Below are 288,358 nucleotides of genomic sequence, written 5' to 3'. Positions count from 1 at the left end.
GCATATCAAATTAGTACATTCCAGATCTGTGCATGTTGTTCAACAAAGCGCATTTCACATCTGTTAAACCAGACAAATGCTTTGTTTTCCATACAAAGTAGAAAAGATTTCCCCTGTTTAATATTGAGGTTACAATAATAAATTATCATTTCGCAGTGCAAACCCATTAAAATAAGTTGCCAAACAGGTGATTGTACTCAACCTATGCCAGTGCCGGTGTAAGACAAAGTGTGGCCCTGGGCAGAATTAAAAGTGGGCCCCAAATCCAAAAATATTGTACCGACGAGCATTAGTTTTGGTTTTTACCACTTTAACAGCAACACATAGGACACATGTCACTATAAGGGCAGAACACGTGTTTATGTGGTATTCCCATCTCGGACATTTATGGCATATCCATAGGACAGCCCACTGGGCTCTGGCCACTGTCTGCGGGAGATCTATGGGAGTTCCAGAAACAGAATAGCAGAACGCGCTCGCTTGTTTCTGGAAAATCAAGCTGCCTCGCCAGACAGTGGCCGGAGCCCAGCAACAGAACGTAGTACTGGGGTCAGGGTCAGCCGTTCTAGAGAATGGTGTGGGTCCCAGAGGTGGAAATGCCATAAATGTCTGAGATGGGAATATCCCTTTAATTCAAGGGTATATTGCCGACAATTACTAAAGTGATACTCTGTAGGGACAACTATCCCCACAGTCACACTGCAATAACATTTCAGAATAATTACCTTTAGCAACGGCCATCTTCTTATACGATTACACTAGAAGTTTGCCCCCACTAAAGTATGCATATTCCCCCTCTTTATTAGGGACAGTCTTTCTTTATAAGAATTTGTATTTGTATTATTAGATGTTACGTTTTAATATCCATCACACCACTTCTCCTTACTTTTCCCTGTGGTTCATTTTTTAGTTTATTTTTCAGGGTATTAGGTTCTGTCTTACTATGAATATAAATTAGAACTATGCACATAACTTTTTACTTGAGTGATAAAGTTTTATTGTATATAGGCAGTCCACACTTGTTTGAGGCTTCGGTCTATAGAGGACATTTATCAAACATTGATTGTAGAAAGGAGAGGAAGTCCAAATCTAGTGGCACTACTGTTTGCGACTGAGGTCACATGACCATTTGCGCCACTTACTCTCTATGGCCTCTCAGCTCCTCTCATTTCCACACTGCATTCAGTGTTTGATATAGCTCCTGAAATGTCACTAGTGTAGACTGCTTTTACACAGTGAAACTTCATTAAACTTCAAACTATTGCTGCTTACCTACTAGTGATGAGCGAATTTCCTGTAATTCATTTCGGGGTCGATTCTATCGAATCGGCCCTGAAATGCGTTTTGGTCCGAATAAATTCACCATGAATCACAAGTCCCCCAATCGCCCTATCAGTTTCAGAGAGTCAAATACTCACCACCTCCCCTGGTCTTCCATAGCGACGCATCCCTGCCCGCAGGTGAAATGATGTAGCTGTCCCATGTGATCACTGCAGCCAAACACAGGCTACAGCGGTCACACGGGACAAAACTACATCATGACGTAGCTGTCCTATGTGACCACTTCAGCCAATCACAGGCTGCAGTGATCACATGGGACAGCTACGTCATCCTACCTTCCGGCAGGGATGCGTCGCTACGAAAGACCAGGGGAGGTGTTGAGTATTTTTTATTTTTGTGGAATTGCAAGTGCCCCGATTGCCGTTTGCCGATTGCCTTGTTTGATTCTCTGAGTCTGACAGGGCTATCGGGGGACTTGAGATTCGTGGTGGATTCGATAGATTCGGCCCTAAAAATGTATTGCAGGAATTTAGCTCATCACTAGTAAGTTCACTGGCGCTTCGATCCTGCCTCCTCGAGTCCATTGTCAGACTGGGGTACTTTGGGCTCACCAGCAATCAATTTTTTTTACTAATGTCTGGAATGCTGCCATTTTTCGTGTGTGTATACAGTGTGTGTGTGGGGGAGTGTGTGTATATATATATATATATATATGTATGTATATATCCAGTATATATGCACATTACATACATATAGTATATTTACACATTACACACATACAATATTTACATACACATATATAAATAGATTTTACACACATTACACATACTGTATATACATACATGTTACACAACGTTAAACATATATATACATGTTACACACACAAATAGTACACACATATATATATATATATATATATATATATATATATAGTGCTAATGTGATCCATATATGTGGGGTTAGTGACTGCCTCCATTTTTGTTCTTGCTCTCCTCCCATTCTGCCCTGGGTGATTTTAATTAGTTCAATGCTGGATTCTACCATCCCCAGGTATATATGTAGGCTTAGTCCCAGTTATGGGTGTATGTGCAGCGTAGTTTCCCACCTTACAGAGGTCGCCTTGTCGTGGCACGTGGGCAAACACTTTTTGATCAAAATGTGCACTAAGAACCTCCCTATTATAAGTAGATTTAGCTTTAGTGGATATTTATTTATATTTAGTGGTTTAGGTGGCATTAGTGTCGCAGTGTGCTGTCGCCATTCTTTTTCTGCTGTATATTTGCAGTCACAGGTGTTCCTGCACCTGCATTCACATTTTATATCATTTAGTTGGAATGTGCTGTTCAAATTTTTGTTGTGTTTATGTGATCCATATATGTGGGGTTAGTGACTGCCTCCATTTTTGTTCTTGCACTCCCCCCATTCTGCCCTGGGTGATTTTAATTAGTTCAATACTGGATTCTACCATCCCCAGGTATATATGTAGGCTTAGTCCCAGTTCTGGGTGTATGTGCAGCATAGTTTCCCAATTTACAGAGGTCGCCTTGTCGTGGCAGGTGGGCTAACACTTTTTGATCAAAATGTGAACTAAGAACCTCCCTATTATAAGTAGATTTAGCTTTAGTGCATATTTATTTATATTTAGTGGTTTAGGTGGCATTAGTGTTGCAGTGTGCTGTCACTATTCTTTTTCTGCTATATATATATATATATATATATATATATATATATATATATATATATATATATATATATATATATATATATATATATATGTAGAGATAAGCACTCTGCCTCAGATTCCAACATGGTAATGGGTGCAAGCAGGTAATACAGATCCGTGGATTATAAAACATAAACAAAAGAAATCCCACAGCACTCCGATGCTTCCAAAAAGTATGTGATTTATTCAGTCAACCGCTGCAACGTTTCCGTCCTGCTATAGGACCTTTTTCAAGCTTTTTCAAGCTTTTATACAGGTGACCATTTAAGACAGCTGTCTTTAATGCAGGCACCAAGTTGATTTGGAGCGTGTAACTGGTCTGGAGGAGGCTGAACTCTTAATGGTTGGTAGGAGATCAAATACTTATTTCTCTGTGCACAATGCAAATAAATATATATAATCTTGAATATGTGATTTTCTTTTATTTTTTTTATATAATCTATCTCTCACTGGTAAAATTAACCTAGCCTAAAAATTCTAGACTGCTCATGTCTTTGACAGTGGGCAAACTTACAAAATCAGCAAGGGATCAAATACTTATTTCCTTCACTGTACATACATGCAAACATACATGCAAACATACATACATACATACATACATGCAAACATACACACATATATACATATATACATGCACATACATACAAACATACACATACATACATACATAACTACATGCAAACATACATACATACATGCAAACATACATGCAAGCATACATACACACATATATACATACATACATACATACATACATACATGCCAACATACATACATACATACATACATACATACATACATACATACATGCAAACATACATACGTGCAAACATACATACATACATACATACATACATGCAAACATACACACATATATACATGCACATACATACATGCACATGCATACATACATACATGGCAAACATACATACATGACAACATACACACATGGCAAACATACATACATGACAACATACATATATGACAACATACATACATGAGAACATACATACGTGCCAACATACATACATATGTGCAAACATACATACATGCAAACATACATACATACATGCAAACATACACACATATATACATACATACACTACCGTTCAAAAGTTTAGGGTCACTTAGAAATGTCCTTATTTTTGTAAGAAAAGCACAGTTTTTTTCAATGAAGATAACATTAAATTAATCAGAAATACACTCTATACATTGTTAATGTGGTAAATGACTATTCTAGCTGCAAACATCTGGTTTTTAATGCAATATCTACATAGGTGTATAGAGGACAATTTCCAGCAACCATCACTCCAGTGTTCTAATGGTACATTGTGTTTGCTAACTGTGTTAGAAGGCTAATGGATGATTAGAAAACACTTGAAAACCCTTGTGCAATTATGTTAGCACTGCTGTAAACAGTTTTGCTGTTTAGAGGAGCTATAAAACTGACCTTCCTTTGAGCTAGTTGAGAATCTGGAGCATTACAATTGTGGGTTCGATTAAACTCTCAAAATGGCTAGAAAAAGAGAGCTTTCATGTGAAACTCGACAGTCTATTCTTGTTCTTAGAAATGAAGGCTATTCCATGCGAGAAATTGCCAAGAAACTTAAGATTTCCTACAATGGTGTGTACTACTCCCTTCAGAGGACAGCACAAACAGGCTCTAACCAGAGTAGAAAAAAAAGTGGCAGGCCCCGCTGCACAACTGAGCAACAAGACAAGTACATTAGAGTCTCTAGTTTGAGAAATAGACGTCTCACAGGTCCTCAACTGGCAGCTTCATTAAATAGTACCCCCAAATCGCCAGTGTCAACATCTACAGTGAAGAGGTGACTACGGGATGCTGGCCTTCAGGGCAGAGTGGCCAAGAAAAAGCGATATCTGAGACTGGCTAATAAAAGGAAAAGATTAATATGGGCAAAAGCACACAGACTTTAGACAGAGGAAGATCGGAAAAAAGTGTTATGGACAGACGAATCGAAGTTTGAGGTGTTTGGATCACACAGAAGTACATTTCTGAGACGCAGAACAACTGAAAAGATGCTGGAAGAGTGCCTGACACCATCTGTCAAGCATGGTGGAGGTAATGTGATGGTCTGGGGTTGCTTTGGTGCTGGTAAAGTGGGAGATTTGTACAAGGTAAAAGTGATTTTGAATAAGGAAGGCTATCACTCCATTTTGCAACGTCATGCCATACCCTGTGGACAGCGCTTGATTGGAGCCAATTTCATCCTACAACAGGACAATGACCCAAAGCACACCTCCAAATTATGCAAGAATTATTTAGGGAAGAAGCAGGCAGCTGGTATTCTATCTGTAATGGAGTGGCCAGCGCAGTCACCAGATCTCAACCCCATAGAGCTGTTGTGGAAGCAGCTTGACCGTATGGTACGCATCAAGCCAATCCAACTTGTGGGAGGGGCTTCTGAAAGCATGGGGTGAAATTTCTCCCGATTACCTCAGCAAATTAACAGCTAGAATGCCAAAGGTCTGCAATGCTGTAATTGCTGCAAATAGAGCATTCCAAGACGAAAGCAAAGTTTGAAGGAGAAAATTATTATTTCAAATAAAAATCATTATTTCTAACCTTGTCAATGTCTTGACTATATTTTCTAGTCATTTGGCAACTCATTTGATAAATATAAGTGTGAGTTTTCATGGAAAACACAAAATTGTCTGGGTGACCCCAAACTTTTGAACGGTAGTGTACATACATGCAAACATACATACATGCAAACATATATACATGCAAACATACATACACATACATACATACATACATTCATACATAAACTCACCTAAGACGTTCCCACGAAGATCTGAACGGTACCGTCACTTTTCTTCTTACTGCACCCATTCACAATAACAAAGCGGTGGGTGGAGATGATGTAATCACGTGTGCCTGATATGATTACGTCATCTGCGCCACAATGCATTGTTACTATGAATGCGAGCGGCGCCAAGTAGCAGGAAGATGGCAAGTGACAGGACCGTTCCGAGCTCCGTAGGAACGTCTTAGGTGAGTTTATTTTTTTATATATTTTGTATGTTGTTCGCCGGGTGCTGATGCAGCACCGATGCGGCGGCTACAGAAATTACATGTAGTGATAAGGTGGGGGAGGAAAAGTGGCTTGCCAAAACGGCTTGCAGAAACGGGGAGAATGTAATGTAGTGTACAGCGACCCCAACCCCCCAAAATAATGCGACCTACAGTGTGTCCTACAAAAGACATATATCCCTTATCCACAGGATAGGGGATACATGTGTGATCGCTGGCAGCGATAGGGAGAACAGGGGACTGAAAGTCCCCTGAAGTTCTCCATGACTAACCTCTGACTTCCGGCGTCTGCGCAGCTCAATAAAAATGAAAGGAGCGCTGGTCACGCATGCGCACAAGCGCGACCGGCGCTTCATTCATTTTTTACGGAGCTGCCGACACAGACCCTGGAAGTCCGAGGTTTGTGATGGAGAACTTCAGGGGACTTTCGGTCCCACATTCTCCCTATCAATGCTAGCGATCACACATGTATCCCCTATCCTGTGGATAGAGAATACATGTATTTTGTTTAATGGCAGAGCGGGGAGATACCTCCCTGCTCTGCCGTAGTGTTCAGTGGCGTCCCGCTGTAGCAGCCATAGCGGCTGCTAGCGGAGCCTCCGGCCATGGTGGGGGCCCGTGCCGGCGGGCGACACAGGCCCCCTCATGCCGCGGGCCCCGTAGCAGCCGTTACGGTGGTAATTACGCCACTGGATATAGCTATATCACTATGTGCAGTGTAAATGAATGGAGAGAAGTGTATGACGCTGATTGATCGCTGATTGGTCAGCGTCATACACTTCTCTCCACAATGCCCACTTGGTCAAAAAGTAAAACACGCCCAGTTGTTTATTAAGAAACTCATTAGCATAAAGCTAAAATAGGTTATGACTCTGTCAAAAATGATTGTTTTTCTAAATAAAAAACACTGCTGTAATCTACATTACAGCGCCAATCACATCGTTTACCATATAGGCCGCTTATAATGTGGTGACAGAGCCTCTTTAAGTATGGTGGTAGCACCCCTAGGGACAACAGCTCTAACTCTAAGTCACAAGTCACTAAGGGCGAAATTGATAAATTTATGAAGAAAAGCTTACCAGTAGCAGGAGCGATGAGCATATCTAACTTAGCTAAATCTGCCCTATTGAGGGTAAGAGAAGACTCTGAGGGGGAGAATAGTGATACTACTGAAGACAGCGCTATTTTGCCTATCTCTTGTTCATTCTTGCAGCAAGCCCTCCACAAAGCCTTGGACCCTTTAGCACGGGACCTCCAGGATATCAAACAAGAGATTAAACGTATTGGAAATAGAGTGGAGGCACTAGAATCCATACAAGCATCTATATGTGAACATGCAACGTTGACTGCAGAGAAGTTCAAGACATGTTAGAAATACTTAAACTTGCTCTTTGATTATGTGGAGGATCAGGATAATAGGGGACACCGTAACAGTTTACGTATGCGGGGCATCTCAGAAGAGATATTGCCAGAATCCCTCCCTTCTACTGCTAAACAAATTGCCCTAGAGTTACTTGGGGAGTCCTATACAGAGCCGATCAATATAGAAACAACGCAGAGATCGCTAAAAGCCCGCCCCAAACCTACCGAGCCACCCAGGGATGTTATCTGCCGTATTCTGTATTACAAAACCAAGGATGATATTTTGCGTAAAGCAAGAGATAAAGGATCTATTTGCTGGGAGAATCAGACTGTCACTATCTTCCAAGATCTTGCACCTATTACCCTAAATAAACGTTGCATACTGAAACCACTTACAGATGCTCTACGTTCCAGGAAAATTTTGTATCGCTGGCTTTTTCCTTTTGGATTGGCAACAACGGTCACAGGAAAGAGACATGTAATCTGCCATGACACTGATCTTGACGGTATACGGACACATGGAAAGAATTGTATTCGGCACACTCATAGAAAGGTAAAGGGAATTTTATGTATTTATTTTTATTTTTTTATCGTGATGCCAGTGGCTATATGTGCAACGTTTCGATCGTTAGACCTTTATCGGGCACTGAGCCATACTGGGGACTGTTTTCACGAAGCTGGCGCTCCGTAAATAATGGTGGCTTGCCGCTTTTATTGGCGCTAGTATGACCGAAACATTGCACATATAGCCACTGACATCACGATAAAAAAATAAAAAAATAAAATTCACTTTACCTTTCTATGAGTGTGCCGAATACAATTCTTTCCATTCCTTCAACTGGGTTGGGACCCTATTCTGAGCACCTGAGAAAAACTAGTGCTATCTGAACATCTCTACACAGGTATACTGACACAGTTAGAGCTTCCACATCTGCAAATTCAGGATTGGTCCACGGTGCAGGACATGTCCTCTCTGCCGACGATATCTCCACCTACTCCATGGTCTATGGTGATGTCTGAGAACCCTAATAAATTCAAGAAGCGATCAGGAAAACTCACGCCAAAGCGTTTGAATGCTGAAACCACGTGAAATGTATATACTTCATACATATCCTTTGGTTTACCTAGTAGACTGCTTAACCTATTTTTTTTTCCGATGTATTATTATTAGCAACTGTTCATTTTTTTTTTTTGTTCTCTGAATTAGTATGGCCTGAATAGGCATAGTATATATTGGATACAGGAGTCATATGACTTATGTCTTCCACTATGACACAGATATCTTACTCTATGTTTAGATACCTCAGGGGCATATTTGATATTCTCCAGCCTGTAGTTCTTTGTTTACTACTTTTTGCTCCTCTTCCTAAAGTTAAATTACCCTCCCTCACACCTGGTACCCAAAAATCTACCTGGAGCCTTTACTCCAGAGTTATTAGACTGGTCGCTTCACAAATAACTTTTAGTCATGGCATCCATTAAGGTCTCATTCTATAATGTGAGATGTATGAACTCCCCTGCCAACAGGGGTCAAATATTAGCTTATCTTAACCCCTTCCCGACATTTGCCGTATGGGTACGCCATGGAAAGCCATGACTTACCGCAAATTGCCATATCCATACGCCAAATGTTTGGCACCGGCTCAGAAGCTGAGCCGGTGCCATCATCTCCGGATCTCAGCTGTATCTGACAGATGACATCCGGCTGTAATGGCGGGGACCAAAATTAGCTTCGATCCCCGCCATTAACCCCTTAAGTGCAGCGCTCAAACGCGATCGCTGCACTTAAGGTGTTTGCAGCTCATCGGAACCCCAGCAATGAAATTGCCGGGGTTCCGATGGCTGCAATTGCAACCGGAGGCCTAATACTGGCCTCCCGGTCTGCCTAGCACCAAAGCCGGTCAAGATCCGCACGGGGGCGGAGCCTGATCGGCTTCCGTAGCCGCCGGCAAGATGACGCCGGCTCAGGAGCTGATCCGGCGTCATCAGCGGTGGAAGTCAGCTGTATGTTACAGCTGACATCCACCTGTAACAGCAGGAACCGGAGCTAGCTCCGATCCCTGCCATTAACCCCTTCAATGCAGCAATCGAAAGCGATTACTGCATCGTAGCGATTTCTAGCAGATTGCCAGCCCTGACAGGCAATCAGGACTGGCGACTGCTACTATGGCAACAGGAGAGGCGAAGCCTAATCGGCTTGCTGTCAGTGAATAACTGACAGATCTAATACATTGCACTACGTAGATAGTGCAATGTATTAGAAAAAAAACATCAGACAGTTGGAACTTCAAGTCCCCTAGTGGGACTTGAAAAAAAGTGTAAAAAAAGTATAAAAAAGTGTACAAAAAAAGTGAAAAAAATAAAAGTTTGAAAACAATAATAGTTTCAAGTAATAAAATAAAACACAATCCCCATTTTTCCCTTATCAACTCCTTTATTGAAAAAATATAATAAACCATACATATTTGGTATTGCCGCGACCGTAACGACCTGAGGTATCAAAATATTATATTATTTATTGCACGCAGTGAACAGTGTATAAAAAAATGTAAAAAACAATACCAGAGTTTCCGTTTTTTGGTCACTTTGCCCTACAAATATTGGAATAAAAAGTGATCAAAAAGTCACACGTATCCAAAAATTGTACCTATAAAAACTATATCTCGTCTCGCAACAAACAAGCCCTCAAATTGCTCCGTCGACAAAAAAATGTAAAAGTTATGGTTCTCACAACTTGGCGACAGAAAAAATACATTCTTTTTACAAAAGTAGTTTTATTGTGCAAAAAGTAGTAAAACATAAAAAAGTGCTATAAATTAGGTATCGTTTTTCACTCCCTGCCTTCCAAAGGCCATAACTTTTTTCTTTTTCCGTCAGTACAGTGATGTGAGGGCTTATTTCTTGCGGGAGGAGTTGTAGTTTCTAGTGACACCATTAAAGGTGCCATAAAAAGTACAGGGAAACTGAAAAAAAATAGGAAAATATAGAAAAAAAATCTGATTTCATTTTTTGGGGTTTTAGTTTTTACAGCTTTCGCCGTGCGGTAAAAACGAAAACTACAGAGATTTTGGTGGTTTAAATTATTTACGTTTTTTACGGTGTTCACCGTGCAAGTTAAATAATGGTATATTGTAATAGTTCAGCCTTTTACGGATGTAGTGATGCCAATTTTGTTTATTTTTTTACATTACTTTAGAAGAAAAATGGGAAAGGTTTTTTTTTTTTTAACTTTAAACATTTTTCTTTCTCACTACTAATAACTTTAATTCTTCTACACATTTTATTAGTCCCCTTAGGGGACTTGAACCAGCGATCATTGGATCGCGGGTACAATATACTGCAATACTAATGTATTGCAGTATATTGTTATTTTTACAGGCTTCTGTAACCGCACGATCGCTGTTCCTGTTTGTTAGTCCTGCATGTCAGCTGTAATACACAGCATGTGAGCCCGCTCCATACATCAACCCCCGCACCATGACGTGCTATTAAGTCATAGTGTGCAAAGGGGTTAATGAACAGCGGATGGTGTGAATATTGTGTGAATATTGCAATTTTCCACTGATATGCCATTTTAGTGCATAATATGTTGTGCCCAGTTTGTGCCACTGAAGACAAATACCTCATAAAACGTTAAACGGGTTCTCCTGGGTTTGGCGATGCCATATATGTGGGCACAAACTGCCAACTGCCCGTCCTGGGAGGGATGCCATTTTGCTTTTGGAGCGCAGATATTGCTTGGTAGTTTTTCTGTTTTGGGTTTTGCTGGTATTTCAGTTTATAATGTGGGGGCAAATGTAATCTGCACGGAGAACATCAGGGCATAATAAGAGGGTATAATAATACTGTAAATAAATAATAATTCATAGATGTGTGGCCGGTGTCGCACTGATAAATGGTGTCGGATGTTAACCGCTTTTCGAAAACACTGCACATTTTGCATCGCCATATTCTGAGAGCCAGAACTTCTTTATTTTTTCGCCACTGGAGCCGTGTGAGGGCTTATTTGTTGCGCGACAATCTGTAGTTTTCATTGGTATCATTTTGGTGCGATTTTTTTTGATCACTTTTTATTACATTTTTTTGCAAACCAAGTGACCAAAAACAAGCAATTCTGACAATGTTTTTTAGTTTATTTTTTGCGGTGTTCACCGTGCACTATAAATGACAATTTTACTTTATTCTGCGGGTCGGTACGATTACGGCGATACCATATATATATGGGTTTGCAGCGTTTGCTCAATAAAATCACCTTTTTATAAAATATTTTCTTTTCTGTGTCACCATATTCTAAGAGCCGTAACTTTTTTATTTTTCAGTCAAAAAAGCTGTGTAAGGGCTTGTTTTTTGCAGGACGGATTGTAGTTTTTATCGGTACTATTTTCGGGTACATGCGACTTTTTGATCACTTTTTATTCTCTATTTTTGGAGGGTGGTGACCAAAAAATAGCGATCCTGGAGTAGTTTTTTTATTGATTTATTTTGGGGTGTTCATTGTGCGAGAAAAAAAAAACACTACAGTGTTATATTTGGGGTTGTTACGAATGCGGCGATACCAAATATGTGTACTTTTTTTAACGTGTTCATTTTTTTCCTATAATGAAAGAGTTATTTTAGGAAAAAAATGCAGTGTTGTTTATATAACTTTTATTCTTACACTTTTTAAAAAAAAAATTATTACTTTTTGTTACTTTTTTCACTTGTCCCACAAGGGGACACTTAGACTTGCAGCTTTGATCGTTGCTGGAGTATATTACACTACCTACGTAGTTGTGACGTGACAGTCACACTGACAGGAAGCCTCATTGTCTGACCTCCTATTGCCACGACAAGCATCGGCATCACTTTGTGGGGGCTGCTGCTGTGCTTCAAACCCCTCAAATGTGGCGAACGCATTGTCGCCGTATTTATGGGGTTAATTGCCGAAATCAGCGGCGACGTCGGGACAGCTGACCTCACGGTTCCCGGACACTGTCCGTTAGGACAGTGTGCGCCGGGATCTACTCCGCAACTGTACGTCCTGATGCAGGAACTAACCCTTCTGCAGGACGTACTATTGCGGAGCAGCGCGGGAAGAGGTTAAATGTATACTGGGCACACAAAAGGTCACGATTGGTAATGTATATGCTCCTAATATGCATCAAACAAGATGGTTAACAACACTTGTTTCTAAATGTAACAGTTTTGCAGAACGGATCGAAATCTTAGGAGGTGATTTTAATGTTGCTATGGTCCCGCTATTAGATTCCTCTACAGGTAAATTCGCACTTTCTGGCAAAGCCTTGAATGATCTGAGGAGAGGGCTAAATGATGCAGGTCTGGTTGACATTTGGAGAACTTTCTAGGGCATGGCCACACGTGGCGGATTTCCTCCGCAACTGTCCGCATCAATGCCGCACAGACTCTGCGTTGCAGATTCTGCGGCGGATCTGCCCAAAATGTGCAGTAAGTTGATGCGGACTAGCTCCTGCGGACTGCGGGAAAAGTGCTTCCCTTCTCTCTATCAGTGCAGGATAGAGAGAAGGGACAGCACTTTCCCTAGTGAAAGTAAACGAATTTCATACTTACCGGCCGTTGTCTTGGTGACGCGTCCCTCTTTCGGCATCCAGCCGACCTCCCTGGATGACGCGTCAGTCCATGTGACCACTGCAGCCTGTGATTGGCTGCAGCCGTCACTTAGACTGAAACGTCATCCTGGGAAGCCGGACTGGAGACAGAAGCAGGGAGTTCTCGGTAAGTATGAACTTCTATTTTTTTGACAGGTTGCTGTATATTGGGATCGGTAGTCACTGTCCAGGGTGCAGAAACAGTTACTGCCGATCGCTTAACTCTTTCAGCACCCTGGACAGTGACTATTTACTGACGTCTCCTAGCAACGCTCCCGTAATTACGGGAGCCCCATTGACTTCCTCAGTCTGGCTGTAGACCTAGAAATACATAGGTCCAGCCAGAATGAAGAAATGTCATGTCAAAAAAGCAAGACGCATCCACAGCACATATAACATTTTCATGACAGCTGCGGACTTCATTGCGGAATTTAGAATCTCCATTGAAGTCAATGGAGAAATTCCGCCATGAGTCCGCAACCAGTCCGCCACAACTCCGCAATAGCCCTAGCATGCTGCGGACACCAAATTCCGCTCCGCAGCCTATACTCCGCAGCGGAATTTTACGCATCGTCTAAGCGAACACTGCTAAACAAAAGTGGAAGTCAATGGACAAACGGCTCCGCTGCGGATTAACGCTGCGGAGTGTCCGCTGCGGAATTCAAGAGGAATTCCGCCACGTGTGGCTTTGCCCTTAATCCATGAGTGAGAGACTATACTCATCGCTCTGACCCTCACGACTCCTTCCAGAGACTGGATTATGTGTTTATTTCCCGGGTCTTCTTGCAATATTGTGTACAACCCTTTATCGAGTCGCATATATTTTCTGATCACTCGCAGATTGGGTTCTCTTTAAACCTATCCAGCATTCCAAGGAGGGAATTCAACTGGCGATTGATTGAATGAATTATTACTTAAAAATTTAGAACATGTTAAAAAATTGGACAAGAAACTAGTCGAATTTTTTTCATTTAATGATCCAAAGTATGTTGACGTAACAATTTTGTGGGAAACCCATAAGGCCTTCATTAGAGGAGAGCTTATAGCTTTGAGCTCTTTTGTAAAAAAGGAGAGGGACCATAAACTGACTAACCTTTTATTGAGTCATTAGAATCTACTATAAAATGGAATCTGACACTCAACATTTAGAGGAACTTTCTTCATTAAGTTCTGAGATTAAAAATATGCTTAATTTACAATCAGCTAAAGTTTATTTGTCTTCACAGTTCAGACATTACGCTCATGGTGATAGGCCTACTAAATTTATGATATTCCAGATTAAGAAACGAAAAGTTAAAAACTTTATTAGCAAACTTACCACTCTGAATGGTTCGACATGTCACACTACTGAGACTATAGCAGAGGAGTTCCATAGCTTTTACCAGGCCTTATATAATCTCAATATTTCAGAGAATTCAGACATGACAAGACTTAAACAGTCGCTAACAGTCTACTTTCTTGATTCAATCTCCTTACAGACTATTTCAGATACACAAACGGAGAAATTATGTAGCCCAATTACCTATGCCGAAATACTTGCCACTTTAAAAAGTATGCCAAAGAACAAAAGTCCTGGCCCAGATGGATTTAGTCCATATTACTACCTTACTTTTAAAGATACCTTGCTCCCTTATCTTTCCTGGTAATTCAACACAGACCTGCATGGTACTCCATTTGCCCCTCAAACTCTACAAGCACATATCTCGGTCATACACAAAGACGGTAAAGATTCCACTCTATACAATAATTATAGACCTATATCACTGCTCAACTCTGATTTAAAATTGTTCGCCAAAATATTAGCTCTACCCTTACTTAACACGCTTATTCATCCTCATCAGGTAGGATTTGTCCCTAAGAGGGAGGGAAAGGATAATACCTATAAGGTGCTGAACCTCATACAGTATGCTCAATAGAACAAACTTAATGCGATCCTCCTTGGCACTGATGCCGAAAAGGCTTTTGATAGAATTTCATGGCCTTTCATGAAATCTGAATTATTTAAATAGAACCTCCCTATACAATTTGTTAACGTGATTTTCGCAATGTATCATAAACCCGCTGCTAGAATTGCTGTAAATAGCTCTTTCTCAAGACCACTGAATATTGCAAATGGTATCAGACAGGGCTGTCCCCTATCTCCACTTCTCTTTGTACTCACTATAGAAACTTCATTACAAAAAATCCGCCAATCTGATCAGGTTAAAGGGATTTTATGTGGGGCTCAACATCACAAAATAGCTGCATTTGCAGATGATATTCTGTTAACAATCACTAATCCAACTCGAGCATAGCCTTATTTGAAGTCACTATTTGACGAGTTTGGCACTATCTCGAACTTTAAAATAAACAAATCTAAATCTCAGGTTTTGGACATTTCCCTCTCTCCTTCAGAGAAAGCAACTCTGCTTGTAGGCTCCCCTTACGACTGGTCTCGAGACACGATACGTTACCTTGAGATAAACATCTCTGCAGATCACTCAGCTTTATATAAATTTAACTATGTTCCTTTATTACACGATATACCAAAGATTATTGAATGGTGGAATATACCATTCACCTCATTTATAGGGAGGAAGAATCTGCTTAAATGTATTATTTTGCCAAAAATTATGTATCTATTCCAGACTCTGCCTATCAACACTCCAAATTCATTTTTTATCTCTGTTAAGAGAATATTCTCTTCTTTTATATGGAGATCCAAAAAACCCAGGATTGCCTTTAGGACCCTCTCAAGAACTGATTGTAGGGGTGGTATAGGTTTATCGGACCCTTCTCTGTATTATAAAGCGGTTCAGTTGAGTAGAGTTTTAGATTGGATGAGAAACCCATATTAAAAGTTGTGGATTCAGAGAGAGGAATCCATTTCCCCACTACCGCTTAGATACTTAGTTTTAAATTGTTCTGGCCTATCTCTCCCGGGTATTCTAAATAATTAGTTAAATCTCTCATGTCCTCTCTCCACCTTCCATTCGCCAACCCTTCAAATTCAGGATTTACCTATTACATCGTCTATCTTGGGTGATGGCGAAGGTGCCGATATCAATTTTGCAATTTAAGAAATCTTACACTATGTTATTAGAGTCTGGAACTGTGGGAAATGTGTAACCTCCTAGACTTACCTAATTTGAGTTTTCTACTCTATAATAGAATTAGATCTCGGCTGGGCGCCATCATCAAACGTCCTGACGTCAATAGGTCACCTACTTGGTTTGAGTCTTTAATTTTAGCCCAACATCCTCCTACTAAAATTATTTCCTCTACATATAAGCATTTGTTATCTATGTAGATTCCAGACTTCTGCCATATGTAAAGGCTTGGAGACTGACCTTGACATGGAGTATACAGATATACAAATTGATGCGTTGTTCTTGGCTCCTAAGTTGGATTCAAGGTGTTTTAGAATACAAGAGACTGCTTTTAAAGTCCTTACCAGATGGTATATGACTCCTGAGAAAATTAATCGAATTGATCCCACCTACCCGGCTACATGTTGGAAATGTGGAAGTTATAAGGGTACTTATATTCATATGTGGTGGCCCTGCTCTATTATCACTCCATTCTGGAAAGAAATAATGAGTATAGTTAACGATGTCTGTAAAACTAAACTTCAGTTTCATAAAGAAATCATCCTTTTACATTTATTTCCCCAGGATAAAAGGGTGGGAAATCTTAGATTGGCCAGACATTTATTATCCGCTGCACGACTAGTTGTCAAAATTTTGAAAAACATCCCATCCCCCCTCACTTTCTGAATGGAAGTTGAAGGTTGATAGCATCTGTCGTCTTGAGGAACTTGCACACTGGGAGAATAAAAATCATATTAAATTTAAGTCCATTTGGAGTGACTGGAGTGTTTATAGAGGATTTTCTCCTACTTGATCAATATACTTTAAAATCTGCCAGGACAACACTCACAATCTTTTCTCATTTTTGGGTACATAATCCCCCCCCCCTCTGTCTATCGGTTCTTCACCCTCACCCTATCCCCCTACATATGTGTTTCTATGTTCACCCTCTGGTTTTAATAGTATTAAAATTGAATTGAATTCACTTTTCCATAAAATGTCTAATTTCTTAGAGATGGCGTACTTGTATTGTATTTTGAAATAACCAGATTTTCTTGTATACACATTTACTGTAGTATTACAGTATGGTTGCAATTGATGTTTATCTTCTGGAGATTTTTTATACTTTGTTTATTTGGCATACAAAATATTCTATCATTTGTTTGTCATTTTTAGGTAAACTTATTTTATGCATCTCTGTGATTATGAAAAGTATTCAATATTGTTTATGTAACTTTGTTTGAAAAACAATAAAAACAGTTTATAGAAAAGTGTGAAAAAACAATACCATAATCAACCTGACGGTTTTTGACTCAGCCAGATTCATCAACAGGGCGTGCCATCCTGTTGAATCTTTTGCATGCTGCACACGGAAGAGATACTGGCACATCACTCACAGAGTGCATGATGATTAAGAGCTTCACATTTGTAGGAACTCTCAGTTGGCGGTGCGGCCCATACTAAGTTTTACTGTGGGGCCCTATGATTTCTGCATACACTCCTGGATATGTCTAATACATTAATTCATTACATAATTACCTCTCTACTAATTTGAATTTATACTTGGAGGACTGTAAATACATTTAATGTTAGTATCCTTGCTGAAAATAAGGTTTCCTCTAGTTTCTATGGGGACCATGGGAGGTGAAAAAACCTTTCTTGAAGTCATGTTTTAATTTTTCCAACTAAAGTAAAATGGATATTGGAGTGCCGTAATAGCCAGGGAAGAATATACATGTGTTGATGTGACAGATGCTTTATTAAGACAGAATTCAGTTTCATTCCAAAGTTTGTTATGCACAGACTTGTTTTTAAGCTAGAAGGAACACATGTAATACTTTAATGGCTATAGGCTGTGAAGATTGACAGATTAAAAGGCCAAGGTTCTGGTAGATACATTTGCCCAGGAGAAATCTATACTTCCTAGAGTTGATAATTTCTTTTATGAGTTGAGAATGAAAATTATTGATGGAAGTTATGAGCTGTGTGGGTAAAACAGACTCTGAATGAGAAAATGATATACAGTTAAAAATGAGAAAATCATTATTTTGCTTTGTGTCTCATGTGGGAGAAAAAAAATCCAAATCATTTATCACAAAGATGCTTTTTTTCCCCCTAAAATTTAGTTTTCTATATAGTATGCAAAATAATACCTAGCGCAGAGCAATGTCACAGTATTGTTTTACATAGTTTATGGTTTATTCAATAGCACTCTAGTTTGGGATTTTACCAATTTTGGGCAAAGCAACGTTTAACGCTTTGTTTTGCAGAGAGTGATCCTTTCATTTATGTGCAGGTAGATACAATTTAAATATAAATATCGATGTCTATAAAGGGTTAAAGCAAAGCTAAATACACCCACAATACACCTTTCCAAATCACAATTCTGGGGTGGGGGGCGGTGCACCAATCTGCTCATTGAATTGATCAGTAAGGGCATAACGCCCTGTTCTCGTCCAGTGAGAATCTCAGTTAGCCATTTCACCAATGTTAATGACAAGTTGCTCTCTGCTTCATTTCTGAATGATCAGTTTCAACATAGAATATATTGAGCCTTGAGAACAGCCCAATGAGGCTGTTATAAATATTGTAACAGCTGAAAACTAGACATCCTAGACCCAAAAGTGAGTTATTTCCCTTGGAGGAGTAGAGAGCCCTTTTGGACAATAACAGATTTATCATCTAAGGACAGATGGTCTTTAACCCCTTTAGGACGCAGCCTGTTTTGGCCTTGTGGACGCAGCCAATTTTTTCAAATCTGACATGTGTTACTTTATATGTTAATAACTTTGGAATGCTTTTACCTATCCAAGCGATTCTGAGATTGTTTTCTCGTGACTATAGTACCTTATGTTAGTGAAAAAATTTGGTCAATCAATTCAATATTTATTTGTCAAAAACACCCCAAAAATTTAAATCTAAATTTATCTGCTTGTAAAACAGAAAGTAATACCAAACAAAATAGTGACTAGTTAACATTTCCCATATGTCTAACTTATGTTTGCATCATTTTTTGAACGTTCTTTTATTTTTCTAGGACGTTACAAGGCTTAGAACTTTTGCAGCAATTTCTCACATATTCAAGAAAATTTCAAAAAGCTATTTTTTTCAGGGACCAGTGCAGTTCTGAAGTGACTATGAGGGACTTATATATTAGAAAGTCCTCATAAATCACCCCATTTTAAAAACTGCACCCCTCAAAGTATTAAAAACAGCATTCAGAAAGTTTCTTAACCCTTTAGGAGTTTTACAGGAAATAAAGCAATGTAGAGGTGAAATTTAAAAATTTCATTTTTTTTGCCGAATTTAATTTGTAATAAATTTTTTTCATTAACAGAGAAGGTTTTACCAGAGAAACACAACCAAATATTTATTGCCCAGATTCTACAGTTCTTAGAAATAAGCCACATGTGGCCCCAGTGTCCTAATGGACTGAAGCACCGGACTCGGAACAAAGAAGCACCTAGTAGATTTTGTGGCCTCCTCTTTTTTAGAATATATTTTAGACACCATGTCAGGTTTGAAGAGGTCTTGAAATTTACCCCATTTTGGAAACTATACCCCTCAAGGCGTTTTTCTAGGAGTATAGCTAGCATTTTGACCCCACAGTATTTTTTACAGAATTTAGAGGAATTAGGCCGTAAAAAGGAAAATCTACTTTTTTTCTGAAAAAACTTAGAATTTTAAACTTTTTACACAAAATTAAGGAGGAAAAGCACTACAGCATTTGTAAAGCAATTTCTCCCGATTACGGCAAAACCCCATTTGTGGCAATAAACTGCTGTATGGACCCACGACATTGCTCAGAATGGAAGGAGCGTCATTTGGATTTTGGAGCGCTGATTTTGCTTGAATGGTTATCTGTGTCATTTCGTGTTTGTAATGCCCTGGAGGGACCAAAACAGTGGAGACCCCCCAAAAGTGACCCCATTTGGGAAGCTACACCCCTCTAGCAATTTAGGGGTATAGTTAGCATTTTTACCCCACAGGGTTTTTGCAGAAGTTATCGGAATTAGTTCGTGAAAAAGAAAAACTACTTTTCAAAAAAAAAAAAAACATGGAAATTTAGGAGTATAGTTAGCATTTAGATCCGACAGGTTTTTTTTGCTAACTTTATTAGAATTAGGCTGTGAAAATGAATATCAACATCAACATTTAAAGTACCATATAATGTATTGGGACATTTACAGACATAGCAACACCAATTATTTTTTTTATTCTTCAGTACTTTAGAAGAAAATGGGAAAAGGTTTTTTTCTTAAATTAGAATAATTATTTTTCACTACTAATAACTTCTTTTTTTCTTTTTTTTTTTTACACATTTTGTTAGTCCCCCTAGGGCAGTAGTCCCCCACATTTTTTTGAACCAAGGACCAGTTTCATGCAAGACAATTTTTCCACGTACCGATGGGGGGATTTTCGGGGTTTAGGGTCAGTTCACACGTTTTTCTGTGACGGAATTCATTGCGGAAAATCCGTAGCATATTGCAGTAGCAGCAAAGTGGATGAGATAGAACAAATCTAATCCACACGCTGCGTATTGATTTTTTTATTTTGCTTTGGAAAATACTTTGAAGAACTGTAAAATATTATCACAAACTTTGACTTTTATTGTCCACCTCATTTTAGACATATTTTGCACAACTGTAGACAAACAGGTTTCTTGAGAACTTAGGACATTTCTTGCAGTTGACCAAAATATTCATGTAGGCATGTGATCCTTCATACAAGATTACACAGGAAAATGAGGATATTTCAATTTCAATGTAGCTTGTGGCAAAAAAACAAAACAAAAAAACAATTAGCTAATTTACTAAGGAATGGTAGAAGTAGAATTTAAGCACAGCATGGTGTCTGTGTAAAGTCACAAAACATATCATTTGTCAATATCATTTTCTTGTTAATGACTTCTTGCAATCCTTTATTAGCCTGAGGCAGAACTAGTAGTTTAAGTAATTATGTGCCCTCCTGGTGTCAAACAACCTCCCCCTTTCCAGAATATAGTTTTTTTTATTTAAATTCCAATTTCAGCCACAAAATACTCTTAATCTTTTTACCCTGAGGACTGTTTACATTTTTATTTAAAAAATAAAATTATATAAAGCAAATTGTAAGTGTGATTTCTATTTAGTATTGTATTTGTTTTGGATTTTATAGTGTACTGTGAATTTCAATTGTTCAAAAGGCTTGATAGACAGGATACATTTCATCCCAATAGATGTTTTTGGTGTTCTTTCAACTACTGTACAACAATAAAACTATAAAGAAGAACAAAATAAATTCCACCACCATATTACTAATTGATAGGCGTGACATACGAGAAATATACTATCCTATTTTCTCTAGTTTAGTATTTAAGATAACTGCTGCAATGGGACATTTGTATGTCACAATTCCTTTGGAACGTCTCACTGTACCTAAGAATAAATGTAAACTTTATGATGGTCCAGATGGTCCAGTAATGTTTAGTATGATAAATATATTCTTATTTACTTTACCAGTACCAATGAAGGTTCAGAAACCCGACAATCCTCCTCTCCTTATTTAATAAAATGTTCAAAGGATTCCTGACGTCTGTAGATATTTGTACCTCATCTTTTACCCAAAAAGCTGCAAGTGCAGTGGGATTCCTGAGGGAGAAGACAAATTACACAGTGCAAGATTTCGCCAACACCATTCAAATAGGAAAAATAGATATTTATTATAACACCAAAAGTAGCAGTACACAACATACGAAGAACGCAAATGTTTAAATTCTTAGGCTACGTTCAAATATAACGGAAAAAAAACTCAGAAAATCTGCCTGCAGATATTGCCGCAAATCCATTGGGTTTTTGCTGTGGAATAGTTTGCAGAATTCATTGCGGATTTCACGCCTCTCATTGAAAAGAGTGAAATGCACTGTGAAAATCCGTAACATAAATTGACATGTTGCAGAGTTTTTAAAATCTCTTCTGTCTGCAAATCTGGATGGAAAATCTCCAGCATTTCTGCTACGTGTAAACATAACCTTAAAATTCATCAGCGGTCATTAGTCATCATGCAGAAGAGTTTTGCCTTGCTGCTTTTTTGGGCCATGATCGTGACCTTATAACCATAACTTTACATAACACAAACCATAGAGTGTTTCTCTTTTGTAAGTATTTCTTAGGTACAGTCAACTTCTGGCAGTATTAGCTTTTAAATTTACCTCAGCGTTAAAAGTGACATAACTCCCTAGAAGAAAAACATGCTACCTGTAATTTGACCCCACCCCTCCAGTTACCAGATGAGCAATTCAATTATATGTACATTTTATCTACTCTGTCAATGTCATAATTTGTAGTGAGGTTTTGTGCTCAGGTAAAACTGGTTGCCAGAAGACCCATTTATCAACAGTTTTCATGCTGGAATGTGATATTGTCAATCCAATGATGTGTACTGACCGCATACAAAGCACCAAAGGTGACACGTGTCGTCCAGAATAGCTTTATAGACATGTTGATGTAATGTAGATGACTTCTATTAAAGATTCACTTCATTGTGGTTACAAGAAACCTGGAACATGAGTGTTTCAAAGTCTTTCTGTCAGCACTTGAATCATTGTCTCTGTATATACTATCGTTATACACTATAGATACAGATATTTTTATTCATAAAAGTTAAGTTTTGTAGTTACATTACAAGTCATTTGGTTATCTAAAAAGCGTAATATCATCTAAAGTCTGTTTAAAAACAAAAATGATGCTTGTAGGTTTCAATTAATATTTCTTATAGCATTAGAGTATTTAAATGATAATTTGGTAATATTTATACCAGGAGTATGTCCTTCTATTCCTATATGCTGTACTGCAATAAAAAAAGCTAAGGTGAGCTACTCATGAGCAACTGCTAAACCCTAGTGAACATTAAGTTCATGAAGAATGTAACTATTATCCTTTTAAAACCCTTCATTAAATTATACTAATAAAATATTCATCATTTTTACATCGTTAGTTCACATTTTGCATATTTTTTTTTTATTAGAATAGCCCAGGGTAATAACTACTTTAGCACTTATTCAAAGACTTTTTGGGGCAGAATTTCCCATTTCTTTAATGCTGTTCATATTATACTGGGATTTGTGCAAATGCATACAAATATATCCCAACTTATTTTGGTGTCTGTTGTCATTGCTGTTTTTTACTGTCCTTGTTATAATTTGATAATTAAATTTCTTAAAATTATGTTTCAAACGATCATACAACTTTTCACCTGCCTATCATACTCAATTCAGAAAAGTGCAGCTCTGACAGCTGCAGGTACCTGGAAGTAGTGAACACAAATATTCAATTACTGCCCATTTATTGTCCATAAGGCTCATTCACACATAGCATTACAGCCCTGGCAGGAAGTACATTTCCCAGCGAGGGTATGGCCTTTGTTGCAACATGTGGGCTCTACTTGTCTCTATCGCGAGAGGAGGCTCACACTCAGTGGCAGCGGCTTGAAGGGAGCAAGGCGCAGAGGACATGTAATTATTCAGGCTTGTTATCTGAGAAGGGGCCCGGGAGATCAAGACTACATTTCCATTGCATATCAAATTTTCAAAAAATTAATGGTCCTAAATGCAAAAACAGCAAAAATTTGACAAAAAATACTTAAAAACTTACTACACATGTAGATTTTGGAACAGTGTGAAATTCAAATTTTTGGCGTTATAGTTTAATACATATAAAATAGAGATGAGTGAATCGATTCTATGCAAATAGAATTTGGTCCGAATTTCCCAAAGTTTTAGATTTACCGAATTAGAAAACTTTTGGGAGCACAAATCATGACAAAATGGCAATCGCCCCAGATTAGAAAAATAATTACAAGACCTCAGGCGGGCTTCACCGTAATGCCTTGCAGACATCTATCTGGTAGTGCGTTGGACCACCTTTGGCCTTCAGAACCGCAGTAATTTGTCATGGCATAGATTCCACTAGGTGTTGAAATCATTCTGCAAGAATACTGGCATATGCAGACAGAATAACTACTCGCAGATGCCGCTAAAGTGTCGTTCTGCCGTAGGGTAAATCCCAACTATGAAGGGATGAACTTGGTCGGCCACAATGCTTAGGTGAGCTCTACTGTTCATACGTTCAGCCACAGGTATCAGAGGACCCAGGGTGTATCAAGAAAACATTCCCCACACCATTACTTCACCTCCATTAGCCTGAATTGTTGACACCTGACAGGAAGGGTTCATCGATTCATGCTGCTTGCTCTAAATTATGATTCATCTGACTAGGCAATGTTTTTCCACTGCTCGGTGGTGCAATTGTTGCGCTCTGTTGCCTAATGTAGTCTTGCCTTTCTGTTTCCCTTAGACAGAAATGGCATTCAAATTGGTCGTCTGCTGTTATAGCCCATCCATGCTAAGGAATCAAGAGTTGTGCATTCAGACGTGTTAGTATGAGCTCCAGCATTGTATTGGGCTAAAATTTGCTTGACTTTGCTCTGCCTGTTCGTCAGAAAGATTATTCACATCCTCCTTTGACCTCTTTTGTTGACAAGTTATTGACGTACACAGGATCTCCTTTTGCTGGATGTTTTTCCTCAATTGTACACTCGATAATGTTGCGCGAGAAAACCCCACAATGTTTACAGTTAATTTTAAAATAATGACCCCAACTAGTCTAGCACCAATGACCATACCTTGTTCGGGGTCACACAGATCGCTTTGGGCCGTGAGCCCAAATAGCAGTTTATGACCACATATGGGGTATTTCTATACTCTGGAGAAGTTTGTTTTACAAGTGTTGGGGGGGGGGGCTTTTCTGCTTTATTCCTTGTGGAAATTATTATATTTTTTTAGCTAAAACGACTTCTTATTTTAAAAAATTTGAATTTTTCATTTTCACATCCAAATTCTAATAAAATCTGTGAAACACCTGTGTAGTGAAAATGCTCACTACACCCCTAGATTAATTCTTTGTGGAGTATAGTTTCCAAAATGGGGTCTTTTTTGGTGTGTTTGCTTTGTTTTGGCACCACAAGTCCTTTTCAAACCTGACATGGTGCTTAAAATATAATCTGATAAAACGAAGGCCCCAAAATCCACTAGGTGCTTTTTTGCTTTCGAGGCCTGTGTCAGTCCAACACTAGTGCCACATGTGGGATATTTATAAAAGCTGCAGAATCTTGGCAATAAATATTGAGTTGTGTTTCTCTGATAAGACAGAAAGAAAAATTGATTTAAATGGGATTTATGCAAAAATTTCTGTAAATTTCACCTCTACTTTGCTTTAAGTAGTGTGAAACACCTAAAGGTTTAAGAAACTTTCTAAATGTTGTTTTGAAAACTTTGAGGTGTGCATTTTTTAAATAACTGTGGTTTATGGCGTTTTCTAATATATAGGCCCCTTAAAGCCACTTCAGAACTTATGTGGTAAAGTTATTACCACATAAAGTGACACATGTCAGATTTGAAAAATGAGGCTCTGTCAGAAAGGGCAAAAGTGTCTGCAGCGGGAAGGGGTTAATTCAATACACCACTCTCTAATGTACATACAAAAAAAAATTGCAGTAAAAAAAACCTAAACTGCAATGTATAAATAGGCATTTCGTAAATTCATTACACATCAGGCCACAGAAAACATCGGAGACTACTACAGGGAAGTGTCCTGGGTTTTCCTTGTGCAAATTATCTATGTCCATGCAGGTGTTTAAAGATGAACAAACTAAATCCCAAAGTCCCCCTCTGTTTAGCCAAATATGACTGTCCTGCAGTTCATTTGTGAAATAATACATAATAATAAATAAATAAATAAATAAATAAATAAATAAATATATATATATATATATATATATATATATATATATATATATATATATATAGTGTTTTCTATATGTGCCAGTGTTTATTCACTTCAGTGTAGTCAGCTTTGTAGCTTTGTAGTGCCACAGGCTAAGTAGTTAATAACAATTAGTAGTTACATATATTTGTCCATACATCTGTATACAGCCGACACCTCACTGCAATGATCACTTTGATTTCGCCCGTTTAATACCTTAAATGCCGTGGTCCATCGCAACATTTAAAGTGTTAGAACCAGAGGGCGCCCCCTCAAACTAGCTATCGCCCGCCCCCTCGATTGGCCGGTTATAACGGTTGTTATGTTAGCCTGGGGGCCTATTAAAGGCCCCCAGGTCTGCCATCTTTGTACTCCTTTGAAGCTCTGCCTCCGGTTGGGCTTCAAAGGAGACTATCAGAATCACAGCAATACAATAGTATTGTAGTATATCATGCAAGCGATCCAACGATCGCTGCTTCAAGTCCCCTAGGAGGACTAATAAAAAAAGTACAAAAAAACTGTTGAATCAAGTTTTTTTTATGTTCCAAAAATATATATTATTAAAAGTTGAAAAAAAAACAGTCTAAATTTTTTTTCCTAAATCAATGTTAAAAAAATAAAAGTTAACATAACTGGTATCGCCACCTCCATAAAAGTCCAAACTATCGCAATATAGTGTTGTTAAACCCGCTTGGTGAATGCTGTAAAAAAAATAAAAAAATAAAAAATAAAAAAATAAAAAAAAAAATATATATATATATATATATATATGTATATATATATATATGTGTGTATATATATATATTTAAATAAAACACGCAAATTGCTGTTTTTTGGTCACCTTAGTGCTCCAAAAAAATGAAATAAAAAGTTATCAAAAAGTCGCATATACTGTCAGTGAAAACTACAGCTTTCCCTGCAAAATTTAAGCCCTCTCATTGCTGAATTGATGGAAAAATGAAAAAGTTATGGCTCTCAGAATACAGCGACACCAAAGATTTTTTTAATTTAGCAAATAGTTTTATTTTTTTAAAAGTGGTAAAACATAAAACAAAACATATAAATTTGGTATCGCCGTAATCGTATCAACCTGTAGAATAAGGTGAATATGTAGTTTTTACCACCTGATGGACGCCGTAAAAACAAAACCCCCCAAAAAATGGCATAATCGCTGCTGCTTGCCCATTTCACCCCAAAAATATATTTTTCTCAGCTTCCCAGTACATTATGTGGTACAACTTGTCCCCCAGAAAACAAGCCCTCATATGGCTATATTGATGGAAAAATTACAGCTTCTGGAAGGTGTGGAGGAAAAAACAAAAGTGAAAATCCAAAAAATGGCTGAGGAGGGAAGGGGTTAATTTAACAAATGTATTTTGCTCAAGACTATCATTAGGGCAATTTATAAGCTTATAAAAGAATTTCAGAGGATTTATTATAAGTCATAAATAAGACATATCCTGGAGCAAGGTGGAGATGATATTTTCAACTGTTACAAAGTTCTGCAATTGCTACTGTGTCTTCAGGTACTTGTGGAGAGTGACCAGCTAATAATAACAATAATATTATAATCAAATCTTCTTGATATCTAAATAATTAATATCTCAATCATTATACTTAGGCCGGATTCACACGAGCATGTGCGTTTTGTGTGCGCAAAAAATGCAGCGTTTTGCACGCGCAAAAGTACATAACAGCTCCGTGTGTCAGCCCCGTATGATGCGTGGCTGCGTGATCATTATGACACTCTGTTTGTATGTTTGTAAACAGAAAAGCACGTGGTGCTTTTCTGTTTTCATTCATACTTTTCACTGCTGTTGCGCGAATCACGCGTGTCCCACGGAAGTGCTTCCGTGTGGTGCGCGTGATTTTCACGCACCCATTGACTTCAATGGGTGTGTGATGCGCGAGAAGCGCACAAATATAGAACATGTCGTGAGTTTTACGCAGCGGACACACGCTGCGTAAAAATCACTGACTGTCTGAACGGCCCCATTGACTAACATAGGTCCGTGCGTGGAGCGTGAAAATCACACGCGTTGCACTGACGTATATCACGTTCGTCTGAATAAGCCCTTATGGTTATTCTATTAAGGCCAGTTTAATGATAGTAATAATGATGCTAATGCATATTTTATCTATCAGTAAGTATAAGATATAGCATTGTTGTTCATGTCCAAATATTCACTATATCAGATTCCAAGTTGGACTCATAGCCTGTTCCAAAGGGGTCTCGGCAGTGACCAATAGGAATTTTGTAATTAAACTTAAACAATTCATAAAGCTTACACATTATATTTATAATTACAATCACAATTTAATTGCATCAAAACAATATTGACATTTTCCTTGGTTATACTATGACATTTTAAAAAATACAGGTCACAAAAAAAAAATAGAAAACATGTAGAGAAATTACTGAATTACGAGGATATAAAGAAGAGGTATCATTTACTCATGCAAGGTCAAGATGTATTGTCACTCGTAATATTTGAATTGTGATGCCAGGTGGATAAGATGTGAACCAGGACTGGATGATGAACTGTATTAACGCTATGGGTCTGCCTGTTCCTGGCCAATAAACTGAAATGCCACTTTCCATCTTACAGGATAAGTGCTTTATTCACATCCAGCTGTGATCATTTTCCCAGTCTCTGTATATCACCAAAAGACCCAGCTCCCATTCATTCATATTTGAAATTCATATGCATTTGTGCATTTGCCCAAGACCTGCTCACATAGTTCTCTAACTATTATCCTGCTGCTAGGCATCTCCATGTACGACATCTCGCTAGGGGGGGTCAATCCGTACAATGCTTTATGCATCATAATCAATCCATGTCAGATCATTATCTGACTGAACTATACTGAAGAACTGAGAGTACTCATATTGAAGAAAAATTACATGTTTCCATTTGTCCCTGGTTCAGACAAATAGTCTTTCTTTTAGACCCCAGTGAAATGCTATTTTTAAGTATTAAGCCTAGTTCTTGTAAAAAAAAATAAAAAATAACAAAAAAAATAACAAAAACATTAATTAGCTGAAGCATTAAGTATTATTGTATTTGTTAATGCTTTCTCCTGTATTTTTTTTTTTAAATAAACCATTTGGGTTTTATTTCATGTGGCAGTTTGTTGCCTCTTTTTATATGTGCGTCATCAGTCTTATGTTGTGTTGACATATTTAAATAGAGATATCATATCCCCCTAAGCATTCTCTAAGGTAAATTTATTTAGTTTGACAACCTTTCTTCATAACAGATCTTCCATACCTCATATTAATGTGGTTTCCCTTCTTTGAACCCTCTCCAGCTCTCTGACATCTCTTGTTTGGACTGGTGCACAAAATTGAACTGCATACTCAAGATCCGGCCAAACAAGTGCTCTGTAAAAGGGTAAAATTATACTTTCTTCTGTAAAAGATAGTGCCTTTCCTAACAACAGACAATATCTTGTTAGCTTTTAAGCAGCAGACTGGCATTGCTTGCTAGAATTTAATGTAATATCAACAATTACACCCAAATGCTTCTCCATTGTAGACTCACCCAATATTGATCCCTTAAGGAGACAGTATAAAAAGCATTTATATTTTTTTTCCCTAAAATGTATAACCTTACACATGTCAACATTGAACCTCATAAGTCATTTTGCTGCCCATTTAGCCGGTTTATCCAGGTCACATTGTAGGCATAAAGCATTCTGTACAGTATCTACAACACTACAGAGCTTTGTGTAATCTGTGAATATAGAGAAAGCCCTACGAAGTCCAACTTCAAGTTAATAAAGCGATTATGTCGTAAAGACAACCCCGTTTGCAAATGAAGTTGGCCTCGTGATTAGCAGTGGCCAGCCATACATTTACCTTGAATGCACCTGAAAGGATTTTCTTGTAATACATGAATGGGCCGGGTTTCCCCAGAAAGAGAGTGATGTTTGCAGCTTTACACCCTGACTCACAGAGGGGTCCCAAGCGGGGCACCCCCTTTTATGTCCATAAACTCTAAAAAAAAAAAACATATGGAAAGGGATTGTCTTAGTGAAATGTATTTTCCTTCATTTTTTTCTTAGCCTACTTATCAACATTTTATTCGATGTTGAGTACTACCTGCTTGTAAAAGCTGAGTAGCACAGTGTAAAACAATATAAAAGGATGGTCCAAATTTTTCTTTATAAATCTATTTTTATTTCAGTTTGGCATTGCAGTATGCAAATTAGATAGTTATGCTGTTTTCTCTTTTCCTAAGAATAGCAAATAATAAATAGATGAATGGAAAATAACTTATACAGTATATACAATAATCTGCCCTTTTTTGTATTACTTTGGAGTTAGAAAGGACTGAACATGTTGACCACAGAAAAACAAAAACAGCAATGATCACAAGTGTAATGTAGAAAAGATCTCATTCTGTAAATAACATCTTTTAATGACACAGACAATTATATCCGCAATTAATATCAACTGTGCCGTAGTTACTCAGCTTGAAACAAAACTGAGGGTGGTTAACGAATCCATTGAGTACAATGCAGAATGATAAAACTTGTTCTCCTAAATACTTATACTGGAAACAATTATGGGGTTATTAAGTACTGTATATTGAAATATCAATTCATATAGTTATAAATCAATGGTATTCTACATATCTGATGTACTCAAGTGTTTATAAAGAAAATCTCTGATTAAATTTGCTATGAGTTTGCTATGTGCTCTATTAAGGAATTACTTGTGTCAGTCTCATGACTTTTAATGATAGAAGTCTGTCCCGGAATTATGTGCCAACCACCACCCCTAAACACACTGGGGCAGACTTACCATTCAAAATTAAAATTGAGACAGAATTCTGATGGACATTGTGCACCACATTTAATAACTGTTTTAGAAACTTTCTGAGCCTTGTTTGTAAAAGGGGTGTGGTATATCGTAAAAGGGGTGTGGTGCATCATAAAGGGGTGTGGTTTAAAATGAGCCACCGTGCTTCGATATTGCGCAAACATTTTGGTATAAAAAGTTTGGTGCGAAAAACTGGAGTAAACTAAGATAACCAAGGGAGGTATAAGAAAGTGAAAAGTGTCTAACATGTCTAGCTACATGCACCAATTTTATCATACAGTGTGCACCACTTGGAAAAAGTTGGCGCATCTTCTAACTATATTGTCCTAGAAAGTATTAGCAAATCTGCTCCACTGAATTCTTGCTGTGGTGGAAAGCCACATTTATTAACAACAACCTGTATAACGCACCATAACATATTGACATACTAAGAACATTCGCAAAATAAATATGCATACTTCACAATATCATAATTAATATAAAGCAACCTATCTATCTTATGGGAGAAAAGTACTTGAAGGCAGTCTCCATCAGTATCATCTCTTTAAAGGGGTTTTCTAGTCCCTAAGAATTGATGGTTTTTCCTCAGGATAGGCCATCAATAGCTGATGGGTCTGGGTTTGACTTCTGGGACCACCACAGATCAGCTGTTTTGAATGGGTGCAACGCTCGTATGAGCGCTGCTTCCCCTTCATTTCTACTTGCTCAATGTGAATCTTCGACACGGATGTAGCAGCTATTCACAGTATTGCAGCCTTCTCCTATTCACTTCAATGGGAGAAGAAGGCTGCAATACTTGTGAATTGCTGCTACATGTGTGTCGACGATTCACAGTGAGCAAGTAGAAAAGAAGGGGAAGCAGCGCTCGTACAAGCCCGCACCCCCTTCAAAACAGCTGATCGGCGGGGATCCCAGGAGTCGGAACCCGACCCATCAGCTATTGATGGCCTATCCTGCGGAAAGGCCAGCAATTTTTAGGGATTGGAAAACCCCTTTAATGTGGTAAAATCACCTTATGCTTAGCTGTCCACACCTGACGCAAGGGAACCGACATCATAGTTATTTAATATACTCTTAGGGAATCCATCCCCATGAGGAACTCATACATGTTGAATGTTAACAACAATTATGAAGCATGACCTTTCCTCATGCAGCTAACAATAAATTTCTGCCTCCAATTACTCATTCTGTTCATGGTCATGTGATGGACACACAGGTGCTGGGATCGTTAGGACACACAACTCTGATACACATACTGTAACTGTAACGAGCCGTGCACCTGTGTGTCCATCACATGAGCAGGACAGATTTTTATCCACTGAAAGTAAATAATGAATGTACCTACTGAATAACAACAAGCAGAGAACTCAACCCCTTCCCGACATTTGACGTATCCATACGCCAAAGTCGGGTAGGGGAAGTATGGAACAGGCTCACGGAGTGAACCCGCTCCAAACTATGCCGGTGTCAGCTGTATGTTACAGCCGAAACTTCAGAGTAACGAGCAGCATAGCGCTCGAGCGCAATCCCACTCGTTTAACTCGTTAAATGCCGCGGTCAATAGCGAAAACACCTTTTCCCCCTAGAATAAAACATAATTGGTATCGCCGCTTCCGTAAAAGTCTGAACTATTACAATATATAATTATTTAACTCGCACTGTGAACACCGTAAAAAAAAAAAATAGTAAACGCCAGAATCTCTATTTTTGGTCACCTCATCTCCCACAAAAATTAAATAAAAAGTGATCAAAACGTTGCATGTACCGCAAAATGGTAATATTAAAAACTACAGCTTATCCCGACAAAAAATAAGCCCTCATACGGCCCTCATACCACTTAATCGATGGAAAAATAAAAAAGTTATGGCTCTCAGATTTTGGCGACACAAAATAAATTTTCGTTTAACTCGTTAAATGCCGCGGTCAATAGCGACCACAGCATTTAAATCGTTAGAAAGAGGGGGCTTAATAGAAGCCTGTCAGAATCACAATATACTGCAATTCATTAGTATTGCAGTATATCGTGCAAGCGAACTGACAATCGCTGGTTGAAGTCCCCTAGGGGACTAATAAAAAAAGTAAAAATTAGTGAAATAAAGTTTTTTTCATGTAAAAATTTTTTTTTTAAATTTAAAGTAAAAAAAACACCTTTTCCCCCTAGAATAAAACATAATTGGTATCGCCGCTTCCGTAAAAGTCTCAACTATTACAATATATAATTATTTAACTCGCACTGTGAACACCGTAAAAAAAAAAAATAGTAAACGCCAGAATCTCTATTTTTGGTCACCTCATCTCCCACAAAAATTAAATAAAAAGTGATCAAAACGTTGCATGTACCGCAAAATGGTAATATTAAAAACTACAGCTTATCCCGCAAAAAATAAGCCCTCATACGGCCCTCATACCACTTAATCGATGGAAAAATAAAAAAGTTATGGCTCTCAGAATTTGGCGACACAAAATAAATTTTCGTTTTTACACTTAGGTTTTTACTTGTAAAAGTAGTAAAATATAGAAAAAAAACTATATATATTTGGTATCGCCGTAATTGTATTGACCCACAGAATAAAATTAACATGTTCTTTTAATTGCACAGTGAATTCCGTAAAAACGATAGCAAAAAAAAAAAGAGGAATAGCTGTTTTTTTCATTTTCTACCCCAAAAATATTTTTTTTCCCATTTCCTAGTACATTATTTGGCAGAATAAATAGTGCTACAAAAAACTACAACTCGTCCCACAAAAATCAAGCCCTCATAGGACTATATCGACAGAAAAATAAAAAAGTTATGGCTTTTGGAAGGTGGGGAGGAAAAAACTAAACTGAAAATCTGAAAAAGGGCTGCGGCGGGAAGGGGTTAAAAACCGTTAGAAATTAATACAAAAAGTATATTGGGAAATTGTATAGTTACACAACAAAATAAAATGAATTTGCTGAAATCGAACAATCCCTTTAACAACCCTAAGGGCATGGCCCCACGTGGCGTATTTCTTCCGCAACTGTCCGCATCAATGCCGCACAGAATCTGCGTTGCAGATTCTGTTGCGGATCTGTCCAAAATGTGCAGTAAATTGATGCGGACTGGCCGTTGCGTATTGAGTTGAAAGTACTTCCCTTCTCTCTATCAGTGCAGGATGGAGAGAAGGGACAGCACTTTCCCTAGTGAAAGTAAAAGAATTTCATACTTACCGGCCGTTGTCTTGGTGACGCGTCCGTCTTTCGGCATCCAGCCCGACCTCCCTGGATGACGCGGCAGTCCATGTGACCGCTGCAGCCTGTGATTGGCTGCAGCCGTCACTTAGACTGAAACGTCATCCTGGGAAGCCGGACTGGAGAAAGAAGCAGGGAGTTCTCGGTAAGTATGAACTTCTATTTTTTTTACAGGTTGATGTATATTGTGATCGGTAGTCACTGTCAAGGGTGCTGTAACAGTTACTGCCGATCGCTTAACTCTTTCAGCACCCTGGACAGTGACTATTTACTGACGTCGCCTAGCAACGCTCCCATAATTACGGGTGCACACACGTAGTCACCCGTAATTATGGGTAAACACACGTAGTCACCCGTAATTATGGGTGCACACACGTAGTCACCCGTAGTTACGGGAGCCCCATTGACTTCCTGGCTGTAGACCTAGAAATACACAGGGCCAGCCAGAATGAAGAAATGTCATGTTAAAAAACCAATACGCTCCGCAGCACACATAACATGTACATGACATCTGCGGACTTAATTGCGGAATTTAGAATCTCCATTGAAGTCAATGGAGAACTTCCGCAATGAGTCCGCAACCAGTCCGCCACACGTCCGCAACAACCATTGTATGCTGCGGACACCAAATTCCGCAGCGGAATTTTCCGCATCGTCTAAACGAACACTACTAAAAATCAGTGGAAGGCAATGGAGAAACGGGTCCGCTGCGGATTAACGGACTCCAGAGCAATTCCGCCACGTGGGGCCTTGCCCTTAGGGTATGTGCACACGTAGTGACCAAAAACATCTGAAAATACGGAGCTGTTTTCAAGGGAAAACAGCACCTGATTTTCTGATGTTTTTTGAGCAACTCACGTTTTTCGCTGCATTTTCGCAGCATTTTTTACATCCGTTTTTGGAGCTGTTTTCATTGGAGTCTATGAGAAAATGGCTCCAAAAACGTCCAAAGAAGTGTCCTGCACTTCTTTGACAAAGCAGTCATTTTACACCTGTCAAACGACGACGCGTAAATGACAGGTCGTCGGCACAGTACGTCGACAAACCCATTCAAATGAATGGGCAGATGTTTGCTGACATATTGTAGCCCTACTTTCAGGCGTAAATCAAGGCATAATACGCCTCGTTTACGCCTGAAAATAGGTCGTGTGAACCCAGCCTTATAATCACCTGGCTAGCATCAGAATGGAGACAGCCCTGGTCCCTAGGGCTGTCACTTGCATATGGCACAGGCACAATATTCTGGCCTACAAAAGTATGCAAGCATATTGCTAATAAATATATAAATAAATAAAATGTAAAGTTAGAGTTCCTATATGAGACAAAGAAAAATTGAATATACAAATAAAATAAAGAAGAAAAGACACTCAACACACTTTTTGTTCAAATAAAATATGTTTTATTTAATAAAATACATATAACATAAGGCTCACATATTTAGTATCCCCATGAGCGTAATACTTTGAGAGTATGTTCACTCGACCTATTTTCAGCCATTTTTCGGGCCATAAATTTCCAGAAAAACGGCTAAAAACATGGGGACTGAATGCCTCCAAACATCTTCCCATTGTTTTCAATGGGAAAAACAGCGTTCTGTTCCCACGGGGCGTTTTTTACGCGCCCGTTTTCAAAAACGGCCGCATAAAAAACCGCCTTGTAAAAAGAAGTGCATGTCACTTCTTGAGCCGTTTTTTAAGCCGTTTTTCATTGACTCAATAGAAAAACAGCTCCAAAAAGGGCTGTAAAAAAAACGACGCAAAAAAACGCAGGTTGCTAAAAAATAGGCTTGAAAACCGCTCCGTATTGTCAGCCGTTTTTTGTTAAGCATGTGAACATAGCTTTATTAGCGTTTTTCCCATTGAAATCAATGGGCAGATGTTTGGAGTTCAGCCATCCCCCATTTTTTAAACGCGTTTACGGCCCGAAAAAGGGCTGAAAATAGGTCGTGTGAACATACCCTCAGATGTAAAGGAGCAAGATTAGATATAGCGTGGTATTTAAACCCCAATGTAGTATACATTGCACTTACTGTTTGCGTTGCAGTTTCAGAGGGTGACAATGTCATAGGACACTATAATATGTTCTGTATCGTCTGCTCCCCTTTCATTTAGTTATTCACTAAAGAAATAGCATCACCCAGCTATGACAATCTAATGAAAATATTATTCATTCGGATATTTGCATACTCTATCACACATTTCAACATCTTTTTATGCATTTATTTCTACTGCTTGTGAAAACGATACTGTTATTGTCTCACCAGCAAGGCTACAAATAAAGCCAATTTATCCAGCCTTATGATGAAAGTGATGCAAAATAGACATATACTTTGAAGATAAGGCAATGTAATTTTTTACTCTGAATTTTGCATTATACAGTAGGCAGCCAAGGATGTTTGAATAATATTAAAATGATAATGTTTGCTAATTCCATGTCATTACAGAGAACATTATATAACATTATTTATGAACACGTCTAAATGACATGTCAGAACATTTTTTTAAACGATGAATCCCTTTAAAGAGGCTCTGTCACCAGATTTTGCAACCCCTATCTGCTATTGCAGCAGATCGGCGCTGCAATGTAGATAAGAGTAACGTTTTTATTTTTAAAAAACGAGCATTTTTGGCCAAGTTATGACCATTTTTGTATTTATGCAAATGAGGCTTGCAAAAGTACAACTGGGCGTGTTGAAAAGTAAAAGTACAACTGGGCGTGTATTATGTGCGTACATCGGGGCGTGTTTACTACTTTTACTAGCTGGGCGTTGTGTATAGAAGTATCATCCACTTCTCTTCACAACGCCCAGCTTCTGGCAGTGCAGATCTGTGACGTCACTCACAGGTCCTGCATCGTGTCGGCACCAGAGGCTACAGTTGATTCTGCAGCAGCATCCACGTTTGCAGGTAAGTCGATGTAGCTACTTACCTGAAAACGCTGATGCTGCTGCAGAATCAACTGTAGCCTCTGGTGCCGATGTGGCCGACACGATGCAGGACCTGTGAGTGACGTCACAGATCTGCACTGCCAGAAGCTGGGCGTTGTGAAGAGAAGTGGATGATACTTCTATACACAACGCCCAGCTAGTAAAAGTAGTAAACACGCCCCGATGTACGCACATAATACACGCCCAGTTGTACTTTTACTTTTCAACACGCCCAGTTGTACTTTTGCAAGCCTCATTTGCATAAATACAAAAATGGTCATAACTTGGCCAAAAATGCTCGTTTTTTAAAAATAAAAACGTTACTGTAATCTACATTGCAGCGCCTATCTGCTGCAATAGCAGATAGGGGTTGCAAAATCTGGTGACAAAGCCTCTTTAATGCTCAAGTAAAAAAAAAACACATTTAAAATACTGTAGCATATAAAATTGCATGCAGGAATAATTGTTAACATGTGCACATAGCAGCAATACCTTTTTTTTTTATATGTGTCACAATATAGTGTGTGTAAGCAATCAAAATGTGTTCATTTGTTAAATACAGCTACTTAAAAGGTTATTCCCATCATAGACATTTATGTCATATCCACAGGATCTGCCATAAATGCCTGATAGATGCGGGTTTCCTTCCCTGGGACCCGCACCTATCTCTAGAACCAGGGTCTCCGACCCTCATCCCGCCTCATCCAGGCAGTAAATTAATGGAGAGGTGGCCAAGTAGTCATTTATATGGAAGTTAAGGAAACAGCTGCGTAAGCGTGGGACTCACACCTATCAGACGTTTGTGGCACATCAGAGTGCTAATGGCTTGCCATGGCAGTTGTGGAGCTTAAAAGAAGCCCCACATCTGTCATGTGTCATACTGGGAAAAAAAATAAATCTCTCATATGGCTATGTCGATAGCAAAACAAAAAAGTTATGGCTCTCAGAATGCGACGATGAAAAAAAAAATTGCTGTGTCCTTGACCCCTTAATGACTTGCCACATACATGTACAAGGCAGCTGTTAAGGGCAGGTATGTAGCAGGCTCATGGGCTGAGCGCGCTCCATATTTAGCAGGTGGCAGCTGTGTAATACAGCAGACACCTCACTGCAATGGGCGGAATCAAAGATCACTTTGATTCCGCCTGTTTAACTGCTTAAATGCCACGGCCTTTAGTTTGTTAAAAACGGGGCAGCCGATGGTCGTCATGACACAATGGTAACCTCAGCTCTCAAAAACAATGGATTAAAAAGTGATCGAAAAGTTGCATGTACCCCAAAATAAAATCAGTCAAAACTACAGCTCGCCCTGCAAAAAATAAGCCCTTACATCGCTTAATTGCCATAAAAAAGATAGGCTCTCAGAATATGGTGACACAAAACTAATTTTTTTTAGCAAAAAGTTTTTTGTTCTTTTCTAAAAGTGGTAAAACGACCACAGAAATTTGGTATCGCCGTAATCGTATCAATCCATAGAATAAGGTGAACATTTTGGTTTTACCGCCTGATGGACTCCGTAAAAACAAAACCCCCCCCAAAAAATGTCGTAATTGCTATTTTTTGTCCATTTCACCACAGAAATATTTTTTTTCAGCTTCCAGTACATTATGCGCTACTATAAATTGTGCTATGAAAAAATTCAAACTTGTCCTGCAAAAAACAAGCCCTTATATGGCTATGTTGACGAAAAAATAAAAAGTTATGGCTTTTGGAAGGCGAGGAGGAAAAAACGAAAATGAAAAAACAAAGATTGGCCATGTCCATAAGGGGTTAAGGGATTAATATTGCAGTTATTTATTTAATTTTTTTTAAGCTTCACTGGTGGTGCCCATATTGGAGGCAGACTTTTCCTGTATAGTTAGTGCAGCAGTGTGTGTACTTTATGGAAGCTGCAATGATTAAGAGTTAAAGAACACAAAAGATCTGATAGACTAATGCAGTTAGTAGGATGTGATGTGTACTGCCTCCAGAGATCAAGGAGTGACAGTCACATAAAAATAAAAGAAATGACAAAAAATATTTCTTCCTATAAAATTGAATTTGCTCATGTAAGTTATTTTTCTCTTTGTCTGCAGAACAGTTCCCTTTACAGTTGTTTGCACCCAGAGCTGCTTTTCCTGCAGTAACTGTGGGCAGAAAATTACAATAAAAGTCAGCTAATGGAGATAAGTCTTTTAGTCACCCAGTCACCAACCTATAGATGGTGCTCTGCTCTTTCCTCCCCCCCTCTACTCCATCCATGAATATCTAATGCAGTGGTGTAATGATCGCTGTTGCAGGGGGTTTGACTGCGACCGGAGGAGAAGGGGGCCCGTCATGGATCCCCTCAGTCTACCAATCAGGCCCTGGCAAAGATCTGCGCAGCGGCACATACAAGGTCCTGACACCGGGCTGTGTGATGTGCTGCATCGCATACTGTATATAGTCCTGTCGCTGCTTCAGGACCTTGTATCCAACGAGGCTTGATGTGGCAGCCTGAGGGCATCAGGGACACTCCGCCTGCGGACAAGAGACTAGGTGAGTAAATAATTTTTTTCTTTCATGTCCGATCGGGGTGGGTTGGCGTCCAATCTGATCTGGGGGGTATGGAGCCCGACACGGTGTCCAGCTACATCTTATTACACCGCTGATCTAATGTGTGTCAGTTCCAAGGTCATGCTTCTGTGCTTCATTGAATCAGACATACAGTATGTAATTTAGTTTGCTATAAATAATAATAACGGAAAGTGATCTTATATAGTATTCAGAGAAATTCCACCAGTGTTCCAAGGCGCAAACATACTTTATACATTGTACTAACAAGCTCATACAAATATGCTATTGCATCATTATCATGTCTATATCATCCTCCCACAGACTAAACACTATGCCCTTGACATTTTCAAAGCCTGTTAAATTTTGATGGTTATACAGCACAACTGGGAAAGATTTTTTTCATCTTTAGCGGCTGCGTTTTACAAACACTGTTTTGAAGTTTAAATGGTGTTAAACTACCCGCAGTAATGATGTACCCGCTTCTCTTCCTTCTTTGGACATATTTTGACTTTGATGGTTGCCTACCTGAGTTATATATGGTTTAAATATATCAAGCTTTTGTGTTTGTCAATGTCAATTTATTATTATTGTATGATTTTATATGGCGTGATAATACTATTTCCTTAGACAGCTTGACATTTTATATTTAGGCCATAGCTTCAAAAAAAAGAAAATCTTTGTACTTTGCTGTGCATTGCTCAGGCTGTTTTCTCTACTAAGTCTGCATTCTAAGATAAGACTTTCATTCTGTTCTTATTTCACAGATAGAAGACAGGGCAACAATAAAAGCGGGGATAAGAAGTGCATGGCAACTATAGAACATTCCATCACACTTTAACCCATACAGTATTTCTCTGAACACTACAATACAGTGCCTTAAACCCAAATTCCTACTACTATTATTATTATATTTTTTCAGAAAAAAACAAACAAAAGGGAAACAGTAGTAGCATTCCATTAAGATACGTAATATCAACACAAATATTTTCATTTGTCAAATAAAGAATTTTGTTACAATAAGCACAGTTAGTTTCTTTTGCTATTAGTATTTTGCTAAGGAATATGTTATCTTAAGATTAAAATATGTGCCAAAAGAGATTTATTTTACTATAATATATGTAAAACTAAGGCCTCATACACATGCTGCTGTATGGGGTCTAGTAGGTCAGAATTTTTTTTAAGTAATACAGCATCTGATGGAATATGGAACCTATTTTTTGTATGGAATTGAAAGCATACGAAGGTACCGTATGGGTCTATAGACTTCCGTGGATGCCGTTTTATGTCTCGGTACAACTTAGGGCTTATACAGAGGTGTAAATGGCAAAGAGGATCTGTTGGTTTTGCTGACATGTTTTAGCAAAAAAAAAATAAGTGTATTCCACATAAAATAAAAATTCTGCATTACCTTTCCTTAGAAGTCTGCATTGCTCTCTTCCTCTAAAGAAATTAACAATTCCTTTGTCAGATTTTAACCCTGAAATTCCTGTGTCCCAGGTGGCAGATCTCACTGAGCTAACTTGTGCTGCAGAACAGCTCTGCTGCTGAATCTATTGTTCTGTTTCTCTTGATTCCTATCTATCTGGTCCTCTTTAACCCCTTAGTGACTAAGCCTGTTTTGGCCTTCAGGACCAGCCCCATTTTTGCCAATCTGACATGTGTCACTTTATGTGGTAATAACTCCAGAATGCTTTTACCTATCCAAGCGATTCTGGGATTGTTTTCTCGTGACATATTGTACTTTATGATACTGAAAAAATTTTGTCATTAAATTCAATATTTATTTGTAAGAAACGCCAAGATTTAGAGAAAATTAGCAAAAATTAGCATTTTTCTAAATTTTAATGTATTTACTTGTAAAACAGATAGTAATACCACACAAAATACATACTAGTTTATATTTCCCATATGTCTACTTTATGTTTGCGTCGTTTTTTGAACATTCTTTTATTTTTCTAGGACGTTACGAGGCTTAGAACTTTAGCAGCAATTTCTCATATTTTCAAGAAAATTTCAAAAGGCTATTTTTTCAGGGACCAGTTCAGTTCTAAAGCGGCTTTGAGGGCCTTATATATTAGAAAGTCACCATAAATCACCCCATTTTGAAAACTGCACCCATCAAAGTATTCAAAACAGCATTCACAAAGTATTTTAGCCCTTTAGGCGTTTCACAGGAATTAAAGCAAAGTAGAGGTGAAATTTACAAATTTCATTTTTTTTCTTCAAAAATTCATTTGTAATAAATTTTTTCTGTACCACAGAAGGTTTTACCCAAGAAATGCAACTCAAGATTTATTGCCCAGATTCTGCAGTTTTTAGAAATACCCCACATGTGGCCCTAGCGCGGTCATGGACTGAAACACAGGCCTCAGAAGCAAAGGAGCACCTAGTGGATTTTGGGCCTCTATTTTATTAGAATATATTTTAGGTACCATGTCAGGTGTGAGGAGGCCTTGTGCTGCCAAAACAGTGGAAACACCCCAAAAGTGACCCCATTTTGGAAACTATACCCCTCAAGGAATTTATCTATGGGTATAGTTAGCATTTTGAACCCACAGTTTTTTTGCTAAATTTATTTGAATTAGTATGTGAAGGTGAAAATCTATTTTTTTTGTGAAAAAATTAGGAAATTTTAAATTTTTACAAGGAATAAAGTAGAAAAAACACCCCAACATATGTAAAGCAATGTCTTCCGATTATAGCAATACCCCATATGTGGTAATAAATTGCTGTTTGGACCCACAGCAGGCCTCAGAAGAGAAGGAGCACCATTTGGATTTTGGATTTCTGATTTTGCTGGAATAGTTTTCAGTGCCGTGTCGCGTTTGCAATGCACTGGAGGGAAGAAAACCGTGGAAACCCCCCAATAGTGACCCCATTTTGGAAACGATACCCCTCAAGGAATTTATCTATGGGTATAGTTAGCATTTTGAACCCACAGTTTTTTTGCTAAATTTATTTGAATTAGTATGTGAAGATGAAAATCTACTTTTTTTCTGAAAAAAGGTAGCCATTTTTAATTTTTACAAGGAATAAAGGAGAAAAAGCGCCCCAACATTTGTAAAACAATTTCTCCTGATTACGTAAATACCCCATATGTGGTAATAAACTACTGTTTGGACCCACACCGGGGCTTAGAAGGGAAGGAGCGCTATTTGGCTTTTGGAGCTCAAATTTAGCTGGAATGTTTTTGGGTGTCATGTCGAATTTGCCCCTGAGAGACTGAAACAGTGGAAGCCCCCCAAAAGTAACCCCATTTGGGAAACTACACCACTTAAGGAATCTATCTAGGGGTATAGTGAGCATTTAGGCCCCACACGTCTTTTGCAGAATTTATTAGAATTAGGCCGTGAAAATTAATATCAACATTATTTCCACTAAAATGTTGAATTTTTTCAATTTCACAAAGGATAAACGAGAAAATGCACCCCAACGTTTGTAAAGCAATTTCTCCCGAGTACGGCAATACCCCACATGTGGTCATAAATGTTTTTTCATTAGAAAGTAATTAACCCTTTACGAACTGATTCATGTTTTGCTTTTTCGTTTTTCCTCTCCGCTTTCCAAGAGCCACTACTTTTTTATTTTTCTGTCAATAGAGCGGTGTGGGGGCTTATTTTTTGCGGGACGAGTTGTCGTTTTTATTGGTACCATTTTTTGGTACGATGCCATATCGGTGGACATAAACGGCTCTTTGGGCACGCTGTAGGGCTCAGAAGGGAGGGACGCCATTTGGCTTTTGGAGCGCATATTTTGCTTGGTAGTAGCTCTGGCGTTTTGCTGGTATTTCAGTTTATAATGTTGGGGCACATGTAGGCTGGGCAGAGTACATCAGGGGCATAATAAGAGGGTATAATAATGGGGTAAATAAATAATAATCCACAGATATGTGGCCGGTGTCGCACTGATAAATGGTGCCCGATCTTATCCACTTTTGGAACACTCTGCACATTTTGCATCGCCATAATCTGGGAGCCGGAACTTTTTTTATTTTTTCACCACCGGAGCCGTGTGAGGGCTTATTTGTTGCGGGACAATCTGTAATTTTCATTGGTACCATTTTGGGGTACATGCGATTTTGTTGATCACTTTTTATTCAATTTTTCGGCAAGCCAGGTGACCAAAAACCATCAATTCTGACAATGATTTTTATTTATTTTTGACAGCGTTTACCCTGGGCTATAAATGACTATTATACTTTATTCTGCGGGTCGGTACGATTACGGCGATACCATATGTATATACGTTTTTTTATGTTTTGCAGCGTTTGCGCAATAAAATAACTTATTTAGAAAATAATGTCTTTTCTGTGTCACCATATTCTGAGAGCCGTAACGTTTTTATTTTTCAGTCAAAAAAGCTGTGTAAGGGCTTGTTTTTTGCGGGACGGGTTGTAGTTTGTATCGGTACAATTTTGGCGTACATGCGACTTTTTGATCACTTTTTATTACATATTTTGTGAGGGGTGGTGACCAAAAAATAGTGATTCTGGCATTGTTTTTCGTTTATTTTTTTTGCGGCGTTCACTGTGCGGGAAAAATAATATTATAGTTTTATAGTTGGGGTCGTTACGAACGCGGTGATACCAAATATGTGTACTTTTTTTTTACGTGCTCATTTTTTTTCCTATAATGAAAGACTTATTATAGGAAAAAAAGCAGTTCTTGTTTATATCACTTCTAACTTTTATTTTTACACTTTTTTTAAAACATTTTTATTCTTTTTTTTACTTTTTTCACTTGTCCCACTAGGGGACACTTAGACTTGCAGCTCTGATCGCTGCTGGAATACATTACACTACACACGTAGTGTAATGCATTTCAACTGTCATTGTGACGTGACAGTCACACTGACAGGAAGCCTACGACGTCCACCCTCGGGGTGGTCCTCATAGGCTTCTGTACATGGCAACCCGGAAGCCATTGTCTGGCGTCCGGTTGCCATGGGTACCATCGCCAGCCCCCGTGATTTCACATGGGGGCTGCCGATCGGCACTAAAGACCTTAATTGTGGCGTTCAAAATCGAGCGCCGCAATTAAGGGGTTAACTGCCGATATCAGCGGCGACAGGCCGCTGATCGGCAACGGGGAGAGCAGGGCTGACACCCTGCACAGTTAACCGCCGCTGCGGTGTAGCGCCGCGCGGCGGTTAACTGTCAAAGCAATGACGTAACTGTACGTCAAGGTGCGCGAACTTACTGCTCTCCATGACGTACAGTTACGTCATGGTGCGTTAAGGGGTTAACAAACACACAAATGTAAACTGTCATAGAGTAATGGGCAAAAAAAATATTCAGCATATAACTATAGGGAAAAAAAACTGCAAGAAAAAAAAATAAAGAAAATATTACTGTAATACAGTAAGATAAAACATACACATGAAAACATGATCTTATGTTCTCCATAGCTTTTGTTTATAACTAATGAAAATAAATGGTGGGGATATTGTGGCTTGATCGAAAACCATAATTGTCTAAAGTCCAGCAATAAATGGTTAAATGAATACTAATTTTGAAACCACTGTGCTGTAAAATGATAGCGCCAATATCATTTTTAAATGCAAATTTGCCTAGTTGATCCATATTTTCAGGATAATGTCTGCTTAGAATAGCTGCTGTTGTTCTATAACCATTAAACTCTTGATATAATTGGGAGTGGTCGTTCATTTATGCGATCACAATGGTTCACTGATTTGTGTACTTTCTGGTTTTACTTCAAATTGAAGATGATATTTCTATTATATATTTCTGCTATTACCAATTATATTTTACCCTAAAATGATTCTCTAATGATTTATAAAATTTAGATTTCTCTAGTCAAGGAGATTTTTACCAGGAAAATTCAGGATACGTTTTTTAAATCTTAGCACATAATCATTCTATATCACAATTTTATGGTATAATGAGGCAACCAAATCTGAAATTCAAAGTCTTTACTGTATAGGTTATGTCATTTATTTTTGCAGCGTAAATATAGTAAAAAGCTATTTTTGTCAGTTTATTTTGTTTATTTTTTATCCTGTTTATATTTTTTATGCTAAATAACGTGTTAAATTAATTCTTCACGTTATTAAGGCAGATACCTAAAATGTGTATGTTTTTTGTTATAATGTAATGTATGGGCAATAAAATATGCTAAATAATGATTTTGGTAGGAGACTTTTTTTTTACTTTTTATTTATCCCATAAAGGGTTGACTTTTTAACAATTGTATTTTCTACTTATAATGTATTACAATACTCCTATATGCAAATACATTACACTGCTTCACTTTTAGCCCAACACATAGTGTGCTCAAACAGCAGGCATACTAAACAGACAGCCCTCGGGTCCTTTCTAGGTCCCTAGGGCTCACAGCAAAGGGTTTCCCCCAGTCTTTGATAGCGTTCCCGGGTTTCCGGTGAATTGATCGAAGAGGCAAGTTGCCTTTGATCACTTGGTGGTTACAGATTGCGGCGACCAAAGCGTTAAACTGATGGGGTTGGAGTTTCCTCCGATCCAGCGGTATTCAGGAGGCTTCTCTAAGTACTGGAGCTGTTAGTAACAGCTCCTGCTTAAAAGGAGCTAACAGCTTCCTGCTGTCTAAGACCTTCCTAATGTCTGCTAGTTTGCAAATAAGGGCTTGATCTAATGAACTTCATAGTTCACAATTACTGGGCAAATGTTAAAGAAATAGAAGGGGTTTGCTCTATGATATGCTATTGGAGAACAATATATACTGTTTTTGCACATGGGCCCTCTGCTGCCTGCGTCTGCCCCCAGACTGGTGCATAGACTAGCTTTCCACTAAACAATATACAGTACCAGTCAGATAATTTCAGCCTTAAATTATCCTCAAGGGCCTTGTATATCTGTACAAGCTATACACACCCTAGAGGAGAAGGGAAATTCATAACAGACTTTGTCAAGATAAAAGCTAAATGTGAACACAAATTGTTGTCAAAATTTCCTTTGATGGAAGATTTGTTCTAAACAGCTGCAAACTGTATGTCTTGCTGAGATTAATGGGTGTCCTGTTTTAGACATATGGTAATTGACCCAATGACATTTGTATTCTGCTATTAGAACACAGGGCTACACAGGGTTGGATGTTTTTGTATTGATACTATACATGGAAGAAAGGTATATGTGAATATGAAGGCAACGCCTACTCTTGTATTGACTTAAATAAAGATATCTCTGGCCACTTGTGGCAGAGACTCTATTTGAACACCAACGCAGTTTGCCTAATTTTCTTTCCCGGACAGTAAAAAAACGGTCTTACCCCCAGAGAGTGTGTTCTACTCAATTTGGAAGTCATAGACAATTGCAGGTTAAGTCCTGTTTAATGGGATGAAGTAAATTCTGCAGCGACACCTTAAGGCCCAGATTCACACGCAGCAAAAATACAGCAGATTTTCAGAAACAAAATTTGTTGCTAAAAATCCGCAGCAGAATACAGTAGCAGCAAAGTGGATGAGATTTGAACAAATCTCATCAACACACTACGTAAATGATAAGCGGAGAAACTGCTCAGAAATTAATCTGCGGCTAATCGCAGGCTGCAGTGGTCACATGCGATGAAACATCATCCCAGGAGGCCGGGCTGCAGGGTGGCAGAGTGACGCTTCACCATAGCTATGGGTAAGTATGAAACCTTTTTTTCTTTTTAAGTGCAGTTTTCCGCAGCGGATATTACGGCCTAAAAACTGCACCACAATTTGGTGCGTTTTTTTCGGCCGGAATTCCCTGCAGCGACCAGGGCGGATACACTGTGTGCTTTTATGCAGCGTATCCACCTTGTGTGAACACACCCTATTAAGTAATTAAAAAACATGAATGATTTTGCTGTTGCTCAAAAACCAGGTAAGAAAATAAAACCTGTTCGCTGGTGACCATTTATTTGAGAAATTTCTTGAAAAGAAAACATACTATTACACATTGGAGTAGTGGTATTATTTGGTGAACAGACAACCTAAAAGCGAACCAAAAGGGACATAGCCCTTAAAGAAATAGTATACTAAATAATATACAAAAGTACAAAAAATCTTTATTAAATATACTCAACAATAACATGTAGTCATGACTACAGTCATGACTATCAGCAAAATAAAGCCGAAGGCTCCTGACAAAGCCGGTCTACAGGGCGAAACGCGCTTCGAGGCATTCACTCATCCATCCGTCTTTAACCCCTTCAGGACTGAGCCTGTTTTGGCCTTCAGGACGAAGCCGATTTTTAAAATCTGACATGTGTCACTTTATGTGGTAATAACTCTGGAATGCTTTTACCTATCCAAGCGATTCTGAGATTTTTTTTCTCGTGACACATTGGACTTTATGTTACTGGCAAAATTTGCCCGATAGATTCAGTATTTAATTGTGAAAAACACCAAAATTTTGCGAAAAATTGCAAAAATTAGCATTTTTCTAAATTTAAATGTATCTGCTTGTAAAACCGATAGTAATACCACACAAAATAGTTACTAGTTACCATCCCCCACATGTCTACTTTAGTTTGACATCGTTTTTTGAACATTATTTTATTTTTCTAGGACGTTACAAGGCTTAGAACTTTAGCAGCGATTTCTCATATTTTCAAGAAAATTTCAAAAGGCGATTTTTACAAGGACAAGTTCAGTTCTGAAGTGGCTTTGAGAGTCTTATATATTAGAAAGTCCCCATAAATCACCCCATTTTGAAAACTGCACCCCTCAAAGTATTCAAAACAGCATTCAGAAAGTGTATTAACCCTTTAGGCGTTTCACAGGAATTAAAGCAAAGTAGAGGTGAAAGTTACAAATTTCATATTTTTATACAAAATTCATTTGTAATACATTTTTTTCTATACCACAGAAGGTTTTTCCCAAAAAATGTAACTTATTATTTATTGCCAAGATTCTGCAGTTTTTAGAAATACCCCACATGTGGCCCTAGTTCGGTCATGGACTGAAACACAGGCCTCAGAAGCAAAGGAGCACCTAGTGGATTTTGGGGCCTTCTTTTTTTAGCATATATTTTAGGTACCATGTCAGGTTTGAAGAGGTCTTGTGGGGCCAAAACAATTAAGACCCCCAAAAGTTACCTCATTTTGGAAACTACACCCCTCAGGGAATTTATCTAGGGGTATAGTTAGCATTTTGAACCCACAGTTTTTTTGCTAAATTTATTTGAATTAGTTTGTGAAGATGAAAATCTACTTTTTTCTGAAAAAACTTAGAAATTTTTAATTTTTTCAAGGTATAAAAGAGAAAAAACACCCCAACATATGTAAAGCAATTTCTCCTGATTATAGCAATACCCCATATGTGGTAATAAACTGCTGTTTGGACCCACAGCAGGACTCCGAAGGAAAGGAGCACCATTTGGATTTTGAAATTCTGATTTTGCTGGAATGGTTTTCAGTGCCATGTCGCGTTTGAAATGCACTGGAGGGAACAAAATAGTGGAAACCCCTGGAAAGTGACCCCATTTTGGAAACTACACCCCTCAAGGAATTTTTCTAGGGGTAAAGTTAGCATTTTGACCCCACGATTGTTTTGCTGAATTCATTGGAATTATTCTGTAAAGGTAAAAATCGACTTTTTTCTGAAAAAAGGTAGCTATTTTTAATTTTTACAAGGAATAAAGGAGAAAAAGCACCCCAACATTTGTAAAACAATTTCTCCCGATTACGGAAATATGCCATATGTAGTAATAAACTGCTGTTTGGACCCACAGCAAGGCTTAGAAGGGAAGGAGCGCTATTTGGCTTTTGGAGCTCAAATTTAGCTGAAATGGTTTTTGGGTGCCATGGTCGCATTTGCAAAGCCCCTGAGAGGCCAAAACAGGGGAAACCCCCCAAAAGTGGAAATTGCACCACTTAAAGAATCTATCTAGGGATATAGTGGGCATTTAGACCCCACAAGTCTTTTGCAGGATTTATTAGAATTAGGCCGTGAAAATGAATATCGACATTTCTTCCACTAAAATGTTGCATTTTTTTCAATTTCACAAAGGATAAAGGGGGTAAAAGCTGCCCAACATTTGTAAAGCAATTTCTCCCGAGTACGGCAATACCCCACGTGTGGTCATAAATGGTTTTTCATTAGAAAGTAATTAACCCTTTCTGGAGTGATCCATTTTTTTCTTTTCCTTCTTAGTTTTTTCCTCCCCGCGTTCCAAGAGCCACAACTTTTTTATTTTTCAGTCAATAGAGCGGTATGAGGGCTTATTTATTGAGGGACGAGCGGTCGTTTTTATTGGTGCAACTTTTTGGTACATACAACTTTTTGAGCACTTTTTATTACATTTTTAGGTAGAGCCAAGGTGACCAAAAAAACTGCGATTTTGCCGTTCTAAATTCTTTATTTTTTACGTGAGACGCTCCATACATCACCCCCCACACTACGACATGCTATGTCATGGTGCGCGCAGGGGTTAATGCGCAGCGCATGGTGCGGAGTGAAAATTACAATTTTCCACTCATATGCCATTTTAGTGCATATGTTATGCCCAGTTTGTGCCACTGAAGACAAATAACTCAAAATATTAACCGGGTTCTCCCGGGTATGGCGATGCCATATCTGTGGACGTAAATTGGTGTTTAGGCACGCTGCAGGGCTCAGAAGGGAGGGACGCCATTTGGCTTTTGGGGCACAGAGTTTGCTTGGTAGTTGTTCTGTTTGGGGTTTTACTGGTGTTTCAGTTTATAATGTGGGGGCATATGTAATCTGTGCGGGGTACATCAGGGTACATGTTATCTGTGCGGAGTACATCAGGGTATAATAAGAGGGTATAATAATGCAGTAAATAAATAATAATCCGCAGATATGTGCCCGGTGTCGCACTTATAAATGGTGCCCGATCTTATCTGCTTTTGGAACACTCTGCACATTTTGCATCGCCATATTCTGAGAGCCAGAACTGTTTTATTTTTTTTCCACTGGAGCTGTGTGAGGGTTTATTCTTTGCGGGACAATCTGTAGTTTTCATTGGTACCATTTTGGGGTACCAGAAATTTTTGGGATCACGTTTTATTCCATTTTTTGGCAAGCAAGGTGACCAAAAACCATCAATTCTGACAATGTTTTTTATTTGTTTTTTTTATGGCCTTCACCCTGGGCTATAAATGACCATTATACTTTATTTTGCGGGTCGATACGATTACGGCGATACCAGATGTATATAATTTTTTTATGTTTTGCAGCGTTTGTGCAATAAAATCACTTATTTATAAAATAAATTAATTTTTGTGTCACCATATTCTTAGAGCCATAACGTTTTTATTTTTCAGTCAAAAAAGCGGTGTAAGGGCTTGTTTTTTGCGGGACGGGATGTAGTTTGTATTGGTACCATTTTGGCGTACATGCGACTTTTTGATCACTTTTTATTGTATATTTTGGGAGGGTTGGTAACCAAAAAATTGTGATTCGGGCACTGTTTTTCGTTTATTTGCTTCGCAGTGTTCACCGTGCGGGAAAAATAATATTACAGTTTTATAGTTGGGGTCGTTACGAACGAGCGATACCAAATATGTGTATTTTTTTTAACGTGTTAATTTTTTTCCTATACTAAAAGTCTTATTATAGGAAAAAAAGCATTCTTTGTTTATGTCACTTCTAACTTTGATTTTTACACTTTTTCAAAACATTTTTATTATCTTTTTTTAACTTTTTTTACTTGTCCCACTAGGGGACACTTAGACTGGCAGCTCTGATCGCTGCTGGAACACATTACACTACACACGTAGTGTAATGTGTTCTAACTGTCATTGTGACGTAACTGTCACACTGACAGGAAGCAGAGGAGGAACGGCCGGAGGCTGATCCACCGAGGCTTCCGTACATGGCAACCCGGAGGTCATTGTCTGGCCTCTGGTTGCCATGATAAGGATCGACAGCCCCCGCAAATACATGTGGGGGGCTGCCGATCCGCTGTAAACCTCTTCGATGTGGTGATCGCAATCGACCACCGCATTGAAGGGGTTAATTGCCGATTTCAGCGGCGACAGGCCGCTGATCGGCAACGGGGAGAGCAGGGCTGACACCCTGCACAGTTAACCGCCGCTGCGGTGTGGCGCCGCGCGGCGGTTAACTTTTAAAGCGCGGACGTAACTGTACGCCCAGGTGCGCGAAGTTACTGCTTATCTGGACATACAGTTACGCCAAGGTGCGGGAAGGGGTTAATCTCCATCGCTCCTCACCATGTCCCAGGGTAATGTGCTGGTCTCTAGGTTCTACATGATTGTTCCATTGTGTCCAGTTATTTTTAGCCCCTCTTTGTGGCTAATTTGAGCCTGCATGTTTACTTAGGACGCCTTCGGCTTTATTTTGCTGATTCTTATATATTCTGCAGGTAGCAGTAGACTTTTCCATCTAATCCTGTACATTGCTATACCTAGTAGGCAGCACTATATCGTATGTGGGTTTCATTACCCTATGCCCACGATTTATATTTTCTGTCCTGTGGACCACTTGAGCGTGGTTTGGTCATCCTTGGATGGTTGACTCTGTTTTGTCTATGGTCTATTTAATCTGACCTTGCTGTATATATCTCCGTGTATGATGTATCCCTTTTTTATTCTACTACATGTTATTGTTGAGTATATTTAATAAAGATTTTTTGTACTTTTGTATATTATTTAGTATACTATTTCTTTAAGGGCTATGTCCCTTTTGTTTCGCTTTTAGGTTGTCTACTTACATTAAGGGACCCCAGCATACGTCATTTCTTTGGTGTGAGGTTTGTTTAGGTTGTTTAATTTGGTGAACAGAACTATATACAGCTGTTTACTATGACTTACTATGACTCATTTTTTATTTTTCCGTCGATTGAATGCTTTGAGGGTTTTTGTTTTTGTGGGATAAGCTGTAGTTTTTAATTTTGGGATACATGCAACTGTTTGATCACTTTTTATTCCAGGTTTTTGGGGAGCTGCAGTTAGGGCATTTTTTATTTCAGGTATTTTTACAGCGCTCATAGTGGGGGTTAAATAATATTATTTTAGAATAGTTCAGACTTTTATGGACACGGTAATACCAATTATCTTGATGTGTAATTTTTTTTTTTTACATTACTTTAGGGGAAAAATGGAAAAAGGGGGGCTTTTGAACTTTTAATATTTTTTTTTTACATCAAAAAAACTTTATTTAACAGGTTTTTTAACTTTTTTTTCATTAGTCCCCCTAGGGGACTTAGACAAGCGATCGTTGGATCGCTTGCACAATATACTGCAATACTTATGTATTGCATAAAATCGTTTTTTTTTTAATGGCTTCTATTAAGCTTTGCCTCTGGCAGGGCTTAATAGGAGCACAATGTTTGCATTCAATAGGCCTCCAGGCTGCCAAGACAACTATTGGCACACTGCGATCGTGTCACAGGGGGCCAACGGGCTATCGGAGATGGCCACCCCCCTCTAACGGCTGAAATGCCGCAGTCGCTTTAGAGTTATCTCCAATTCCGGCCCTTGCAGTGAGGTGTATATAGTTCACACCTACTGAGTATAAACTGAGCTCAGCTCGTGAGACTGCTCCATACTTACTTGGCGGCGGTCATAAAGCTACTTCACATATTGCCAAGGTGTTAAAGGGGTTTAGAATAGACATATTCTTGTGTATATGTAAAGTTTAAAAAGTCATGACCAAACTGACAAACCTGTCCATGTCCATCTGACACTGGTAATTAGAAGAGATAAAGTCATTCATGGCCAGCTCTAGAGTTCTGCGACTTGTGCGATCCAAGCACCCAAGGTTTGTGATCACCAGAAATCCAAATGCCAATTGTATTGCAGTATTTCGACATTGTACAGCACTGTTATCAGTGCTGTTATTTAGTTACTTTATGCTACACTGCATAACTTTAGTTACTTTATGCTACACTTAGGCATAGTGTGGCACTGTTTGACATTGTTATTTAGGCAACTGTATGGAAGTGTTATTTGGACACAATACTGAATGGCACTTATAATGAAAGGCTATGTAATCCTTTTGGGGGCATATTTTTAATATATATACATATTTATTGATAAAAAAAACATATTTGTAATTCACTTTGTATTAAAAATTTTATTTAGTTTTCGAGATGCAGCTTCTATGCATTCACTATAAATAGAAGATGCGTCTCAGCTGCATGTGTCAGTGAATTGCACTGGCGGCTCGAGTGTCAGCGCTTAATGTGTCCCTCTGATGCCTTCTATAACCCTATTACTGATAATATCTAGGTTGATTAACTTAGCTATTAAAGTAGCTATGTCTTCACTAATACGATCACAAGATTATGATAGTCATACTTATTTCTTGCTACAATTTCTGCTTACCATTAGAAACAATAGCAAAATAGGGAACAGGTTGGCAACAAGGATATGATGAGCAGTAACAAAGGCTGCTTAGTAAGAATACTTGAGGTCACCTTCTATTAGAATACATAGGCATGGTGTTGTTAAGCAGTCAGGAAATGCCTAATGTGCATTGTTCCATTTCAACTTTACTATTCATTGCATTTAGATGTCAAGATGGTGGGATAATGGCGGAAAACTCACATGATCAGTGCTATGTATATCATAATTTACTACCAGTCCATTACCAGGTAATATTTCCATCAAGAATTTCAAGAATGTGCGCATTATTTTTTTGTATAAATGATTTATGAAGCCTTGCATTTTTAAGAGCTGATGATAGGGCACATAGATAAATATACCTTTTGCAATTATCACAAAGACTATCTGACATTGTGGTTAGGTAATCACAAACACATAAGGTCAAAACACAAATATATCACCAGTAAAGCACTTAGCCTTTGGGTGAACAAAAATTATGTCCACTATTAAAGCAATGACAAAAGCAACCGTTAGCACTAATGTAGCAGGCATAATGCAGTAGCAAATTGAGCAATCATAATAAATAACAAGTAGATTGCTTTTACCTTGACAGTCATAATTCATATTTTCTCCTAAGTTCACACTCATTTCCTGGTCTTTGAAGATAATGGGAACATTTTCACATTGATTAATAAATTGATATACTTTATTTTCTAGATTTTGTGTTTAAGCATGGATACGATAATATTTGTACAGGCAATTGTCAGTTAGATAACATAATGTCATGTTGCCTGGACGGATCAATAGATAATATAACTTTTTACTGTTTAAATGAAGTGTATTATTACAAATATGTTTGTGTGATACTTAAATAACCACTAACAATGTTATATGCTTTTTCATTTTTTCTTGTGTGAACACAAAATGGATTTCATGTGCCACATGCACAAGGCTGTCTTCAAATATTGCCAATGTCTCTCTGTATTTGACACAGTGGTAACTCTAATGGGCATTACTAATTTGTCTTTCAATGAGAACGGTCCCCTGATAGGTCTATACAGTACCAATAGTCAAAACCCATAGAGAGGAATATGAGGGCCATTTTTAGGGTAACCTTAGTTTAGTGAAAGATCATGGGCGGAGTTGCCCTTTGCGGGGTGGTTACTCCGTATTAGGCTTTAGGGTCACTGGCAGATCCTGTATCAGGGCCAAATAGTGACAGTGGACGTCTCCCCTACTTATTGATCACCAGTATGGACTTAAAGAGGTTTTCCCATCTTGGACATTTATGGCATATCCACAGGATATGCCGTAAAAGTCCGATAGATGCGGGTCCCACCTCTGGGACCCGCACATATCTCTAGAACGGGGCCCCCTAAACCCCATTCTACCTTACTCGGCTCCGCTGCCTCCCGGCCACTTCCTGGTTAGATGGTTGGGAGTTACGGAAACAGCCCAGTGCTTGCAGAGCTATGCTGTTTTCTTAACTACCATAGAAGTGAATAGGAGTTACTGAAACAGCGTAGCAGAATGAGCTACACTATTTCCAGAACTCGATAGCTACGGTAGCTACCGAGTTGCGGAAATAGTGTAGCTTAGCTAGGTTCAGAGTCAATAAAAGCCAGTCTCATTAGAGTCTATTCAAACGTGCAGTCATATTGGGGGTTTTTTTATACGCAATTTTTGCAAAAAATCATGGCAAAATCCATTATTTGACTGCACCATGTGATTAGACGCTTAACCTTAGGATTCAAGTATTACCTAGAAAGATGAATGGCATAAAAACAGTAATTCAGTGGGTGATGCATAGTAACAGTGGAAGTTGTCCATTTGGGTATATTTACATGTGGCAGTTTCTCGCAAAATAGATTTTCAGTTTCAGAATTTTTTTACATTTCACAGATATGCTATTTAGGAACATACCCTAACTGAGCATTGTAAGGGTGCAGTTACATGTGGCGTAAAAATATACACAAAATACACAACAGTAATTCTGCATCAATTTCCACAGCAGAATTACATTTGGCGATTTTGTGGAAAATTTGCTGCATATTTGTGTTGTGTATTTTAGTGCAGAATGTCACATAGCTTTGAAGTCTATGACTAACTGATACATTTTAACCCCTTCGCGCTCAGGTCAGTAATAGTACGTCCTGCTAAGTAGAACGTTCGCGCTCAGGTCAGTACTATTACTGACCTGAGTAAACACGGCGCCATTTAATCCCGGCGCGTGCTTGAGCTGTGATACCTGCTGTTTCCGACAGCAGGCTATCACAGCTTAGTGTGCAGGGACCGATCGCGGTGGTCCCCGCCGATTAACCCCTTAGAAGCCGCGTTCAATAGCGATCGCGGCTTCTTAGGGGTTAAGCTGCCATCGCCGGCCTGCTACACGATAGCGGGCCGTGATGGCTACTATGGCAACCAGAATCCTAACAATGGACTCTGGCTACGCCATCGACGGAAGCCTAGTGGGTCCCGACAAAGTCAGGACCCACTATGCTTGCTGTCAGCGAACAGCTGACAGCTCTAATACACTGCACTACGTATGTAGTGCAGTGTATTAGAATAGCGATCAGAGCCTCCTGCCCTCATGTCCCCTAGTGGGACAAAGTAAAAAAAGTGTAAAAAAGTAAAAAAAAGTTGTGTAAAAATAAGAAAATAAAAGTTTTAAAAGTAATAAAAGTAAAAGTCCCCCTTTTTCCCTTATCAGTTCTTTATTATTAATAAAAATATATAAATAAACAAATAAACTATACATAATTGGTATCGCCGCGTCCGTAACGTCCTGAACTACAAAACAATGTCGTTATTTATCCCGCGTGGTGAACGCCGTAAGAGAAAATAATAATAAACCGTACCACAATCACAATTGTTTGGTCACTTCACCTCCCAAAAAATGGAATAAAAAGAGATCAAAAAGTCGCATGTCCCTAAAAATGGTACTGATGGAAACTACAGTTCGTTACGCAAAAAATAAGTCCTCGCACGACTTTCCTGATGGAAAAATAAAAACGTTATGGCTCTTAGAATAAGGTAACACAAAAAGTAAATGATATTTTACAAAATGTATTTTATTGTGCAAACGCTATAAGACATAAAAAAAAACTATAAACATCTGGTATCGCCGTAATCGTATCGCCCCGCAGAATAAAGTGAATGTGTCATTTATAGCGCACGGTGAACGCTGTAAAATTTTTTTAATAAAAAACAATAGTAAAATTGCTGTGTTTTAGTCACCACGCCACCTAAAATTAGAATAAAAACTGATCAAAAAGTCGCATGCACCCCAAGAAAACTACAATGGATTCCACAAGGTCTCTAGTTTCCAAAAAGGGGTCACTTTTGGGGGGTTCCCAATGTTTTAGCACCACAAGACCTCTTCAAACCGGACATGGTGCCTAATAAATTAAATTAAATTAATTAAATGTCACCTCTACTTTGCTCTAAATTCCTGTGAAACACCTAAAGGGTTAATAAACTTTTTAAATGCTGTTGTGAATACTTTGAGGGGTCTAGTTTCTGAAATGGGGTGTTTGATAAGGGTGTCTAATATATTGGCCCCTCAAAGCAACTTCAGAACTGAGCTGGAAACTAAAAAATAAAATAAAAATGAGGCAATACTTTGCTTCTTACATTATACTCATAATGAGCCGCGCCCACCCCGAGATGACCCCAGTTTTGACCGTTTGTATAAACGGAGACCCCTATTAGACCGTTTCAGTGCCCGGTTTTCCCAGCATTCACCCCTGAGAAGTGTATTTCTATAGATGAATCCCTGGTACATTTGAAAGGGAGGCTTCAATTCCGCGAGTACCTGCCGGGTAAGAGGGCAAGGTATGGCGTGAAGATGTATGAGCTGTGCGAGAGTGCATCAGGGTATACCTACAAATTTAGGATATATAAAGGGAAGGACACCAGTACTCAGCCCCCAGAATGCCCCCCCTTACTGGGAGTTAATACAAAAATTGTGTGGGATTTGGTGCACCCACTGCTGGACCAGGGTTACCACCTCTACCTGGATAATTTTTATACCAGCGTCCCACTCTTCAACTGCCTCGCTTCCAGAAGTCCTGCGGCATGCGGCACTGCTAGAAGAAACCTGAGAGGCCTCCCTAAGACTCTGCTTGGGCAAACACTCAGAAGGGGTGAGAGCAGGGCACAATCTAGCAGCAACATATTGTGTGTCAAGTACAAGACCAGGGAGATGCCACACCAGTACCCATGTACCTGTACGAGGTACCAGTACAGAGACCCCCAAACCAGACTGCATCCTGGACTACAATAGGTACATGGGAGGGGTGGACTTGTCAGATCAAGTCCTGAAGCCTTACAGTACTTCTGGAAGCGGGGCCACAGGCATCGTACCAGGGCAACACTTTTTAGGAGAAGTTCCCCAAAATGGCAAGAAGGGAATAAGTCAAAAGAGGTGCAGAGTCTGCTATAAGAGGGGGATAAGGAAGGACACAATATATCAATGTGACGCGTGTCCCGAAAAACCAGAGCTCTGTATGAAAGATAGTTTTAAAATTTATCATCCATCCCTTTATTTTTAATTTACCCCAGTTTTACTCGCTCTGATCCACTTCGCACAGCTTACCCCTCCTCATCTTTCCCCTCTGAGCCCTGCTGTGTGCCCAGGCAGCTGATAACAGCCACATGTAGGGTATTGCCGTACCAGGGAGAGCCAACATTACAGTTTATGAGGTGTATATCTCCGGTGGCGCATGCTGGGCACAATATATTGGACACTGAATTGGCATATATGTATAGAAAATTGCAAATTTCACTCTGCACCAACTGCTGCACATTATCTTTTACACAATACCTGTGGGGTCAAAATGCTCACTACACCTCTAGATGAATGCCTTAAGGGGTGTAGATTTTAAAACAGCATCACTTCTTGAGGGTTTCAACTGTACTGGTACCTTAGGGGCTTCTGCGTACAAGACTTAGCACCAGAAAAGCTCCAGTAGGCCAAATGGTGGTCCTTTCCTTCTGAGCCCTGCCGTGTGCCCAGGCAGCTAATAACAGCCACATGTAGGGTATTGCCGTACCCGGGAGAGCCCACATTACAGTTTATGGGGTGTATGTCTCCGGTGGCACATGCTGGGCACAATATATCGGACACTGACATGGCATATATATAGAAAATTGCAAATCTCACTCTGCACCATCTGCTGCGCATTATCTTTTACACAATACCTGTGGGGTCAAAATGCTCACTACACCTCTAGATGAATTCCTTAAGGGGTGTCGTTTTTAAAACGGGGTCACTTCTCGGGGGTTTCAACTGTACTGATACCTCAGGGGCTTCTGCACACACGACTTAGCACCAGAAAATTTCCAGTAGGCCACATGGTGGTCCTTTCCTTCTGAGCCCTCCCATGGGCCCAAACGGCAGTTTATCACCACAAATAGGGTATTGCCACACTCAGGACAAATTGGGCAACAAAATGCGGTATTTTATTCCTTGTGAAAATAAGAAATTTTGAGCCAAAACTACCTCTTATTGGAAAAAATATTTTTTTTTTTAATTCACAGCCCAATTCAAATAAATTCTGTGAAAAAACTGGGGTCTAAATGGTCACAACACCCATAAATAAATTCTTTGAGGGGTGTAGTTTCCAAAATGGGGTGACTTCTGGTGGGTTTCGATTGCTTTGATACCTTTGGGGCTCTGCAAATGCGACATGGCACCCGAAAACCAATCCAGCAAAATCTGGGCTCCAAAGAACACATAGCGCTCCTTTCCTTCTGAGGCCTCCCATGGGCCCAAACGGCAGTTTATCACCACAAATGGGCTATTGCCGCACTCAGGACAAATTGGGCAACAAATTGGGGTATTTTATTCCTTGTGAAAATAAGAAATTTTGAGCCAAAACTACCTCTTATTGGAAAAAATTACATTTTTTTGAATTCACAGCCCAATTCAAATAAATTCTGTGAAAAAACTGTGGAGTCTAAATGGTCACAACACCCATAAATGAATTCCTTGAGGGGTGTAGTTTCCAAAATGGGGTCACTTCTGGTGGGTTTCCATTGCTTTGATACCTTTGGGGCTCTGCAAATGCGACATGGCACCCGAAAACCAATCCAGCAAAATCTGTGCTCCAAAGAACACATAGCGCTCCTTTCCTTCTAATACCTCCCATGGGCCCAAACGGCAGTTTATGGCCACAAATAGGGTATTGCCGCACTCAGGACAAATTTGGCAACAAAATGGGGTATTTTATTCGTTGTGAAAATAAGACATTTTGAGCCAAAACTACATCTTATTGGAAAACATTTTTTTTTTTTAAATTCACAGCCCAATTCAAATAAGTTCTGTGAAAAAACTGTGGGGTCTAAATGGTCACAACACCCATAAATAAATTCCTTGAGGGGTTTTGTTTCCAAAATGGGGTCACTTTTGGTGGGTTTCCATTGCTTTGATACCTCTGAGGCTCTGCAAATGCGACATGGCACCCGAAAACCAATCCAGCAAAATCTGGACTCCTAAGAACACATAGCGCTCCTTTCCTTCTGAGGCCTCCCATGGGCCCAAACAGCAGTTTATCACCACAAATGGGGTATTGCCGCACTCAGGACAAATTGGGCAACAAAATGGGGCATTTTGTTCCCTGTGAAAATAAGAAATTCTGATCAAAAATGACATCTTATTGGAAAAATTGTCATTCTTTTAATTTCACAGCTCAATTCAAATACGCGCTGTGAAAAAACTACGGCGTCAAAATTGTAACAATAACCATAAATTAATTCCTTGAGGGGTGCAGTTTCCAAAATGGGGTCAGTTTTGGGGGATTCCTACTGTTTTGGCACCTCAACACCTCTCCAAACCTGGCATGCTGCCTAAAATATATGCTAATAAAAAAGCACCACCAAAATGCACTTGGTGCTTCTTTGCTTCTGGGGCTTGTGTTTTAGTCCACGAGCGCACTAGAGCCACATGTGGGACATTTCTAAAAACTGCAGAATCTGGACAATACATATTTAGTTGTGTTTCTCTGGTAAAACCTTCTTTGTTACAGAAAAAAAATAGAATAAAATTGAAATTCAGAAAGAAAAACGAAATTTGCAAATTTCACCTCCACTGTGCTTTAATTCCTGTGAAATGCCTGAAGGGTTAAAAAACTTTCTAAATGCTGTTTTGAATACTTTGAGGGGTCTAGTTTTTAAAATGGGGTGCTTTATGGGGGTTTCTAATACATAGGCCCCTCAAAGCCACTTCAGAACTGAACAGGTACCTTAAAAAAAAGGCTTTTGAAATTTTCTTAAAAATATGAGAAATTGCTGTTTATGTTCTAAGCCTTGTAACGTCCAAGAAAAATAAAATAATGTTCAAAAAACGATGCCAATCTAAAGTAGACATATGGGAAATGTGAACTAGTAACTATTTTGGGTGGTATAACCGTCTGTTTTTCAAGCAGATGCATTTAAATTCTGAAAAATGCTATTTTTTCTAAATTTTCTCTAAATTTTGCAATTTTTCTCAAATAAAGACTGAATATATCGACCAAATTTTACCACGAACATGAAGCCCAAAGTGTCACGAGAAAACAATCTCGGAATCGCTTGGATAGGTTTAAGCATTCCGACGTTATTACCACATAAAGTGAAATATGTCAGATTTGAAAAATGGGCTCTGAGCCTTAAGGCCCAAACTAGGCTGCGTCCTTAAGGGGTTAAAAAGGGGCTTAAATTCTACAAATACCTGCTCAGTGTTTACAAGCTGTGTGACAGTACATCAGGGTACACCCACAGGTTTAGGGTTTACTAATGAAAGGACTCCAGGATTGAACATGCAAAATGCTCCCCATACTGGAGAATTAGTGGAAAAGGAGTGTTGGATTTTGTGCACCCACTGCTGGACCAGGGTTCCCACCTCTTAGTGGATAACTACTATACCAGTGTCCCATTCTGTGAAAGGGTTGTCTAGGCTGGGGGCTGTTTTTTATACTGATGACCTATCCGTATTGTACCAGGGCAACACTTTCTAAAAGAAGTTCCCTAAACTGCAAAGAAGGGAAAGTCCCAATATAGTGCAAATTGTGTTCCAAAAGAGAGCTGAGAAAGGACACCATGCATAAAGAATTATTTCAAAGCGTACCACACATAACATTTTAAATGTTATCCTTTATGCACCCAATTGTTATACGAGGTTATTAATCCCTGATGTACTCTGCGTAGAAAAAAAACCCAATAAAACAGAACTCTGAAAATACCAAAACCTCCAAATGCTATATACAGTGAAGGAAATAAGTATTTGATCCATTGCTGATTTTGTAAGTTTGCCCACTGCCAAAGTCATGAACAGTCTAGAATTTTTAGGCTTGGTTAATTTTACCAGTGAGAGATAGATTATATAAAAAAAAAAAAAGAAAATCACATAGTCAAAATTATATATATTTATTTGCATTGTGCACAGAGAAATAAGTATTTGATCCCCTACCAACCATTAAGAGTTCAGCCTCCTCCAGACCAGTTACACGCTCCAAATCAACTTGGTGCCTGCATTAAAGACAGCTGTCTTAAATGGTCACCTGTATAAAAGACTCCTGTCCATAGACTCAATTAATCAGTCTGACTCTAACCTCTACAACATGGGCAAGACCAAAGAGCTTTCTAAGGATGTCAGGGACAAGATCATAGACCTGCACAAGGCTGGAATGGGCTACAAAACCATAAGTAAGACGCTGGGTGAGAAGGAGACAACTGTTGGTGCAATAGTGAGAAAATGGAAGACATACAAAATGACTGTCAATCGACATCGATCTGGGGCTCCATGCAAAATCTCACCTCGTGGGGTATCCTTGATCCTGAGGAAGGTGAGAGCTCAGCCGAAAACTACACGGGGGGAACTTGTTAATGATCTGAAGGCACCTGGGACCACAGTCACCAAGAAAACCATTGGTAACACATTACGCCGTAATGGATTAAAATCCTGCAGTGCCCGCAAGGTCCCCCTGCTCAAGAAGGCACATGTACAGGCCTGTCTGAAGTTTGCAAATGAACATCTGGATGATTCTGAGAGTGATTGGGAGAAGGTGCTGTGGTCAGATGAGACTAAAATTGAGCTCTTTGGCATTAACTCAACTCGCCGTGTTTGGAGGAAGAGAAATGCTGCCTATGACCCAAAGAACACCGTCCCCACTGTCAAGCATGGAGGTGGAAACATTATGTTTTGGGGGTGTTTCTCTGCTATGGACACAGGACTACTTCACCGCATCAATGGGAGAATGGATGGAGCCATGTACCGTCAAATCCTGAGTGACAACCTCCTTCCCTCCACCAGGACATTAAAAATGGCTCGTGGCTGGGTCTTCCAGCACGACAATGACCCGAAACATACAGCCAAGGCAACAAAAGAGTGGCTCAAAAAGAAGCACATTAAGGTCATGGAGTGGCCTAGCCAGTCTCCAGACCTTAATTCCATCGAAAACTTATGGAGGGAGCTGAAGATCCGAGTTGCCAAACGACAGCCTCGAAATCTTAATGATTTACAGATGATTTGCAAAGAGAAGTGGGCCAAAATTCCATCTAACATGTGTGCAAACCTCATCATCAACTACTAAAAACGTCTGACTGCTGTGCTTGCCAACAAGAGTTTTGCCACCAAGTATTAAGTCTGGCTTGCCAAAGGGATGAAATACTTATTTCTCTGTGCACAATGCAAATAAATATATATAATTTTGACTATGTGATTTTCTGTTTTTTTTTTTTTTAATATAATCTATCTCTCACTGGTAAAATTAACCTAGCCTAAAAATTCTAGACTGTTCATGTCTTTGACAGTGGGCAAACTTACAAAATCAGCAAGGGGTCAAATACTTATTTCCTTCACTGTATATATATATATATATATATATATATATATATATATATATATATATATATATATATACCACTTTTTTCACTTTTCAAACTGGAGTGCTGCCTCAATTTTTTTGGCCCTGTATCCATGGGCTCATAGCCTGAGCCTGGGAGTAATTTGCACCCAACTACTGAAGCAGTGCTGCTTTTATTTTGTGATAGATAGATAGATAGATAGATAGATAGATAGATAGATAGATAGATAGATAGATAGATAGATAGATAGATAGATAGATAGATAGATAGATAGATAGATAGATAGATAGATAGATAGATAGATAGATAGATAGATAGATAGATAGATAGATTATTTAAAGAGATTATTTTGTATTACTCTACATTTACTAAACTGACAAAAGTGAGGTTCTTAGTACACATTTTGATCAAATTGTGTGAGTCCACTTCCCTTGATAAGGCAACCTCTTTTAAGTGGGTCTCTAACCTCAAGGCCTCTGCATACCTATAATTGCGCCTGCAAACATCCTAATAAAAAGGAGGCACAAAATTTACAAGGGGCTCCTTTATTTATGAGGCCTTTGTTTGAGTCAAGTTGCACACGGGGGTTACATATGAGATATTTCTAAAAACTGCAGTCAGTGTAACAAATATTAATTTGGGCTTCTCTGTTAAGACCTGCTGTGTTACAAAAACCTGCCAAAAAAAATGAAACTTTTAAATTTTATTTTCACTTTGCTTTAATTCCTGTGAAACGCCTAAAGGATTAAGAACTGTCCTATATGCTAAATGTTGTGAATACTTTGAGGGGTGCAGTTTTTAAAATGCAGTGAATTATGTGGGGTTTCTAATATATAGGCTCCTCAAAGCCACTTCAGAACTGAATTGGTCCATAAAAAATAGGTATTTTAAATTTTCTTGAAAATGTGAAAAATTGCTGCTAATCTTTTAAGCCTTGTAGCATTCTAGAAAAATTAGAGGACGTAAAAATTATGGCAACATTTATGTAGACATATGGTAAATGCTATTTATTAACTATTTTGTGCAGTATGACTACCTGTCTTATAAGCAGATAAATTAAAAATGTTAAACCTACAATTTTTCCACATTTTCAATACATTTAAGTGTTTTTTTTACAAAAATAATATATCAACCAACATTTACCATTAAAAAAAAGTAGACAGTCGAGCACCCGCTCTGGCATGGGGCGTCTGTGCAGGGCTTCGACTGTAAAAGGGGGCGGCCTAGCCTAAAGCTCCTTAGTGACCGCTGTAAAATACTGTATTGGCTGACACTAAGGGGTTAAAACACTGGGCTATTTCTATAACTCCCACAGAGTTATGTAGAGCATCATGGTAGATGCTTGGCAGATACTCAGTGCTAACTCCTTATGATTGTGGTCATGCTAGTGAGGAGGAAAAGGACTCTAGTGTCCCATATATAATATATTTAGGGGTCCCACCCAGTGATCTAAAATGTAACACCTATTTATAGGTAATTAATGTTGTTTTGGGGAAAACCCCTTTAAGGAATGGTACAGCTTATAAAGCAATTATTTAATATACATTTATTATATGAATTGTTCTCTTTATTAGTGTGATCTGATATCAGAGTAGAAGCAGGTAACCAACTGCCCTATGACCACATTAGGAGAATATGGCACATCTGGTGTGTTTTTTTTAGAGATCATTTTTATTACTTGATGAGGAAACATTGAATAAACTCTATTTTCTTACAATGAAAGTAAATAAAAAGTTTATTTAGAAGTGAGGCTACAGTAAAAAAGCTTAAGAGAGAAAAAAGTAATAAATAAAAAAAAATACGTGGCCATGGAGGTCTTCTCAACAGATAGACAGATGACCTACTTCTTAGCTTTTACATTAGCCTTTCAAATGTGTTTTCTGGCTTACTTCCATCAAGGAACCGCCTTAGGGCTTGTTCACATCAGCGCTCCCCTTCTGTTCATGCGTTCCGCTAGACCTTTTCGTCGGAGGAATCCATGAACGGAGAGGCAAACAAAAACCAAAGCTTACCTTTGCATTCCCATTGACTGAAACCATTTACAATGGAAGCATTACCATTGCAGTTTATCTCCGTTCTGTAAGTTTTCCGTTTAGTTTTTTTGGTGAAAACAATAGCGCAGTCAACTACGCTATTGTTTCCGACCAAAAAAAATCTGAAACCTTTCCAACGGAAAGGTCTGACGGAACCCATGAACAGAACGGTGACGCTGATGTGAACACACCCTTAGTTATTGGTGACATAAGAAATATTTACTAATTACATATCATTTTATTTACAAGGATTATGTTGTCTAGATTACCATGTCTGTCTCTATAAATTTGAAAATATTATTTTGGCAAGACCTTCACCGATAATTTACTCCCTTCCATAGGCAAAACCATCAGACATAATATTGACAACTGATTATTAGCTAAAGCTATACTGTAATGTATATTTTTCATTATCATACTCTATGGAAAAAAAACACAAATCAGTTCCACACAGAGAAATCATGGCCCTCGTGCATCTTTCCTCTGCTGACGCCAGTGGTATTCATTTTGTGAATATGATTTTGTACTAGAGTTTAACCTTTTCAATAATAAAAAACAACACATACCATCAACCCATACCTCAACATAAAATGTAAATTTGTTCTTAGTCTGGATAGAAAACTGCTACAATAATATTATTAAGAGATGGAAGATAAATTCATGTATTAGTGTCTTTTATAAGAAAAATACCAGTATGAGAAATACTTTTGAACATGAATTGACTCTGAATCCTTTTAAAAATGTTTCTGTGAAATAATTTTGTATATTAATATATTCCTGCTTTTATTCTCAGTCCTCCAGCTTTTGCTTTACCCCTGTTCATTACAGTTACTATCCAGTCATAAGTTTAAAACAAGTCAGTACTAGAGAGGACTGAATCGATTCTACACTAATTGAGTCCGTACGAATTTCCCCAGAAATTTCGATTCGCCGAAAACCCAATTTTTTGGTGTTTGCAGCGCACAAATCTCTGCAAAATGGCAGCCATCGGCAAACACCAGATGCCATTTTACAGATGGGAAAAAGGATCACATGACCTCAGTTGGGCTTCCCCATAATGCCTGTTAAATTCCTTTCAAACAATCCAAACCAAATTATGTTTCATTTTGTGAGGATTTTTGGCCCGATATACCGCTGCGGAGAAGAAAAGGGGAGATTAATAGATCTCCCCTTGTCCCTGCTTCCATTGGTTGGTGTCTGTTGAGCCAGCCTTCTGAGATGACGTTTTGTCCCATGTGACTTCTGCAGCCAATCAAATATGATTTGGCATTTGGTGTGGACTTTTGCATGGAATTCCCTGCGGAATCTGGATCGAATTTTCTGCAAACATTTTCACAGCAAATCTAACCCATGTATATTTTTTTAGGGGGTTGGAATATCGGTGAACTTATGATTCACATCACATTTATGAATCGAATCAGTCAGCCAAGACAATTTTTTGGGAAATTTGCTCATCTCTAGTCAGTACCTATAGCTCATGCTTACCTGCTATTTATTTTCCTCAGTGCTTTCTGCTTGGCTACAGTACTCTTTAGTGAAGCTCCATTAGGGCAGAGCAGTCACCTATTACTACAACTTCGCTACAGTGCATACAGGGAGTCTGAGGCAGCTAAAATGTTCCCTCTTGTCTTATCATTGGTTCAGGCTGCTATTGTATCCCTCCCCACTGCTCATCTGCATCTTCAGATTTTCTGCTTTATATAAACACAGGTTCATAAAGCTCACCAGGAATTAAGTGTACAGAGAGGAGACTTTTATTACAGCCAGGGCAGAATTATTATAAACTACACGCTACTAATCCACAAGTGAGAAAAAGATTAAGATCAGGTGATGGCCCACATGAACTGAGTAATACAAGGCTGTAAAAGGGAAAGTCTGGAGAGTCACTTTAATTTCTGTTTAAAAAAAAAAAAAAGTCTCTTTCATTATAGATATTATTAGTTCTGCTCTGAAAAGTATACGCTAGCATTGTGTCTGTGTCTCCTTCGTCATTATAGTTTCCCCCACCAGCTTGTCATTCCCAGCACCCTCCTTGCTTAAACCCTTCTATGTATGTAGGAGATTGCTAAAACATTTTGACTGCTAGCCTATGTTTGTGTTGTAGGCTTGACATGTCTATAACCATTTTATTATCCTGTGAGTTCTGCCTGAATCCTGATCCTGTGTTTTTCCAGCTACAGTGTGCAAGCCGCATTGCTACTTATTGGTCCTGTCCTCCTACCATTGTGTTTCTGTTCCTAATACCTGATGCTAGGTCCTCTGCTTTTGACTTTATTATTTCTGCCATCAGCTGTGTTACCCAGCTCTTCTCTTGGTTTTGAAAACTAGTTCTGTGCATGTTTCTTGCAGGGCTAGATTCAGGTAAATGTGGGACTTTGGCTGAGGAACAAATTTGTTTCGGGTCTTATTCTGTCGAACCAGCCGTCAGATTCGATTTGGTCCGAATAAATTTGTTGTCAATTGAAAGTGCACTTATTGCCATCATTAGTCGTGTATGACAGCCTGTGGTCTCCTAGAACCTCTTTTAAGCTCCTTAACTCCAAGAGAGCATTAGTAATGTCAAACGGGACAGCAACTTATATGACTATGGGCAAACAAAGCATAGCTGGGGTACTAAACGGCCTGTTAAAAAAACACACTACACTGTGTAATGTCGGGGTAGGGAGACAGACAGGTGAGCCCTTATCTACCCGCCACTCAGTCCCTGCCTACTTGCACGGCCCATGCTAGGCGACGGCGTACAACTGGGCGACGATCCCTAAATGCATGACAGACAAACAGACAAGGGTACACAGAAGCTAAGGGAAATGGGGCAGTTGCCCATGGCAACACCATGAACAACAAGAGTAGTGAACGAGCCGAGTCAAACCAGGAGTGTATGAGATACCAAACGCAGAGCTGGAGAGTAGTCCGTAAAGTCAGGGTCAATTTGAAGCAGAGGTCAATAGTACTAGCAGGAACAGCAGAGCCAGGAAACCAGACAGAATCACAGTCAAAGGAAAAGCAGGAAATGAAGGTATAAATAGACCGAGGGCGGGATCTAGCTCCGTCTGGCCAGGCTGTGATAGGTTCTCCCACTCTTCAGCCTACCAGCCTGAGTGGTAGCAGATCGAGTCACTCTATCAGACCTAGGAGCAGATGCAGACTGATTAATCACGTGCAGCGACACAGATGCTGTGTCTCGCAGATCCTTTACGGTACACCCCCCTTTTATGAGGGGCCACTGGACCCTTCCTAGGTGGACCTGGCTTATTGGGGAACCGAAGATGGAACCTCCTGAGCAATACCCCAGCGTGAACATCCCGGGCGGGTACCCAAGTCCTCTCCTCAGGCCCGTATCCTCTCCAATGGACCAGGTACTGGAGGGAGACTTGGACCATCCTGCTGTCCACAATCTTGGCCACCTCGAATTCCACCCCTTCAGGGATGAGAACGGGAACAGGAGGTTTCCTCGAGGTAGCCAAGGACGGGGAGCAGCGTTTCAGGAGGGGGGCATGAAACACGTCGTGTATTTTAAAAAACGGGGGTAACTCGAGCCGGAAGGAGACAGGGTTAAGGACCTCAATGACCTTGTACGGCCCTATATACCAGGGAGCAAATTTTTTGGACGGGACTTTAAGACACAAATTTTTGGAAGATAGCCACACCAGATCCCGGACCACAAACAAGGGGTTAGCAGAACGTCTTCTATCTGCCTGAGTCTTTTGTATGCTCTGGGACGCCTCTAGGTTCTTCTGAACCTGGGCCTAGACTGTGCACAGTTCCCGATGAACTACATCTACCTCGGGATTGTTGGAACCACCAGGTGAAATGGAGGAGAACCGTGGATTAAACCCAAAATTACAGAAAAAGGGGGAGACCCCTGATGAGTTACTGACCCGGTTATTAAGGGAAAATTCGGCGAGGGGAATGAAGGAGTCCAAATCATATTGACAGTCAGAGATAAAACACCTTAAATATTGTTCTAGAGACTGATTAGTCCTCTCAGTTTGGCCATTAGTTTCAGGATGGAAGGCCGAGGAGAAGGACAGATTAATCTCCAACTTTTTACAGAAAGCTCTCCAAAACAATGAAACAAATTGTACCCCTCTGTCAGAAACAATATTGACAGGAACCCCATGGAGACGCAGGATGTGTTTGACAAACAAGGTAGCTAACACCTTGGCATTGGGTAGTTTCCTGAGGGGCACAAAGTGGCACATCTTACTGAAGCGGTCTACTACAACCCACACCACCGACTTGCCTTGAGATGGAGGCAGATTGGTGATAAAAATCCATGGAGATATGGGTCCAAGGTCTCTGGGGAATGGGCAAAGAACATAGTAAGCCCGCTGGTCGGGACCTGGGAGTTTTGGACCTAGCACAAATTTCACAAGCGGCGACGTAGGCCTTAACATCTTTAGGCAACCCAGGCCACCAATAGTTTCTAGCAATGAGGTGCTTGGTACCCAGGATGCCTGTATGGCCAGATAGTGCAGAGTCATGATTTTCCCTGAGTACCCTTAGCCGGAATTGCAGGGGAACAAACAGCTTGTTCTCAGGAAGGTTCCCGGGAGCTGGAACCTTGATCAGCCGCAATTTCGGAGACTAAGTCAGAATCAAAAGAGGATATGATTATACCTGGGGGCAAAACACAAGCAGGATCTTCCTCCGAAGGAGGGCTGGCCATGAAGCTATGCGACAGTGCAGCAGCTTTAATATTTTTAGACCCAGCCCTATAGGTGACCACAAAGTTGAATCTAGTAAAAAACAACGCCCATCGAGCTTGTCTCGGGTTTAGCCTCCGGGCAGATTCTAGGAAGACCAGATTCTTGTGGTCGGTAAGGACAGCTACCTGGTGCCTAGCCCCCTCCAAGAAGTGGCGCCACTCATCAAATGCCCATTTAATGGCTAAGAGTTTGCGGTTGCCCAAGTCATAGTTACTCTCAGTGGGCAACAACTTCCTGGAGAAGTAGGCACAGGGACGGAGATGGGTGAGGGACCTGGTACCCTGGGACAAGACAGCACCCACTCCCACTTTGGAGGCGTCAACCTCCACGATGAATGGCTCCATTTGGTTAGGCTGAATCAGCACTGGGGCAGAGATGAAGCACTTCTTAAGGATCTCAAAAGCCTGGACCGCCTCCGAAGGCCAGTGGAGGAGATCAGCACCTTTGCGAGTAAGATCCGTAAGAGGCTTAGCGATGACCGAGAAGTTAGCAATAAATCTCCTGTAATAATTAGCAAACCCCAGGAAGCACTGTAACACCTTCAGGGAGGCAGGTTGGACCCATTCAGCCACAGCCTGAACTTTGGCAGGGTCCATGCGGAATTCATGAGGAGTGAGGATTTGACCCAAAAATGGTATCTCCTGCACCCTAAACACACATTTTTCGGTTTTAGCAAAAAGTTTGTTTTCCCGAAGGGCCTGGAGCACCTTCCTGACATGCTCAATGTGGGAGGACCATTCCTTGGAAAACACAAGTATGTCATCAAGATACACAACAAGAAATACCCCCAGGTAGTTTCTTAAAATCTCATTTATGAAATTCTGGAAGACCGTAGGAGCATTACACAACCCAAAGGGCATGACGAGGTATTCGAAATGACCTTCGGGCATGTTAAACACAGTCTTCCACTCATACCCTTCTCTGATTCGGATAAGGTTATAAGCCCCCGAAGATGAAACTTAGAGTACCATTGGGCCCCCTGAACCCGATTGAAGAGATCAGGAATCAAAGGAAGAGGATACTGGTTCCTTACAGCGAACTTATTCAAGTTTCGGTAATCGATGCACGGCCTAAGACCCCATCCTTCTTCCCTATGAAGAAGAAGCCAGCACCTACCGGAGAAGTAGAGGGGCGAATGTAACCCTTGGCCAGGCTTTACTGCATATATTCTCTCATGGCCTCACGTTCGGGACAAGAGAGATTAAAAATCCTACCCTTAGGGAGCTTATAACCTGGTACCAAATCAATTGCGCAATCGTATTCTCTATGAGGAGGTAACACTTCGGAGGCCTTTTTAGAAAAAACATCAGCGAAGTCCTGAATAAACTCAGGTAGAGTGTTCACCTCCTCATGGAGAGAAATTAAATTAACAGAAAAACAGGACGTCATGCATTCATTACCCCATTTGGTAAGATCCCCAGTATTCCAGTTAAACGTGGGAATATGCATCTGCAACCAGGGAAGGCCTAGAACCAAATCGGACGATAATGCCTGCATCACCAGTACAGAGCACTGCTCCAAATGAATGGAGCCAACAATGAGTTCAAAAACAGGGGTATGCTGCGTAAAATAACCATTAGCAAGTGGAGTGGAGTTGATACCCACTACTGGGACAGGTTTAGGCAAATCAATCAATGGCATAGCTAGAGACATAGCAAATTCCACAGACATAATATTAGCAGAAGACCCTGAATTCACGAAGGCACTGCCGGTGGCAGACCTACCCTCAAAAGAGACCTGAAAGGGAAGCAAGATCTTTTTAGGTTTCATATTTACGGGAAATACCTGTGCGCCCAAGTGACCTCCCCGATGGTCACTTAGGCGCGGAAGTTTTCCAGCTGCTTATTCTTACGCCTAGGACAGTTGTTCACTTGATGCTTGTCATCCCCACAGTAGAAGCAGAGACCATTCTTCCTGCGGAGCTCTTTACGTTGTTGGGGAGACACGGAGGCCCCGAGTTGCATTGGTTCATCCGAGATTCCCGTGGAAGAACGAAGCAACGGAACCTCAGGAGCCATCATGGGGGAGCCAGAGGAGAAGGCACAAGAACGTTCAAGTCGTCGTTCCCTGAGACGTCGGTCAAGATGTACCGTTAAAGCCATAACCTGGTCTAGAGAGTCAGAAGAGGGATAGCTAACTAATAGGTCTTTCAGGGCGTTCGACAGACTCAATCTAAACTGGCACCTCAAGGCAGGGTCATTCCACCGAGAAGCTACACACCACTTCCTAAAGTCAGAACAGTAATCCTCAACGGGTCTCTTACCCTGACGTAAGGTCTCCAGCTGACTCTCGGCAAAGGCAGTCTTGTCAGTCTCGTCATAGATGAGCCCGAGAGCAGAAAAAAAAAAGGTCAACAGAGGAAAGTTCAGGGGCGCCAGGAGCCAAGGAGAAGGCCCATTCTTGGGGGCCGTCCTGGAGCCGGGACATAATTATACCCACTCGCTGGCTCTCAGAACCTGAGGAGTCGGGTCTTAATCGGAAATAGAGCCTACAACTATCCCGAAAGGAGAAAAAGTCTTCCAGTCCCCTGAGAACCGGTCAGGCAACTTGAGGTGGGGTACAAGAGGTGAGGTGGAGCCAGGGCTTGAACCTGTAGGGAGAGACCCTGCATTTGCTGAGCCAGGGTCTCAAGGGGGTCCATAGTTGTGTAGAAACGGTACATGGGCCTGTGATTATGTAATGTCAGGGTAGGGAGACAGACAGGTGAGCCCTTATCTACCCGCCACTCAGTCCCTGCCTACTTACACGGCCCATCCTAGGCGTCGGCGTACAACTGGGCGACGGTCCCTATGCTCAATAAGTGCACGACAGACAAACAGACAAGGGTACACAGAAGCTAAGGCAAATGGGTCAGTTACCCATGGCAACACTGTGAGCAACAAGAGTAGTGAACGAGCCGAGTCAAACCAGCAGTGTACAAGGTACCAAACACAGAGCAGGAGAGTAGTCACTAAAGCCAGGGTCAATTTGAAGCAGAGGTCAATAGTACTAGCAGGAACAGCAGAGCCAGGAAACCAGACAGAATCACATGCAAAGGAAGAGCAGGAAATGAAGGTATAAATAGACCGAGGGTGGGAGCTAGCTCCGTCTGGCCAGGCTGTGATAGGTTCTCCCACTCCTCAGCCTACCAGCCTGAGTGGTAGCAGATCAAGTCACTCTATCAGACCTAGGAGCAGATGCAGACTGATTAATCACGGGCGTCGACACAGAAGCTGTGTCTGGCAGATCCTTTACACACTGCCAGTTTTTGGTGGCCCTTTTAGCAATTAGATATTTACAAAACAATAAGTGACGTTACGTCCGTAATGTCTGTATCAGCAGACAGTGGTGGGTATCAGCAACCGGGATTTACATTTTATTTAAAATCTATTTATTTGAAAAAAAATTGTCACTTGGACACAGAGTGAAGTATAACGGCACTGTATAAATACTTGTCGCTAAAAATATTTTTTGGTCCACTAATAGATTTTACAAAACAATGAGGGACATCAAATCCGCCCTGCTTGCAAAAGCTTACAATCTATGATACAGGAAGTGACACATACTTGGCAGACTAAGTTTGTTGGAGGGAAAAACATCAGCTTTATTAAAGCAAACACCAGCTCACAAAAAGGCTGAATACAAAATATAAAAGACAATTAATGTACACAGACTATTATATTGCTAGACCACACGCAAGTAGGATTCTTTCATTTTTCCATCTCAGCATTCCAGAATATACAAAGGCTGTAGGAGTACCCAAACCTTTTCTATTTTTTAGTACTGCCTGTTGCAAATCAGTACCTGAATGCAGATCTCGAAGCTGAATTTTAGTAATGACAATTAAGAATCGTTTAGAAGGTTTAGCATATGTAGCGCTCAGTTTTATTCACTATATTGTACATAGTTCTGCAAAGGTTTATATATATATATATATATATATATATATATATATATATATATATATATATATATATATAAACCTTTGTAGAACTATGTACAATATAGTTACATAGTTAGTACGGTTGAAAAAAGACGCGTCCATCAAGATCAACCAAGGGATGGGAAGTGGAAGGGAAAAATTTCTACATATAGGAGCTAATATTTTTTTGTTCTAGGAAATTAACTAAGGCCTCATGCACACGACCGTAGCCATGTGCACGGGCGTGATTTTCGGGTCGGCCGGCAGTGGACTGTCAGCCGCGAGCCGCCCGCAAATCGCGGGCCGTGCACATGGTCGCGGCCATTATTTTCAATGAGCCCGGACCGCAGATCACGGCCGTAATAAGGCTTGCCCATTCTTGCTGCAGTGCGGGCTTCTGGGTCATGCACGGACCGTGGAAACCACAGTCGTGTGCATGGCCCCATAGGAATGAATTCGGACGTGATTCTCCCGTGGATTTTCGGGGGAATTGTGGCCGCAAAGGCACGTTCGTGTGCATGGAGCCGAAGCCTTTTTTAAAGACATCTACTGTTCGTGCTGTGACCAGGTCCTGTGGTAGGCAATTCCATAGATTCACAGTTCTCACATTAAAGAAGGCTTGTCGCCTCTGCAGGTTGAACTTTTTTTTTCTCCAGACGGAGGGAGTGCCCCCCTGTTTTTTGAGAGGGTTTTATATGAACTTCCATTTATAATGGAAGCTATGACACAGTGCCAGATCCATTGTAAGTAAGTTACCAGCAGTGTTAAATAGACCCTATTGACCTGGGCTTATTTGGGGTACCATCATGGTTTCTTTGTGGTGTCTATCGCTTTGACGGGAAAAATAGCATTGAATTCATCAATATTCCTCCATTTAAATCTGATGGAATTTGTGACTAAGGCTATGAACAGAGTCTCCAATGCAAGTGGAAATGGACATTAATATTTTCTGTAATATTTGGGATTAAAAAATTTTGTTTATCATTTTGAAATTTGTTTTATTTTCTTACTATTTTGATTGTTTTAAGTCTAATATTTCAGAATCTAATACGAATCTTAATAGCCATAAAAGTGTTATCATTTAACTTTCAAATTATCACGCCTACAGTGAATTACATGGTAGGTAGAAAAAGTGATTAGTGCCTGTGATGAACAAATGCATGATTCTCTGAAAAGACATAAGAAAATAATTCTTATTACAATCCATTAACTAAAACCATTGTGTTCCTTTAACCTTTGAACTTTGATACATTTTGCTTTGTAGAAGTCACATACAAAGATACAAAGATTAGTCACCTATTTAATAAAGCATTCTGCCTTTCTTATGGAGTAAATTGTAAATGAAAAAGTTGTATATACTGTATAAGATGATGTATATGACAGGATCTCTTTAGCCCAGGGTAGAAGAGCAGGGTAAGGTTAGATCTCAATAATAATACAGATCAGCCACTTAAACCATTTTTTAAAGCGTCTGTTGACTTTTTCAATAAAAAAAGTTGATAATTTACAGTAAAGTAAAAACTTCATCCTGAGAGGGTATATCTTGTGTAGCATTAATATGAAATTATAATACCCATAGGCGACCCCCGTGCTAGGGACAGCCACATTCACTTGTATCTACGTCCTCTGGATGACGTCACCTGCATTGCCACCGGACGGCACGGGATCATGTAAGTATGTAAAGTTTGTTTTTTTCTAATAAAACTGTAAATGGCATAATCTATAGGGGGGGCTCTATCTACAGGGGGGTCTATATGTGGGGATGTGGAGCACTATATAAAGGGGAAGCTATATGTAGGGCACAATCTACAGCGGTGGGCTATATGTGGGACACTATAAACAGGGGTGGGCTATATGTGGGGCACTATCTACAGGGGGGCTATATGTAGGGCGCTGTCTACAGGGGTGGTCTATATGTAGGACACTATATACAGGGGAGCTATATGTGAGGCACTATATACAGAGGTGGGCTATATGTGTAGCACTATCTATAGGGGGAGCTATATGTAGGGCAGCACGGTGGCTCAGTGGTTAGCACTATTGCCTTGCAGCTCTGGAGTCCATATGTGCGCAATATCTACAGGGGGCTGTATGGGCGGCACTATCTACAGGGGCTACTATGTAGGGCACTATCTGCAGAGAATCTATGGGGGTCACTATCTACAGGGGGGCTATAGGGGCACTATCTACAGGGGGCACAGTGTGTGTGCATGTGGGACACAGTGTATTGTACTATTGTATTCAGGGACACAATGTATGACGCTATTATAATTTGAGGTGCAGTGTATGGCACTATTTTATTTAGGGGTGTTGAGCATTTTATCTTCGCTTATAGGTGGAGAAATGTTTTAAAAGTGAGAAGCTGAGGACATCTGAGCAGAAAACGGCAGAAATGGGTTGTGGTCGGGAGAAGTCATCATAGAGGTCTGGACCGGATGGAGAAGAAAATAGAAAAAGAACAACTAGAATCTGACGTCACCTGTGAGTCACTTAATGTAAATGTTTATTCTGCCTCTAATCAGTAATGTAGTCACGTTGGCTCTCGTGCCGTATATATGTATGAGCTTGGTTCTGGGGCTGTAATTATATAGGATATATTTATAATAACAAAATTGCAGGGCAGATGGAAGTGTTTTCAAATCATTGTATATTTAATGGGGACCTGTCTGGTAGTTTTAACCCCTTGAACCGCCACCATGCGGTAATACATGACAATATTCCCAAATGTGTGTTTTTTTTAGATGCAGCAAAATCTATCAAATCAACTTTTAAAATGGCACACACTATATGCTAATTACTCATTAAACGGTCATTGTGCGGTGCCGCTATCCTTTAGAGTCACAAAGTCCTGCCTCCATGCCCACCTTTTCATGTTTGATTGACATCCCCCTGGCTGATAAAACTTTCTTGGATACGCCATTGCCTTGTATTACTTGGGCACGCACTGTGCAGCGAGTTGTACCGTGCCCTGCTTCATCACTGCACCACGCATGCCAGGGGAGTACAAGGCAACAGCTCATCCGCAAGAGTTTGAGGAGGGTGGTAGTGATGTAGAACAGCCAGGGGGATGTCAATCAAAATCTGGGGGGTGGGCATATTAATTTTCACCTCAGGCAGCAGAAAAGCTATAATCGGCCCTGAGGCTGCAGGCCACTTTAGGCCTGCAGCCTATAAGGTGCTGGAAAGACTCGCTGCACAGGCCGGCATGATGACTTTACTGCATCATGCTGGCCTGCGCATGTGTCCCGACCGGAGCCTGTGCAGCGCTCCGTCCGTGGCAAGAATGGTGCAAGGTAAGTACAATATATATTTTTTGGAGGGCTGTGTGGCACGATATACAAGGGGGGCAGGATGCCGCTATATTCAATTGGGAGCAGGGTGGCCTTATATACAAGGGGGAGCAGGGTAGCACTATATACAAGGGGGAGCAAGGTGGCACTATATACAAGGGTGGAGCAGGGTGGCACTATATACAAGGGGGAGCAGAGTGGCACTATATATGAGGGGGGAGCAGGATTGCACTATATACTGGGGGGCTGTGTGGCACTACATACAAGGGGGGGCTGTGTGGCACTATACAGGGGGGCAGAGTGGCACTATATACAAGCGGTTGTATGGCACTTCTAAGGGGGGCTGTATGGCGCTATATACAGGGGAGCTTTATGGCGATATCTACACGGAAGCTGTATGGCACTATCTACAGGGGGCACTATCTATAAGGGGGGCTGCATGTGGCACCTAGGGGGGTCCAAGTCAAAAGTTTGCTATGGGGCCCAGAATTTCTTAGTTACGCCCCTGTTAGAATGCTAGCATTGGCTTAACAGATGACTGACCTTATTATTATACTAAGCTTATACCCATGTTACTTTCCTGGAATAGACTTCTCTTAGGAAAATATCAATAATTTCTTCAATGTTTAGAGGTATTGTTTGATTTGAGAATGATGCACTTTTAAAAATGTAGCTGAATTTTTTCAAATTAGCTTTTTTCAAAACCATTAGGTGAGGCTGTTAGAAAGCAGCCCTAAAACGAAGGCCATATGAACACGACCGTAGCTGTGTGCATGGCCCGTGATTGCGGTACGGACGGCCGTGGAGTGTAATCCGCGGGCCGCCCGCATATCACGGACCTTGCACACCATGATTTCAATGAGCCTAGACCGCAAATGCGGCCCGTAATAAGACATGTCCTATCTTTTTGTGGTCCAGGCTCCCTGTCAGTGCACGGACTGTGGAAACCACGGTCGTGTGCATGGGCCCATAGAAATGAATGGGTCCGCAATTCCTGCACAGATTTTCGGGTGATTTGCGGACGCAAAAACATGTTCATGTGCATGAGGCCAAAGAGTTCTACAATCACTTTGCACTTTATCACATTTTTTTCCATAGGTAGTTATCAAGTTATAACAATACTCTTCACAATGTCTTTTTCAAATAATTCTCCAGTGCTCACAGATGAGGTGATGATAAACCTGGTTAGCTAAGAGCATAAATACAAACAAGTAGATAGAAAGAAAAAAAAATATATAATATCAATTTGTTGTTTTAATTATTTTCTTTGCATGGTTTAAATTTTTATTTTTTTTATAATAGTAGAAGATCCATCCAGTTACTCCAGAAATCTAGAATTGCCCGTAGTTTATTGCATTGAAAAAGTGAAATTAATCTTTACATTTTATACTTAAAAATAACTCACCATAGTTCTGCTAATAGCTTGGTTGCTATACAATTCCAAGCTGTAGTTTATATTTCATGAGCATCTACTCCTAGTTACATTCTGATGGGTGGATTCAATGCACTTGGGCTTTGCTTTGGGCCATGATGGATGGCATGGTGTCACATCTTGTGGCATATCAAAAGTCCCTGTCTAGAAATGGTACAAGAAAAAGGAAATATTATCAGAACTAATCGTAATAATATTGTACCAACTGCTAGTTTAGCCGACAGCTATTTCTCACGACACCCACATATACATGCACGCTCAACCGAGCCGAGTGTATTCAATTTGGAGAGGGGTATAAACTGATGCCACCTCTGGCAATGGCTTATCACCTGTTTGAACAAAGAACCCAGCATGTTGTCTCAAAAATCTTAAGTATAATATGTTATGGAAATGCAAGTGGAGCGATACATCAAGGCTGCTGGAGTTCGCCTGGAGAGAGCGTGCACGTAAACCCGCAACCTCAAATCTGTAACCACTCTGATCGACAGTGTCTAAGGCGACTCTAAGTTGTTCACCAGAGCCAACCGCAAGGTGGGATGAACTTTGCTGTTTAGGACCCAGGTTGTCTTAACAGAGTGTAGTTTTGGATAAGCGGTGCAATGCAGGCAAACCTGAGCTGGAAACCAGACAGCCAATAGGTTAGCTGAAAGTCGAGAAACGGAGTAGAGGTAATCAGACAAGCTATGGTCAAAACCAGCCAAGAGCGGATAATCAGAATTGGTAAGCAGAGGGTTAACGAGAGACAAGCCAAGGTCAGTATACACGAGGTCCAGAAAAGAGAAGTGCAGATGTAGTCAGGACCTTGATCAGAAATAAGGAGATAGGAAAATTCACAAGCAAAGACAGGTGGGAAAAGACAGGTATAAATACAACACCACGGCTGATTGGCAGATGGACAGAGAAGAGAGATAGACTCAAGGTAAAAGAACCGCCCAGAAGCTAGAAAGTTTGTCACAGTGAACTTAAATGGAACAGGTGTTTTCCTAACATAATATCTGAAGTGGAAAAACTGACGAAATGGGTTGCTGTTCAGTATATGGATTTCAGGTACCAACAGTGGGAGCTAATGTACCTACAAAATTGGAAAACAGAGTACTATATACAGAATGTAGGCTTAGCCAGAATTAAAAGCTCTAACCTTCTATATATGTAAGATGCACTTCCAAATTACAAACTTGCTTAAAGTAAAAAGATTGTACACCTAAAAGTGTGACTTTATAAGCATAATAATTTCCCCTTATAATAGATGATTAGTAAATAATGGTGATGCAGATCATGAAGTAGAGGAACTGAATCTACCATGGCCATGGTTGTGTTCCAGTGCTACATAGCTTAGTCCCTCCTGTATCATTATATAAACCATTGATGCAGGTTTTCACACTATACATGTCTACAGCTGCCCACAGACTAAGATAGTACAGCCGACAGCTATTCCTCCTGGCCGAGCTTGCATGTATGTATTCAATGGGGAGAGGGGAATAAGCCGCTGCCAAACACCTGTGGCAATGGCTTATCTCCTGCGGGAACAGATAATCGGACATGTATAAATCCATCTTTGTCAGATTTGTCATCTGATGTGTATGGGCACCTTTACAGTCTGACAGGATTGCACTGCACAGCTTAACACTAGGAGTGACGTATTTAGTTGATTGTTTGCATAAAGTTACTTTATCATGACACTTGCAATGATACAGGTTCTGGCTAGCAATGCACCAGGTCAAACCTTGATAACATCGGCAAAAACAATAGATTTGGTGAAGTTGTGTATGTGTTTTGGAAAAATATTTGTGAGAAACTTCTTACATGCTCATATATTATATAGCAATAACCGTTCATATTCATGTAGTCCTGACAGAGGAATCCATGTTAGCTGTTAGCCCACAGTTAGATATTTAACAATGGAGCTTTAGTTTTAAAAACATAATAGTACGCAATTTGGCAGCTTTCTTACAAGTTAATTAACTTTCTACATAGATTTAAATTGTGAAATGTGAAAAGAGTAATTACACAGCTGTTGATTATTCAATATGACATTGTCATGCCCTCACACTACTATACATTTGATAAAAATGCCATCCCACCACTGCAGTCATTCATATTAGCTAGGAATTCTGGCAGAGTTGCAGCTTTAACTGTCAGAGAAACATCCCGTACATTTCACAATTCTGCTTTTAGGGAGTGGGGATGCTTCTCTGCTACTGACAGGTTACTTTATTACAGAGATAGACACAAGCGAAAATTAAAAATTTGGCATTTGACATGATAATTCTTTTTGACATTTTCTTGTAATCATTAATAATACTGTAAATTAAAATAAATCTTAAACATTGACTTTCTGAAGTTTTGTTAAAGAAAAATGAGTGCCATTAAAACCACATCAAGCATGAAAAGGTAAAAATAAAGAATAAAAGTATAATCTGTATCCCAAGAAAAGAGTCATATAAAAGCTCCGTAAATGAAAGATCTATTGGTACGCTGCATTGACATTAGTGATGAATTAAGAGAATACATTTTTCTGAGAGGCATCCTGAAAACTCATTTCATAGTGATCAGGTCAATGATTAAAGAATCAAGACTGAGGAAATAGCAATTGCACATTATAGAGTCTTCCTATTTCATGTTCCTGAGCAGCATGCTGAGACGTTGTTTGTAACCCAATGCCTGACTTGTTGTGATAGAATATTTCCACCGATGCCTGCCTTCATAGGGTGCAGAGATTGAGTTCTCTGAACTGCACTACACAAAAAAATTTGCTTTTATAATCCTGCGGAGGGACAAACTATCTAAACCCCCGATGTGAGCACCATGGCCTGTGCTGATAATATAAAATCTTATTGACTGGGTTTAAAGTGATATCTTGATTCTGATTTCGTATATAGTTTATATACCATTATTATTATGAAGATGATGATTATTATTATTATTTTTGCTACTTTCAAAATTACACCCCATTTTTTTATATTCAAACCCGACCAATTCGACCATGTCATACATACACACACCGATAAATAATTGTAGGTGTCTGCTGGAGAATTTTTTTAAGGTGAAGGTAAAAGTTGAGACTACAAATAAAAGATATGATCTGAGATCAGAGCTGCTTAAAAATGTATGAATGTGATTGAAATGAGATATGAAAAAATTGTAGTCTTCATTAAATCTAATTATCAATTACTTAAAAATACTACATATCACTACTTCATTATCATTTACTAAAATTACTAAGTATTATTACTACGTTATCATTTACTAAAAGTTTTCATAAAATTAGACATTTCTCTGAGGTTCGGGTTGAGTCCAAAACCCAGAATAGGACCTGGTTTGCTGGAGTAGGGAGAGAGAAGAGTGTACTCCTGCCCCATCCAGACAGATAGGTATCGTCTGGGAGAGTTCAATAAGCAAGATGTGAGATCCTCCCATAGTGCGCACAGCCTGGGGCAGACAGGCGGGCATTACAATACATAATAGCAACCATGGCATCTAAGTGATTGACAGAGAGAAGAGGCACCTTCTCTACCCCATCGACTCCCACGAGCGATGACAGGGTGCTGGTGGTTGCTATGGCAACCAGGAAGTCTAACAATGGCCCCCTTGTCTGCCATCTACGGAAGCGTTATAGACTGCCTGTCAATGGCGAAATGACAGTTAAAATACACTATACTACATAACTAGTTTAGTGAATTGTATAGTTAATTAGAAAAGCCGGTCTTCAATTACCTAGTGGGACTAAAAAGTTTTTTTTTTTTAAAAACAAGAAAAAAACAAATGTTTTAGAAAAATAAATAAATAAATTATTTAAGTAATAAAAACCCTATTTGCCCTTCTTCCCTGAGCAGGGCAGAATTGTGAAATGTACAGGATGATTCTCTGACAGTTAAAGCGGCAACTCTGCCAGAATTCCTATCTAATATGAATGACTGCAGTGGTGGGATGCCATTTTTATCAAATGTATAGTAGTGTGAGGGCATGACAATGTCATATTGAATAATCAACAGCTGTGTAATACCTCTTTTCACATTTCACAATTTAAATCTATGTAGAAAGTTAATTAACTTGTAAGAAAGCTGCCAAATTGCGTACTATTATGTTTTTAAAACTAAAGCTCCATTGTTAAATATCTAACTGTGTGCTAAGAGCTAACATGGATTCCTCTGTCAGGACTACATGAATATGAACGGTTATTGCTATATAATATATGAGCATGTAAGAAGTTTCTCACAAATATTTTTTCCAAAACACATACACAACTTCACCAAATCTATTGTTTTTGCCGATGTTATCAAGGTTTGACCTGGAGCATCGCTAGCCAGAACCTGTATCATTGCAAGTGTCATGATAAAGTAACTTTATGCAAACAATCAACTAAATACGTCACTCCTAGTGTTAAGATTTGCAGTGCAATCCTGTCAGACTGTAAAGGTGCCCATAGACATCAGATGACAAATCCGCCGATTTATACATGTTTGGACGGCTATCTAATGTGCATGGGCGTATTTCAACTTTCCCCTGATGCCAGATGTCAAAGAAAGAAGGATTGGGCATGATGGATTTATACATGTCCGATTATCTGTTCCCGCAGGAGATAAGCCATTGCCACAGGTGTTTGGCAGCGGCTTATTCCCCTCTCCCCATTGAATACATACATGCACGCTCGGCCAGGAGGAATAGCTGTCGGCTGTACTATCTTAGTCTGTGGGCAGCTGTAGACATGTATAGTGTGAAAACCTGCATCAATGGTTTATATAATGATACAGGAGGGACTAAGCTATGTAGCACTGGAACACAACCATGGCCATGGTAGATTCAGTTCCTCTACGTCATGATCTGCATCGCCATTATTTACTAATCATCTATTATAAGGGGAAATTATTATGCTTATAAAGTCACATTTTTAGGTGTACAATCTTTTTACTTTAAGCAAGTTTGTAATTTGGAAGTGCATCTTCCATATATAGAAGGTTAGAGCTTTTAATTCTGGCTAAGCCTACATTCTGTATATAGTACTCTGTTTTCCAATTTTGTAGGTACACTAGCTCCCACAGTTGGTACCTGAAATCCATATATTGAACAGCAACCCATTTAATAAATTTTTCCACTTCAGATATTATGTTAGGAAAAAACCTCTTCCATTTAAGGTCACTGTGACAACCTTTCACTATTTCACAGTTTAAATATACCTACAAAGTTAATTAACTTGTCAAAAAGGTGTCAAATTGTGTACTATTATGTTTTTTAAACTAAAGCTCCATTGTTAAATATCTAAATGTGGGCTAACAGCTAACATGGATTCCTCTCTAAGGATTACATGAATATGAACTGTTAGGCTGGGTTCACACAACCTATTTTTAGACGTAAACGAGGCGTATTATGCCTCGTTTTACGTCTGAAAATACGGCTCCAATACGCCGGCAAACATCTGCCCATTCATTTGAATGGGTTTGCCGACGTACTGTGCCGACGACCTGTCATTTACGCGTCGTCGTTTGACAGCTGTCAAACGACGACGCGTAAAATTACAGCCTCGTCAAAAGAAGTGCAGAACACTTCTTTGAAACGTAATTTGAGCCGTTTTTCATTGAATTCAATGAAGAACAGCTCAAGATTACGGGCGTGAATGACGCCTCGCAAAATGCAAGGAGGAGCATTTACGTCTGAAACGACGGAGCTGTTTTCTCCTGAAAACAGTCTGTCATTTCAGACGTAAAAGCCAGTTATTGTGTGCACATACCCTTATTGCTAAATGAAATATAAGCATAAAAAGTTGCTCACAAGTATTTTTCCAAAACACATAGACAAAATTGCAGCAACTGGTGATGTTAACATAACAAGGTTCGACCTATTAAAGTGGACTCTAAATAAAGAAAGTCCCTGTCCAGAATGTTTTAGTGTGGATTTCCACACTATGTATATAATTACATAAGCATACATACCTACGTACCGACCCTCATTATATTAAACTCACCCATTACGTATAGACGTATATGCACAGATTCAATATCCTAAGTGTGCTCAGCCCATTTAGTTAGGGTGTGCATTGTGAGAAGCATGGAGGACAGTGCGGCGTGCGCAGTAAGCCACGACATCTCTCCCAGCTAATGCACAGATACGGTGCCAGAAGCAAGCTCAGTACATATATACAGTACCAGAACAAGCCAAGTACATAAATACCACACCAGAACAAAGCTCAGTACATATATACAGCACCAGAATCAAGCTCAGTACATATAAACAGTACCAGAACCAAGCCAAGTACATAAATACAACACCAGAACAAAGCCAAGTACATATATACAGCACCAGAACAAAGCTCAGTACATAAATACTAACCAGAACTAGGCTCAGTACATATATACAGCCACAGAACCAAGCTCAGTACATATATACAACACCATAACCACACTCAGTACATATAAAGTGCACCAGAACCAAGCTCAGCATATAAATACAGCACCAGAACAAAGCTCAGTACATATATACAGTACCAAAACCAAGCTCAGCATATAAATACAGCACCAGAACCAAGCTCATACATATATACATTACCAGAACAAAGCTCAGTACATATATAATGTAGATTTTTTATTCTTTTCAAGTAACAAGCACAGGACATTTACACACAAAGTGACAGTTAGGCTGGGTTCACACGACCTATTTTCAGACGTAAATGAAGCGTATTATGCCTCGTTTTACGTCTGAAAATAGGGCTACAATACGTCGGCAAACATCTGCCCATTCATTTGAATGGGTTTGCCGACGTACTGTGGAGACGACCTGTCATTTACGCGTCGTTGTTTGACAGCTGTCAAACGACGACGCGTAAAATGACTGCCTCGGTAAAGAAGTGCAGGACACTTCTTTGCAACGTAATTTGAGTCATTCTTCATTGAAGTCAATGAAGAGCAGCTCAAGATTTACGAGCGTCAAAGACGCCTCGCATAATGCGAGGAGGAGCTTTTACGTCTGAAATGAGGCAGCTGTTTTCTCCTGAAAACAGACTGTCTTTCAGACGTAAAAGCCACTTCTCGTGTGGACATACCCTAACATACTGACATACAAACATAATAAACATAGTAAACATAACATGTCAGCCATCACATACATCTGTAATAACATATTATAACATATTATACAGCAGATAGTGATAATCGGTGAAGTAAAAAAGTGTAAAAAAAGTGTAAAAACAAACATGAAAGTACACATATATGATATCACTGCGATCATAACAACACAAAGAATAAAGTTAACACATTAATTCAATGGTATACTGAACGCCGTACAAAAAAACCCGCTAAAAACTATGTTAAAATCGCTTTTTTTCTGCATTCCCCCACAAAAAAAAAATATAATAAAAATTAATCAATAAGTCCCATGCACCCCAAAATAGTACCGATGAAAACGACATCTTGTCCTGCAAAAAACAAGCCCTCATATGGCGATATCAAAGGAAAAATAATACAGTTATGGCTCTTGGAATGTGGTTATGCCAAAATGTATTATTTTTGTTTAAAAGGTTTTTTATTGTGCAAACGTAGTAAAACATAAAAAAACTAAACATATATGGTGTCGTCGTAATCGTACCGACCCATAGAATAATATAGTATTAATGCCGCATATTGAATGGCGTAAATTTAAAAAGCGAAAAACAATGCAGGAATAGCAGGTTTTTTTCAATTCCCTTCCCGCAAAAAAGTTAATAAAAGTTAATCAATATAATATATGCACCAAAAAATGGTGCCATTGAAAAGCACAACTCATCCCGCAAAAAAATAAGCCCTCATACTCCTATTAAACCGAGCAAAGAAGCAAAGAAAGAACCAAGGAGTCTTTAAGTCAAAAAATACATGTAGTCTTTTTATTCAACAATATTACACTATTTATACAATATGAGTTTCTAAAAATGAATCACAAATAAAAGCATGGCCGCCACATGAGTCAAATATTAATCAAAATATAATCATGTGAATAGGTATACACCTCAAGACAAAAATGTAAACTAACATGATGAAAATGAGGTGAGATGTACAAGCTACAGGTAATGTGTTAAACTGCTTAAAAAGTGGGTGAAAGGGATGTAACTCGCAAGCATGCAAAGTACAATTGAGACAGGACTGATACACCAAATCATATAGTGTCCACAAAAGACTGATGCATGTATGAATACTGGGATGATGCCCATATACGTATTAGAACCCAGACAGCAACCAGCAGCAAATAGTAAAAGACGAAGTACTAGCAGAGTACTAACCCATGTAGCTGAGACTCCACGAATGGCGGCAAGCCCCAACGCGTCCGGACGAAGGCGGAAGCCGAAACGCGTTGGGGCCGGCCGCCATTCGTGGAGTCTCAATGTGCAGGTCAGATGGGAACATTCCTTCTGTTTTAGGAAGTGGTTATCAAGGCCCTAATATTTGGTAACCAGGGCTCCAGCACATCTGAAAGTTATCAGTGCGACGCCTGCCCTGAAAAACCTGACCTGTGGATAAAGGATTGCTTTAAAGCATACCACGCATCTATAGATTATTTTTTTATCTCATTATTATACCACTCAAAGATTACATATGCCCCCAGATTATAAATTGAAATGGCAGTAATGCCCCAAAGAAAACTACTACCAAGAAAAATCTACGCTTCAAAAGCAAAATAATGGTCCTTTCAAGTCTGGCAGTGTGCCCAAACAGCAATTTATGACAACATATGGGGTATTATTGTACTTGGGAGAACCCGCTTAATGTGTATTTCTCCAGTAGCACAAACTGGGCACAACATATTTGGTACGAAAATGGCATAACCGTGCAAAAAATTGCAATTTTCAATCTGCAACATTCACTGAGCACTTATTTTCGGAAAACAGGTGTAAGGTCAAAATGCTCACTATACCCCTAGATAATTGTCTTTAAGGCCTGATTTAGACAAACGTGTCCGTTTTTTGTCCACAAAAAACGGACCGTATTTCATACATCTCCTTTCCATGTGGTATCAGTGTGCTTTCCGTGTGGCATCAGCGTTCCTGTTTTATTTTTCCCCTCATCATTTCTTTAGCAACTGGTGCGTGAAAACACGAACAGCACACATTTTTTTCAAATATTTGGTAGTGCTGCCTCACTTTCTTCTGCCTACATTGAAGGGTCATGTTGGACTGTGACCCAAGAGGCGTGCACGCAACCTAATTTTTGGTCCCGTGCTGCTGATCTATATCTATTACGAACAGCACACAGATGTCATCCGTGTGCTGTGTGAAAGTGATTAGAATATGTGTAAAATATAACATTTTGCATGGACTCCATCTTGTATGGTAGGCGTCCATTTTGGATCGTTGAAATCAATCTTTTGGCCTGAAGGAGCCATCTTGATATTAATAAGTAAAAAGTAATATGTCAGCAGATGTCCTGAAGCAATTCTATGTTATGTGTTCTTGAATTGAATGTTTTTGTAAAGGATCTGCCAGGCAACTACGTCTGTGGATACTCCCAGGATTAATCAGTCGACACCTGAGGCCAGACCTCTTAGACTGACACCGGCTCCCACCAATCAGGGTGGCAGGCTCAGGAGTGGGAGAGCCTATCGCGGCCTGGTCAGTCGGTGTTAGCTCCGCCCCCTGTCCATTTATACCTGCCGTTTTCTCTTCCTCATTGCTTGTTATTCTTCTTGGATTCCTGGCCCCACTGCTGCCTTGCTCCAGCCTGCTTCTGCCGTGCTTCTGCCTTGCTTCAGTTCCCGCTTATCCTGCTTCGCTCTGCCCCTGGCTTGCTTCCTGCTCCGTGCTCTGCGTTTGTATACTCCACTACATCCTGATCCTGACTGGCTCGTTCACCACTACGTTTCCTCACGGTGTTCCGTGGGCTACTGCCCCTTCCCTTGCTTGTTCCCTGTTTGTATGCCCTTGCACTTAGTCAGCGTAGGGACCGCCGCCAAGTTGTACCCCGTCGCCTAGGACGGGTCGTTGCAAGTAGTCAGGGACAGGGCGGTGGGTAGATTAGGGCTCACTTGTTCCCTTCACCTCCTTCCTGCCATAACATAATAACAAGCCCATACCTAGTCTACCATTTCTCCTACGCTGACGCTATCATGGACCCCCTTGAGACCCTGACCCAGCAGATGCAGGGCCTCTCCCTACAGGTCCAGGCCCTGGCTCAGAGGGTCAACCAGTCTGACGCTGCCATAGTAGTACCCCTCACCTCTAGAACCCGACCTCAAGTTACCTGACCGGTTCTCAGGGGACCATAAGACTTTTCTCTCCTTCCGGGAGAGTTGCAGACTTTACTTCCATCTAAAACCTCACTCCTCAGGTTCCGAGAACCAGCGGGTGGGTATCATTAAATCCCGACTCCAGGAAGGGCCCCAAGAGTGGGCCTTCTCCTTGGCTCCTGACGCCCCTGAACTTTCCTCCGTCGATCGTTTTTTCTCTGACCTCGGACTCATTTACGACGAGACTGACAGGACTGCCTTAGTCGAGAGTCAGCTGGTGACCTTACGTCAGGGTAGGAGACCTGTTGAGGAATACTGTTCTGATTTTAGAAAGTGGTGCGTAGCTTCTCGGTGGAACGACCCGGCCCTAAGGTGCCAGTTTAGGTTAGGATTATCTGACGCCCTGAAGGATCTGCTTGTTAGCTACCCCTTTTCTGACTCCCTAGACCAGGTTATGGCCCTAGCAGTACGACTTGACCGACGTCTCAGGGAACGTCAGCTTGAACGTTTCAATGTTTTCCCCTCTGACTTCCCTGCGATTCCCCCCGAGGTCCCGTCTCCTCGCTCTTCCACGGAAGACTCGGAGGTACCTATGAAACTCGGGGCCTCCATGTCCCCTCGACAACGTAGAGAGTTCCACAGGAAGAATGGTCTCTGCTTCTATTGTGGGGGTGACAAGCATCTACTGAACACCTGTCCCAGGCGCAAGAATAAGCAGCCGGAAAACTTCCGCGCCTAAGTGATCATCGTGGAGGTCACTTGGGCGCACAGGTATTTCCCGTTAATATGAAACGCAATAAAATTTTGCTTCCCTTTCAGGTCTCGTTTGCTGGCCGGTCTGCCACTGGCAGTGCCTTCGTGGATTCTGGCTCATCTGCTAATATCATGTCTGTGGAATTTGCTATGTCTCTAAAAATGCCTTTTATTGATTTGCCTTATCCTGTCCCGGTAGTGGGTATCGACTCCACTCCTCTTGCTAATGGTTATTTTACTCAGCATACTCCTGTTTTTGAACTCCTTGTTGGCTCCATGCATTTGGAGCAGTGCTCTGTACTGGTGATGCAGGGATTATCGTCCGATCTGGTATTAGGTCTTCCCTGGTTGCAGCTGCATAATCCCACGTTTGATTGGAATACTGGGGATCTCACCAAATGGGGTAATGAATGCCTGACGTCATGTCTTTCGGTTAACTCTATTTCTCCCCGGGAGGAGGTAAACACGCTACCTGAGTTTGTTCAGGACTTCGCTGATGTGTTTTCTAAGGAGGCCTCCGAGGTGTTGCCCCCTCATAGAGATTACGATTGCGCCATCGATTTGGTACCTGGTGCTAAGCTTCCTAAGGGTAGGATATTTAATCTTTCATGTCCTGAACGTGAAGCTATGAGGGAGTATATCCAAGAATGCCTGGCCAAGGGTTTCATTCGCCCCTCGACTTCTCCTGTAGGTGCTGGATTCTTCTTCGTGGGGAAGAAGGATGGTGGTCTTAGGCCATGCATTGACTTGAATAAGGTCACAGTAAGGAACCAGTATCCCCTTCCTTTGATTCCGGATCTTTTTAATCAGGTTCAGGGGGCCCAATGGTTCTCTAAGTTCGATCTACGGGGGGCATATAACCTTATCCGCATCAAAGAGGGGGATGAGTGGAAGACTGCGTTCAACACGCCCGAAGGTCATTTCGAATACCTGGTCATGCCCTTTGGGTTGTGTAATGCCCCTGCCGTCTTCCAGAATTTTATTAATGAAATTCTGAGAGATTACCTGGAAAATTTTCTTGTAGTGTACCTTAATGACATACTGGTGTTTTCCAAGGACTGGTCCTCCCATGTAGAGCATGTCAGGATGGTCCTCCAGGTCCTCCGGGAAAATAATCTGTTTGCGAAAACCGAAAAATGTGTGTTTGGGGTACAGGAGATACCATTTTTGGGTCAAATCCTCACTCCTCATGAATTCCGCATGGACCCTGCCAAGGTTCAGGCTGTGGCGGAATGGGTCCAACCTGCCTCCCTGAAGGCGCTACAGTGTTTTTTGGGGTTCGCTAACTATTACAGGAGATTTATTGCCAACTTCTCGGTCGTCGCTAAGCCTCTTACGGACCTCACTCGCAAGGGTGCTGATGTCCTCCACTGGCCTCCTGAGGCCGTCCAGGCTTTTGAGACCCTCAAGAAGTGCTTTATCTCGGCCCCCGTGCTGGTTCAGCCCAACCAAAGGGAGCCATTTATTGTGGAGGTTGACACGTCCGAGGTGGGAGTGGGGGCCGTCTTGTCCCAGGGTACCAGCTCCCTCACCCATCTCCACCCCTGTGCTTACTTCTCTAGGAAGTTTCGCCCACGGAGAGTAACTATGATATTGGCAACCGCGAACTTTTAGCCATTTAATGGGCTTTTGAAGAGTGGCGTCACTTCCTGGAGGGGGCCAGACACCAGGTAACGGTCCTTACTGAACACAAGAATCTGGTTTTCCTAGAATCTGCCTGGAGGCTTAATCCTAGACAAGCTCGATGGGCGCTATTCTTTACCAGATTTAACTTCTTGGTTACCTATAGGGCTGGGTCCAAAAATATTAAGGCTGATGCACTGTCACGTAGTTTCATGGCCAATCCTCCTTCTGAGGAGGATCCTGCTTGTATTTTACCCCCTAGTATAATCGTTTCTGCTACTGATTCTGATTTAGCCTCTGACATTGCGGCTGATCAAGGTTCAGCTCCCGGGAACCTCCCTGGGGACAAGCTGTTTGTCCCCCTGCAATACCGGCTAAGGGTACTCAGGGAAAACCGTGACTCCGCACTATCTGGTCATCCTGGCATCTTGGGTACCAAACACCTCATTACCAGAAACTATTGGTGGCCTGGGTTGCCTAAAGACGTTAGGGCTTATGTCGCCGCTTGTGAGGTTTGTGCTAGGTCCAAGAACCCTAGGTCCCGACCTGCAGGCTTACTACGTTCTTTGCCCATTCCCCAGAGACCTTGGACCCATATCTCCATGGATTTTTTCACCGATTTGCCTCCATCTCAGGGCAAGTCGGTGGTGTGGGTGGTAGTAGACCGCTTCAGCAAGATGTGCCACTTTGTGCCCCTTAAGAAACTACCTAACGCCAAGACGTTAGCTTCTTTGTTTGTTAAACACATTTTGCGTCTCCATGGGGCCCCAGTCAATATCGTTTCTGACAGAGGGGTACAATTTGTTTCCTTATTTTGGAGAGCTTTTTGTAAAAAGTTGGAGATTGATCTGTCCTTCTTCTCCTCCGCCTTCCATCCCGAAACTAATGGCCAAACGGAAAGGACTAATCAATCCCTGGAACAATATTTAAGGTGTTTCATCTCTGACTGTCAATTTGATTGGGTCTCATTCCTTCCCCTCGCCGAATTTTCCCTGAATAACCAGGTCAGTAACTCGTCAGGGGTCTCCCCGTTTTTCTGTAATTTCGGGTTTAATCCAAGGTTCTCCTCCATTTCTCCTGGTTGTTCCAATAATCCCGAGGTAGAGGACGTTCATCGGGAACTGTGCACAGTCTGGGCCCAGGTTCAGAAGAACCTAGAGGCGTCCCAGAGCGTACAAAAGATTCAGGCTGATAGAAGACGTTCTGCTAACCCCCGGTTTGTCGTCGGGGATCTGGTGTGGTTGTCGTCTAGGAACTTGCGCCTTAAGGTCCCGTCCAGGAAGTTTGCTCCCCGATTTATTGGGCCTTATAAGGTCATTGAAGTCCTCAACCCTGTATCCTTCCGTCTGGAGCTGCCCCCATCCTTTCGCATACACGACGTCTTTCATGCCTCCCTCTTTAAACGCTGCTCCCCGTCCTGGTCCCCCTCGAGGAAACCTCCTGTTCCCGTTCTCACCCCTGAGGGGGTGGAATTCGAGGTGGCCAAGATTGTGGACAGTAGGATGATCCAGGGCTCCCTCCAGTACCTGGTCCATTGGAGAGGATACGGGCCGGAGGAGAGGACTTGGGTACCTGCTCGAGATGTTCACGCTGGGGTATTGGTCAGGAGGTTCCACCTTCTCTTCCCCACTAAACCGGGTCCTCCTAGTAAGGGTCCGGTGGCCCCTCATAAAAGGGGGAGTACTGTAAAGGATCTGCCAGGCACTACGTCTGTGGATACTCCCAGGATTAATCAGTCGACACCTGAGGCCAGACCTCTTAGACTGACACCGGCTCCCACCAATCAGGGTGGCAGGCTCAGGAGTGGGAGAGCCTATCGCGGCCTGGTCAGTCGGAGTTAGCTCCGCCCCCTGTCCATTTATTCCTGCCGTTTTCTCTTCCTCGTTGCTTGTTATTCTTCTTGGATTCCTGGCCCCACTGCTGCCTTGCTCCAGCCTGCTTCTGCCGTGCTTCTGCCTTGCTTCAGTTCCCGCTTATCCTGCTTCGCTCTGCCCCTGGCTTGCTTCCTGCTCCGTGCTCTGCGTTTGTATACTCCACTACATCCTGATCCTGACTGGCTCGTTCACCACTACGTTTCCTCACGGTGTTCCGTGGGCTACTGCCCCTTCCCTTGCTTGTTCCCTGTTTGTATCCCCTTGCACTTAGTCAGCGTAGGGACCGCCGCCAAGTTGTACCCCGTCGCCTAGGACGGGTCGTTGCAAGTAGGCAGGGACAGGGCGGTGGGTAGATTAGGGCTCACTTGTTCCCTTCACCTCCTTCCTGCCATAACATTTTTATTACTCTTGTAAGGAGCAGATCAAATAGCCTTGGTGGAATGGACAATGACATTGTTTACCATGGGGGAGGGGATTCAGCCCTGGAGAAGTGCTCTGCTTAACGAGGCTCTGTCACCAGATTTTCCAACCCCTATCTGCTATTGCAGCAGATAGGCGCTGCAATGTAGATTACAGTAACGTTTTTATTTTTAAAAAACAAGCATTTTTGGCCAAGTTATGACCATTTTTGTAGTTATGCAAATGAGGCTTGCAAAAGTCTAAGTGGGTGTGTTTAAAAGTAAAAGTCCAAGTGGGCGTGTATTATGTGCGTACATCGGGGCGTTTTTAATACTTTTACTAGCTGGGCGATCTGACGAGAAGTATCATCCACTTCTCTTCAGAACGCCCAGCTTCTGCCAGATCACGCTGTGACGTCACTCACAGGTCCTGCATCGTGTCAGACGAGCGAGGACACATCGGCACCAGAGGCTTCAGTTGATTCTGCAGCAGCATCGGCGTTAGCAGGTAAGTCGATGTAGCTATAGTCGTTGGAGTATAATGCAAATTTTATTGAACAAATCTCTTAATGATAACAGATTTTTTTTTAGAAGTAAAAAACTCAAAATGCACTGTTTCAATTATTATAAGATATCAAAATATTTTAAAGGGTGTAAAGAGAACTAAAATGGTCATTTGTTGAATTTGCAGCATCAGGAGGTCATATTTACAGAAATCAAAAGCTCTTTCAATCAAAAAAAAACTTAACAGGCCAAGTTACATGTTAACATAGGACCCCTTCTTTGATATCACCTTCACAATTCTTGCATCCATTGAATTTGTGAGTATTTGGACAGTTTCTGCTTGAATATCTTTGCAGGTTGTCAGAATAGCCTCCCAGAGCTTCTGTTTTGATGTGAACTGCCTCCCACCCTCATAGATATTTTGCTTGAGGATGCTCCAAAGGTTCTCAATAGGGTTGAGGTCAGGGGAACATGGGGGCCACACCATGAGTTTCTCTCCCTTTATGCCCATATAAGCCAATGACACAGAGGTATTCTTTGCAGCATGAGATGGTGCATTGTCATGCATGTAGATAATTTTGCTACGGAAGGCACGGTTCTTCTTTTTGTACCAAGGAAGAAAGTGTTCAGTCATAAACTCTACGTACTTTGCAGAGGTCATTTTCACACCGTCAGGGACCCTAAAGGGGCCTACCAGCTCTCTCCCCATGATTCCAGCCCAAAACATGCCTCCACCACCTTGCCGACGTCGTAGCCTTGTTGGGACATGGTGGCCATTCACCAACCATCCACTACTCCATCCATCTGGACCATCCAGGGTTGCACGGCACTCATTAGTAAACAACACGGTTTGAAAATTAGTCTTCATGTATTTCTGAGCCCACTGCAACCGTTTCTGCTTGTGAGCATTGTTTAGGGGTGGCCGAATAATAGCTTTATGCACACTTGCAAACCTCTGGAGGATCCTACACTTTGAGGTTTGCGGGACTCTAGAGGCACCAGCGGCTTAAAATACCTGTTTGCTGCTTTGCAATGGCATATTAGCAGCTGCTCTCCTATTCCTATTAATTTGTCTGGCAGAAACCTTCCTCATTATGCCTTTATCTGAATGAACCTGTCTGTGCTCTGAATCAGCCACAAATCTTTTCACAGTACGATGGTCACGCTTACGTTTTCTTGAAATATCCAATGTTTTCATACCTTGTCCAAGGTATTGCACTATTTCACGCTTTTCGGCAGCAGAGAGATCCTTTTTCTTTCCCATATTGCTTGAAACCTGTGGCCTGCTTAATAATGTGGAACGTCCTTCTTAAGTAGTTTTCCTTTGATTGGGCACACCTGGCAAACTAATTATCATAGGTGTCTGAGATTGATTACAATGATCCAAAGAGCTCTAAGACACAATACCATCCATGAGTTTAATTGGAAAAACTAATAATTAAATGTTTATGACACTTAAATCCAATGTGCATAATAATTTGGAACACGGTGTATTACCTATGATTTGGAAACTGGATAAATCACTGGAGGGCGGGTATCGGTTGACATACCCATTACAAATTTCAGTCTAATATATTTTGGCCCATGATTGCGTTAACATGCTGTCTGTGTTTTTCACGCACTCATTGACTTCATTGGGCGACGTGGTCCACAATATTGGACCAAAATGCAGTAAGTTTGTCACAATGGACACACGCAGCGTGAAAAAACACTTAAGTGTGAATTGCCCCATTGAATAGCATAGGTCCATGTGTCGTCCGTTTTTTAACAGACAGCACACACGGACGTATAATACGCTCATCTGAATCAGGCCTAAAGGTCAAGTTTTTGAAATGGGGTGACTTTTTAAAGTTTTCTTTAATTCATTCATTAAATTAGGGATATATATTATTACATGTTGCCCTCTTACAATTCTATATATAATTAGAGCAAAGAAATCAAACTAGATGTACACCACCAAAATATTGATATGTATAGTTACAGGAAAGGGATTGAGAAAAGTAGTGTGATGCACTCAGACAGCTGTTCGCGGCTCACCTCTTATTCTCTCTCCTTGCAGACCTGACCCCGCGCGGTAACTCAGCTATGCCGTGTTTGTCTCTATGCAAATCTCTTTGCATGTAGCGTTACTGAAGATCATGTCGCTATCGTTGATGTAACAGGTTCCTCCACGACTGGGCTTTATTTACAGCCTGATGAAGGAACCTTTAGTATTGAGCTCATTAAGATAGGTGTCCTCTGCATTAGTTCCAAACATTAGTTATTATTCATTATGGGATTGAGGACATAAATATAATTTCTGTGTGCATGCAGGAACCGTGCTGGGCTGTGTTGGATGTGCTACATCACTCAGACAGCTGACCGCAGTTTACCTCCGATTTACTTTTCCTGCAGACCTGACCTTGTGTGGCATCGCAACCCAGCTATGCCGTGTCTGTTTTTACGCAAATATTTTTGCATGCGGCATTATTCATGATCATGCTGTTATCGTTGATCTAACGGGTTCCTACATTACTGGGCTTTATTTACAGCCTGTTGAAGGAATCTTTAGTATTGAGTACATTAAGACTTGTGTCCTTTGCAATTGCTTCATAGCACAAGTTGTCATTCCCTTTGCAATAGAGGGCATCTATATAGCCCCTTATGAGTGTTACATTATGTTGCTATTCTAGGTAGCTCACACCTACCACTAGATATTCTCATATTAATTGTGTGTTAGCAGACTAGTTCTGTTCAGAAGGTTAGGTCAAACCCACATTACAACCACAAAGGTTATTTGCCCTATGTAAATTAGGCTGTCTAATTTATTATTTTACGGAGTAAGATTATCTTAGACATAATTTGTCATTGGTGCCAAGTAAGGGGACATTGGCACTAAACAACCATCATTTAACATTGTTCTTTTTTAATTAATAAATAAATAAATAAATTTATTCATTATTAATAAAGCATGTATTATTTTTCTATTTTCAATGAAAAACGCCTCCAAAAACATCACAAGAAGGGCACTTCTTTTTCGCGGGCGTCTTTTTTTTATGCGCCGTATTTTGACAGTGACGCGTAAAATTAAGCCTCGTGGGAACAGAACACCGTAAAACCCATTGAAAGCAATGGGCAGATGTTTGTTGGCGTATTAGGGGCATTTCTTCAGGCGTAATTCGAGTAAAATGCCCGAATTATGTCTGAAAACACTGTGGGTGAACATACCCTAATTGTGCACATATTTCTGAAAGACTTGCTCGGTCAAAAGGCTAAATACACCTCTAGATAAATTCCTTAAGGGGTGTAGTTTCAAAAATGGGGCCACTTCTCAGGGGTTTCCACTGCACTGGTACCTCAATGAAATGCAACAAGGAGTCTAAAAAGCATTCCAACTAAATCTGTAATAATAAAGCTAAATTGCACCCCTCCCAGTTTACATTAACATATAAGGTATTTCCTTACTCTGGGGAATTTGTGTAATACATTTTGCGATGTCTTTTCTCCTGTTTTTCTTGTAGAAATGAAAACTATGAGCAAAAACGACATATTATTGCAAAAAATTTAATGTTTTTTATTTTCACAGCCCAATTCTAATAAAATCTACAAAACACTTGTGGGGTTAAAATGCTCACTACACTTTTCGATTAATTCTTTGAGGGTATAGTCTTCAAAATAGGGTCACACGGGGGGGGAGCATTTCCACTGTACTGGTACCTCAGGGGCTTTGCAATTGCACCATGGCATCAAAAAACCATTCCTGCAAACTCTGCACTCCAAAAGCCAAATGGCGCTCCTTTATTTCTGAGCCCTGCCATGTGCCCAAACAGTTGTTTACTACCACATATGGGGTATTGTTGTATTTGGGAGAAATCGTGTAACAAATAATGAGTGCTTTTTATTCCCTTAGTCCTTGTTAAAATTAAAAAAAAAAAATAGCTAAAACTACATATTATTGGGGAAAAAAAAGTTTTTCATTTTTACAGCTTATTTCTAATAAATTCACTGAATCACTGGGCAATACATATGGAGTTGTGTTTATCTGTTAACACCTGCTGTGTTACTGAAATAAAATTATTACAATTTAGCATCTGCAAAAAAAAAATAATTTGTAAATTTAACCTCCACTTTGCTTTAATTCTTGTGAAACACCTAAAGGGTAAAAAAAAACATCCTAAATGCTGTTTTCAATAAACTAAGGTATGCTGTTTTTAAAATTGGGTGCTATATGTGGGATTTCTAATATATAACCCCTCAAAGCCACTTCAATACTTTTTGTTACATTTTCGAAAAACTACTAGTAAACTAATAACGCTTATAACATCCTAAAAAAATATTTTTAAAATGAAAAAAATATGCCTACATACAGTAGAGAAGACTATGCTAAAATATGGTAAATCTTATTTATTTACTAATTTGTGTGCTATTATTATCCATTTTAGTAGCAGAGGATTTAAAATTTAGGAAGATGCAAATTTTCCTTAACCCCTTCCAGATTGATGATGAAAATGACCCTCATGGAGCGGGGGGTGTGATCTTTGTAGCGGGCTCTAGCACTCGCCGATAAACTAGTTAAATGGCGCGGTCAATAGCGAACGCGGCATTTAAACCGTTGCAGTATATTGTCATTTTAACCGTTAGAAGGAGGGGCGGCCCACTCTGACAGCACAAGGGCCCCTTCCGCAATGCAATCGGGGGGCACCGCTGGTTGTCATAGCAACCCGGGGGCCTAATAAAGGCCCACAGGCCTTCCTTCTGTCTGCCTCTGCTAAACCATGCCTCTGGCAGGGCTTAGCAGAAGCCTGTAAAAATGACAATATACTGCAATACATTTGTATTTCAGTGTATTGTACCAGCGATCTAACAATCGCTAGTTCAACTCCCCTTGGGAGACTAATAAAATGTATAAAAAAAAGTTTAATACATTTTTCAGGAGTGTAAAAAAAATATTACAAGTTAAAAAGAAAACCTTTTCCCATTTTTCCCCAAGCACAATGTAAAAAATAAAAAAATAAACAAAATTGGTATCACCGCGTCCATAAAAGTCAGAACTATTACAATATAGCATTATTTAACTCACACGGTGAACGGTGGAAATTTTTTTTAAACACCCAAATTGTTGTTTTTTGGTCACCTTAGCACTAACATAAAATGAAATAAAAATTGATCAAAAAACCTTATGTACCAAAAAATGCTCATCTCGCAAAAAATAAGCCATCACACCGCTCAATCGACGAAAAAATAAAACAGTTATGGCTCTCAGAATTTGGTGAAACAGAACATTTTTTTTGAAAACAAATAGATTATTCTTTTTATAAGTAGTAAAATATCCCAAAAAACTATATAGATTTGGTATTACCATAATCGTATTGAGATACAGAATAAAGTTAAGTTGACGTTTTTACCGCACGGTGAAAGCTGTAAAAACAAAACCCAACAAACAATGGGGGAATTTAGTTTTATTTCCAATTCCACCCCACAAATATTTTTTTTCCGTTTTCCAGTACATTATTTGGTACTTTAAATGGTGTCAGTAGAAACTACATCTCCTACCGCAAAAAATAAGCCCTTACAGCACTCTATTGATGGAAAAATAAAACCGTTATGGCTCTTTGTAGGCGGGGAGTGAAAAACGAAAACGTACAAATGGCTGGGTCGTTAAGGGGTTAAAAATAGGCACTGCACATTGAACAAACTTTGCAATTAATAGTATAAAAGAATATAAAAATCTTTGTAATATATCTTATTAGAGGAAAATACCTGTTTCTCCAATTATCAGGCTCCTTTTTTTCCCCTTTCTTACTAACTGTTTACATACTCTGAATATACTGTTAAATCCATCTTATCATGATAAGACAGACTATCAGGAATCAGCTGCCCATAGAAGTCTATGGTGAGGAAAGGGGGAGGAGTGAGCAGGCGTAAAGGAAGGGAGAGGCAGAGAGAGACACAGTCACTGCAGCAGCTTCCTACTAGGTGTTATATCTCCCACGAGTACTGGATTCACTGCTCATTACTGCTGTATGATGTCCTCCATGCTGCTGATGCTGCTTCTATATATGTGATAGAAATTAGAGGGCAGGATATTCTGTTCTCTATCTGCGCTGTGTATAGACGACATGATAGCAGCTAGGCTACACTCACTAGCTCAGAGAAAACAAAGAATTAGAGATGGAGCGTGCAGAGGGCGAACTACTAAAAAAAAATGCAGAATACAAGTCTTATAATGGTCAGAAATAGTGTTATATTCCTCATGTACACTACATAAATATAACCGCTATTCTGAAAAGTCATGTGAAAGTTTAAGTACACTTAAAAGGGAAACTGTCATCAGTTTTGAGGTCCCAAAACTGCTGACAGAGCGATGTACGGGACGTGGAGGGCGTTTTAAACGTAGCCTTTTACTCGGTTATGCAAATTGCGTGATTGAGAAAATTATGTTTAATTCCCCCAATTCATGCAACTTGCATGACCAGGAAAAAGGCTACGTTTAATATGCCCTCCCCTATTTCGTTCTGTCAGCAGTTTTGTAGGCCTCGAAACTGCTGACAGATTCTCTTTAAATATTTTATATTGAATTCTATAATTCCCCACCTCTCAAAAAAATATGTTTTTATATATATATATATATATATATGTATATATATACATATATATATATATTTTTCAGCGTATCCATTTTTACATTGTGTACAGTGTATTCAAGGTACAAGTTTAAGGAAAGAATGAAAAAACATTGTGCAACTTTATCAATACTGACAGGTATAAATTCTGTAGGTCCCTGTAGTTGGTATTGTTGGTGCACTGTATATGGAGGGGGTCCTAGTGTTTGTCAAGTTGCCAAATGTGCTTGTCAAGGTCTCCTTTTTCAGATTAATAAGGCAAGCATGTAAGAAGGAGAGAATTTGTATGAAAGCGGTAATCTCTACACAAAAATAACTTTCTGGTACGTAATCCCTATCTTCTCCCCTCCATTTATCAGACTACCTGCTCTGCTGATCCCTTTCTTTTACCATTTTTTATTTAGGGTGCTATCCCTTCCAGTGGAAAATTGTGGAGTCCAGACTGGCACATGTTTCCAGAGGAGGAAAAGCAGACCTTCTATGCTACCAATGTGTCCCGAAATATTACAGAGTGTTTTGATATGTCTCGCCAACGTGTGTATTTGGTATTGAGTAGGAGCGCATTAAGGTCCCATGAGGCAGCCAAGCTCTCTTTCACTGCTCTGCTGGAAAGTAGTTTGACCAGTGGAGCTAGTTCATGCCTAAATAAACAGGCCCAATTGTAACCCCTTATGATGGAAAAATTCACATCCCTTTCCTCCTTGCTGAGTGTTACAGCAGTTTCTGTAGGGCAATTCTTGTTTTTTCCTCTGCCATAGGAATTTAGAGAAGGCTGTGTTTAATGAATAAGATATCTGTGTGTTTTAGTAGTAGGCGGATGGTTTGGAGGGGGTAGGGGAGTTTATGGAAGGTTAGCATCTTTAGTAGGTGACATCGTCCTAGAAAAGACATAGGTAGCTGTTTCCATGTCTGTAGTTTATCACATTTTTTTATTATTAGGAGGGGTAGTTTCGTCTGAAGTTCTTCCTATTTTCACTTCGAGATATGTGATATGAGAGTTTACCGGTTTGATACATTTTCCAATTTGTGACCACAAAGTTTTTGAAATGGGAGACCTTAACTCTTATGTTTTGCTTTTAGAAACGTATATATACAGCCCTGTGAATTTGCCAAAGTTTTGTATATGATTCAGGACTCCCGCAAGGTGAGATTTTGAGGTGGATAGGAAGAGGATGATGTCATCTGCAAAAATCGCTATGATAGAGAGACTCTATAACCTCCGAAAAAAAACTAAACTTCACTAATCTGTAAATAGCTTAAAGAAACGCTGATTCAGAATCTGACATTTCTATTTGTCTACTCACTTGCATTCCCCCGCTGTAAACTGGCCGTGTACTGAATGCTGAATGCATAAAGAGGACTTATAATGGAGTGGACTACTGAGAGTCGTCATCTGTACGCAGAACACGACCTGGGAATACAAGTAAAAATAAAGGCAAAAACTTCAGATTTTAAATCAGTGTTTTTTTTAAATTGATTTAGTGTTTACTATAGTTTAGGGGGATTTCAGAGGCGACAGATTCCCTTTAATTTCCCTTCTACCTATGTTGATTCCTTTGTATAAGGAGGAGTTTTCTAGTAACTTTGCCAGTGGCTCTATTTCTAAGTTAAAGAGGCGGGAGTAGAGAGAACACCCCTGCCTTGTTCCTTTGTATAGTTGGAATGACTTTCTGCTGTGTGTACACTCTCTTATTTCTTTCAAAGCAATACATCTTTCCTTTTTTCTGGATTGTCATGGATAGCAATCTAGCAATAAATAATGCACATGCAACAAGAAGTAAAAGCTCATGCTCAAAAAAATACAGATGTCTAGCTTTGAAAGAAAACAAATGGCTTACTCAGGGCCGGCTCCAGGTTTATGTGGGCCCTTGGGCGACACAGACTTAGAGGGCCCCTTTGCGGGTAAATTCACGGCGGCAGTTAAATGCCAAAAATCGTCACTTTGTGCCCCCATATAGACGTTAGGCCCTGTTTATGCCCCCATATAGAAGTTAGGCCCCAAGTTTGTATCCCAATAAATGTAGTGCCCTCTGTAGATAGTGCCACACAACCCCCCTCCCAGGTAGTGCCACACAGCCCTTCCTCCCAGGTAGTGCCACACAGCTCCTGACGTCACTGTCTATATATGGACAGTGTTGTCAGGGGCAACCCCAGAGCCATAGTCCAGGGCAGAGCTCTACTAGCACTCTGCCTGGGAGTGGCGTAGCTAAAGGCTCATGGGCCCTGGTGCAAGAATTCAGCTTAGGCCCCATTACCCAACACCAGCAGACCCTTGCGCATGCCTATGCCCAGCTGCCTTGCCCCACAGACCCCATGAATGCCCCCACAGTATAATGCCCCCATAGCTGCCCCCACAGTATAATGACCCCCATAGCTGCCCCCCACACAGTATAATGCCCCCATAGCTGCCCCCCACACAGTATAATGCCCCCCATAGATGATCACCACAGTATAATGCTCCCCAAAGCTGCCCCCCACAAAGTATAATGCTCCCCATAGCTCCATAGCTGCCCCCCACACAGTATAATGCCCCCATAGCTGACCACCACAGTATAATGCCCCCCATAACTGCTCCCACAGTATAAATCAACCACAGTATAATACCCCCATAGCTACCCCCACATAGTATAATGCCCCCCATAGCTGACCACCACTGTATTATGCTCCCCGTAGCTGCCCCCCACAGAGTATAATGCTCCCCATAGCTGCCCCCACACAGTATAATGCCCCCATAGCTGCTCCCACAGTATAAATCCACCACACAGTATAATGCCCCCCATAGCTGCCATCATACAGTATAATGCCCCCATAGCTGACCACCACAGTATAATGCTCCCCGTAGCTGCCCCACATAGTATAATGTCCGCCATAGCTGCAACATACAGTATAATACCCGCAATCGCTGCACCATACAGTATAATGCCCATCATAGATGCACCATACAGTATAATGCCCTTTATAGCTGCCTCATACCGTATAATGCCGCCTATAGCTGCACCATACAGTATAATGCCCCCCATAGCTGCACCATACAGTATAAGGCCCCCATAGCTGCCCCATACAGTATAATGCCCCCATAGCTGCCCCATACAGTATAATGTCCCCATAGCTGCACCATACAGTATAATGCCCCCCACAGCTGTCCCATACAGTATAATGCCCCCATACAGTATAATGCCCCCTCAGCAGCTACAATAGGACCCCCCCTCCCATACCTAGTATAATACCCCCATGTGTACCTAATAGAAAAATAATAACATAATTACTTACCTACCCCCATTCCCACGTGTGGAGGATCCATCTCCTCCTCTGCACTGTGCTATGAGTGACTCGTTGCAGACAGGCACAGTGAATGCTGGACCATACAGTATAATGTCCCCATAGCTGCACCATACAGTATAATGCCCCCCATAGCTGCACCATACAGTATAATGCCCCCCATAGCTGCACCATACAGTATAATGCCCCCCACAGCTGTCCCATAAAGTATAATGCCCCCCTCAGCAGCTACAATAGGAGCCCCCGCCCATACTTAGTATAATGCCCCCATATGTACCTAATGAAAAAATGTTGCAGAGAGGCGTGATGTAGTGACATCACTAGATCGCGCCTACCTGTGCCGAGCTGCTCACGGCACAGTGAATGCTGGAGCGAGGCTCCAGCATTCAACCCAACTGAATCTGCATCCTGCGGATGCAGGCTCAGTTGGAGGTGTGACCAGCGCGGTCAGGCTAGGACACTCCTCTGGTCCTGGCATCGCTGTTTATATTCACTGTCCATACAGTATATGGAAAGCTATGCCAGGGGCTTTCCCAGAGACTGCCTGGGACTCCTGCTCTGCCTGGGACTCCTCCCCTTCTTACATCACTGTCCATATATGGACAGTGATGCCTTAAAGGGAAGGTGCCACAAATTTTTTTTTTTATATAATATTGCTTTTAGTTTGATATTATAATACATTTTATTTTTTTGTGTTCTTGTGTTGTACTTTTTACTTTATTCTTACTTTTACTTCTCTATGGGGGCTGCCATTTTTTTTTTTCATCTCTGTATGTGTCGATTAGCGACACATACAGAGATGGAATACGGCACATACATCCCCATAGAGAATGCGAACGGGAGCCGTTCCATTCACTATAGCGTACACCGTCTTTGTGGGAATGGCGCATGCGCCGCTCCTACACAGACCAAAAGGAAGGTCTTTGGTAGAGCGCCATTTTCATGTGGACCAGAAGCCGCGGCAGGAGCAGGTAAGTTATGTTTGTGTATGTGTTGTGTGTATTATGTTCGTGTATGTTCGTGTTATACTGTATGATTACCACTGCATCTAATCCTCCTACACTGTGCATTCACTCAGAAAATGGCGGCACACAGTGTAGGAAGTTTGAAGACTCAACCCCCTCCTTCTCCTGGCACTAGCCAGGATAAGGGAGGGAGGATTGTGTGAGGACACTAGAGTGAGCGGGTCTACCCCAAATTTGCAGCATAAAGCAATGAGGTTGCTTTACCACATTGCCAATGCTGCAGTTTTGGGAATTGCTCCCTCTAGTGACCAGCACATGGAAATGTTATAAATTAGAATCTAATTTATATTTCCTGACTTGTGAAAAAATTGTAAAAAATTTAAGTGGGTCCCCCAAGTAGAGTGGGCCCGGCACTTGCCCGGGTTTGCCGGGTGCTGGCGCCGGCCCTGGGCTTACTGAAATAGTAGATGACATAAAAAAATGACAAAGGACCAAGAACATCCACCTGGTAGGTCTCTCTGAAGTGGTGAAGCCTGGTGATATTCAAAACATACGTTAAATAGAACTGCTGGATGCCCTAGACCTGCCTCACAGCTTCAAATTAGAGAGGACGCACCGAGAAGGACCCGATCCCGGGCAAAAAAACATTGCACCCACAATAAGATAGCTACTGAGACTTCACCTATGCCAAGTCGTTATGCGTGTCCTAGAATATAATGACAAAGTTGCCATACCGAGAACCTTCAGAAAACGTTTGATCCCACTAGAAATCAGGGGATTTAAACTTTCACCTTTCGAAGACTACTTTGCAGAAGTGTCCAAATGCCGCCGGACATTTAGCAAAATATGTACTACACTAGTGCGCAGATGAGACTATTTGCAACTTGTTTACGCTTCCACTTTAACGATGGCTCAGTAGCGGCTTATTCAACCCTAGAGAATGCAGAAGAAACCCTAGAGAGAGACACAAACGTCTCCACCACAGTGGCATGTCACCAGCCAGTAGCAGTTGCCCTTCTCCAGCACTGTCACATGGGTTGTCTCATCGAAGGCAATTCAGAAAAAAGGTTAATTCTCCAACTTTAACCCCTTCCCTCTTTAGCCACTTTTGACATTCCTGACAGAGCCTCATTTTTCAAATCTGACATTTTTCACTTTATGTGGTAATAACTTCGGAATGCTTTAACCTATCCAAGCGATTCTGAGATTGTTTTCTCGTGACACATTGGACTTTATGTTACTGGCAAAATTTGCTAGATACATTCAGTATTTAAATGTGAAAAACACGAAAATTTAGCGAAAAATTGCAAAAATTAGCATTTTCTAAATTTAAATGTATCTGCTTGTAAGACAGGCAGTTATATCACACAAAATAGTCGTTAATTAACATCCCCCATATTTCTACATTAGATTGACATCGTTTGTTGAACATCCTTTTATTTTTCTATGACGTTACAAGGCTTAGAACTTTAGCAGCAATTTCTCACATTTTCAAGAAAATTTCAAAAGAAATTATTGGAAGTAGGCCGTGAAAATGGAAATCTCCATTCTTTCAAAGAAAATGTAGGTCTAGCAAATTTTTTCTCATTTCCACAAGGACTAAAGGAGAAAAAACATTGCAAAATTTGTAAAGCAATTTCTCCCGAGTAAAACAATATTGCATATCTGGTAATAAACGGCTGTTTGGACACACGGCAGGGCTTAGAAAGGAAAGAGCGCCATTTGGCTTTTGGAGCTCAAATTTAGCAGGAACGGTTTTCGGAGTCCATATCGCATTTGCAAAGCCCCTGAGGGACAAAACATTGAAAACGCCCAAAACGTGACTCCATTTAGGTAACTACACCCCTTGTAGAATACATCTACGGGTGTAGTGATCATTTTGACCCCACAGGTGTTTCATAGAATTTATTAGAATTGGGCAGTGAAAATAAAAACAATCCTTTTTCTTCAATAAGATGTAGCTTTAGCTCAAAATTTTTCATTTCCTCAACAAATAAAGGAAAAAAAGAACCCCAACATTTGTAAGGTAACTCCTCTGGAGTACGGAAATACCCCAGATGTGGTCATAAACTGCTGTTTGGGCACATGGCAAGGAACAGAAGAGAACAAGTGGCATTTGGCTTTTGGAGCACAGATTTTGCTGGATTGGTTTCTTGACACCATGTCGCTTTTGCAAAGCCCCTTAGGTACCAGTACAGTGGAAACTACCCAAAAGGGACTCCATTTGTGATACTACACCCCTTGAGGAATTAATCTAGGGGAGAAGTGAGCATTTTGACCCCACAGCTGTTTCATAGATTTTATTTGAATTGGGCAGTGAAAATAAAAATTACATTTTAGCATTTGCAAAACTCATGTGGGACCAAAACAGTGGAAACCCCCCAAAAGTGACCCCCATTTTGGAAACTACACCCCTCAAGGTATTCACCTAGGTGTGTAGTGAGCATGTTAACCCTGCAGGTGTTTTGCATAAATTAGTGTGCACTCGATATTGCAGAGTGAAAATGGTATTTTTCAATAGATATGCCAATATGTGGTGCCCAGCTTGTGCCACCATAACAAGACAGCTCTCCAATTATTATGCTGTGTTTCCCGGTTTTAGAATCACCCTACATGGGGCCCTAATCTTTTGCCTGGACATTTGACAGGGCTCAAGAGTGAGAGAACAGCATGCGAAATTGAGGCCTAATTTGGCGATTTACATAGAATTGGTTCGCAATTTCAGAGGCTCAGATGGGAAATAATAAAAGAAACTCCCCAAAATTTTTCCTCATAATTGCCAATTCAGTGACAAGTATGTTGTGCCCAGCTTATGCCACTGTAGACACACACCCGAAAAATTGTTAAAAGGGTTCTTCCGGGTATGGCGGTGCCATATATGTGGATTTAAACTGCTGTTTGGGCACGCTGTAGGGCTTAGATGGGTGGGAGCGCCATTTGGCTTTTGAAGTGTATATTTTGCTTGGTAGTAGTTTTGTTTGAGTATTGCTGGTGTTTCCGTTTATAATGTTGGGCATATGTAAGCTGGGCAGAGTACATCTGGGGCATAGTCAGGAGGTATAATAATGGGGTAAACAATAAAATAATCCATAGAAGTGTGTTACGCTGTGAAGCAATCATTTCTGCACAGGCCGGTGTCGCACTGATAAACGGTGTCTTTACTTACCCCCCTTTTGGCCCACACTCCGCACCTTTGCAGTTTGGGGAATATTTCTAGGAAGTGTTGTCCTTGTATAATACGGGCACCCTCGCTTCTAGCAGATATGTTTGGGCCCCCTTCCTGGTTCACTAATTTTAGGGCCCCGATAAATCGCCTGTTGAAACAGACTAAATGTTCCCCTCTGATCTGCACAACTGCATATTTTTTATTTGCTGACTTATGGAAGCCTTAACTAATTTTATTTTTTCATAGACGTAGTGGTATGAGGGCTGTTTTTTTGCGGGATGAGCTGTTGCTATTATTGGTATCATTTTGGGGTACATGTGACTTTTTGATCACTTTTTATCCTATTTTTTGATCAAGGTGATCAAAAAACAGCAATTCTGGCATCGTTTTTTAGGGGTTTTTTATACAGCGTTCACCATGCGTTATAAAGTACATGTTAACTTTATTCTCTGGGTCAGTACGATTCCGGCGATACCTAATTTATAGCACTTTTTTATGTTTTACAACTTTTTGCACAATAAAATTACTTTTGTAAAAAGAATGTATTTTTTCTGTTGCCATGTTGTGAGAACTATAACTTTTAAATTTTTTTGTCGACGGAGCTTTATGAGGGCTTGTATTTTACGAGACGAGCTATAGTTTTTATAGGCACCATTTTTGGATACATTCGACTTTTTGATCACTTTTAATTTCACATTTTGAAGGGCAAAGTGACCAAAAAACAGAAATTCTGGCATTATTTTTTACGTTTTTTTTTTTTACACCATTCACCGAGTGGAATAAATAACATAATATTTTCATAGTTTAGGTCGTTACGGTCGTGGCGATACCAAATATGAATAGTGTATTTATTTTTTTCAATAATAAAGGACTTGATAAGGGAAAAATGGCGATTGTGTTTTATTTTATTACTTAAAACTTTATTATATTTTTTACAACTTTTTTTTCACATTTTTTTTCACTTCTTTTTACACTTTACTTTAGTCCCACTAGGGGACTTGAAGGTCCAACTGTCAGATATTTTTTTCTAATACATTGCACTACCTACATAGTGCAATGTATTAGATCTGTCAGTCATTCACTGACAGCAAGCTGATTAGGCTTCGCCTCCGAGCGGGGACTAATCAACTTTCATAATGGCAAACAGGAGGCCATTGTTAGGTCTCCTGGTGTCATAATAGCAGTTGGCAGTCGTGTGATTGCAGGGCACAGCTGGCGATCTGCTAGCAACCACAATGATGCAGCGATCTTGCCGGCGGCTACGGAAGCCTTACAGGCCACGCCTCCGGGCCGGGGCTGGAAGTTTTCCATGCTAGGTACAACGGGAGGCTAGTATTAGGCCTCCAGTTGCCATTGCAGCCACTGACACCCCGGCGATTTCATTGCTGGGTGTCGATAAGCTGCAAACACCTTAAATGTAGCGATCGCTTTTGACGGCTGCATTTAAGGGGTTAATGGCGGCGATCGAAGCTAACTTTGGTCCCCGCCGTTACAGCAGGATGTCAGCTGTCAGATACAGCTGACATCCGGGGATGATGGCACCGACTCAGCTTCTGAGCCGGTGCCAAGCATTTGGCGTAAGTATACGACATTTTCCGGGAAGCACTGGCTTTCCATATCGTATACTTACGACAAATGTCGGGAAGGGGTTAAGGAGCTAAAGATCAGGAGTTTTGAAAGAAACAAAAACCTAAAACAGATGTAACATGGAAGACTTAGACTACTCAGACCGTTATTAGATATAAAAGGCCAGAATACTATTGACGCATATACTAGTTGTAGCGTCCATGGCCGCAGGCCATCGTTCCTACTCACCCCTCAACGGCCGCGGCCATGCACCTGTGAATGTCGGCCTGCATCTCCTTCCTAGGATACGTCAGCACTCTGTATTCTATTGTAGGGTCTGCGCGCACATGCGTGCCGAGCCTTATAGGGCCAGCACGCACACATGTAAAATTTTCTAAATAGTCAATGATCACCCTGGACTATAAAAAGGGCTCTGCCCTTTCACTCTTTGCCTGAGCATTGTTTGTATTCCTCTGTTTGTCTTGCAAATGGCCTGTAGTCGTATCTGCTTCCCTGTGTTCCCGTGCCCTGCTACCCGTATCCTATATCCCATGCTGTACTTGTTCTTGTGCCATCTCTAGTGTGGAGTCGCGTTCTGCTTTCTATTGCGCCTGCTGTGTTACACCACGTCTGGTGTCCTCTGTCACATTTTACGATCATTAAAATGTTGCTAATCTAAATTACATGCAAAACGCTAGTACTCCAGAAACACGCTTAGGTCTTTTCATATACTCACGCTGCATCACACATAGAAACAATGCCTTTTTACTGCGTCTAGGGAATTTGACTACACAAATAAAAAATGTTCAATATTACTGTTAATTACTGTTTCTAGAGTGTTACGAATATCTCAGAGAAAAATAGATCCTTACAGGGCTCGTTGAGCGAAAAGGTCCCACAATTCCAGAAAAAACATGAAATCCAAAGTGTAAGGCTAAAAATGAAACCTGTTCTACTATATCACCCGCCAACACAATATTTGATTTTGAAAATACTAATTTTATTGAGCACTGCAAATTCATAACATGCAAAAAAAATCTGCAAATTAAAAGGCATTGTCTTTTAAGTTACCAAGATAGGAATTTATAACAGATTTTGTAGTAGAGTTTATAGTTATCATAGGCAAACAATTCATAGCTTTGAGAGCCATATTCTATAATGAAGAAGAAATAATCCAGGTGATTAAACCAAAAATATTTCTTAAAGTTTTTAAGATCTAAAACAAGCTTTACAGAAAAATGATCTTACAGCAACATAAATTATTGTAGAAATGTAAAACACTAAATCATACATTAGTATATGGTACAAAATATATGGTTTATTTTATAAATGGTTCTGCATTAGACTCAAATTGATTAAATCAAAATACAAGACTGTAAATGTAAGCCCAAGGATATGTAACCATTGTAAACAAAATAATACAAGATATACAGCACCTCTGAGAGCCAGGAAACACAATTATGTGATTTTTTTTATTTTATTTTATATTATTCTGCTAAAGCAGAAATGGATCTACCTTTCTCTATGTTTTCTCATTGTGCCTCTGAAACATATTGCAGCAGGTGTATTTGTATCTAAGAGCAAGTGCTTGAGTTGTCCTCTGCGGAAAAGGTTTATTTTCCCTATTTTTTTCTGGAAAATCTGGGTGACAACCAATATACTTATAGCTCCCTCACATCCTATTACCCAGCTTTCATGGAGTTGAAATGATACATCCTCCTCTAATGTATTGTCATTTTATCAGGCCCATTTTTCATTCAGGAGTCTAGGAATGGATAGCAGTGTGTAATCTTATGAGGCATTTGTTCCGTCATTCTCAGACCAAAAATCTATTGGCCTGGAATACATATAGAATAGCAAAATAATTGTACATATGTTAAAATTTAATTACCAAGGGCATATATAGGATATTCCAAGTATCTCATAGGTGGTGGTCCCATGAAGCCTAGGCTGCATAAAGCAGGAGACCAAATGGAGAGGTGGCGATGCATGGCTGTTTCTCAGTCCCATAGTCTAACTTTTCATTTGGTCTCTTGATATATGTGGCTGCCTTGGCTTTCCAAACATGGATCAGGGTACTCTTGTGGTTCAGAAAGGTGGGGTCCAAGGGGAAAAACCAGCACCATATCGAATAGATAATGTTAGCTGAACAGCACATAAATTCATTGCAATTGATCTAAAAGTTTATAGAGTGTGGCTTATAGCAGTCTATAGTCTATAACATTATATTGATTGTTGATGGGCTGCTAGAAAATTGTAGAAATTTTCTGTTTCTATTTGCCAAATTTCAAGGAATTTCCTTAATTTGATTTGCTAAACTATAAAGATACCTATGCAAAATGGTTTTCCAGGTATAAATGCTCTCAAATACAAAGGGCACCAATGGACAAGATTAAACAAATGTACACCCTTATGACATAAAGAACACCTCAAAATGTCCAAATACCTAAAAAAATATGTAGAAATTCAAATTTAATTGTAAGGTTTGCATTATGGGTTCGTGACCATAGACATAAGTACAGTGATACATACTGTGACATGCATTGATATCATATGTTAAATGATCCTGTCGTCCCCTCAGCAGTTGCCCTAAAATCTTTATACACTCCTTTAAATAATTATTTCATACAGTGTCAAGAACTCTTTAAGAAATTGTTTCATTTATTTTAATATGGCATAAATGTATGTCTTTGGTGGCAGGTCATTTCCTCACAATTCTATACATATATTTTATAGTGATATTGTGGGCACAACAACTGTGCATGTGCAATCACCAATGGGAGGGTGGATGTGATTGACAGATACACACCTGTTGTGGAAGTCAATGGCTCAAAATATATTAGACTGAAATTTAGACGAGTGTTCCAACAGACACTCACGCCAGGAACTTTCTCCAGCATGCTAATCAGGAGATTTCATGCTTATATATATATCGTGAGAGGAGAAATAACACACAGACGCTGCTCGTGTGCTCAAAATACTCCTCTGAGTGTTTATTGCCAAACTTAATTACAATGATATCATTCAAAAGGGGTGTAGGCTTGAGGTTAACCAATCAGAGGCAATGTGACAATAACTTTTATTCAGCCAATAGCATACAATAAGAATATTTCAAATGCATTATTATAATTCTTCATTAAAATGCTGACATCAGGTAAAACCTGGAAACAAGCATACAATAGGGTTGTGTTAAATGTTCTTTCCCATGAGGGAGTTTGTTGCGATAATGACAAATAGTTGCACTTTATGTCTGCGAGTTCAACCAACCCACTAGCCATGGATGCATGAAGACCACACGATGAACACATAAAGACAACACATTTCTTTTAGACTGGAGCAGAACTATGCAGAGGAAAGGTCATTCTAATAATGGAGAATACATATCTACGTATTTCCGCATCCTGCTTGATAATTCACAATATAATTTAATACAGGGAATATAAGCAAATGGACTATCCTTCACACACCCACAGAAACTGCAATAGTTCATGTCCCCATCAGCTTTTTGTTATTTTTTTATGCATTCTGCCATTATTAAAAAATCAAATAAATAAAACTAAATTAATGATAGATTTTGCTGGTCAGAGAAAGAAAATCACAGACCACCAGTGTGATAACCCTACAACTTTATCTCAGCTTCGTGAATTACAGGGTGACATGGTACAGTATGTTGGAATGAATAGAAGTCTCACAGTGACATATTTTTTTTCTGTTATTAAAATTATATATTGTTTATTTTAGTTTTTAATTAGAATATTTTTTGTTTTATAGCCTACAGTATTTAGAGTCACGATCAAGAATGAAATAACACATTTTGTATGTAATACTGTCAGATAAAACGATAGAAAAACAAGCAGCCAATCCTACACCCAGCAGACATATTAAGGCTAGGAGAGTTTCTAAATGGCTATAACCACTTTCTAGAACCATACAAATAGATTGAGTATAACAAAAGCCACATGGAACTTAATATGGCAGATCCAAGAAAACAGCATGCTTTACAGATGGCACCATTTTTAAAGCAGATGCATGAAAATAAAACCTTTGTATGAACCCTGATTAATGTCTTTCTGGATTAGAACGTACTTAAACATTATTGTTAGTATCCACTAATGTCTGCATTCTCAATTACTGTATTTAAGGAATAGGTTAGTATTTAAGCATGCCAGTAAACTACTTCTCTATGTTACTATTTATGAATGGTAAATTGTCTAAACAAAGTAGTAAAAGCAGTGACCATTCATATTATCGTTTGAATAACAAATCCATGGTTGTCTCTATTTCAGAAGAAGCATCTTAAAGACTTATAAGTACTACCACATTTTGTAGAATAAATGCCAGTATATTTCAATAGTGTCCATATAATAGAAAAGAGAAAACAAAAAAACCCTCTAGGATATATCAGCACTCACATGGGGTTTTTTTCAGTGTCCATATAATCATTACACTCGAATTGTGATCTTGAGAATAAACCAACAGTTAACAGTATTTCTGATATTTGGGTCCACGAAAAACCTGAGTATGAATTAACATTGAAGGACTTCAATGCTTCAACAGTGTCCCCTCACATGTTGTGCTTTGTTGTGCCTATCTCTCATTTTGCCTGCACAATACAATCCTAGAAGTTGTTAGTAGATTTCAAAAATACTGGATTATCATTTCCCATTGAAAAATAACTTTGAATTGCTATTGAAAAAGATGAAGGAAAAAAGCAAACAGCTGGTGACCCAGGTAGAAGCAGCAATTTAGTAATAAAGTGTCTAAAACAACATGTGGATCTTGCTTCCACGGTTCAAACCTACAAGGATTCCGATGCATTCATGCCAAACAACTATTTGCCTTTCATCAAAGACTGAATGATATGGATAATAAGAGATATGATGTAATATACAACTGGGAAATGGCTTAGACCGGACACTTAATACCGACTTAATAGGCATTGAGTTGATAGCTCCTCTAGAGATAAATGGACCATATCATATTCCAGAGTCTCAAGTCTACTAAACCTAAAGAAATGATCTGCAAGCGAAGCAATTTTCATATGAAAAGTGAGATTATGCAAAGTTTCATTATTGCCAACTCTGCAATTCTATGTATTTGAAATTGCTCAAACCCAAGTATTTTCAGATATTACACAAAAATACATTATTATAGGAGACCCTCAGATCACTCAATGAGTAACTAAGTAGAAGAAGCATATAACATAATTAAAGCTTCCTACTGACCCTTGCAGATAAAACAAAAAAATAGTTTTCCTCAGTCGCCCTTTTGTCTGCACTAAAAGTTCTCAACATGAATATATATATGGACCACACTATCCTACTGTTTGCCAGCTGAATAATTTTTTATGCTCTTTCAATATTTAAAGTGTAGATCCCATTCTGGAGATGTCGGTGCTTCGACAGAATTTTAAAAGTGCCGCCAAGAGATGGAAAGAGCCAGGAGAAAGGGGGGTCCTATACCCTAGGCAACTGTACAATGCCAGAAGTTCCTCGTGCAAAGCTCCTATTAACTGGAGTTATACTTCTAGGGTTCATGTAATCTTAGAGTAGAGATTTTATATGTTATTTCATATTTGCATATGAGCATGCATCTGTGTCTGAGTTAATTTCTATACTGCTGTGACACTAGGATACTTACCATTTTTTGACTGTGCAGTGAACCAGTTTAGTTTCTAGCAAGGCCTCTGATACTTGTTTGCCTTTGTTTGCTTTTTATAATTGTTTTATCAATTCAGCTTTTTGTTTCTCTTAAATGGAATATGTTTATGCCTCTTGTAAATCTCTTGAATAATAAATTCAAATAAAAACATTGAAAAAAACAGTTTATATCACAGAATATTTGCCTGCAATGTGTGTAGGTAAGAGATAGCTTTAACCCCTTAGTGACCACTAATACGCCTTTTTACGTCGGTCACTAATGGGCTTTAGGCTAGGCTGATGCCTTTTCACGTCAGCCTAGTCTAAGTCCTGCATGGGTCTCCCGTGCAGGCAGGAGCCGGGGGTCTGCTGTCTGATGACAGCTGAGCTCCTGCTCCAACGCCCGCGATCGAAGTTTACTTCGATCGCGGCCGTTTAACACGTTAAATGCCGCCGTCAATAGCGACCGCGGCATTTAACTTTGTTTACAGAGGCAGTGAGCTCCCTCTGTCACCCATCGGCGGCCCGCGAATGCAATCGTGGGTCTCTGATGGGGTGTCATGGCAGCCGGGGGCCTGATAAAAGCCCCCAGGTCTGCCCTGGACATATGCCTGTTAGGACGCGCCGGAGGCACGTCCTAACAGATCGCCTGTCAGATTTACACTGACAGGCAATAATGCTCTGGTATACGAAGTATACCAGAGCATTATAGCAGCGATCGGAATATCGCACAGTAAAGTCCCCTAGTGGGACTAATAAAATAAGTCATCAAAGTGAAATAAAGATTATTAATAAAAAGTACAGTAAAAAATAAATAAAACCATTTTTATTTAGTAAAAGTGTAAAAAAAAAAAAAAAGTACACATATGTGGTATCGCCGCGACCGTAATGACTCCATTAATAAAGTTAATATGTAATTTAAACCGCAAAGTGAACACCGTAAAAAAAAAACGCAAAAAACCATGGCAAAATTGCAATTTTTTTCCATTGCCCCCCAAAAAAGTCATAATAAAAATGAATCAATAAGTCCCATGCACCCCAAAACAGTACCATTCAAAACTACGTCTTGTCCCGCAGAAAACAAGCCCAAAAAATCACTACATTGATGGAAAAATAAAAAAATTACAGCTCTTGGAAAGCGACGATGCAAAAACAAATAATTTTAGTTCAAAAGTGTTTTTATTGTGCAAAAGTCGTAAAACATAAGAAAACCTCTACATATGTGGTATCGCCGTAATCGTACCGACCCATAGAATAAAGGTAACATGTTATTTACGTCGCATAGTGAACGGCGTCAATTTAAAAACACATAGAACAATGGCGGAATTTCAGGTTTTTTTTATAATCCCCCCCAAAAAGGTTAATAAAAGTTAATATAAAAATTATATGTACCCAAAAATGGTGCTATTAAAAAGCACAACTAATCCCGCAAAAAACAAGTCCTCATACAGCTATGTAGATAAATAAAAAAGTTATAGCTCTTTGAATGCGACTATAGAAAAACGAATAAAATAGCTTGGTCATTAGGGCCTAAAATGGGCTGGTCACTAAGGGGTTAATTGATCTATTCAAATAAGCAACAAGGGAGTTTTGTTTATTGCAAGTATCAAAACAATTGTTTTAGAGATTTTTTTAAATTAGATTTACTACTTTTTACTATGCCTCATAAATACAGTACAATGAGTTATTTATTATTTTACAATAAGGAACATGTCAGTGGACATTGTAACTCCAGTACAGCTCTGACCCTGAAAGTCAATGGTATTAATGAAACATTCTGTGATGTATTGGAAAAGCTCAGACTTTTTGCAGTTTTTGACAAATGTCTCAAAGGATTCAAAAACGTAATCAAGAAAAACAGTATGTGGAAAATAGGATACACAGGAACGGATTGTAGAATAAAAAAGCATTACAATAAGCACATTAAAAAGGCTAATTACATTTCCTGTCCCTAATGAGAAGATAAATAAATGTTTTATTTATGATTGTTACCAAAAAGAATGTTTGTTTAACTGACGGAATCAAATCTAATTATCTGTGACCCCCACTTGCAAAGTTCCTAATTACTGACACTTTTAAGAAACATGTAATGCTTCTTGAAGCAATATTTAATTAGCAAAAACTTTTATGAAATTGAAATACTGTAGCTTAGCTGTATAACTGTAAGGACCTCTACATTACCGAAATATACATTAGATTAAGTTAAACAGCATATTCACATCTAGAGATAATACTACTTCCTGCATACATTTATACTCAAGCTAATAAATTATGTAAAAAATAAAGGCTTAAAGGGGGTTCCCAATTTAAACATGTAATCCCTATCCGAAAGAAAAGTTATACATTTCAGATCAGTGGAGGTCTTAATGCTGAGACCACTACTGTGCACCCCTTTCATTTACTGTAATCTGATCACCCACTGAGAGGAAGATTATAGGGAAGCAAAGGAAACAAAATTGATAAACAATAAGGAAATTAAGTTTTGAGGAATGATTTAATTAGTTTTGAGAAGAAATGTCCAATAGAGAATGGAATGATCAATTTGTGCAAATATATAAATGGTCTATACAAAAAATATTATAAATCACCAAAATGGTCGCCTGAAAGGACAAGAGGACACCCTCACCGGCTGGAGGAAAAAAAGGTTTCATTTCCAGCAGCAAAAATGGTTTGTTTAATATAAGATCAGAGAAGTAGTAGAGTAGTCTACCTTAGTTTTAGTTGACACAACTGATCATTTAAGAAAGGCTTAAATGATTTCTTGAAACAAAATTACATAAAAATTTATGTAATTGTAAAATGATCCTGGATTGAATGTTAATTCAGTCAGATGGCTAAGCGGAGTCAGGATGAAATATTTTACTTCTTTTTCCTTACTTTGTTGCTATCTTACCACTGTTGAGCTTGATGGATAAGGACGCATCTACACGAGTGTCTTTTCAATCCACATACTCTTATTTATAGATGGTATTGATCAGGACACTGAAACTTCAGCCTTTACCCTCACTGATAGACAGGCAACCCATCGGGGCCATATGCCTTACCAGTTTAATGGTCAATTAAGACTCCTGTTCTTTAATCGGAATTGAGATCTTCAAGAATGTCAGGTGGATGGGACAGCAAGCCAGAATTAGAGAGGTATTGATGAAGTGACTCTCGGTATTCAGCAAAGAATTTTATTTGTGTCTAACTTACAGAGATATTTTAATTGTTCTGTTGTGTTATGGCAACAGCCACTAATAATAAAAATGTCTCTTTGTTAATAATGGAACATACTGACAGGTGATCAGTAATTTCTAAGTAAAAAGTCAGGACCAATACATGTTATCACTTAGGCAAAATGTCTGCCGTAACATAAGAGAAAAAATGCCAATATCCCTGAAAAGTTAAAATATCTTATTTACAAATTTTCAGTTATTTATCAGAAATTAGACATTTTTCATGTCAGTTTATTGTTCGTATGTTTGTGCACTTTTGATTTTAGCGTGAAATTATTGTACTGTGTCTAAGTGTAAATAATAAAAAAGTGATGGAAAGCTAATTTTGGCTACTGCTATACCTTCTGATTTACTAGTATATGGGCATATTCAACTTTTGGCTTGATATCCGCTCTAAAAGATTTTTGTATGGGCCCCTTCATATCTCATTATTGCACTACGTTTAACATATACGGTGGGAAATGCTCCCGACATATGAGTTAACATGGGCTGTGACAGATGTCCTAACAGGGGGCATCCATCGCTGAAGACCATAATGGTATCCCTTAAATGAATACCATAGAACATGATGAACTGGGGTCATTAGAGTTCATTAGTATCCATTAACCCCTTCCCATTATTTTACTTATCCATACGTCCTATCCAGGTAGGGGATGTATGGAGAGGGCTCACAGGCTGAGCTCACTCTATACAATGCGGGTGTTGGCTGTATATTACAGCCGACACTTCACAGTAAAGAGCGGTCAATAGCGACTGCAGCATTTAAACGCCGTGGTCAATAGTTTAAATCGTTAGAGGGGGCGACCCCATCTAGTAGCTCATTGTGCCCCCTGCATTGCAAATGTGGGGTGGCGATGGTTGCTATGGCAGCCTCGGGGCCTAATGAAGGCCCCCAGGTCTGCCATCTTTGTGCTCCTATTAAGCCCTGCCTTTTTTAACTTAAAAGTAAATAAAAAAACATTTTCCCATTTCCCCCCTAAAGCATTGTAAATAAAAATAAACATAATTGGTATCGCCGGATCCGTATAAGTCTGAAATATTACAATATATCATCATTTAACCCGCATGGTGAAGGCCATAAAAAATAAATAAACTACAGAATCACTATTTTTTGGTGATCTCATCTCCCACATAAAATGGAATTAAAAGTGATCAAGACCTCCCATGTACCCCAAAATGGTAGCATTAAAAACTACAGCTTATCCCGCAATAAATAAGTCAACACACTGATAATAGATAGAAAAATACAAACGTTTTGGTTCTCAGAATTTGGCAACGCAAAATAAATTTTATTTTTCACAGTTAGTTTTTTCATTGTAAAAGTAGAAAAATATAGAAAAAACTATATAAATTTAGTATCGTATTGACCCACAAAATAAAGTTAACATGTTGTTTTAATTGTAGAGTGAATTCCGTAAAAATGAAACACAAAAAACATTGCAGAAATCACAGTTTTTTTTCATTTTGTACCCCACAAACAATTTTTTTATCTAGTACATTATATGGTACAAAAAATGGCGCTACAAAACCCTACAACTCGTCCCACAAAAATCAAACCCTCAAATTACTATATTGATGGAAAAATGAAAAGGTTATGGCTTTTGGAATGTGGGGAGCAAAAAAATGAAAGTGAAAATCTGAAAAATGGCTGCGGCGGGAAAGGGTTAAACAGATACAATTGTAGTCTATGGGTTATAGATGCCACTATTAGGTATCTGTTTAACGTATCCATCACCCATGAACTATAATGGTATACATCATGAAGAGCTTGTAAAAATCCCATTATTTATAGGTTAAATGTATGCCTGTGATGTATGTCTTGCAGTAGCATATGTGACTCATAGCCTCCCATGCTAAAAAACATTATACAACGCGCTATATATATTTTCAAAAGATTCCATTGTACGGAATATCGTCATCTGTTACGCTAATCCATACCTCAAAAAGAAAAGGTATACAGGTATACTGACTAATACTAGCCCAACAGAGATCAGAAGGACACATTTTGGCCTCCATCAGGCTAATGCAGTCCTATGTACATGTTTAGCTTGTACACTGGAAGCTTTCCCGACACACGCTAAACATAGGGAAAGAACGTGTTGTGAAGGGGGCCTAAGCAAATAAAGTTGGTCAGTCATGAAGTAAACAAATGCAGTAAGTCTGTAACAGTAAGTTTTGCTCATTGTTTACTAGTTTACTGTACTTTATTTGCTTCTTTTATTTATTATAAAGATATATAAAGATATATATAAAGATATATACATCTACCTGGGATCATGGAAACCAGAATTAAACATTCCCTATTTACATGGCTGGTTGTATTCAAATATCTAAGAAATGGTGATTAATAGAAAAAGGGTCTGAATTACAAAGGGATTCCTTCTTTTTGTTATTTTATGACTAAATCAAAATTAAAAACAGCTTTATGTATTGAAAAAAAACTTTGCACACAAAGACAAAAGTGACACGAAATTTGTTTTTTTAATGATGTTAAGTAAATTTGTCAACATGTGTCGCCAAAATCGTCATGAAAATAAGATGTTACATCTGCCTTTCTTTCATTTTGCTAACAAACTGTTTTTCTCATAAAAAATCTATTATTTACTGCCCAAAAATCACAGCTGTCAGTCATATTTAATAAACCCTTCACAATAGCGCTCAGGAACTTAAATTGGGGCCACATGCTTTTGGAGTTTAGTACTAGGTTACTAGAGGTATGATTAGATTCAGACAAGGTGACAGTAGCAGCAACAAAAGTGATACTGACAAAGTCACTGAAGTTTCTCTCAGCCATTGATATAATGCAGCAATAAAATTATGTATCCCCTTTACATGATAAAGGGGAACAAAAAGTCACGTATTATTAAATTGTTATAGAATATTGTTATGTCCATGTAAGTGCAAAACTACCTTTCTATAGTAGAACATTTGTAAGCCCCAGACATACGTGTTTCTTAAACCATGTTTGTAATTTTACCTAATACCAGATGTTTCACTATATTTACGAAGCGCCTGAGTAGATTCAAAGCTGGAAAGACCAAGGATGTACGCACAAAATCAGAGTAGATATCACTTTTGTGCATTTGGTACTCTAAGGAAAACACAATTTATATACCCTCATTTGCCCTAAATATGAGTTCAAGATCAAGTTTGGAACTTTTTTTTATAGTTTTAATTACTTTTTAATTTTTTTTATAGTTTTCATTTTTATTTCTGTTATCTTGATAATTATTTCTTTTTTGACAGTGCAAGATTTCTAAGGGCAAATAGGACATGGTCAGTGCAGATAAAACATAAATTCTGTATGTTGCCTTAAAGTGATATACCAAGATGAAGTCAGTACTCTACAAGCCCAGAGTTACCAGGATATGCATTCTCACAATGTGTGGCTAGTAGTTATCAAATTATTTTTTGGTTATAGTCAAGGAAGATCTTATTCCCACAAATTTGATTTTTGTAGAGATTTAAAGTCTCCTGGTGACCGCCTCAATTTCTTCCTCCATCCCTAGCGTTCATTGGGCATTTTAGGTAAAATCAAGGGCACTTTTATAGAATAGAAGGTGACAAATATTTTGAATATGGAGAGTCTAAAGGTTTGGGGAATCTCATATGTAAAACTATGGTTGGAAATTCTGTACTGTTTTATTTTTTCTGGTTCATCTTGAAAAGTACCAGGGTCCTGGCCCAGGGGCATAGAATAAATGTCCACTATATTGCACATGTTCACATTCAATATTAGCTTACATCTAAACTGAAATCAATAGCAAGTTCACTCATGTAGCTGCTCCTTCAGAACAACTTTGTGGAAATAAAACATTTTAAAATATTATTAATATATTTTTTTCATAAAGTGATTGTAGAAATATAGATGAAGTATATTGATTATTAATAAAAAGCATTATAAAAAAAATATATGGTAAATCTATTTGGTATTACATTGTCTCATTAAAAGGGCAAAAAAGGCAAATCCAGCTTTTATTTTTAATGTTCCAATGAGAAATCCCTTTTTTAAGAAGAAAGCAATGCATATATATATATATATATATATATATATATATATATATATATATATAGCAGAAAAAGAATGGCGACAGCACACTGCGACACTAATAACACCTAAACCACTAAATATAAATAAATATGCACTAAAGCTAAATCTACTTTTAATAGGGAGGTTCTTAGTGCACATTTTGATCAAAAAGTGTTTGCCCACCTGCCACGACAAGGCGACCTCTGTAAGGTGGGAAACTACGCTGCACATACACCCAGAACTGGGACTAAGCCTACATATATACACATTTTATATCATTTAGTTGGAATGTGCTCCATTTTTGTTCTTGCACTCCTCCCATTCTGCCCTGGGTGATTTTAATTAGTTCAATGCTGGATCCTACCATCCCCAGGTATATATGTAGGCTTAGTCCCAGTTCTGGGTGTATGTGCAGCGTAGTTTCCCACCTTACAGAGGTCGCCTTGTCGTGGCAGGTGGGCAAATACTTTTTGATCAAAATGTGCACTAAGAACCTCCCTATTATAAGTAGATTTAGCTTTAGTGCATATTTATTTATATTTAGTGGTTTAGGTGGCATTAGTGTCTCAGTGTGCTGTCACCATTCTTTTTCTGCTGTATATTTGCAGTCACAGGTGTTCCGGCACCTGCATACACATTTTATATCATTTAGTTGGAATGTGCTGTTCAAATTTTTGTTGTGTTTATGTGATCTATCTACATATATATATATTGTAAAGGGAAGTGTTTTATATATTTATATCTGTGTACATGTGAGTCTAGATATATATATATATATATATATATATATATATATATATATTTGTCCCTCCAGAAAAGTGTATATTCATCTCCCTACCAGGTAATCAGACACCCTATGGGATGGAAACCATAAACTGTGAACTAATCCAGGAAGCAGGAGGTTCCAACTGCCCTTCCATCCCCCTACTAGATAATGGTATTCCATGAGGTAGCCATGAGGCCCAGGCCCCCCCCCTTTCACATGCATGAGCTGTGATGTCACACAGATGTGCACGGACAAGGTATAAGAAGGTCAATGGCCTCACACTCTGTCTCTTATTTGCTGCTCCCAGCGGAATCCCCTTCCCTCCTGGTCTGCTCTCTTGTTCCTGTTCCCTGGCTCCACTAAGGATCTCCTCTTCCCTCCTGGCCTCTTTCCTCATGGCCCTTCCTGAGAGACCACACCAACTAGTACCACATGAAGCGCTAAGTATCTTCTCCCCTATACACCTTAAGTAAGCCTTTCTCTCCAGCTCCTCACCTGCACATTTCCATACCGTGTTAACCCTTGTAGCCCTGAGTCCCTGTTAACCCTTGTAGCCCTGAGTCCCTGTTAACCCTTGGTGCCCCTGAGTCCCTGTTTACCCTTGCTGCCCTGAGTAACTTGCTGTCCCTGAATTACCTGCATATCCCCTGGTATACATCAACCCATTCCCCTTGTTAACCCTTTCTCCTACTGAGTTCCTAAGTTAACCCTTGCTGTTCCTGTTAGCTGATTAACCCTTAGTGTACAGGGATAGTTATTGCTAGGTGGAAGTGGGACAGAAACAGTGAGCATGTACATGTGTATTGTGTTGTAACGTAACTGTATTCATATGTATGTTTAGGTATGTGGGTGGAGGCATAACATAGGATACCGTGTTTATACTGTACTATGTATAGTGTGAGTATACTCAGTATATATTAACGTGTTATATGTATTGGGGTATACAGATAATATACTGTGATCAGTTACTGTGTTCTGTGTTTAGTTGGTGTATTTTAGAAGTGTGATTATTGTTAGTAATAAATATTACCCTTTATTTACTATACAATTGTATTTATTGTACGGTCTTATTCCGTTGAGTAGAAGCAAAGAAAGCAAGTAGACGTTAGTATAAGTAAAAGGTAGGGGAACTAGGCATAACCCTAGTGACCCTGTTTATAAAGGGGGTAGTAATAGTGGGGGACACAAGTAGGTGAAACCCAACTATTATACCAGCCCTTTTACACACGTGGGTTGTGTGTGGAGCACATATACATATTATTTATATATGATACATATATATGAGTCCTTTTTCATTGGCGAGCCAAGGCCCGAACTGTTGTCAATTTATTTTTATTTTTTATGTACAATGAAAATTGTGTTATAACGTGAACTGAAGATAGGCGGAGAGGCGTGGTCTAATAACATACGTACACGGTGAAGTGTTGTGTTATACTGTGCGCCCAGACCTTGAAGTTTGGACGAGTATCAATTTTATTACAATAAAATTGTGTTATAACGTGAACTGAAGATAGGTGGAGCGGCATGGACTGATAACATATGTACACGGTGAAGTGTTGTGTTATACTGTGCGCTCAGACCTTGAAGTTTGGATGAGTAACAATTTTATGTGAGGACAATTGATATCAGCGAACCTATTGTTTTTTTGTTTTCTTTTCTGAGGTATTAACGTTTTTTATTTTGCTTTGCGGTGTGCTGTTCTACGGCGACTAATCAACGGGCGATCGAGCAACACAAGAGTTTCAGAGGTATCGACGTCGGTGTCCTTCAGGTGAAGTCCAGCTGGTCGGGAAAAGGCATTCCGGAGAAAAGGACCTTTTTTATTCAGTAAGGGACAAGGAAGGCATTGCAGACGGAGATGACTTCTGATAGATAAATATTGATGTCGGTGTCCTTCAGGTGAAGTCCAGCTAATCAGGAAAAGGCGTTCCGCAGAAAAGGACCTTTTTTATGCAGCAAGGGACAAGGAAGACATTGCATACTTCTTTCTCCACACTTAAAAAACTTTCTAAACATAGTTCATTCAACCCAGTACCCCCCTCTACATACAAGTCAGCAGGAATGCTGTGGTCCACTCTACTGGACGAGGTTTATGCGCATGATAAGATGTGCATAAGCAAGAGGAGTGTTTTTAACAAAACCTCCAAAAGGCTACACATGCTGGCTAAACTGATAAGTGTTTATGAAGAGACGTGGAAGCCTGATCACTCAGAAATGAAGAGTGATTCCCCAAATCTTCACTGCCAGTGTTGTGTCAACAATGTGAAGCAGGTTTGTGCTTTGCAGACACAACTGGCAGAGAATGCTCAATGTAAAATTGATAGAGATAAGCAAATTTGCATGCTGGAATCGCAGGTGATAGTTTTGAAAAATTGTGGTGGTGATGATATTGATGCACAGCTGACTGGGTCTTATGCTGTGATCAATGCGTTTAAGGATAAGGCAGCATTTACGGATGCCATCATTGCCAAGTTGAATGATGAGCTTGCTGCTAGGTCACAATTGGTTGCCAGTATGCAAAACATCATAAAAGATTTCTCAAAAAGGTTACCGGCCCTGTCTTTTTCAAGGCCTGATACTGCTGTAAGTTTGCCCTCTACAGGGCAAAAAGGGGGGTGTAGAAAGAGTGATGGATCAGATGCCCCAAATCGTGATCCCATCCAGAAACCTGAAGGTAACATTGTTACGAAAGTGTTACGCAAATGAAAGCGTACGATAATCAGAAGTGCATCCCTAGCCATGCAGAACTTTAAGAGTTGATGCACTGTTGACTGCCGTAAGTCCAGCAGAGCATGTAATGTTAAATGTTTTGCATGTGTCGGCTCAGGCCATATTGCGAAGTACTGCAAGTCTATGGGTACTAAGCAATGTGGTCCTGCTAAATGTTTTAAATGTGGTCAGATGGGACATATTGCTAGAAACTGCCATGGCATAAGCAACCGTTGAAAGCCTAGTAATGAAGCAATAGAAAATGGCCACATTACATCAAATGTTGGATTTCGGAAAGGACAAAATGGCTACATGACAATCTCCTCCACACATTTGCTAAACCATGTGTTCAAAGATCTGAATAAGGAACCACAACTGGTTTGGAACTCAACTTTGAATTTCAAGTAGGCCATAATTTACATGTTCACAGTTAGGTGTTATCTCTTTGAAGTCTGTACTGTGGTGTGTTTATGGTCTGTTGTTTGTTCCCAGTTCTTTTGTTGTCATTGTGTTTTCTTTTGTGGCTCCTTCACAGATTCTATTGTGGTATATTCCTGGTTATCAGTAGTTATGTAGTTATACTATATGGGTGTTGCCTGTATTTATAATACATAATTAGAAAGCCACTCCAGGAAAACCACTGGAGAATCAGCCAATGAATAGTGGTGTATTTGCTTGTTCTGTGAACTTATATTATGTATAGGAGGTGCGGACAGGTAACATAAGTTCACTTATAGTGTTATGTTATACTGCGCACCTAGACCTCGAAAGTCAAGATGAGTACAGGCTCGACAAGATGATAATACATTTACATCTATAATCGCAAAATGTTTTAATTGCTCTCTATTAGGATAACGTTGAAGTTGTTATTATACTGTGAACTCAGGTTGAGCAGTGCAAACAGGTAACATAAGTTCACGGTGTAGTGTTTTATGTTATTCTGTGCACCTAGACCTGGGGGGTTCAGACAGGTCACACAACTTCATCTGAAGCCTAATGCGAGTGCAATTAAATACAGCGAATTACAGCATGGCTGATTCTTTTGTTTTTAACTACAGTGGTCCTTTAGGAAAGGTTGACAGGGGGAGGTTACCCTGGCTTTACACCCATATCTTGATTTTAAGATAATGGGTTTGGTAGATGGGGATATAGTTCCACAAACATGAGAATTGTGAAGATCCACAAAATGGTACTTCATCTACAGCTCCCCTCAGATATCCTAACCTATAAGATCAGCCATCCATATCTGTCTGTACAGATGGATGTTGAAAGGAGGAGGATGCGATCCTCTGCCAAGGTAGTTAGGACCAGGTGCTTAGACACCAGTGTTGAGATACCGAGGGGACCTGTGAGATGAAGGTCAACCCGATACCCTTTTCAAGCTTAAGATACATGGGTCAAGGGTATTGGAGTTGGTACCGAGTGCAATATGTTTACTACACCATCTGTGCGACTAATTGAACCGGAAGAGGAATACACCTCCAAGGAGCATTTTTACCTTTTTGTATTATCACAGGTATCGATGTAGCAGAATGGAAGAACTCCAGTCACCCCTGAGTAGAGGCTAGATATCCGCTCAGATGATCCTGTAAGACTCCAGATGATCCTGTAAGACTCCAGATGATCCTGAGTTAAGTGAGGAAGAGGATATCGTGGAGAAGCTTAAAGAGTCTGAGAATCGAGCCTCCATCCCATTCCCTGAAAAGATACTCAGAGGTGTCCTGATGGGAGAGACTGTTTGGGTACAACCCCCAAAGCAATTTTCTTCTTCAACCTGCTCATCCACCGTGTGATAGTACTGATGGGTGAAAAGACTTGCCGACCAAGTAAACTAGGTCAGTCATAAAAGCATGAACTTTGACTAAGGACATAACACCAATACTGTCCTGCGACCCGTAATTGTCGAGTTTATGTATATATGTATTTGTGTAATGTAATATGAATCAATGTGTCGTACAAAAACTTTCAAGGTGTACATATAGACATTCTAGGTGTAGATATGTGTCCGCAACATAGGCATAGTCAGTGAGGATGTGCCCGTCCCACAGTGAGTGAGTACGTACGTGTAGGCGGACATATATTTACAGCCTGTAGTCACCCTATTTACATGTGTACCTTTGACGTGTTTATGGAGGAGTAGTGAGAGATGCTGGTTGAGCATGAATCTCTATATGTACATATACCTATGGTTTGGGGGGAATATTTTTGTATCTTTGATTATTTTACATTTTGTATGTATGATTGGGTAGTGTGTAGGAACCCTTAGGGACAGGTAAGGTATGCGCACACTCTTGTAGGTATTTGCCACCTCAAACTGAGAACTGGTATGGTCAATATGATGATGGATTGAATGTCAGAGGGGAAATGGAAGGTGATGCTCCACCCCACAGTAGATTCCTAGGTACCAAGACATCACCTCCTCTTCAGGGATGTTAACCTGCCATGATAGAGACAGGGATATTGGCCCACAAAGATTGTTTTGTCTTCAATCAAGATACTGAAAAGATTTTGAAAGATAACGGATTGCGTACAAAGGTTGTCGAAAGGCGGGCTAAGCCATTCCAAGGCTGACCGTGTGAGGGCACAAGTAGCCTTACACGGGTCGGCATGCTAAAATTGGATCGGCCGCTAAAAAGACCTGCTGACGCCGCTAAAAAAAGAGGAAAAGATTCATAAAAAAGATCAAGATCCAAGTAACAAGAAGATCAAGGATAGACTTTGAGTTTCTATGGACTTTGAGACTGCGTTCTATGGACTGTGAAGGTTTCGTTTCAACCTCGTTCTATGGACCTTGAGGCTTCGTTCTATGGACTAAGATTTCATTTCAAATCCATTCTATGGACTGTGAGGTTTCTTTTCCTTCGACACTAGACTCCAGAGTCGGAGGACTGGCGGGAAAGTGTCCTTGAGGAGATAGCTGATGTCACGTATCTAGGCCCAATAGTATACTTCACTCCATCTACGACCATTACCAGCAACAAGGTTGAGGCGGTAATACAGAACAAACACTTCCACAAATTTCATTGTCGTGTTCCCGACAACAGGGGGATTGTAAAGGGAAGTGATTTATAGCTGTGTACATGTGAGTGTAGATATATATATATATATATATATATATATATAGATATATATATATATATATATATATATATTTGTCCCTCCAGAAAGGTGTAAATTCAACTCCCTACCAGGTAATCAGACACGCTGGGGGATGGAAACCATAAGCTGTGAACTAATCCAGGAAGCAGGAAGTTCCAACTGCCCATCCATCCCCCTACTAGATAATGTTATTCCATGAGGTAGCCATGAGGCCCAGGCCCCCCCCCTTTCACATTCATGAGCTGTGATGTCACGCAGATGTACACGGACAAGGTATAAGAGGGTCAACGGCCCCACACTCTGTCTCTTTTTTGCTGCTCCCAGCAGAATCCCCTTCCCTCCTGGTCTGCTCTCTTGTTCCTGCTCCCTGGCTCCACTAAGGGTCTCCTCTTCCCTCCTGGCCTGCTCTTGCCTCATGGCCTTTCCTGAGAGACCACACCAACTTGTACCACATGAAGCGCTAAGTATCTTCTCCCCTATACACCCTAAGTAACCCTTTCTCTCCAGCTCCTCACCTGCACATTCCCATACCCTGTTGACCCTTGTAGCCCTGAGTCCCTGTTAAAGCTTGTAGCCCTGAGTCCCTGTTAACCCTTGGTGCCCCTGAGTCCGTTTACCCTTGTTGCCCTGCGTAACTTGCTGTCCCTGAATTACCCACATATCCCCTGGTATACAGCAACCCATTCCCCTTGTTAACCCTTTCTCCTACTGAGTTCCTAAGTTAACCCTTGCTGTCCCTGTTAGCTGATTAACCCTTAGTGTACAGGGATAGTTATTGCTAGGTGGAAGTGGGACAGAAACAGTGAGCATGTACATGTGTATTGTGTTGTAACGTAACTGTATTCATATGTATGTTTAGGTATGTGGGTGGAGGCATAACATAGGATACAGTGTTTATACTGTACAACCTATAGTTTGAGTATACTCAGTATATATTAACGTGTTATATGTATTGGGGTATACTGATACTATACTGTGATCAGTTACTGTGTTCTGTGTATAGTTGGTGTATTTTAGAAGTGTGATTATTGTTAGTAATAAAAATTACCCTTTATTTACTATACAATTGTATTTATTGTACGGTCTTATTCCGTTGAGTAGAAGCAAAGAAAGCAAGTAGACGTTAGTAGGTGAAACCCAGCTATTATACCAGCCCTTTTACACACGTGGGTTGTGTGTGGAGCACATATATATATTATCTATATATGATATATATATATATATATATGATATATATATATATATATATATATATATGAGTCCTTTTTCATATCTATATATATCTATATATATATATATATATATATATATATATATATATATATATATATATATATATATATACAAAGCTAATATCCCCCTCACCCTTGCAGCACTATGCCTCTTCAGTCAAGGCTTATTGAGTCTGCATTCAACTCTGAGCCATTATTGAGACAGTGACGTGTGTAATTTTCTATTCTATTAGTGAAACATCTGCGCATTATTGGAAAACAAAAATTTAGATATTAAAATGTGACTGAGACTTTATACTTTAATTGCTTTCTTTATATACTAGCATATTAAATAATAAGAGAAAGATAAAAAGAGGAACACAAACAGTAAACCTGTATCCAGGGCCGGCCTTAGGGTAGATGGCGCCCCGTGCAAAATTATCTTTCGGCGCCCCACGCCATTATAAAAAATGCCCCATAAAAAAGCATAATTCCTCCCCACAGTATAATGTCCTATATAGTGCCCCCACACAGTGTAATGCCCCTTTAGTGCCCCACACACAGTATAATAATAATATTTAATAATGTAATATATTATTACGCCTTCAAGGACACAGTATTTTGTCCTCTAATTCTGCCCACACAGTGTTATGCCCCCTAGGTGCCACACACATTATATTGCCCCCTGTAGTGCCCCTACACAGTATGATGTCCTCCACAGAGTATAATGCCCCCACAGCCCCCCTAGTAGAAAGTGCCCCCTGTAGATTGTGCCGTACAGCCTCCCTGTAGACAGTGCCATAATCCCCCACCTCCTCCTTGTAGACAGTGCCATACAGCCCCCATCTGCCCCTTGTAGTGTCATACAGCCCCCATCTGCCCCTTGTAGTGCCATACAGCCCCCCATCTGCCCCTTGTAGTGTCATACAGCCCCACCTCCCTCTTGTACACAGTGCCCCCCACCGCCCCCTTGTGGGAAGTGACATACAGCCCCCACCTCCCCCTTGTAGACAGTGCCATACTGCCCCCCACCTCCACCTGACAGGATCCTTGCGTAGGCCGGCTTGATCCAGAGATGTCATCACGCCGACTGCGCAGGGATCCTGTCCCTGCGCCTCATAGGCTGCAGGCGCCTCTGTAGCCTGTTACAGAGTTTCCCAACCTTTTCGGACTTGAGCCACCCCTGGAAAAAAAAAATTCCTCAGGGCCCCCCTACCAAAAATTGTTTAGAGAAAGACAGAAAATAGCTAAAAATAAGCACTACATTCTTAGGGTATGTTCACACAGCATTTTTTGGAAGGCAGAAAAAATCTGCTTTTGAATTGACAGCGTTATTTGATGGGGTTTTTTTAGCGTTTTTTTTAAAGTCGTTGAAGCGAATGCAAAAGACGCAGCAAAAAAAGCTCCAAAAGAGCGCCAAAGCTATTTTCTTCCTACTATTAATTTCAATTGGAGGTCAGAGGTGGAAACCACTTGAAGACCATCAGCCCCCCCCCCACCACTCACAATAAAATGACCATCAGCCCCCCACTCACGGTAAGGCTGGGTTCACACACACTATTTACGGACGTAATTCGGGCGTTTTAGCCCGAATTACGTCCGAAAATGCGGCTCAAAAGCGTCGGCAAACATCTGCCCATTCATTTGAATGGGTCTTACGATATTCTGTGCCGACGGTCATTTTTGCGCCCGCGTCAAAGAAAAGCCTGTCACTTCTTGAGACGTAATTGGAGCCGTTTTCCCTTGACTTCATAGAAAAACAGCTCCAATTATGTCCGTAATGGACGCAGCGAAAAGAGCCTGCACATGCCATTACGTCTGAAATTCCGGAGCCGTTTTCTCCTGAAAACAGCTCCGTCATTTCAGCCGTAATGGACGCTGCCGTGTGAACATACCCTAAAATGACCATCAGCCCGTCCACTCACAGTAAAACGACCATTAGCCCCCACTCACAGTAAAACGACCATCAGCCCGTCCACTCACAGTAAAACTACCATCAGCCCCCACTCACAGTAAAACTACCATCAGCCCCCACTCACAGTAAAACTACCATCAGCCCCCACTTACAGTAAAACAACCATCAGCCCCCCACTCACAGTAAAACTACCATCAGCCCCCACTCACAGTAAAACGACCATCAGCCCCCCACTCACAGTAAAATGACCATCAGCCCCCCACTCACAGTAAAACTACCATCAGCCCCCACTCACAGTAAAACGACCATCAGCCCCCCACTCACAGTAAAATGACCATCAGCCCCCCACTCACAGTAAAACTACCATCAGCCCCCACTCACAGTAAAACGACCATCAGCCCCCCACTCACAGTAAAATGACCATCAGCCCCCCACTCACAGTAAAATGACCATCAGCCCCCCACTCACAGATGCCCCCTGTAGGTCATGCCACACAGCCCCTTTGTAGGTAGTAGGGATGTCACGACACCTGAATTTGGACTTCAATACCGATACTTTGTGTAGTATTGCAATTTCGATACCAAAACGATACTTTGCCAACAGTAATAAAAAAAAGTTCTTCCTTTTTCTGACATGAGGCGCGAGGTGTGATGCTGAATTTAACCTCCATTTGCCTCACATTAATAGTAATTAACCCCATCATGTTTCTCAGTCATAATGGGTTAATGTGTGAGGTACATGATGGGGTTAATTACTATTAATGTGAGGCACGTGAAGGTTAAATTCATCATCGCACCTCGTGCCTCACATTAATAAGTAAAAGCAGTTTTTTTTTTGTTTTTTTTTTTACAGCGTACACATCATAAATGACGCAAAAAAATTGTTGTGCAGGTTATTACGGCCGCGCCAATACCGAATGTGTATATTTTATATATTGAGACTTATTTTAAGGTTTATTGTAAAAAAAAAGGTAAATGTGTATTTTTTTTAATTTAACATTACTTTATGTTTTTACTTTATTTTTAAACTTTAATATACTGGCACATATCAGATATATGCCAGTACATTAGCCTGTGTACTGATAGTACACAGGCAGTTGTTAGGACATACCTAAGTATGCCCTAACAACAGGAAATATGGTAAGACAGCCCTGGGGTCCTTCAATAGACCCTGGGCTGTCTGCCCATATATGGTATGGCCCTCAATCGCGTCACAGGAATTCCCTGTGACGCGATCCAAGGGGCATCCCCCTCCTCACTTTCCCCTGAATGCTGCAGTCAGTTTTGATCGCAGCATTCAGGAGAATAGCGGCGGAGATGAGCGGTTTCTCTGATCTCCGCCGTTATAGAGCGGGGCTGCGGCTGTGTAATAGTCATTGCCCCGCTCCTGACAGAAGTGCGTGCACGGTCAGCATGAGGTAATGCGGCCGGCGCTGCACTAATGAGCGGCGGCGCAGACACCGAAGACAGAACATGGGGGTGTTTTGCAGTGCGGCCGCCATGTTCTGTTTTCAGTGCCGCCGCTCATTAGTGCAGCGCTGGCCGCATCACATCATCCTCGCGGCGCGCTCTTGTCAGGACTCAGGAGCGGGGCAATGGCTGTATTACACAGCCGCAGCCCCGCTCTCATTCATCATGTATTACTATACTTACCGGTGTGGCTCGAACCATATGGGGATGCTCAGTATCGAAGTTTCGATGCAGTGTGCATCCCTAGTAAGTAGTGCCACAAATCCCCCCCTTGCCGCACAGCCCCCTTGTAGGTAGTGCCACACACACCCTTGTAGGTAGCACTCCCTTCCTGTAGATAGCGCAACTGTAGCTCCCTGTGGCTGGGGATTCCGCTCCTTGACGGAGTGCTTGATGTCCATATATGAACAGTGACATCGGGCAACTAACTCCTGAAGCGGAATCCCTGTCCACAGCGTTGCCCCTGACGTCTCTGTCCATTTAGTCGGGGGGTGCCATCTACAGGGGTTCTGCAAAAAAATCTCCTCCTCCTCCTCACATCCACTTTGCGCTATGAGGAGGAGGAGAGAAAGCACATCCGTGGCAGTTGTCCAGAGGAGTGTCGCGGCACCCCTGCAGGGTTCTCATGGGAACCTCATGTTGGGAACCACCAGTCTAGTAGATCACAGAGCAGTGAGATACCTCCCTGCTCCGCTATAGTGTTGAATAGTATCTGCGTCTTTAGCAGGGCCGTATTTACAACTCACGCTGCCCTAGGCACTAAGCCTGAATATACCCCCATTAAAGGCCTATTTAGTTTAGCCAATTATCATCATGATTCGCCAGTTTCTGACCAATTATAATGATTTGGTCAGTGTTAACAAAGGGGAAGATCAATGATAAAAACTTTGCTTATCGTTAATCTCTAATGAGAAAAAAAAAAGGTAATACACCCGGCCGTAGTCATAGCGATGCGTATTCTGTTCTGAGCGTAGCCTGGCCTCCAGGGATGACGATGCGTCCCATGTGACAGCTGCAGCCAATCAAAGGCTGCAGCGGTCACATGGACTACAGTGTCATCGCAGGAGGCCGGGCTACGCTCAGAGAGAGAGAGGGACTACGGCCGGGAGTATTAGCTTTTTTTTTAAATTTATTTGTGCAGTTTTTCCGCCCAAAAAACTGCACCAAAATTTGGTGCAGTTTTTCAGGTGAAATTCCCTGCGGTTCTCAGGACGTATACACTGTGTGGTTTTATGTATCCACCCTGTGTGTTCCTACCCTTATAATCAAGTTGCTCTCCCCCACAAATATTATCTCTAAGGGCTTATTTAGACAAACGGGATATACGTCCGTGCAACGCGCGTGATTTTCATGCGCGTTGCATGGACCTATATTAGTCTATGGGGCAGTGCAGACATGTGTGTGATTTTTATGCTACGTGAGTCCGCTGCGTAAAAGTCATGACATGTCCGTTCTTTGAGCGTTTTTTGCGCATCACGCACCCATTGAAGTCAATGGGTGCGTGAAAACTACGCATGCCGCACGGAAGCACTTCCATGCGAACAGCGTGATTCACGCACCAGCTGTCAAAAGGATGAATGAAAATAGAAAAGCACCACGTGCTTTTCTGTTTACAAACATCCAAATGGAGTGTCATAATGATGGCGGCTGCGCGAAAAGCACACAGCCGCGCATCATATGCTGCTGCCGCACGGAGCTGTCAAATGCATTTTGCGCAGGCAAAACGCTGTGTTTTATGCGTGCGCAAAAGGCACACGCTCGTGTGAATCCAGCCTAAGGCCTCTTTCACACGAGAGTGAAAAACGGCCATGTGATGGCCGTCCTTTTAACGGCTTTCACATGGCCGTTTTCAGAACAATGATATTCTATGGGTGCATTCACACGGCTGTTTTTTTATCGGCCCGTGAATAATGGCCGTCAAAAAATAGGACATGTCCTATTTTTGGCCGTTTTAACGGCCTGACGGCCCCCATAGAAGTCAATGGATCCGTTTTTAACGGCTGTCAATACATGTAACAACCGTTAAAAACGGATCTGTTACATGGGGATTGGCAAGGGAACTACTAGTTCCCTTGCTGGCTATCGTTGGCATACTCACGTTTGCGGCGCTTCTTCAGGTGTGGTCACTCGTCTGTGGTCACTCGGGTTTGAAGGCGCCTCGATGACATCATCGCCCCGTCGCGCTGCCTTGCCAGATCCCGTGCAGACGAGTGACCACAAGTGAAGAAGAGGAGAGACGGCGCTGCTCTCGTGAGTATGTTGCATGATCTATAGGCAGGCTGGTGTGGCATCTACAGGGAGGCTGGTGTGGCATCTACAGGGAGGCTGGTGTGGCATCTACAGGGAGGCTGGTGTGGCATCTACAGGCAGGCTGGTGTGGCATCTACAGGGAGGCTGGTGTGGCATCTACAGGCAGGCTGGTGTGGCATCTACAGGCAGGTTGGTGTGGCATCTACAGGCAGGCTGGTGTGGCATCTACAGGCAGGCTGGTGTGGCATCTACAGGCAGGCTGGTGTGGCATCTACAGGCAGGCTGGTGTGGCATCTACAGGCAGGCTGGTGTGGCATCTACAGGGAGGCTGGTGTGGCATCTACAGGGAGGCTGGTGTGGCATCTACAGGCAGGCTGGTGTGGCATCTACAGGCAGGCTGGTGTGGCATCTACAGGCAGGCTGGTGTGGCATCTACAGGCAGGTTGGTGTGGCATCTACAGGGAGGCTGGTGTGGCACGATCTACAGGGAGGCTGGTGTGGCACGATCTACAGGGAGGCTGGTGTGGCACGATCTACAGGGAGGCTGGTGTGGCACGATCTACAGGGAGGCTGGTGTGGCACGATCTACAGGGAGGCTGGTGTGGCATCATCTACAGGGAGGCTGGTTTGGCATCATCTACAGGGAGGCTGGTTTGGCATCTACAGGGAGGCGTGTGGCATCATCTACAGGGAGGCGTGTGGCATCATCTACAGGGAGGCTGGTGTGGCATCATCTACAGGGAGGCTGGTGTGGCATCATCTACAGGGAGGCTGGTGTGGCATCTACAGGGAGGCGTGTGGCATCATCTACAGGGAGGTGTGTGGCATCATCTACAGGGAGGCGTGTGGCATCATCTACAGGGAGGCGTGTGGCATCATCTACAGGGAGGCGTGTGGCATCATCTACAGGGAGGCGTGTGGCATCATCTACAGGGAGGCGTGTGGCATCATCTACAGGGAGGCGTGTGGCATCATCTACAGGGAGGCGTGTGGCATCTACAGGGAGGCTGGTGTGGCATCTACAGGGAGGCTGGTGTGGCATCTACAGGCAGGCTGGTGTGGCATCTACAGGCAGGCTGGTGTGGCATCTACAGGCAGGTTGGTGTGGCATCTACAGGGAGGCTGGTGTGGCATCTACAGGGAGGCTGGTGTGGCACGATCTACAGGGAGGCTGGTGTGGCACGATCTACAGGGAGGCTGGTGTGGCACGATCTACAGGGAGGCTGGTGTGGCACGATCTACAGGGAGGCTGGTGTGGCACGATCTACAGGGAGGCTGGTGTGGCATCATCTACAGGGAGGCTGGTGTGGCATCTACAGGGAGGCGTGTGGCATCATCTACAGGGAGGCGTGTGGCATCATCTACAGGGAGGCTGGTGTGGCATCATCTACAGGGAGGCTGGTGTGGCATCATCTACAGGGAGGCTGGTGTGGCATCTACAGGGAGGCGTGTGGCATCATCTACAGGGAGGCGTGTGGCATCATCTACAGGGAGGCGTGTGGCATCATCTACAGGGAGGCGTGTGGCATCATCTACAGGGAGGCGTGTGGCATCATCTACAGGGAGGCGTGTGGCATCATCTACAGGGAGGCGTGTGGCATCATCTACAGGGAGGCGTGTGGCATCATCTACAGGGAGGCGTGTGGCATCATCTACAGGGAGGCGTGTGGCATCATCTACAGGGAGGCGTGTGGCATCATCTACAGGGAGGCGTGTGGCATCATCTACAGGGAGGCGTGTGGCATCATCTACAGGGAGGCGTGTGGCATCATCTACAGGGAGGCGTGTGGCATCTACAGGGAGGCGTGTGGCATCATATACAGGGGGCGTGTGGCATCATCTACAGGGAGGCTGTAAATAGTGTCTAGGTGAACATGTGACCTTCCTTTGGTTGTTTTAAGGGGGTTGGGACAAAAAAAGCCTGACCAATGAAATTCATCAGTTTTTGTAACGGCCATGAAAAACTGATGCAAAATGGATGTCAAACGGCAATTAAAAACGGACAGACGGACTTGAAATGGATGAAAATTTAGAGACAAACTGATGCAAAATGGCCATGAAAAACTGACAGTTGATCAGTTTTAAATGGACATTTTTTTTCACTGTCGTGTGAATAAGGCCTTAGGGTAAGGCCACACAGAGCGGCCCTGACACGGTCGCAACGCAGCTAACAACCACGCCGGCACCATGTTCAGTGCGGCTGTCAAACAGCCTGTTAGTGGCCGCACGTATTCCGGTTACATTCGCACGCGCACTGCCGCTCCATTCATTCTCTATGGGAGCGCCGGAGATAGCCGAGTGCAGTGTTCTGCTTTTTCCGGCGCTCCCATAGAGAATGAATAGGCGGTAAGTTGTTGTAATTTGCAAAATCGTGCGGCCATAAAGGGTGTATTAATTCATGGCCGCACAATTTTGCAGATAAAGGGACGGTTTACCCGCGTTAACGTGCGGCCATGAATTAATACACCCTTTATGGCCGCACGATTTTGCAAATTATAACAACTTACCCCCTTAACATTCTCTATGGCAGCGCCGGAAAAAGCAGAACACTGCACTCGGCTATCTCCGGCGCTCCCATAGAGAATGAATGGAGCGGCAGTGCGCATGCGAATGTAACCGGAATACCCATTAACGAGGTATTTGATAGCCGCTCCTACATAGTGCCAGCGCGGTTGTTGGCCGCGTTGCGACAGTGTGAGGGCCGCTCCGTGTGGCCGTACCCTAAAGAATCCTTTCTCCCCATACATAATGCTAAGTTCCCCTCCCACATGATTCATAATAAGCTCCTACACCACAAAATAAACTATACAGAAGTCCCCTATACATTTATAAAGAATCCCCCCACACTCCTATAGCATTTAGGGCAATGTCCCCTCACCCTCAAAATCGATCTGTAAAAAATACACTCAAAGTACCTCTAACCTAGTCTCCCCTCCCCCACAAAATCGATCTGTAAAAAAAATACACTCAAAGTACCTATAACCTAGTCTCCCCTCCCCCACAAAATTGATCTTTAAAAAAAACAAAAAACATCCTGTTACACATCACATAAAGCCCCCTCTCTCCCCCTCCCTCACACTGCACATAAATAGAAATAGATTAAGCTAAAGCTGCTGCTCTTCTTACCTGACTCTGGAGCTCCGTGGAGGAGTCTTCACTGGGGCAGCAGCACAGCAGGAAGGAGCTGGGTGAGGTGCTGAGTGTCTGTGACACTGCAGTACAGGCTGTGCTGATTGGTGGAGCAGACAGAAGCACCTGCTGCTCCTCCAATCAGCGCTCACTTCACGCAGCAGTGCAGAGGGAGGAACATTTCTCCTCTCTTCTGCTCGTACCCACTGGCGCCCCCCCTTGCAGCATGGCGGCCGGCTCCCTGTGCGACCGCACGTGTCGCACATAGCTAAGGCCGGCCATGCCTGTATCCCATAAGACAAAGCTTGTAAATCAATATCAGCTGAATCTCTATTGTACTTATCATACAGTTCAGGAGATTAATTTTGCTCCCAACAGTATATCATCAATGTTCTCCTAATAGAATCAACATAAAGCTCATCAAAGCCAACAAAATAACTCCATTATATAACATCTAATGTGGCTGGGTAAGTGCTCTATAAGCTTTGTTAAAGTTGGTTGTCCAGTTCTAAGAAATTGATGGCCTATCCTAAGGATAGGCCATTAATATCTGATCGGTCAGGGTCCGACTCTCAGCACCTCCGCCAATCAGCTGTTCTTAAGGGGCTACACGTTCGTACGTGTGCTGCTTCCCTTTAATTTATTTTACTGCTCACACTGTGAATTGCTGACACACTTGCAGTGTCGGTTCACAGTATTAAAGCCTTCTGTCAAGGTCTGTGGGTATGTGGGCCCACTGGGCCGCACCACCGTAGCGGAGAAGCAGCTGATTAAACAACAGTGCAATAAGTCAATATACAGTCCAAGCGCAAGGGTACCTGTAATAGTCCAGAGAGTAGCAACAGCTTAGGCACAGATGGGACCTTGGCGGCAGGAGATGCCAAACGTGGCAGATGACACCAGACGTGGTGTAAGTCAGCAGGCGAAGTAGACGGCACAACACAACTCCAACACTAGAGATGGCACAGGAACAAATACAGCACGGGACACAGGATGCAGGTAGCAGGGCACGGAAGCACAGGGAACAGGATACGACTAAGGGACCATTTGCAAGACTAACATAGGAATACAAACAACGCTCAGGCAAGGAGTGAAAAGGCAGAGCCCCTTTTATAGTCCCAAGTGATTAGGGCTAATTTGTATCCTTATTCATGAGCGCACACTGGCCATTTAAGGCCGGGCACGAGCGTATGCACGCACCCTACGGGACACTGCAGAGCAGAGCGGAAGTGAGTGCTGGCGTTTTCTGGGGAGGAGATGCGGGCCAGCACTCACAGATCCATGGCCGCGGCCGTCGAGGTGTGAGTAAGACGTGGCCATGGACGTTACACCTTCTTTCATTGAAGTGTATGGGAGAAGGCTGTAATACTGTGAACCGCTGTTATATGTGTGTCTGCCATTCAAAGTGTGAGCAGTAAAGGAAATGAAGGGGAAGCAGCGCTTGTATGAGCGCTGCGGCACCTTTAAAACAGCTGATCGGCGGGGGCCAGGAGTCAGACCCCGACCAATCAGATATTGATGGCCTATCCTGAAGATAGACCATCAATTTCTTAGGACTGTACAACCTCCAACCTCTTTAAGGTGAAATGCAATGTATGGCTTAAAAAATCTTGTCAAATAGAGAAACCTATATTATATTATTAGGTTATTAGGTAAATGTATGCAATATATGCACTAATTTAAAAGGGTTGTCTGGTTTAAGAAACAGATTTACAATACTCGATTGGGATAATAGAGGTAAGTGAGTGAAGTCCCTCATTCATAATCTTCATCAATTAAAAAGGGCTCCTCTCCCTCTCTCTCTCTCTCTTTCTCTCTCTACATATTTATGTATAATGCTTCAATTTTCCTGCGGTGGCACTTGCATACAGTTTACCCTGCAGATTACAGCTGATTGCTGGAGGCCCCAGAAACAGAATACCCTGCAATTAGTTTATTTTCAGGGGGCAGGAGGGGCTTCTAACAAAAAGAAATTGTCCAAGACCCAGGCATACTGTAACTTTAACATTTTGGACTTGCCCACCGCCAAAAACTGGCCTGCCCTGAATACTGAAATCTTGTCTGAGATAGCGCGCATGCACCCGTCATGTATGGTCCAACACCCTCCCTTGCTTCTTCCGGGCCTCAAATCTAGTTATTGTGCATGCGCCGCTATGGTGTTCAGTTGTGCACACGCACCAGAACAGGATATCGATGCTCAAGCACAGGATTTCGTGTGTGCAGGGGGGAGGCAAGGAGCTGTCAATCAAAAATAAGGAGGCGGGGTTAACTTGGACATGCTTGAGGATTGAAGATGTGACTATTCGAATGAAGATATGACTCTTTTATGCTGATTAGCATGCTCATTAGCATACGGCGCAGGAACACTAAAAACAACTGAATACTAAAGGTACAAAGCATACTTAGAAGATAATTATAGGTTACATAAAAATGATTTTTCATCCACCTCCACCAGGTATTGCCGGTTTAATAGGTGAAATACTGGTGACAGGTTCCCTTTAAGCTCCTGAGCCCAAATACAAAATCTGTAACAGGATCCCCAACTAACATATGTAATTTTGGCCCCCTCAGGCTCCAAGACCCGAGTGTGACCTTAACCTCTCCTATAGTTATGGACAACACATTCATATGTGGTATGTAAAGACAACAAGAAATTGTGTAAAGTTCCAACAAGTTTGGCTAAATGTGCATAACGTTAATGTCATGCATGTCTCCAATACACTTAGGTGGCACTAGAGAGATTATTTCCTGCTCCTGGAGGAGAACAAACCTGTACATCCAAAATACATGTGTTGCCATTTTATGTTTTATGTTATGGATATAAAATCAAAAACATTAAATGTATAGATATGTAGACATCCATTAGCTTGCAGCTGGTAACAGATCTACATCAACTCGGGTGGATTGCATTTCTGTATTTAGGATAACCATGCTTTTCTGTATTTAGGATCCCCATGCAAGGAGGAAGCTAGCTCTGCTAGTGAACGACATTGGACGCTATATCTTTGTGGACCCTGTAACACATTGGCTAATTAAAACTACATCCTGGGAGATTAGAAATACTTTGCATAACATATATATCAGACCACAGAACTAAGTTATGAATTATGTAAATAATTAGTTAAACTAATTAATCAAATTAACATTTCTCTGACTTAAAAAAACATACAAATGTTAATTTTGTAGAATGTAGTTTAGCCAGCAAAAAACATTTGATAATTGTCAGACAAAAGATCAATTAAATTTGTATGTTTACGGGTAGAAGAGATACTTCCAGGTACCTGTCGCGATGCTTATCTCAGGAGAAACAGTAGAATTGAACAGGGCCTGAAAACTCCCTTAAATATAACATCGTCAGCAAAATATTTCTTTATTGATGCATCATGAAAATATCTTTTTTTCTTGTTTTTTTTAAAAGAAATATGTATTAAAATGTGTTCTATATGGCAGATATTTTCAGTTACAAGGGTAATAATAATAATATAGGAGATATTTTCAGTTAAAAGTTATCAGAGAAAGAGTGTGCATCTAACTTTGCAAACTTTTTATAGATTTTTCATAAAAGAAAGTTTCTCACACAAACTCCCTGAGGAGTGTTCTAGCCGTGAACTCATGAGCTTTTGAACATTTTACCTCAAGGCCCTTATCTTCAGAACTCTAGGGATATGCCAGCAACGGGAGAGTAATATCACTAAGCAGGTAATTCTGTTATTTCTCTATTCCATGAAGGTGCAACTTAACCTTCATTTGACCTAGACAGTTACACAGTACAATTACAATTACATATAATACAAAGCACCATGCCACTTAACCACTTGGGGTTCATAACCATTATTGAACAAAATATGATCAAACCATAGATGGTTGCATACATTTGTCATGACTTTATCGCATGTTCCTATATTTCCCAATCTCATATTATAGCACCATAGTTAATAAATATTCTGTTATTTTACATATTCTTTATTATTGTTTTCTATTGGTCCAAAAAATGCAGTTCTATAGTAACATTATGTTTATATTTAAAATGCAGTAAAGTACAAAAGGAATTTGGTTGAAAAGTAGTAACTAAAATTAATAATTTTTTTACATCAAATGTGAAACATTTTAAGAAGATTGTTAAAGCATTGCCAATGGTGCAAGGTGTATTTAAAGAAAGTTTGTGTCAGAATGGGGTTCCCCGGGCGGACTGGAAATGATTCTAAGAGCCCAACCTCCATCAACATAAAAGATGTGCACGTCTACTTTTAATTGTATTGTAAATTTTGTTGTTACACAAACTGGATATATCATCAATAAGGTCTAGTAGGTTATGTTTGAATGAACTCATATGAAATAGACTATAGTGGCAAGGGATTGGCTCCAAATAAATATGTGATCTCCTAGAACTTCGGGGCCCATTATGGTGTCAAAGTTAAGACCCACCAAAGCATTCACTGGAATGCCCGTCTGAACAAAATATGGTAATGGTCCCTGCATCATATATCAGGATGTACTACATCATACATTTTCCAGAATTTTTTATTTATTCTCTATTTACTTTTGAAGATTAACCCCTTCCCGCAAATGGGCGTTACTGTATGTCCTTTTTAGCGGCTCGTTCCCGCAAATGGGCGTACAGTAACGCCCTGAGGATGAAGCAGGCACAAGAGCTGTGCGCGCTTCATCCTCAGCGGGTGTCGGCTGTAATATACAGCTGACATCCCACTGCAACGGCGGCGATCACAGTTCTCTCTGATCGCCGCCATTTAACCCGTCAAATGCCGCTGTCAATAGCTACAGCGGCATTTAAGTGATTGACACAGAGGGAGGGGGCTCCCTCTGTACCCTGTTGGCCCCCCGCGAAAAATAGCGGGGTTCTGATGGTTGCAATGGCAACCAGGAAGCCTAGCAATGGCTTCCTGATTGCCAGGTACGGGAGCCTATTAGGTCCTGCCTGAGGCAGGACGTAATAGACTCAACTGTCAGTTGTAAAATGACAGTTATAATACACTGCACTACACAAGTACATACACAAGTAGTGCAGTGTATTGTACAGGGGATCAGAAGATCAGATCTTCCAGTCCCCTAGTATGTGTAAAATAAAAAGTAAAAAAAAAGGTTAAAAAAAGTTTTAGATAAATAAATAAAAGTTTTACGTAATAAAAACAATAATTGCCCTGTTTCCCTGGTCGAGCCTTTTATAATTAAAAAAAAATGGAAAAAAAGACAAAAACTAGACCTAACAGGTATCGCCGGGTTCGTATCGGCGTGACCTATAAAAATATCATATTATTTATTCCGCACGGTGAACACCGTAAAAAAAATACAATAAAAAACAATGGCAGAATTTCCTTTTTTGGTCACGTTGTTTCCAATAAAATGGAATAAAAAGTGATCAAAAAGTCGCATGTACCCAAACATGGTACCAATAAAAACTACAGTTTTTCACGCAAAAAAACAAGCCCTAACACAGCTCCGTCGACAGAAAAATACTAAAGTTATGGCTCTCAGGATTTGGTGACACTAAAACATTTTATTTATAAAAAGGGTTTTTATTGTGTAAAAGTAGTAAGATATATAAAAACAATATAAATTTGGTATTGCCATAATTGTATCAAACCGCAGAATAAAGTAAACATGTTGTTTATGCTGCCCAGAGAACGCCGTTAAAAATTGATTAAAAAAAAACAGCGAGAGAATTTCTGTTTTTTTGTCTCCTCACCTCCCAAAAAATTGAATAAAAACTGATCACATTATCACATTTACCCCAAAATGATACTAATAAAAACTACAGCTCATCCCATGAAAATCAAGCACTCACACAGCTCGTCAACGGAAAAATAAAAAGTTATGACTCTTGGAACGCAATAATGCAAAACGACGGCCCAGACTAATTTATATGTGCAGCAGTTCTTCACCTAAAACCCCACGTCATCATTTGCAGCCCCCACTGGTAGACCCTGTAAATGCAGCGAATACGATGACATTTTGGAGTCTGTGCTACATTTGGGGCTAGTGAAGTCAAAGATTAGACAATGCTGGAGTGCGAATATTTTGTAGAATACCACAGACACCCTTTGGAAGTGCGACTCCTGCACCCAAAAATCCGGCCTGTGCATGAAGGATTGGTTGAAAGCATACGTCACTATCCATGGATAATAAATTGTATTATTCATTTACCCCATTATTACATCATCCTATTATGACCTGTTGCACTCCGCCCAGCTTACATATACCCTGATGTACTCCACATAGCTTACATATACCCTGATGTACTCCGCGCAGCTTACATATATCCTGTTGTACTCCACGCAGCTTACATATACCCTGATGTACTCCGCACAGCTTACATATACCCTGATGTACTCCACGCAGCTTAAATATACCCTGATGTACTCCACACAGCTAACATATACCCTGATGCACTCTGCCCAGCTTGCATATGCCCCCACATTATAAGCTGAAACACCAGTAAAACACTAAACAAAACTACTACCAAGCAAAATCGGAAAAGCCAAATGGCGGTCCATCTGGGCCTGGCAGTGTGCCCAAACAGCAGTTTGTGACCACATATGGGGTATTACTGTACTCTGGAGAACCGCTTAACAATAATTTATGGGGTGTGTGTCTACGGTGGTACAAGCTGGGCACAACACATTGGGCACTGAAATAGCATATCTGTGGAAAATGGGCATTTTAAATCTGCAACATCCACTGTGCACTAATTGCTACAAAACCTTTTGGTTCAAAATGCTCACTACACCTCTAGATGAATTCCTTGAGGGGTGTAGTTTCTCAAATGGGGTCACTTCTCGGGGGTTTTCACTGTACTGGTACCTCAGCGCAATGCAACCTGGCGCCAAAAACTAATTTTGTAAAATCTCCACTCCAAAAACGAAATTGCGCTTTTTCCTTTTAGACCCTTGCTGTGTGTCCAAATAGCAGTTTACAACCACATATGGGGTACTTCCCTATTCAGGAGAAATTTTGTCACACATTTTGGGGTGCCTTTTCTCCTGTATTCCTTGTGGAAATGAAAAATTATGAGCTAAATCTATAGGTTATTGGAAAAATATTTTTTCATTTGCACGGCCCAATTCTAATAAAATCTATAAAACACCTGAGGGATCAAAATGCTCACTACACCTCTAATTTAATTCTTTGAGGGGTATAGTCTCCAAAATCGGATCACACCTGGGGAATTTCTACTATACTGGTACTTCAAGGGCTCTACAAATGCGACATGGCACCCAGAAACCAATTCAGCAAAATCTGAGCTGCAATATCCGAATGGTGCTCCGTCCCTTCTGAGCCCTGCCGTGGGTCCAAACAGCAGTTTATTACCACATATAGTGTATTGCCGTAATCAGGAGAAATTTCTTTACAAATGTTGAGGTGCTTTTTCTCCTTTACTCCTTATAAAAATTTGAAAATTCTATGTTTTTTTCAGAAAAAAAGTATATTTTCATCTTCACAGACTAATTCTAATAAATTCAGCAAAAAACCTGTGGGGTCAAAATGCCAACTATACCACTAGAAAAATTCCTTGAGGGGCATAGTTTCCAAAATTGAGTCACTTTTGGGGGGTTTCCCCTGTTTAGGTCCCTCCAGGGCGTTGCAAACGCGACACGGCACCGAAAAATATTCCAGTAAAATCAGCGCTCCAAAATCCAAATTGCGCGCCTTCCCTTCTGAGCACTGCCGTGGGTCCAAAAAGCCGTTTATTACCACATGTTGGGTATTTCCGTAATCGGGAGAAATTGCATTAAAAATGTTGGGGTGCTTTTTCTCCTTTATTACTTGCAAAAATTCGAAAATTCTGAGTTTTTCCACAATAAAAGTAGATTTTCATTTTCACAGACTAATTCGAATAAATTTAGCAGAAAGCTTGTGGGGTCAAAATGCTAACTAGTTTCAAAAATGGGGTCATTTTTGGGGGGTTTCCACTATTTTTGCACCACAAGACCTCTTCAAACCTGACATGGTGCCTAAAATATATTCTAAAAAAAGGAGGTCCCAAAATCCACTAGGTGATCCTTTGCTTCTGAGGCCTGTGTTTCAGTCCATTACCACACTAGGGCCACATGTGGGATATTTCTAAAAACTGCAGAATCTGGGCAATAAGTATTGAGTTGCATTTCTTGGGTAAAACCTTCTGTGTTACAGAAAAAAATGTATTACAAATTAATTTTGGAAAAAAAATACGAAACTTGAAAATGTCACCTCTACTTTCCTTCAATTCCTGTGAAACGCCTAAAGGGTTGAAACACTTTCTGAATGCTGTTTTGAATACTTTGAGGGGTGTAGTTTTCAAAATGTGGTGTTTTATGGGGGTTTCTAATATATAAGGCCCTCAAAACCACTTCAGAACTGAACTCGTCCCTGAAAAAAATAGCCTTTTGAAATGTTCTTAAAAATATGAGAAATTGCTGCTAAAGTTCTAAGCCTTGTAACAACCTCAAAAAATAAAGGGATGTTCAAAAAACGATGCAAACATAAAGTAGAGATATGGGAAATGTTAATTAGTAACTATTTTGTGTGGAATTACTATCTGTTTTACAAGCAGATACATTTAAAATTAGAATAATCATAATTTCTTCAAATTTTCTCAAAATGTTGGTGTTTTTCACAAATTTTTTCCCTAACCTAAAGTACAATATGTCAACGAGAAAACAATCATCTCATAATCGATTGGATAGGTAAAAGCATTCCGAAGTTATTACCACATAAAGTGACACATGTCAGATTTGAAAAAATGGGTCTGGTCCTGAAGGCCAAAAATAGCTTGGTCCTGAAGGGGTTAAACTGCTGTTACCTCGAGTATATAAACAATATGTAATATCGTATGTGTTTAACTCCTTAATGACCAGCCTTTTTTAAAACGTAATGACCAAGGTATTTTTTACGTTTTTCCATCATCGCATTCCAAGAGCTATAACTTTTTTATTTTTGCAATGACATAGCTGTATAAGGTCTTGTTTTTTGCAGGACAAGTTGTATTTTTTAATAGCACCATTTTTAGGTACATATTATTTATTGATTAACTTTTATTAACTTTTTTTTGGGGGGGAATAGTAAAAAAAACAGAAATTTTGCCACTCTTTTTTGCATCCTAAATCTATGTAGCTTACCGTGTGGTATAAATAACAAAATAACGTTATTCAGCGGGTTGTTACGATTGCAACGATACCAAATTTGTATAGATTTTGTATATTTTACTACTTTTACACAGTAAAAACGTTTTTTTTTTTTCAAAATTATTTGTTTTTGTCTTTTTTATTGTTCCCGCCGATGCAGTTGTATAAGGGCTTTTTTTGTGAGAAGACTTGTAGTTTTTATTGTTACCATTTTGGAGTAGATAGGACTTTTTGATCACTTTTTATCACATTTTTTTTAAGTCACGATTCACAGAAAACAGTCATTGTTCCATAGTTTTTTATTTTATTTTTTACGGCGTTCACCGTGTGGGTTAAATAATGAAATAGCTTTATAGTCGGGGTCATTACGGATGCGGCGATACCAAATATGTGTAACTTTTTTACTTTATTTTGGTTTCTTAATAGTAAAGCAGTTTGTAAGGGGAAAAAGTGGGTTTTTCATTTTTTTTTCACATTTTTTTTTATTAACGTTATTAAACCTATTAAAACTTTTTTTACTTGTCCCACTAGGGGACTTTAATATGCGATCATCCGATCACTTTTATAATACACTGCAATACTTTTGTATTGCAGTGTATTACTGCCTGTCCGTTTATTAGGCCCCCGGCTGCCATCAGAGACACAGACACTCGGCGATTTTATAGCCGGGTGTCGGTGGGATGACAGGGAGCTCCCTCCCTCTCTCCAAAACCACTCAGATGTGGTGCCCGCTATTGAGCGCCCCATCTGAGGGATTAAACGGGTGAGATCGATACTTATATCGATCTCACACGTTTGAGCAGGGATGCCCCCAGCCCTCAGCTACTTCTAGTAGCTGAGAGCAGGGAGATTTAATGGCTCCCTGCTCTGTTTATTTATTCTGATGCAGCGCTGTGAAAAGGCTTATGCATCAGAATAAAGCCCATTAGTGGCCGCCGTGAAAAGGCATATTGGCGGTCACTAATGGGTTAAATTCACTTATTGTTGCTTTTCCAAGCATTTACTACTCTTAATAACATAATATTTTCGGACAATGCTTCTGATCCCCCCCAAACTCATTTTTGATTGTGTTTAGTTTTTTATTCAAGTAGTTCCCTCCTGAAACTTATTTAAACCTTTAACATATGTAAAGGTTTCGATCATGTTTCCCTTACCCAATTTTTTATCAAGGCTATACAAATTACGTTTTTTAAGTCTCTCCTGATATGTGCGGCACTACTTGGGGCACTATCTACAGGGGGCACTGACGTGGCACTCTATAGGGTTCATTGTCAAATGGAAAAAGGGTGCAATATCTACAGAGGGCACTGTCTGACACTACAGTGGTGACACTACAGGGGGCACTATATACAGGGGACACTCTGTGTGACATTATGTACAGGGGGCACTATCTAGAGGGGGCACAGTGTGTGGCACTATCTACATGGCACCACCTATAGATGGCATTGTGTGTGACACTATTAAAAGGAAACCTCTAATACAATAATCAAAAAATAAAGAAAAACGATATTTGCCCTAGTAGGTTGCAGGTAAATTTTATGACAAAACCCTAATTTCCACACTACTAACAGAAGGTAATAAACCAAGAAAATATGATCGACTTCAGCACACAGTATTTGAAAAATTGTACAAATTTTTATTAAATAACAGACATGAGACAATTAAAAAATAGAACAGGGGATGAGTCACACAACAATAAGACGTCAAAATCAGTAAAAAACCGGGTATGTGTATAGTGTCACCGTGTACATGTTAGTTTGTAACAGCAGAAGTGAAACATGCATATGATAAGATCGAGAAATAATATTCAATTAAGATCAGGGCTGATTAGGGCCAAGTAAGTCCAAAGACGACAAGAATAGTCATAATTAAATGAACTGCTGATAATGGGAACGAAATCTATATAAGATCAAAAAGGTAAGTACGGATCGCAGATATATAGCAGTACCATATCTCAGATAAACTTAAAGTCAATGGATGATCAAGAGTGATAAACAATCAGGGCCAAATAGGGCCAAGTATGTCCAAAGGCAAAAGAAATGTAGTCGTAAGGAAATACAGCACTGGTAATGATAACGATCACTATGTAACACACAAAGGGTAAGTACGAATCGCAAGTATGCAGCAATCCCATAACTCAGATCGATTTGAAGTCAATGGATGATCAAAAATAATAAGCACGGTCAAACAGCAACTGCTAAACAGGACAAAAGATTGAGAACATACCGGTGGACATGATGTAAGAAGAGACGTCTGAACCCGACGCGCGTTTCGGCGACTGCCTTCGTCCGGGGTTAGGGTCAGGACTACCCATGCCCACCTATATATAGTACACAGGCTATGTAATCAATGAGTCTAAACAGTAGGGGAAAAGAAAAAGTAGAGGAAAAAATGACATGGACAGGATGGAGGAAAACGGCGTCTGATGCGGGGTACAAAGATGGCGCTGCCCCACTTCCTGAGCCACGTCATCAGAGAGGATGTGAGGCGGCGGGGACTGACCACGCCCCCCACATCCTACTCCAATTGCAGACAGCGGCTGGAAGAGGCCAGAGCCACTCCCCCCCCGAAGAGTATATCGTAACGAAATGTAAATACCATCAGCGCACTACCACACATCATATCCAGGCCAGCAATGTATTAAACGGAGGTGAAGTGTATAGATTAGATAATGTAAATAGAGTGTAAGTGACGAGATGCCACATGACTAGATCCATATAAGAAAAAAGTGAAGATAAAACGGCCTAAAAAGGTGCCGGCACCGAGACAGAAGAGTGATTGTTGAAAAAATGATAAACGATAATGGGTAAATTGATGAGTGAATGAACAATGAGTATAAATGGGTGAAAATATCAAAAGAATGAAAGAAGGGCAAAACATAAAGGTGAATGGGATGAGGTGAAAATTATGTGAAGGGTAGTTTGTGAATAAGTGAATTAGAAAAATAATGCAGGAATATTAATGCATGAATGAACGTGAGGACGCAAGCATACAGGTGTAGACGGTGCCAAAAGAAATTATGAGGCCAATAATGTGAGTGACGCTGAATGGAAACTACTAATTAACATCTAATGATTGATACATTACTGTAGAATAAACTATATGAAAAGAGGCACTTTGTTGGGTGCAGGAGACACTGTCACTGAAAGAACAGCTGTACCAAGGCATATGTCAAATGCACAAAGCGACGTCTTAAGCAGGAGAGAACAGAGGTTTATATGGGTATAACTGCATGAGTAAATAGCATTTATAAGGTATTTGTTTCTTTTGCGCGAGAATGCAATCATGTATCATGTGAAAAACATACCAGAGATAAAAACATGTGAATACACAAATATACAGAGGAGTATATATCAAAAAATGTAAGAAAAATTACCAAAGACACTGTTGTAATGTAATCCCTGTATATATATAGAAGAAAAACATATATTGAAACGTAATGTTATTATATTTAAATATTAGTGTTAAAAATCACAAAGTAGAAAATGTGTATACAAACACGAACAAGATATATATAATACAGATTCTTATTCTTGTTCTCTCTTGTTAAAACGTTTGACTGAAGTCCAATCGATTGTCTCCTGAATAGACTCATGGAATGGTGACCTGAATCTGTGTACAAAAATGGACAAAGAGAAAGGGTAGTTAATACTAAAAAGTGACAACAGAAATGAGGGAAGGATAAAAACCAAGACCCACATAAGGAGTCAATGGCTACAGAAACGGAGCGTAGCTCAAAGATTCATTCAATCCATGTGGAAACATTGTCCCAAGGGTCCAGATCCAGCGAGTTTCGCATTGTGCGAGCTTTTGTTTTATGGCCCCACCTCTCATACCGCATATGATGTGGTCAATTCCCCTCACCTTTAATTTAGAGGGGTCGCACGAGTGATGCGTTTTAAAATGCCGGGCCACAGGTTTCAAGTTCTCCAGATCCTCTGCCCCTGATGCTCGCCTGATGTCGGCCATATGCTCACGTACACGGACCTTCAACTCTCTGGAGGTAAGACCGACATAAATTTTAGGACAGGGACAGACCGCAGAGTACACAACAGCTTTAGTGGAACATGTGATGGAGTGGGTGATATTAAAGATTTTACCGCCAGAGGCATCAGTGAAGGTGTTAGTTCTTTCTATATTGGGACAAGCAACACATTGTCCACAAGGCTTGCAACCCCATTTTGGACCCTTAGTCCCGAATGGATATTTTGTTTTTGTTGGGTCATAGTGGCTTTTGACGAGATAATCTTTGATATTTTTAGATCGTCTAGCTGTAACGCTGGGGTGTTTCGTGATAAATCTGTCTAAAGTAGGATCAGTCAGTTTGACCGTGCTTATTATTTTTGATCATCCATTGACTTCAAATCGATCTGAGTTATGGGATTGCTGCATACTTGCGATTCGTACTTACCCTTTGTGTGTTACATAGTGATCGTTATCATTACCAGTGCTGTATTTCCTTACGACTACATTTCTTTTGCCTTTGGACATACTTGGCCCTATTTGGCCCTGATTGTTTATCACTCTTGATCATCCATTGACTTTAAGTTTATCTGAGATATGGTACTGCTATATATCTGCGATCCGTACTTACCTTTTTGATCTTATATAGATTTCGTTCCTATTATCAGCAGTTCATTTAATTATGACTATTCTTGTCGTCTTTGGACTTACTTGGCCCTAATCAGCCCTGATCTTAATTGAATATTATTTCTCGATCTTATCATATGCATGTTTCACTTCTGCTGTTACAAACTAACATGTACACGGTGACACTATACACATACCCGGTTTTTTACTGATTTTGACGTCTTATTGTTGTGTGACTCATCCCCTGTTCTATTTTTTAATTGTCTCATGTCTGTTATTTAATAAAAATTTGTACCATTTTTCAAATACTGTGTGCTGAAGTCGATCATATTTTCTTGGTTTATTCTCATGTTAATTGTTGATCGATGCACCAAGTATATCTTGGTTTTCACTCAGGATTCAATATAGTGCATACAATATAGTCAGCAACGATGCTCTACAGTTTATTAGCTCTTTTGAGCACTATTTTGTATTGAATTCTGTCTGTTGGTATTTTATTGGTTTGTACTAACAGAAGGTATTGAATTGTTCTATTCACATAATTCCTAATAATGAAAATATTCTTTATTAAAGGCATGTAGCCTCTATTATAAAAACAACCCATAAACCCAGAAACTTTATCACTCATATAGATGTAATGATCAGTCTCTGCTAAGAGCAGTAGAATTAATATACTGTCTATACAGGGAAGTCTCTGCAGACCACTATCCCAGAATTTATTCTGAGCTGATGGTATGTTAAAAACATTAAACAAAGCCCCTCCTCAACATGTTTCGCAGAGATGTGCCCCCGAGGATGCCATCTCGGTGAAGGGGGCGCTGTACAGGGGGCACTGTATAGGGGGCACAGTGTGTATGGCACTCTATAGGGGACACAGTGTGTATGGTGTATAGCGCTAGTGTATTCAGGGGCTCAGTGTGTGGCACTATTTTAAGGGAGCACTGTGTGTTGTCCTTTATTTTCAGGAGGCACAGTGTGTGATACAATTTACTTCCGATTGCAGAAGGTGTGATATAAATATAATCAGAGGCAGAGTGTGTGGAGGTCTATTCAGATGCATAGTGTATGGTGCTTTTATGTATGAGGGGAAGGGATGAAGATGGGGAATAGCGATGTAACAAAAAAAAAAAAAAAAAAACTTTTATTATTATTATTAAAAGAGATGCTTCTAAATACTTAATATGATATTAAAATATAACACTTATTCAGTGTGTAAATTGTTAGCTTGGCTGTGCTCAGTATATTATACCAGCGGGAAACAGGGTGAGCGGCCCCCTGCAACACCCTATATGTTAAATAAACCCCACTTGGTTGGTTTTATTCTATTTTATTTTAAAACCACCAAATGGGATTGAGGGATAAAGACCAACTTTATTTTAAATTCTACACATCATTAGTATTATACTGTAGTTGTAAACAAGGCAGTATGTATAATTGGCTCAAATATGAGTGAACCAACGTGTAAACCACACTTGTATCACTTACTGTGTGAATTGTCAGTTATTTACTGTAGGGAGTAGTAGCAACATGTGAAGCTCTCTCCCTGTTCTCTTAGATTAACCAGCGTGCTGCGGAGCTTCAATGGTTAGCTGTGTGACAGCTGATCGTGCAGTTACACAGCTAACCAGGAAGCTCTGTGTGCCCTGAGTTATAAGCTGTGCGATCACTTGCACTGTCACACAGCTCAGTGTTATAAAGCAGGCAATGAGACAAGCTGTCTGCTTGTAGCTGCAGACTGCACTATCAGCTGTCACACAGCTAAGCAGGAATCTCCGCAGCACGCTTTAATGGTTTTGTGCTAGTGTATCGGTGCAAATGTTTTGGAAAGCGAGAAGCCAAAGTCATCTGAGAGGCAAACTCTGCATTGATGAGTCGTGCCCGGAAAAGTCTTCTGGGAGGTCTGGAGTGGATGGAAAATAAAACAGAACTACTCCAAATCAAAGAAGACGATACTTGTAAGTCACTTAATGTAAATGGGCATTGTCCCTCTGACTAATCCATACTGTAGTCAGTGTGTGATCTGAAGCAAGATGATGGGTGGCATCATTCTTTTTTGTGAAACAGCAACTCTAAGCATATCCTTACCATTGTTTAGGCCATACTGGGAGCTATAATTTCAGGCTGCACAAATTTATATTGCAGGGGCTGACTGCTAATTTATGTATTTATGTACGCTGCTTGGTTCTTGTGCTTTATTTGTGTAGGTCTGCTCCGAGTATGGCCTAATCAAGTTTTTAAAAAAACATTCACTACCGCTCAAAAGTTTAGGGTCACTTAGAAATTTCCTTATTTTTGAAAGAAAAGCACAGTTTTTTTCAATTTAGATAACATTAAATTAATCAGAAATACACTGTATACATTGTTAATGTGCTAAATGACTATTCTAGCTGCAAACGTCTGGTTTTTAATGCAATATCTACATAGGTGTATAGAGACCCATTTCCAGCAACCATCACTCCAGTGTTCTAATGGTACATTGTGTTTGCTAACCGTGTTATAAGGCTAATGGATGATTAGAAAACACTTGAAAACCCTTGTGCAATTATAATAGCACCGCTGTAAACAGTTTTGCTGTTTAGAGGAGCTATAAAACTGACCTTCCTTTGAGCTAGTTGAAAATCTGGAGCATTATATTTGTGGGTTCGATTAAACTCTGAAAATGGCTAGAAAAAGAGAGCTTTCATGTGAAACTTGACAGTCTATTCTTGTTCTTAGAAATGAAGGCTATTCCATGTGAGAAATTGCCAAGAAATTGAAGATTTCCTACAACGGTGTGTACTACTCCATTCAGAGGACAGCACACACAGGCTCTAACCAGAGTAGAAAGAGAAGTGCGACAACTGAGCAACAAGACAAGTACATTAGAGTCTCTAGTTTGAGAAATAGACGCCTCACAGGTCCTCAACTGGCAGCTTCATGAAATAGTACCCGCAAAACGCCAGTGTCAACGTCTACAGTGAAGAGGCGACTCCGGGATGCTGGCCTTCAGGGCAGAGTGGCAAAGAAAAAGCCATAATCTGAGACTGGCTAATAAAAGGAAAAGATTAATATGGGCAAAAGCACACAGACATTGGACAGAGGAAGATTGGAAAAAAGTGTTATGGACACACGAATCGAAGTTTGAGGTGTTTGGATCACACAGAAGAACATTTGTGAGATGCAGAACAACTAAAAATATGCTGGAAGAGTGCCTGACGCCATCTGTCAAGCATGGTGGAGGTAATGTGATGGTCTGGGGTTGCATTGGTGCTGGTAAAGTGGGAGATTTGTACAAGGTAAAAGGGATTTTGAATAAGGAAGGCTATCACTCCATTTTGCAATGCCATGCCATACCCTGTGGACAGTGCTTGATTGGAGCCAATTTCATCCTACAACAGGACAATGACCCAAAGCACACCTCCAAATTATGCAAGAACTATTTAGGGAAGAAGCAGGCAGCTGGTATTCTATCTGTAATGGAGTGGCCAGCGCAGCCACCAGATCTCAACCCCATAGAGCTGTTGTAGGAGCAGCTTGACCGTATGGTACGCAAGAAGTGCCCATCAAGCCAATCCAATTTGTGGGAGGGCCTCCTGGAAGCATGGGGTGAAATTTCTCCCGATTACCTCAGCAAATTAACAGCTAGAATGCCAAAGGTCTGCAATGCTGTAATTGCTGCAAATGGAGCATTCTTTGACGAAAGCAAAGTTTGAAGGAGAAAATTATTATTTCAAATAAAAATCATTATTTCTAACCTTGTCAATGTCTTGACTATATTTTCTAGTCATTTTTGCAACTCATTTGATAAATAAAAGTGTGAGTTTTCATGGAAAACACAAAATTGTCTGGGTGCCCCCAAAATTTTGAAAGGTATTGTACGTTGCATGAAAATACCCTTTGAAGAATCACGAGGGTGGTGCAGTCCAGTCTCCAAACCCACCTGTCCACGCTTGATTAACATCCCCCTGGCCAATCTACGTCACTACAAGTGCAGTGTAGCGAGGTGCACTCTGCCCGGCTTCATCACTACACTGCACTTGTCCAGGGAGTGCATTTTGCTGCTCTGCGCATACTCGAGTAGTGCTAGGCAATGGCGCTTCCACAAGAGTTAGAGGCGGTAAGGCAGCTGGCCAACAGGGAGCAGGTGAGAGTCTATAGTTCTATAGGTACCTGTCGCAGCTCAGACAGCAGCAGGGCAAGCTCGGCTGGGACTAGGCAGCAGGCGGACGTCAGGCGAGGTGAAGCAGGTCAGACGTGGATGCAGCATGACACGACTTTGGCACAGCTCAGTGCTAGACCAGTAATGTATGGAAAGCTAGGAACAGGAACATGAACTGGAACTGGTATAGGTACAGGGACTGGAACTGGGACTGGAGCAGGGACTGGAACAGGTAACACACTAGGAGGCCATCACATAGACAGACTAGGGAACACAACAACGCTCAGGCATCGAACTAGGGGGCTGGACCCCTCTTATAGTCCAGGGTACTCACGGGTCAACGTTCATCCACAATGTCCCCTTTAAGAGCGGGCACGAGTGTGCGCGCGCACCCTACGGGATACGGCTGAGGTGAGTGGTCTCGAGTGCTGGCGTCTCCTGAGGAGGAGGCTGGTGGCCAGCGCTTGCCGACTCGTGGCTGCGGCTGTCAGGGGAATGTTGGAGCTGACGGCCCGCAGCCACGGACATTACACCTACAACAGCCAGGGGGATATCAATCAAGGTCTGGGGCTGCACCATTTTAGTTTTTCAATAAGAAAGCCTAGGATCCCTCTATACACTATTTCCCACAATCATAATCAAAGATCTTGGCTTAGGTTGTAACTAGATCTGGCATCTAAGTTATGAGTGTCGGAGTGATATACAACCAATACTAACATCACATGCATATCTCTAGCAATGGTTGTCTTAAATAATTGGATAATTTTAAATTTTATATTTTAAACACTATGTTACATTTTTCATCATATTTTGGTTCTCACACTAGTGTGTTTATTAAATTATACGTAAATTGAATTGTAAAATTCATTAGGATTATATACAGTAGACCATGTTATATATTGGACATTTATTTCTAATGGCAAATAATTTTGTAACTAAAATGATTAAACTATGTATAGCTGCTTGCTAAATGCTGATCAAAATGCCCTCTATGAAGGAAAATTTGCTGTCTGACTCATAAAGAGATATTGATATAAAAGTAATCATAAGAAAATAGGTAACAAAGTCATACCCTTGAAATGTCTGAAGGGATTATCCTTTCCAAGGTGAATTTACATTTTCATTAGGATTATTGAACTAAATGTAAAATTATGTTGCCTTCTTTGCTATTTAATGGGAATATCAACCACACTTAGTAATAAAGAAAGTAGCAAGAACTATTATGTCCAAGATATACCACACCATTCATAGCTAAATTGCATTTACTTAGCTTTGAGCACATTTTTATATATATATATATATATATATATATATATATATATATATAAAACAACGTATTACGGAATTTAAAACAACTTTTTAATAGTTTTTTTATTTAAAAAAACTGTTGTACTTTTTGATACAGCTTCTATGTATCTTGAATCCGTCAGGTCAGCAGGACTGACAGCTTCGGTGACAGTGGGTCCTACAGGATCCACCTGTTATTGATAACATCTAACTTAGATGTGATAGATAACAGGTGGATCCTGGGTGTTAGAGATATGCAGGACCCGCTGTCACCATAGCCTGGTGTCCTGACGGATTCAGGTTTTGGCACAAGATACAGGTTCTATGTATACAGGATATATATAAACTGTATCTCAAAAAGTAAAAATATTTTTAATTAAAAAAACAATTAAAAAGTTGTTTTAAATCCTCTAATACGTTGTTTTACTTTTTACAATTAATGTGCTCATAGGTTTATATAGCCTTAAAACAGTACAGACGTACAAACTCGTATAAAACGTGAAAACAATTTAAGCGCTATGTTTATCCATATATTTTGATTAGAACAATGAAAAGTGATTAAAAGAGTTTTTGTTTTGCAGATCATTATATGTCGTGCCGATGGCAATCCCCATGTAAACCGGATTTCAGAAACCCCACTCAAAAGCAACACAACATTTCTGAAATCCATTTCAGATTTTAGTATGACATGTAAACGGAGCCTAAAAGTTACTTATTATGGTATGTTATATTATTCTACAATACCATCATGTGTATCTCAATAGTTATTAAAAGGGTTGTCCAAAATTTGAAAATACATGGCTGCTTAAGTCTAAAAACTGTGCCACACCTGTCTAACGGTTGTGTCTGCTATTGCAACTCAGCTCCATTAAAAAAAAAAAAGACTTTTTCAGACGTTTTTGAGTTTGCGTGTGAACATAACCTCAAAAGAAGCTCTGAATTAAAGAAGCTTCATTTTTAGCTTCAAAAATGCCTCAAAATCAGAGGCTGTTTTCTCTGAAAACAGCTCCGTATTTTCAGACGTTTTTGGTTAAGCGTGTGAACATACCCTAATGTTCACAATCTTAACCAAAAACATCTGAAAATACAGAGCTATTTTCAAGGGGAAACAGCTCCAGATTTTCAGACATTTTTTTAAGCCACTCACGATTTTCGCAGCGTTTTTCGCTGCATTTTTACGGCAGTTTTTGGAGCTGTTTTTTTATAGTCTATGAAAAACGACTCCAAAAACAGCTAAAGAAGTAACATGCACTTCTTTTTCGCGGCCGTTTTTTTACATGGCCATTTTTCGAAACGGCCGCGTAAAAGAAACGGCCCGTCAGAACAGAACGCTTTTTTTCCCATTGAAATCAATGGGCAGATTTTTGGAGGCATTCTGCTTCCGTTTTTCGGGCATTTACGGCCCAAAAAACATCCAAAAATAGGCAGTGTGAACATACATTGTTTTATGCAAAAACAATTCTTTTTGTAAAAATATGTTTTATATGTTTTTATTTTTTAATAGCGCTTGAAGGGGATGTTAGTAAAGTTTTATTCTAAGTTTATTCTTACTTCATGTAATAGATATTAAATGTGCATGCAAGCTTGTCAGAAAATGCTTTAGATGACAAAGAGTTAAATATGCTGTAGTTTTAAGTGTGTGAGATGGTTGAACTTCAGAATAAGGATTGCAATCTCCAGAGGAAGTCCAACTGTGGCCTAATCTCATTCTGAGGTGTAAAACATTTCATATGACAGGAAAGCCACAAACGGTTTTCAGTTGGTCTAAATTGCAATACGCCTTGATATGTGTATATAAACCATGGCTTATGTGTCAAAGCTCAGAAAAACTGCGGATCTATTGTCATTTTGTCTCCTTGCCGCAAGAATAAAAATGAAGCACTTATTCAGATGAATCTTTGAATTAATATTGATAAGAATGGAATATTCTCTCCTAACATCTTGGTTCTTCGAGCCGGAAACCAATATCTCCAGACACTCGTCCTCTCAAAGACTGTATACCGTGCACAGGGTGAGTTATTCAATGAGCTCAGTAAATCTAAAGACCTCCGGCTGAATTGCCGTCAAACTGAGGCCAGTCAGGCAGAGAGACGAGGTGGAGTGACAGAATCTGAAAGAACATAGGCAGGAGAATCGAGGATTCGCGTTTTCATCTGAATAACGGTAATATAATTTTGTTTATATATGTTATTATTATTTTTCATATTTAGATGTTATAAGGTTATGTGATCAAAACCTAAGTTGGATCTTAGGTACTAAGGCTGGGTCTTAGTTATATTAAGCACAGGTCTTAATATAAAAACCTGAGAATACGGTTCTCGAGGTATGAAGTCCATAGCCTGTGTGAGAAGGCTACAGGTAATAAATAACTCCGTGCAGCATGTAAAAGATAAAGTACTTGGAGGATCTCTTATAGATTAAGGATTATAGAGTATTATGATTATTTGTTTTATAAAGTTTAAGATTTTGACTAAAAGTATTGAATGATTGAGATAAACTAAATCCAAAGTTAAAGAAAGATAAAGACTTTCAAACTGTGGTGTAAAGACACATCCAGAACATCTGTTGCTGGTTTGACAAGCCTCTTATTGTCTCTGTATGCCCCTGACACCAGAAGTTTTAAGGTAATCAAGTATTTCTTTGGTGAAGTTGAAAGAAATGGTTATTATAGATTAAACATATATGAGACACCTTGACTGTGAAGAATGAATGTATGAGGGTTAAATAAATAAAACCCTGTGTGTATAAGGGAGTCCAATTAGTAATGGTTATTTGTAAAATTGATACAAGCACAAATCAGTAGGAAAAATAATGTTAAAACACCCAGGAACATTAAAGAGGCTCTGTCACCAGATTTTGCAACCCCTATCTCCTATTGCAGCAGATCGGCGCTGCAATGTAGATAAGAGTAACTTTTTTTTTTATTTTTAAAACGAGCATTTTTGGCCAAGTTATGACCATTTTTATATTTATGCAAATGAGGCTTTCTAAAGTACAACTGGGCGTGTTTAAAGTAAAAGTACAACTGGGCGTGTATTATGTGCGTACATCTGGGCGTTTTTACTTCTTTTACTAGCTGGGCGTTGTGAATGGGAGTGTATGATGCTGACGAATCAGCATCATCCACTTCTCTTCGTTAACACCCAGCTTCTGGCAGTGCACAGACACAGCGTGTTCTCGAGAGATCACACTGTGACTTCACTCACTTCCTGCCCCTGGTCCTGCAACATTTCGGACGAGCGAGGACACATCGGCACCAGAGGCTACATTTGATTCTGCAGCAGCATCGGCGTTTGCAGGTAAGTCGATGTAGCTACTTACCTGCAAACGCTGATGCTGCTGCAGAATCAAATGTAGCCTCTGGTGCCGATGTGTCCTCGCTCGTCCGACACGATGCAGGACCTGGGGCAGGCATTGACGTCACAGCGTGATCTCTCGAGAACACGCTGTGTGTCTGTGCACTGCCAGAAGCTGGGTGTTAACGAAGAGAAGTGGATGATGCTGATTCGTCAGCATCATACACTCCCATTCACAACGCCCAGCTAGTAAAAGAAGTAAAAACGCCCAGATGTACGCACATAATACAAGCCCAGTTGTACTTTTACTTTAAACACGCCCAGTTGTACTTTAGAAAGCCTCATTTGCATAAATATAAAAATGGTCATAACTTGGCCAAAAATGCTCGTTTTTTTAAAAAAAACGTTACTCTTATCTACATTGCAGCGCCGATCTGCTGCAATAGGAGATAGGGGTTGCAAAATCTGGTGACAGAGCCTCTTTAAATATATGACTGATCAACATTATACTTGTGAATGTTGTTGTAAGTTTTGTGTGTGTGTGTACTGTGACTTTGGTGAAAATTCCTTGTGGTCAAGATATACGAGGTATACAGAAATATAGAATAAAAAAGTGGGTTTTGTTATCGAATTTGTTCGTTTGTTAATCGTTAATCATTAGTCTTGTCTAAATGTGGCAAAAGTGAGAGTTGAGACAGTCTTTCACATCTCCTGGTCGTGGTCACCTTGGGTGAGCGACATTACTGTCTTGGGACTGTGTTTAGGTAAGCGGCTTTCAGCAGTCCAGGGAGAATAACGTTTTGGTAAGCGGCCTTATTTATAAGGTGCAGCGAATCCTGTTATTGAACATTCCAAACTGACCTTCTACAAGGCTCGTTAAATGAGATCAAATTAGAGTGAGATCATAGAACCAAGATCAAATAATAGAATAAAGGGATACATGAACATTAGTAAGCCAAATTGTCACATAGCAAACAATCTTTTCACATTAAAAGTGATTAGATTAAATATACATAAGACTCCTATTCTAGAAAAAACTATTGGCACATTATTAACGGTCCTAGAAGGAGGCAAACTATATATCCCAAAAAGATGCCCCATTTAGGTGTCATTAAAGGAACAGTGTCATCACAAATTATTTTTTTATATGTTAAAGATGTTAGTGCTTTATTAAAAACGTTTATATTTATTTGTGTGTTTGTGTTTTACTTTTTCTTATTTTTACACTTTTTCTTCCCTATGGGGGCTGCCATTTTTTGTTCCATTTCTGTATGTGTCGATTAACGACACATACAGACATGGAATACGGCAGCCACAGTCCCATAGGGACTGCGAACGGCTCCCGTCCCATTGACTTCAGTGTACGGCGTCTGTGTGGGAACTGCGCATGCGCCGCTCCCACACAGTCCAATTCGAAATTGGCGCCGTCTGGCGCCATTTTCCTGTGGACCGGAAGTCGCGGCCGGACAGTAATATTACTACTTCCGGTCGCGGCTTCCGGATTTGTGCACTTGGACCAGCGGCAGCAAACGGAGCGGACGGGCCGGAGGGAGCCGCGGCGGCAGGAGCAGGTAAGCGATTTCAATGTATGTTCGTGTTTGTGTGTGTTTACTACTGTATGTAAACCTACTACACTGTGTGTTAGCTCAAAAAATGGCGACACACAGTGTAGGAGGTTACACCGTTCAAACCCCTCGTTTATCCCGGCACTAGCCAGGATAAAGGAGGGGGGATGCTGAGAGCTCACTAGAGCGAGGGCTTTTTACCCAATTTTGCAATGCTGCAATTTTGGGAATAGCTCCATCTAGTGACCAAAAATGGGTAATATTATAAATTAGAATTAATTTATAATATTTCCTGACTCGTGAAAAAAATAAAAAAAATTTGAACAATGTTTAATCACCCACACACTAAATGTTTAATTTAAAAAAAACAAACATGTTTTTCTGGCAACACATTCCCTTTAAATAGAGAGGAACCCGAGACATATACTGAAATTGCTAAATGAGACGTCCTTTCAAAAGGACACTGCTTGTAACATGGGTAATATATCAGGAAAAGCTTTAGGATGTGGTTGTTTTGTGTTATAAAAAAAAAATATTCCAGTACATTTCTGGTCTCTCTCTCTCTCTCTCTCTCTCTCTCTCTCTCTCTCTCTCTCTCTCTCTCTCTCTCTCTCCCTCCCTCAAGTGAAATATTACAACAAGCAGGGTCTGTATAGATGATATTACTAATTTATAAGAGGAAAGAAACTGATAATTATGTATTTTTCTCTATCCTACTGTCTCCAGATTGTTGCCAATATTTTGCCTTCACACATAGAGGCAAACAATTTGCCTGGATGGTGCTTCCCCAGGGTGCAGCAAATTTCCCTGATATTTTCACCCGTACAATGAAAGAGCTGTTGGATAAGTGATCCCTGAGCACCACTTGTCTATTGCAATATGTTGATAATTTGCTTTTGTGTTGTCGCTCTGTTGACATATGTGCATAGGAAACAGTGTCATTATTGTTGTAATTTTCCTATATAGGTGTACTTTTATCTAAGACCACCCATTCCCACACAACCATCACTATGCCTATGATTGTAGAGAAAGGAGGGGAAAGGGGGGAAGCCAGACCCTTAATGTACGAACTTGCAAATGACAATGTCTTGTTTGCTATGGAATATGAGCCTGATTGTCACAGCTTAATGCAATTTGAAGCCCAAGGGTTACCAGGTGTTACTAATGTACCTTTGACTAACTATGATGTTCAGTATTTTGTAGACTGATAAAGATACTGGAATGAGCAGACAGGACATTTCACAACTGGGTATGCAGTAGTCCAGGAAGGTAAGACAGTGCTGCAAAAGTCACTGCCCTCCAGCAGCTCTGTCACAGAGGCAGAACTCATGGCACTCGCAGAAGCATGTAAGTTGGGCACAGGTAAAAGGGTGAACATCTATACAGATTCAAGGTACACCTTTGGAGTCTCACACGATTATGGCCCAATATGGCGAGCAAGAAGCCTTCTGATTGCAGTAGGCAAACCAATACAACACTGCCCCTGGATTTCAGAACGCAGCTGCTCGACATGTAGAGGGTTGCCTGACATGCGTCAGACACAACCCCAGTAAAATTACAAAAACACCCAGTAAGCACATGCCCCTCCCTGATTACCCCTTCCAGCGACTGCAGATAGACTACATACAGCTACCCAAGGTAGGTGTATATGAATATGTCCTCTTATGTACTAACTTGTTTTCAAACTGGTATGATGCATGGCCAGTATCCAAAAACATAGCTAATAACACTGCTAGGAAAATACTCAGTGAAGTAGTATGCCAATATGGGGTCCTTAAAGTAATTGAGAGTGACAGAGGAACTCACTTCACAGGAGAAGTACTAGGGCATATACTTACTAGCCTCGGCATCACACAGGCATTCCATACACCATATTACCCAAGAAGGTAAACATCTAGATGAAGGAAGAAAGTCAGCAATACTCCAAGCACCGAAACCTCTGACAAAAAGACAAATGATGTCCTTTTTGAGTATGACCAACGTCTGCAGAAGTTGGATCCCCAATTAGGCTGCTATTACGGGACCATTGATGGCTTTGATTTATGAGGAGGTATTTTTTCAGATAAAACAGGTTCTTGTAGGATCTTCAGTGCTGGGACTACCTGATTATTCAAAAAAAACAACCTTTATTCAAACTGTAGATCGTAAAAATGGATACATGACTTCAGTGTTAACACAGGAGTATGGAGGAAAGGATAGACCTCTAGCTTACTACTCATCAAAACTCGACCCAGTAGCTGTAGCCTTACCTTCCTGTGTTCAATCAGTTGTAGCCACTGCAGAAGCTATAAGAGCTTCCGCCACATTAGTGTTATTTATGATAGAAAGATGTATCACTTTAAATTTTTTGACCTTGATGTCTACTGCGGAGGATGGTGAACCACATGATTGCCTATCCTCCATTGCAGAAAGAGTGTTACTAAGATCAGATCTCAAAGATATTCCACTACTAGATAGTGATCTCATACTGTTTGTAGATGGATCTTGTAAGAACAAATACATCCTACCCAGAAACTTATTCAGATATGCAGTCATATTGAGCCATGGGACAAGCCATGTCTCAACAGGGGGATAGTAGAAATCATATCTAAAGTGTTCATGGCATATGGCTTTACTAACTGCTCTAAAAATGTTGTTTAACTTATTTAATATTTACCAAACATAATCCACAGGGTATTGTAAGACCAAAGGGAGGACAGTTCCCAAATCCACAATATCCATGCCAACACATTTGTATGGATTTCATTGAATTAAACAAGTTGTTTTTAGCTTCCTAAGATATTAGGTATATGTATAAGAGTCTTAATTTGAATCTCAGAGCAGGTAAGAAAAAATTGGGCAATCAGCTCAGATCAAGGTACAAATCCAGCTAAAAAGAGTAACAACAAGTGTGACATAAAATTTACCCAGTAACTACACATTTTATAGGTGCTATGTCCAGAGGGACAGAAAAGTTTTTCGTATATAAAGGTGTTTGTTTGTTTGTTTGTTTGTTTTTGTTTGTTTGATTTGATGTACAGGACTTGTCAATGAACTGATGGGACCCAAACCTAAGGGGTGATTGTATGAGATTGGTGATAGCATTATTTTCTTAGTTGAGACACTATTGAATGAGGTTTATAATTATAATGTATGTAAACATGCCACGGTATTGTGAATAACAACTTGAGGTGTTTTATGTGGAGTTATGAGGTGAAGGTCACTGGTTGTTGTCACTCATAAGTAGAGATGAGCGAACCGGGACAACCGAACCCGGTTTCGGTCCGAACTTCCGGAAAAGTTCGGTTCGCAGCGAATCCAAACTTCACCGGGTTCGGCCGAACCCGTTTTGACCGAACCCGGTCAAAAATATTATACAAATCGGCAGCCACTTATCTCTATCAATCACTGATAGAGAAAAGAGGCTGCTGATTAAAAATAAAATAAAAAGCATTTCATACGTATCCGGTCGTTGTCTTGGTGACGAGTCCCTCTTCTTCCTCCAGTCCGACCTTCTTTTCTGACGCAGCAGCCTGTGATTGGCTGCAGAGGCCTCTGCAGCCTGTGATTGGCTGCAGAGGCCTCTGCAGCCTCTGATTGGCTGCAGCGGTCACATGGGCTGTATCGTCATCCAAGAAGGTCGGGCCGGATGTCGAGAGGGACGCATCACCAAGGCAACGGCCAGGAGACCGGACTGGAGGAAGCAGAAAGTTCTCGGTAAGTATGAACGTCTTTTTTTTTTACAGGTTACTCTATATTGTGATCGGTAGTCACTGTCCAGGGTGCTGAAACAGTTACTGCCGATCAGTTAACTCTTTCAGCACCCTGGACAGTGACTATTTACTGACGTCGCCTAGCAACGCTGCCGTAATGACGGGTGCACACATGTAGCCACCCGTCATTACGGGTAATATATTTTATAACGGGAGTACGGCTCGGAAAAACGACCCACTGCCCGTGGCCGGCCGTGCCCGGCCGTGCTCATCTCCTGAAATACTCTGTGCTGCCTTAAACTCTGTGGACAGGTCAGGATCCTGTTTCTTTTAAATGCTGCTGGGGAACCCGCTCGATCCACTATATAAGGCTTCGCTACAGTGCAGCATTTAAAAGAAACAGGATCCTGACCTGTCCATAGAGTTTAAGGCAGCACAGAGTATTTCAGGAGATGAGCGTGCAGATTCAGTGCTGCTGTAAACTCTGCTCTTACCATTACGTAGCTCAGTTGTACCTCTCCTCCACTCCTGTCCTCAATAACACCTTCACATGATTGGCAAGTCTCCACGTAATGGTAAGAGCAGTGTTCACAGCAGCACAGAGTATTTCAGGAGATGAGCGTGCAGATCTTGTGCGGGGTGGTGACTTGCCAATCATGTGAAGGTGTTATTGAGGACAGGAGTGGAGGAGAGGTAACAGACTGAGCTACGTAATGGTAAGAGCAGAGTTCACAGCAGCACAGAGTATTTCAAGAGATGAGCGTGCAGATTCAATGCTGCTGTGAACTCTGCTCTTACCATTATGTAGCTCAGTTTTACCTCTCCTCCACTCCTGTCCTCAATAACACCTTCACATGATTGGCAAGTCACCACGTAATGGTAAGAGCAGAGTTCACAGCAGCACAGAGTATTTCAGGAGATGAGCGTGCGGATCTTGTGCGGGGTGGTGACTTGCCAATCATGTGAAGGTGTTATTGAGGACAGGAGTGGAGGAGAGGTAACAGACTGAGCTACGTAATGGTAAGAGCAGAGTTCACAGCAGCACAAAATCTGCACGCTCCTCTCCTGAAATACTCTGTGCTGCTGTGAACTCTGCTCTTACCATTACGTAGCTCAGTCTGTTACCTCTCCTCCACTCCTGTCCTCAATAACACCTTCACATGATTGGCAAGTCACCACCCCGCACAAGATCCGCACGCTCATCTCCTGAAATACTCTGTGCTGCTGCTGTGTGTGTGTGTGTGTGTGTGTGTGTGTAGATGTTTGTGTGTGTGTGTGTGTGTGTGTGTGTGTGTGTGTGTGTTTTTGTATATGTGTGTATATGGGTGTGTGTTTGTGTGTTTATGTGTGTGTGTTTGTGTATATATGGGTGTGTTTGTGTATATGTGTTTGTGTATATGTTTGTGTGTGTGTGTGTGTTTGTTTGTGTGTATATGTGTGTGTTTGTGTATATATGGGTCTGTTTGTGTACATGTGTGTGTTTGTGTATATGTGTGTGTTTGTGTATATGTGTGTGTTTGGGTATATGTGTGTGTTTGGGTATGTGTGTTTTTGTTTGTATATGTGTTTGTGTATATGTGTTAGTTCGTGTATATGTGTGTGTATGTGTGTGTGTGTGTTTGTCTCTTTGTGTGTGTGTGTGTGTGTGTGTGTGTTTGTGTATATCTTGTTGTGTTTGTGTATAACTGTGTATATGTGTTTGTGTATATGTGTGTGTGTTTGTGTATATGTGTGTGTTCGTGTATATGTGTGTGTTTGGATATGTGTGTTTTTGTTTGTATATGTGTGAGTTCGTGTATATGTGTGTGTGTTTGTCTGTTTATGTGTGTGTGTGTGTGTGTGTGTGTGTGTGTGTGTGTGTGTGTGTATATCTTGTTGTGTTTGTGTATATATGTGTGTGTTTGTGTATGGTTGTTTGTTTGTGTGTGCGTGTATATATGTGTGTAGGCGAGTAGAAGTATTGTTATTGTTCACATTGATAACTGTTTTTTTATGTTGTTTCAGATTTTGATGTACCGATTGGACTACATCTTCGATTCGTTGGACTACTGCGTAGATCTACGTTTTTTCAAATTTTAATAAAATGGTTAACGAGGGTTTTGATGGGGATTTCTTATTTCAATAAAAAAGAATTGTCTTTGTGGTTTTTTTTTAAACTTTATTAGTGCCTAGATAATGGAAGTTGGCTGAGTGACAGCGTCCATTATTAAGGCGGTACTTCGTGTTAGCCGGTCCGGAGGCTAGCACTAACCACCCATTATTACCCCGGTACCCACCACCACCAGGGGTGCCGGGAAGAGCTTGGTACGATCCAGTACCCGACCATCTGTTGTGATGGTAGGGTACTGTGGCGGCCGTAGGCTGGTATTATGAGGCTGGGAAGGGCCAAAAACAGTGGACCTTCCCACCCTTGTAATGCTAGGCTGCTGCTGCTGTGTTGTATCGGGCTGGTTATAAAAATGGGGGGGACCCCCACGTCGTTTTTTTTTTTGAATTTAACAAAATTAACAATAGACGGGTCCCCCACATTTTTAATAACCAGCCATATACAAGGCCGCAGCAGTCTGGCATTACATGGGTGGGAAGGTTTTGTCCATTCCCAGGCTAATAACACTGTGTTGTATGTGGCTGATTATGATAAATTGTGTGAAACCCCATGTCTTTTTTTTAAAAAATAAAAATAAATAATTGTAAAAAATGACGTGGGGTCCCCCCCACTTTTATAACCAGCCAGATACAACACAGCAGCAGCAGCCTAGCATTACAAGGGTGGGAAGGTCCACTGTTTTTGGCCCTTCCCAGCCTCATAATACCAGCCTGCGGCCGCCCCAGAGCCCGACCATCACAACACATGGTCGGGTACTGGATCGTACCTGGCTCTTCCCGGCACCCCTGGTGGTGGTGGGTACCGGGGTAATAATGGTGGTTAGTGTTAGCCTCTGCACCGGCTAACACTAAGCCTCGCCTTAGTAATGGATGTTGTCACTCAGACAGCGGCCATTACTAAAGTGGTAGTAATAAAATTTGAAAAGAAAAGACAAAGATATAGATAAAATATTTTATTGAAATAAAGCACCCCCAACACAACCCTCATTAACCATTTTATTGTAGAAAAAAAACCCGTCATCTAAGTAGTCCTCGAAACCGACGTAGTCCAAACACCAAACCTGTAAAAAAAAAAAAAAAAAAAATTTAAATAAAACATGTCGTAGGCTTAGATTCAGTTTAATGTGTGATACTGACTGTTATACCATGTATAGAAGCCTGCCGCAAAGTTGACTTAGATACAGGGCGCCAGCAGACAGTATCATACATGGCCATACAGACATATATACAAACAAACATACATGCAAACATACATACATACATACATACATATATACATACATACATACATACATATATACAAGCATGCATATATATACATGCAAATATACATACATGCAAACATACACACATATATATATATACATACATGCAAACTATCATACAGATATACATGCATACACACACACATGAAAACATACATACATACAAACAAACATGCAAAGATACATACATACATATATACAAGCATGCACAAATATACATGCAAACATAAATACATGCAAACATAATTACATACATGCACATATATATAAACATACATGCAAACATACATGCAAAAATAAAAACATGCAAACATACATAAATACACATATATACATATATACATACATACATACATACATGCAAACATACATACATGCAAACATACATACATACATACATGCAAACATACACACATGCAAACATACACACATGCAAACATACATACATGCAAATATATATATGCAAATATACATACAAACATGCACATATATACATACATGCCAACATACATGCAAACATACATGCACATATATACATACATACATACATACATACATACATGACAACATGCATACATACATACATACATGCAAACATACATACATGCAAACATACATACAAACATACATTCATGCAAACATACATACATACATACATACATACATGCAAATATATACATGCAAATATACAAACACACATGCACATATATACATACATGCCAACATACATGCAAACATACATGCACATACATACATACATACATACATACATACATACATGACAACATGCATACATACATACATACATGCAAACATACATACATGCAAACATACATACAAACATACATTCATGCAAACATACATACATACATACATACATACATGCAAATATATACATGCAAATATATAAACACACATGCACATATATACATACATGCCAACATACATGCAAACATACATGCACATATATACATACATACATGACAACATACATACATACATACATACATACATGACAACATACATACATACATACATTCAAACATACATACATGCAAACATACATACAAACATGCATAAATGCAAACATACATACATGCAAACATACATACATGCAAACATACATACATACATACATGCAAATATATACATGCAAATATACATACAAACATGCACATATATACATACATGTCAACATACATGCAAACATACATGCACATATATACATACATACATACATGACAACATACATACATACATACATACATACATGACAACATACATACATGCAAACATACATGCAAACATACATACATGCCAACATACATATATACATGCAAATATATACATGCAAATATACATACAAACATGCACATATATACATATATGCCAACATACATGCAAACATACATGCACATATATACATACATACATAACATACATACATACATACATACATACATACATACATACATACATACATACATACATACAGTGAAGGAAATAAGTATTTGATCCCTTGCTATTTTATAAGTTTGCCCACTGTCAAAGACATGAACAGTCTAGAATTTTTAGGCTAGGTTAATTTTACCAGTGAGAGATAGATTATATTTAAAAAAAACAACAGAAAATCACATAGTCAAAATTATATATATTTATTTGCGTTGTGCACAGAGAAATAAGTATTTGATCCCCTACCAACCATTAAGAGTTCAGCCTCCTCCAGACCAGTTACACGCTCCAGATCAACTTGGTGCCTGCATTAAAGACAGCTGTCTTAAATGGTCAACTGTATAAAAGACTCCTGTCCACAGACTCAATTAATCAGTCTGACTCTAAACTCTACAACATGGGCAAGACCAAAGAGCTTTCTAAGGATGTCAGGGACAAGATCATAGACCTGCACAAGGCTGGAATGGGCTACAAAACCATAAGTAAGACGCTGGGTGAGAAGGAGACAACTGTTGGTGCAATAGTAAGAAAATGGAAGACATACAAAATGACTGTCAATCGACATCGATCTGGGGCTCCATGCAAAATCTCACCTCATGGGGTATCCTTGATCCTGAGGAAGGTGAGAGCTCAGCCGAAAACTACATGGGGGAACTTGTTAATGATCTCAAGGCAGCTGGGACCACAGTCACCAAGAAAACCATTGGTAACACATTACGCCGTAATGGATTCAAATCGTGCAGTGCCCGCAAGGTCCCCCTGCTCAAGAAGGCACATGTACAGGCCCGTCTGAAGTTTGCAAATGAACATCTGGATGATTCTGAGAGTGATTGGGAGAAGGTGCTGTGGTCAGATGAGACTAAAATTGAGCTCTTTGGCATTAACTCAACTCGCCGTGTTTGGAGGAAGAGAAATGCTGCCTATGACCCAAAGAACATCGTCCCCACTGTCAAGCATGGAGGTGGAAACATTATGTTTTGGAGGTGTTTCTCTGCTAAGGTCACAGGACTACTTCACCGCATCAATGGGAGAATGGATGGAGCCATGTACCGTCAAATCCTGAGTGACAACCTCCTTCCCTCCACCAGGACATTAAAAATGGCTAGTGGCTGGGTCTTCCAGCACGACAATGACCCGAAACATACAGCCAAGTCAACAAAGGAGTGGCTCAAAAAGAAGCACATTAAAGTCCTGGAGTGGCCTAGCCAGTCTCCAGACCTTAATCCCATCGAAAACTTATGGAGGGAGCTGAAGATCCGAGTTGCCAAGCGACAGCCTCAAAATCGTAATGATTTACAGATGATCTGCAAAGAGGAGTGGGCCAAAATTCCATCTAACATGTGTGCAAACCTCATCATCAACTACAAAAAACATCTGACTGCTGTGCTTGCCAATAAGGGTTTTGCCGCCAAGTATTAAGTCTTGTTTGCCAAAGGGATCAAATACTTATTTCTCTGTTCAAAATGCAAATAAATATATATAATTTTGACAATGTGATTTTCTGTTTTTTTTTTAGATATAATCTATCTCTCACTGGTAAAATTAACCTAGCCTAAAAATTCTAGACTGTTCATGTCTTTGACAGTGGGCATACTTACAAAATCAGCAAGGGATCAAATACTTATTTCCTTCACTGTACATACATACATACATACATACATACATACATGACAACATACATACATGCCAACATACATACATACATACATACATACATACATGCATGCCAACATACATACATGCCCAAAATATTTTTTATACGTTCATACTTACTTTCCTCCTGTCCGGCCTCCAGCAATGACGTTTCAGCCATGTCGCAGCTGCAGCCTGTGATTGGCTGCAGAGGCGGACACGTGGGATGAAGCGTCATCCCTGGAGGCCGGCTTTCTGACGTCATCCTGACGTGCGTGACCGCCACTACAGCCTGTGATTGGCTGCAGCGGCGAAAGGGATGAAACGTCATCGCTGGAGGCCGGACAGGAGGAAAGTAAGTACGAACGTATTACTTTTTTATTTTTATTACATTAAAATTGTATTTTCCGCGCGCCGAGCATGTACTGTCAAGGTTGCTGAAAGAGTTAGTGCAGCCCATTAACTCTATCAGCACCCTGGACAGTAGCATGCTCGGCGCACGGATGTGACAGGTTCGGTCCGAACTAGTTCGGTCCGAATCGAACTTTTTTGTGAAATTCGGCGAACTAGCCGAACCGAACTTTTGATAAGTTCGCTCATCTCTACTCATAAGTAATAAGTACATGGCAGCAATGAGAGCCCAGAAGTTATGTTACCTGGGTGTCTTTAGATTTGAGAAAGATGCTGCCCACAACCTGTTATATCTGCAGGGATAAAAGTCCCATTAGGACAGTAAGTGACAGTGCGACACAATTATGACCAATATGTACCATGGCAGGACAAGTTTGGATTATTGCCAATATTAGTAGGTTTAGCAGTAAAGATTGCTCATCATATAGATAAAGTGGCCGACAGATTGGACACAGTTACAGATTATGTGTTTGATGTTTTGAATGCTGCCCAAGGGGGCATTTGCCAAGTAGTTTGCCCAACCTGTTGCCACTGTATAGACCTTTTTTGCATTATGCAGGACAAGTATGACCGTAGAGCAAGCTAAGAAAATAAAGTCTGTAAGGGGGATAAGCCCTCTTTTAAGTACCTGGCTTGGGAACAAAATGTCCTCAAATAAACAAAAGGTGGGAAATGTGAAAGTGATTAAAATAATGTTTAAATTAATTAATTTTGTGCAGCAGCCATCTTATTTGGAGACCCCATATTGTTCTTATGTAGTGAATAAGAAAGACATTGTTCCTTTTAAGACAAGTATATTAATGCTGATTTCGTATGTTATTAAAGTTAGTTTTTTTTTACCTTGGTTCTTATGCGAAACTCAAAGGGAAGAAATATTGCTTAGTAATTATTGATGCATTTACCAAATGGGTAGACCATTTGTAATGCCACAGTTAAATCAATTCTCTAGGCTGGATGAAGAGTTTGATTTTACACTTGCTGAATATATGGCAAAAATGCTAACCAACAAAGAAGTTTCTATCTCTAATTGTATTCCAGGGGACCCTGTACTTATATCTGTACCTGAACCTGTGAAGCCAGGTAATTGGATATTATTGTCTTTGAGAAAGACCATATCAGGTTCTGCTTACCACACCTACGGCCATAAGGATAGCCGAACGTACCTCTTGGATACACTTATTACACTGTAAGTTAGTTAGGGAATTGCCACTATCCTCCTAGGCTACAAAAGACTGATTATAACGGGTGGTCATTTGTTAGAAGTGACCGGTCTCAAACTTCAGCGAAAAAAACATCCAGAGACTGGGAGGAGAAAGGGCAAAAAGTTATTAGTTATTCTAGGTATCCCATGGGGGTCCAAGGTGTGTCAATCTAAGGTATGGGATCCCTGGGAAACAGGGTTAGGGGAAAGGATTCCCTAAAGGCTTCGTTTGGAGGGTTAAATTTTTTAATTTCACTGAAGTTTAGAGATCAATGCAAGGATAGAAACATAGCTTATAAACTAGCATATTCAGATAAGTACATTTGTACTATCTATGTAAATACCCTAATAAAAAGGATAAGGGACTATATGCTATAGGAGCTGATGTTTCAGGTACTGACCCTATAGGGCATTTCTTTATTGAAGTTAAGAAAAAGGATGCAACTGAAAGTTCTTTAGCCCCGAAGATAGACCTACCCTCTATAGTCTATCTGGCCAACTTCACTTATGAAGATAAATTGGCATTAGAAACAGGTTACAGTGATAAAAATGAATGGTTAGCCTGGATGAGGTACACTGCATACCAAAATGATAGAACTAACTGTATCGCTTGTGCAAAAGGTAGGCCACATCTGCCTACTATACCTTTCAGGCTATCACATAAGGAGAACCCACAAGGTCTGCAATGCGTGTTATCTTTATATAATGCATCATATAATCCAGGTGATAAATTATGTAAGACACTCTCTTTATTGTACCCACCTGTGGGGAGAGATGAAATCCCTCCCTTAGTAGTCACTTACCCAGGCAACTACACCTGCTTTCTGAGGAATGGACAAGCTAAGAAAGTAGGGAACCTCACTGAGTCGTTTTGTGACCGATAATGGTAATTACTCCTCTAATTGGTTTACCAACCAGACAAGAGCAAGGACTGATCTCTGGTGGCTATGTGGAGACAGGAAGGCCAAGTGGCAGGGAAGCTGTACTCTGGTTCAGCTTCTGATGCCATTCCACAGTTTCAGAGAATGAGAAAAAGCCCTGGAGACTATCTGAATCGCTATAAGTGGCCTATCCCTGGAAGTTCCTTTGACCATAGAAAATAGGACTTTCCCGAGGGGTGCCAAATGAGTTTAAGGCCCAAAATCAGATTGCATTATGCTGGTGGTCTACGATAAATAAGAATGTCGACTGGATTAATTATATTTATGACAATCAACAGAGATTTGTTAATTATACCAGAGATGCAATAAAGGGCACTGCAGATCAGTTGGGACCTATATCTTTAATGACATGGTGAAATAGAATGGCCCTGGATATGTTACCAGCAGAAAAAAAGGTGTGTTTGCGAAATGTTTGGTATTTTCTGTTGTACTTTTATTCCCAATAATACAGCTCCTGATGGTAATATTACCAAAGCATTGGAAGGACTCAATTCCCTGTCTGAAGAGCTTGCGGAAAACTCCAGAATAAATGACATCTTCACCTCATGGATTGAAAGATATTTTGGAAAATGGACTGGCCTGGTAACCTCTGTACTCAGGACCATTGCCATTGTTGCCAGTATATTGACTGTTTTTGGATGTTGTGCGATACCCTGCATAAGAGGGTTGATCCAAAGGTTAATTGAGACCTCAGTGACAAAGACTATGTGTCATGCCCATGGCCGCGGGCCGTCAGGCTCACTTACCTCCAGTCTCCTCCTCAGGAGACGCCAGCACTCACTTCCACTTACCTCAGCCGGGTCTCGTAGGGTGCGCGCGCACGCTCGTGCCCGCTCTTAAAGGGACAGCGTGCGCACCTGAGTTTGAGTTAAATTGGCCCATGATAACCCTGGACTATAAGAGGGGCCCAGCCCCTTCCTGCCTCGCCTGAGCCTTGTTGTCATTATCCTATGTTTGTCTATGCAAATGGTCTCCTAAGTGTCTTCCAGTTCCCAGTGTTCCCCGTTACTGCTACCTGTACCTGTATCCCATGTTATCCTGGTCTAAAGTGTTGTGTGCTATTGGAATTGTACTGCACCGAGTCTATGTCTGCTCCGCTACACCAAGCCTGGTGCCTGCCTGCTGCACAAAGGCCGTCTGAGCCTGTCTGCTAGTGTCCGAGAGTTACCACAGGTGCACCTATAGAACTTCCTTCTGTGTCCTGTTGGCCAGCTGCCATACCGTCAAGGCGGTACGGCCCAGTGGGTCCACGTACCCTACGTGACAGTAGTCTCAGGCCATGGACCCCGCTGGTCCACCTAAGATTATCTCGTCTCAAGCGATGAAGGCAGACATACGAGAACTGCGTTCACGACAAGACCAGCTCCTCCTGGCAGTGAACTCCATTGCACAGCGGCTAGATGCACAAGATGCAGCCGCCTCAGCTCCTGTTCCGACTGATCCTCCCGCAAACACCTGCTGTCAGCACCAGTGTTGAACCCCGATTCTCGCTACCACTACATCTCATTTTAATGGAGAAGCAAGTACCTGCAGAGGATTTCTTAACCAGTGCCAAATCCACTTCTCTCTACATGCCAGAGCGTTTCCATCTGAAGGCGCCAAGATTGCCTTTATCGTCTCTCTCCTCACTGGCAGGGCCCTAGCATGGGCAAACCTGATTTGGGAACGGCAAGGACCAGAGACCCGTGACTTCCAGGGATTCCTCCGGACATTTCGTACCGTGTTTGAAGAGCATAGACGAGACTCGTCGGCAGCGTCTTCCTTATTGAACCTGTGCCAGGGAGACACCTCCGTGGGCGAGTACGCTTTTCAGTTCCGCAACCTGGCAGGAGAGCTGTCCTGGAACGACGAGTCCCTAGCGGCTACATTCTGGCATGGACTATCATCTGAGATCAAGGATGAATTCGCTGCTCGTGATCTGCCATCCACCCTGGACACCCTTATTTTGCTAGCCAACCGAGTCGACATGAGGCTCCGGGAACGATCCCAGGAGATTTGTCTGGAGAGAAGACTCCCAAAGCTGGCTCCTACTTTTACAGCAGTTTCCAGCACCCTCACCAGGTGGTCCACCTGAGGAGCCCATGCAGATTGACCGGCTTAAATTATCTGTTCAAGAGAAACAACGCAGACCCAAAAAAAAAACAACGCTTAGGTTTGGTAGGGGAGACAACCCTAGGCGACTCTGCGCTACATAGAGACTTTTCCTCTAAACTTTCCATCCCCGTGACTATTATGTCCGGCGAGAGGAACCACCAGGTCTCTGCCTACCTTGACTCTGGGTCGGCAGCCAGTTTTGTCCACAAAGATCTTGTGGATCTCCTCCAGTTACCCAAAACCCCCCTGGAGATGCCATTGATCATCGCCTCGGTAAATGGACTACCTCTGCCAGACCCGATTATAGCCGTGACCAAACCGCTGAGGCTACAGGTAAGAGCTCTTCATAATTAACTCATTTCTTTTCTTGTTCTACCCAAGGCCATCAACCCTGTACTACTGGGTCTGCCCTGGCTCCGACTGCATGCCCCGGTTCTGGACTGGAATTCCGGAGAGGTTCTCCAGTGGGGTCCCAAGTGCCTCAACCTCTGTCTAGGTCAGATCCATTTGGCTCCTCCTCCTCCTCGCCCTCAGTCCTTAACAGGACTGCCTTCCCATTATGCCATGTTTTCGGATGTCTTCAGCAAGAGGGAGGTGGAGACGCTGCCTCCACACTGGGCATATGACTGTCCGATTGAGCTGATTCCGGGTGCCTCCCTTCCCCGTGGTAGGATATATCCTCTCTCCTTGCCAGAGACTCAGTCCATATCGGCCTACATTAAAGAGAATCTGGAGAGAGGTTTCATATGGAGGTCCTCCTCCCCGGCAGGAGTTGGGTTCTTCTTTGTCAATAAGAAGGACGGGTCTCTGCGACCTTGTATCGAGTACCGGGGTCTCAATCAGATCACGTTCAAGAATCGATATCCGCTGTCATTAATTTTTTTAACTTTTTGACCGCATACGAGGAGCAAACATTTTTTACAAACTAGACCTGCGTGGGGCTTACAATCTAATTCGGATTCGCCGAGGTGACTAATAGAAGACGGCGTTCAACACCCGAGACAGGCATTATGAAAATCTGGAAATGCCCTTCGGCCTATGTAATGCCCCCGCAGTTTTTCAAGAATTCGTCTAATACATCTGGGACTTCCCCTATGTTTGTGTTGTGGTCTATCTTGACGATATCTTAATTTTTTCTCCAGATCCTTTGACTTATCGGAGACATGTCTGCCATGTTCTGCTGCGATTGAGGGAGAATCGCCTACATGCCAAGTTGGAGAAGTGCACGTTTGAGAGGAACTCTCTACCCTTCCTGGGCTACATAATCTCTGACCAAGGTCTTAAAATGGATCCAGAAAAGGTGAAGGCCGTACTGGAATGGCCACGCCCTCAAGGCTTGAGGTCCATACAACGTTTTCTGGGATTCGCCAATTTTTACCGACAGTTGATCCCAGACTTCTCCTCACTGACATCTCCCATCTCTACCATCACCAAAAAGGGCATGAACGCCAAGGTGTGGACTCCAGAGGCGGAATCCACATTTAATAGCCAAAAGACAGCCTTCACGTCAGTCTCTACCCTCCATCATCCTGATGTATCCAGACAGTTTTCATTGGAGGTAGACGCCTCCTCTGTCGGTGCTAGTGGACTCCTGTTCCAGAGAGGGCCCAAGGGCAGGGAAAAGGTATGAGCAAAGGTAGACTCTTATCTTGTGCAGAGCGCAACTACTCGATCGGGGATCGGGAGTTACTGGCCATCAAATTGACTCTGGAAGAGTGGAAACATCTACAAGGGGGTACAGCTCATCCCATCCTGAGTTTTACGGTCCACAAAAATCTCACCTATCTCCAGACGGCCCAACGGCTGAAACCTCGTCAGGCCAGGTAGTCGCTGTTCTTTACCAGGTTCCAGTTTGAGCTCCATTATTGCCCGGCTGACAAGAATGTGAGGGCCGATGCCTTGTCCAGGTCATTCGAGATAGAGGACACCATGGATATTCCACAGAATATTATTGACCCATCTTGCAATGTCTCTGTCAACCCCCTGCAACAAAGTCGCTCACTCCAGACCTGCTGGCCTGCTCCAACCGCTACCTGTGCCCGATGCTCCCTGGCAGCATATAGCTATGGACTTTGTTACGGACCTGCCCCCTTCTGCGGGATGCAGTAATGTCTGGGTGGTGGTGGATTTTCAAAGATGGCCCACTTCGTTCCTCTTCCTTCTGCTCCTCAACTGGCCAACCTCTTCTTCCAACACATCTTCCACCTGCACAGCTTGCCGCGCCATATTGTGTCTGATCCGGGGGTCAAGTTCACCTCTAGGTTCTGGAGAGCCCTTTGTAGACTCCTCAATGTGAGATTGGACTTTTCCTCAGCCTATTATCCTCAGTCCAATGGTCAAGTCAAGAGGATCAATCAAATCTTGGAGAACTACCTACGCCACTTCATCTCCAAGTAGCATGATGACTGGGTGCAACTTCTTCCGTGGGCTGAATTCTTGTATAATAATCACACTAGCGAGTCCACAAGTACCACACCGTTCTTCATTGTCTACGGCCAACACCCACAAATTCCTCTCCCGGTGCCCGTTATGTCCAAGGTACCAGCAGCTGATTCTGCTTTTAGGGACTTCCTGCAGATCTGGCAGCAGACTCGATCCTCCATCCTGCTGGCAGTCGACCACATGAAACGGAAGGCATATATGAGGTGAAGTGAACCTCCTTAATTTCTCCCTGTCACCACGGTCTGGCTGTCCTCCAGAAATATCCGACTGAGGGTGCCATCGTGCAAATCTTCTCCCAGGTTCCTCGGACCCTTCGAGATCCTGCTGCAGATAAACCCTGTCACCTATAGACTTCCTTCTGTGTCCTGTTGGCCAGCTGCCATACCGTCAAGGCGGTATGGCCCAGTGGGTCCACGTACCCTACGTGACACTATGTACCAAGAGATTCCAAGTAAGGACATATACGATGACTCAGAAACACCCTATGATGAAATGATTTGTTTAAAACTTAAGAAGAGAATCTGTCCTGAATGTCTCACAGAATATTTCTTGATAAATTTACAACACGAGGGAATGTTAGGAAAGTTTTATTCTAAATTTGTTCTTACTTCATGTAATATATATTAAATGTGCATGCAAGCTTGTCAAATAATGCTTTAGCTGACAAAGAGTTAAATATGCTGTAATTTTAAGTGTGTGAGATGGTTGAACTTCTGAATAAGGATTGCAATCTCCAGAGGCAGTCCAACTGTGGCCTAATCTCATTCTAAGGTGTAAAACATTTCATATGACAGTGAAGCCACAAACGGTTTTCAGTTGGTCTTAATTGCAATACGGCTTGATATGTGTATATAAATCACGGCTTATGTATCGAAGCTCAGACAAACTGCTGCTCTATTGTCATTTTGTCTCATTGCCGCAAGAATAAAAATGAAGCACTTATTCAGATGAATCCTTGAGTTAATATTGATAAGAATGGAATATTCTCCTAACAGGGGATTGGCCAACTTTGAAAATGAGGCAGCTGTTAGTCTTTTTAGAGAAATTGTACTCACAAGTAGTTGACCCTTTACGAAGCTGTAAGGCGAAACCGGTCAGGCACCACTGACTAATGATTTTTATGATATATTTTGTTTGGAATTTCTTGTGGGTATAATAAAGCAAGCAGGGATTTCCCTTTTTATCTGGTTCCATGCAGTGTCTGCTTTTTGTTTCCGTGATTCTTCACCTGTAGCAAATATCGAATGCAAAGCAGGGATTCCAGCAACGAGCTGTGAGGGGCTTTGGATCTTAGGGTATGTTCACATGCAAACTCAAAAACGTCTGAAAATACGGAGCTGTTTTCAAGGGAAAACAGCTCCTCATTTTCAGACGTTTTTTAAGCCCTCGCGATTTTTGCGCCATTTTTTACAGCCATTTTTGGAGCTGTTTTCAATAGAGTCTATGAAAAACGGCTCCAAAAATGTCCCAAGAAGTGACCTGTACTTCTTTTTCGCGGCCGTTTTCTTACGCGGCCGTTTTGAAAAACGGCCCGTCGGAAGAGAACGCCGTTTTTCCCATTAAAATTAATGGGCAGATGTTTGGAAGCATTTTGCTTCCGATTTTTTGTCCGTTTATGGCCCGAAAAACGGTTAAAAAATAAGCCATGTGAACATACCCTTACAGGCATCCATAGCTGAAGTGAGGAGAGTGTGTGTCTATAATGAGGACGCCAAAACAGAATTAATGGAGTAATGTAATTGGATGTGTAAATACTGTCCATATTTCCCCTTCCCTAACATGTAGGGGTCGGGAAGGGGTTAAGTGCATTTTAAATCCTTAGCGACACAATTAATTTTACTCTTAAGGAGCAGTCAACATTTTTCCTCCTCTGTTTTCCAGTGGTCATACCTTTTTCATTTTTTTTAATGTAGCTATATATTCCTTAAGAGTGGCACACTTCCCCAGCAGTGGCATAGCTATAGGGGGCAGCTGCGACCGGGCCCCTTAAGCCTGGGTGGCCAGCTGAGCGCGCTTCAAACTGTATTTGCGTCTTTAGGACGCAAATACAGTTCAGTGCAATGCTGAAGCCTCACTCCAGCATTCTCTGTGTCGCGAGCGGCTCGGCTCAGGCAGACGCAATGTAGTGACGTCATCACACCTGTTTGCGCCGAGTCATTCACAGCACAGTGCAAAGGAGGAGAAGGATCTCCTCATCCCGTTGTTGGAATGGGGATAGGTAAGTAATTATGTTATTATTTATCTATTGGGTACGTACATATGGGGGCATTATACTGGGTATGGGAGGAGGGCATTATACTGGGTATGGGAGGGGGTTCATATGGTAGCTGCATTATACTGTATAGCAGGGTTCTTAAACTCGGCTAGGTAAGTGGGCCACATATAGAAAAAATGGGAAGTTGACGGGCCGCATTACTTTCAAATTTGATACAGTACAAAATTATTGTTAATCAATTAGTTTTTTGAACTACTATAACAATACTACACTACTATAACAATATTACATTACTATAATAATACCGCTAGGTTTAAAATTTGAGAGAATTCTCCACGTGCTTATTTAAACAATCTAGTTTTCCAGTTAAGTGTCGCTAAATGCAATCCGGCAGCTCAGTTGGCAGCGTTTGGCAGACACACATGTCAAGATTGAGCAGCCCCTTTTTAGATGGTGCCACAGAGTCCTCTGTAGATAGTGCCACAGAGTCCTCTGTAGATAATGCCACAGTGCCCTCTGTAGATACTGCCACTGTGCCCTCTGTAGATACTGCCACAGTGCCCTCTGTAGATACTGCCACAGTGCCCTCTGAAGATACTGCCACATTGCCCTCTGTAGATAGTGCCACACTTCCCTCGGAAGATAGTGCCACAGTGTCCTCTGTAGATAATTCCACAGTGCCCTCTGTAGATAATGCCAAAGTGCCCTCTGTAGATAATGCCATACACCCCTAGATAATGCCACAGTGTCCTCTGTAGATACTGCCACACACTCACTTGTAGATAATGCCACAGTGTCCTCTGTAGACACTGCCACACACCCACTTGTAGATAATTGAACAGTGCCTTTTGTAGATGCTGCCACAGTGCCCTCTGTAGATGTTGCCACAGTGCCCTCCGTAGATATGGTCACAGTGCCCTCTGTAGATAGTGCCACACTGCCCTCTGCAGATAATGCCACACACTGCCCTCTTTAGATAATTCCACACACTGCCCTCTGTAGTTAATGCCAGTGCCCTCTGTAGATAATGCCACACACTGCCCTCTGTAGATAATGCCACATACTGGCCTCTGTAGATAATGCCACAGTGTCCTCCGTAGATAATGCCACAGTGCCCTCTGTAGATAATGCCAAAGTGCCCTCTGTAGATAGTGCCCCACTGCCCTCTGTAGATAGTGCCCCACTGCCCTCTGTAGATAGTGCCACACTGCCCTCGGAAGATAGTGCCACAGTGTCCTCTGTAGATAATGTCACACACTGCCCTCTGTAGATAATGCCACACACTGCCCTCTGTAGATAATGCCACACACTGCCCTCTGTAGATAATGCCACATCCTGCCCTTTGTAGATAATGCCACACCCTGCCCTCTGTAGATATTGCCACACACTGCCCTGAGTGCATACTGCCACACACTGCCCTCTGTAGATAATGCCACACACTGCCCTCTGTAGATAATGCCACAGTGCCCTCTGTAGATAATGCCACACTGCCCTCTGTAGATAATGCCACACACTGCCCTCTGTAGCTAATGCCACACACTGCCCTCTGTAGATGACACACCCTGCCCTCTGTAGATGCCACACCCTGCCCTCTGTAGATAATGGCACACACTGCCCTGTGTAGATACTGCCACACACTGACCTCTGTAGATAGTCTCAGAGTGCCCTCTGTAGATAGTGCCACAGTGCCCTCTGTAGTGCCTCACTGCCCTCTGTAGATTGTGCCACAAACCACTGTAGATCATCACACACACCCCCCTATAGATAGTACCAGATCCCCCCTATAGGAGTGGAATCCCAAGCCAAAGCATGCCGATGCACTGGCCTGGGATTCCATTGCTGTAGAATGGGCCCAACACACCCCACCCTGCTGACAGCGCCACACGCCCCCTCCATGTAGGTAGCTCCATTGAGACTACCTCCTCGACCGGGGTGTGTAGCGCTGTCAAAAGTGGGGTGTGTGGGACGCTACTACAGGGGGTTTCCACTACATGGGACTGTCGGGCCACAGCTCACCAATGTGTTCGCAGTGCAGGAGGACTGACATCATGAAGGAGCGCTCCTTCTTCCGACCGCTCTATCCTCTCCCCGCGGGCTCATGAATGCGTTCGCATCGCCGGAGAACTGACATCATAAAGGAGCGATCCTCCTTCAGACCGCTCTATCCTCTCCCCGCGGGCTCACGAATGCATTCGCATCGCCGGAGAACTGACGTCATAAAGGAGCAATCCTCCTTCCAAACGCTCTCTCCTCTCCCCGCGGGTCGTGGGCCGAAAATGACAGCCTCAGGGGCTGCATGCGACCCGCGGGCCGCGGGCTTGAGACCCCTGCTTTATATGATAGCTAAGGGTGGCATTATACTGTATGGGGGGCATTATACAGTATGTGGCAGCTATGGGGGGCATTGTACTGTATGGGGAGTATTATACTGTGTGGGACAGCTATGGAGTGCATTATACTGTATGGGGCATTATACTGTATGTGGCAGCTATGGAGGGCATTATACTGTATAGGACAGCTATGGGGGCATTATACTGTATGTGGCAGCTAAACCCCCCAAACTTCTTCTCATGGCCGATGGCCCGCAGCTTTCAGCTGCATCGCTGGGTCTACTTAGTGACCCAATGATAAAGCACTAGCAGCCAGGGGTGTCACTAACGTCTTAAAACATCAAGGGCAATAGCCCCAATACATATGACCCCCCCAAAAAATGTGTGTACTGTGTATATATATATATATATATATATATATATATATATATATAAATGAGACAACAAAATTTGATCAGCACATTCCAGCAGAATGAAACAAATTGTGTATACAGGTGCAAGGAAGCCTAAGACTGCAAACAATACAATATCCAAAAAATGGTGTGTTTGCAGAGTGCTGTTACCATTTTTGAATTTTGTAATGTTTGCAGTCTTAGGCTTCCTTGCACCTGTATACACGTTTTGTTTCATTTTGTTGGAATGTGCTAATCAAGCTTTGTTTTCTCTTATGTGTTGCATATATGTGGGGTTGACTGCCTCCAGTTTTGATTTTGCACTCCCACCCCCCCCCCCCCCCCCATTCTGCCATGGGTGAATTTAATTAGTTTAATGCTGGTTCCTACCATCCCCAGGTACATGTAGGCTTAGTCCCAGTTCTGGGTGTATGTGCAGCGTGGGTTCCCACCTCATAGAGTTTACCTTGTCGTGGCAGGTGGGCTCACACAATTTGATCAAAATGTGTGCTAAGAACCTCACTTTTGTAAGTAGATTCAGCAGCAATGCATATTTATTTATATATTGATAGTGTTAAGGTGGCATTAGCATTCGCAGAGTGCTGTCGCCATCTTTGGATATTGTATTGTTTGCAGTCTTAGGCTTCCTTGTACCCGTATACATGGGTTTATTTTTCATTTTGTTGGAATGTGCTGATTAAATTTTGTTGTCTCTTATGTATTGCATATATGTGGGGTTAACTGACTCCGTTGTTGATCTTGCACTCCTCCCATTCTGCCCTGGATTATTTTAATTTGTTTATTGCTGGTTCCTACCATTCCCAAGTATATGTAGGCTTTGTCCCAGTTCTGGGGGTATGAGCAGCCTTATAAAGTTCACCTTGCCAAGTACATTCAGCAGCAATGCATATTTATTTAAAATATTTAGGTGGTACTAGTGTTCGCAGAGTGCTATCACCAATTTTGGATATATATATATATTTATATATATATATATATATATATATAGCAGACATAAAATGGCGACAGCACACTGCGACACTAATGCCACCTAAACCACTAAATATAAATAAATATGCACTAAAGCTAAATCTACTTACAAATAGGGAGGTTCTTAGTGCACATTTTGATCAAAAAGTGTTAGCCCGGGGGCGTGGCTTGGCTGCCGGAGTGAATGGCTGCTTGAGAGCTCGGCTCCTAACTGCATAGCGGCTCACAGCGACATACCACCGCCGTTCCACCGCAAAACAACCTGCTGACGACCACCTGTGCCCAGGAATATACCCCACTACCACTAAGATGCCAAAGAAACACAAAGCGGCGGCCAAACCGGCTAAAATCCCGGATTTCTACTCACCTCATAGCCGCCCAGCAGAACAAGATGGCGCCGGAGGAAGCCCGCGCGCAGGATCCCTGACATCCGACCCGGGCTCACCATCCTCCATCACCTCTGCTCCTCCTAGACGCAGCAGCTCAGTCCCTGCTCTGCCACCGACGGGAGCAACAGCAAGCCCGCAGAAACCGACGCAGCTCACTCAGGCAGACATCTCTGCCGCGGACCTCAAGGGCCGCCATCTTGGCTTAGCGACACGAGGCACAGCATCACAGCCCTCCTCTCCTTGCAGCTCCAGACGCCCTGTAACATGGGCCCCATCTCCTCCTCGCGGCGACAAGGGCCAGGTAGGACATAATATCGATGTAACTCCTGACTATTTGACAAAGGGAGACACGCTTGCTAATGTACCCTCCTCCACCGACCCCATTACTGAGCAAACGCTCAAACAAATGTTGCAGGCCCTTCAGCAATCCATACATTCTGGGTTTGCTCAGCTACTTAAACCATTAGCTGACTCACTTCAGGTGGTAGAGGAAAGAGTTCAGCATGTGGAGTCAAAAATGGGGGTGCTCACTACATCCCATAACGAGCTCATCGATGCCCATTATGATCTTGAGACGGATCTCTCTCATTTACAAGCTAAGGTAGCTGATTTGGAAGACAGATCACGCCGGAATAATGTGAAATTCAGAGGGGTCCCGGAGGACATTGCCACCAAAGATTTAACCCTTTATATACAGGATTTCATAAAAGCTTTGATACCCGACTGCTCCCCAAGGGACCTCATCATTGATAGAGCACATAGGCTTCCAAAGCCAAAACATATGTCCGAAAATATACCGCGAGATGTGCTAGCCCGCTTCCACTTCTACCACATTAAGGACTCTTTCATGTCTGCATCTAGGAGGAAGGAAGCGTTCCCCGCGCAATTCCGGATGGTCTCCGTATATGCAGATCTTTCAGCGGCCACGTTGCAACTTCGGAGGCAATTCGCGCCAATCACTTCTGCACTTCGAGATAACAAAATTCTCTACAGATGGGGATTTCCTGTACGCCTGCTCGTCCACAGGAACGACTCCTTACACGTCATTAGATCCGTACAAGATGGCATTTCTCTCCTTCTGCTGTGGGATATTCGGGTCGCATTGATGGAGAATACTCCGAAAGCTGTTCCACCGCCTGTTGCACAGGAGTGGCAAACGGTCCGGTCACGTAACCGTCCACGACGCTGAGGTGGTTCGCTTACTAGGATGCAGTGCAGTCCACTGTACCGGTTTTCAAGATGACTGATTTCCCCCATTATTGTCTTGAACACAACCGGTGTTCAGACACATTTCCTTTAATGTATATTTTTCTTTTGTTTTTGTTTGTCCTGTTTTGCCACATATATCTGCAGATCTGTCGAGGTAGCTATATGTTTTTCTATAATGCCTTCTTCTTGATGATATCTGTAATGCATTGGTTTGTAATCCTATTCATCCATCCTGATGCACGGTTAATTTCATGTGTCCGCAAGCAACAACACACCCTATATAGTCATGGCGCTTAAATTTACGTCCATTAACGTTAATGGCTTGAATAACCCATATAAACGCTCGACTATCTGGAAAGAAGCCCTTAAAACCTCCTGTGACGTCCTCTGCGTGCAAGAGACGCATTTATTAGAAAAGGATGCAGTTCGCCTGAAACATCCTGCATTTCCACACGTGTTTCAATCCCACCACTCATCCAAAACTAGAGGTGTGTTGTTGGCTGTGAAAAACACGGTCGCTTTTCAAATGCATGATCTATTAACTGACCCCAATGGCCGATATATTATCCTAAAGTGTTCTATTAACAATGCCCAATACACGATAGTTACAATATACGCCCCTAATCGTCACCAATTGAAGTTCTTCCACAAGATTACACGCCTAATTTCTAAACATAAACAAGGTAGACTGATCCTGTGTGGAGACTTCAACGCTGTAATGGATGCGGAGTTGGACTCCACTTCGCAGTCTCGATATTCTCATGTCATCATAGGTGATTTGTTCTGGAAGGAGGAAATATACGACATTTGGCGCATGCATCACAGCACAGAGAGAGACTTTACCCACCATTCCCAGGTACACAATAGCTATGCCAGAATAGACATGTTTCTGGTAGACAAAGAATCTGTTTTCCTAACGGAATCCACGGCTATTGGAGACGTCTGCTGGTCGGACCACGCTCCTCTCACCCTGACTCTCAAAGAAACACATAATACCCCGCCTACATACCTGTGGAGGGCTAGTCCCTTTCTCCTCTCACATCCCACACATAGAAAAACCATAGAAACTGATCTGACGGAATACTTTGCTATTAATGACACAGCAGATATCGGGATTGCAGCGCTATGGAACGCCCATAAGGCCTACATTAGAGGTACCTTTATCAGACTGGGTCATATGGTTAAGAAACAAAAGGTAGCAGAGGTATTAGGCCTGACAGAGGAAATCCGATGCCTAGATGCAAAAAACAAAGTTGCTCCCTCAGATGACCAAGCGTCTCAGCTCCTCCTTCTAAGACAACGTCTCAGAATGTGTCTATTGTCAGAATACGAAAAATCCCTTAGAAAAACCAAAGCGAAATATTATTCACAAAATAATAAGGCAGGGAAACTTTTAGCAACGCGTCTCAAACTCCAACACCAGAAAACCAGAATTCCGTATCTTCGGAATCCACAATCTCAAACTAAAATTGCAGACCCTAGAGACATAGCTGAGCAGTTCCGTAAATACTACTCATCCTTGTATAATATTAGAGATGATCCCTTTGTCGAACGGCCAAACCCGCCTGAGATACAAACATTCCTACAATCTGCTTCACTGCCTAGTCTCACTCCAGAACAACTTCAGACACTAAACGCCCCTATCACCGAATTGGAAATTGTAAAAGTCATACAATCCCTTCCACAAGGGAAAGCTCCGGGTCCTGACGGTCTCACAACCCTATATTATAAAAATTTTACGTCCCTACTGGTACCATATTTGAGTAAATTTTTCCAGCAAGCCATGATCGGAGGCTCATTCCCTAGAGAAAACCAAGCGGCATTAATTGTCACGCTACCTAAACCAGGGAAAACTACTGACACACCTCAAAACTTCCGGCCTATTTCATTGCTCAATGCTGATCTTAAACTTTATGCAAAGCTGATAGTTAATAGACTCACCCCAATATTGGCCACCCTGATAAGCAGTGACCAAGTCGGTTTTATCAAAGGCAGACAAGCATCCGACAACACCCGTAGAATCTTGAATATAATACATCATCTGGAGTCAACGAAAGAGCGGGCAACGCTATTAGCATTAGATGCAGAAAAGGCGTTTGACCGTATCAATTGGACATATGCCTTTTCGACCCTACGGACAATGGGGTTGGAGGGGGACATCCTGACTGCTATTCAGGCTCTGTATTCTGCTCCATCTGCCAGAGTGTACACCAATGGGGTCCTTTCTCGGGACTTTGATATCTCTAACGGAACCCGTCAGGGCTGCCCCTTGTCCCCAATAATATTCATTCTCTCTATGGAGCCCCTGGCTCAGCACATTAAACAACATAGCCTTATTCAGGGTATAAAAATTGGTAACAAAATCCATACCATCTCATTGTATGCGGATGATATCATTTTGTCCCTTTCTCAGCCTGTTAGCTCACTTGAATCGGTTATGGATGTCATTAAATCCTTTGGCAAACTTTCCTATTACAAACTAAACACCCTAAAATCCCAGATGCTACCCTTACACTTAGATTCTGACACGTTGTTTTTTCTGAAGTCGAAATATCCATTTGATTGGAGACTAGATGGCATTCAATACTTAGGCATTACCATCTCTCCCTCCTTCCGTGACCTATACAAGGCCAACTACGAACCCCTACTTCATTCCATTCATGCAGAATCTGATAGACTCCTCCAACACGACACGTCATGGATAGGACGTATAGCGGCGTACAAAATGCTCCTTTTACCCAGGCTATTATACCTATTCCGTACCCTTCCAATCAGCTTGCCCTCCAAGTTCTTTGCGATGGCACAAAAAACATTATCTCGATTTGTGTGGGCGGGAGGTAAACCTAGAACTTCCAGACATATATTATCCCGTGACAAAAAGTTAGGTGGACTGAGTGTCCCAGACATACATAGCTACTATATTGCCACCCTAGTGGCACAGACTATGGATTGGTGGCATGGTAATCAAGATATCCATTGGCTTCAAATTGAATCATCATACATGTCCCCGATAAGCCTAAAAACCGCCTTGTTTCTGTCCTTCTGGGATATCCCACAGATCTGTGCAATATCTCCACTAACCAAGGCGACCCTACAGTGTTGGTCATACTTACAGCGCACATCTACTGAAAAACTCCCACTATTAAAGTCATACATTCCTATTGATATTTTTTCACTGATTGTTCCCAACTTATCACTATCTTCATGGTCCCTAAAAGGCATTACTAATGTATCTCAGTTATTTAAGGATGATTACTTGGTGAGCTTTGAACATCTTGTGGCTCAATACTCTATTCCTATCACAGATTTCTTTAAATATCTCCAGATCAGAGACTGTACAGCGAAATATAACAATTTTGATGCTGTATGTCTTTTTAAAATGTTTGGGTATCTCTCTAAACGCAGCAAGGGCCTGAGATTTGTGTATAATTTACTACATTCACATACACTTTTTTCCAAAACACACCATATGCGGCTCTGGGAAAGAGAAATGAACTGCTCTTTTTCAGAAGAAACATGGATATCTGCATTTAGATTAATCTACAAAGCATTACCCTGTATCCAACACGTAGAAGCTGCTATAAAGACCTCATTAAGGTGGTACTACACCCCGGATAGACTACACAGGATGTTCCCTGAGACATCTCCACTATGCTGGAGAGGATGTGGCCATATCGGTACTCTTTACCATACGCTGTGGTCATGCCCCACGCTGCTTCCGTTCTGGTCTCAGATTTTTGATCTTGTATCCATAGTCTCTAGATGTAGAATTGCACAATCCCCTCAGACGGCCCTGTTGTTTATAGAAATGGAGGCAATACCCATAGCATTAAGATGCCTGATTTGCAAAATCCTAGTCATGGCCAAATTGGTGGTAACCCGCCATTGGAAGGAATCTGCTGCTCCTATGCTAGGAGAAGTGATCATACTCATTAACACGACATATGCATATGAAAAAATCATCTCCTTGGGTAACTCCTCGTTCCACAAATTCACAGCAATATGGAATCCATGGTCAACCAGTGTGTATTACATTGCATAACACGAAGGTGCAATTGGCCTCAAGGTCAGTGTCTCCCCCAATAGGGAACATTAATATTTATCAGGACGATATTTGTGGCTTTTCTGTTCTTCTTTGCTGGTTTTATCCTTTTTCTGTTCTTTTTTATGCTACGACACAATGTCATCTCTCCAATCACGATTACCTCAATTCTTGCTTTGTATGAAGAGATGATTGATTGTACCAATTGTACCAATAATATCGCAAAGTTTAATTGCGAAATGCTGTTCTGTTTTCATGTTAAAACTAATAAAAAACTATTGAAACGAAAAAGTGTTAGCCCACCTGCCACGACAAGGCGACCTCTGTAAGGTGGGAACCTACGCTGGACATACACCCAGAACTGGGACTAAGCCTACATATATACCTGGGGATGGTAGGATCCAGCATTGAACTGATTAAAATCACCCAGGGCAGAATGGGAGGAGTGCAAGAACAACAAGTGGAGGCAGTCACTAACCCCACATATATGGATCCCATAAACACAACAAAAATTGAACAGCACATTCCAACTAAATGATACAAAATGTATGCAGGTGCAAGAACACCTATGACTGCAGATATACAGCAGACATAAAATGGTGACAGCACCCTGCGACACTAATGCCACCTAAACCACTAAATATAAATAAATATGCACTAAAGCTAAATCTACTTACAAATAGGGAGGTTCTTAGTGCACATTTTGATCAAAAAGTGTTAGCCCACCTGCTATATAAATACTAGTATATGTATGTATATAAATATATACACTACTGTTCAAAAGTTTAGGGTCACTTAGAAATTTCCTTATTTTTGAAAGAAAAGAACAGTTTTTTTCAATGAAGATAACATTAAATTAATCAGAAATACACTCTATACATTGTTAATGTGCTAAATGACTATTCTAGCTGCAAACATCTGGTTTTTAATGCAATATCTACATAGGTGTATAGAGGCCCATTTCCAGCAACCATCACTCCAGTGTTCTAATGGTACATTGTGTTTGCTAACTGTGTTAGAAGGCTAATGGATGATTAGAAAACACTTGAAAACCCTTGTGCAATTATGTTAGCACCACTGTAAACAGTTTTGCTGTTTAGAGGAGCTATAAAACTGACCTTCATTTGAGCTAGTTGAGAATCTGGAGCATTACATTTGTGGGTTCGATTAAACTCTCAAAATAGCTAGAAAAATAAAGCTTTCATGTGAAACTCGACAGTCTATTCTTGTTCTTAGAAATGAAGGCTATTCCATGAGAGAAATTGCCAAGAAACTGAAGATTTCCCACAACGGTGTGTACTACTCCCTTCAGAGGACAGCACACACAGGCTCTAACCAGAGTAGAAAGAGAAGTGGGAGGCCCCGCTGCACAACTGAGCAACAAGATAAGTACATTAGAGTCTCTAGTTTGAGAAATAGACGCCTCACAGGTCCTGAACTGGCAGCTTCATTAAATAGTACCCGCAAAACGCCAGTGTCAACGTCTACAGTGTAGAGACGACTCCGGGATGCTGGCCTTCAGGGCAGAGTGGCAAAGAAAAAGCCATATCTGAGAGTGGCTAATAAAAGGAAAAGATTAATATGGGCAAAAGCACACAGACATTGGACAGAGGAAGATTGGAAAAAAGTGTTATGGACAGACGAATCGAAGTTTGAGGTGTTTGTATCACACAGAAGAACATTTGTGAGACGCAGAACAAATGAAAAGATGCTGGAAGAGTGCCTGACGCCATCTGTCAAGCATGGTGGAGGTAATGTGATGGTCTGTGGTTGCTTTGGTGCTGGTAAAGTGGGAGATTTGTACAAGGTAAAAGGGATTTTGAATAAGGAAGGCTATCACTCCATTTTGCAACGCCATGCCATACCCTGTGGACAGCGCTTTTTTGGAGCCAATTTCATCTTACAACATGACAATGACCCAAAGCACACCTCAAAATTATGCAAGAACTATTTAGGGAAGAAGCAGGCAGCTGGTATTCTATCTGTAATGGAGTGGCCAGCGCAGTCACCAGATCTCAACTCCATAGAGCTGTTGTGGGAGCAGCTTGACCGTATGGTACGCAAGAAGCGCCCATCAAGCCAATCCAACTTGTGGGAGGGAATTCTGGAAGAATGGGGTGAAATTTCTCCCGATTACCTCAGCAAATTAACAGCTAGAATGCCAAAGGTCTGCAATACTGTAATTGCGGCAAATGGAGCATTCTTTGACAAAAGCAAAGTTTGAAGGAGAAAATTATTATTTCAAATAAAAATAATTATTTCTAACCTTGTCAATGTCTTGACTATATTTTCTAATCATTTTGCAACTCATTTGATAAATATAAGTGTGAGTTTTCATGGAAAACTCAAAATTGTCTGGGTGACCCCAAACTTTTGAACGGTAGTGTATATATATGTATATATATATATATATATATATATATATATATATATATATATATGGGACAGAATATCTACAGCACTACAACCCTATAGCTATGGATGGGATTAGATACAGCGGCTCAGCAGCCTTTCTCACACATGATTGTATTAGATACAGTGGCTCAGCAGACAGTATCACACATAATAGGCTTAGATATAGGGACCAGCTTGCTGACATTGCGGCTCCAGCACTGGACCCAAGAAAGGTAAGTATATTAATTGTTTTGCTTTTTTATGTGTTACTAAGTTTTTTTGTGTTTGTGTTTTTTTACAGGTTCGGATGTTACACTACTTCGGATTCGAGGACTACTTCGATGACGGCGTTGTTTTTTATTTTCAATAAAATGGTTAACGAGGATTGTGTGTTTTTTTTATTTCAATAAAGTATTTTTTCTATGTCCTTTCCAATATATGATGGGAAAAAGGAAAAAAATTAAATTTTTAATTTTGTATCTATTTATTTATTTATTTTTTTACTTATTTTTACTTTTTTCTTTTAGTCCCACTAGAGGACTTGAAGGTCCAACAGCCTCATCACTATTACTATTATTATTATTATTATTATTATTATTATTATACATTGCACTACTTATGTAGTGCAATGTTTTATAACTGTCAGTTTTACACTGACAGCCAGCCTATGACCCGAAAAGGCTCCGTAGATGGCAGACCAGGAGTTCATTGTTCGGCCATAGCAACCACAGGCACCCTGCAATCGCCTTGCGAAAGCGCTAATAGAGTTATAACGTTATCACTATTGACCACAGCATCTAAAGGGTTAGATGAACAGGAACGGAGCTAGCTTCGATCCAGGCAAGTACAGCAAAGTGTAAGATGCAGTAGCTTCTGAGCCCGCACCATCACCATGTCATAGCTGTACTGCGGTTTGCAAGCACCTCTTTCCAACAGAGCCTTATACTGTACATATGACAGATGTCGGGAAGGGGTTAAATTGAATGTATAATCTAAAAAATTAAAGGAAAATTAAATCTGGTTGTATTCTAAACATTTATTATATTTAAAAAATTGGTGTTATTTTTGTATTTTTTGTACTATTCACATAAAAAGTGTTTTTGACATATTCCAGTTTTCACACTAGCCACTACAGCACACACAAAAAGTTGAGACTTTCTATTTTCTGCATCTCACTTGTTAGCTTTGCTGTATATATTGGGTACTAATCAGGATGAGCAGAATGATGTAATTGTAAGGTGGGTATGTTATTGGCAGCTCTATTGTAGTTCTGGTAGCAAGAACATAAATACAGTGCAATTATGACACGTGTAAGCGCACCATAATAATCCATGAAATGTCTTTGTCAATTAAGTCCCATTTATTTTAGTGGTCATAAAGCACACACCCTGCTGTCCAGACTATACTATACAAACTCCCATGAACATTTAAAATATATATATATAGCTACAAGAGTTTAATACAGAACAAACACATTATTTTTCTTCTATAGCATTACATATAATGATTGAAACTAAAATAAAATATGTGACCCATTACCTTTAAGGCTTTTAACCACTTAATTACGGCCCTCACAGCGGTGCTACAGCTCATATGTGTCCTGTTCTGGCTAGAATGGAGACAGGCTATTTAATGACAGCCTGGCTCCTGCTCTAGCAGATCGGAGGTAACTTGGTCAATAGCAACCATGGAATCTAAGCGGTCCCAGAGGGAGGGTTCGCCATCTGTCTCCCCATTCGTAATGCAATCGCAGGGTGCCAATGATTTCCATTGCAGCCTGGAGCCTAACAAATATAGAATTCCTGTCAGTTTTGCACTGACAGGCATAATACACTGCAATTCAGAAGTATTACAGTGTATTATAAAAGTGATCAAATGATCACATAGTGAAGTACCATAGTGGGACTAAAAAAAGTAAAAAATAATTTACTAAATTTAGTAATAAATTAATGAAAAATCCCAAGAAAAAAACAACAAAAAGTGTTTTTTAACATTCAAATTTAGTCAATTTGTTTTAAAAAAAACGACACAAATGTGGTATAGCCGTAAGCATAACAACTCGCCGAATAAAGTTTTTGGTTATTTATACCACATGGTAAATGGCAAAATTTCTGTTTTTTTTCTATTACTCCACGGAAAAAGTTAGTAAAAGTCAATTAATAAATTATATGTACCCTAAAATTATGCTATTTAAAAATACAACTTGTCCTGCAAAAAAGAAGTTTCCACACGGCTATTTCTACGGAAAAATAAAAAAGGTATGGCTATTGAAATGCAACGATCAAAAAACGGATAAAAAAATCCCTACGTCATTAAGGCCAAAAATAGACTGGTCACTAAAGAGTTAATTGGCCTTTGCATGGGTGTTTTAAATGTAAAATGTTTTAGTGACAATTGTATAAATGTGTTAATATGAGCAGCCTGAGTGTGTTTGTAGTGCTTTTTATCTTGCTGTATGTAAATTTTTTATTCTTTTGTACATATAACAATTTTGTTATGATTATTCATTTGCATTTGGAAAATAAATAAATGCATTCAACTATTTTCATTCATTTAGGCTTAGTTCACATCTGCATCGGGACTCCGTTCATGGGTTCCATCTGAGTTTTCCGTCAGGGGAACCCATGAACGGAATTCAAACTCAAACAATAGGAAACTATAGGTTTTCATTTGCCTCACCATTGATTTCAATGGTGACGGATCCGATGCAAATTGTTTCCACTTGTCCTAGTTGTGCAAGGGTTCCGTCGTTTTGATGGAATGAATAACGTAGTCAACTACAGTATTGATTCCATCAGAACGATGGAACCCTTGCACAGCGGTGACAAACGGAAACCATTTGCACCGGATCCGTCACCATTGAAATTAATGGTGATGCAAAGGGAAACATGTGGTTTCCGTTTGTTTCAGTTTGGATTCCGTTCATGGGTTCCCCTGATGGAAAGCTCAGAAAGAACCCATAAATGGAGTTCCGACGCATATGTGTATGAAGCCTTAATGATCATGATTTAGCTAATGAAATGCATTGAATACATTTATGGTAAAACATAATTTATAATTATTATAATTAGGTATGTTACATTGAAATAGAATCGTATTACTTACATTTCCCATTCTATTATTATTTAATATATGTTTAATATCCATATCCTAATAATAACTTGCATTTAGTTAAATGTGTGATTTGTATAATACAATGTTTAATATGCACATATGCTTTTCAGGATAATAAGTCATCAGTTCAGAATAAATGAGGGATGCCATTAAGGAATCTAATGTATTGTATTGGCTTTCTTAATTTTCATAGAGGTTCTGTAAAATGTAATTTAATAATATATAATGGCCAATTTTATCTGAACTATTTGCTACATTTTATTGAACGAATCTCGATTTGGATTTGATGATTGTACATTATGTACTTTACCTTTAGTAGTAATTATAATAATTTCATAAGACATAACAACGTACGGTTAACTGATGTTGCATATAATAAAGGATTTACTATTAGTTACTTTGTAGTCACAAGGGAGTCATACATATTTTTTAGACAGATCTAGGCCACGGTAGAGTCAAAATGACTTATGAAAGCAGGACATACATTATTAGGTTTTCTTTGCCGTTACACCAGGGGTGGAGATCATGAGATTATTTTAAATAACAAATTAGTCTAATAAATAGGTTCCAGAACAATGTTTTTATTTCAAAAGAGAAATCGTCTAATATAGTACGAATGATTTATGTTTTTTGTGAAAGATGTACCTTAACTTGAAAACTAAAAAATCAGCTTCTAAAAACTATTATTTATAAAAAAAAAACATTGGAAAACATGGTAGATAATAGGTAAAAAAAAAATGACCATCATTACCTCAAGTTTATTCAAATATGAATTAAAGGGGTTCCGTACTAATGGTAAATGTGTTACAAAATGTCAGCACATGAAGTGTTAACACTTTGTAATATACACCGTTCAGCCATACCATTAAAATCATCTGCCTAATATTGTGTAGGTCACCCCTGTGAGGCTAAAATAGTTCTGACTTGTCGAGGCTTGGACTCCACTAGACCTGTGAAGGTGTCCTGTGGTATCTGACACTAAGATGTTAGCAACAAATCCTTTAAATCCTGTAAATTGGAACTAGGTTTCTCCATGTCGAAATGTGGTCAATGTCCTTCTGCTATGTTATTTAATTTAAACCTGTTAATTTGATTTATAGGGACAATTCTACTAATACTTGACAAATCTTTGCAAGCTAAAGAGTTCCTAACAAAGAACATAGACATATGTGAATATATATATATATATATATATATATATATATATATATATATATATATATATATATATTTATATACATATATATAGATAGACAAAGACTTATATATATATCTATATATATCTATGTATATATATGTATATATATGTATATATATATATATATATATATATATGTATATATATATATATATATATATATATATATATATACATATATATATACAGAATGATGAAGGTATTTTAATCAGATATTTGATGTGGATGACACTGGAAATCTAAAAAATTGCTGTGCCGGGTAAAGAAGAAGTTCATTTCAGTTTAAATACCAGTGAAATCCTATTCAAAGCATGAAGTATTTCGCAGCAGATTTACTAAATCCATATGAAAATCAATAAATCCAGTAAAAGCTCTTTTTCAGCTCAGATTTCCAAAATCCCACTGACTTTCTGACTTTTTATTGATATCTCAGTGAAGTATCCGAGGTGAAATGCTCTGCCTCGGAGTAAACTTGACTAATGCAAAAATGGGAGAAAAAATGAGCAAATAGGTTAATATATTCTGAAAGTATTATTTTAATATCTTACTGATATTTCTATTCAAGAATGAGAATTATATGTGCTGCATTTCTAGCATATGCTAAAGAACTATACCAAATGCAAAATCCAGATTTCTATTTTACACGATTGTACGGTATAGCTTCCAGATATCAATTGTTCTCATTGCTATTAATTTTTATTTTATTTAATTGTAGTTTATCAACCCCTTCCCGACATTTGACGTATCCATACGCCAAAGTCGGGTAGGGGAAGTATGGAATGGGCTCACGGAGTGAACCCGCTCCATACGATGCCGCTGTCGGCTGTATGTTACAGCCAACGCTTTAGAGTAACGAGCGGCCCTAATGAAGGCCCCCTGGTCCGCCATCTTTGTGTTCCTATTAAGCCCTGCCTCCGGCAGGGCTTAATAGAAGCCTGTCGGAATCACAATATACTGCAATACATTAGTATTGCAGTATATCGTGCAAGCGATCTAACGATTGCTGGTTGAAGTCCCTAGGGGGACTAATAAAAAAAGTAAAAATTAGTCAAATAATGTTTTTTTATGTAAACATTTTTTTAAATTAAAACTTAAAAAAAATACCTTTTCCCATTTTCCGCCTAGAGCATAGTAAAAAAAAAAACAAATAAATAAACATAACTGGTATTGCCGCATCCGTAAAGGTCTGAACTATTACAATATATCATTATTCAACCCGCACGGTGAACGCCATAAAAAAAAAATTGTAAATGCTAGAATCTCTATTTTTTGATCACCTCATCTCCCACAATAAATTATATAAAAAGTGATCAAAACATTGCATGTACCCTAAAATGATATCATTAAAAACTACAGCTTATCCTGCAAAAAATAAACCCTCAAACCACTTAATCGACAAAAAAATAAAAAAGTTATGGTTATGGGAATTTGGCGACACAAAATACATTTTATTTTTTACACTTAGGTTTTTACTTGTAAAAGTAGTAAAATATAGAAAAAACTATATATATTTGGTATCGCTGTAATTGTATTGACCCACAGAATAAAGTTAAGATGTTGTTTTAATTGCACAGTGAATTCCGTAAAAACGACGCGCAAAAAACAATGGAGGAATCGCTGATTTTTTTCATTTTCTACCCCACAAATAATTTTTTCCCGTTTCCTAGTACATTGTATGGCACAATATATGGTGCTATGAAAAACTACAATTCATCCCGCAAAAATCAAGCCCTCATAGGACTATATCGACGGAAAAATAAAAAAGTTATGGCTTTTGGAATGTGGAGAGGAAAAAACTAAAAAGTGAAAATCTGAAAAGGGGCTGCGGCGGGAAGGGGTTAATAGATGTTGCAATAATATTGAGGTCAAATATATTATAATACATTGACAACTAATGAATCAAATCAAATTACCTTGAACAAACACAGAATACACAAACTCTGTCCAGCAATACTTCTACATTCAAGCATCTGTTTTTGCTGTGGATTGGCCACTGTGGAAATTTATCATAAATGCAAGATGGGGTATTGTAGTGAATGAGATCTTAAAATCCTGTGCAAATGTGGCTAAAAATCATGATGTTTTTGAGACATGCAGCAGTGTTTAAAACCACAGTCTAATCTATGCATCATTAATTTGCTGCATGTTTTCATTGACTTCTTTGTAGGCTAAACTGTATTTAACTTCTGTGAGTAAAACTGTATTTTTTATACATGCCACCACAACATGATTTTCCATAAAGCAGTTCCAGAAACATGCATGGCCTGAGCATAATACGTTTAGCTTCAGCTGTGGCACAATGATTAGGATCATCAAAAACGTGATTTATAACAGTGATAAAGTCATCTAAATCATTCAGAAGAATACTATTCTTTTCTACATAGAGGCCATGCTAGAGCTTCAGAAGATTGATTATAAACAATACTTTTTTCCTTTCACTAGTAAATGGAGCAGGTTGTATTTGAAAAAACATGTGGCACTGGTTAAGGAAACCTAGCTTATGGTGACAATCACCATTGAACTCTGGTAGTAGTGGCATGCATGAACTTGAATCTGCAGCAGAGCTATGCTCAGAAGATAGTTTTGCAATTCAATAATATCTCTTTGTTTATCTTGCGGAAGATCTTGCAGCTGTTTCTTGATATGTGGCGCCAAATGCTAGTAGTTCGGCAATCTGTTGCATCATAGTTGTCAAAGGACTTATTCCAGTAGACCCCATATTAGGGCAAGACTTTTCTGTCAAGGTCTGTAGCAGATTCAGAGTCTAGTGGCTAAGACGATCTGGCAGGAGGGTGATAATAACAAGAGTTGTCAAGTAGCGGTCCAGGTTCGGTACACAGATAATTGGCAACAGGTTGTAGTGTGAGGCAGAGACGTGGTCAGGATATAATCCAGTTTCTGTACAGAGATAAGCGGCAACAGGTTGTAGCACGAGGCAAAGACATGGTCAGGACATAATCCAAGTTCAGTACACAGATAAACGGCAAGAGGTTGTAGCATGAGGAAGAGACATGGTCAGAAAGCAATTCAAGTTTGGTACACAGATAGGTGGCAACTGGTTGTAGCTTGAGTCAGAGACATGGTCAGGACTAGAGATGAGCGAACTTATCAAAAGTTTGGTTCGGCTAGTTCGCCGAATTTCACTCAAAAGTTTGATTCGGACCGAACTAGTTCGAACCGAACCTGCAATTTCCGTGCGCTGAGCATGCTACTGTCCAGGGTGCTGATAGAGTTAATGGGCTGCACTAACTCTTTCAGCAACCTTGACAGTACATGCTCGGCGCGCGGAAAATTAAATTTTAATGTAATTAAAAAAAATTAAAAATACGTTCGTACTTACTTTCCTCCTGTCCGGCCTCCAGAGATGACGTTTCATCCCTTTCGCCACAGGCTGTAGTGTCGGTCACGGATGACGTCAGAAGGCCGGCCTCCAGAGATGACGCTTCATCCCACGTGACCGCCTCTGCAGCCAATCACAGGCTGCAGCTGCGTCATGGATGAAACGTCATCGCTGGAGGCCGGACAGGAGGAAAGTAAGTATGAACGTATTATTTATTTTTTTTGCCATGTATGTATGTTGGCATGTATGTATGTTTGCATGTATGTATGCTGGTAAGTATGTATGTATGTATGTATGTATGTATGTATGTATGTATGTTGTCATGTATGTATGTATGTATGTATGTATGTATGTATGTATGTATGTTTGCATGTATGTTGGCATGTATGTATATATGTGCATGTTTGCATGTATATATTTGCATGTATATATTTGCATGTATGTATGTATGTTTGCATGTATGTATGTTGGTAAGTATGTATGTATGTATGTATGTATGTATGTATGTTGTCATGTATGTATGTATGTATGTATGTATGTTTGCATGTATGTTGGCATGTATGTATATATGTGCATGTTTGCATGTATATATTTGCATGTATATATTTGCATGTATGTATGTATGTTTGCATGTATGTATGTTTGCATGTATGTATGTTTGCATGTATGTATGTTTGTATGTTTGCATGTATGTATGTTGGCATGTATGTATGTTGGCATGTATGTATGTATATATGTGCATGTATGTATGTTTGCATGTTTTTATTTTTGCATGTATGTTTGCATGTATGTTTATATATATGTGCATGTATGTAATTATGTTTGCATGTATTTATGTTTGCATGTATATTTGTGCATGCTTGTATATATGTATGTATGTATCTTTGCATGTTTGTTTGTATGTATGTATGTTTTCATGTGTGTGTGTATGCATGTATGTATGTATGATAGTTTGCATGTATGTATGTATATATGTGTGTATGTTTGCATGTATGTATATTTGCATGTATATATGTGCATGCTTGTATATATGTATGTATGTATGTTTGTATATATGTATGTATGTATGTATGTTTGCATGTATGTTTGTTTGTATATATGTCTGTATGGCCATGTATGATACTGTCTGCTGGCGCCCTGTATCTAAGTCAACTTCGCGGCAGGCTTCTATACATGGTATAACAGTCAGTATCACACATTAAACTGAATCTAAGCCTACGACATGTTTTATTTCATTTTTTTTTTTTTTACAGGTTTGGTGTTTGGACTACGTCGGTTTCGAGGAGTACTTAGATTACGTTTTTTTTTTCTACAATAAAATGGTTAATGAGGGTTGTGTTGGGGGTGCTTTATTTCAATAAAATATTTTATCTATATCTTTGTCTTTTCTTTTCAAATTTTATTACTACCACTTTAGTAATGGGCGCTGTCTGAGTGACAACATCCATTACTAAGGCGAGGCTTAGTGTTAACCGGTGCAGAGGCTAACACTAAACCCCATTATTACCCCGGTACCCACCACCACCAGGGGTGCCGGGAAGAGCCAGGTACGATCCAGTACCCGACCATCTGTTGTGATGGTCGGGCTCTGTGGCGGGCCGCAGGCTGGTATTATGAGGCTGGGAAGGGCCAAAAACAGTGGACCTTCCCACCCTTGTAATGCTAGGCTGCTGCTGCTGTGTTGTATCTGGCTGGTTATAAAAGTGGGGGGGACCCCACGTCATTTTTTTAAATGATTTATTTATTAATTTATTTTTTATTTTTTTAAAAGACATGGGGTTCCACCCAATTTATCATAACCAGCCACATACAACACAGTGTTATTAGCCTGGGAATGGACAAAACCAGTGGCCCTTCCCATCCATGTAATGGCAGACTGCTGCGGCCTTGTATATGGCTGGTTATTAAAAATGTGGGGCACCCGTCTATTGTTAAATTTTGTTAAATTCAAAAAAAAAAACGACGTGGGGGTCCCCCCCATTTTTATAACCAGCCCGATACAACACAGCAGCAGCAGCCTAGCATTACAAGGGTGGGAAGGTCCACTGTTTTTGGCCCTTCCCAGCCTCATAATACCAGCCTACGGCCGCCCCAGTACCCGACCATCACAACAGATGGTCGGGTACTGGATCGTGCCAAGCTCTTCCCGACACCCCTGGTGGTGGTGGGTACCGGGGTAATAATGGGTGGTTAGTGCTAGCCTCTGCACCGGCTAACACTAAGTACCGCCTTAATAATGGACGCTGTCAATCAGCCAACTGCCATTATCTAGACAATAATAAAGTTTAAAAAAAAAACACAAAGACAATTCTTTTTTGTTGAAATAAGAAATCCCCAACAAAACCCTCGTTAACCATTTTATTAAAAAGATGAAAAAAACGTAGATCTACGCAGTAGTCCAACGAATCGAAGATGTAGTCCAATCGGTACATCAAAATCTGCAACAACATAAAAAAACAGTTATCAATGTGAACAATAACAATACTTCTACTCACCTACACACATATATACACGCACACACAAACAAACAACCATGCACAAACACACACATATATACACAAACACAACAAGATATACACACACACACATACATAAACAGACAAACACACACACACACACAGATATACACGAACTCACACATATACAAACAAAAACACACATATCCAAACACACACATATACACGAACACACACATATACACAAACACACATATACACAAAACATATACACAGTTATACACAAACACAACAAGATATACACAAACACACACACACAAAGAGACAAACACACACACATATACACACACATATACACGAACTAACACATATACACAAACACATATACAAACAAAAACACACATACCCAAACACACACATATCCAAACACACACATATACACGAACACACACATATACACAAACACACACACACACACACACACACACATATACATAAACACATATACACAGTTATACACAAACACACACACAAAGAGACAAACACACACACATTTACACACATATATACACGAACTAACACATATACACAAACACATATACAAACAAAAACACACATACCCAAACACACACATATACACAAACACACACATATACACAAACACACACATATACACAAACACACACATATACACAAACACATGTACACAAACAGACCCATATATACACAAACACACACATATATACACAAACACACACACATAAACACACAAACACACACCCATATACACACATATACACAAACACACATATACAAAAACACACACACACACACACAAACATCTACACACACACACACACAGTTCACAGCAGCACAGAGTATTTCAGGAGATGAGCGTGCGGATCTTGTGCGGGGTGGTGACTTGCCAATCATGTGAAGGTGTTATTGAGGACAGGAGTGGAGGAGAGGTAACAGACTGAGCTACGTAATGGTAAGAGCAGAGTTCACAGCAGCACAGAGTATTTCAGGAGAGGAGCGTGCAGATTTTGTGCTGCTGTGAACTCTGCTCTTACCATTACGTAGCTCAGTTGTACCTCACCTTCACTCCTGCCCTCAGTAACACCTTCACATGATTGGCAAGTCACCACCCAGCACAAGATCCGCACGCTCATCTCCTGAAATACTCTGTGCTGCTGTGAACTCTGCTCTTACCATTACGTGGTGACTTGCCAATCATGTGAAGGTGTTATTGAGGACAGGAGTGGAGGAGAGGTACAACTGAGTTACGTAATGGTAAGAGCAGAGTCCACAGCAGCACTGAATCTGCACGCTCATCTCCTGAAATACTCTGTGCTGCCTTAAACTCTATGGACAGGTCAGCATCCTGTTTTTTTTTAATTCTGCACTGTAGCGCAGCCTTATATAGTGGATCGAGCGGGTTCCCCAGCAGCATTTAAAAGAAACAGGATCCTGACCTGTCCACAGAGTTTAAGGCAGCACAGAGTATTTAAGGAGATGAGCACGGCCGGGCACGGCCGGCCACGAGCAGCCGGTCATTTTTCCGAGCCGTGCTCCCATTATAAAATATATTACCCGTAATGACGGGTGGCTACATGTGTGCACCCGTCATTACGGCAGCGTTGCTAGGCGACGCCAGTAAATAGTCACTGTCCAGGGTGCTGAAAGAGTTAACTGATCGGCAGTAACTGTTTCAGCACCCTGGACAGTGACTACCGATCACAATATAGAGTAACCTGTAAAAAAAAAAGACGTTCATACTTACCGAGAACTTTCTGCTTCCTCCAGTCCGGTCTCCTGGCCGTTGCCTTGGTGACGCTTCACTCTCGACATCCGGCCCGACCTTCCTGGATGACGATACAGCCCATGTGACCGGTGCAGCCAATCACAGGCTGCAGAGCCCTCTGCAGCCAATCACAGGCTGCAGAGGCCTCTGCAGCCAATCACAGGCTGCAGAGGCCTCTGCAGCCAATCACAGGCTGCCGCGTCAGAAAAGAAGGTCGGACTGGAGGAAGAAGAGGGTCTCGTCACCAAGACAACGACCGGGTACGTATGAAATACTTTTTATTTTATTTTTAATCAGCAGCCTCTTTTCTCTATCAGTGACTGATAGAGATAAGTGGCTGCCGATTTGTATAATATTTTTGACCGGGTTCGGTCAAAACGGGTTCGGCCGAACCCGGTGAAGTTCGGATTCGCTGCGAACCGAACTTTTCTGGATGTTCGGACCGAAACCGGGTTCGGTTGTCCCGGTTCGCTCATCTCTAGTCAGGACACAATCTCAGTTCGATACACAGATAAGCGATAACAGGTTGTGGCATGAGGCATAGAAGCAGTCAGGATACAATTCAAGTTCGGTGCACAAATGAGCAACGACAGTTTGTAGAGTAAGGCTGGGTTCACACGACCTATTTTCAGACGTAAACGAGGCGTATTATGCCTCGTTTTACGTCTGAAAATAGGGCTACAATACGTCGGCAAACATCTGCCCATTCATTTGAATGGGTTTGCCGACGTACTGTGCAGACGACCTGTTATTTACGCGTCGTCGTTTGACAGCTGTCAAACGACGACGCGTAAAAATACAGCCTCGTCAAAAGAAGTGCAGGACACTTCTTTGGACGTTTTTGGAGCTGTTTTCTCATAGACTCCAATGAAAACAGCTCCAAAAACGGACGTAAAAAACGCCGCGAAAACGGCGCGAAAAACGCCGCGATAAATGCGAGTTGGTCAAAAAACGTCTGAAAAGCAGGGTCTGTTTTCCCTTGAAAACAGCTCTGGATTTTCAGACGTTTTTGGTCACTACGTGTGCACATACCCTAAGGGTATGTTCACACGAGGGCGTCCGTTACGGCTGAAATTACGGGAATGTTTCAGCCTGAAAACATCCCCGTAATTTCAGCCGTACCGGCATGTGCAGGCGCTTGAACGCCGCGTCCATTACGGCCGTAATTAGCGCTGCTATTCATTGGAGTCAATGAATAGCGGCTCCAATTACGGCCAAAGAAGTGACAGGTCACTTCTTTGACGCGGGCGTCTATTTACGCGCCGTCATTTGACAGCGGCGCGTAAATATACGCCTCGTGTGAACAGACAAACGTCTGCCCATTGCCTTCAATGGGCAGATGTTTGTCAGCGCTATTGAGGCGCTATTTTCGGGCGTAATTCGGGGCAAAAACACCTGAATTACGTCCGTAAATAGGCCGTGTGAACATACCCTTAGGCAGAAAGAAATTAGACTACAGGCACGAAGCTTAACAGTCTGGCCATCAGGAAGTGCAAGCGCCAGGCTTAGGCATCATTTACACAAGCGTAATATACGCGCGTGCGTGCTTTTCACGCGTGTTGTACGCACCTATATTAGTCTATGGGGCAGTGCAGACAGTGCGTGAATTTTGCCCAGCGCGAGTGCGTTGCGTAAAACTCACGACATGTCCTATCTTTGTGCGCTGTTCGCACATCACGCACCCATTGAAGTCAATGGGTGCGTGAAAACCACGCATGCCGCACGGAAGCACTTCCGTGTGAACTGCGTGGTTCGCGCAACAGCTATTAAACTCTGAATGTAAACAGAAAAGCACCACGTGCTTTTCTGTTTAGAAACATTCAAACGGAGTGTCATAATGATGGCGGCTGCGCGAAAATCACGCAGCCGCGCATCATACACTGATGACACACGCAGCTGTTAAGTGCCTTTTGCGCACGCAAAACGCCGCGTTTTTTGCGTGCGCAAAACGCACACACTCGTGTAAATCAGGCCTAATAGTGTAAGCCAAAAGGGAGGAAATAATCAAGCAATCAAGGCAAGGAATCAAGAGAACCTAGACAAATTCAGCAGTGGGGCTGTCAAACATTTCAGATGGCTCAATGAGAAGAGTTTCTGCCTTGGTCACAGGAGTCTGTTTGTTAAAATTCTGACACCAGAACACTATAGTTGTCTTCAGTGGCGTAGCTATAGGGGTAGCAGCAGTCGCAATTCCTCCCCGCATCACGTCTATCAAAAGTTACTATAGTAACTAGGGCCTATGTGATAAACTACACAGGCCCCTGTTACTATAGTAACAGACAGTATACTTACCCTCCTCGATCCTGAGCACAGCGGAGGTCCTGATGTCTCTTCTCGTCATGACGTCACAATGATGCGCATAACGTTGCAACGCTGGTTGGCGTTAGGACCTCTGCTGTGCCCGCAGCTAAATAGGAGGGTAAGAATAACATTACTGTGTGTTGGGGCCCTGTATTTAAGCCTACCATGCTGTAGGCTTAGATACAGGGCCAATCAGACAGGATCACGCATGGTGTGATACAATCTGCTGGGCCCTGTATCGAAGCCTACATTGTGGTAGGCTTATATATAGGGTCCAACAAACAGTATCACACATGGGCCCTGTATCTAAGCCTACCATGTGGTACTCTTAGATACAGGGCCCAGCGGACAGGATCACACATAGGACATGTACCTAAGCCTACCATGTGGTAGGCTTAGATACAGGGACCAGCAGACAGGATCACATGTGGTGTTCCTCGGTTTACATAATATACAGAGTGCATGCATTCTGCTGGGTAGTAGCATTATACGTCACAGCCAAAGAGCAGCTATGTGTGACGTAATAATACTGCCCAGTAGTCACAGCTTTCCTGCGCTCTGTATACTGTGTAAACATAGGTTTGCGTTTACTGCATACTCTCTGCCTCTGCTTACCCTTGGGTGCTGAGAGTCACACATCCATAAGTAATTGCATGGAGGCAGTATTGAGGGCAGTGGCACCCTCTAAATTATGCTGCTGGATTTGTTAAAAATTTCCAGTGTCAGCGAGGCAGCAGCAGCTACCCAAGAAAGTAAAGAAAAAAAGTCCTCCATCTTTCTTCCTCTGGTGCTCATTTCCCCATTAGGAAAGATGTAAGGACTCAGTATATGTCTATGTGCCAGTGTAAATATATGTGGGCGAAATTTTGTAGATGTATAGTGTGTATATAACGATGATATTTGACTGTATGTTTATGTTATAAATGTGCACATCTAAAGAGTGTTCATGTGTGTTTGTGTGTTTGAATGTAGTGAATGTGTTCTTCTGTGTTGTGAGTTTGTAAGTGTATGTATGTAGTAAATAAGAAAACGTCTCTTTGTTTGGCTGTATGCGGTAAGTATGCGTGCATGTAGTCAGGGCCTGCTGCCTCTCTGAGGGGGCGGCGGCGCCACTGAAACCAGCTGCCGCCACCCCCTCCTACACTATATTTGTACCTGCGTCTATAAGATGCAGATATAATTACATGCATTCAGTGCCTTTCAATGATGTAAGCGGCGCGATAACGTAATTGCACTTCTTTAGTCATTGAATGAAAGGGCAATGCGCCCTGTCAATCAGCGCCTTTCAATGACGCAAGTGCTGCTTCCGTCGTTCAGCCCCAGAAGACCTGAACAGAAGAGAGCAGGCCTGCATTGCAAGAGAATGGCATGGGAACGGAATCAGGTGAGTATGTAAAGTTTTGTTTTTTTGTTAAAAGTGTGAGAGGCTATATCTGGAGCACTATCTACAGGGAGACTATATGTGGAGCGCTATCTACAGGGGGGACTATATGTGGGGCACTATCTACATGTAGGGCTATATGTGGGATACTATCTACAGTGGGTTATATGTGGGGCACTATCTACAGGGGGGCTATATGGTGGGCACTATCTACAGGGGCTCCATGGGAAGCAGCATCTACAGGAGGCTCTATAGGGGGCACTATGTATGTGGGGCACTGTCTACAGGGGGCTTTATGTGGGGCACTGTTTACAGGGTGCTCTATGAGGGGGCACTATCTAAAGGGTGCTCTATGGGGGCACTATCTACGGAGGCTCTATGGGGCACTATCTATAGTGTGTGTGTGTATGACAGTGAACGGTGCTATTATAATCAGGGACCCAGTGTATGGTGCTATTATAATCCGGGACACTATGTATTGTTCTATTCTAATTAGAGGTGCAGTGTATGACGCTATTATATTTAGGCATGTAGTGTGTGGCACCATGAGAATTTTATCTTCGTTTATAGGTGCAGAAATGTTTGAAAAGTGAGAAGCTGAAGATATCTGAGCAGCAAAACTCCAGAAATGGGCTGTGGCCAGGGAAATTCATCATAGAGGTCTGGACTGGATAGAGAAGAAAAGAGAAAAAGAACAACTAGAATCTGAGGAGACGTCACTTGTGAGTCACTTAATGTAAATGATTACTCTGCCTCTAATCAGTACTGTAGGCACTGTATGATCTGCAGCGAGATAATGGGTGGTAGGACTTTTTTTTTGCGAAACAGCATCTCCCAGCATATTCTTACCATTGTTTGGGCCATGCTGGGAGCTGTAGTTTTACGCCATACAAACCTATACAGCAGGGGTTGCACTAAATTGAGCTGTATTTGTGCTAGTGCTTTATTTATGTACTGAGCTTAGTTCTGGTGCTGTATTTATGTACTGAACTTTGTTCCGGTGCTGTATTTATGTACTCAGCTTGGTTCTGGTGGTATATTTATATAGTGAGCTTTGTTCTGGTGCTGTATTTATGTACTGAACTTTGTTCCGGTGCTGTATTTATGTACTCAGCTTGGTTCTGGTGGTATATTTATATAGTGAGCTTTGTTCTGGTGCTGTATTTATGTACTGAGCTTGGTTCTGGTGCTGTATTTATGAACTGAGCTTTCTTCTGGTGCTGAATTTATGTACTGAGCTTTGTTCTGGTGCTGTATTTATATACTGAGCTTGGTTCTGGTGTTGTATTTATCTAATGAGCTTTGTTCTGGTGCTGTATCTATGTACTGAGCTTTGTTCTGGTGCTGTAATTATGTAGAGAGCTTTGTTCTGGTGCTATATATATGTATTGAGCTTGGTTCTAGTACTGTATATGTACCGAGCATCATTCTGGCGCTGTATTTATGTACTGAGCTTGGTTCTGTTGTTGTATTTATGTACTGAGCTTGGTTCTGGTGTATTTATGTACTGAGCATGGTTCTGATTCTGAATATATGTACTGAGCTTTGTTCTGGTGCTGTATATATGTCAGAGGTTTGTTCTGGTGCTGTATTTATGTACTGAGATTTGTTCTGGTACTGTATATATGTATGAGTTTGGTTCTGGAGCTGTAATTATGTAGGATATATTTATAATAACAAAATTGCAGGGCAGATTGAATTGTTTTCAATTCATTGTATATTTAATGGGAACCTGACAGGTAATTTTAACCCCTTGAGCCGCCACCATGCGGTAATACATGACCTGACAATATTTCCAAACATTCCCTTGTATGTTCTTTTCAGATGCTGCAAAATCTATCAATTCAACTTTTGAAATGGCATAAGCTTTATGCTAATTACTCATTAAAGGGTCATGGGGTGGTGCTGCTATCCTGAAGAGTCACATAGTTTTGCCTCCAAACCTACCTTTTCATGCTTGATTGATACCCCCTGGTTGTTATACATCACTACCAGTCTCCTCCAACTTTCTTGGATTTTTCATTGCCTCGTACTCCTTGGGCACGCACAGTGCAGAGAGGTGTACTCTGCTCGGCTTCATCTCTGCACCATGCATTCCAGGGAAGTACAAGGCAAATGGCGCATCCGCAAGAGTTATAGGAGGCTGCTAGTGATGTAGAACAGGTCAATCAAGATCTGGGGGGTGCCATTTACATTTTTGCCTCAGGCAGCAGAAAATCTAGAATCAGCTATGCATGTAGTAGTAGCAGAAAAGAAATTTAAAACATGTATGTGTTGCAGATTTTGTTTCCACCCATAGGAATGCATGGTGTAAATTTCTGCGGCAGATTTTTCTGCTACAGAAAATTACCCCAACTGTGAATGCACCCTAAGGGCATGCCCCCACGTGGCGGATTTTCTCCGCAAGTGTCCGCATCAATGCCGCATTGCGGATTACGGTGCAGATTTTGCCAAAGTGCTGCGGATTGCGTTGCGGATTGCGTTGCGGATTTAGTTGCGGATTTAGTTGCGGATTTCCCAAACAAGTCTTCCCAATTAGGCACTGACCTCATTTGTGAGGTAATTTCCTTTGAGCACGTGCTGGACACACCCATGGCATGTATAAGTGTGGCCAGAAGGAGAAGTGAATCTGCCTGGCGAAGTCTACTAGTCCGAAGTGTTGGCCAATGGCTTAACTTCAGGAGCGACCACTTCAATTCCGGCTGCAAAATTTGAATAGGGGGCTGCGCACCATAGTGAGCATTGTCCTTCGTTGGCAATGGCAACGTGTAAGTAATATTTTGGCACCTACACACGTCCAAGGCCAAAGTATATGTTTTTGTCTGCTAATGAGATAGTAACATGTTTCTGGAATTTCCCTCTACTTTTGTTCACGCAGGCTCAATAAAGAGGCCGTGTCCGACTGTGGGTTGACCCTTTGGTTGGTGTAAGAGCCACCAAAGGTAATTTTGCACTTATTTTTCGCGAACTAAGAAGATATATATTTTGGAGAGAATCTTTCATTGTCACTGCCCCTGAGGTTCTGTTGGGCAGGCCAGTCGTGGTGTACCAGTTCGAGATATGTTCTCTTATTTTTTCGTGACTTCTGAAGGGGCCGTGCCTTTGCAATACTCCTGGGTTGCTGGTGTGCAGCTTACCCATCAGTAATCCATCTCATGTCCAAACAGTAGGCTATTCTGTCAATGATACTCCTATGGATTGCTAAATTGTCTGTTAGATGTGCTTCCCTTGGCCAAAAAAACCCACGATTATTCTGATTGGCCCTAAGTGTGTGTATTAGCGAAAACACATGTCTGAAAAGTGAGTCGGATGTTCCCTTGATGCCCTTCCCCATTTTGGCGCCCACACATAAAAAAAGACAAAGACACAAGGCAGAGTCATAAATTTAACTTAACTTTTATGCCACGTCTACACATCTCAACTAGACGCCCTGAGAACATTCAGTGAAGAACTTGGACCATAAATACGATCACTGGTACAATCGCGAACAAGACAAAACAAAAACCTAATGCAAGGTCTGGTAGCGCGGGGGGCTCAATTGGGGATACGAGGAGGGGGCAGAGGAGGAGGTCGAGGTAGAAGGCATGTATGCCGCAGAGGTGGGAGGATGAATCTGAAGAGTTGGGAGAGCGGAAGAGTATGGGGTGGGCAAAGGGTTTGGGACATTGTGGTAGGGACGGTAGGAGGAACCTGAGGCTTGTCCATGTGACCAGGGTGAAAAATACGGTTCGGCCTGCAGTGAGGGTGCAGAGGCAGGAGGTGGGGCGTGCGGCACAGCGGCAGAGGGGTCAGCCCTACGGCCAGTTAAGGTGCGCAGATGGAAAATAATATCTGCCACATCGGGTAGGGGCTGTGGGGCCTCAAAAATATCAGCCAGCGCAAACACACAAGTCATATATGCTCCAGGGGGGCTGGAGAGGTGTGGCCAGGAGGACCAGCTGGGGCCGGGGGTTGCCTCGTGGGGGACATCATCCTCAGTCACATTGGCAGACGAGGCTCCCACGGGCTGCTCCTGCACCTGGGCACGGGCACTCACTCGAAGCGTCCGAGGTGGAACATTGCCGTGAGTTCTGCAAGGAAAAAAAAAGTCACTGAGTTTGGTGATTGAGAAGACATTTCGCGGACTGTTTGTCAGTCGCTAATCTCGTTAACATAGCCTTTTGCCATTCTACACACACACGAACTGACACCAAGCTTGGGGGGGGAAACTAAAGAGGCTTTCTCTTCATGAAGAGAATGAGTTACATAAGCAACGCAGAGTGATATGTGATAATGTGTAAGGTTAAGGGACATTTTCGTGACGACACTGTCCAAAGCAAACCAAACATGTCCACTGTAATCGTCAAAGAAGGGAAATTGAAATCCGTTCAATTGGAATCACGTGGTTCATACGCTCCCTTTTAACCCAGGTGTGTGTGCGAATAGAGACTCACCTTCGTAGCTCCCTGCACGGAATCAGGAAAGCCAGTTCCTCATAGTGGGCTATCGCTGCGCACCGTGACGGAGAGGAGCCACTTGCTTTTTGGACATCTGCTTCCTGAATCGGTCGCGGACTGTCCGCCACCTGTTGCGCACATCATTTTCTGTAAAAGGAAGGATGTTTTTTAAATTAGGGCATAGGGGATGAAGTCAGGTGTATTCAGATCAATCGCTTCTTATGGCCTGTCCTGAGGAGATATCATCAATGCAACCACATCATTGGGTCAGAACTTGAGTAGCCAGTGGTTATGGCTATGGCTGGGTTCCCACAACCTCTTGCCATGGCAAAAGTAGGCATTTCAGGCCTATAACGCCGCATGCCGATACGACTACAATACGCTGGCAAACATCTGGCCATTCATTTGAATGATATGGTTGTCAACGCTTTCAAAACGTACTTCCTGGCGTTAAATGGTGTGTCAAACGCACGATTTAGGGCCGTCAATAGGCCAGGTGCACATACCCTTACAGCCGGAAGAAAGTGGTCAACAACTTCGCACGTGCCATAGTGACATGACAGAAGTTGGGGTATGGTTTAGGTAGCCAGGAAAGGCAAAATTAGTGCCTAGAATTTACAGCATGCTAATGATGCAAAACAACGTTAGCAAACAGTGTTTTAAACTATCTGCATTACAAACTATATGCAAACTTACCAATCACTCCCTGCTCCCTCTCCAGCATCCCATCCCACTCGAGGTACAGACCGCGGCACACGTAGGTCCATCCCTCCTCACGTGCATTCCGGTCACTATAGGCAGCTATTGAGGTGTCCCAGATTTCTGGCCTACTATGCACCTACAAAATAAATACACAGTGCATATTGCAGTTTGCTTGGTACTCAGGATTCACGGTGGAGCTGTTACATGGTGATCTGCCTTAGAATATGGACATACTGCAGGTGCTGCTAGTGTTAAACCATACATACTAGACCACTTGAAACAACATGACATAAACATATACATGTACTTACCAGATTTATCAGGGACGAAACCTCCATGTCCATCCGTCGATATCTGGACATTGCAGCCTGGGTTCAGAGTTTTCTGTGTGCTTTTCAAAAATCCTGTCAGGCTGCAAGCCGAAAATGGCGGCTTCCTTTCCTCTACAGAATGATGATGTCATATCCTGCTCCGGCTGGAAATCCGCACCGCAACACACCCGAAATCCGCATCACACATAACATCTGCGGACTTCATTGCGGAATTTCGATTCTCCATTGAAGTCAATGAAGAAATTCCGCCATGAGTCCGCAACCAGTCCGCCACTGGTCCGCAACAGACAGAGCATGCTGCGGACACCAAATTCCGCTCCGCAGCCTATGCTCCGCAGCGGAATTTTACGCATCGTCTAAACGAACACTTCTAAATTAAAGTGGAAGTCAATGGGGAAACGGCTCCGCTGCGGATTAACGCTGTGGAGTGTCCGCAGCGGAATTCAAGTGAAATTCCGCCACGTGTGAACCCAGCCTAAGAGTGGATTTACAAGCAGCAGATTTTGTTGCAGCAAATTTTTTTCCATACATCTGAATGGAGTTTACAGAAGTCCATATGCTTGTTGCAGAAACAACCCCATTCAGATGAATGGAACTGATTTTACGTTGTAGAAATTTCTGCAACAAAATCTGCAAATCGGAATTCACCTTAAATACGGCCCTGTTTCCATTCCCATGTCAGCAATGTGAGGTGTTTATGTGTGCTGCTTAGAGAGAAACTATAATATATACTGGTTATAAGAATTGTCTGTTTTACAAGTGAATGTGATCACACTTAATACCTAAGGGACAGTTCTAATAAATAGTATATATTATGGATTAGCTGAGCATGCAATTCCCTTATGTATAAGCCTATGGACATGGTGCTTTTTCTTTTTAACAAGCAAACAGCCTCCTTTTAAGTTTGTAATATATACATGTATATATATATACACACTACCGTTCAAAAGTTTAGGGTCACTTAGAAATTTCCTTATTTTTGCAAGAAAAGCAGTTTTTTTCAATGAAGATAACATTAAATTAATCAGAAATACACTCTATACATTGTTAATGTGCTAAATGACTATTCTAGCTGCAAACGTCTGGTTTTTAATGCAATATCTACATAGGTGTATAGAGGCCCATTTCCAGCAACCATCACTCCAGTGTTCTAATGGTACATTGTGTTTGCTAACTGTGTTAGAAGGCTAATGGATGATTAGAAAACACTTGAAAACCCTTGTGCAATTATGTTAGCACCGCTGTAAACAGTTTTGCTGTTTAGAGGAGCTATAAAACTGACCTTCCTTTGAGCTAGTTGAAAATCTGGAGCATTACATTTGTGGGTTCGATTAAACTCTGAAAATGGCTAGAAATAGAGAGCTTTCATGTGAAACTCGACAGTCTATTCTTGTTCTTAGAAATGAAGGCTATTCCATGTGAGAAATTGCCAAGAAACTTAAGATTTCCTACAACGGTGTGTACTACTCCCTTCAGAGGAAGAGCACACACAGGCTCTAACCAGAGTAGAAAGAGAAGTGGGAGGCCCCGCTGCACAACTGAGCAACAAGATAAGTACATTAGAGTCTCTAGTTTGAGAAATAGACGCCTCACAGGTCCTGAACTGGCAGCTTCATTAAATAGTACCCGCAAAACGCCAGTGTCAACGTCTACAGTGTAGAGACGACTCCGGGATGCTGGCCTTCAGGGCAGAGTGGCAAAGAAAAAGCCATATCTGAGACTGGCTAATAAAAGGAAAAGATTAATATGGGCAAAAGCACACAGACATTGGACAGAGGAAGATTAGAAAAACGTGTTATGGACAGACAAATCGAAGTTTGAGGTGTTTGGATCACACAGAAGAGCATTTGTGAAACGCAGAACAACTGAAAAGATGCTGGAAGAGTGCCTGACGCCATCTGTCAAGCATGGTGGAGGTAATGTGATGGTCTGGGGTTGCTTTGGTGCTGGTAAAGTGGGAGATTTGTACAAGGTAAAAGGGATTTTGAATAAGGAAGGCTATCACTCCATTTTGCAACACCATGCCATACCCTGTGGACAGCGCTTGATTGGAGCTAATTTCATGCTACAACAGGACAATGACCCAAAGCACACCTCCAAATTATGCAAGAACTATTTAGGGAAGAAGCAGGCAGCTGGTATTCTATCTGTAATGGAGTGGCCAGCGCAGCCACCAGGTCTCGCACCCATAGAGCTGTTGTGGGAGCAGCTTGACCGTATGGTACCCAAGAAGTGCCCATCAAGCCAATCCAACTTGTGGGAGGGCCTTCTGGAAGCATGGGGTGAAATTTCTCCCGATTACCTCAGCAAGTTAACAGCTAGAATGCCAAAGGTCTGCAATGCTGTAATTGCTGGAAATGGAGCATTCTTTGACGAAAGCAAAGTTTGAAGGAGAAAATTATTATTTGAAATAAAAATCGTTATTTCTAACCTTGTCAATGTCTTGACTATATTTTCTAGTCATTTTGCAACTCATTTGATAAATATAAGTGTGAGTTTTCATGGAAAACATAAAATTGTCTGGGTGACCCCAAACTTTTGAACGGTAGTGTGTATATATATATATACATATACATATATATACCTATATATATATATATATATATATATATATATATATATAGGTAGAGATAAGCAGCAATCTGCGACAGATTCCAACACGGTAATGGGTGCAAGCAGGTAATCCAGATCCGTGGATTATAAGACATAAACGAAAGAAATCCCACAGCACTCCGATGGTTCCAAAAAGTATGTGATTTATTCAGTCAACAGCTGCAACGTTTCCGTCCTGCTATAGGATGCTTGAAAAAGGTCCTATAGCAGGACAGAAACGTTGCAGCTGTTGACTGAATAAATCACATACTTTTTGGAACCATCGGAGTGCTGTGGGATTTCTTTCGTTTATATATACAGTGAAGGAAATAAGTGTTTGATCCCTTACTGATTTTGTAAGTTTGCCCACTGTCAAAGACATGAACAGTCTAGAATTTTTAGGCTAGGTTGATTTTACCAGTGAGAGATAGATTATATATATAAAAAAAAAAAAAGAAAATCACATTGTCAAAATTCTATATATTTATTTGCATTGTGCACAGAGAAATAAGTATTTGATCCCTTTGGCAAAGAAGACTTAATACTTGGTGGCAAAACCCTTGTTGGCAAGCACAGCACGTTTTTTGTAGTTGATGATGAGGTTTGCACACATGTTAGATGGAATTTTGGCCCACTCATCTTTGCAGATCATCTGTAAATCATTAAGATTTCGAGGCTGTCGTGTAATGATGGGGGTGGGGAGACAGACAAGTGAGCCCTAATCTACCCGCCACTCAGTCCCTGCCTACTTGCAACGACCCGCCCTAGGCGACGGGGTACAACTGGGCGACGGTCCCTACGCTCAATAAGTGCACGACAGACAAACAGACAAGGGTACACAGAGCTAGGGGAGAAAGGGGCAGTTGCCCACGGCAACACCGTGAGCAACAAGAGAAGTCAACAAGCCGAGTCAAACCAGGAGAGTACGAGGTGCCAAACGTAGAGCAGGAGAGTAGTGAACAAGCCGAGTCAAACCAGGAGTGCACGAGGTACCAAACGCAGAGCAGGAGAGTAGTCAGCAAGCCGGGGTCAATATGAAGCAAGGACAATAGTACAAGAAGTTGCAGCAGGGCCAGGAAACCAAACGAGAAGAATCACAAGCAAAGGAGGAACAGGAAAGGCAGGTATAAATAGACAGAGGGCGGGAGCTAGCTCCGTCTGGCCAGGCTGTGATAGGTTCTCCCACTTCTAAGCCTGCCACCCTGAGTGGTGGAAGATGGAGTCAGTCTCACAGACATAGAAGCAGGTGCAGACTGATTATCTATAGGCGTTAACCCCGAAGCTGTGCCTGGCAGATCCTTTACAGTACCCCCCCTTTTATGAGGGGCCACCGGACTCTTTCTAAGTGGACCTGGTTTACTGGGGAAACGAAGGTGAAACCTCCTGACCAATATCCCAGCGTGAACATCCCGAGCGGGTACCCAAGTCCTCTCCTCAGGCCCGTATCCTCTCCAATGGACCAGGTACTGGAGGGAGCCTTGGAGCATCCTGCTGTCCACAATCTTGGCCACCTCGAATTCTGCCCCCTCAGGGGTGAGAAAAGGGACCGGAGGTTTCCTCGAGGGAGCCAAGGACGGGGAGCAGCGTTTAAGGAGGGAGGCATGGAACACGTTGTGTACTCGAAAAGATGGGGGCAACTCCAGTCAGAAGGAGACAGGATTGAGGACTTCAATGACCTTGTACGGCCCTATAAACCGGGGAGCAAACTTCTTGGACGGGACCTTAAGGCGCAAATTTTTAGACGATAGCCACACCAGATCCCCGACCATAAACAAGGGGTTAGCAGAACGTTTTCTATCTGCCTGAGTTTTTTGTATGCTCTGGGACTCCTCTAGGTTCTTCTGAACCTGAGCCCAGACTGTGCACAGTTCTCGATGAACAACCTCTACCTCTGGATTGTTGGAACTACCAGGTGAAACGGAAGAGAACCGTGGATTAAACCCAAAATTACAGAAAAAGGGGGAGACCCCTGAAGAGTTACTGACCCGGTTATTAAGGGAAAATTCGGCGAGGGGAATGAATGAGACCCAATCATATTGACAGTCAGAGATAAAACACCTTAAATATTGTTCTAGAGACTGATTAGTCCTCTCAGTTTGGCCATTAGTTTCAGGATGGAAGGCCGAGGAGAAGGACAGATCAATCTCCAACTTTTTACAGAAGGCTCTCCAAAACAATGAAACAAATTGTACCCCTCTATCAGAAACAATATTGACAGAGACCCCATGGAGATGTAGGATGTGTTTGACAAACAAGGTAGCTAACGTCTTAGCATTGGGTAGTTTCTTGAGGGGCACAAAATGGCACATCTTATTGAAGCGGTCTACTACAACCCACACTACCGACTTGCCTTGAGATGGAGGCAAATCGGTGATAAAATCCATGGAGATATGGGTCCAAGGTCTCTTGGGAATGGTCAAAGAACATAGTAAGCCCGCTGGTCGGGACCTGGGAGTCTTGGACCTAGCACAAACTTCACAAGCGGCGACGTAGGCCTTAACGTCTTTAGGCAACCCAGGCCACCAATAGTTTCTGGCAATGTGGTGCTTGGTAGCCAGGATGCCTGGATGGCCAGATAGTGCAGAGTCATGATTTTCCCTAAGTACCCTTAGCCGGAATTGCAGGGGAACAAACAGCTTGTTCTCAGGAAGGTTCCCGGGAGCTGAACATTGATTAGCCGCAATTTCAGAGACTAAATCAGTCAAAATACCAGCAGGATCTTCCTCCGAAGGAGGGCTGGCCATGAAGCTACATGACAATGCATCAGCCTTAACATTTTTAGACCCAGCCCTACAGGTAACCACAAAGTTGAATCTGGTAAAAAATAACGCCCAACGAGCTTGTCTCGGGTTTAGCCTCCGGGCAGATTCTAGGAAAACCAGATTCTTGTGGTCGGTAAGGACCGTTACCTGGTGCCTAGCCCCCTCCAGGAAGTGGCGCCACTCTTCAAATGCCCATTTAATGGCTAAGAGTTCGCGTTTGCCAATATCATAGTTACTCTCAGTGGGTGAAAACTTCCTGGAGAAGTAGGCACAGGGATGGAGATGGGTGAGGGACCTGGTACCCTGGGACAAGACAGCCCCCACTTCCACCTCGGACGCGTCAACCTCCACGATAAATGGCTCCATTTGGTTGGGCTGAACCAGCACCGGGGCCGAGATAAAGCACTTCTTAAGGACCTCAAAAGCCTGGACAGCCTCAGGAGGCCAGTGGAGGAGATCATCACCGTTGCGAGTGAGATCCGTAAGAGGCTTAGCGATGACCGAGAAGTTAGCAATAAACCTCCTGTAATAATTAGCAAACCCCAGGAAGCACTGTAACGCCTTCAGGGAGGCAGGTTGGACCCATTCCGCCACAGCCTGGACCTTGGCAGGGTCCATGCGGAATTCATGAGGAGTGAGGATTTGGCCCAAAAATGGTATCTCCTGCACCCCAAACACACATTTTTCGGTCTTCGCAAACAGTTTGTTTTCTCGAAGGACCTGGAGCACCTTCCTGACATGCTCAATGTGGGAGGACCAGTCCTTGGAAAACACAAGTATGTCATCAAGGTACACTACAAGAAATACCCCCAGGTAGTCTCTTAAAATCTCATTTATGAAATTCTGGAAGACCGCGGGAGCATTACACAACCCAAAGGGCATGATGAGGTATTCGAAATGACCTTCGGGCGTGTGAAACGCAGTCTTCCACTCATCCCCCTCTTTGATGCGGATAAGGTTATACGCCCCCCGTAGATCAAACTTAGAGAACCATTGGGCCCCCTGAACCTGATTAAAGAGATCAGGAATCAGAGGAAGGGGATACTGGTTCCTTACAGTGACCTTATTCAAGCTTCGGTAGTCAATGCATGGCCCAAGACCACCATCCTTCTTCCCTACGAAGAAGAAGCCAGCACATACCGGAGAAGTAGAGGGGCGAATGTAACCCTTGGCCAGGCATTCCTGGATATACTCTCTCATGGCTTCACGTTCGGGACAAGATAGATTAAATATCCTACCCTTAGGGAGCTTAGCTCCTGGTAACAAATTGATTGCGCAATCATATTCTCTATGAGGAGGTAACACTTCAGAGGCCTCCTTAGAGAAAACATCGGCGAAGTCCTGAACAAACTCAGGTAGCGTGTTCACCTCCTCAGGGGGAGAAATAGAATTAACAGAAAAACATGACGTCAAGCATTCATTACCCCACTTGGTAAGGTCCCCAGAATTCCAGTCAAACGTGGGATTATGCAACTGCAACCAGGGAAGGCCTAAAACCAAATCGGACGATAATCCCTGCATTAACAGTACAGAGCACTGCTCCAAATGCATGGAGCCAACAAGGAGTTCAAAAACAGGGGTATGCTGTGTAAAATAAACATTAGCAAGAGGAGTGGAGTCGATACCCACTACCGGGACAGGTTTAGGCAAATCAATCAAAGGCATAGCTAGGGACATAGCAAATTCCACAGACATGATATTAGCAGAAGACCCTGAATCCACGAAGGCACTGCCGGTAGCAGACCTACCACCAAAAGAGACCTGAAAGGGAAGCAAGATTTTATTACGTTTCATATTTACGGGAAATACCTGTGCGCCCAAGTGACCTCCCCGATGATCACTTAGGCGCGGAAGTTCTCCGGCTGCATTCTTACGCTTAGGACAGTTGTTCACTTGATGCTTGTCATCCCCACAGTAGAAGCAGAGACAATTCTTCCTGCGGAAATCTCTACGTTGTTGGGGGGACACGGAGGCCCCGAGTTGCATAGGTACCTCCGAGTCTTCCGGGGAGGAATGAAGCAACGGAACCTCGGGAGGCATCATGGGGGAGTCAGAGGAGAAAACATCAAGACGTTCAAGTCGTCGTTCCCTGAGACGTCGGTCAAGTCGTACCGCTAAAGCCATAACCTGGTCTAGGGAGTCAGAAGATGGATAACTAACTAGCAGATCTTTCAGGGCGTTCGACAGACCCAACCTAAACTGGCACCTTAAGGCAGGGTAATTCCACTGAGAAGCTATGCACCACTTCCTAAAGTCAGAGCAATACTCCTCAACAGGTCTCTTACCCTGACGTAAGGTCACCAGCTAACTCTCGGCAAAAGCAGTCTTGTCAGTCTCGTCATAGATGAGTCCGAGAGCAGAAAAGAAAAGATCAATGGAGGAAAGTTCAGGGGTGTCAGGAGCCAAGGAGAAGGCCCATTCTTGGGGCCCTTCCTGGAGCCGGGACATAATTATACCCACCCGCTGGCTCTCAGAACCTGAGGAGTGGGGCTTTAAACGAAAATAGAGCCTACAACTCTCCCGAAAGGAGAGAAAAGTCTTCCGGTCCCCTGAGAACCGGTCGGGCAACTTGAGGTGGGGTTCAAGAGGTGAGGTGAGGGGGACTATCATGGTAGCATCAGGCTGGTTGACCCTCTGAGCCAGGGCCTGGACCTGTAGGTAGAGACCGTGCATTTGCTGAGCTAGGGTCTCAAGGGGGTCCATAGTGGTGTCAGGGACCAGGGTAGACTAGGTATGGGCTTGTGATTATGTAATGACAGGGGTGGGGAGACAGACAAGTGAGCCCTAAACTACCCGCCACTCAGTCCCTGCCTACTTGCATCGACCCGCCCTAGGCGACGGGGTACAACTGGGTGACGGTCCCTACGCTCAATAAGTGCACGACAGACAAACAGACAAGGGTACACAGATCTAGGTGGAGAAAGGGGCAGTTGCCCACGGCAACACCGTAAGCAACAAGAGAAGTGAACAAGCCGAGTCAAACCAGGAGAGTATGAGGTGCCAAACGCAGAGCAGGAGAGTAGTGAACAAGCCGAGTCAAACCAGGAGTGTACAAGGTACCAAACGCAGAGCAGGAGAGTAGTCAGCAAGCCGGGGTCAATATGAAGCAAGGACAATAGTACAAGAAGCTGCAGCAGGGCAAGAAAACCAAACGAGAAGAATCACAAGCAAAGGAGGAACAGGAAAGGCAGGTATAAATAGACAGAGGGCGGGAGTTAGCTCCGTCTGGCCAGGCTGTGATAGGTTCTCCCACTCCTAAGCCTGCCACCCTGAGTGGTGGAAGATGGAGTCAGTCTCACAGACATAGAAGCAGGTGCAGACTTATTATCTATGGGCGTTAACCCCGAAGCTGTGCCTAGCAGATCCTTTACATGTCGCTTGGCAACTCGGATCTTCAGCTCCCTCCATAAGTTTTCGATGGGATTAAGGTCTGGAGACTGGCTAGGCCACTCCATGACCCTAATGTGCTTCTTTTTGAGCCACTCCTTTGTTGCCTTGGCTGTATGTTTCGGGTCATTGTCGTGCTGGAAGACCCAGCCACGAGCCATTTTTAATGTCCTGGTGGAGGGAAGGAGGTTGTCACTCAGGATTTGACGGTACATGGCTCCATCCATTCTCCCATTGATGCGGTGAAGTAGTCCTGTGACCTTAGCAGAGAAACACCCCCAAAACATAATGTTTCCACCTCCATGCTTGACAGTGGGGACGGTGTTCTTTGTGTCATAGGCAGCATTTCTCTTCCTCCAAACACGGCGAGTAGAGTTAATGCCAAAGAGCTCAATTTTAGTCTCATCTGACCACAGCACCTTCTCCCAATCACTCTCAGAATCATCCAGATGTTATTTCGCAAACTTCAGATGGGCCTGTACATGTGCCTTCTTGAGCAGGGGGACCTTGCGGGCACTGCAGGATTTTAATCCATTACGGCGTCATGTGTTACCAATGGTTTTCTTGGTGACTGTGGTCCCAGCTGCCTTGAGATCATTAGCAAGTTCCTCCCGTGTAGTTTTCGGCTGAGCTCTCACCTTCCTCAGGATCAAGGATACCCCACGAGGTGAGATTTTGCATGGAGCCCCAGATCGATGTCGATTGACAGTCATTTTGTATGTCTTCCATTTTCTTACTATTGCACCAACAGTTGTCTCCTTCTCACCCAGCGTCTTACTTATGGTTTTGTAGCCCATTCCAGCCTTGTGCAGGTCTATGATCTTGTCCCTGACATCCTTAGAAAGCTCTTTGGTCTTGCCCATGTTGTAGAGGTTAGATTCAGACTGATTAATTGAGTCTGTGGACAGGAGTCTTTTATACAGGTGACCATTTAAGACAGCTGTCTTTAATGCAGGCACCAAGTTGATTTGGAGCGTGTAACTGGTCTGGAGGAGGCTGAACTTTTAATGGTTGGTAGGGGATCAAATACTTATTTCTCTGTGCACAATGCAAATAAATATATATAATTTTGACAATGTGATTTTCTTTTTTTTTTTTTTTTTATATATATATATAATCTATCTCTCACTGGTAAAATTAACCTAGCCTAAAAATTCTAGACTGCTCATGTCTTTGACAGTGGGCAAACTTACAAAATCAGCAAGGGATCAAACACTTATTTCCTTCACTGTATATGTATATGTATATATATATATATATATATATATATATATATATATATATATATATATATATACAGAGGAAAGTGTAGAGCGCAGTAACGGCACCAGGACTTCAAGGTAGATGAAAGCAAAAGTGGATTTATTTCACCTCAACACAGCAACGTTTCGGTTCAACAGGAACCTTTCTCAAGCCATAATAAACTGAATAAAGTGTCAAGCATTTATAGGAGGAGCATACATCAATCGATAATAAAACAATTCTATGTATAAATCCATCAAATATATACCAATATTAGATGAAAACATTTCATAAGGTGCACATCAATTTTCCACTGTGAAATATATAGAAACAATACAATATACATAAAAAATGTAGTGATAGTTGCAAGAAACACTGTAAATAAGGGCAATTTCCGATAATTGGAAGCAGGCAGAAGCTAATTATAATAAAGCACCAATGTACTCACTGTAAATCATTCAATCTGTGAAGAGATGACAAATGCGTCCGACACACACATGTGTGCGTCTAGTGCGCATGTCCCAAGATGGCGCCCAGACCGGATATTACATCCGGTGGAACGCATCAGACAGCAGGTCCCCACTGCGCACGCGCAACGACGGAGCTTTCGTTCCACCGCTCCTGTGCATGCGCCAGCCGGGACTAAGCTACTCAAAACCTACGGATGTCCGAAAATAACATGATATGCAAAATAGACCATGATCAACACAATACATTGGACTCAATTGTCCATCCATAATGAATTATGTAGATATTGGATCGCCTATACAGATAGGAAGGCTAGAACAAACACATATGTGTACACAGATGCAAAGCTGCTGATGTAATATACGGCCCCCTAGTGGTAGAAAACTAAATCTACTTGTCATAATGTCTCAATATGATAAGATTGTAATCATCAATGGGAATACTGCGAATATTATATTAAAGGGAAATTTTCCACTCCAAACAAGGATATCAGATAATCCCAATAGATAGCATGGCAGAGAAAGACACATCCGCCAAAAATAGCGTAATATGAATAAATATCAACGCTAAACCCATATTTAAATGGAGACATAAAGTAACATTTATTAAACATATCAGGGAGGAAATACAAACATCAACAGCATTGCAACTATATGGTCCGGATAAACAATACTTTTAGGTTATAATTGAATTTGCTATCTCATTAGAGCTCTGCTAATGTGTATTCCAAGTGTAACGTTGGCGCTTTTAAAAGGAAGACTTCTGCCGCTTTCCAATGTCTCTCAAAATTTCTTAACATGCAGTTATGTATCTAAAACGTGGAAAAAAGTGTATTAATATACAAAATATGCAAATTTAAAAACAAATATATAAAATATATGTATATTCAAAGAAGGTCAAAATAAGACCTCAGTTGAACTATACATTACAGACACAAATTATACCTTCGAGAACGTCAACCAATCATATCTCTATAGATCCACGGGAGAGAATAGGTAAATAGTCACTATCTCAAATATGTGGGCCACAAGGATATTCTATGTTCAACCCCTTAGGAGACATGGTTTCCAATCTAAAAATCCACTCAAGCTCTTTTCTTTTGAGTATCAAACCTCTGTCACCGCCACGTCTCAGCTGAGGCACTGAGTCAATGACTCTAAATCTCAACTGTGATAAACTATGCTTCTTCTCAACAAAATGTCTCGACACTGGTAGATCTTGTCTCTTAGTATTGATGTTTGATTTGTGATTTCTCATCCTGAGACGTACCTCTGTAGTGGTCTCACCAACATAGTGAAGACCACATGGGCAGCTCAACAGATAAATTACATAAGATGATTGGCACGTGAAAAAGCCTTTGATATTTATTGACTGGCCATTTTGTGGGTGATTGAAGGTGCCACCCTTGATCATCATATCACAGATGTTACAACCAAGACATGGAAAACACCCATGTTTCGGGGGGGCCAGAAACATCTGGTTTTTCCGATGCGACCCGATATCGGCCTTAACCACACTATTTTTGAGTGTTTTACCTCTCCTATAAGCCATCATGGGCCTCTCCTGGAATTCAGTAACCCTTGGAAGAGCTCTCTCCAACATCTTCCAATCCCTCCTCCCTCCTTTATCTTCCTGACTCACCACCCTTTTGACTCGAATAAGCTGACTGTAAGGCAATGACTTCAGCAGCATACTTGGATGACCACTAGCGAAATGTAAGGGTCAATGAATCAACTAAAGGAGTTTGTCACATTTCTTAACGATTTGAATCCCACAATTATATTTACCATGTCTTTCTCTACAAGTTCTATTGAATTTTTAGATACTCGAATTTCTATTGTCAACAATGGATTGGTTTCTGATCTGTTTTCCAAAAAAACGGACAGAAATAATCTCTTACATTTCACTAGTGGTCATCCAAGTATGCTGCTGAAGTCATTGCCTTACAGTCAGCTTATTCGAGTCAAAAGGGTGGTGAGTCAGGAAGATAAAGTGTCCTCAAGACTCAACCAAATGTGCAAAAAATTTTCAGATCGGGGGTATCCAGATTATGTGTTGGATTCCAATAGACGGAAGGTGGATCTGTTGGATAGACAGGACCTTCTCAGTGGTCAGACTGCTATTAAGAAGAAAGTTCGGTTGCCATTCATCTCCACTTTCTCCTCATTAAGCCCACAGATTGGTGGGATTCTGAGGAGGGATTGGAAGATGTTGGAGAGAGCTCTTCCAAGGGTTACTGAATTCCAGGAGAGGCCCATGATGGCTTATAGGAGAGGTAAAACACTCAAAAATAGTGTGGTTAAGGCCGATATCGGGTCGCATCGGAAAAAACAGATGTTTCTGGCCCCCCCGAAACATGGGTGTTTTCCATGTCTTGGTTGTAACATCTGTGATATGATGATCAAGGGTGACACCTTCAATCACCCACAAAATGGCCAGTCAATAAATATCAAAGGCTTTTTCACGTGCCAATCATCTTATGTAATTTATCTGTTGAGCTGCCCATGTGGTCTTCACTATGTTGGTGAGACCACTACAGAGGTACGTCTCAGGATGAGAAATCACAAATCAAACATCAATACTAAGAGACAAGATCTACCAGTGTCGAGACATTTTGTTGAGAAGAAGCATAGTTTATCACAGTTGAGATTTAGAGTCATTGACTCAGTGCCTCAGCTGAGACGTGGCGGTGACAGAGGTTTGATACTCAAAAGAGCAAAAGGGAAAAACATAAAGTTAAAACAAAACAGCAGAGAATGGTCTGCCTATGTTTGGCACCGACAAGAAAAGGGTTAAAGCTTTTATTAAAAAAGCAGATGGATTTCCCTGAAAGTATTGATTTACCTGGAAGGAACTTCAGTACATCACAAAACACTGTAGCTAATATTAAGCCGCTTCTAGCAATATTTACTTGGATTTTATGAAATGGACAGTTAATATTTCCTCTACCTCTGCCTTCTCTCTGACATTTACTCTAACCTACTGTACACAATAATAAAATCAATATGTAATCTCTCTCGGTTTATTTGCAAATCATGGATAATGCACTCTAAGGGGCAGATGCAGACGGGAACTTAGTACAACTTCAGCTGTAAGGAGGTTTGAATATCCTTAGTAGAATAGTATAAGAATAAGTATATATGCATTTTCTCATTGAGCATGGTGCACATTGGCACATCAAAGAATTAGGGTCTTGGTCTTACAGAATACATTTATATTGCAGTGACATTCATACAATGAATCTGATTATTGAATACAAAATCTAATATTAATAGAAGATGTCCGCAATGTGAATATCAATAATTATCCAATATACTAGCCAAGCTGATGGACTAACTATAGGGACAAAAACTGAGGAGGTCACGGAAGAAGTCAGCAGCATTAAAACGATGGCTTGGCTACCAGAGTAAGTAATGATATTAAGGGAAGGAACTAATGATATTAAGGGACTAGAAAAGAAGAATGTGCATAGGAGATCTAGTTATACCTCCAAATCAGTAGTATAATTTAATGTCTAGGAAGGGCAGCAGTATGTACTATATATACTTAGGGACACCGTTTTACTATGATCAGATTTTGAATCTACAACTTATGGCATCTGTGTTTCTTATACAATGTGCTCTGTTAACATTAGCATTGTGGCTTCCATTTATAATAAAGCCATGACAGCTATGCCGGATCCATTTTCAAACGGACTCTGGCAAATCCTGATGGACCCCATTGACTTCACTGCGGTCTGTATGGGGTCCCTCTGGGTTCCGGTAGGCTAATACCTATTTTTGTTTGATAGACTCTGCTTAATCTTCAATGCTTTTTGTAGTACATTTCTAGCAAATTTGTCTTCTAAATAAGTGTGACGCTCATATTATAACAAACTGAATGAACCTTGGAGAATATAATCCACAGTCCTGATACCAAAATAAGAATCTCACACTCTTTAGTGTCACCAGTTACACTATGCATACAGTACCTGCGCCTCTATCCTGCTACTTTTAAAGTATTATTCTGCCGATATGTTGATATTACCACATTATTTTTTGGTGTTGTTTTCTGTTTATTGTTTATCTAATATACATCCACTTTATTTCATACAGAATTATGTGTACCAAGCAGATGACATAGAACTGGCACTTGCAAATCACATTTCTTTGTCCATTTGAATATTTCCTCCAGAACTTCTCATCTGATTCAATTCTTCAGAAACTCTCAGCTTCAACGTGGTACTCCATTGTTTATGCTGTACATTGTTTGAGTACTTTTCCTTGTATGGTTGTGATGTACACTTGCCTGCTCCCTGATTGTATCATATCAGTTCCACCGTCCATGTCTGTACCTAAAGCTGTCCATACACTTCAGATCACTGTCGGCGGAATACTCTATAAGGCTTCATGCACATGACCGTAATTTTAATCCGCAATTACGGATCCATAATGGCGGATAAATTACTGACCCATTCATTTTTATTGGACACAGACACCTTCCCGTATATTTACGGATGTGTGCCCGGGCCGTAGAAATTACCCGCAAAAAATAGGACATATTCTATTTTTTGCATTTACGGACCGTGCTCCTATACTTTTTACTGCGAACATGGTGTTCAAATTCGGGTGACACTCCGTGCAGTATTTATTGACAGTAAATCTTGCATGGTCGTGTGCATGAGGCCTAAACAAGCATGTTTGGCTTGTGTGTATTCTTGTTGAAAAAAATTATTTCTTATCTTCTATGTATGTTAAGTTTATTTAATTTTATTATACATTTCAAGTAATGATTTCTTTTTTTAACTACCGTATATGTCCTTACAGGTACTAACATGGGACATTGCTGGTAGACTTACATACGGATAATAATATAAAATGTACAGTACATAATAGTTGCCAGGGCTGATGTGGGTATTTATCGTATTTTTCGGACTATAAGACGCAGTTTTTAGCAAGAATAAATCTTGCTAAAAAGTCCCTGCGTCTTATAGTCCGCAGTCAAGGCACCCGGCATCGCTGGGCCCCTTGACCGCTTCATTACTTAACCCCTTCCCGACCCATGACATGCCAGCACATCATGGAGCTGGAGGGGGATGATCTATGATGTCAGCTTCTGACACGCTGCTATAACGGCCAGGAACAGCAATTTCGCTGTTCCTGACAGTTTAAAGGGCTTGTGCCATAAAACACATGTATCCCCTATCCACAAGATAGGGGATACATGTGTGATCGATAAGGACAACGGGGAACTAAAGTTACCAAGAGCGCTGCATGAGAAGCTATGACTTCCGCGTTCTGTGTCCGGCAGCTTCATAGAGATGAATGAGATTCTTCTGCGCATGCGTGAGTGGCTCTCCATTGATCTCTATGGAGCTGCGGTACAGATAAGCCGGACACAGAACCCGGAAGTCCAGGCTTCTCATGTAGCGCTCTGGGTGACTTTCGCTCCCCTGTTCTCCTTATTGCTGGGGGTCCCAGCGGTCGGAACCCCAGCTATCTCACATGTAGCCCCTATTCTATGGATAGGGGATACATGTGTTTTATGGCAAACCCCTTTAACTAGTTAAATGCCGTGGTCAATAGCGACCGTGGCATTTATAGGGGTTTTTCTATGAAGGACATTTATGACATATCCACAGGATATGTCATAAATGTTAGATAGATGCAGGTCCCACCTCTGGGACCCGCACCTACACTACCATTCAAAAGTTTAGGGTCACTTAGAAATTTCCTTATTTTTGCAAGAAAAGCACAGTTTTTTTCAATGAAGATAACATTAAATGAATCAGAAATACACTCCATACATTGTTAATGTGCTAAATGACTATTCTAGCTGCAAACATCTGGTTTTTAATGCAATATCTACATAGGTGTATAGAGGCCCATTTCCAGCAACCATCACTCCAGTGTTCTAATGGTACATGGTGTTTGCTAACTGTGTTAGAAGGCTAATGGATGATTAGAAAACACTTGAAAACCCTTGTGCAATTATGTTAGCACCGCTGTAAACAGTTTTGCTGTTTAGAGGAGCTATAAAACTGACCTTCCTTTGAGCTAGTTAAGAATCTGGAACATTACATTTGTGGGTTCGATTAAACTCTCAAAATGGCTAGAAAAAGAGAGCTTTCATGTGAAACTCGACAGTCTATTCTTGTTCTTAGAAATGAAATGAAGGCTATTCCATGCGAGAAATTGCCAAGAAACTGAAGATTTCCTACAACGGTGTGTACTACTCCCTTCAGAGGACAGCACAAACAGGCTCTAACCAGAGTAGAAGGAGAAGTTGGAGGCCCCGCTGCACAACTGAGCAACAAGACAAGTACATTATAGTCTCTAGTTTGAGAAATAGACGCCTCACAGGTCCTCAACAGGCAGCTTCATTAAATAGTACCCGCAAAACGCCAGTGTCAACATCTACAGTGAAGAGGCGACTCCGGGATGCTGGCCTTCAGGGCAGAGTAGCAAAGAAAAAGCCATATCTGAGACTGGCTAATAAAAGGAAAAGATTAATATGGGCAAAATCACACAGACATTGGACAGAGGAAGATTGGAAAAAAGTGTTATGGACAGACGGATCGAAGTTTGAGGTGTTTGGATCACACAGAAGAACATTTGTGCTGGAGCATTCTTTGACGAAAGCAAAGTTTGAAGGAGAAAATTATTATTTGAAATAAAAATCATTATTTCTAACCTTGTCAATGTCTTGACTATATTTTCTAGTCATTTTGCAACTCATTTGATAAATATAAGTGTGAGTTTTCATGGAAAACATAAAATTGTCTGGGTGACCCCAAACTTTTGAACGGTAGTGTGTATATATATATATACATATACATATATATACCTATATATATATATATATATAGGTAGAGATAAGCAGCAATCTGCGACAGATTCCAACACGGTAATGGGTGCAAGCAGGTAATCCAGATCCGTGGATTATAAGACATAAACGAAAGAAATTCCACAGCACTCCGATGGTTCCAAAAAGTATGTGATTTATTCAGTCAACAGCTGCAATGTTTCCATCCTGCTATAGGATGCTTGAAAAAGGTCCTATAGCAGGACGGAAACGTTGCAGCTGTTGACTGAATAAATCACATACTTTTTGGAACCATCGGAGTGCTGTGGGATTTCTTTCGTTTATATATACAGTGAAGGAAATAAGTGTTTGATCCCTTACTGATATTGTAAGTTTGCCCACTGTCAAAGACATGAACAGTCTAGAATTTTTAGGCTAGTTTGATTTTACCAGTGAGAGATAGATTATATATGAAAAAAAAAAAAAGAAAATCACATTGTCAAAATTCCTGGCCACTTGATTACATGTGGAGTTACTGAAACAGCATAACTCGCGGAGCTGCTCTGTTTCCGTAACTCCCATAGAACTGAACAGTAGAACTAAACAGTAGTTACGGAAACAGTGCAGCTCGCATTCTACGCTGCTTCCGTAACTGGCATTCACTACTATGGGAGTTAGGGAAACAGCATAGTTACGCTTTTTCAGCAACTCCACATGTAACCAAGTGGCCGCTGGTTCAAGTGCCTTAGGGGAACTAATAAAACGTGTAAAAAAAAATAAATGTTAGCTACATTTTTGGGAGTGTAAAAAATAAAATAATTTCATCCCGCAACAAAATAAGCCCTCACACCGCTCAATCGATAAAAAAAAAATATAAAAAAAGTTTTGGCTCTCAGAATGTGGTGAAGCAGAATAAATTATTTTTTAACAAATTATTTTTTTCCTATTTTCTGTTGTCTAAAACCTCGGTGCGTCTTATGGTCAGGTCCATCATACAGTCCAAAAAATACGGTATACACTTTAGAAACGACGATCACTATTGATTGCAGCATTTAAAGGGTTAAACACACTGCATCAGCGTTTTCTCAGATTCTTGCCATTAAAGTGTAAGTGTGGCAGTCAATCACAACAGATGTGCATGCGCGCTCACTCTGACTTACATGTAAGTCATAGTGGCGTAATGTGAATCTCTACCCCTTAATATCATTTTATAAATGTAATTACATCCAAAGTTCTGTGCTGATTGATTTATTATTATATCTTTATAGCAGTTTAGGCTTTGTTTTTGTTTTTTTGAGAATCTGGTGACAGAGCCTCTTTAATATTCTCTGCATAGACAGAGTTAAATTACAATATTGAGGCTCCCTGCAGCTGCCACTAGAGGGAGCTTAGTGCATGTAGACACTTTATCTCTTTTATTAATTTTTATTTTACTGTAGCAATGGTGTGCTTTAAAGGGTTATTCCCATCTACATAAATCTAGCTATTAAGCTCACCCTTCTAAAGATATACATTTTTGTAATTACCTTCCTTTATCCCAGCGATGTCGTTTTATGGATATTCTTTCTTCAAGTTGCTGTCAGTCCCTCTTTGTTTGTAGCTCGTTGTCTAGGGATCAGGCCACCACTATTTACCTTTAGCGGTAGCCGCGCTTGCGAAATGATATTCTCTCCGTCCTTAGGAGAGGAAATAATTTCTCTCATGAACGCGCATATCGGCGCATGCGCATTAGATGTCGGGCCAGCCACTGTTCTGACACATCAGCGGTCAGCTCCAGGTACAAGTAGCAGTAAGAAGGAAAGTGGTGTTAGGTGAGATTTGTTTTTGTTATTTTAATGGTTCGCCGGGAGCTGATGCCGGACGGATGCCGCGACTACACTTGTTACATGTGGGGAGGAAGTGTTGCAACGAGGGGGGGGTGCAGCTTAGCGCGAGGGGGGAAGTGGCTTTCCACAAGAAGGGGGTGAAGTGGATTTCCGCAAGGGTGGGAAGAATGTTACGCAGAAGGGTGCCGGGGTGTTGCAATTCACGATGTGTTCGTCTCAATCAGGCTTACCATGCCTGGTTGAGACGAACATTCTCCCGATGCTGCTGGAACTACATTAGTTAGCAACGTCGGAAGCGCGCACACTGCAGAGCGGCTTGATTCTCATCGAGCCGCTCACGCTCCTTTTTATAAAAGATAACCAGCACTAGCTGAGTTATTACGTTTAAAAAAAAATTTGTTGGGAAATGAATTTTTTACATTTTTTAACAGCAATTGATTTATAATTTAATTTCAGCTTAGAATGCATAACAATTTTTTTTTTACTCAACTTGGGAATAACCCCTTAAGAACCACCACACTATTGTCGAGCTCCCTGCTGTTTTATACATGAAGCACTGCTTCGGGCACTAAGCTCCACCCCAGTGTTAAGTTCTGCCCTCAGACGTGATGACGCAGATACAGAGCCAAACAAACACAGCCTTAGACAGGCCGTACATCCTGAAGTCAATGTTAGGGCTTATTTACACGAGCGTGTGCGTTTTGCGCATGGAAAAAACGTGGCGTTTTGCGTGCGCAAAAGGCACTTAACAGCTCTGTGTGTCAGCCCCGTATGATGCGTGGCTGCGTGATTTTCGCGCAGCCGCCATCATTATGACACTCCGTTTGGATGTTTGTAAACAGAAAAGCATGTGGTGCTTTTCGGTTTACATTCATAGTTTGACAGCTGTTGCGCGAATCACGCTCGTCCCACGGACGTGCCTCCGTATGGCACGCGTGATTTTTATGCACCCATTGACTTCAATGGGTGCGTGATGTGCGAACAACGCACAAGTATAGGACATGTCGTGAGTTTTACGCAACGGACTTACGTTGCGCAAAAATCACGGACTGTCTGCACGGCCCCATAGACTAGTATAGGTCCGTACGAGACGCGTGAAAAGCATGCGCGTTGCACGGACGTATATCACGCTCGTGTAAATAAGCCCTTAGAGTGACAACAAGCCAGCACTTGCCTCACCTTAATTTATATTTACTGACAAATTGTATTGAGGGTTATAACTAATCAAGCAATGAATGACGGGTAATTTATGGAATACGATGGGCGTAACTACTAGGCTGTAAGCCAGCATGGCGCACTACACACAACCGTACGGCTGGCACATGTATAGAAGCCTTATCTGTGTGCAATGTCTATACTAAGCAGCTACCCCTCTCATGAATAGGAGGCGTGTGAGTGGCTGTTTTATCAGTATCTACACCTGTGCAATCTCCCTCTATATAGCAATTGTGGTCTGTCTGCATCCTGCTGGGAAGTGATGTTTTATCCTGCCCCTGTATCAATAAGTGGCCTTGTCTAGTGCGTTTTTCAAGTCTTGCTGATGTTCCAGTTAGGCAGTTTTTGGTGCCTACCAAAATGAAGGTCAACTAGTGAACCTGCGACAGGGTCATGGGCACCTAAGGCTTATTGATTGAAGGCTACTCTGTTTGGTCCAATCACACAGAAGAGCTACTTTAGCACAAATTGCTGAAAAAGTTAATGCTGGCTTAACCCCTTAATGACCGGGCCATTTTGCACGTTAATGACCAAGGATTATTTTTTGTTTTTTCACGGTCGCATTCCAAGAGTCGTAACTTTTTTTTTATTCTGTCGACATAGCCGTATAAGGGCTTGTTTTTTGCGGGACGAGTTGTATTTTGTAATTGTACCAGTTTTAGATGCTTATAATATATTGATTAACTTTTATTAGCTTTATTTTAGGAGAGAATTGAAAATAAGCAGCTATTCCAGCATTAATTTTAACGTTATAAATTTACGCCGTTTACTATGCAGCGTAAATAACATGTTAACTTTATTCTATGGGTCGGCACGATTACGGGGATACCAAATATGTAAAGTTTTTATATGTTTTTTCTACGTTTGCACAATAAAAACCATTTTAGAAAAAATTTACTTGTTTTTGCATCGCCGCATTCCAAGAGCCGTAATTTTTTTATTTTTCCGTCTATGTGGCCGTATGTGGGCTTGATTTTTGCGGGACAATGTGTAGTTTTCATTAGTACTATTTTGGGGTACATGGGACTTATAGATCAACTTTTATTTTACTTTTTATGGGGGGAATGGGAGAAAAGAGAGAATTTTGCGGTTGTTTTTTGCGTTTTCTTTGGACGCCGTTCATCCGGCGGTTTAATTAATGTGTTCATTTTATTGGTCAAGTTGTTACGATCGCGGGGATACCAAATATGTGTATGTGTGATTTGTTTTGACACTTTTACTAAATAAAACCACTTTTTGGGCAAAAAAAGTAGTTTTATTTGACTTTGACTGTAATTATTATTCTTTTTTTTTCACAAAACTTTATTTAACTAATTGACATTTTTTTTTTCAAGTCCCACCAGGGGACTTCACTATGCGATCTACTGATCGCATATATAATGCTTTGGTATACTTAGTATACCAAAGCATTATTGCCTGTCAGTGTAAAACTGACAGGCAACTTATTAGGTCATGCCTCCGGCATCGCCTAACAGGCAGATGCTGAAGACAGACCTGGGGGTCTTTGTTAGACCCCCGGCTGTCATGGAAACCCGACGGCGACCCGCGATTTGTTTGCGGGGGCGCCGATCGGGTGACAGAGGGAGCTCCCTTCCTCTGTCAAACACATTAGATGCCGCTGTCACTATTGACAGCGGCATTTAATGGGTTAAACTGCCGGAATCGGAGCGCGCTTCGATTCCGGCAGTTGCAGCAGGAGCCAGGCTGTGTATAACAGCCGTGCTCCTGCCGCTGATCGCGTGGGTACAGTCTCAGTACCCGCGCTATCACAGGACGGATATATCCGTCCTCCTGCGCGAACTAGCAGCTGCTGAGGACTGATATATCCGTCCTTCGGCATTAAGGAGTTAATAGAAAGGTGCCAGAATACACAGTGCATTTTAGCTTGCTGCGTTTGGAGCTGCATAGCCGCATACCAGTCAGAGTGCCCATTCTAACCCCTGTCCATTGTTAAAAATGCCTACAGTGGGCATGTGAGCATCAGAATTGGACCCTGAAGTAAGATGACCTGGTCTTATGAATCACATTTTCTTTAATATCATTTAGACGTCCGGGTTCTGGTGCGTCTCATACCTGGGGAAGGAATGGCACAAGGATACACTATGGGAAGAAGGAAAGCTGGCGGAGGCAGTGTGATACTTTGAGCAATGTTCTAATGTTCTTGGCATTCATGTGGATGTGAATTGCGTTCTACAAACTAACTAAACATTGCAGCAGACCAAGTACACCCCTTATGGCAATGATATTCCATAATGGCAGTGGCCTCTTCCAGCAGGATAATGTGTCCTGCTGCACTGCAAAAAATTTTTATGTCAAAGAGTTCAAGGTGTTGGTTTGGCTTTTAAATTTCCAAAATTTCAATCTGATCGAGCATCTGTGGTATATGCTGGCAAAACCAGTCCGATTCATGGAGGCCCCACCTCAAAACTTACAGGACTTAAAGAATCTGCTGCTAACATCTTGGTGCCAGATACCACAGGACACCTTCAGAAGTCTTTTGGAGTCAATGCCACGGCGGCAAGTCAGAGCTGTTTAAATGGCACAAGAGGAACCTACACAATATTAGGCAGGTTGTTTTAATGATATGGCTGAGCGGTATATATACGGATGTAGCCATCTTTAACTTGATTCTGATAACTTGCTGCGGCGTGATATCACACAACAAAAGCCATTGAAAAGTTATTGAAAAAGTCAAGATAAGGGATCTAGTCATTGTTTATTCAATGCGTTAAAAGTCAAGGTAAAGACGGCTACATCTGTGTATATATATATATATATATATATATATATATATACAAAGAGGAAAAGCAGCAGCACTCACAATGCAATTCCAAGATGGTCTCAGGTGCAAGCAGGTAATCCCGATCCAGGGGATATAGATCAATATTGAAGAAAATCCCACAGCACTCCGTGTTAGTGAACAAAATGGTGGTTTATTAAGCCAGCACAAGCTGCAACGTTTCCGTCCTGCTATATGACCTTTATCAAGCATCATCAGTGTATATATATATATATATATATATAAAAATATATAAAAAGGTGCCATCAAACACATCATACCTCACAATGCTGCAAATCAGGCCATGTGTATGTTACCGCAAAAGGATAAATCAACTCCTTGACTTGCAATGAACAGCAGGAACTTAGAGCAAGTAACAGCAACAGGACTTAAGAATAAATGAGAAGTTGTTGGTTTAATCATCAAAAAGCTCACTTTTGGTGATCAGCTCAGTCACTAATGTTGGACGAAGGGGCTTGGCTCGTAATCTCTGTTCTAGTTCATCCCAAAGGTGTTTGATGTGGTTGAGGTTAGGGCTTTGGGCAGGCCAGTCAAGTTCTTCCACACCAAACTCACCCAACCATGCCTTTATGTACTTTGCTTTGTGGACTCGGGCACAGTCATGCTGGAACAGAAATCTCCTTCCTCAAACTGGTCCCACAAAGTTGGAAACATACAGTTGTCCAAAATATCTTGGTATGCTGAAGCATTTAGATTTATTGGAACTAATGGGGCCTAGGCCAACCCCTGAAAAACAAACCTATAGCATTTTTCCTCCTCCACCAAACTTTACAGTTGGCACAATGTAGTCATGATGTAAATAATCTTACTGCCATTAGCCAAAACCTAGACTCGACCATCAGACTGCCAGGTAGAGAAGTGTAATTCGTCACTCAACAGTGCACCTTTCCAATGCTCTAGAGTCTAGTGGAGGTGTGCTTTACACTACTACATCCGACGCTTGGCATTGTGCTTGGTTATGTAAGACTTGCATGCACCTGCTTGGCTGTGGAAACCCATGCCATGAAGCTCCCAGCTCACAGTTTTTGTATGGATGTTATTGCCAGAGGAGGTTTGGAACTCTGCAGTTATTGGGTCAGCAGAGCATTGGCAACTTTTATGCGCTATGTGCCTTAGCATTCGGCGTCCCTGCTTTGTAACTTTACGTGGTCTGTCACTTTGTGGCAGAGATTCTGTGGTTCCTAAACACTTCCACTTTGCAAAAATACCACTCACAGTTGATCGTGGAATATCTAGGATAGAAAAAATTTATGAACCAACTTGTTCCAACGGTGGCATCCTATTACAGTACCACGCTCACATTCAGTAAGCACTTTGGAGCGATCCATTCTTTTACAAATGTTTGTAAAGGCAGACTGCATGGCTAGATACTTGAGTTTATACATCTGTGGCAATGGAGCTGAATGAAACACCTGAATTCAATGATTAAGAGGTGTGTCCCAATACTTTTGCCATGTAGTATAAATATGTGTGTGTGTGTGTGTGTGTGTGTGTGTGTGTGTGTGTGTGTGTGTGTGTGTGTGTGTGTGTGTGTGTGTGTGTGTGTTTTTAGAAAGCTGGAAAGAATCCCAAATACACTTGAGTTCTCTTAATGACACCTGACATTTTCCATCTTTCCAATATTCAACATTTGCCGTATGTAGTTAGGCTTTGAAGTGATGCATAATAATGAAAAAAAGGAAACATCTATTAAAGTAAAGTGCTTTTATTTTGATTGATTGCAAATATAAAACAAAAACACACATCTTTTGAGTGACACGTCTAAGAAAGAAATTACGCAAATGATTGTTGCTCAGAGGAAAATATTGTTTTATATAAATATATGAACAAAATCTGAGAAGAAATGTAATTGCCTTTCTGACACTTCCTGCAGGACTTATTGGTTTGATATTTTCATTCCGTTAAAATTTTTGATGTTCAAAACGTTTGTGAGGTAGATTTGATGATTCAAAAATTCATGCATGTATGGCATTTATTCTGAATTGATTTTTATTTATTTGTTTACTGATGTATACCTAAAAAATTGATTACAAAATGTGAGGGCCACACACGCAGCCAGTCGAGTAAGCATATATGATTAATATACAAAAATGAACAAAATGCTAAATAAAATATTACTTTTTTGTACTTGTTCTACCCCCTCTAATCATTACATAGTGCAGTTTTTTTAAACTGTTGCATAATTAGAAAAAGCTAGGCCCCATAGAATTCTTTTGAATGGGCCTAGCTTTTTCTAGTCCGTAATAGTTCCCACACACAGTAAAAGTGCCCACCTCTGGACCAACTCAGTAGTAGTGCCACTTCACACACACACAGTTCTAGTGCCCCCCACACAGTAATAATGCCCCCTTAGTGTCCCCTCACAGCAATAATATCCCCTTTACTGTAATAATTTCCTGTTAGTGCCCTTTACACAGTAATAATGCCCCCTTAGTGCCTCTCACACATTAAAGATGCCTCCTTAGTTCCCCTCTTCCAGTAATAATGCCTTCTTTGTACCCCCACACAGTAAGAATGTCGCCTTAATGACCCTCACATGGTAAGGATGTGCTCTTAGTACTCCTACACTGTAAAGATGCCCCATTATTGCCCACCCATAGAGCATGAATATTTACCAGCTCCATGTGGAAATAAGATAAGTACACACTTTGCTGCCGAGCTGCATTACAAAAATATACAACGATTGGTGAAGATCGCCTATCTCACAAGGATGTATTGTCTCTCGTCTTCTTGTGTCTGCCATTCTCTTCATGCAGTCGACTGCTAGCAGAATAGAAGATCGAGTCTGCTGACAGATCTTTAGAAAGTCCCTGAATGCAGAGTCAGCTGCAGGCACCTGGGACGTAGTGGAAACAGGAAGAGGTATTCGAAGGTGTTGGCCATAGACAATGAAGAATGGACTCCTAGCGGTGGACTCACTAGCGTGGTTGTTGTAGGAGAACTCAGCCCAAGGAAGCAGCTGCACTCAGTCCTCATGCCGCTACTTCCACTCTATGACGGAGACCCGAGGTCCTGCAGGGGATTTTTGAATGAGTGCCTGATCCACTTCAGACTTCATGCCAGGTCCTTCTCTTCGGATGACGTCAGGATCGCCTTCATCATCTCTCTCTGTACTGGCAAAGCCCTGGCATGGGCTAATCCTCTGTAGGAAGATCTGGGACCAGAGACCCGTGACTTGCAGTGCTTCTTACGGACCTTCCGCTCGATTTTTGAGGAAACTGGGAGAGTTTCTTCGGCTGCTGCATCTCTGCGGATCCTACACCAGGGAGACCTCTCCGTGGGTGGGTATGCCATTCAGTTCTGTATCCTGGCTGCTAAGTTAACCTGGAACAACATCTACCCTGGACGATCTTATTCTACTCGCCACCTGGGTTGACATGAGGATCCGGGAGCGTTCCCAAGAGGTTCTGCGGGAGAGAGAACTTCCTCGGCTGGATTCTACTTTCCAGCAATCCTCCTCAGTCGTCCCACCAGAAGATCATATGCAGAGTAACCATGTCAAATTGTCTATACAGGAGAAACAACGCAGATGCACTTCTGGACTTTGTCTGTTTTGTGGCCTCTGAGGCCATATTGTATGTCTGTGTCCCCAGAGGCCAGAGAGACCCCATTGCCTAGGATTGGTTGGAGAGACAACCCTAGGTGGAACGGTACCTAATAAAGCATTCTGTTCCAAGCTGAATATTCCTGTGACCCTAGTATCCGGCGAGAGGACACATCGGGTTTCTTTCTATCTTGACTCTGGGTCTGCGGCAACCTTCATCCAAAAAGAGCTGGTGGATCACCTTCAGTTGCCCACAGTTCCCCTAGAGACATCTTTGACCAAGTGCCTTGGTCGTTGTCTGTTGCAGATCCATCCTGACCAGCCTCCTCTACCTCAGTCATTGGCGGGACCCCCCCCCCCCTAGTTTTCTCAGCTTGCAGATGTTTTCAGCAAAAGGGAGGCTGAGACGCTGCATCCACATCAGACTTATGACTGCCTCATTGAACTGGTTCCTAATGCCTCTCTTCCCCGTGGCCGAGTATATCCTCTCTCCTTGCCAGAGTCTCTACACATGTCGGCCTATATCAAGGAGAATTTGGAGAGGGGTTTCATACAAAAGTCTTCCTCCTCGGCCGGGGCTGGAGTCTTCTTTGTTAAAAAGAAAGACGGATCCCTTCGACCCTGCATTGACTACCGTGGTCTCAACCAGATCACGGTCTAGAAAAAATACCACTTATAGCCGAGCTGCTTGATCGCACACAAGGAGCCCAAAAATTTTCTAAGCTAGACTTGCGGGGGGCTTTTAACCTAATCCGGATTCGCCGGGGTGACGAATGGAAGACGGCATTTAACACCCGGGACGGGCACTACAAATACCTAGTGATGCCCTTCGGACTGTATAACGCTCCTGCAGTGTTTCAGGAATTCGTTAATGATATCTTCCAAGATCTCCTCTATGTCTGCGCTGTTGTTTATCTTGATATTTTGATTTTCTCCCCAGATCCGATGACTCATCGGAGGCATGTCCATCAAGTTCTACTACGATTAAGAGAGAATCGTTTATACAACAAGCTGGAGAAGTGCGTCTTTGAGAGGAGTTCTTTGCCCTTCCTGGGCTACATCATCTCGGATCAAGGTCTCAAGATGGATCCTGAGAAAGTGAGAGCTGTTCTAGAGTGGCCACGTCCTCAAGGCATAAGGGCCATACAGCGGTTCCTGGGATTTGCCAATTTCTACAGGGAGTTTATTCTAAACTGCTCATCTCTGACGGCTCCCATCTCTGCCCTTACCAAGAAGGGTGCGAACGCCAAGGTGTAGACCCCAGAGGCAGAGTCCGCATTTATTAGTCTCAAGAAAGCCTTCACTTCAGCTTCGATCCTCCATAATCCTGACGTATCTCGGCAGTTCTCATTGGAGGTGGACGCTTCCTCTGTTGGTGCAGGTGCACTTCTGTTCCAGAGGAGCTCCAAAGGAAAGGCAATAATATGTGGCTACTTCTCAAGACTTTTTTCTTCTGCTGAGCGCAATTACTCTATTGGAGATCGGGAGCTACTGGTCATGAAATTGGCTCTGGAGGAGTGGAGACATCTTCTAGAGGGTGCAGCTCACCCCATCCTGATCTACACCGACCACAAGAACCTTACCTACCTTCAGTCCGCTCAACAACTAAATCCCCGTCAAGCCAGGTGGTCGCTGATCTTCACCCGTTTCCAATTTGTGCTCAACTACCGTCCCGCTGACAAGAATGTGAGGGCCGATGCCCTGTCCAGGTCGTTTGAGACAGAAGACACGGTGGAGTCCCTTCAGACTATCATAGACCCGTCCTGCATTGTCACTGCTAATCCTCTGCAGGTTAGAGACATTCCTCCGGGGAGGACGTTTGTACGGTTGGCAGACAGGAGAAGAATTTTCCACTGGGGACACAGTTCTAAACTGGCTGGGCACGCTGGTGTCCGTAAAACCCGAGACCTGATTGCTCGTCACTTCTGGTGGCCCACGCTGCCCAAGGATGTTGTGGGCTTTGTCTCTTCTTGCAACACTGTCTGGGTGGTGGTGGACTGGAGCTCTAAGATGGCACATTTTATCCTGCTGACTGACCTACCTTCTGCTCCCCAACTGGCGAGTCTCTTCATTCAACACTTCTTTCGCTTGCATAGCTTGCCTCTTCATAATGTGTCCGACCGTTGGGTTCAATTTAACTCAAAGTTCTGGAGAGCCCTCTGTAAACTCCTGGATGTAAGATTGGACTTTTCCTTGGCCTATCACCCCCAGTCCAATGGGCAAGTCGAGAGGATCAACAAGAACATGGAGAATTATCCCTGCCACTTCATCTCCTTACAGCATAATAACTGAGTACAGCTTCTTCCATGGGCCGAGTTCTAGTACAACAACCACACAAGTGAGTTCACCACTACCACTCCATTTCACATTGTGTACAGTCAACATCCTAGAGCCCCTCTTCCAGTGTCGACTACATCTCAGGTACCCGCTGCTGACTCTGCATTTGGGGACTTTCTGAAAATCTGGCAACAGGGCCGGTCCTCTATTTTGCTGGCAGTCGATCGCATGAAGCGAAAAGCAGATACAAAGAGAAAAGCACCGCCTCAGTATCTTCTGGGTACCAAAGTCTGGCTATCCTCTCGGTACATTCGTTTGAAGATGCCTTCATACAAGTTTGCTCCCAGGTTTATTGGTCCTTTCGAGATTCTGCAACAAATAAACCCTGTCTCCTATAAGCTGCGGCTGCCTCCTACCCTCAGAATCCCCAACTCCTTTCATGTGTCCCTACTGAAACCTGTGGTCCTGAACCGCTACAGCAAGACTTCAAGTTCCACAGTTGCTCCCAGCAGTTCTTACGATGTGTTCGAGGTGAGGGAGATCCTGGACTGCAAGAGGGTAGGAGGAAGGACATTCTATTTGGTGGACTGGAGAGGTTTTGGTCCTGAGGAGAGGTCCTGGGAGCTGTAAGAGAACCTCAGTGCTCCTGCTCTCATTAAGAAATGTCTCTCTCGCTCTGGCCGCAAGAAGAGGGGACGTAAGAGGGGGGATACTGTAGCGTCCATGGCAACGGGCCGTCGGGTTTACTCACCTCCCGACGCCTGCAGTCATGGATCCGTGAGCGCTGGTCCCCATCTCCTTCTTAGGAGATGCCAGCGCTCACTTCCGCACCGGTCTGCTGTGTGCCGTAGGGTGCGGGCGTACGCTCGTGCCCGCTCTTAAATGGCCAGAGCGCACACCTGTTAAACAATCATCATTATCAACCACATGATGTCCTGGTCTATAAGAAGGAACCAGCCCTTCTGATCCTTGCCTGAGCATTGTTAGTTATTCCCAAGTCTGTCTCGCAAATGGTCCCTTAGTGTTTCCCATTCCAGTTGTTACCAGTGCCCTGTTACCTGTTCCTGTATCCCGTGCTGTGTTCTTGTTCCTGTGCCTACTAGATGGAGTCGTGTCTACTGCACCTACTGTTGCTTTGCCATGTCATCTGCCACGTCCAGAAGGATTCGCCATGTCTGGCGCAACCTGAAGCACCTGCTGTCACCCGCCACGTCTGCCGTTACCTGATGCACTCATCTCCAACCATGCCAGAGCTGCGGCCACTGTCTGGACTATCCAGGTGCCCTTGTGCGGGACTTTGTATTTCTGGGGTTCCTGTTGTTTGGCCAGCTGCCTCCCTGCTACAGCGGTGCGGCCTAGTGGGTCCACATACCCACAAACCGTGACACACAGTCTATAGTTCGTATAGTGTACCTGTTGTAGCTCAGACAGTAGTAAGACAGGCTCGGCTGGGACTAGGCAGCAGGCTTGCGCCAGGCGTAGTGTAGCAGGACTGGCGTGGAACACAGCACAGCATGACTTCAGCTCAACACAGCACTTGGCCAGGATTGCAGGGAATACAGGTTACAGGTAGCAGGAATGGGGAACACTGTGAAATGAAAAACACTTAGGAGGCCATTTGCATAGACATACTAGAATAACGACAACAAGGCTCAGGCAAGGCAGGAAGGGACTGGGCCCCTCTTATAGACCAGGGCTCATGGGCTAATTTATTACTACTTTCAGGTGCGCGCACTGGCCCTTTAAGAGCGGGCACAATTCGGGAGAATCGGAAGTGAATGTTGGTTTCTCCTGAGGAGGAGATCGGGACCAGCGCTCACAGTTCCATGGCTGCGGGCGTCAGGAGGTGAGTGAGCCTGACGGCCCGCGGCCATGTGCATGACACAATTCTTCTCTGATTGAACTCTCCTTATTTTCTCCATCTGACCCAGACTGTCATGATGACTTCTCCTGACCACAACTCGTCTCTGCAGAGTTTGCTGCCCAAATGTCTTTAGCTCTTTGCTTTACCAGCACTACCTCACCCTGTACAGAAACTTCCCATCCTGCTACTACCTTTAACAGTGTCCAAGTGCTGCAAAAATAGTGCCACTAAAAGGTGCAAGTAAAAATAGCAGTAGCAAACAGCCAGTGCCTCACTCTATACTAGTTCCCCCACATAGTAAAAGTGCCCACATCTGGACCAACTCCATAATAGTGCCACTTCACGGACACACAGTTATAGTGCCCCCACACAGTAATGATGCCCCCTTAGTGTCTCCTCAAAGTAATAACGTACCCTTACAGTAATAATTGCTTGTTAGTGCCCTTCACACAATAATAATGCCCCTTTAGTGCCTCTAACACGATTAAAATGCCCCTTAGTGCCTCTCACACAGTAAAGATGCCTCCTTAGTCCAGTAATAATGCCTTCCAGTAACAATGCCTTCTTTATACCCACACACATTAAGGATGGCCCCTTAGTGCTCCTACACTGTAAAGATGCCCCATTATTGTCCCCTCATAGTTAGGATGCCCCCACACAGTAATAATTCCCCCTTAGTGTCCCCTTAGTGACTGCCCCACGGTAACGATGCCCACTTAGTGCTCCTTCACAGTTAAACTGCGCCCTTAGTGTCCCACACACAGTAGTAATGCCCTCTTAGTGCACTCCACACACACTGTAGTAATGCCCCCTTGTTGACCACCACACAGTAGTTATGCCCCCTTATTTTCCCCCACACAGTAGTGATGTCCCTTAGTGCCCCACCTACAGTAGTGATGCCCCCTTGGTGCCCCATACACAGTAGTTATACCCCCTTAGCGCCCCCCAAATAGTAGTGATGCCCCATTAGTGCCCGCCACACCGTAGTGATGTCCCATTAGGGCCTCCACACACATAAATAGAGCCCCTTAAAGTAATAAATACTCAGGTAGCCCACTTCCCACAACAAATGGAGCAGGCCTATTTTGGCCTGTGCAGTACCATGAAGTCTGTTGCTTGGCAGAGGCAGGCATGATGATGTCACTGCATTGTGCCGGCCTGTGTCAAAATGGATCACAGAGTGAATGGGGGAGCAGGGAGCTGACAGCTGCTATGGTGGCAGTTATGCCACTATATATAGACTAGGTGTACTGGTATATATAGTTTGTGTGATGATGCAAAACAGCATTTTACAGTTCAGGGTAATACAATATGGTATAAGCACCCTGCACTGTAAATTATAACAATATTAGCAGTCACAAGAAGTTTCTTGTTTGCTAAAACATTGTATAAGAGTGTTTTGTGCAACTTTGGAATTTGTTTTTATAAAAATTTATTTGTACTTTTTTAGATACAGCTTATATGTATCCTGGATATATACACCGCATTACAAATTATTGTGCAAATGTTATTTTTCGCTGATTTTCCTAAATAGTCGATGCAAATGACAGTCAGTATAATCTTCAAGCCATCAACCGTTGGAGTATAATGCAAATTTTATTGAACAAATCTCCTAATTATAACAGATTTTTTTTTTAGAAGTAAAAAACTCAAAATGCACTGTTTCAAATTATTATGCAGAACAGAGATCAAAACATTTTAAAGGTTGTAAAGAGAACTAAAATGGTAATTTGTTGAATTTGCAGCATCAGGAGGTCATATTTACAGAAATCAAAAGCTCTTTCAATCAAAAAAAACTTAACAGGCCAAGTTACATGTTAACATAGGACCCCTTCTTTGATATCACCTTTACAATTCTTGCATCCATTGAATTTGTGAGTATTTGGACAGTTTCTGCTTGAATATCTTTGCAGAATGTCAGAATAGCCTCCCAGAGCTTCTGTTTTGATGTGAACTGCCTCCCACCCTCATAGATATTTTGCTTGAGGATGCTCCAAAGGTTTTCAATAGGGTTGAGGTCAGGGGAACATGGGGGCCACACCATGAGTTTCTCTACTTTTATGCCCATAGCAGCCAATGACAAAGAGGTATTCTTTGCAGCATGAGAAAGGGGCCTACCAGCTCTCTCCCCATGATTCCAGCCCAAAACATGACTCCGCCACCTCCTTGCTGACGTAGCAGCCTTGTTGGGACATGGTGGCCTTTCACCAACCATCCACTACTCCATCCATCTGGACCATCCAGGGTTGCACGGCACTCATCAGTAAACAACACGGTTTGAAAATTAGTTTTCATGTATTTCTGAGCCCACTGCAACCGTTTCTGCTTGTGAGCATTGTTTAGGGGTGGCTGAATAATAGCTTTATGCACACTTGCAAACCTCTGGAGGATCCTACACCTTGAGGTTCGCGGGACTCCAGAGGCACCAGCGGCTTCAAATACCTGTTTGCTGCTTTGCAATGGCATTTTAGCAGCTGCTCTCCTAATCCTATTAATTTGTCTGGCAGAAACCTTCCTCATTATGCCTTTATCTGAACAAACCCGTCTGTGCTCTGAATCAGCCACAAATCTTTTCACAGTACGATGATCACAATTAAGTTTTCATACCTTGTCCAAGGTATTGCACTATTTCACGCTTTTCGTCAGCAGAGAGATCCTTTTTCTTTCCCATATTGCATAAAACCTGTGGCCTGCTTAATAATGTGGAACGTCCTTCTTAAGTAGTTTTCCTTTGATTGGGCACACCTGGAAAACTAATTATCCTTAGGTGTCTGAGATTGATTACAATGATCCAAAAAGCCCTAGGACACAATACCATCCATGAGTTTAATTGAAAAACTAATAATTAAATGTTTATGACACTAAAATCCAATGTGCATAATAATTTTGAACACAGTGTAGAAGCAGTATTCTGCGCTGAAACCTGAATCCGTCATGTCAGCGGGACTGACGGCTTCGGTGACAGCCGGCAGGATCCAGCTGTTGTCGATCACATCTAAGTTCATAACTTATCCACACGCCAGAGATATGAGCAGCACAGTAGAAAATATACCTCTCAGAGGCCAAAAGGGTGCAGGCCTTCAGGAATCCGACTTAAAGATCCCACAGTCACAATCAAAGAGAAAGCGCGGCAGCACGCCAATGTTAGATTTCAAATGGTTTATTCACACATATGTATAAAAGATGCATTGTTTCAGCTGCTCAATGCAGCCATTGTCAAAGCTTGGCAATGGCTGCATTGAGCAGCTGAAACATTGCATCCTTTGCACATATTGGTGAACGAACCATTTTAATTTCTAACATTGGAGTGCTGCCTCTCTTCCCTTTTGCTAAGTTCATAACTTAGATGTGATCGATAACAGGTGGATCCTGCGTGTCAGAGACTCCCAGGACCCGCTGTCACCGAAGCCGTCAGTCCCGCTGACCTGACTGATTCTGGTTTTTGAGCGCATGATACAGCTTCTATGTATGTAGGATACATACTGTAGAAACTCTATCTGAAAAAGTAAAAATAATAGTTTGTTACAGGCAGATGGAAAGAGTATTAGTCAAAGCTGTTCTCCGGCTTCAAGAAAAGGTCCTTACAGTTTAGCCCGAGCACAGTCCAGGGAACAGGGTCGTAGCTAAAGGCTCTTGTGCCCTGGTGCAAGAATTCAGCTTGAGCCCCTCTACCCCTCCCCAACACCACCAGACCCCGGTGTACTCTTATGCCCAGCCGCCTTGCCCGACAGACCCCATGAAATCCTCCACAGTATAATGCTCCCCATAGCTGCCCCCACACAGTATAATGCCGCATAGCTGCCCCACACTGTATAAAGCCCACATAGCTTCCCCCACAGTATATTGCCACCCATAGCTGCCCCATACAGTATAATTCCCCCATACAGTATAATGAACCCTTTACAATATAATGCCCCCATACAATATAATGTATGGGGGATACAGTATAATGCCCCTTAGCTGCCACATACAGTGTAATGCCCCCCATAGCTGCCCCATACACTATAATGTCCCATACAGTATAATGCCCCTATACAGTATAATGCCCCCCATACAGTATAATGCCCTTGTCACGAAGGGTCTGTGGACCCACTGGCGGTAAGGCAGCTGGCCAACAGGGAGCAGGTGAATGTCTATAGTTCTATAGGTACCTGTGGCAGCTCAGACAGCAGCAGGGCAGGCTCGGCTGGGACTTAGGTAGCAGGCAGACGTCATGTGAGATGAAGCAGGTCAGACGTGGATGCAGCACGGCACAATTTTGGCACAGCACAGTGCTAGACCAGGAAGGTATGGATTTCTAGGAACAGGAACTGGAGACAAGTATAGGTACAGGGGCAGGGACTGGAACAGGAAACACACTAGGAGGCCATCACATAGACAAACTAGGGAACACAACAACGCTCAGGCATAGAACTAGGGGGCTGGACCCCTCTTATAGTCCAGGTACTCACGGGTCAAAGTTCATCCATGAGGTCCCGTGCACGCGCTGCCCCTTTAAGAGCAGGCACGAGCGTGCCCGCGCACCCTACGGGATCCGGCAGAGGTGAGTGGACGCGAGCGCTGGCGTCTCCTGAGGAGGAGGATGGGGCCAGCGCTTGCCGACTCGTGGCTGCGGCTGTCAGGAGGAGGTTGGAGCTGGCAGCCCGCAGCCACGGACATTACAGCCCTCCATAGCTGCCACATACAGTATAATGCCCCAATACAGTATAAAGCCTCCCATAGCTGTCCCATACAGTATAATGCCCCCCATACAGTACAATGTCCCCCATAGCTGCCCCATACTGTATAATGACCCCCAATAACTGTCACATACAATATAATGCCCCCCATACAGTATAATGCTCTCCATAGCTGCCGCATACAGTATAGTGCCCCCATAGCTGTCCCATACAGTATAATGCCCCATAGCTGTCCCATACAGTATAATGCCCCCATACAGTATAATGCCCACCATAGCTGCCCAGTGCAGTATTATGCCCCCATACAGTATAATGCCCCACATAGCTGCCCCATACAGTATAATGCCCCCATAGCTGTCCCATGCAGTATAATGCCCCCATACCGTATAAAGCCCACCAAAGCTGTCCCATACAGTATAATGCCCACCTTAGCTGCCCCATACAGTATAATGCCTTCCATAGCTGCCACACACAGTATAATGCCCCCATACAGTATAAATGCCCCCTCATAGCTGTCCCATACAGTATAATGTCCTCCATAACTGCCACATACAGTATAATGCCCCCCATAGCTGTCCCACATTGTATAATACCCCCAATATAATAACATAATTTCTTACCTATCCCCATTCCCACGACGGGGTGAGGAGATCCTTTTCCTCCTCTGGACTGTGCTGTGAGTGACTCGGCGCAAACAGGTGCGATGACGTCACTACATCGCGCCTGCCTGCGCCGAGCAGTTTGCAGCCTAAGGGCGCAAATACAGTTAGAAGCGTGCTCAGCGCTGTGTGGCAACAGGGGCCCTGTGGGCCCCCCAGGCTTAGCGGCCCGCTTGCAAATGCAATCGTTGCGACCCCTATAGCTACGCCACTGGAGTCAATTAGTCTTGATCAGAAACACTACATTGACTGACTTGATATTGGTTGCTATATATTCTGGAGAACAAGTTTATGGGTACAGGGCATTGACCAATGATGACTATGACAATTTGATGAAGTATGAACTCTTTTACAAAAAAATGATGTGCTTGCTGTTTTAGACAATTTATTAAGACTGGCATTTCAAATGCCAGTCTTAATCTGAAGAAAGTTGAAATAAAATGTGCCTAATTTATTAAAAGGTGCACGCCTCTTAATAAATTAGGCTTTGTTCACATGTGCATTGGGGTCCTGTTCTGACGTTCCCGCTGAGCTTTCCGTCAGAACGGGACCCTAAACAGACACAAACTGACCAGAGGTTTCCGTTTCCATCACCATTGATTTCAATGGTGACGGGTCCTGTGCCCATCGTTTTCGTTTGTCTCTGTTGTGCACCGGACCCGTAGTTTTGCTGGAAACAATAGCGTAATCGACTACCTCTGGTTTCCGTTTGTGTCAGTGTGTGTTTGTTCAGGGTCCCGTTGTGACGGAAAAGCTCCAATGGAACGTCAGAATGGGACCTCAACACATATGTCATCAAAGTCTTAGGCACATCTCTGGCCGTCCGTGCGCCAGAAAAACAAATCCACTCTAGCTATGAGTTAGAGCTGATTTGCGCTATAATTTACGCCAGTTTTCTGGCATAAATTATATTAAATTTCCCGGGCTGGAGTTACCCCACCCCTTCAGGCTAAGCCCAATCCACTTTATGAAATGTGTCAAAGGCAGCAGAGAAATAGAAAAGTTGAAAAATTTTTGCACAAAAAAATTAGTTCTTGTGCATATTTGGACTTTTCTACGCCAGAAAACTGGTGTAGAGGGCTTCATAACCCTCCCCCCCCCCACAAACACACACACACACACACACACACACACTCACTGACTAGACTAGCAGGACAAATTGAGATATTCCTCTAAAGAATTAAGATACCATTATATAATTTATACATATTTTATTAATTTACACTGTTATTCCTATGGCAATATAAGCACCATTAGGAGAGTTTTTTTCATTTGGTAGGTGATCTGCATGACATTTAAGCGGATTCACACTGTTGCAAATATAAAAACTGTCACAGGGAAAAATTAACCTTGTTCATTAAGAACAGTTTAGCCTGATTTTACATGGAGTAGGATGTATTAGGGCATGACCACACATGGCGGAATTCCTCCGCAACTGTCCGCATCAATGCCGCACCTAATCCGGGTTGCGGATTACGGCTGCGGATCTGCACAAAATGTGCAGAAAATTGATGCGGACTAGCTGCTGCGGACTGCGGGAAAAGTGCTTCCCTTCTCCCTATCAGTGCAGGATAGAGAGAAGGGACAGCACTTTCCCTAGTGAAAGTAAAAGAAATTCATACTTACCGCCCGTTGTCTTTATGACGCGTCCCTCCTTCGGCATCCAGCCCGACCTCCCTGGATGACGCGCCAGTCCATGTGACCGCTGCAGCCTGTGCTTGGCCTGTGATTGGCTGCAGCCGTCACTTACACTGAAACGTCATCCTGGGAGGCCGGACTGGAGACAGAAACAGGGAGTTCTCGGTAAGTACGAACTTCATTTTTTTTTACAGATACATGTATATTGGGATCGGTAGTCACTGTCCCGGGTGCAGAAACAGTTACTGCCGATCGCTTAACTCTTTCAGCACCCTGGACAGTGACTATTTACTGACGTCTCCTAGCAACGCTCCCGTCATTACGGGAGCCCCATTGACTTCCTCAGTCTGGCTGTAGACCTAGAAATACATAGGTCCAGCCAGAATGAAGAAATGTCAAGTAAAAAAAGCAAGACGCATCCGCAGCACACATGACATGTGCATGACAGCTGCGGACTTCATTGCGGAACTTTGAATCTCCATTGAAGTCAATGGAGAAATTCCGCCATGAGTCCGCCACTGCTCCGCAACAGACAGAGCATGCTGCGGACACCAAATTCCGCTCCGCAGCCTATGCTCCGCAGCGGAATTGTACGCATCGTGTAAACGAACACTGCTAAATTAAAGTGAAAGTCAATGTAGAAACGGCTCCGCTGCGGATTAACGCTGCGGAGTGTCCGCAGCGGAATTTAAGTGCAATTCCGCCATGTGTGAACCCGCCCTTAGACTACATTTTATGTTCTGTTTCATTAAGATGAGTAAGAAGTTTTAACTACAAGAAATATAAGACTGTCAAAAGTCTGCAAGAAGGGCCATGAACTTATATTCTATAAAAGGACAGAATATTATATCATAAAATTCCAACATAATTGTAATACACAATGAAGCTGCCCATGCCTAAACTTTACTTATATTTAACTTAAATACAGTCTTTTCCAGGGGTGAGATTCAAATTTTTAATAACAGGTTCCCTGTTTTGCAGACAAAGACGTACGCAATCGGGAGGGGGGGTGTCGCGGTTTCTCGCAGTGTATTGTACCATGGAAAATTATTCTTGTAATAAAATAAAACAACTACAATATTCCGAATACACTAGTGGCGTAACTATAGTGGTCACAGCAATTGCGACATGGCCCGGAAGCCAGGGGGGCCCGCAGCCCCCGCACCACGTCTATTAAAACTTACTAGAGTAACTGGGGCTCAATAGGTGCTCCATACCCGTGCTCATTGTAGCAATCACCTACGATCTCTGGTTAGCGTCATGCATTGATAATTTTAATCCTATATGTGTGGTCTATCTATTTGCTTCATATAGTCTAATAAAGAATTTAATTTTATACCAGTTATATGGTAGTTGGGAAATAGGGCTTTCTTGCCTGTAGGCGATTAGTTGTTAGTTATTATATTGCGCCCGCCAACTACCTAGGGTCTTTTCATATATGTGTTAGTAACTATACGTCGTCGCGGGAGGTTACTTCCCACACGAGGACGTATAGTTACTGTAAAGGATCTGCCAGGCACTACGTCTGTGGATACTCCCAGGATTAATCAGTCGACACCTGAGGCCAGACCTCTTAGACTGACACCGGCTCCCACCAATCAGGGTGGCAGGCTCAGGAGTGGGAGAGCCTATCGCGGCCTGGTCAGTCGGAGTTAGCTCCGCCCCCTGTCCATTTATACCTGCCGTTTTCTCTTCCTCATTGCTTGTTATTCTTCTTGGATTCCTGGCCCCACTGCTGCCTTGCTCCAGCCTGCTTCTGCCGTGCTTCTGCCTTGCTTCAGTTCCCGCTTATCCTGCTTCGCTCGGCCCCTGGCTTGCTTCCTGCTCCGTGCTCTGCGTTTGTATACTCCACTACATCCTGATCCTGACTGGCTCGTTCACCACTCCGTTTCCTCACGGTGTTCCGTGGGCTACTGCCCCTTCCCTTGCTTGTTCCCTGTTTGTATCCCCTTGCACTTAGTCAGCGTAGGGACCGCCGCCAAGTTGTACCCCGTCGCCTAGGACGGGTCGTTGCAAGTAGGCAGGGACAGGGCGGTGGGTAGATTAGGGCTCACTTGTTCCCTTCACCTCCTTCCTGCCATAACAGTTACTGAGTTGACACTCCACTCTTGCCGGCCAGTGGTCCTTTGCCGCTGACTTCGGCAAATTAACCCCTTAAATGCGGCGATCGCTTGCGATCACTGCATTTTAGGGGTTTCTAGCATATCGGCAGACCTGTGAATGAAATCTCGGGGTTTGCTGGCTGGTCCACATAGACTGTCAGAGTGACTGTGACGTCACACTGGCAGTTGGAATACATTACACTACTAGGTAGTGTAATGTATTCTATCAGCGATCAGAGCTGCAGGTAAAAAAAAAGTGTAAAAATTAAAAAAAAAGTAAAAAAAGTTTATAAAAATGTTTTATAATAGTGTAGAAATAAAATGTTTTTTTTTCCTATAATAAGTCATTTATTATAAAAAAAAACTAAAACCTTAAAGAAAGTACACAAATTTGGTATCACCGCGTTCGTAACGACCCAAACTCTAAAACTGTAATGTTATTTTTCCCTCACGGTGAACGCCGCAAACAAAATAAATGAAAAACTATGCCAGCATCGCTACTTTTTGGAGTGATCAAAAAGTCGCATGTACCCCAAAATAGTAGCGCAAAAAACAAGACCTCCCACAGCTTTTTTGACTAAAAACTAAAAGAGTTATGGCTCTCAGAATATGGTGACAGAAAATAAATTATTTTATAGAAAAGTTATTTTATTGTGCAAACACTGCAAAACATAAAAAAAACTATATACATATGGTATCGCCGTAATTGTACCGACCCGCAGAATAAAGTAAAATGTAATTTATTGCGCACGGTGAACGCCATAAGAAATAAAGAATTTAAAACACCAAAATCGCAATTTTTTTGGTCACCTTAGCTCTAGAAAAAATGTAATAAAAAGTTAGCAAGTAGTTGTATGTAACATAAAATGGTACCAATAAAAGCTACAGCTCGTACTGCCAAAAATAAGCCCTTATACCGCTCAATTGATAAAAAAAAAATTTTTTTATGCATCTCAGAATGTGATGATACAAAACAATTTATTTTTTTAACAAATAGTATTTTCTGTGTAAAAGTAGTAAAATATAAAAAAAAAAACATATAAATTTGGTATCACCGTAATCATATTGAGACGCAGAATAAAGTTGTCATTTTTACTGCACGGTGAAAGACGTCAAATCAAAACCCCAAAAACAATGGAGGAATCACAGTTTTTTCCAAATTCAGCCTGCAAATTATTTTTGTTCAGTTTCCCAGTACATTATATGGTACTTTAAATGGTGTCAATAGAAATTACAACTCCTCCCACAAATAATAAGCCCTCACACCGCTCTATTGATGGAAAAATAAAAAAGTTTTGGCTCTTGGAATCCAGGGAGTGAGAAACGAAAATGAAAAAGCAAAAAAGGATCAGCCCTGAAAGGGTTAATTAATTTCTAATAAAAAAACCATTTATGACCACATGTGGTGTATAGCCATACTCGGGAGAGATTGCTTTACAAATGTTGGGTGCTTTTTCTCTTTTATCCCTTGTGAAAATTAAAAAATTCAAAATTTTAGTGGACAAAAATTTTGATGTTAATTTTCACGGCCTAATTCCAGTAAATTCTACAAAAAAAACTGTGGGGTCAAAATGCTAACTATACCCCTAGAAAAATTCCTTGAGGGGTGTAGTTTCCAAAATAGGGTCACTTTTGGGGGGTTTCCACTGTTTTGGTCCCTCCAGGGCGTTGCAAACCCAACATGGCACCATAAACCAATGCAGCAAAATCTGCGCTCCAAAATCCAAAAGGCGCTCCTTCCATTCTGAACACTCTTGTGGTCCAAACATCAGTTTATGACCACATATGGGGTATTACCGTAATCGTGAGTAATTGCTTTACAAACTTTGGGGTGCTTTTTCTCCTTTATTCCTTGTAAAAATTAAAAAATTTAATATTTTTGCAGAAAAAAGGTGATTTTCATCTTCACAGAATAATTCCACTAAATTCTGCAAAACAACTGTGGGGTCAAAATGCTAACTATGCCCTTAGAAAAACGCCTTGAGGGGTGTAGTTTCCAAAATGGAGTCACTTTTGGGGGGTTTCGACTGTTTAGGCACCACAAGACCTCTTCAAACCTGACATGGTGCCTAAAATATATTACTAAAAAAGGAGGCCCCAAAATCCACTAGGTGCTCCTTTGCTACTGAGGCTGGTGCTTCAGTCCATTAGGACACTAGGACCACATGTGGGTTATTTCTAAAACCTGCAGAACCTGAGCAATAAATATTGAGATGCATTTCTCTGGTAAAATTTTCGGTGTTACAGAATTTTTTTTATTACACATGAATTTCAGCAAAAAAAAATGTAATTTGTAAATTTCACCTCTACTTTGCCTTAATTCCTGTGAAACGCCTAAAGGGTTAAAATACTTACTCTGAATTCTGTTTTGAATACTTTGAGGGGTGATGTTTTTAAAATGGGGTGATTTATGGTGTCTTTCTAATATATGAGGCCCTCAAAGCCACTTCAGAATTGAACTGGTCCCTGAAAAATTAGCCTTTTGAAACTTTCTTGAAAATATGAGAAATTGCAGCTAAATTTCTAAGCCTTGTAACGTCCTAGAAAAATAAAAGGACATGAAAAAAATGATGCAAACATAAAGTAGACATATGGGAAATGTTAACCAGTAACTATTTTGTGTGGTATTACTATCTGTTTTACAAGTAGATACATTTAAATTTAGAAAAATGCAAATATTTGCAAATTTTTGCTAAAATTTGAAGTTTTTCACAAATAAATATTGAATTTATCACATTTTTTCACTACCATAAAGTAGAATATGTCACAAGAAAACAATCTCAGAATTGCTTGAATAGGTTAACCCCTTCCCGCTCCTGGACGTACTATTAGGTCATGGCAGCTGTATCGTTCGCGCTCCATGACCTAATAGTACGTCTCGGGATTAAGGGCCGTTTCGGCCGTCCTCCCGACACATACAGGAGCTGTGACAGCTGCTGTCTCGTACAGCAGCTGTCACAGCTCCTACAGCGGGGACCGATCGCTGTGTCCCCGCTGATTAACCCCTTAAAATCCGCGTTCTATAGAGATCGCGGCTTTTTAGGGGTTAAGCTGCCATCGCCGGCCTGCTACACGACAGCGGCCGGCGATGGTGACTATGGCAACCGGACACCAAACAATGGCGTCCGGCTATGCCATAGCACGAAGTCAGGACCCACTATGCTTGCTGTCAGTGAGTAGCTGACAGTTCTAATACACTGCACTACGCATGTAGTGCAGTGTATTAGAATAGCGATCAGGGTCTCCTGCCCTCAAGTCCCCTAGTGGGACAAAGTAATAAAGTGGAAAAAAAGTGAAAAAAAGATGTGTAAAAATAAGAAAATAAAAGTTTTAAAAGTATTAAAAGTAAAAATCCCCCCTTTTCCCTTATCAGTCATTTATTATTAATAAAAACATATAAACAAACAAATAAACTATACATAATTGGTATCGCCGCGTCCGTAACGGCCTGACCTACAAAATGATTTCATTATTTATCCCGCACGGTGAATGCCGTAAAAGAAAATAATAATAAACCGTACCACAATCACAATTGTTTAATCACTTCACCTCCCAAAAAATGGAATAAAAAGAGATCAAAAAGTCGCATGTACCTAAAAATGGTACTGTACAAAACTACAGTTCGTTACGCAACAAATAAGTCCTCGCACGGCTTTATTGATTGAAAAATAAAAAAATTCTGGCGCTTAGAATAAGGTAACACAAAAAGTGAATGATTTTTTACAAAACTTATTTTATTGTGCAAACGCCATAAGACATAAAAAAAAACCTATAAACATCTGGTATCGCGGTATTCGTATCGCCCCGCAGAATAAAGTGAATATGTCATTTATAGCGCACGGTGAATGCTGTAAAAAAAATGGATTAAAAAAACAATAGTAGAATTGTTGTTTTTTAGTCACCACGCCACCTAAAAATAGAATAAAAACTGATCAAAAAGCCGCATGCACCCCAAGAAAACTACAATGGATTCCTCAAGGGGTCTAGTTTCCAAATTGAGGTCACTTTTGGGGGGTTGCCAATGTTTTGGCACCACAAGACCTCTTCAAACGGGACATGGTGCCTAATAAAAAGGAAGTCCATTACCGCACTAGGGCCACATGTGGGATATTTCTCAAAACTGCATAATCTGGGCAATACGTATTAAGTTGCGTTTCTGTGCTAAATCCTTTTGTGTTATAAAAAAAATGGTATAAAGAGGATTTTCTGACAAAAAAAAATATGTAAATTTCACCTCTACTTTGCTCTAAATTTCTGTGAAACGCCTAAAGGGTTCATAAACTTTCTAAATGCTGTTGTGAATACTTTGAGGGGTCTAGTTTCTAAAATGGCGTATTTGATAGGGGTTTCTAATATATGGGCCCCTCAAAGCAACTTCAGAACTGAACTGGAACCTGAAAAAATAAATAAATGAGGCAATACTTCGCTTCTTACATTATACTGATAATGAGCCGTGCCCACCCCGAGATGACCCCAGTTTTGACCGTTTGTATAAACGGAGACCCCTATTAGACCGTTCCAGTGCCTGGTTTTCCAAAGCATTCACCCCCGAGAAGTGTATTTCTATTGATGAGTCCCTGGTACATTTTAAAGGGAGGGTTCAATTCCGCGAGTACCTGCCGGGTAAGAGGGCAAGGTATGGCGTGAAGATGTATAAGCTGCGAGAGTGCATCCGGGTATACCTACAGGTTTAGGCTATATGAAGGAAAGGCCACCCCCAAACCAGACTGCATCCTGGACAACAATAGGTACATGGGAGGTGTGGACTTGTCAGATCAAATCCTGAAGCCCTACAGCGCCATGCGGTGTGGTATAAGAAGCTGGCCGGGCACATCATACAGATGGCATTGTACAATGCGTACGTGCTACGTCGATGTTCAGGCCAGACGGGAACTTTCCTGGAATTTCAAGAGGTGATTATCAAGAACCTAATCTTTAGGGACCAAGAAGGGGGGGCACCCAGTACTCCTGGAAGCGGGGCCACACGCATCGTACCAAGGCGGCAACACTTTCCAGGAGAAGTTCCCCAAACTGGCAAGAAGGGAAAAAGTCAAAAGAGGTGCAAAGTCTGTTATAAGAGGGGGATAAGGGATGACACAATTTATCAATGTGACACGTGTCCCGAATAACCAGAGCTCTGTATGAAAGAGTGTTTTAAAATTTATCATACATCCCTTGGTTTATAATTTACCCCAATTTTACTTACCCTGATGCACTCCGCACAACTTATTCCCCCTCGTCTTTCCCCTCTGGGCTCTGCTGTGTGCCCAGGCAGCTAATAACAGCCACATGTAGGGTATTGCCATACCCGGGAGAACCCACAATACAGTATATGGGGTGTAGGTCTCCGGTCAAAATGCTCACTACACCTCTAGATGAATGCCTCAAGGGTGTAGTTTTTAAAACGGGGTCACTTCTTGCGGGTTTCAACTGTACTGGTACCTCAGGGGCTTCTGCATACATGACTTCGCACTAGAAAAACCCCAGGAGGCCAAATGGTGGTCCTTTCCTTCTGAGCCCTCCCATGGGCCCAAACGGCAGTTTATCACCACAAATGGGGTATTGCTGCACTCAGAACAAATTGCGCAACAGAATGGAGTATTTTGTTTCTTGTGAAAATAAGAAATTTTCAGCCAAAACTACATATTATTTGAAAAAAATAATTTTGTTTTAATTCCCAGCCCAATTCAAATAAGTTCTGTGAAGAAACTATGGGGTCTAAATGGTCACATTACCCATAAATGAATTCCTTGAGGGGTGTAGTTTCCAAAATGGGGTCACTTCTGGTGGGTTTCCATTGCTTTGATACCTCTGGGGCTCTGCAAATGCGACACGGCACCCGAAAACCAAACCAGCAAAATCTGCACTCCAAAGAACACACAGTGCTCCTTCCCTTCTGAGGCCTCCCATGGGCCCAAACGGCAGTTTATCGCCACAAATGGGGTATTACTGCACTCAGGAGCAATTGGGCAACAAAATGGGGTATTTTGTTCCCTGTAAAAATAAGAAATTTTGCTAAAAAATGACATCTTATTGGAAAAAATGACATTTTTTTCATTTCACAGCCCAATTCAAATACGTGCTGTGAAAAAACTTTGCGGTCAAAATGGTAACAACAACCATAAATGAATTCCTTGAGGGGTGTAGTTTCCAAAATGGGGTCACTATTGGGGGATTCCTACTGTTTTGGCACCTCAACACCTTTTCAAACCTGGCATGCTGCCTAAAATATATTCTAATAAAAAAGAGGCCTCAAAATGCACTAGGTGCTTCTTTGCTTCTAGGGCTTGTGTTTTATTCCACGAGCGCAGTAGGGCCACAAGTGGGACATTTCTAAAAACGGCAGAATCTGGACAATACGGATTTAGTAGTGTTTCTCTGGTAAAACCTTCTGTGTTACAGAAAAAAAATTGAATACAATTGAAATTCAGCAAGAAAAATGAAATTTGCAAATTTCACCTCCACTTTGCTTTAATTCCTGTGAAATGCCTGAAGGGTTAAAAAACTTTCTAAATGCTGTTTTGAATACTTTGAGGGGTCTAGTTTTTAAAATGGGGTGTTTTATCAGGGTTTCTAATACATAGGCCCCTCAAAGGCACTTCAGAACTCAAGAGGAATATGAGAAATTGCTGTTTATGTTCTAAGCCTTGTAACGTCCAAGAAAAAAAAAAGAATGTTTAAAAATCGAATCTAAAGTAGACATATGGGAAATGTGAACTAGTAACTATTTTGGGTGGTATAACCGTCTGTTTTACAAACAGATGCATTTAAATTCTGAAAAATGCTATTTTTTCTAAATTTTCTCTAAATTTTGCAATTTTTCACCAATAAACACTGAATATATCGACCAGATTTTACCACGAACATGAAGCTCTATGTGTCACGAGAAAACAATCTCAGAATCGCTTGGTTAGGTTTAAGCATTCCGACGTTATTACCACATAAAGTGAAATATGTCAGATTTGAAAAATGGGCTCTGAGCCTTAAGGCCCAAACTAGGCTGCGTCCTTAAGGGGTTAAAGCATTCCAAAGTTATTACCACATAAAGCGAAACATTTCAGATTTAAAAAAATCATGTGTCCACAGGACCAAAACAGGCTCAGTCAAGAATGGGTTAATAATTACTCCTAAAATCAGGTGTATAAACTCACAGGACAAACAAAAATAATAATAAACGGTATGTGGAGAACTCCAGTGTACAATAACCGGAACAGCGCCTTAAAAAATCCACCAACAGTAAAACAGTTGGTGGCTATCCTGATGACGTACTTAGACCGGCGTTTTAGATGGCACTCTCCAGAAAGCAGAATAATTAATTTTTTCCTAAAGAAAAAACAGAGCAGGGAAGTGACATAATTCGAATGATTACTACTTTTGATATAGGAGCATATCTGGCTAAAAAACCCTTTAATAAATATTGGAGCATCCTGAAAATGGATAGTGACATCAGGGATATTTTGGGCCTAGTCCCTCAAATCAAATTCAGAAACGGTTGATCATTATGGGATAGATTGGTTCATTGCCATTTCTCCCCCATTACCAAAGGCACATGGTTGGATAGGAAACTTAAAGGTTTCTTTAGGTGTAGTGGATGCATAGCTTGTAAATTATGACATGTGGCAAAAGCTTCACTAGCTCGGTTAATAATAAGAACTTTTTGATTAATAATTTAAGTAATTGCAGATCGCGTGGTGTAATCTATAAAGCAATCCGTACATGTCAAATGAAGTATGTAGGCAAGACCATCCGTGAATTCTGTAGAAGAATTGAGGACCACGTTGGAGATATCAATCATAAAAGGGAAACGCCTACTGCCCGACATATCAACACTGTGCATACCGGCCTAAGGTTCATAGGTATTGATCTTGTGCCCCCATCGGATAGAGGGGGAAACTGGGACAAAAAAGTTCTGCAAAGGGTAACGGAGTGGATTTTCAAACTGGGGACAGTTGCACCAACAGGGCTAAATGAGCAGATCAATTTTGGCTGCTTTTTATAATCGCCCCCTCGATTCTCCGTCTCTTTTTAAATGCATCTACTATGTCTATTTTCACATGGAGTAATCTGTTTACATGGGGCCCAGATATGAAGTGGTTCTAGCACTCATCTGTGACGCTGCTTTGAGGAAATGGACGTGTGCCAGTGTACCTGGATGACCTCCCTGCTTCCTACATCAATGCCACTTCCATTTTGCATTCTGACCTATAGATTTTAATTTATCCTATTTGAGCTATATGTTCCTTGTTCCGCTTTCCCACTGTTATATCCTAGCCAGACCACTAATAGTTATTTTGTCCTGTAATACATACAATTGCGTTGCGCAATGTATATGTGTTTGTTGTGTAGCACCATGACAATGACGTCAGGTGCGTAGCTCCACCGACGTGCACGTCTAATGTCAGACTTTGTAGGGTGTGGGCGCTAGTTTTCCTCCTCCCTCCCTCCCTCTGCTGCACACCAATGGACACACAGGTGAGGTGGAGTTGGTTGAGGCATATATAAGCAGGATCAGATGGTGCCACTGAGCGCACATTTTTGAATGGTTTAGTACTGCCTGTCACTACAGGAGTCAGAACTCGCCTGCTGGACTGTGGCTTCCTGGTAACTTGGTAAGCCTTTTGTGGTTCCACTGAATCTTGGCCCATTATTGCTTTACTGCTGGTCTTCTGTTACTCATACTGCAGACCAAATACTAAAAGCATAAAACTACAGACCTGGTATTGACTCCTTTGTTTGCTGTGTCTGAACAGGTACATCGACCGATGTGTAGTATATACAGTATATAGCATTCTATAGTTAGGCTGTTTCTTAAGGAATATCATCCCTTGTAACCAGGGCCGGCCGTTGATGGCACCTGTGCGGGACTCTCTATTGCCGCCCCCTACACAAACCACATATATAGACACGCACATACTGGAACATATATACTGTATATACATAAAGACAGATATTTAGACATACAGGCAAATATACATACACACATCTGGAATATATACATACAGGTAAATATATAGACGTACAGACACATATACACACACACCGGTAGATAAATACACAGACAGGAACATATACAAATACATAAAAGGCACATATATACAAGCACAAAGACACATTCACAAACAGACCCATGTATACCCAGTACAGATAAAGTCGTAGATTTCGCGTCCAGCCCTATGTAACACCACAGATAACACACAGTGATAACTAAGTACAGATAATGTAGTAGATGTTGCCTGCAGTCCTATGTAACACCACAAATAAAACAGTGATAACTCTGAGTACAGATAATGTAGTAGATGTTATCTGCAGTCCTATATAACACCGCTGATAACAGTGATAACTCTCTGGGTACAGATAATGTCGTAGATGTTACCTGCAGTCCTATGTAACACCACTGATAACACAGTGATAACTCTCTGAGTACAGCTAATGTAGGGGATGTTATCTGCAGTCCTATATAACACCACAGATAACACAGAGTGATGTTACCTGCTGTCCTATGTAATACCACATATAACACACAGAGATAACTTTCTGAATATAGATAATGCAGTAAATGTTACCTGCAGTCCTATGTAACACCGCTGATAACACAGTGATAACTCTCTGAGTACAGAAAATGTCGTAGATGTTACCTGCAGTCCTATGTAACAACACATATAACACACAGTGATAACTCTCTGAATACAGATAATGCAGTAAATGTTACCTGCAGTCCTATGTAACACCGCTGATAACACAGTGATAACTCTCTGAGTACAGATAATGTCATAGATGATAAATATACCCACAGACACATATAAACACACACACACACACACACACACACACACGCACACACACACACACACACACACACACACACACACACACACAGGCATATATATAAGGGCAGCAGAGTATATAAGGGGCAGTAGGGTTTATAAGGGCCAGCAGGGTATATAAGGGGCAGCAGGGTATATAAGGGGCAGCATAGTATATAAGGGGCAGCAGAGTATATAAGGAGCACAAGGGTTTATAAGGGGCAGCAGGGTATATAGCGGGCAGAAGGGTATATAAGGGGCAGCAGGGTATATAGGGGGCAGCATGGGATATTAGGGACTGCAGGGTATATAGGGGCAGCGGGGTATAAAAGCGGCAGCTGGGTATATAGGAGGCAGCAGGTTATATAAGGGGCCGCAGGATATATAGGGGCAGTAGGAAATAAAGGGGGCAGCAGGTTATATAGGGGCAGCAGGGTATATAGGAGGCAGCAGAGTATGTAAGGGGCAGCAGGATATATAGGGGCAGAAGGATGTATAAGGGGCAGCGGGGTATATAGGGGGCAGCAGGGTATATAGGGGCAGCATGATATATAGAGGCAGCAGGATATATAGGGGCAGCAGTATATACAGGGGGCAGCAGGATATATAGGGCCCGGCGGGATATATAGGGGCAGTAGGATATATAGGGGGCAGCAGGGTATAAAGGGGCAGCAGGGTATAAAGGGGCAGCAGGATATATAGGAGGCAGCACAGATATCTTTTTTTATGAACACACACTTTTACAAAGAGACATAAACACATGCAGAGACACACACCACACACACACACTAACATATACACATACAAACACAGAGACACACAGTGTATACACACACAGAGAGAAACACACACTGCAACATATACACATTCAAACACAGAGACGCATACTGTATACACACAGAGACACACACACACACACACACACACACGCACGCGCACACACACTGTAACATATACACATACAAACACAGAGACACATACTGTATACACACAGATACACATACTGTATACACACAGACACACATACTGTATACACACAGACACACATACTGTATACACACAGACACACATACTGTATACATACACATATACACACAGACACTTACCATCTCTCCATGCTGACAGGATCACAGGCTTCGTGCAGGATGGGCTGTGGGCAGAGCTTCCTCCTCTTCTCTTGTTCCTCGGCTCTTAGTCCATGTGTGTAACTAAGAACAGAGCACAGAGTAAAGGCAGAGCCCAGTGGCGCCCACTACATGCTTGGAGGGGCAGCTCCCTTTGCACTTGCACAGCTCGCACACCCCTAAGGCCGGCCCTGCTTATACCACAAGGACTCCACGCTGTTCTTAAAATTGTCTGTGTGGAATTCTTTGAAGTGTTGATTTTTTTTGTATGAACTCCTCAGAAACTTTTCTCTTTAAATTGTTATATATTTAACATCTTCACCAACACTTTTAGCAATGTTTTTCTAAATCCCCTGATGAGTCCCGTGAGGGATGAAAGTGTTGGGATAATGCGTAGATATATGTAGGGTTTGAGTAGTATAGGGTGAGGACCTCCAGGGGCCACTTTCATATTTAGGGTCAGAAAAACAGGTCTGAATCTCTGCCCTGTTGTTCTCTCAGTCTTAGGCCATATTCACACAAATGTTGAATACGTCCGTGTGACGGCCGTCAAAACAACGGCTGTCACACGGGCGCATATTTTTCGATGGGGCCGTTCATACGGCAATGGTTTCAACGTACCATGTCAATGGGTCCATTAAAAAATAGAACCTGTCCTATTTGTACCGTTTTCACGGATCCCTCCATAGGCTCGAGTATATGGGGATCCGTAAAAAAGGGCCCGCACGGGGCACCTCGGACGTAAAAAACATCAAGTTTTTCACGTCCGAGTGTCCCCACGCTCGTGTGAATCTAGCCTTAGGATGAGATAGGGATGGTTATGTGTTTTCTCCATCTAAACCCTCTGAGCACAGACAGCCAACGTTGATTCTGGTAAGATTAACCCATTCTTCAGTAAACATTAACTCATGGTGTGCTGATTTTGGTATATTTCTTATGCATTTGATCTCCTTGCTGTGCATATTACTGTTTTACAGTTGGTGGATTTTTATTTTAGGGGCACTTCCAGTCATCGTACACTGGAGATCTCCACATACCGGTTATTATTTTTCTTGTTTGTACTGTGAGTTTATACACCTGATTTAAGGATAATTATTAAAGGTTATATTTTATAGTATACCTATGATTTTTTTTACTTCACACGGGATGAAACTTCATCCCAGCAGGCTGGCCTGGATGACATCAGAGGGCTGAGGTCATACCAATCACAGGCTGCAGCAGTCTCCTGGGATTAAATGTCATCCCAGGAGGCTGGTCTGCTAGCATAGACTGCTCTATAGGACTTCAAAATCGCCAGAAAAAAAGCATGTACAAAATGACACCAAATTAAAAACTACACCAAAAACGCCACTAATATGCCTTAACCCCTCACGCAAAATCACGTAACTGTACGTGATGAGGGTTAAGGGGAAGTATGGAGCGAGCTCACGTGCTGATATCGCTCCATACACAGCGGGTGACGGCTGTTACACGCAGCCGACACCTCCCCGCAATGAGCGGAATCAAAGTGAACTTTGATTCCGCCCATTTAACACCTTAAATGCTGCGATCAATCGCGACCGCAGCATTTAAAGTGTTAGAATCAGGGGGGCGCCCCCTCAAACACGCGATCGCGCCACCCGCGGCACGATCGGCCGGTTACAACGGCAGCCTGGGGGCCGAACAAAAGCCCCCAGGTCCACCCTCTTTGCACTCCTTTGAAGCTCTGCCTCCGGGAGGGCTTCAAAGGAGACTGTCAGAATCACGATATACTGTAATACATTAGTATTGCAGTATATCATGCAAGCGATCCAACGATTGCTGCTTCAAGTCTCCTAGGGGGACTAATAAAAAAAGTAAAAAAACAGTTAAATAAAGATTTTTGTTATGTTCCAAAAATAATAAAGTATTAAAAGTTTAAAAAAAAAAGCCTTTTCAAATTTTTCCCCTAAATCAATGTTAAAAAAAATAAAAGTTAACATAATTGGTATCGCCGCATCCGTAAAAGTCTGAAATATCACAATATAGCGTTGTTAAACCCGCTCGGTGAATGCTGTAAAAAATATATATAAAACACGCAAATTGCACCTTAGCGCTCCAAAAAAATGAAATAGAAAATGATCAAAAAGTCGCATATACCCTAAAATGGTATCAGTGAAAACTACAGCTCGCCCCACAAAACTTAAGCCCTCACATTTAAAAGTGGTAAAACATAAAATAAAACATATAAATTTGGTATCGCCGTAATCTTATCAACCTGTAGAATAAGGTGAATATGTAGTTTATACCGCCTGATGGACACCGTAAAAACAAAACCCCTCAAAATATGACGCAATCGCTGTTTTTTGCCCATTTCACCCCACAAATATTTTTTTTCAGCTTCCCAGTACATTATGCAGTAGAATAAATGGTGCCATGAAAAACTACAACTTGTCCTGAAAAAAACAAGCCCTCGTATGGCGATATAGATGGAAAAATAAAAAAAACATATCTTTTGAAATGTGGGGAGGAAAAAACAAAAGTGAAAATTTGAAAAAGCGCTGCGTCCTGAAAGGGTTATTAAAAGATGCATGTCTAAGTATTGTTTAAGCTAATGGCCTATAGCAGCTCGGTGGCTCAGTGCTTAGCACTATTGCCTGGCAGTGCTTGGGTCCTGGGTTTGAATTTGACCAAAGTCAAAATCTGCATTGATTTTGTATGTTCTTTTAGCATTTGGATATTTTTTTCTTGTGTTTACAAAAATATACTAATAGGTTAACCCCTTCCCTTTTTAGCCACTTTTGACTTTCCTGACAGAGCCTCATTTTTCAAATCTGACATGTTTGACTTTATGTGGTAATAACGTCGGAATGCTTTTACCTATCCAAGCGATTCTGAGATTATTTTCTCGTGACACATTGGACTTTATGGTACTGGCAAAATTTGACCAATATGTTCAGTATTTAATTGTGAAAAACACCAAATTTTTAGAAAAATTTCAAAAATTAGCATTTTTTTCAAATTTAAATGTATCTGCTTGTAAGACAGGCAGTTATAACCCACAAAATTGTCGCTAATTAACATTGCCCATATGTCTACATTAGATTGGCATCATTTTTTGAACATCCTTTTATTTTTCTAGGATGTTAGAAGGCTTTGAACTTTAGCAGCAATTTCTCACATTTTCAAGAAAATGTCAAAAGGCTATCTTTACAGGGGCTTTGAGGGCCTTATATATTAGAAACGCCCAAAAAGTCACCCCATTTTAAAAACTTCACCCCACAAAGTATTCAAAACAGCATTTACAAAATTTCTTAAACCTTTAGACTTTTCACAGGAATTAAAGCAAAGCAGAGGTGAAATTTACAAATTTCATATTTTTTTGCAGAAATAAATTTTTGATCCATTTTTTTTGTAACACAGAAAGTTTTACCAGAGAAATGCAACTCAATATTTATTGCCCAGGTTCTGCAGTTTTAGGAAATATCCCACATGTGGCCCTAGCGTGCTACTGGACTGAAGCACCGGCCTCAGAAGCAAAGGAGTACCTAGTGGATTTTGGGGCCTTATTTTTATTACAATATATTTTAGGCCCCATCTCAGGTTTGAAGGGCTCTTGCGGTGCCAAAACAGTGGAAATCCCCCAAAAGTGACGCCATTTGGAAAACTAAACTCCTCAAGGACATGATCTAGAGGTGTAGTGAGCATTTTGACCGGATAGGTTTTTTACAGAAATTATTGGAAGTAGGCCGTGAAAATTAATATCTGCATTTTTTCAAAGAAAAGGACTAAAGGAGAAAAAGCACCACCAAATTTGTAAAGCAATTTCTCCCGAGTAAAAAAAACACCCCACATGTGGTAATAAACGGCTGTTTGGACACACGGCAGGGCTTAGAAGGGATGGAGCACCATTTGGCTTTTGGAGTTCACATTTAGCAGGAATGGTTTGCGGAGGCCATGTCACATTTACAAAGCCCCTGAGGGAACAAAACAGTGGAAACCCCCCACAAGTGACCCCATTTTGGAAACTAAACCCATTGAGGAAATTATCTAGGGCTATAGTGAGCGTTTTGACCCCACAGGTTTTTTGCAGAAATGATTGGAAGTAGGCCCTGAGAATAAAAATCTACATTTTTTCAAAGGAAATGTAGGTTTAGCTAATTTTTTCTCATTTCCACAAGGACTGAAGGAGAAAAAGCACCACAAAATTTGTAAAGCAATTTCTCCCGAGTAAAACAATACCCCACATATGGTAATAAACGGCTGTTTGGACACACGGCAGGGCTTGGAAGGGAAAGAGCGCTATTTGGCTTTTGGAGATCACATTTAGCAGGAATGGTTTGCGCAGGCCATGTTGCATTTGCAAAGCCCCTGAGGGACCAAAACAATGAAAATGCCCAAAAAGTTAATCCATTTTGGAAACTACACCCCTTGAGGAATTCATCTAGGGGTGTTGTAAGCATTTAGACCCCATAGATGTTTTATAGACTTTATTAGAATTGGGCAGTGAAAATAAAAACAATCCTTTTTCTTCAATAAGACGTAGCTTTAACGCAAAATTTTTCATTTTCTCAACAAATAAAGGAAAAAAAGAAACCAACATTTGTAAAGCAATTTCTTCCGAGTACGGCAATACCCCATATGTGGTCATAAACTGCTGTTTGGGCACATGGCAGGGCTCAGAAGGGAAGGAGCGCCATTTGGAGTGCAGATTTTGCTGGTTTTCTTTCTGGGCTCCTGTGGGATCAAAACAATGGAAACCCCCCAGAAGTGACCCCATTTTGGAAACTACACCCCTCAATGCATTTACCTAGTGGTGTAGTAATCATGTTAACCCTGCAGGTGTTTTGTAGAAATTAGTGTGCACTCGATGTTGCAGAGTGAAAATGGGATTTTTTTCCATAGATATGCCAATATGTGGTGCCCAGCTTGTGCCACCATAACAAGACAACTCTCTAATTATTATGTAGTGTTTCCCGGTTTTAGAAACACCCTACATGTGGCCCTAATCTTTTGCATGGACGTTCGACCAGGCTCAGGAGTGAAAGCGTCCCATGCGAAATTGAGGCCTAATTTGGCGATTTACAAAGTATTGGTTCACAATTGCAGAGGCTCTGATGTGAAATAATAAAAAGAAACCCCTGAGAAGTGACCCCATTTGGAAACTACTCCCCTTAAGACATTTATTAAGGGGTGTAGTGAGCATTTTCACCCCACAGGTCTTTTCCATAAATGAATGCGCTGGTGCAAATTAAAATTTTATATTTTTCCCTAAATATGCCATTTCAGTGGCAAATATGTCATGCCCAGCTTATGCCACTGGAGACACACACCTCAAAACACACACCCCAAAAGTTGTTAAAAGGGTTCTCCCGGTTATGGCGATGCCATATATGTGGATGTAAACTGCTGTTTGGGCACGCTGCAGGGTTCAGATGGGAGGGAACGCCATTTGGCTTTTGGAGAGCGGATTTTGCTTGGTAGTAGTTTTGTTTGAGTATTGCTGGTGTTTCCATTTATAATGTTGGGGTACATATAAGCTGGGCAGAGTACGTCAGGGGCATAGTCAGGTGGTATAATAATGGGACAAAAAAAACAATAAAATTATCCATAGATGTGTGTTACGCTGTGAAGCAATCCTTTCTGCACAGTCCAGTGTCGTACTGATATATGGCGTCCTTTCTTATCAACCTTTTGGTCCACACTCCGCACCTTTGCAGTTTGGGGTATTTTGCTTGGAAAGTGTTGTCCTGGTATAATACGGGCACCCTTGCTTCTAGCAGATATGTTTGGGCCCTCCCCTTCCTGGTTCCCTAATTTTAGGTCCTTGATAAATCGCCTCTTGAAACATAAGAAATGTTCCCCTCGGGTCGGCACAACTGGATATTTTTTATATAACTAATTTTCCATAACTAATTTTATTTTTTCATAGACGTAGTTGTTTGAGGGCTTTTTTTTGCGGGACAAGCTGTAGTTATTATTGGTACCATTTTGGGGTACATGCGACTTTTTGACCACCTTTTATCTTATTTTTTGGGAGGCCAGATAAAAAAAACCCGCAATTCTGGCATCGTTTTATTTAGTTTTTTTATATACAGCGTTCACCATGCATTATAAATTACATGTTAACTTTATTCTGCGGGTGAGTATGATTCCGGCGATACCTAATTTATAGAACTTTTTTATGTTTTACAACTTTTTGCACAATAAAACTACTTTTGTAAAAATAATGTATTTTTTATGTCGGCAAGTTGTAAGAACCATAACTTTTTAATTTTTTTGTCGACGGAGCTGTATAAGGGCTTGTTTTTTGCGAGACGAGCTATAGTTTTTATAGGTACCATGTTTGGATACGTGCGATTTTTTGATCACTTTTTATTCCTATATTTGTAGGGCAAAGTGACCAAAAAACAGAAACTGTGGTATAGTTTTTTCCGTTTTTTTTTTTACGCTGTTCACCGCGTGCAATAAATGATGTAATATTTTGATACCTCAGGTCGTTATGATCGTGGCGATACCAAATACGTATGGTTTATTATTTTTTTCAATAATAAAGGACTTGATAAGAGTAAAAGGGGGGATTGTGTTTTATTTTATTACTTGAAACTTTTATTGTTTTCAAACTTTTATTTTTTTCCCTTTTTTTTTACACTTTTTTATGCTTTTTTTTACACTTTTTCTCAAGTCCCACTAGAGGACTTGAAGGTCCAGCTGTCAGATTTATTTTTTTCTAATACATTGCACTGCCTACGTAGTGCAATGTATTAGATCTGTCAGCTATTCACTGACAGCAAGCCGATTAGGCTTTGCCTCCCGGCTGGGCCTAATCGGCATCCGTAATGGCAGAGCAGGAGGCCATTGTGTCTCCTGTTGCCATAGCAGCAGTCGCCAGTCCTGATTGCCTGTGAGGGCTGGCGATCTGCTAGTAACCGCTACGATGCAGCAATCGCTTTCGATTGCTGCATCGAAGGGGTTAATGGCAGGGATCGGAGCTAGCTCCGGTTCCTGCCGTTACAGATGGATGTAAGCTGCAACATACAGCTGACTTCCACCGCTGATGACGCCGGATCAGCTCCTGAGCCGGCGCCATCTTGCCGGCGGCTACGGAAGCCGATCAGGCTCCGCCGCCGGGCGGATCTTGACCGGCTTCTATGCTAGGCAGACCAGGAGGCCAGTATTAGGCCTCCGCTTGCCATTGCAGCCACCGGAACCCCCGCAATTTAATTGCTGGGGTTCCGATGAGCTGCAAACACCTTAAGTGCAGCACTCGCGTTTGAGCGCTGCACTTAAGGGTTTAATGGAGGGGATCTAAGCTACTTTTGGTCCCCGCCGTTACAGCCGGATGTCAGCTGTAAGATACAACTTGGCGTATGGGTACGGCAATTTGCAGGAAGTCATGGCTTTCCATGGCGTACCCATACGGCAAATGTCGGGAAGGGGTTAATTGTCTTTCTATGATATTGATAGTAATGTGTATAGTTGTTTGAGAAAGAAAATTTAGATTGTGAGCCAGGAGACAGGAAGTTATGATGATATCTGTACGCTGTGATTATGTCACTTCTATATATGCATCAGACATGAGTCATGAGGAATGAATCTACAGCTAAATTTGCATATTTGGCAGGTAATTCAGACGTTGCGGATATCACAGCGGACTTGCCTCAGATTTCAGCCTTTGCATTGCTTGCGGAATGAAAATTCTGCACCGCAGCCTACATTCCGCAACGGCATTTTTACGTCTGAACTAAGTTACCTAATAAGCCATACAAAGTAATGGAATAAAAGTCTGCTGCGGATATCCACTGCGGACTGTCCGCAGTGGAAATCCACAGCAATTCCACCACGTCTGAACATGCCCTTAGGGTATGTTTACACAGGTCAGATGCGCCGCAGAAGTGTACGCTTTTCTGCAGACATTTTACCTGCGGATTTAGTGCAAAGCATTGTTGCAAACATTATGTGCAAATTATATGTACAACTGTGGATTTCCAAACTGCAGCAAAATTCAACTTGCATATTTTAGTGCAGAATTCTGCATTCAAGTCTATGAGCCAAACACGCAGCATCTCCGCTCAAAGTCCACAACATAAATTGTCATGAGGCGAATCCGAAAGCCTCCGCCATATACATATATGTTGGGAAGGGGCTAAAGAACAGTTTTTTGTTTGTTTTTTTGTTTTGTTTTTTTACAAATTTAAAGTTTTATTATGTTTTCAAAATCAGGTAACAAGTAATATACATGCAGTACATTAGAGTAGAAAGAATGTGAATAAAAATAAATACATACACTGAGTGCACAATTATTAGGCAAGTGAGTATTTTGACCATATCATCATTTTTATACATATTTTCCAACTCCACGCTGTATAAACTTGACTGCTTATTGGTTGAAGCATATCAGGTGATGTGTATTTGTGTAATTAGGGAGAGTGTGGCCTAAGGAGATCAAGACCCTATATCAAGGTGTGCAGAATTATTAGGCAGCTTGTATTCTTCTGGCAAAATGGGCCAAAAAAGAGATTTAACTGACTCTGAAGAGTCAAAAATTGTCTTTCAGAGGGACGCAGCACTCTTGAAATTGCTAAGATATTGGGGCGTGATCCCAGAACCATCAAATGTTTTGATGCATATAGTCAACAGGGTCGGAAGAAACGTGTTGAGAAAAAAAAAAGGCCAATTAACTGCCAAAGATTTGAGAAGAATCAAATGTGAAGCGACCTGGAACCCATTATCTTCCAGTGCTGTCATATTCCAGAACTGCAACCTCCCTGGAGTGCCCAGAAGTACAAGGTGTTCAGTGCTCAGAGAGATGGCCAAGGTAAGCAAGCCTGAAACCTGACCACCACTGAACAAGACACATAAGTTGAAACGTCAAGACTGGTCCATGAAAAATCTGAAGACTTATTTTTCAAAGGTTTTATGGACTGATGAGGTGAGAGTGACTCGTGATGGACCAGATGGATGGGCCAGTGGCTGGATCAGTAATGGGCACAGGGCTCCACTTCAACTCAGACGCCAGCAAGGTGGAGGTGGAGTACTGCTATGGGCTGGTATTATTAGGACATGTTCAGACGTGGCAGAATTTTTCCGCTGCAAATGTTGGTGCAGATTCAGGGCAATTACGCAACGAATCTGCACCAACATTTGCATATTTGACAGGTAATTCAGACATTGCAGAAAACACAGCGGACTTGCCACAGATTTCAGTTTTTGCATTGCAAAGGCTGAAATCTGCAGTGAAATTCCGCTTCTTGGAATGAGCATGCCGCGGAGGGAAAAATCTTCACCGCAGCCTAATTTCCGCACAGTTATTTTCTGCAATGTCTGAACTAAGTTTCCCAAAATGTATAGAAAGAAATATAAAAAACGGCTGCTGCAGAATTCCACTGTGGACTGTCCGCAGCGGAATTAAACAGCAATTCCGCCACGCCTGAATGTGCCCTTAAATATGAGCTAGTTGGACCTTTTCGTGTTGAGGATTGACTAAAGATCAACTCCCAAACCTAATGCCAGTTTTTAGAAGACACTTTCATCGAGTAGTGGTACAGGAAAAAGTCTGCATCTTTCAAGAAAACCATGATTTTTATGCAGGACAATGCTCCATCATATTCATCGAAGTACTGCACTGCAGGGCTAGCCAGTAAAGATGAAAGAATAATGACATGGCCCCTTCCTCACCTGAACTAAATCCTGTTGAGAACTTGTGGGCCCTTCTTAAACGGCAGATTTACGGTGAAGGAAAACAGTACACCTCTCTGAACAGTGTCGGGAGGCTGTGGTTGCTGCTGCACAAAAAGTTGATCGTCAACAGATTAAGAAACTGACAGACACCATGGATGGTAGGCTTATGACTGTTATTGAAAAGAAGGGAGGCTATATTACTCACTGATATTTTTTTTGTCAGAAATGTTTATTTGTAAATTTTGAGTTGTTTGTTTATTAGTCTCACTTTAACCCCTTAATGACCGGGCCATTTTGCACGTTAATGACGAAGGATTATTTTTTGTTTTTTCATGGTCGCATTCCAAGAGTCGTAACTTTTTTTTTATTACGTCGACATAGCCGTATAAGGGCTTGTTTTTTGCGGGACAAGTTGTATTTTGTAATTGCACCACTTTTAGATGCTTACAATATATTGATTAACTTTTATTAACTTTATATTAGGAGAGAATTGAAAATAAGCAGCTATTCCAGCATTAATTTTCACGTTATAAATTTACGCCGTTTACTATGCAGCGTAAATAACATGTTAACTTTATTCTATGGGTCGGCACGATTACGGGGATATATCAAATATGTAAAGGTTTTATATGTTTTCCTACGTTTGCACAATAAAAACCCTTTTAGAAAAAAATTACTTGTTTTTGCATCGCAGCGTTCCAAAAGCCGTCATTTTTTTATTTTTCCATCGATGTGGCCATATGTGGGCTTGATTTTTGCGGGCCAATGTGTCGTTTTCATTAGTACTATTTTGGGGTACATAGGACTTATAGATTAACTTTTATTTTATTTTTTATGGGGGGAATGGGAGAAAAGAGAGAATTTTGCCGTTGTTTTTTGCGGTTTTTTTGGACGCCGTTCATCCGGCGGTTTAATTAATGTGTTCATTTTATTGGTCAAGTTGATACGATCGCGGGGACACCATATATGTGTATGTGTGATTTGTTTTGACACTTTTACTGAATAAAACCTCTTTTTGGGCAAAAAAAGTAGTTTTATTTGATTTTGACTGTAATTATTTTTATTTTTTTTCAACAAACTTTATTTAACTGATTGACATTTTTTTTTTAAGTCCCACCAGGGGACTTCACTATGCGATGTGCCGATCGCATATATAATGCTTTGGTATACTTAGTATACTAAAGCATTATTGGTAAAACTGACAGGCAACCTGTTAGGTCATGCCTCCAGTTGCGGAAGACAGACCTGGGGGTCTTTGTTAGACCCCCGGCTGTCATGGAAACCCGACGGCGACCCGCGATTTGTTTGCGGGGGCGCCGATCGGGTGACAGAGGGAGCTCCCTCCCTCTGTCAAACACATTAGATGCCGCTGTCACTATTGACAGCGGCATTTAATGGGTTAAACTGCCGGAATCGGAGCGCGCTTCGATTCCGGCAGTTGCAGCAGGAGCCAGGCTGTGTATAACAGTCGTGCTCCTGCCGCTGATCGCGTGGGTACACTGGCAGTACCTGCGCCATCACAGGACGGATATATCCGTCCTCCTGCGCGAACTAGCAGCTGCTGAGGACGGATATATCTGTCCTTCGGACTTAAGGAGTTAAAGGTAACTTGTCACCAGCATTTCACCTATTAAACCAGCAATACCAGGTGGTAGTGGGTGAAAAATCATTTCTATGTAACCTATAATTATCTTCTTAGTCGGCTCTGTAGCTTTAGTATTCAGTTTTTTAATGTTCCCACGCTGTATGCTAATGAGCATAAAAGAGTCAAATCTTCATTTGAAAAGAGTCACATCTTCATTCCTCAAGTCTTTCCGAGTTTACCCCGCCTCCTTACTATTGATTGACAGCTCCTCGCCTTCCCCCAGCACACAAAATTCTCCTAAGAAAACCAAAACCTCACTTTTACATACTTAAATATTCAGGTTTGAGGTTTATTAACATTTTGGATTGACCGACAGCACTGTAGATCAATAATAAAATGAATCCTGAAAAATACAACTTGCCTAATAATTGTGCACACAGCGTATATTTGTATACACCCAAGATGTATATTTTTAGCTGCAAGTCGTTTTGTTTCTCCATGGTAGTATACATATTAAAAAACAAAAATATAAAAAAACTGTAGTTGAATTGTTATTATTATTGTATTAATTACAGAATTTCAAAGCACTGTATTCATAAAATGAAAGACAAGGCAATAATACACCAAAACTGATGGTATGAAACCTAGTGGCACAGCTTGCTTATAATTTAAATTGTAAGCACCTCGCATTGTTTCGTTTTGCAATGAAATGGCGGATAATATCCTGTAGGAAATGAGCAGTCACTGGTGATGTGACTAAAAACTCATGATCACTAATGTATGTTATTCAGTATAGGAGGAGTCCTCAGATATGCCACTGATAACATGACATGACAAAGAAATAAATGTGTATTCCTTATTATCCTTTATAAAACAAGAAAACTAGAAATGCGCGTATAAATAAAGGAGACTGCAAGCAGATAGACAAGGCAATGATATATTATCGTAACGCTTTTATCAAGATATAATTTTCAGACACAAGAATTAATAAAATACATGTAGAACATGAAAAAAAATCTTACTAATGTGTTGTTGTTTTTTTGGATAAAGGCATTGGACTTGGGTCATGCAGTTTCCAATATTATGTAATTTATTTTAGCCCAGTCAGCTAGAAAATAAAAACATACATGAGGAGGCAACATTAAAAAAAAATTGTAACTGTGAAATTCTGTGTCAACATTATATTCCGATTAGTTTAGATTTTTTTACTTATATTTAGATTTTCATCTTTCCTGACATTAGTGAAATATCATTTTGAAGTCACATTAACGAATAACTTATGGAACTCAAACTGCATAAAGAAAAGAATAAAGGATGTATTTAAGTGGTGTTTTACCATCACCTAGATCAAATGTAGTTTGTAGATTTAGGACAAGTTCACACGTAATGTAAATCCTGCAGATTTTCAGTGACAGATATCGTTGCGGACAATACGCAGCATAATACAGTACAGCACTCTGAATGGGTTTTCAACAAATCTCATCCACACACTGCATAACTGATGAGTGTAAAAAAAACGCTCAGCAATCAACCTGTGGTGCAGTTTTTTTTAACCCGCCACATTCATTTGTATTTGCGTAATCGCTGCTTTTTTCTAGCAGGTTTTCAACATTGAATTCAATGAGGAGGTAAAACCCGCAACAAACAGCAGATCTAGCGCTTTTACAGAAAAAAGCATAGATTCCACCGCAAAAAGCGCAACTAAGAAGAAAAAAAAATTATATACTTACCCAGGATTCTGTTCTTCTTCATCCAGGCCGGCCTCCTGTGATGACGTTTCATCCCATGTGACTGCTGCAGCTAAGCACAGGCTGCAGCAGTCACATGGGAGGAAACATCATCCTTCGAGGCCAGGCTGCAGGACGGCAGAGGAAAGCATCACCATGGATACGTAAGTATTAACTTTTTATTTTTATTTTTTTTCTTCACGTGCAGTTCTCCGCAGCGGACTTTCTGGCCAAAAAACTGAATTACAATTTAGTGCGTTTTTTTTAGCCGGAATTCCCTGCAGCACCCGACCTAGATACGCTGTGTGCTTTTAGGCAGCATATCCGCCCTGTGTGAACATACCCTATATCTCCTTGAAAACTCTGCTTTGTTTTTTGAAGGGAAACCTTCTAGTACCAGCTATTGGGAAGAGTGGAGAGAGGACACCAGTAATTCTTTATAGTGAATTTTCACCTTTTATCATCCTGTTATTTTAAGATCCAAAATTCTATGCTTATTAATTATTTAGTAAATATTTATAGCAGTTGTAGCTCTCCAAATCTTCTGCATAGGCAAAGATTTAAAGAGGTTTTCCCATCACAAAAAGCAATGAGGTTTCACTTTCTGATCAGTCAGTGGGCATCTATTGGGTCCTCCACTGATACTGAGAATAAAGGGGCCAAAGCACCGGCTTAGCGCAGCTGCCCCTTCACAATTTTTCCGTTCAGAGGCTCTCCTGGCCACCCACTGTGCAAGGAATTGCAACACAGCTCTTTTCAAGAGCCTGAGATAGGAAATGGCTACCTGCACTCACCACTAGATGGAGCTTAAGAGCTTGTTGCATGCTGATTTATCATTGAGTTCAATGATTGCAATAAGCTCCTAGTGGTAAATGGACATTGGGTATGTTGGATTTTAACATGACAATTCCTTTGTTTTTCCCTCTAATATAAGCGGCTTACCCCTCTACCTAAGCCAGTAAACATGCATGATTGCCTGATCTGGGCATGAATTTTGTGCAGATAAACCATTTGATCTTAAAGTTGTTTAGACATAACAAGTTATGAAGGACCTTTTTCATAAATTTTGTATGAGGAAAAAAAAAATAGTACTGTAGCTCGTACCTATTATGTGTTCTGTGTTTCAGTGTCTAGTAAATATACTATTTCAGCTGAGAAAAGTTTTAAAAAAACAACAATGCCATAACTTCATGACCAGTGGGGGTCCAATGGCAAGGCTCCAATCCAGAAAACAAAGAGGTCAAGGCTACTTCGGTGCTTTTCTTGAAATGTACTACTTCCTGCCAGGTTTGCAGAAAATTACAACACAGTCCCATTGAAGGGAATGAGCATATAACAAAAACAGAAAAGCGCTCCGTAGCGTTGTAAATCCAAGATGACACCGTAGTTATAAATGGTAATGCAAGGCTTACCAGAAAAGGTTGTGCAACCTCTAGGCGCAACTCCGTATAGTGCTTGTAAGGAGAATAGTCATCAAGTGAAGGTGTAGCTTCCCAAACCTGCAGATTCCTGGACACAAGATCACCAAACAATGTAAGTCAGGGAGGAGGAAAAAGCAGGATTTGAAATGGGCACTTGTATTGAAGTGAATGAGGCTGTGTTATCTACACAGAGCCAAGTCAAGAGTGATGCAGTGAAGGGGGGAAATCCATAGTGCCTGCTGTGCTGCAGCTATTATGTTCTAATGATCAGTGTAGAAACCCTTGCCAAACATCAAGGTATATCCTGATGATCATATAACTAGCATTTTCCTTTTCCTTATGGAAACATTTGAAAGACTCTCAGCACAGAACACATTTGTTCAATTGAATACTAGATGATGATGTAACCTGCATTAGAGGACTCTAATAAACGTTTGCCAAGACATAGAAAGTGGGTGGTGATACGTGATCGCGGAGCATGTGAGCCTAGTGTGAGTAGCAAGAAAGCAGAGTGAGGAGCACAGAAGTAGAGAGCTGTGTGCAGAGCCTGTTTGGAGAGGCAGCTAGTGCAGTGAAGTGCTCCTAGGTGACCGAAGGAACAGAGTACTTGTGGGAAGGCAGCGGACTGAGGTCAAGCAGGGAGAGTACCTGATGTACCACCAACAAGTAGAAAACAGTGCTGATTGAAATTTACAATCCAGATTGCAGCACAGTCCCAGAGACTGTGTTGCTATCTGGATTACAAGCCGCAGAGCCTCTGTTGCTGACATGAGAAGAACTTAATATTGTGGAAATTATTATTTGCACGCCATTAGAAAGAGGGCGAGACACTGCCTTAATCTGCAAATGGCCTCCAAGAACTGATGGTCATGCTGAAAGGCAAAGAGGAGCAAGGGCCGAGAATAGATACCGTACTCCGTGACCAATTTATCCTGGGACTGAGAAATCTGCCATTGTGTAAAGTGCTGCAAGGCAAAGTGGAAAGAGAACCTGACCTAACTGTACACGAGGTTTTTAAAGAAGCAGTGATGAAGGAGAAGGAATAGCAGTGTGAAACTGTTCCTGTGACCCAACAAGTAGACACGGCGTCACCTTGAGAAAAGCAACTAGAAGCCTAAATGGACATCCTTAAAGGGGTAATGTGAACTCTTAAAGACATGCTCACACTGTGGGAGGACGAAATGGTGACCCATAGAACAGGGATTTTCAGGTGTCTAGCTGCTGAAACATGGTCCAGAAGGAGAGATCAGACCCAGAAAGAAGGAGTGCTGGCATTGCAGCCAGGTAGGACACTATGCCTGTTTATGTCCACAGCCACCAACCAGAGGAATTTACAGTAAGTTCGTCTACGGTTGAGGGGCAAACTGCAGAGAAGAATTCAAGCTTAAACTTCAGTAGAAAAGAGTAGTGGTAGTAGAGAAAAACATGAACCCTGACGTTCCAGTAATATTGGGCATGAACAAACTGAGAGATTTTGATGGACTCATGGCTAGTGAACTTGGGCCAAAAGTATTGGCGGAATGTCCCAAATGGAAGCCCGCCACAGTTGGCTAGACAGAAAACACTGAAACAGTGTTGAATTCAGCAGATACTCCTGACTCTAACGGGTAGAACCGATGTAACAATGGGAAGGGGTCACTGTTGCCCGTACCCTGTGCAATGTGCAAGCAGGACAAGTGCTGGTGAGGATTGTGAACATCAGAAATCAAGTCATTGTTCTAATGCCTGGAGAGATAATGGATGAAGTGTTTACCATCCCCGAAGATCATGAAACTCTGAGACCAAGGTGGTGGATCGTGCTAGCAGAAGGAAACACACTGCTAATAGAAGTACAGCTGGAGTAAACAGTTGTCACAAGGTGAGCTAAAAGAGATGGACGAGATGCTGGAGAAGCCCCTGAATGTTTTCTCTAGCACCAAGAGTAACTTTGGACAGACTCAGATCTTAGAGCATGAAATTCTGACCAGTGACGCCAGGCCTTTCCTAGAGAGTTACCACCACATCTCAGTAAGAGCTGTGAGCATCCCTCATTGTTTTAGTGAAGAAGAATCTCAGGCTGCAGTTTTGTATAGACTGTAGGCATCTTAATGCTTGCACTGTGTGGGAAGCTTACCCACTTTACTGAGTAAAAGACTCATTAGCAGCAATGAGCAGAGCAAAGTATTTCTCATCCTAGAACTGGCAAGCGGTTACTGGCAGGTCCTGGTCACCGAAAAGACTGGGAGAAGACAGTCTTCATAACTCCCATGGAAATATTTGAATTCTTGCGAATGCCTTTTGGCCTAACTATCGTCCCTGCAACTTTCCAGAGTCTGATCAAGTTATGGCTAGAGCAGCTGAATTTTGAGTGCCTGCTGCTTTACGTTGACGACATCATCATATTTACCGCCATCATCCCAGAGCAGCTGCAGAGGCTTGACTTTGTGCTGACATAGTTTGTGCTACTTGGCCTGAAGTTAAAGCCAAGTGTAATGATGGGGGTAGGGAAACGGACAAGTGAGCCCTAATCTACCCGCCACTCTGTCCCTGCCTACTTGCAACGACCCGCCCTAGGCGACGGGGTACAACTGGGTGGCGGTCCCTACGCTCAGTAAGTGCACGAGACAAACAGACAAGGGTACACAAAGCAAAGGGAAAAGGGGCAGTTGCCCACGGCAACACCGTGAGCAACAAGAGTGGTGAACGAGCCGAGTCAAACCAGGAGTGTACGAGGTACCAAACGCAGAGCAGGAGAGTAGTAGTAAGCCAGGGTCAGTATGGAGCAGGAAAAAATAGTCAGAAGCTGTAGCTGGGCCAGGAAACAACACAAAAAGAATCACAAGCAAAGGAGGAACAGGAAAGGCAGGTATAAATAGACAGAGGGCGGGAGCTAGCTCCGTCTGGCCAGGCTGCGATAGGCTCTCCCACTCATAAGCCTGCCAGCCTGAGTGGTGGAAGCTGGAGTAAGTCTCAGAGACATAGACTCAGGTGCCGACTGATTGCCTATGGGCGTATACACAGAAGTTGTGCCTGGCAGATCCTTTACACCAAGTAAGTGTCATCTGTTCAAAAAGAGCATTGAGTACCTGGAGCATGTCATCACCCAGGATAAAGTCCAGCCCATAGATTCCAAAGTCAAGGCACTGCAGGAGCATTCTGTCCCTAACATGGTCACAGAGCTCCAAGATCTCCTGGGCCTGGTGGGCTACTACAAGAGGTTCAAAAAGGACTTTACCAAAGTAGCTCAGACCTTATATGAGTTGCTGAACGGGGGCAAGCTTGAAGAGACCAAGTGCCACCTCCAGAAAATACAGAGCAGAACAGTCTCCTTCACCTGTGGAAGGAGTGACTGAAACCAACTGAAATGAAATTATCTTGTTACAGTGTGCAAAAAGGAGTAGTTTTCCTTTCAGGAGAAGTTTTAAGGATTCCCTGAGGCTAAGATTAGATGTGCTTTGTAGTAGGGTCTTACATATATGTATATGTATATATATATATATATTCTTGCTGTGAGTGTGTGAGGATTTACATAAGCATACACTTACTGTACATCCTTCAGTGAGCATGTGTATGTGAATGCATATATTTACAAAATGATTAGTGAAATCCCATTTAGTAAACTTTTTATATATAATTAAAATCCCTTCCTGACACCTAAAAGCAATTAGATCAACATTGTATCAACATCCACATTTGCCTAAGGGACACAGATCACCAGTAATAAGGCACTCATAGCCTGCCATGAGCTCATTCTGATTCTATGTGCGCCTCCGATATTATACATCATGGCAATTACCAATGCATGCCATACAAGGTGTTTTACCCTAGGCCCCCAACAGACTTCTTAATGCTGATCGTAGTATCAGATATCTGTTATACAATTCTAAACTAAGTGCCCATAATATATTTCTATCTATGGCACCAAGTTACTTTAAAGTGGTGCCATTGTTGCTCATTAGTATCAATAATAGCCACTGCCATTGACCCACATGCAGCCAAGGCACTGCTTGTGGATACTGATATGGGGGTGTTGTATCCTAGACAGTCTTTTTAATTTGTATAGTGTAAATAGCATAGGGGGGCTTCTGGATGTAAATAGGGTATCACTAGAATTCTCTGGATAATTCTTACATTTAGAGTTTATCTTTCTAGTCTTTACTACATATTCAAAGAAAGAAATAGATTTGTTTACATTTCATTTGAATACTTTTTTTTAATAAATATATGTGATTTTTTTTCAATTTTAGACGTAGGACTAAACTTAGGCACACATTTTATGTTATACTAGTAAAATAACTGTTAATATGATAGTGATAAATTGTGTCATAGCAATTGATTGCAACTTGTTTGCATTATTTAACGACCCTGATCATACACAACGAAATGCTAGCCAAAGAGAGTCTTCTAGCACCATCTGCTCTATGTAGCAAACTGATGTGTTTTCGTCATTTTTTTTATTATATTTTCATAATCACCAGCTAGAGGAAATATATATGTTGTATGATGTTAAAAATTTACGCAAGAGGGGAAGGAAATATCTTTTCTATATAGACCAATTTATTAAATAACTTGAAATATAACTGCATCATTATTTTCTATGGGAAGATGCATTAATATATAATATTAGGAAACAATCTGGCTATAAAAATGAAATCTATAAATCATGCAGTAAAAAATAAATTTAAACAATACCGTGCAGTATGCTCAAATTAATCTATTTAAGTAGACATTCTATTTCACTTTACACAGCTATAGAGCTTCTTGAGATGCAGGCATCTTGAGGAAGTTATAGTCTGTTAAATGAGCCTAAGAAAATTATTTTTATTGTAATGGTAAGCAGAATCCATTAACGTTCATGGAGAAGGAGTGGTGCATTGGATAAAAGTGCTGAATCTACACATAATAACCAGTGTTACTGCTAATTTGTAAATAACAATCTAGGCAGGATAATGTGCATTAGTAATGAATGTCTTGCTTTAATGTTCAGGGAAACATGTTGCATAATTAAAGATAAATGTATGGGGTAACAAATGTGTAATCTAACTGAAAGTACTCTCAAATGAGTTCTGGCAACATAAATTGTAGTATTTGACAAGTACAAAATGTGCAAACAGCATTCTTCCAGACCTAAGAAAAGTTTTCATAGAACCATCTATGGGTTGTTTCCATGTCTCACTCCAGAATGATACTTTAGCCCCTAAATGTTCATTTATCCACAATTACTATGTCTTTCGAATATAGTCCCAAATCCCTAACCCTCTCGCAGTATATGAGTTAAAGGAATAGTGTCTCTGCAACACACCAGTCAGATTTAATTACTGTAGATACATTTCCAAACCTAAAAATAGTACTTACCCTGTTGAAATTCTGAACAAACACCAAGATAACATCATGCAGATACCAAGATCTGTAAGGGTATGTTCACACGATAGCAGGCATTTACGTGTGAAAAGACAGACTGTTTTCAAGAGAAAACAGCTGCGCCGTTTCACATGTAAATGCTCCTCCTCATATTATGCGAGGCGTCTGTGACGCTCGTAAATCTTGAGCTGCTCTTCATTGAGTTCAATGAAGAACGGCTCAAATTACGTCTGAAAGAAGTGTCCTGCACTTCTTTGCCGAGGCAGTCAATTTACGCGTCGTCGTTTGACAGCTGTCAAACGACGACGCGTAAATTACAGGTCGTCGGCACAGTACGTCGGCAAACCCATTCAAATGAATGGGCAGATGTTTGCCGACGTATTGTAGCCCTATTTTCAGGCGTAAATCGAGGCATGATACGCCTCGTTTACGCCTGAAAATAGGTCGTGTGAACCCAGCCTAAGCCCCACACTTCATTCCATAAAATTTTAAAAAAACATATTTCCTATGTCACTATTGAAAGTCCTATTAAACCTATTGGTGGCATGCTCTTATGTTTTTAAATAGATTTCTCCCTATTGTTTAGTGAACTACTCCCCTTACGCTTACAAACAATTTAACCCCTTAAGGTGCAAGCCAATTTTGGTGTAAAGGGTATTTCCATCGTATAAAGAGATGGCATATTGCTAGGAAATGCCATCACTTTATGATTGGTGGGGTCTGACCTCTTGGGCCCCCACTGATCCTAAGAATGAAGGGGCCGCAGAGCTGATTTAACACTGCATCCCCTTCACTGTTTTCCCCTGCACAGCGGCTCCACAGCCACCCTCTGTGCAGGGAACTGCAGTACTGTCCCCTTCAAGTGAATGGGACCGGCTGCAGTTGCTGGGCAAGCCAATGTGCAAGAAAATCTTAGAAGGGTATGCAGCGCTAAATCAGCGCTGCGGCCCCTTTATTTTCAGGATTGCTGAGGGTCCCAGAAGTAGGACCCGCACTGATTATGATGTGATGGCATATGCGTGATTTACTACAATTAAAAAATACATCTTTAGTTTACAGGTGATTATGAGTATGGGGTTACCCAATATGTATATGTTTTGTATTGTTAAATAACTTTGATTTGATAAAAAATGCTTTGTTAAAAAATCATGTTTATTCTATTCTTGCTTATTTGTTTACTTTATTTAAAGAGCACCTGTCATTTCATATAACTTTTTAGAATAAGCTGTAATGTTTGCGTACAGGAGACATAACACTAAGATTGGGGGTAACTTGCTGATCGGTGGGTGTCCGACAGCTGGGACCAACCACCAATCACATGAACGGGGGTCCCATACCCCCCCATTTGAACGAATCGGCAGCTCGCTCATGCGCACTGCCGCTCCATTCATTCTCTATGGGAGTGACGGAAATAGCCTAAAGCTGTACTCTGCTATCTCAGTAGGGCTACAAAAAGTCTCTGTGTAGCCCAGGCCTAATTGACAACTGAGTGTTACCATTCCCATTGTCAAGAGGATGTGTCCCTACAGTTTGATACTGTCAGTGATGATTGGACACTGTCAGGGATATACTCCTTTGACAAAGGGAATGGTAACAGCCAGTTGTCAATTTATTCACACAAGATGTCAATGAAATTGGAGGCATATTGAGGTACAGAAAGGGCTTTTACACTCTAATACCACCGTGTTCATGAGCCATAATTGTTGTAATGAATGTACTATAAGTCAGTTTGCAGAGATTTGTGCACAGTTTACTCAGTAGTGTAAAAAAAAATCAAATAAAATTTTCGTTTTTCACAATAAAACATGAAATCACGAGTACTATATATGCATTGTAAGTCAGCTATTTCAAAAGGAGATCAAAATTGTACAAGCATAAGAAACAAATGTTTATGTCTAGCTGTTTCCACTATGTACTATATTGTTTGATGTCTGAACAGGCTATAAACGCCTGCACTTAACTCAGACAAATACATATTTCGGTTTGTATTTACTCTCATTATACTATGAACATGTTTTACAGTCCCGAACAGATTATGATGAAGATGAAAGTGCAGAAATGAATAGTAATTTTCATGGCATTGTTGATTTACATATATTCAGGAATCAGGAATGAGTGTAAAGGCAAAAAAAGAAAATTATGATGTCGTGTTTTCTATTTTTTATTTCTAATTTATAGCAGATTGTGCAATACATGTAAGGGAAAAATAAGGGAAACGTGCATGTAAGGAAAGGATTCTAGAGTGAGTCCTGGACAATTGTACATGTTCCAAAATCCAAGCAACTTAACCTGCTCATTGTCACAACATGTCATATACCTGCCCATGAATGAATAGTGCTCCAAAATAAGGAAAACAAGATTATGTTGCTTAGAAGCTCCTATTTTATCAAGGCT

The sequence above is a fragment of the Rhinoderma darwinii genome, chromosome 3 (assembly GCF_050947455.1).
Source record: "Rhinoderma darwinii isolate aRhiDar2 chromosome 3, aRhiDar2.hap1, whole genome shotgun sequence".
Lineage (NCBI taxonomy): Eukaryota > Metazoa > Chordata > Amphibia > Anura > Rhinodermatidae > Rhinoderma > Rhinoderma darwinii.
This window is presented reverse-complemented; position numbering follows the sequence as displayed.